This window comes from Nothobranchius furzeri, chromosome 4, assembly GCF_043380555.1.
Source record: "Nothobranchius furzeri strain GRZ-AD chromosome 4, NfurGRZ-RIMD1, whole genome shotgun sequence".
Lineage (NCBI taxonomy): Eukaryota > Metazoa > Chordata > Actinopteri > Cyprinodontiformes > Nothobranchiidae > Nothobranchius > Nothobranchius furzeri.
This window is the reverse complement of record NC_091744.1, coordinates 62,416,657-62,705,014: the sequence shown is the minus strand read 5'-3', so window position 1 is coordinate 62,705,014 and position 288,358 is coordinate 62,416,657. Positions and strand designations below refer to the sequence as shown.

At 42.6% G+C, this 288,358-nt stretch overlaps 5 protein-coding genes and 1 long non-coding RNA gene across 14 annotated transcripts in view; 3 read left to right on the top strand and 3 right to left on the bottom strand.

Annotated features, from left to right (window-relative positions):
- Positions 1-99,712, top strand: part of LOC107388602 (cGMP-inhibited 3',5'-cyclic phosphodiesterase 3A) — a 123,132-nt gene extending 23,420 nt beyond the window's left edge. The window contains exons 2-15 of one of the 6 annotated variants that reach the window (XM_054732904.1): positions 9,093-9,188; positions 36,365-36,415; positions 52,594-52,854; positions 59,889-60,040; positions 74,241-74,314; positions 75,097-75,245; positions 75,378-75,515; positions 81,102-81,213; positions 81,435-81,548; positions 81,937-82,136; positions 85,049-85,252; positions 85,935-86,096; positions 92,036-92,276; positions 95,898-99,712. In XM_054732904.1, coding sequence (XP_054588879.1) covers positions 9,093-9,188; positions 36,365-36,415; positions 52,594-52,854; positions 59,889-60,040; positions 74,241-74,314; positions 75,097-75,245; positions 75,378-75,515; positions 81,102-81,213; positions 81,435-81,548; positions 81,937-82,136; positions 85,049-85,252; positions 85,935-86,096; positions 92,036-92,276; positions 95,898-96,205 — 2,262 coding nt within the window. In that variant the 3' untranslated portion in view covers positions 96,206-99,712. Of the gene's footprint in view, positions 1-9,092; positions 9,189-36,364; positions 36,416-52,593; positions 52,855-59,888; positions 60,041-74,240; positions 74,315-75,093; positions 75,246-75,377; positions 75,516-81,101; positions 81,214-81,434; positions 81,549-81,936; positions 82,137-85,048; positions 85,253-85,934; positions 86,097-92,035; positions 92,277-95,897 lie in introns of all 6 variants that reach the window. The other 5 variants (XM_054732903.1, XM_015964169.2, XM_015964168.2 and 2 more) reach the window with 5 other exon arrangements.
- Positions 99,713-107,003: 7,291 nt separating this feature from the next.
- On the top strand, positions 107,004-172,665 carry LOC107388601 (solute carrier organic anion transporter family member 1C1). The gene is made up of 16 exons (XM_015964167.3): positions 107,004-107,665; positions 107,760-108,546; positions 110,594-110,708; positions 112,572-112,713; positions 116,912-117,044; positions 117,194-117,315; positions 136,107-136,253; positions 136,415-136,513; positions 138,500-138,748; positions 138,875-139,039; positions 139,510-139,705; positions 141,463-141,628; positions 141,809-141,993; positions 142,155-142,219; positions 163,296-163,413; positions 163,640-172,665. Exons 3-16 carry the CDS (start codon positions 110,619-110,621, stop codon positions 163,863-163,865), a joined length of 2,103 nt encoding a protein of 700 aa, XP_015819653.1. The 5' UTR covers positions 107,004-107,665; positions 107,760-108,546; positions 110,594-110,618; the 3' UTR covers positions 163,866-172,665.
- Positions 152,860-161,159, bottom strand: LOC139069644 (uncharacterized). 2 transcript variants are annotated; one of them, XM_070550316.1, is made up of 7 exons: positions 160,569-161,159; positions 159,864-159,974; positions 156,785-157,391; positions 156,600-156,645; positions 155,814-155,905; positions 155,395-155,505; positions 152,860-154,985 (listed from the first exon to the last, which is right to left on the bottom strand). In XM_070550316.1, the coding sequence occupies exons 3-7, from the start codon at positions 156,796-156,798 to the stop codon at positions 154,922-154,924; spliced, it is 327 nt and encodes a 108-aa protein (XP_070406417.1). In that variant the 5' UTR covers positions 156,799-157,391; positions 159,864-159,974; positions 160,569-161,159; the 3' UTR covers positions 152,860-154,921. The 2 variants fall into 2 exon arrangements, with proteins under 2 accessions (XP_070406417.1, XP_070406416.1); XM_070550315.1 differs by lacking the exons at positions 152,860-154,985; positions 155,395-155,505 and having other exon boundaries at positions 155,774-157,391.
- A 526-nt stretch (positions 172,666-173,191) lies between the features above and the next one.
- Positions 173,192-194,146, bottom strand: LOC107388600 (B-cell receptor-associated protein 29). 3 transcript variants are annotated; one of them, XM_054732908.2, is made up of 9 exons: positions 194,003-194,146; positions 193,303-193,385; positions 183,001-183,101; positions 182,745-182,845; positions 182,523-182,670; positions 182,175-182,310; positions 173,695-173,791; positions 173,495-173,595; positions 173,192-173,411 (listed from the first exon to the last, which is right to left on the bottom strand). In XM_054732908.2, the coding sequence occupies exons 3-9, from the start codon at positions 183,090-183,092 to the stop codon at positions 173,376-173,378; spliced, it is 711 nt and encodes a 236-aa protein (XP_054588883.1). In that variant the 5' UTR covers positions 183,093-183,101; positions 193,303-193,385; positions 194,003-194,146; the 3' UTR covers positions 173,192-173,375. The 3 variants fall into 3 exon arrangements, with proteins under 3 accessions (XP_054588883.1, XP_054588885.1, XP_054588886.1); XM_054732910.2 differs by having other exon boundaries at positions 182,187-182,310; XM_054732911.2 differs by having other exon boundaries at positions 182,601-182,670.
- Positions 194,147-216,036: 21,890 nt separating this feature from the next.
- LOC107388599 (G-protein coupled receptor 22) lies at positions 216,037-224,176 on the bottom strand. Its single transcript, XM_015964165.3, has 3 exons — positions 223,757-224,176; positions 222,121-223,010; positions 216,037-221,474 (listed from the first exon to the last, which is right to left on the bottom strand). The coding sequence occupies exon 3, from the start codon at positions 221,468-221,470 to the stop codon at positions 220,154-220,156; it is 1,317 nt and encodes a 438-aa protein (XP_015819651.1). The 5' UTR covers positions 221,471-221,474; positions 222,121-223,010; positions 223,757-224,176; the 3' UTR covers positions 216,037-220,153.
- A 41,990-nt stretch (positions 224,177-266,166) lies between these two features.
- LOC139069643 (uncharacterized) lies at positions 266,167-267,776 on the top strand. The gene is made up of 4 exons (XR_011520335.1): positions 266,167-266,303; positions 266,836-266,931; positions 267,021-267,107; positions 267,546-267,776. It is a non-coding gene; the product is annotated as an uncharacterized lncRNA (long non-coding RNA).
- The last annotated feature ends 20,582 nt before the right edge of the window (positions 267,777-288,358 follow it).

The window sequence follows — 288,358 nt, the reverse complement described above, 5'->3', positions numbered from 1 at the left end:
CTTACTTAAAAAACTGCTAATCTTAAAGAGCGTAGTCTTTCTTCATCTGTATTATTATTTCTTTTAGGGAGGAAATTTTTTTCTAATTTTAGAAAGTATTTATCAGGTGTTTTACCTCTTTCAGTTAAAAATCAAATATCAGATACTGCAGTTTCTCTGGAGTCTGTGAAGTCTTTTTAAATGCCAGTGATGGTGAAGATTGGTGTGTCTCAAGAGACAAATAATTTTAAACTCACCGAGTAGTTTCGTCATAAGGTCTGATGTGTAACAACAGTGTTTTTAAAGATAAACCCTGTTTAATTCTACACTGATGCATGAACAAATGCATCATGTACTCAGATAAACGAGGCAGGGTGTCACGATGTCAGCCAGGAGGAGGTTTGGACCCAAGATGCAGAACCAGGATGACACAAGGCAGGAGTAGTAGAAAACATAAAATCCTTTATTAGGAATAATATTCCAAAAGTAGAATTCAAAAAGGGCATGTAGCCAAAAAAAACCCCGAAATCCAAAAATCCTAATGCGCAAACCACAGAGGGATATATACACAGAGGGAAACAATCAAGGAAACAGGTGACAGGTGTGTGGGGAGTGAGATCAGAAGGGATCAGGTGAGACTTATTAACTAAGTGGGGAAAACTGACTAGGTAAAATTAATCTACAGAGAGAACTAAAGATAAGTGAACTCCTAAACCTGAAAACTAGACACCAGAAGAAACATACTAACAGGGATTGGGAAACCAAATCTGAAATCACTAAGGGGGAACCTGAGGGAAACCTGGAGGGAGCTGGAGAACTAAAGGGGTCAGAAACCTAAGGGGAACACCTAAGGGGAAAACCTGGAGTGGGCTGGGGAACACAAGGAGGCACATGAGGAACACAAGGAGACACATAAGGGGAACCTAGAGAGGGCTGGAGAACACAAGGAGACACATGAGGGGGACGCAGGACGCAGAACATGACACCAGGGCCATACAAATAAAAAGCACCCATTCATTTGTGCCCTGGTGGAATGCTCTGATGGATTCAAAGACTGCTGGATGAAAATCTCAGTGGGCTTGTTTTGAGTGAGTGTAAGATTTCCATCATCACATGGCACGCTCTAGAAGGCCCAGTCCAAACAACACAAGCAGCATCTCTGAAGCCCCTGACAGCTTTGATTCTACCATTAAGTCAATAATTTGCTCTCTCCCTCCTTTTTCTCCTCCCTCCACTAGCTGTTAGTTAGCGTACTTCCCTTTTTACTTCCCCTCAACATTTGTCCAAACAGCAACAGAACTTCCCCCTGTATGTGATTCTCAGTTTTGCTTCATTTCCACTATTTTGACCATTTTTGATCACACACAAATTTGTTTTTCTATCCATATTAGGACTTTGTTTTGACTTCCATTCATTTTAGTAACTGTATTTATGCCAAACTCAAACCCTAACCCATGTATTCCTAAACCTAACTGTAACAAAATCTTCTAAACCTCTAAACCTCATCCCTATGCCTAAAACAGCGTTCACCGTATTAGGACCGGGTTTTGGTTCTAATAAGGCTCATCGGTCTTCAGAAGTTTAGTGAAAATGCCATTTTTGGTCCTAATTAGGAAGTCACACACACACACACACACACACACACACACACACACACACACACACACACACACACACGCACACACAACCAACTCACTTCCAGCTCTTCATAAATAAAAACACAGTCAGACTATGCACAAAGTTCATTAATGCTCCTCACAGATTTTTTTGGCACTAGTGCACTGGGTAATTTGAGGAGTCAGCTGCAAGTTGCAGCAACCTGCTGTAATATGCACTAGAAATGTAAGTCTAGACTACTACTACTCTTTTTTACGATGCCTATCATACTCTAAAATTTCTAAAATTAGAAAATTTGGAAACATTTTAAGGAAGTCTGATGTTCATGCATGCATGTGTAACAGATTAAACACTCACTAGCAGGAACAATAGTCTAATTCTTTGCTGCTGTAATTGATTAGATTGTTCCCTACTGAGATGCTGTGCAGTTCTGAAAAGGAAGAGTGGGACTTGATTAATCAAATAAATCAGAGGCTTTGTAGTTAATTAATCCTGATTGATCTTTTTTTTAATCATTCAAGACAATTAGCACCCAAGCAATGGTTTTTTTTTTAAATAATGTTAGTGAGGCACAGATGACATGCCCACGCTTTCAAATGTCTTTGCCCTCTCTCACAGAGTCCTGGCTGCAGTAGGAGGGCTATGTTTATTTAAACGAGACGACTCCTTTTAATTATTTAAATCATCATATTGCTCGAAGTACAGGGCGAGGAGGAGGAGTAGCAACCATTTTTCATTCAGACCTAATAATCAATCCCTTACCAATTAATAGTTACAGTTCTTTTGAACATCGTATTCTTGAAATGTTTACTGTGTGAAGTGCCTTGAGATGACTCTTGTCGTGATTTGGCGCCATATAAATAAACTTGAATGGAAAATTGAATTGGGCTGAGTGGTTAAGAGCTGTTGCCTTGCAGCGAGAAGGTCCTGTGTTCAAATCCCGGCCTATGTAGTTTGCATGTTCTCCCTGTGCATGCGTGGGTTCTCTCCGGGTATTCCGGTTTCCTCCCACAGTCCAAAAACATGACTTTTAGGTTGACTGGTCTGTCTAAGTTGTGCTTAGGTGTGAATGTGTGTGTGTGCATGGTTGTTTGTCCTGTGTGTCTCTGTGTTGCCCTGCGATGGACTGGCACTCTGTCCAGGGTGTACCCCGCCTACTTGCCCGCTGAGTGCTCGAGATAGGCACCAGCCCCCCCCCCCCCCCCCCAAAACCCCGCATGGACAAAGCGGCTTCAGAATATGGATGGATGGAAAATATATGTATCTGTAACCACAATGTGTATTTAATCACTGTGGTCCATTGTGGGTTTTGTTGGGATGTGTAAATATTAACATGGAAACAGCTCATGGAACATTGCAAATATTGAGTACTGAACTGAACACCGGGGGCAGCAGAACACTTTTAATATATAAAGAGGTGTAGCGTCGAGATCAGAGGAAGTTCTGCTGAGAGTAACAAGATTAATGCTGCGTGCTTGTCCTTCCTGCCGCAATAAAGTTAAATAAAGTTAGTTACTGCCTGAATGCTTTCTAACAACTTGAAAGCCTAACGGTAAAAAAGTTGATTTTTTTTCTTTTCCTCATGAAAAAAATTTGTCATGATTGATTTAATTAGTTATAGTTGTGTTTGGTACATGTAAATAGGATTATATGGTCGTTTACTCAGAGATTTTATATCAGAGTTTTGTAGAGATGCAGCTTGATGATATTTATTGACATATACAATGTGATGCAAAACTGTTTTGGCTCCCAATTGGGTGCTCGTCTCAAGCATTAACAGTCCCCTGCTCAGGTCAGGGGATTAACTTGGGTTAGCTGTAGCTTCCCCAGCTGTCTAAACCAAACCACTTACGGATAAAGTCATGTACTCCATAGGTGTGAGTGTGTGAGTGAAAGGTTACGTCCATTTTCGTCCCTGTGATGGACTGGATACCTGTCCATGCAATCCTCCGCCTCTTTCCTGTTGACCACTGAAGATTCAGTGAGGATAAGGGGGTGTGGCAAATGTATGGATGGTTAGGTTTCTCTTTTATTCAAAGAAAATACACTTAAGTACATCACGTTGCTTCCACAGAGATTGAGTCACACAATTAGCGAGACATCTAGATTGTTAACAAAAAGAACTGAAAATATAATCGGCCTCATTCAAAAGTTCTTGCAGAAGAATTTAACTTTTTTCCAATAATAAATCACATTTCATGACTCAGTTCTTGATCTCTGAATTTGTTTGAAGAACTTTATGTTTCTAAGTTAGTCCTCTGAGAGTGAGTTTTTAAAGGGCATAGTGTGTGTGTGTGTGTGTGTGTGTGTGTGTGTGTGTGTGTGTGTGTGTGTACTTGTCTTACGTGGACACATTTTGACTAACCTGTAATGTCTGGACATTTCCACATTGTGGGGACATTTTGCTGGTCCACACAATGCTAAGCACCCAAAACTTGGTGTTAGAGGTATGGTGAATGAACTTTTAGTTTAGGTTTGTTTGGTTAAGATTAGGGTTAGAGCATGTGTTAGGCATAGTGGAGTCACTAAAGTGAATGGAAGTCAATGGAGGTCCACACAAGCATATACATACAAATGAGTGTGTGTGTGTGTGTGTGTGTGTGTGTGTGTGTGTGTGTGTGTGTGTGTGTGTGTGTGTGTGTGTGTGTGTACACGATCTGTGTGTTCATGTAGATGTTGTATCATAGCACCTGGTCGGTGCCTCAGGCTGCAGATGTTACTGTGCATGCTACATGAATACAAGACTCATTAAATTCAGTGACCTGCCAGATGGACTGCAGTTTGTACTCACACACACACACACACACACACACACACACACACACACACACACACACACACACACACACACACACACCCACACACACACACTCACACACACACGCACACACACACACACACACACACACACACACACACACACCTACCAGCACACTGTAATGCATAGATGTATACATATGTGCTCACTAATCAGTGCACAAATAAGGCACATTCACTGGGATGTGCAGAAGCAGAGAGAGCTACTGGGCTCGTACGCTTCTAATTGGATCATCTCAGAGGTGATATCACTGTAACCGTATTAGCGATGATGCAGAGTATAGTATATCAGATTTTCACCAGAGCTCAGTCACATTTGTGGCAGAGCAGTGACATGGAGCAATTGTCCAAAATGCAATAACTGAACTTGCGTCATGAACATTAAAGACAGTTAAAAATACAGATGTGGACTAATGACACTCATGTGATGTCGTGTTCCAATGGGATGAGATCAGCATTTAAGCTTTGGGAGTCTCTCATCTGCAGCTCTCTCATCTGAAATACTAACCCTGCACTCGTGCATGCCAATAAATAAACACCAACTTTTGATTTTAATTTAATCTTTATTTGCTGCACATTGATTAATTGGAATATTTTATGGGAATGGGATTTCTTGTTCCAACTATGTAAAAAAGCCATTGCTGTGATCTGATTGGTTCCTGTCTTCTTGAGCTCATATACAGGAACAGTAATCACCAGAAATGTCACCTGAATCAATCTAGATTAAAAGAAAAAAGCCTGAAACGTAGTTGGATCAGTCACTACAACTTAACGTACAGGCAGGACACACTCTAACCCTTACCCCTTCACTGCACACGACACAGCACAATAAAGTTTATATATATATATATATATATATATATATATATGTGTGTGTGTGTGTGTGTGTGTGTGTGTGTGTGTATTACATATTCATGTGTAATATGTTCCAAGTTCCCACCCTGAATTCTGGAGTAGTTGTGGGCAACAAATATTATTTTTGGGTAGATCAAGGAACAAGGCATTACAATAATTTAACCTACTTGAGATAAAAGCATGCATTAACATATCTTTGCTGGCAAGAGAGAGACATGGGTGGACTCTGGCTATTTAATAATTTGATTGGTTGTATTTTTCATATGTGGAATAAAATTGAGCTCAGAGTCAAGAAGAGCGCCCAGATTTCTCACACAGTTAGAAAGTTTGAAAATTTGTAGTTCTGTTAAAACGATCTATCTCACTTGTTTTCATGACCGATGATAAAACTTCTGTTTTGTCCTGGTTGAGCAGAAGAAGGTTTTTTGCCGTCCATGACTTTGTACCTAAAATACAGTTTAAAAGTAAATTTACTGGTTAAAGGTCATCAGGGGACACAGCAGCATAAAGCTGTGTGTCATCAGCATAGCTGTGAAAATCAGTGCCATGTCTCCTGATGACGTCCCCAAGTGGCAGCATGTATAAAATAAAATGCATCAATTTTCTAGAGTATTTAGACTATAAGTGTCACCCTCTAACCAACAAATGAATCCAAAACACCTACAAAGGTTTTCTGAGCCTTTAAAATGTTTAAATCTAAGTTGAAATACTGAAATTATTCTATTTTTTCCAAGTTTCACCCTAATTGGACTCAGGTGGAGGATAAAGACCAAAACACTTTAATCTGACAACAACAACAACAACAAAAAAAAAACCTGGAGCAATAAAAAATAGGAGTTAACCTGCTGGTTAGTGAGATTACTGATGAAGACAGGTGTGCTGTTTCAGATGAGACACAGATGTATGCGAACCTAGAAGCAATAATAACCAAGAATGTTTTAAGGCTCAGAACAATCTGACTAAAACTGTTTAAATACAATTCAATCAAACTAATGAAAACTGTAAGTGACAAAAAAATGCAAACAGCCTTTTATGACATCAGTGTAAAATACAGAAGTTAATTTTACCACCAGCATAAAAAGACAGATTAAATATTGAAGTCCGTGTTTTTATTGTTTCCAATGACTCAGTTCAAAACAAAAGAATGTCTGCCCTCTCCAGATTTTTGAGCTCTTGCCCATTTGTCTGTGAATGTACATGGCCTTTGTAATGGAGTCTGGATCACATAGTCGTCTGTGCATCCTCTCCTCAGATAGGTCAGGGTTCCTTAATTACCACAGTGACTGTTTATCGTCTCTGTTTAACTGGATCCTTATCAGCCCTAACAGTGTTTTAACTCCCCTAGGAGAATGTGTGGGAGATGGCGAGAGGAAATGTGCATGTGAGTGTGTGTGTGTGTGTATAGTGACGCACAAGTGTACATGTCAGTGTTTGATGCCTTTTGTCAGACATGGGTCAGAGTGTGTGGAATGCAGAGCATGCAGATTTTGTGGTTGTGTCTGTGCTCATGAGGTAGTTGAAGAACCAGATTTTCGCTTACAGAATGAACACTTTTGGCTCTCAGACATGAAGAATCAGACTGAGCTTATTTAGCAACCTCCTAACAGGCATGACCTCCGGTCCAGATCTAAAGTTGTGGTAAAAATGGGATTTTTTTAATGAGCTTGATTGTAAAAAAGTATCGTCTGAGTGTGCTTGTATTTAATAACAGCTGGAAGTGAGTTGGCTGTGTGTGTGTGTGTGTGTGTGTGTGTGTGTGTGTGTGTGTGTGTGTGTGTGTGTGTGTGTGTGTGTGTGTGTGTGTGTGTGTGTACATGTGTTTATAAGCTTCAGCTTGTACTTTTAGAGTATGTGCGCATATTGAAGTATATGTGTAACCTGAGCTCTGGCCATCCTGGTGTGTGTGTGTGTGTGTGTGTGTGTGTGTGTGTGTGTGTGTGTGTGTATATGTGTGTGTGTGTGTGTGTGTGAGAGAGAGAGAGAGAGAGAGAGAGAGAGAGAGAGAGAGAGAGAGAGAGAGAGTAATGGTCTCCTGTTTTATTGGCTACTTAACAGACTCTATGAGTAATCACATAATGCACGCTCTGACGTCAGGACTGTTTCTATGGTAACCCATTGCTCCCCACTCTGGGGAGCACATTCATTTTTTTCTCCCCACAATTTGTCCTGAAGCCTTCAAAGCTCTGGTTCATAATGGAGACATTACTCCTGCAGCCACTATAGTTTTGTAATGTTCTCTTGATTCAACGCCACACTCTTTGCTCCTTTTTCACTCTGTTTTTTCCTTCAGCTCAGCCCTATCAGTGCAAAGTACATGTCACCACGGTCCCCTGCTTTGTCCTCCCTTTTTTCGTCATCATCATGCCTCTTGCCTCCCTGCTGTCTCTTCCGTGATTTACCCTCATTTCCCTCCTTCCTCCGTCTCCTCCGGTTTTTCAAATTGTGAAAGTCTTTTCCGAACCACCTCTCCCATTCCCATGCCAAACAAATTCATTTTTCTCCCTTACTTTAACGCGCTGTTGAGTTCCACTAAACAGCTGACCTCTTTCCATTCCACAGACCCTTCCTTGTTACAGTTTTGCCTTTTCATATCATTTTTTTCCCCGGTAAAAAGACAGGTCGACATGCAATGGAAACCTGCTCCCTTGTGTATCCCTTCCAGCATGAAATTAACACAATTCCAGCTGTTCCCCAGGAAGACACAAGACAATAGAGCAAACTTGGAAAAGGAAAAATACTTGTGACTGTTATGGCACATTCCCCCCCTTGTAAACCGAGAAAAACATTTTCTACTTTAGCTTGAAAATCAAAATAATCGGACCATCCTGGGTCTGTGACACTCTCACAGGGAGGCTGTTAATGACTCTGTGTTGTTTGCTGTCAGTGCTGAGAGAGGGCCGGACTAAAAGCATTACACTGACCATTTCCAACCCATTTCCTCCCTCTGCTGCTAGAAGGGTATCTCTGTAAAAAACTAAAAATAAAAAGTTGTTTCTGGTGTTGTGATGATGCAGTCAGGACGACTGAGGATGAAATATTACGATTTTTCTTGCGTGCGGGGTTTAACATCGCAGGGACTGACTGTCTCCTAAACAAACAGGCTTAACGTTTGCAGTCAATTGTCCTCATGATTAATTAAACTGGCAAAGCCACAACAGGTGCACATGTGTAAATACTCTCCATGGAAGTGTGATCATAGGAGTCAAAAAGAACTACAAGTGGTAGCTTGTGAGCATATGTAACCCTGTGGTTTTACCAGAGAAGCAGCTCAACCAGACAAAATAAAAGCTTGCTTGGCTACTGACTACTTTTAGTGGCTGGGACACTTGGGGCCATATCCATTAGTGTATTTAACCTGAATCTGTGAGAGCACTATTGAACTATGAACCAATAAGCCACTGTTGAGGGCATATGTGCCTCAAGCAAGGCCCGTTTTACCAGGCGTCCCGGTTGTCCAAACATTGTTGTGGCAGTGCCAGCTCAGCAGAGATCGAACCCGGTGAAGGACAAGGTGGACTTGGGAGTGTGGATTGCTGGAATTCAACCAGACTTGAGTTGAAAAAATAGACATGAAGGAATTCGGAATATTAAAATGAAAATGCAGACAAAGCTGTAACACCATGGGATGTGATTGGCTCAGCCTTCTAAATTAAATCAATATTAGGTGTGACCACCCTTTGTCTTTACAACAGCATCAGATCTTCTAGGTTCACTTGAACACAAGTGTTGAAGGAACTGGGTTGTTCCAAACTTGGAGAACTAACCACAGATCTTCTGTGAATGTTAGCTTCCTCACACCCTTCTGTCATTTCACATAATCCCAGGCACACTCCATGATGTTGAGATCAGGGCTCTTTGGCGGCCAGACCCTCACTTCCAGGATGAAGATGTTTCTGGATGACTTTGGCTGGATGCTCGGGGTCAGTCACTTTGTTTTTGTATGTAGATCAAAACAAGCAATCATATTTATGTCTCAAAGGATTTTCTGTTGACAGTGTTTCTCTGTTTAAATATTTTACTCAGTACTGTGTTTATGTATAGGGATGTTTGATGCCTGCTTCTTTACCGATACCTTTATACTAGTGCATTTCTTAAGTTCAGATACTGATATGAACTGAAATGAACCCTTACCAAAACTGATACCAATATTTGCAAAGTTTCCTACTCATGCAAAAAGAAAAACTAAATCATTTTAGATAACTAACATTACACATCTCCTATTATGCATGCTTCAACTTTAAACCAAATGTGAAGAACAACTATATATATATGTATATATATATATATATATATATATATATATATATATATATATATATATATATATATATACATATATATATATATATATATATGTATATATATATATATATATATATATATATATATATATATATATATATATATATATATATATATATATATATATGAAATGAGTGTGTTGTGTTCACTGGCATTAGGTTAATTTATCAGTGGGTGTGGGTCTTCTGATGTGACATTCAGGTACTGATGGTGAGGTGTTGCCTTCACAAGCCTCCTTTTTAAACTGCTTGTCTGAACTAGATCCATTGCTCTGTCCTGTGCAGCTCTACTGAACAGGTTATATGAAAATAACTTGTTTTTATCTCAGAATCAGTTTTCTGTGACCATAATAAACATACAGATCCTTCAAATGAGAATAATGATAGCACTTCCCACTGGTCTAAACCCTGGAAATCTGTTAGAATGTTTTCTAATTCTACACAGTAGCCCACAGCTTTATCAGCCATGCAGTCACAACTGTTTATAACTCATTTTTATGATGCAGTACTTTTGCTCCTTCTTCATTTATTGAACTGTTTTCCATTAAAGTGGACTTTTCTTTTAAATGAGCTGTTTTCAAGCCAAGAGTGTTTTCACAATTGTCCTCATTTACTCAGAGCTGAAACAGACATTTCTTTTCGCATGTTACATGGTCCATGGAAAGTGCAATTAAAGCAATTACAGACGAGTAGTCACACTATAGCTCCAGGTTACAGGCCCAGTTTGTTGGTCTTTTATGATATGTGAACATTTGCTGAACAATAAGTTAAAATGTGTTCTAATTTCTTTGTTTGAATAATTATCCTGCTGCTCGTACTGATTTGACAATTAGAAGAATAATAAATTAAAATCAGGCAGTGTGCCAACTGAGAAGTTAAACTCAGCCTGTGTTGTGTCTCTGTATGTTTTTTTGCTGCTTCTTCAGATGGTAGCAAGTTGAGTCGTATGCTGTGTATTGTCTTTGGAGCACCGTGGCGTGGGGAGCAAAATGTAAAAGGCAAAGGTCTGAGGAAACTGTTTCTTCAGCTGTGCTGCAGCAGGCTGTTTACGAAAAATTTAGAAACCCAGGAAGAGTTTGTTGTCTTAAACTTTCTCAGTTTTTAGGACTTTTGGCTGGTTTTAGCCACAGTGGGCAACATTAACTTTCATCATGTTGTCTAAAATACAAGTTTAATTTGGATGAAAAATAAATCTGAATTTGTGATTACATAAATGATAGTGAAAAATACAAGTGTTGTGGAAAACATATCTGTTGATGTCTAAGGCAGGGGTATTCTATTCCAGTTCTGGAGAGCTGGTATCCAGCACGTTTTAGTGGTTTCTCTGCTCCAACACACTATATTTAGGCCTAGTCCACACGTAGCCGGGTTTTTTTTTTAAACGAATATCCGCCCCTCCAAAAACTTGCATCCACACCACCTCGTTTAAAAAAAATTCTGTCCACACGTACCCGGATAAATACGTTACATGCCAGACCTGTAGGCGGCAGTACTTCCCCCATTCTTAACCTCGTCCTTCGTCTGTGGTCTTCCACAAGGAGCAGTAAATCCGCTTGCAAAAACAAACAAGCAAAAAGCGCTTGGACAATTGATAAAGCGAGCGCAGCTCTGAGGGCATCCATGCTGTCGGCTAGTGTAAACACAGGTCGCACACGTGACGTCAGCATTTTTTTGTCGCAGAAAGTGACATTGCGGACCTTAAAACTCCGGTTTTGTCTGTCCACACGCAGACACCCAAAACGGAGAAAACGCAGATCTTCACTTTGGCCGGAGTTTTTAAAAAGATCCATTTTCGTGTGAAAAAACTCCGTTTTCGTGTGGATGACAGGCCAAAACGTAGATAATATCTACGTTTTGGCAGATCCCCGGCTACATGTGGACAGGGCCTCAGTGGTTGACTTACCTGTGCAGCAGCTCATCAGGCTCTGCAGAAGCTTGCTAACCACCTGCTGATTGAAATCAGTTGTGTTAAAACAGGTTTAAAGCTAAAACGTGCTGGATACCGGCCCTCCAGGCCTGGAATTGAATGCCCCTGACTTTACGATACTCTAAATTAATAAAACTTCAAAATGCTCTAAATTAAATAAAAAAAATCTTCAAAATTAAAAACAGGTAAATATATAATGAAACAACTGAAAGCTTGTAAAACTCTAAACTAACTAATACAGTCATTCTCATTCTTCTTTAAGAATGTGTTATTTCACAGTGAGTTTCTCCCCAAGTATTATAAATCATTGTTGAGCCATTTTTCTATTGCTGTAGTTTTTTTCTAATATATATATATATTTTGAAAGTCAGCTTTAATTTCAAAAGTGAGTCACAGTAGGTCGGACCTGCATACCGATTGGCTTAAAACTCAATTCGTTTTCTGGGATACCTGCTCACTAGATAGCTTGTACAGCTAGCAACAATTTAGGTCAAGTTTGTTTGCTCCAAAGTCACGTTTGATCGGTTTTGGGATTTTTCCCATTATTAGTTTGTGTGTGAGCATTTTTGAAGGATTCGTTGGAACAACTGAACTTGTCTTGTTTTTCATGAAGAAGTTTCATCCAAGAAGCTTGATGAGTTCTGAAACTTGGGTTGGGAGTCGGAGGCTTATATGGTGTGGTCTGAAACAAACACACTGATAGGGCAATAGGACTCGCTGATAAGGCCATTTGAATTCCTAATGAGGCCATGTCACTGGCCCCTCCCTCTATTGAGCTCCCTGTTTGTGTTGTTGGTGCTGGTGATCCTAGCAGGTCCCAACGTTACCCAGCTGTTCACTGTTTTGCTCACATGACTCAAAATGTGCGTCTCAGTTTAAGTGCTCTGATAGATGTGTCATGGCTGCGCTGCACTGAAGAAGCTTCTTGGACAAAAGGCAAAACTTCTTCAAGGACAAACGTGTGGAATTGTTTTGTGTGGAGTTTTTAAACTGCTGCACACCACACACTCTAGGATCAAAACTGATGCATCTGGGATTTTTTTTATTACCACGTGTGGTCTCGTTCAGAAAATCGTCCAACAATTTTTAACACTTGCTAACTTGCTTTTTAACACTAGCTAACTAACATAGCTGCTAGCCAAAACTCTGGAGTTAAAAGTTTTCTGGCTTTACTAAAATACCTATCTGTACTTATTTGACTGATGGTAGTTTTACTTTCTATTAGACTCCAAATGTAATCATTTGGCATGTTTCTAATTCATAATTTGTAAGAATGTAATCGGTGATATTAGCATTAGCATTCCTATGGGTTTTTCCACGTATATTAGCATTGCACTAACCACTCGCTGTCAAATTGCAGCCTTTGCGATTCGAAAATCTCCTTTTGTCACATCGCAATTTAATTGCACATGCAGTTAAGGTTCAGCCCAAATATACATGCAGCTCTATGCTAAAAGTGTATTTTCAAAGAGGTAATGATGGATTTCTTTGTAAAAGTTGTCCATCTTTCCAACAGAAACATTTGCCTGGACCAACGTAACGTGATAACAACGTAACGTGATAACAACGTAACGTGATTATGTGATTCCGTAAGGTTCATATTCAGCCAATCAACTACTTTGACATCACCGGCATTTGACGGGCCCCTAGCCGATCTTGCACCCGAGCAGATCTTGTACCGACAGCGGAAAAAGGAGGAGATTTAGGCTTCCTATTACAAGAGCTACTGAGCACGGTGTCTGTATGAAAGAAGTACAAAGAACTTCTTTTCAGTTGTTTAAAATTACACACTTTTAATTTCAAATATTGAAATAGTGATATGGTCTCACATGTAAAAGATTATTTATTTGAAACAAATTCATTCAAAAATCTTTTAGAAAAAAAAGTGTTTCCACTTTTTGCATTTTAAAAGATTTCCTCTTTCATCGCAGCTGATTTAAAATGATGTGTGAACAAAATATTTCAATAGAACTTGACTTGGGCCCAACCCCAAATACTCAACGCTGCACCCTACGGATCATCTGTGATGCGCACTTGGAGGAAGTGCGCAGTAGGGCCTTGAGTGCGTAGTGCACAAGTGTGCAAATAATTGTTGAATTGAGACGGTAACACATGATGGGTTGCTTGTGACTGTTCAACTTAAAAAAAACTTTATTCACAATTTTCAAACAAACAACCAAATAGTTATTTGAAATACATTTACATTCATTGCTGCTTTTTCTAAAACATTCAGAGCATCAATCCTCCTAAAATGAACTACCGTACTTTCATTTGAAAATATTCCCACAGCAGTGGACCCTTCACCCAAGTTTACATTGATGCAGACTTGGGTGAAGGGTGGATCAACGGTGCAAACACGGCATGATCAACTTCTTTGGTGTGTTCTTACTGTGTCTAGTTTCTAATTCCATTTTTGGTTCTTTTTAAAACACAAGAAAGGTTTCTCTTTACCTTACTGACAGTTTTATTTGCCGACTGCAAAGCATCCTCAGAGCTGACGCTGATGGTGATGTCACTTCCTCCTCCGTTTATCCACGGGCAGCAGAGGACGTTGTCGCCCTCTGCTGCCCGCTCTCCCCTCTCCGATGATGCAGTCCCATGCACGATCCAATGTGTAGACCCCATCGTCCCTGTTCATGGTCCTGCATCCACGTCTCCTTATCTCTATAGCTTCTTTTATCCATCTTTTGTATTTCTGTTGTTCGGTGTTTATGTTCCTTGTGTTGTCCCAGTCCATTATATGGTTTTCTCTTATGCAGTGATCTGTTACGGCTGACTTCTTTATTGTGTTTTCTGCTTCTTGTTTTGCTGCTCTTGTGTGTTTTCGACTTGCCTCTTTCTCGCACTCCTTTCTATGTTCTATTGTTCGTGTGTTGAGTTGGCGTTCGGTTTCTCCTATGTATGTTTTATTGCAGAGTTTGCATGGGATTTTGTAAACGACTCCACATTTAAGTCCAGCTGGTATCTTATCTTTTGGGTGTACTAGTCTGTTTCTAACTATTGCGTATGGTTTTGTTGGTGTGTTTATGTTGTGTTTTTTCATTGTTGCTCTTGTTTTTTCTGTTATGCCTTTGATGTATGGTAGGGTTATCACTGGTTTTGGTTCTTTTCTTTCTGGGTTTCTGGTTCTTTGCTTAGGTTGTTATTTTCTTTCTTTTGTTGTTTGTTGTTTTCCTTTGTTCATCGCCCATGTCGGGTATCTGCAGGTCTTTAAAGCGTGTTGTATGTGTTTGTCCTCTTGTTTACGGTCTCTTTCTTCTGTTATCATGTTTGCTCGGTGATATAATGTTCTGATTACTGACACTTTGTGTATGGTGGGGTGTGCTGATGTCCATAATAAGTATTGGTCTGTGTGTGTTGGTTTCCTGTATGTGTTTATGTTTAGGGTCCCGTCGGTCTGCCTGCTTATTTTCATGTACATAAATGCTATACTGCCTTCTGTTTCTGACTCATGTGGACTTTATGTTGCCTGTGTCGTCAATGTTATTCAAGTGTTGTGTTTGTGTGTCTGTTTGTCCTTTTGGTATGATTTCCAGTATGTCGTCTACGTAGCGTTTCCATAATTTTATTTGGCAGTTTGGGGGGGGCAGTGGCTATGGCTTTTTGTTCTAGGTCTTCCATGAAAAACTCACACAGGGTGGCTGATAACGGGTTACCCATGGCGAAGCCTTCCAGTTGTTTGTATATTGTGTCATCGTATGTGAAGTAAGTGGAGTTAGCTACCAGTCCTACCAGTTGTGCTATGTCATCTGCTGTGTGGTTTGTTCTTTTGTGTAAAGTTTTGTCCTGTCTGATTCTGTTAACTACTATGTCTATGGTTTTTTTGGGTTGGTGTTTTTGTGAACAGGGATGTGACGTCATGTGAGATGAGTATGTCGTTATTTTCTATTGTAATCTTTTTAATTATTTTGCCAGTTCTATGCTATTTTTGCAATGTTGATCTGTGTTGCCTAATAACGGGCTGGTGAATTTGCAGATTTTTTTTGCCATGTTGTATGTTGGTGTGCCTATGTTATCTACTATTGGTCTAAGTGGTGTTTTGTTTGTGTATTTTTGGCATTCCATATATTCTTGGTGTTATGTTTGCTGTAGGAATCCAGTGTTTGTACATTTTTTCTGTTATTTTGCCTTTTTCTTGTAGTGGCTTCAGTAATTTTTTCATGTTTTACTTGATGTTTTCTGTTGGGTCCTTTTTAAGTATTTTCTATGTATTTTTGTCCTCTAGCATCTGTTTCATCTGTTGTTTATATTTGTCTTTGTCCGTTACCACTGTGGTTCTTCCTCCGTCTGCCGGTAGAATAATTATCTGTTCATTTTTGGATAATGCTGTCATGGCTGATAGTTCTTCTTTTGCAATGAATTTTGCTGTTCTTTAATATCCCAACAACGTTATTTCTGAGTTCTGCTTTCTTTCCCTCATCTGTGATCTGTTGACATGCTAGTTCTGTTGTTACAATAAATTCATCATATTGTATTTTCTTTGTTGTTACTGCAAAGTTTAAACCTTTTTTTAATATGCTTTCTTCTGCTTTTGTTAGTTCATATTGTGAAAGGTTACATACCCATGAGCTTTGTGTGGTGTTATCTTGTATTTCTTTTCTCTTTTTCTTGTTGATGAGTTTGTTTAACTTCTTTATGCATCTTTCTTTTACTTTTATGAACTCTTTTTCCTGTTGTTCCATCATGTGTCCTTTAATTAGCTCCTCCGTTTTTTCATCTAGTTTGTAATTCCTTTTTAAGTCCAGATGTCTTCTTTCCAGTTCGTTTTCCACTTGCTTCTGTTTGGTTGCGACGTTTCTTATCCTTTCTTTGAGTAGTGCTTTCTGTGTGCTTTTCATTATGTTCTGTGCTGTCCTGGTCTGGATCGGTGTTTTCAGCTGTAGGCTTGTTGGAGTGATGTTTTGGTCTCGACATCTTAAATTGAAGCGAAGGTGGTTCCTTAGACGTGCGTGTTTTTGATGTAAACATTCCAAACGGCGTAAGTCCTTTGTTCCTTGTTTGTATTTTTCTTTAAACATCTTTGGTATGTTCTTACTGTGTCTAGTTTCTAATTCCATTTTTGGTTCTTTTTAAACACACCAACAAAACCATACACAACAGTTAGAAACAGACTAGTACACCCAAAAGATGAGATACCAGCTGGACTTAAATGTGGAGTCGTTTACAAAATCCCATGCAAACTCTGCATTAAAACATACATAGGAGAAACCGGACGCCAACTCAGCACACGAACAATAGAACATAGAAAGGAGTGCGAGAAAGAGGCAAGTTGAAAACACACAAGAGCAGCAAAACAAGAAGCAGAAAACACAATAAAGAAGTCAGCCGTAACAGATCACTGCACAAGAGAAAACCTTATAATGGTCTGGGACAACACGAGGATCATAAACACTGAACAACAGGAATACAAAAGATGGATAAAGGAAGCTACAGAGATAAGGAGATGTGGATGCGGGACTATGGACAGAGACGATGGGGTCAACACATTGGATCGTGCATGGGACTGCATCATCGGAGAGGGGAGAGCGGGCAGCAGAGGGCGACAGCGTCCTCTGCTGCCCACGGATGAACGGAGTAGGAGGTGACACCACCATCAGCGTCAGCTCCGAGGATGTTTTGCAGCCACAAACGAAACTATCAGCAAGGTAAAGAGAAACCTTTCTTGTGTTTTAAAAAGAACCAAAAATGGAATGATCAACTTCTGCACTTATGAATCGGGACACCCTAGGCACCCTGCCGGGACAGGCAAAAAGTGGAAGTGCGAGTATTGGGATTGGGACATAGGAGGAGAACGTTGATCTAAGAACAGGTATCTTGTTGCAGCAAAACCTCAAACATATCATGCCTTTATTCTTTTAAACTAAAAACAGCTGCTTGTTATTATGAACACTTATGTGATCTATGTTTGCTAACACCACCCTCCCATCTCCTGTTTGCTTCAAAACTTTTTTAAAGCCTTTCCAATCAATGTGTTCTGATGTTCATCTTGAAGTCAAGTGCTAGTTTTATTGTAAACTATCTTTCTTCTGATGGATCCGTGGCTAAATATCAGGTCATGTTTGCTGCTGGGACGTTTCTAGAACAGAGACATATCTACTAGCCAAAGAGGAGAGGTTGGCTGTTTCCCACATGTCTGTGTAAGCTAACAGCTGCTCAAATAAAAGCTATTCCCATGTCTCTGTATCCACCAGAGACAGCTGATTGTCTCTTTGTGTCTTCTGATATAAAGCATCTCAGCTTAAATGTCTCCACGGTCATCACCCGTGGATACTGTGTTCCTAAAAAGAAGAAAAAGAGTCTACAAAAATCTTACAAGAAAGTTATTTTTTTTAAATAAAAACAATTCAACCATGTTTGTGTAAAAGTGGTATGCACCTTTTTTCTAAAGGTTACAAGACTAGTAACTAAGTTCCGAACAAGTAAAAAAGGTGTATACCTTTTAGATTTCAGTCATTTTTATCTTGATTTATTTCATACTTATTTTTGTGCTAGTGATCAGATGTATTCTCCACCAACTGGTTATGTGTGTTCCTCTGAGTTTCTCACATGAGACATCACTCAAACAGTACAGGTTTGACTCTGTGCTGCATTATAGACCTAAAACGATCCATCTCTATACATGACATCAGTTTCATCATTGTCGCACACATACATATTTATATAGTGACTTGTTTGTTCCATGTATCCATCTCCTGACAGCAGTTTTGCAATTATTTATGGATTCCAGGGTTTAAGTGGAACAGGAGGACTATTCCAGGCCATGTCTGCTCATGAGTGCTTAACTGTTTATGAAAACAGATGGCTAAGTCGAGTTTATTTATTTTATCATGAAAAGATAAATATAGCAAACACAGGCCCGTTGAATTATAGCCGCCTTTCTAATGTGTGATCTTTGCCCCCGGTGTTTCGGAGCGTCTGAGACAATATCAGTGAGAACCGAGTTTGATGAATGTGAGGAATGTGAGCTGACGTCAGCGGGCCTATTGCGGCTCCTGACACATGGCTAGGTAAACACAGGCTGCCATTAGGCCTGCTGTTGAAGGAGGTTTGGTTTTCTTTAAGTGCGGAAAGTTTTTCCTTGTGTTGTTGAGTGTGAAAAAGAAGAAACAAATTCTTTGTGTGTTTTCACTTGCATTCCTTCCACGTTTAAACAGCAAGCAATTTTTTCTTTAAAAACCAATGATTTTTTAGTTTGTGGTCAACCTTTATGCTGATCCTGAGCTCTCTCTCACACACACACACACACACACACACACACACACACACACACACACACACACACACACCACATTTATATAAATGTATTTTTGCTATGCACAAACAAAAACAGACACTATTTTACTATAGACATGTATTAGCATCCTTAACATGACATATTTGCTAATAAAAACATTTTTACTTGTTTCTATTTCATGTTATTTTGTTATTCTCTGAGTATTTGTTATTCTTTTTTGCATTCTGTTGCCAGCATTTATGAATTACGTTTTTACTGATTCAACGTCTATCAAGCAAAAGCATGAAACAAATTCGTTTTTTTTTTGTATTGCAAGATGTTAAGTACTGTACAAACCATCTGTTTTTATAAACCATGTCTATTTAATTTAAAATTTAAAGTGACAATGTGTATTTTCCCTAGCGATAGGGGGCAGTATATATCTAAATCATTGCAAGCAGGCAGTATTTCTGTGTTCAAGTGAGACCTTAGCAATGGATGGCCATTAGGGTAAAAAATCCCTGGGAGTGCAACCTCCGGCCAAATGACAAGCATTAGACTCCCTTTCATCAGTGGCAATGGGAAACGTTTAGAATTTACTCGTAACAAATCAGTAAATGCATTTTGTCCTCACGAGCTCCCGTAGAAGGAACATGGCATCGCCCAGCGGCTTGGACCCACTTCCATGTATTTTAGACCTGCTTTTATGGTTATATGTTACAAAGCCACCAATATTTTTCAACAAATAGGCATCATTTAATTCATTTTCAACATTTCCATGGATATCTCCAGAAACTAACTGTTAAAACTACACATTTTCTCTTGGAAGCCACAATATGCAACTTTTTCAAATTTTCAAAACATTTTCTTGAGCCAGGATGTGCTTAAACGACCCTTTACAGGATTAGTGAAATGTCACTAAGACGTCCACCATCTCTGTGGCCAGAACACCACATTTGCAATTTTAAAGTGAACACTGAGAAGATGTTTCAACAGTTAAATTAAGGTGTTAAAAAGACAAACACACAGCAAAGAAATAAGTTTTGCTTTTGTTTCTACTAAACTGATACAAGGGGGTGCTCAAAGCAAGCCAATATTGCCTAGTCTCCCTTTAAATCAGGGGTGCCAAACTCAAATTCACACTGGGCTGAAATGAAAATCTGGCACAAAGTCGCGGGCCAAACTTAATGTTTTTTGAAAAAGTGACGGCAAACGTGCACATTTTCTTTATCAACATGTATGCAATTTTGAACCTTTTCATTTGGAAACAAACTTATTTTTGCATTAACACTGAATGTGGAATAACCAAATTACACACGAGCAAGTCAGTTTTAAATAAAAGGCATCAGTGGTATTCGTTACTTGTGGTATATTCTGCATTTTTAAAATCTATTCAGGATTTATGTTTTCTTGTTGTTTATTCATTTTTCTTATTTCTTACTCTCCTTTTTCTCTCCTGTAATAAGTGTCATCGCTGCTGTGACGTCTAGCTTTCCCCACTGAGGAACAATAAAGGGATTTTCTATTCTATTCATCTATCTGCAGCCTTTCCACTTCCTGCTTTACTGTAGGTTAAATATTTTCTCACGGGCTAACAACAAAATAAATATATATTTTTATCTTAAATGAAAATGCAATAAGTCACCTATTAACGCTCATGTTTTGGAGCAGAAAAAGAGCATAAAACCAACATATTTAAAGCTCAGTTTGCTCCACTGGTTTACTGTGATGCTCACCTGTTCCAGCCAGATACCTGCATCATGGAGTTGAGCTGAGGAGGAGACTCCTGTTGTTTTGTTCATATTCATCATAATAATGACAACATTAGATGACAACAGGCGCTCACATAAGTTTGTGCTGCTGAACATGTCTGAGCAGCTTGACCGTTGTTATGTGTTGGGGAGGAAAAATAAAAACTACAGCAGCCACAGAGTCGTGCTGGTTTGAGCGTGTCGCTGCTCGCTGGAGTTATATCAGCTCTGTCTGGAAGTTAGTTGGAAAACTTTCTCTTTCAGTCGTGAACACATTACTGAGCGGTTAAAATCTCCGTTTCTGGGCTTCAACGTTGGCAAACAGCTGAGTAAACTCGGCGCTGAGAGAGAGGAGAGTTTAGTTTGTCCGAGACAGCGGAGCTGCAGACACCGGCAGCAGACGCTGGAAAAAACACAAAGGAGGGGGTGCTTCAGCTCCGCGCTAATGCCGCAAAGCATCGTGGGAGTTGTAGTCTTTTTTGGTAAAATCGGCCAGCGGGTCAGTTTTAATATATTTTTTATATTTATCTCACGGGCCACATTAAATGTTCCGCAGGCCAGATGTGGCCCGCGGGCCTTGTGTCTGACACGTGTTTTAAATTGAACGATACACTGCACCACAACCTCCACAGGCATTAGCAGACCCTTATGTAACAATTCATTAAACTTGGTTTAACACATCAAGCCTGTCCAACTAAAAAGTGACCCTTTTTTGATTTTGTTCTTGAAAAAAATATATATAAATTTTTTTAAATATATAATTTTTTTTCAAGACTGAGAAAACAGAAACACAATAAATCCTGTGATTTTATTTTAATAAGGCAAACCCTGGGGGCACTCTTTTCTGCAAAAAATCATACTTTTGTTCACCAAAATATTGCATGTCACCTTCATTGATCAACATGAAAAAAGTCAGAACATTAAAAATGTTATGGCCCACAATTTTGAATTTAAACTTTGTGGCAAAAATTGTAGAAACCACGTCAAGTTTTTCTGAATTAATTGTTTCAGAGTTACTTAATGAAGGTTTAGTATTAGATAGCGAGTGGATTTATATTTCTTTGAGTCAGTGATCATTTTTGCCATCTGTCTGTCCCTGTGAGATCTGTTAGCGGGTTCTTTCAGCAGTATTATTGTATAAATATGTAGCAAATGAAAAGTAAAAGTGTGTTTTTTTTTCCTGGTTCTTTGTGTTGAAATCAATCTTGTCCAAATCCACCAAGAATAAAACTGAAGTAACATTGAAGCTGCTGTAGGAAACCAAAGAATGAATAAACCTGCAGGAAGATATGTCTCACACACATTATCTATGGGTTTTACAAATGTGAACAGTTATTAATTTTGCTGTAAGAGCAGCCGTAACTGTTTTAATAAAATAAACCAGCCTGGGAATCATCCGTCTGCAGGTTTGTGACAGACCCACACAGCACTTTGCTTCTGTTACACACAGAGCCTGACCTCATTTAGATCAAAGAGCCAAAGTCAGTCCCAACACGACCTGTAGGCACGATGATAGAGAAAGTAGAGCTGGTTAATAAGTCGCTTTGGACAAAAGCGTCTGCTAAATACATGAACATAAACATAATTTTGCAGTGAACAGCAGAGAGATTTCACCTGACTCTGCTACTCAGGACTCTTTAGCTCAACATCAATGTTCTCTTGAGTTAGACTCAGGAGTCATAAACCAACTTTTATGGGATCAAGTGGTAGACAGTAGGAGTTGGAGGAAGGCGGAGAAATATCTGATGGTGTTCAAACTTCAGACTCAGAGGTGCTTTGACTTTAGGCTTTCATCATCACACAAATATCGCGTCAGACCCGTGCCACAACCCGTGCACGCGCATTGGGTCCACAGCGCGCGTGTGAACGGGACTCGCGAGCGAAAATATACATGGCAGCGCGCGCGTGAACGGGACTCGCGAGCGAAAATATACATGGCGAGAGGTCATTTGTGCACTGAGAGGGAGCAAACTGTGTCTGTGAGCGCACAAGGATGTGCACAAGTGACAAACCTGCGTGCGCGCGTTGCCAACGAGCACACGGCAGAGGAAAACGTGCGCGTGCGGCAGCCTCTCTGCACGCTCGGCAGCCTCTGCGCGCTCGGTTTCTAATTCCGCTCGCTCGGCTGTGAGGGCTTTTGGCACTCTGGAGGTGTGGCCTGTGGCAGATCTTCCCTGTCCTCTGATTGGTTAGTTTACCCCGCACTTTACCCTCTACCTATCTATATAAAAAAATCTGAGATTCAGCAGTTGCTGTCATAGCTCAGCTGGGAGAGCGGGTGACTCTCACTCTGGAAGATCCAGGTTCGAGTCCGGCTAAGGAACATAGAGTTGATGTCATAATATTCTTTCCTAATTCCTGTGATATAATTTTACAGTTGTGACCGTTCAACTGTCATTAAACGTCCGAATGTTTGCTGGCCAGTGTTTTAAAAAGTGCACATAAGCTAGATGGTTTTAACCAGGTAAAAATAGACTTGTGGGTGTAGGTATGCTCAAGTTTAAAAAGTTCTTGCCTCATTAATGTATTGTTTATTTTTTTCAGCATTTAATTGACAAATTATCCTTTGAAATAATTAATTGATGAGTTACATAATTGTCCATTTAGAATTGTTGAATGGACTGAGTCAAGTTTGGTGCACTTTATATATTTCAAAACATGTTTTTTTATTTTAATTATGCATATAAATAATTTTAATGTTAATTTATTGAAATATTTCTATTTTTTCATTACCTCACCCTTGTTTTGACAAAAACAAGACCTTGCTGGATAATATCACGGAGAAACTATTTGTTCACAGTACATGGCTCAGTGAGGATCTGTATACCAAAGGAGGAGATACTCAGAAATCTGTCTGCAGATTGTTACAACCCAGACTGGAAGTGGTGGGCTGTAATAAGAAAGGAGACCAAACAGAGGAGTGGGGGGTTCAACAACTGATTTATTTAACCAAAGTAAGGATTTACTAAAGCAAGTTAGTGAACAGAAAATGGCCCATGCTTTTCGTTCTTTTTTAAACACAGAAACAGTTTTGTTTACCTGTTTGTAGCTACAGTTTCGCCAACGGCTGGTCATAACCACCGAACAACAAAAATACAAAAAATGGATCAAGGAAGCAATCGAGATAAGGAGACGTGGATGTGGGACCATGAACAGGGACGACGGAGTTTACACGCTGGACCACGCATGGGACTGCATCGTCGGAGAGGGGAGAGCGGGCAGTAGAGGGCGACAACGTCCTCTGCTGCCCGCAGATAAACGGAGAAGGAAGTGACGCGCCACCATCAGCGTCAGCCTGAAGAAGCCGGCAGCCGTCGGCGAAACTTTAGCTACAAACAGGTAAACAAAACTGTTTCTGTGTTTACAAAAGAACGAAAAGCATATTTAAGCCAATGAACCCAAAATGAGTGATTCATGATTTAAGCGTTGTACATCAGTTTCCCTGACATGGTTTGCTGTTGTTACGAGAGTCCATTCTCACAGAAACACTAGTACCTTAAAGTTTTTGAAGGACTTTTCCCGTTCATTGTTACAGCTCCTGCCTGAATTCCAATACTTATGTAACTTACTTTTATATAATCTAAGCCGTGATAAAAATTGTTATGTTTCAACATTCAAGCTTTCGCAAATCATTAATTCCAACAACAGTTAGGCTTTATAACACATTATGATGTTGTGAGTCACCCAGCCGTCTGCAGTCACCACTCCATGTATGATGCACCTGATATATGTATATTGTACAGGTGTACAGCTGATATATACCATTTGGACAGTAAAAAGTAGTTGTAGCATAACAGCTGGTACTTTTTATGTATTACTTCCACATTGTTTCAAAACCCCATATCCATAATGCTTACTGAGTATGTCTCTACATTGGTACTACAGTTGTAAAGTGTCTTGTCTTATTTTATTTTTTTGTATTCTTGGTCACGTTTGGACTCTTTTACTATCTGTCCTGAGCTGAGGTAACACACTGTCACGATTTGGGGGATGTTTAGGACCCAAATATGCAGAAACCCAGGATGACACGAGGCTGGGGAAAATGTAAAGTAAAAAATCCTTTATTTTAGGAGTAACCAAGAAAACAAAAGTAATCCAAAAGGCCAACAGTCCAACAATCCAGATAGAGATCTGGAGATCCAAAAATACAAGAGGCACGAGAAGACTTGACAGAATGACAACAATGGACCGACACCAAACAGAGACAAGACAGGGCTTAAATACACAGGTAGAATAATTAAGGAAACAGGAAGCAGGTGTGTGGAGTGAGGGCTGGAGGGAAGGCAGGTGACAATAATTATCTAAATGGGGAAAACAGAAACAGAGGAGGGCAAAAACCTAAACACAAACTAGCTGGAGGAGGACATAGCGCATACACACACACACACACACACACACACATAACCATACACACATGCACTCACACACACACACTGAGCTGAGGACAAAGAGGCTGGAGCTGACCTGGGAGGAATGATTAAAAAGGGCTACAAACATAAGACACTTAATTGAGACACAGACAAAAGACACATGAGGGCGCTATGAGACACAGAAGGGAATCTTGAAGGGATGGAGGAACACCAGGAGGCACATGAAGGAAGGGGCAGACGCAGACCATGACACACACAAATGTCCCCACTGTGGGATCAATAAAGTCTTATCTTATCTTATCCTAAATTATCTTATAAAAAGTGTAGATACCTTAAATCAAAGAAATGTTAAAACTGCTGCCAGTGGACCATTAGGCTCATGTGTTAACTGTACACCTGCCCAATACAGATGCAAATTTGACCTCTGCTGGTGATGCATGTAAATGATTGAGTAAGTGTGACGCGTTGAGCATGAAATATGACAAGTTACAGAGATTCTTCATTTTTAAAGAGAAATTTCTGAGCTCAGATAAATTAAAATGAAATGCAAACTTTACAGTGTTGAAACCTAAATTGTCTGTATTTTGATGGACAAACTGTTTTTGTACAGATTTTGTAAAGCATGTTCAGCTCTAAAGTTACAGTGATTTCATCACTATAAGTAGAATGTTCTATTGCAAAATCTTGCAAAAAATCATGGAGCTTAAATTATGAATATGTAAAAACGATTATAGTTGCGTAAAGTCCTCCTTTTTGTGATCCGTGTAAACTCTGAACCATGATTTTAATGTAAAGTCAGCCTGAGTTATTGAGCTTTAAAGGGATTGCATTATAACCAATTCCCATGGTTGTGTGTGCAGAAGGTGTTCACAGCACTGTTTTGAAATGATAAAGCAGCAGGAGCCTGACGGAAACAAAGGATTAATAAATAGCACCAAGCGTGCTTCAAGCATCGTCAACTTTAATAGCGTGACTGTGAGCTCTGGGTGGTCTGCTGTAGAGCAGTATTGTCCATTTTTAATTTGATAAAGATGAATAATAAATGACTTGCAGTTGTGTGGTGCCTTTCTGAGTCAGAGGACTCCAAAGTGCTTTACACTGCAGTGAACAAACCGTTTTTACGTTTTTCTTCTAAGACTCAACATTTAATAACTTCAGTCCATCGTAGATTACTATAAAACATATCATGTCGGCCAAGCGCTTTGAGGCAGTACATGTTGTTTATTGCTTACTAAGCCTTTGAAACACTCCAGTGAGGATGCGTATGAAAGTGTCGGCGTTCTGTCACTCATCCTGTGGCCCATTTCCCCAGAGGACAACCAGCATCCTCATGCCTCCTTTCCTCTGCTTTGATTCAACGTTTCAAGTTAGCAATCAACGAGATAGCTCCTTCCGACTGCCTGTGATAGCAAGAGTGGACCACGTCCCGTCCCTGCCGTGTCTCCATCACCTCCACAAAGTCCTTCTTTCTCTTCTCATGTGGAACTAGAGCTCATTGGGAATTTCAGCGACAAACTATGTGTTTTACAATTTAACGTGGAAGAGTTTCTCCCCTGGGGCCGACCTGCGTCGTTTCTGAGAGATTAAGCTCCGCCATGTAAAATTCCTCCACCTGCAGAAAGAGGAAGCAAAGATTTATGCGCTCACACAGACACATGGGCCATTTATCTGAGGCTTACTGCACGTTTATGTTTATACATCAATGATTTACAGAAGGATGTGATTTAATACTATATGCTTGAGTGGGCAATTGCTGTCTGTTTACTGGAGTCCTGTGGGAATCTTGATAGGATTGTAAATGCTAAAACAGTGGCATTGATGCATGCATGCGTGTGTGTATGTGTGTGTGTGTGTGTGTGTGTGTGTGTGTGTGTGTGTGTGTGTGTGTGTGTGTGTGTGTGTGTGTGTGTGTGTGTGTGTGTGTGTGTGTGTGTGTGTGTGTGTGTGTGTGTGTGTGTGTGTGTGTGTGTGGTCTTGTCTCTGAACAGAAAAACCCACATTGCTGAGTCATTTTAGATAATAAAAGGTTAAAAAAAACTTCGCTCCGAGTGTTTTCCCTGAACGTTAGGGGGCAAAAAGCAGAAGTTGGATGATTAATCTAGAACTGCTTCAGTTTAGGGAGCAGATCTCCAACACCATCACAGAGTGAGTTGACTACACAGCGGTTCAGCCCAGACAGAACTTCCGAACGACAAATCAACCATTGACTTCCTTTTGGCTGTCGCCGTGTTTTACAGTCAGGTGATGTCATAACCTTTGCGTTGACAGATCAACCACTGAATGACATCACCAGGTGGATTCATGCTTTTTTTTCAGAGTATGCACGTTTAATTCAGGCTTATTAAACAATTTGCACCGTCAAAACTCATTTGTTTCAGGAAGAAGAGTGCTGTGGCCAGAGGACTAACTACCGATGTTGATGGGCCGTTCGGATCATTGGGGAATTAAACTACACTGGCACCCTAGGCTGAACTGGGCAGAGGCTTGTAAAATAAACAAATGAGTGTTGTGTTCCTTTAACAGCTCTCCAGGTCTCAGCAGTAATCCTAACTGTACCAATATACACCAATGGCTTTGGCATGCTGTTTGGACATGGGCTGCCAGGTCTGTCAAGCCAGAACCAGTCTAAGTGTGAGGAACTGGAAATTACATTCAAATTAGTTTAAAAAAACAACACAAAACCATAGACTGAAATTTGAGAAGATAACACGCTTTTGGATCAAACACTTAAAGCATTTGATCGTTTTTCTGAATGTAGGGTACTCCCACTGAGGCTTTCTCTGGGTCACAGCATCCCTGTGGCATTTACTTTTTCTCTGGGAGACTGACAGATTTATCTCTGGTTGAGTCTCACACGCTGAGTTTCCCTCAGCTTTGTGATTCCTCAGAAATGTATAAAAAACTACAAATCTAATCAGTCTCACTTCAGAAATGAGAAACATTAGAGCATGTGAGGAGTAGAAGAATTCAGAGTGCAAATGCAAGACTTTAAAAGTGAAATCATGTTGTGTTTCTGAGCGTATTCGTAGTCAGAGTGTTTATTAGGTGTATTTTGCAGGCGTGAAAACCAGAATGAACACTTTTAACTGTATTTGTGGAGATCTTTGAATGGTGTGTTCCTCATTCCCAGCCCCCCTCCCTTGGCCTTGGCAGCCCACCTTAATAGTTCCCTTCCCTTTGGCGATGACGCAGATGGCTCACAATTACTGACCCCCACAGTAAAACCTGTAAAACATTAGCTAGCGTGATTAGGATAGACTCTCCACAGTCTCTGGCAGGCAGGGGAGGATTTATTAGTGTCTTTTGATGGCTGGTTGAGAAAAAGGTGAGATTTATGGGTTTATGTGAAGTCGTTTGGACTTCGGGGATCAAGTTTGTACCTGCTGAAACTTGTGCTGCGTTCAAACCTTTTTCAGCATTGTTTCACAATGTACCTATTAGATCACGTTTTATTGTTATAGTGTCAGAAACCAGAATTAACAATAAGTACCCCTCCCCCAAGTTGGAAAATATGGTTGTATAAAGACCCCGATCTCATGATGACTTTTATCATTTGCAAATATACCAAAGTTATGATATTGTGCTGGTGCAAAGGATTCAGCAAATTTGCTAAGTTCTGTCTGCAGCGTGTTCACAAAGCATTTAAATCTGTTTGATAGTTTATGATGCTGCACAGTGGCAATGAAAACCTCATCCTTTATCCAAGCAATGGAGTTAATACATCTGAAAATGTCTCAAGGCTGTAAGGTCAACAATATGTTGGGTAGATTATGTCATCCAGGATGTGGCTAAATCTGATGGTCTGGATTAAATAACATTTTTTTTAGATTATGTTTTCTCCTCATCTGAGTAGATTTCTTGAATGAAAACTCAATCAGATTGTAAGTAATGAAGCCACTGAACTCAATGCTGTATTCAGCTAAATGTGTTTATTTTTAGTCCTGCCCTTCTCTAATCTCATTTATTTTATTATCAAAGGCACGACATGTAAGTTTGTGAGATCTGAATGAAAAACATCACACAAAGTAGGATGTGAGAGGAAACAGCAAAGCACTAATTATGAGAATACCTCCACCTGCAGGTGCAAAACAAGATTACATCAGATTACATCAAGGCATAAGGAGGAATGTTTAGAGTAGTTAATATCATACAAAGGTTTTAGCCCTGTTGGCAGTATGGTTCAGTCATTTCTTTGGCCTTCAGGAAGGAGATGACCTGCTTTCCCTCTGCTGGCTGAAGTGAAACTGAGTGCAGGAATTGAGCACAAACGAGAAGAGTTAAAGAACAAAAGAAAAAAAAGTGATTTCATCTTATATTTGCAAGTTTAACTGGACTGAGAAGTGATTCATGAAAGCTTACTGATGGGTCGTCAACATCACCTCTATGCCCACACATCTAAAATGCTAATAAGCTACTTCAGCAACAGAAGCCACACTATGTTGTCATGAAGATAAAAAAACAGGACTTCAGGGATATTACAGGCTAGGAGGAAAAAAGCATTGTGCTGGTTTTTGAGCTATGTGTGCAGCTGGTAGCTCTGTTGCCTCACATCATGAAGGTTGCAGCTCCTTGCTTTGACCTCTTTGTTTGCAGATTTCATGTTCTCCCTATGCATGCTTGGGATTTTTTAGTGTCATGCTAATTGGAAACTAAACTGTCCCTATATGTGATTGGTTGGTTGTCTCTGTGTGTCCCTGTGATGGACAGGCCAGGGTGCCCCTCTACTTCCTGCCTGAGATATGGTATGCACTAGCTACCCACTAACCAACCGAGGATAAAGCAGAATTAAAAGAGGAGTGGGTGAGAGAGTATGTGTTGCTGCTGTAGCTGTCCCCACCTCACAATCAGAGACAAATGTCTTCCGGTCGGTGTTAGCAAATTAGAAAGAGGATTATTTTATAAGTTTGTTTACGCGTGGACTTTGTGGTGTTTAGCCAGCACGCTCTGAAGAAACTGCTGCAGGTTGGCTCTTCTCTGCAGCATCTTTACGCTCAGCGGAAGGAGCTCTGGGACTTTACTCCACTGATTTGAGCTCAAGCAGAAAGCCAAGTTTTTTTGGTGACACAACATTTCCCCACAAGTATTTCCTCTTATTTGCCTGTAAGCTTACACTTTTTTTTAGTAATAAAAATTTATACACACACCAGAGGTGCTCTGTAGGGGTAAAACTTAAGATTTAAGATCATTGGTCTGTGCATTCAAAATGCCATCAATAAAATGCACCTGTGTTCTTCGTCCATAACAGATGCCTGCCCATACCATAACCCCACCACCACCATAGGCCACTGGATCCACAACACTGATATCAGCAAAGTGCTCACCCACACAACACCACATACGCTGTCTGCCATCTGCCCTGAACAATGTAAACCGAGATTCATCCGTGAAGAGAACACCTCTCCAACGTGCCAGACGCCATCAAATGTGATCATTTGCCCACTCAAGTCTGTTATGGCGACGAGCTGGAGTCAGGTCAAGACCCCGATGAGGACGACGAGCATGCAGTTGAGCTTCCCTAAGACAGTTTCTGACAGTTTGTGCAGAAATTGTTTGGTTATGCAAACCATTTGTTTCAGCAGCTGTCTGAGCGGCGGGTCTCAGACTATCTTGGAGGTGAACCTGCTGGATGTGGAGGTCCTGGGCTGGTGTGGTTACATGTCGTCTGTGGTTGTGAGACCGGTTGGATGTACTGCCATATTCTCTGAAACGCCTTTGGAGACGGCTTATGGTGGAGAAATGAACATTCAATGCACGAGCAACAGATCTGGTTGACATTCCTGCTGTCAGCATGCCAATTGCATGCTCCCTTAATGCTTGTGACATCTGTGGCATTTTGCTGTGAAACAAAACTGCACATTCCAAGGTGGCCTTTTATTGTGGGCAGTATAAGGTACACCTGTGCTCTACTCATGATGTCAGATCAGCATGTTGATGTGGCACACCTGTGAGGTGGGATGGATTATCTCAGCAAAGCAGAAGTGCTCACTATCACACATTTAGACTGATTTGTGAACAATACTTGAGACAAATGGTAATATTGTGTATCTGGAATGAATTTTGGATCTTGAAGTCCATCCCATGAAAAATCGGAGCAGAAACAACGGTTTTGCGTTTACAGGGAGTGCAGAATTATTAGGCAAGTTGGATTTTTGAGGAATAATTTTATTATTGAACCACAACCATGTTCTCAATGAACCCAAAAAACTCATTAATAGTCTTGGAAGTCTTTCAGCCTTTCTTACCTTGGCCATGTCTCTGAGTATTGCACACCTTGTGCTTTTGGGCACCCCAGTGATGTTGCAGCTCTGAAATATGGCCAAAGTGGTGGCAAGTGGCATCTTGGCAGCTGCACGCTTGACTTTTCTCAGTTCATGGGCAGTTATTTTGCGCCTTGGTTTGTCCACACGCTTCTTGCGACCCTGTTGACTATTTTGAATGAGACGCTTGATTGTTCGATGATCACGCTTCAGAAGCTTTGCAATTTTAAGACTGCTTCATCCCTCTGCAAGATATCTCACTATTTTTGACTTTTCTGAGCCTGTCAAGTCCTTCTTTTGACCCATTTTGCAAAAGGAAAGGAAGTTGCCTAATAATTATGTACACCTGATATAGGGTGTTGATGTCATTAGACCACACCCCTTCTCATTACAGAGATGCACATCACCTAATATGCTTATTGGTAGTAGGCTTTCGAGCCTAAACAGCTTGGAGTAAGACAGCATGCATGAAGAGGATGATGTGGACAAAATACTCATTTGCCTAATAATTCTGCACTCCCTGTATATTTTTGTTTAGTGTATTTACTCTAACAAGGATTCTTTCATTTGTAATTTGCAGCTAAAGTAAAACACTATTGATATATTTATATTTTGGTTATGTAAAAGCTTAGTTTTGGTTTATTTCCTAATAAGAACAACACCGTTATGCTTCATGAGTTTCTAAAACTGCCTCACATCCTGAGTGTGTCATCTTATGTAGCTGTGGCATGAACACATAGAATACATACACAGTTTTATTATTATTTATTTATTAATTGGTTCTTGGGTCGTGTCAGCCGTACATCTCGAGTGTTGCTGAATGTGATGGAAAACCGTTAGACTTGGCTCGGTCTAAGTTATGAAACACCATAATAAATGAAGCAGAGGGTGAAACAAAGGGCATAACTTCTATACAATTGTTATTTTTATTCCTAGTAGCTGTAGGACAAAAACAAATACATTTAGAAGGTTTACGGCTTCACCTGTGTCGTAGTGCCTGGAGGGCCCCCGTGATAAACCTGGGGAGATCTAAGAAATCATTCATGTGTGGTTCTATCTCTCAGAGGCAGCAGTGGTGGTGACCTGTTGGATCATCTAGGTATAAACTCTGCTCTTCCCATCTATAATGAGACATTTTGTTTGTCTTTTATATTAATACAGTTGTAGCAGATGAACAGTGACAAACAGATGATGCAAACCCTTGTGTTGTTTGTCTACAGTGTGTGTAGACTCTACACACACGATTGAGCTAATGGAAACCCATTAAACTCGCTCCTCGTAGGGGGCGTATCTGCACTGCTCCAAGTTTGTGCTCAGCTTTGATATTGGGTTTTTTCAGCACATGAAAGAAGGCTTTGCGACTTCAGCGTCTGTCTTTCAGAGCATCTAGATGAAAGGTTGAGTTACATAAGATCATCAGAAAACTGAAAGGCTGTTTATGTGTGAGCGCCTGCAGGGCCTCACTGATATAGGCCCCTCTAATGGAGCAGGACTTTTGATGCTTTTGCTGTGAAGGATCTCTGTAAATCTAGAACCATGTCATCAGAGCAATGGAGAACAACCAGCACTGATGGGCTAACATCATCATTTACATCTCATGTGCATTTATTCCACTGCTGATTGCTGAGTCATTTCTGTTTTTATAGCTGGTATGCCTTTTTAAGAGCCACACATGTCTCAAGGACCTTTTAACGTCATTCATACATTTTATCTTGCTTAATCAGAGAATCTAGGCTCTAAATACATGTGGTCTCATGGCAAGAATCAGCACAATAGCATAAAGGTGTTTATAGAAAAAGCACTTCCTAAATGGTAAACTATGGGAAGGCTGTTGCTCATATTATTAGGGAGCTAATATATCATTTAATTAATTAATTAATTAATTAATTAATTAATTAATTAATGCATTTATTTAAAATAATGTTATTTCTTTTGTAAATGGGGGATGGGACTCACGTCATTTGGTTACCATCATGCTCACAACATTAGGTGCCGCATTACTGTCGCCAAAACTTTGACCGTATAGACAAAGGTGTTAGGAGTGATCTGGATGTGGACTGAGACTGATCAGCGAGGTTGTTTGTGACGAGCTGATGAGACCCAAACACGTTGGAACGAGCTCTGGGAGCTGCAGACACGCAGTTAATCTAGGAACGCTGGTACATTTCTCGAAGGGAAATGGGAGCGTAGAGGCGTTTCACAAGGAGCAAACAGCTGGCTTACTGGTCAGATGAACGAAGGCTGGCTGAGCAATTGGGCTCAGAACTCTCAGCATAGACTGAATGAATCGATGACCGAAGAGGAAGTGGATGAGCTGACTTCTTTATATAGAAGCGTGATGACGTGGATGCTACCTGGCCTGCTCGGGCTGATGGGAGAAAAATTTGAGCACCGTCATTGCGGTGTCGGTACAGGATCTGCTCGGGTGCAAGATCGGCTCGGGGTCCTTCGACTGCCGATGACATCAAAATACGGCAAACCCACTCGGACAAAATACACTACACATCTATACTGTTGGAAAGATTTTAGCAGTTTCGTTGTTAAAATAATGTTTCTTACGACGTAAGTTTGTGTTTATAATGGTATTTGTAAATGAAAACACTATATTGTATTCATAATGTTGAACTCCTCTTTGAGCACATCCCTTGAAGGATCATAGGTATTAGCAACACCTGTGAAATTGTATTTGCAGGAAAGAAGTGTGTCCCGTTTATTGAAGTATTTTGTGTTTAGTTATTGACATCTTGTCCATGCATAGTTCAGTTACGCTCATAGCTGCTTGCCAAAACTCTGGAGTTTAAAGTTTTCTGGCTTTACTAAAATACCTGTCTGTACTTATTTGACTGATGGTAGTTTTACTTTCTATTAGACTCCAAATGTAATCATTTAGCACGTTTCTAATTCATAATTAGTAAGAGTGTAATCGGTGATATTAGCATTAGCATTCCTATGGGTTTTTCCATGTTTAATAGCATTGCGCTAACCACTCGCTGCCAAACTGCAGCCTTTGCGATTAGAAAATCTCCTTTTGTCACATCGCAATTTAATTGCACATGCAGTTAATCGTTCCGCCCTAATATACATGCAGCTCTATGCTAAAAGTGTATTTTCAAAGAGGTAATGATGGATTTCTTTGTAAAAGTTGTCCATCTTTCCAACAGAAAAATTTGCCTGGACCAACGTAACATGATTATGTAATTCCGTAAGGTTCATGTTCAGCCAATCAACTACTTTGACGTTATCGGCAGTCAACGGACCCCGAGCCGATCTTGCACCCGAGCCGGTCTTGCACCGACAGCGGCATGATGCATTTATAAGGCATTTATAAGACACACCATTGCATTATATTACGGTGATTTGCCGGAACGATGTCTTTTAAAAAGGGCTGAAGATGTCCATAGATCAGATAAACTGAACTGAACATGCCAAAAGAGCTTTTAATAATCAGAATTCATTCAATAGTTCCGTATTGTAGCTGCCCTTCAAACCTGCACCTTTCATAGAACAAACACCTTAGGAGTCCTCTCAAGTTCTCTTCTCCTTTCATGTTTGAAAGTGATGTGGTTATTTCTCACGTAAAGACTTTTTGCCCTTGAGTTTAGCTGTATAATTTGTTAGACTACAATACATTTGAGAAAAAATGAGAAATTTCAACTGATGGGATTTGAACTTGTTGTCTTTAATACTTAAATATGATACAAGTGGAGTGTTTGAGGCCCAGACAGCAACTTGATTTTGTTTTTCTGGTTTTCTGGTGTTTTTTATCTGTTTTATGTCATCCCATCTTTTTTTTCAATTTACATTTTTAAATGGGTACTTTGCGACTTTTTCATATTTTTAAGTAATTGTGTTGAGCCAGTATGTGTTAAAATGACCCTTTCCAGCCAAGGCATTCAATTCCGGTTCTGGAGGCCTGGTATCCAGCACGTTTTAGTGGTTTATTTGCTCCAACACACTTGATTCAGTGGTTGAATCACCTGTGCAGCAGCTCATCAGGCTCTGCAGAAGCATCTTAATTTCCTGCTGATTGAATCAGGTGTGCTGTAACAAGAGTTAAAACTAAAACGTGCTGGATACCGGCCCTCCAGGCCCACAACTGAAAACCCCTGTATTGCAGGTTTAATGAAAGGCCACCCCATAAAGTCCCTTTGCAACTTCAGAACTACCGGTCAAATAATTGATTTAGTTTTTGTTTTAATCTCCACAGTATAGTTATAGCTATATTATGCTAGAACATTGTTAAGAAAACATTTTTTAGCAAATGTTCCAAATTTGTTTTGCGGCTTTGATGAACATCTTTCTATCATTTTACACCAAATGAGAAATCACCTGATTACTTAACCATTAGTACATTATTTGGTAACAGAAAAGTTCATGAATGGCTACTTGTCAGAAATTAGTTAAATAACTTGTTTGTCATTATTAACCATAAGTTAAACATAAATGTTCTTTCATGATTAGGCAATTTTTTAAGGAGCTTTTCGACTCATCTAATTAATTTAGGACATTATCGCAGTTCATTATTAAACTTCCTACTAAGAAAGTTTGTCACAGATTTTCGTCATTGAATTCAATTTAAATTGATGAAGCTTATAATGAACAAATAAGGACAAAGGAACTAATTAATTTTATTTCTTTGGCTGAGCTGTGAGGAAACACCGGCGAAATGAGCACTGTCTGCTGCACAGATTGCAGCTGTTTTCACACACGTTAAGACACAACTCAATGACCACTAACATAGTAAATTACACCTGAATTGTCAGACTGCTTTCTCCTGAGCATGCTGGCTTTTCCCCTCATTATAGTGCAGAGAAGCCACACAGAAGCCAGGAAACATTTCTTCTTAACGTCTTGATGAGGAAAAAAAAGAAAACCAGTGGTAGATCTGTTCTCATGCATGTGCAGAATCCGAATAAAGTCGAAAACGGGTTTACGAGGCCTGTGGGAGGACACAGTGGCTGGTAATTAGACAAAACAAAAATATCTGCAGCCTCCACTTGCCCCCGAGGCAGTAAATATGAGCTAAAGTAAACCAGACTTGACTGTGAAATTACATTAGATATGTGTGCTTAATGGAAAGTTTTGAAAAACAACTTTGTTTTGCTTACTGAGCATTTCCATCACCCCACACCCTCTACTTTTTTATTTGATTTTACATTTTGTGCATAACCATTAGCGCTCATTATTTCTGCCCTAGAAGTTTATCTACATCATTAGGGCCACAATTGTAACATAGAGGTGTGGTTTGAACATGTGTTTGTCTTTGTTTCCCTTCAGATGCTTTCTCGCTCAGACTGGGAACACAAGAGAGGCCCCCGAGGATCACAGGTTAGCATTGTCCCCAAACACAGAAACTCACAAACAAATGGTTTGGATCATTTAAAGTCAAACCCATATAAATTACATGCTGTTATTTGCTCTTCAGCCTGCTTCAGTTTGCAGAAACAGAGCTTAGTTTTTACCAGATTGACAAGCTAACAGCTAATTCAAGTGGAGCTTCTTCAAAATAAGATCATTGTTATGAAAGAAAATCAAGAAAGAAAATGATCTTTTACGTAAAGCCTCTCAAGAAAAAAAATATTTAATTAAATATTAAAAATAGTTTTTAAATGAGAAATAAATAGTGAATAAAAATATACGGAAAGGGAGAGAGAAAATAATAGGAAAGAGGGAAATCAGTGGATCCTGGAAAAGGTGGAATTAGAGCAGAATAAGGAAAGGGTGATGACAAAGATCAGGCAAAAGCCAGCTTGAACAGCTGAGTTTTCAGTTGACTGAGAAGATCACCAATGTAAGATGGTGCTTGTCCATGTAAGGCCATAAAAACAAGAACCCGTTGACTGGTAGCCAGTGAAGCTGGAGGAGAAGCGGGGTGATGTGGGTGTGTTTGGAGGACTTGGTCAGAAGCCGAGCACAGGCATTCTGAACCACCTGTAGACGGTTCAGGGAGGTTCTGCTCAGACACGTGAAAAGTGAGTTGCAGTAGTTTAAACAGTCTTTATATAACATATAATGCTTTACATATAATTCAATTGAATTTATTTATATAGCACATTAAGCCAATCAGTAAAACGTTTCCTATTTAAGGAACCCAGCAGGTTGCATCGAGTCACTGACTGGTGTCAGTGTCTTTACGGCAATCTTCATGCAGAGCAAGCGTGCATCACTTTCCATCAGAAAATGGAAAATATGCTGCAGTGCCTGGCCCAGGCTCAGGGGCCTCGGGTAGACCTTGGCTCCTCTGCTGTTCCATCGTTGGGGAGGGGGATGTCCAGGAGGGGGAGGACCCAACCTTACCTGGATGTCCTATGTCTTATATATTCTGGAAGTTGAACAAATGCAGGGATGGAAGTAGATATTCTGCTGGGGTGGTGCGCTCGGACTCTGTGAGGCTCTGTGATGCTGCTGCGTTGGGCCCTGGCAAGATGGGCTGGGGTCTCCATGCCCTGGGTGGCATTTTGGCAACAGAGGTGCCTATTGGACCAGTGGGGGAGCTAGCTCCCTAGAGGGCCTATGTCCAACCAGCCATTCCTCCCCATCCCCACACATTTTTCTCCTCCTGCTCCCTCACTTCATCACACAATCATGCACATAGGACTTTGGGGGATGGACAAGTCAGGGGATGTGGGTATGGACCCCATTCCTGCATTCCTGTGGCAACCTGCCCCCCAATTTTATTTGCACCTTAAACACTTCCACCAATGACATTCCACGCAAACACACATTTAGGGCCTTGGAAGTGAGCACATTCAACGGCATTTGGCATTTCAGCCTCATCCCAAGTGCCGGTGCCCACTTCCAATTTTAAACTGCACTTAGACACTGAGGGCTGTGGGTGCAAATGGGGTGGTGTGGTGGCATCAGCTGGCATAGGCCAGACGATGCCCACACTGCCTTCTCACCACAGCCATGGAATACACCTCATCAACATACTGTACACTAACACCATATTGGAGCAGGCGGAGGTAGACCACCTCTGTTGTCACTTGGCTTCCCGGGTCTGGAGGCTAGGAGGGAGATCTGGCCGTCTGGTTGAGGTCTGGGGTGGTGGGTTGCTTTGCTCAGCGTTGAGCGGGGGAGCCTGCTCATCAGCACCCCAGCAGAAAGGGTCGAACTCTGGGAACCAGTAATGGTTGTACCCCATGTGCAGCAGTACAGGGACCAGAGTGAATAGGGTGTGTATGGGGAGCATGAGTGGGTGTCCGGCGTGCATTTTTGTAAGTCTTTGGTTGTATGTGTATTTGTGAGCATGAGGGAGGGAGTGTGTGACTGTGTCTGTGTATGACTGTATATGTCAGGTGGGGCCTTTGACTCCTCCCTTCTCCTGGGACTTCTTTTGATGCTATACATGTTCATCTCCCCTCCCCCTGCCACTCCTGGTGTGGAATGTGGTGCCTTGGTCTGCCTGAGTGTTCGTGGCTCCCGGGTCGGGGGTTTAAGATTTTTGGCGTCTGTCTGATCAATCCCGGTGGCTGCCTGGTGGGATCTGGGTCCATGGGCTCTGCTGGGTCCCCGGCAGGGTGGTCGTCCCTGGGTCCCGGGTTGCTGGGTCCCGGGCTCAGTCGGCTGGGGAGGGGGAGGCTGCAGGCGGGCCTTTGGGCTTGCTGCTGATACCTCCCGGGACTCTGCCGGCTGCTGGTTGTGGCCCCCCGAGGCAATCCTCTGCACCTCTCAAGGGGGACAGGGGCTTTTCTGGTCGCGGTCTCCTTGGGGTCCCTGTGCTCTGGGGCAGCTCCTGGATCTCTGGGACTTGGAGCTCCCTCCATCTCCTACACATCTTTGGGGGGCAGATCTGTGGCCACTCACACTCTCTATTGGATGCTCCTATAGAGAAACCTTACACATACAAGCACATGTACACACACAGGTGTTCACATAAGTATGGACTTGGGCACGTTCAACACGTCTTAAGGCTGTGGTTGGCACTAAATGCACTGTGACTTATTATCATGTTATTGTTCAGTAAAACAATGTTGATTTTACATTTCTTCACCAAGTTGACGCAGTGATAGCTTGCTCCTGTTGCACTGTTGTGTGTCCCTTTTCTGCAGGTCTAGAAGCAGACTCTTGTTCATCATTGATTGTTTAGTTTTGTGGGACACACATGCATGCACACATTCTTAAATAATACTAATAGAACAACTTCCACATGTTCCCCTACTTTGTTTCACATGTGCTTAAACAGCGTGTTAGGAGCCCTTGAGTCCTTGCTGTAGGATTAATGAGTAGAGGTTTGTGACTCAGCTCTAAGGTGTTGTAAACCATTAAAAATGAGGGGAAGCTCTAGAAAGGCTCAGGGGAAACAGCTCATAGAGGACATGCAGCCACATCCTTCAGATAACCTTCCTCATCTTTTGTTTGGTGGAGGGAATTTGCGAATGTGTCTCTGCTTGGAAATTGATGTATCGAGCTGCCACGACATTACAGGACAGGACTCCAGAGTGCATGAATAAACAATGCCCTTGGCACTGGCACTACCACATATGAGTATGAACGTGTCCTTCTTTCTCTTCACACATCTTCTCCATGTTCATTCTGTGTATCTGTTCAACTTGTATTTCTTGGTTCTACACAGAAAAGTTGTTCTTTACCTTGTTTGCCAATGTTTCAGCTACTTCCTGTAGCCATCCTCAGAGCTGTGATGCTGTTGGTGGTGTCACTTCCTTCACCGTTTATTTGCGGGCAGCACGGGACGGTGTCGCCCTTTGCTGCCCGCGGCCTCCTTGTCAACGACACAGTCCCATGCGCGATCTAACTTGTAGACTACATTGTTTCTGGTCGTGGTTCCGTGTCCACGTCTCCTTATTTCTATGGCTTACTTAATCCACCTTTTGTAGTTGAGTTGTTTGGTGTTTAAGTGAGAATGAGTTTTCAATTCTACTCTTGTTAATGATTTATGTTAATGATTCTGTCCAAGTCCATTACATGGTTTTCTTTGTGCAGTGACCTGTTACCGCTGATTTCTTTATTTGTACTTTCTGCTTCTTGTTTCGCTGCTCTTGTGTGTCTTCGACTTGTTTCTTTCTCACACTCTTTACTATGTTCTGTTTGTGTGTTGAGTTGGCGCCTGGTTTCTCCTGTGCATGTTTTATTGTTTATTTTGTTGTTTGCATGAGATTTTGTATATGACTCCACATTTTTGTACCACTGATTTCTTGTCTTTTGAATGTACTAGTCTTTTTTTAGCTGTAATTTATGGTTTTGTTGGTGTGTTGATGTTGTCTTTTTCATTGTTGCTACTATTTTTTCTGTTATGCCTTTGATGCATGGAAGGAGTATCCCTGGTTTTGGTTCTTGTTTTTCTGGATTTATTTGTTCTATTTATTTAACCAGATGAGTAGAATTGAAAACTCATTCTCACTTATGACGATCTGGCCAAGAGGCAGCAGCAACAGACACATAACAAAAATGAAAGATAAGATTAAACGTACAAGATACAAATAAGATAAAACAGTTACACATAAAGACAAATGACTGTTCTTATATATAATATGTACAAGCTATCAAAACATTACATTACATTTGACTGAATTCGTTTTATAACAGATGGTACAGCCAAATCATACTGTTGCAGTATTTTCTAAAAATGCATACTAATATATATATATATATATATATATATATATATATATATATATATATATATATATATATATATATTCATTTCATTTTCTGTCCTTGCATTTTAACCCTGAATGCAGATCATTCACCACTAGACCCTCAAGACAAGAGTCTGGACAAGTTTGCCCGGTCTCTAACGATCCTCTGGGACACATTAAATTCTCACCGCTGCAGTTTTATAGATCCTGTTTTCAACCCCACGCTTCAAGGACTGTATGTTTAGATGAGGGACTCAAGGGGCTTAAAGTGCATGAAGTGCCCCATCTCAGATATTAAAAATACATGACCCCTTCTGTGTGTGTACCCCATTAATAATATGTATTAATCAAAGACCTCAGATTTTAGTATGTTGCATCAAATGGATTTCGTCTGCCCTCTGCATTTTGCAGTTATTGGCAAAATTCATGTGGACACAGCAGAAATGCCAACAGCCAAATTTCCATAACTCAGAGTTGTTGGAAAGGTCGATTCAGTTGTTTGTGAGTCTTTATGCTGCTTGTGAGAAACGTAAAAATCTAATGCTCATGGCTCCAAGGATATATGTGTACACTTTTTTTTTTACGTATATACTTACAGCTAAAGTCCACAAAAGCAGTAAAGGTAATAAATCAAGATGTCCTTTTGGAAGCTGGAGGCTTGATAGGAAAGCATCACTCTGCTAAGTGGGCTTCTGTGTGCACAAACAGCCTCTCACTCTCTAGGAATGATTGCTGGTTTGTTCTGACTGTCTCTCCCTTTGGTTTATACGAAGTGCTATGTCGGTGTTAATCTATGACACGTCTATTGGCATTCTGCTCTAGACTGCGTTCACACAAACAATTAAGATAATTGATAACAAACCCTGCTGTTAGTCACACACCGAAACATCAAAACAGTGTTCAAGCATGGTTTGGCGCATTACTTAGCTTGCTGAAAAGTCATAGAAACATGTTATTGAAAGTTTAAACCTAGTGTGGTGTGTGAAAGAAAGCTGAAACGTTGTGAGTGTATAAAGTGGGATTTGTTGTGATCTATAACCTGAGGGACTGGCAGACAAGCCGGATCAGAAAGAGTGTGTTGGGGATCAACATCGGGCACATCCAGAACTTTCCTGGGTTGTAGAAATAATTCCTTTCTTGCCAGGCAGGCACATGAAAAGTGGGAAGCAGGAATTTCCCAAGCACGTCTTGGAAAGTGTAATGTCATTATTGCTCATTGGGGGCCTTTTGCTGAGCTTCTGCGGTTATGATATTTACATTCTTTTCTCATCAAACGATTCTTCTGCTCGAGCGTTGTTTAAACATTTTTCTGAGCTGGATTCTCATCTTTTTCTTTTCATTTTGGAAACTGCTACTCAGTGTTCTACAAACATTTTTTGTTTCAGTGATGTTGGGTAATTTCATGCAAGAAGGAATATTTTTGAAACTCTTGGTTGAATCAAATGTTTAGTTAAGACTTTTGAACTTTTTTATCGCTCATTTAAACCACCTAATAGTTCCCGAGCACGGCCGGGTCTGCAGCTCACCGCTCCCCACGGGGATTGGTCAAATGCGGACAATTTTCACCACACACCAGTGTGTGTGACTACTATGGGACTTTAATTCATTCATTTAAATATTTTGCGGCACTGATAAAACCGAAAATTGATTTAAAATAAGTACATTCTGTGGAAGAATATAAAAATGTAGAAGCACGATTAAACATTTACCTGGTGAGCTTAATGATGTGTTGTTAGTTTGTCAGATTTTCAACAAATTTCAAAGTTTAAATAAATTTAAGTTCATTCAAGATGATTTTGTAAATTATTTCATGCGCAAATCACACTAATACGTTTATTTTATCCACGGAGATTACCTGAAAAGTAATAAGACAAAATACAATAAGTCCATTTTTGGTTTTAAAAAGAACCAAAAATGGAATTAGAGACTAGACACAGAAAGTCACCAAAGATGAAGAAAAATACAATAAGACTTCTAACATGTCACAAATTCCAAAGATGCTTTATCTAAGAACCTGGACCTTTTTAGAATTGAGTAAATGGTATTTTTCTGATATTCCCTCTGTGTTATTAGGTCTGTCCTATCTGAAAGCAGACAGGATCTTGGTTGATGCAATAAATTCATCATCTAACCTGACAGGAGCTGCTTATGTAACTCTATATGGTATTATGTAACTGACTCACTGCATGTTCAGCTCCAGGATGTCTACAATGAGTCTTTACCCCTGAAGAGCACAATAATAAAACATTAAAAACAAAAGTATGGCTTTGTTTTATGAATAGTTGAGCTTTATTTTGCACCTCAGTCAGCTTAGTTAAATAAAAATTAAGTGTTTGTAAATAACAAAAATAAAGAGTTACGTTTTTAAACATCCCAAATTTGCAGCTTCAGTCAGGACTTTGTGTGATGATTGTTTTCAATACATAATAATGTTCACTATGTTCACTGTGTTGTGCATGTGCAAAGGTCGTTCTTCATCCCAGAATGTTTTTGAACTAAAATGATGAAAACGCCCAGCGATAAGAAACAAAGTAGCTGAAGAAAGGAAAAGTCTAGTTGCATTTCTCTGCACATATCAGGATTACGATGTCCAGGATGACTGAGAACTTTTCCCAGGAATTCAGTGGATGAATAAAATGTGTCATAAATAAGTTATTTAATGCATACAATATCTAAAAGCCATGTTCAGAGTGTCTCGTGGGTTTAGTAGCTGCTGTAGTCTTAAGATCCGTCCTTCTCATCATAGAAGGATCTGATAGGTCTAAATTTGGAGAAGTATAATTCTGTCACACCCTGTCCTGTCTCTCCATGTGGTTCAGCCTGTGTCCCTGTTGATTGCTCCCACCTGCCTCTTGTTTCCCAATCACCCAAGCTCCCAGCCCTCCTGTATTTAAACCCCTCCAGTCCTTTGTCTCTTGTTGCTTCATTGTTTCCATGTCCTGCGTGCGTGAATCATCAAAACCCTTTCAGTTGTCCAGTTTGTCTGCCTGCCTGCTTTCTCCCCTGCATTTGGATCCTCACCTCCGCTCCACTCACCAGCGCACCCTGACAGAATGAAGCAACCCCCAGTTGAAGGACCCAGCGGGGAGATTCTCCCGAGGGAGTACCTGCTCCAGTGGCTCGCTCCAAGCCACCACCCGGCTTCTCCAGCTCCAGCTCCAGCTCCGCCTCGCCGTGGACGACGGCGTCAGCGTGCACCCTCGGCCTTCCTCTCCACCCTCCCAGCGCCTGATGAGAGACCGGATCGCGAGACGCGTTCGGATCACTCCAGTTACGTGGGCACCCATCTGGCTGTGTGCTCCCCCGGCGTTGGTCCACGGCGTGGGGAGAGACGCCGGGCTGCCCCGCAGTCCTGTGTACCGGGATGGAGTTGTGTGCCCGCCGCTGCCCCTGCTCTGCGCAGCAGTTTGGACAAGCCCCCGGCCAGACCTCCGACCCAATCGGCGCCTCCGTCATCTGCTGAGGGAGGAGCATTGGCCGCAGCCCAGCTGACTGAGCTCGTCAGTCTCCAGGCGGAGCTTGGCCGGTTCCGCCAGCTCATCAGCTTCCAGGAATCCCGCCTGGACGCTCTATCCTCCTCATCTCAGGACCAGACGAGCGAGCCCGGTGTTCACCCAGCGGAGCTCGCCGATCTCCGGGCTAAGCTGGCCCAGCTCCATTGGACCCTCAGCCTTAAGGAGCGTCAGCTGGACGGTCTGTCCTCCCTGCTTTCACAGTTCTCAGCACCACCTGCTCTGTCGCAGCCAGCTCCAGCAGTGGCCCCGGTGGACGCTCCGCATCCAGTTCCAGCGGTGGTCCCGGAGGTCGCACCGCATCTGGTCCAGCCTGGCCAGGCAGCTCCTCCTGCAGCAGCTCTGCCTCCAGCCCAGAAACTGATGATACCGGTCCGGAAGCAGGCGGTCCCGGCCCAAAAGCAGAAGGTTCGGGCACCGAAGCAGACGGTTCCGGTTCCGGCCCAGAAGCCGAAGGTTCGGGCGTCGAAGCAGACGGTTCCGGTTCCGGCCCAGAAGCAGACGGTTCTGACCCCGAAGCAGATGGTTCTGGTTCCGGACCAAAAGTCGACGCCTCCGGACCCGAAGCCGACGCCCCCGGACCTGAAGTCGATGGAAGTCGACGCCCGTTCCTGTCCTGAAGTCGACGCCCGTTCCTGTCCTGAAGTCGACGCCCGTGTCTGTCCAGAAGTCGACGCCCGTGTCTGTCCAGAAGTCGACGCCCGTGTCTGTCCAGAAGTCGACGCCCGTTCCTGTCCAGAAGTCGACGCCCGTGTCTGTCCAGAAGTCGACGCCCGTGTCTGTCCAGAAGTCGACGCCCGTTCCTGTCCAGAAGTCGACGCCCGTTCCTGTCCAGAAGTCGACGCCCGTTCCTGTCCAGAAGTCGACGCCCCAGCAGATCACTAAGAGATGCATCCTGAAAGGATTGTCTCCATCTTTGTCCAACTTAATGTTTTTCATAGATTACCTTTTACACCCGCCTCTAAATAAGCAGCAGTCAGACTTGTGCAAATGCTGTTAATTAATGCATTCATGCAGATAAAGAAAACAAGGAGAAAAAATATATATAAAAAAAGACAAGGAATTAGAAACTACTCCATAAATAATCTACCTGCATGCTCGGGATCATTCCCTGAACTAAATAAACAAATAGGTTGGGTTCTACCACTAGAACATGTAGAAAACATTATATATGTATATATATATATATATATATATACGCCCGTGTCTGTCCAGAAGTCGACGCCCGTGTCTGTCCAGAAGTCGACGCCCGTGTCTGTCCAGAAGTCGACGCCCGTTCCTGTCCAGAAGTCGACGCCCGTTCCTGTCCAGAAGTCGACGCCCGTTCCTGTCCAGAAGTCGACGCCCGTTCCTGTCCAGAAGTCAACGCCCGCGACGCCCGTTCCTGTCCAGAAGTCGACGCCCCAGCAGATCACTAAGAGATGCATCCTGAAAGGATTGTCTCCATCTTTGTCCAACTTAATGTTTTTCATAGATTACCTTTTACACCCGCCTCTAAATAAGCAGCAGTCAGACTTGTGCAAATGCTGTTAATTAATGCAATCATGCAGATAAAGAAAACAAGGAGAAAAAATATATATATAAAAAAGACAAGAAATTAGAAACTACTCCATAAATAATCTACCTGCATGCTCGGGATCATTCCCTGAACTAAATAAACAAATAGGTTGGGTTCTACCACTAGAACATGTAGAAAACATTATATATGTATATATATATATATATAGTAAAATTGATGCATCCGATTAGATGCTTAGAAAATAAACTGCAAACCCTTTCCCGTTCCCACAAATGGAGACGAATGAAAGGAGTTCATGCTAGTGATGCTCAGGTCAAGCGCCTGCTGCTCAGCCAGTGTAAACAGAGAAATTCTGGGTGTCTGGCAGCTGGTGTGAAAGTGAATGGGGCATTTGAGGCGAAACATCTGATAACATTATTTTAGGGTAAAAGTGGAACTCGTGGCCCTTTCATATAAATTATTTGGCAGCCGAGATCGACCTGCACTTCGATGTGGTTGTTAAAGTGCACCAATTAGCTTTATGGGTTGTGAACTTTTTTTATTTTATCTTGTTAAAACAAGGCCAGCTCACACAGAGCTGACGTGTCCAGAGCAGATGATCAGAAATAGCAGAAAGCAGTGGGTCATTTAAAAGGTGAGGAGGGTCAAAGGTCAGATTCCAGCTGAGTCACTGCAAATGAGTTCATTCATTACGTATCAAGGCCAGATGTGCTGGAAGTGTTTCAGTCTGATGTTGTTGTACAGATGTTGAACAGGCGACGAGCGCGTCAGCATCCACCGCTGTGAAGTACTCCTCCTGTTTTTGCTTCTGCGAGCTAAAATAATCCATGTAAGGTATAAAATAATGTCTTGATGAGTTAGTGGATGTGTACAGTGCGTGACTGTAGACTGGTGTGATACAGTGGCTATAAAACACTTCACAGAGTGTCCTGGTATGACACTAGAGTTGAATGCAGTTGCCACAACTGGCTTGCTTCGTGCATTGTTTATTGGCATTATTTTTGCACCATATGCTGAAGAGGAGGTATTTTTTTCAGCTGCATGCACTTTTAAAGGAAATCTTGTTGTGTTTTCTGAGTAGTTTCTGTAGTCTCATTAGGCACTGAAGTGGAACAACACTTCCAATGACTGCTGATGTTAGTTAGTTTATCCACAAATGTTCACTCCTAGCTGTTACAGGAGAAAAATGTGATTTTCTTTAGGTGAAATTTAAAAATAATACTGTATTGTGTATTTTAGATGCTAAATTTGATGAAAAGCTAGGATCAGAAAATGGAAAGGCATTCACTAATTCAGCTTGTACTTAGTTCAAGGCACTTTAAAAAGAAAACATTCCAATTGTTTAGCTCATTATGCCAATTACATAAAAATATCCTATTTAAGGAAACCCAACTGATTGCATCGAGTCACTGACTTGTATCTGAGACTTTACAGCAATCCTCATACTTAGCAAGCATGTAGCGAGGTTGGAGAGGAAAACTCCCTTTAAACAGGAAGAAGCCTCTAACAGAACCTGTGTATGATCAGCCATCTGCCTTGACCACATGGGGGTTTGAGAAGACAGCAGATTGACACAAAAAATAAACAGAGGAACTAGTAGTAGTACTCTCTATGTTAAAGAAAGTAAAATGTTAATATCAGGAGAGTGAGAGGTTAGCAGCATTGTGCCAGCTGATGGCTCCCTCCAGGAAACTATCAAAGCTCAGCAGAACACGAGCATAGCTTCTTCTGCGGAGAAAACAGAGATACAATTAAGTTCACAGCTAAAAAAAATTGGAAATAATCACACTGGAGGTTAGTGGTAGAAGAAAGAAGCAGAGTGCAGAAAGTGGTCAGTATGTCATCCAGCAGTCTAAGCCTATAGCAGCATAACTACTGGAACTGGAGTTGTGTGGGAGGCAGGGTAAGGGAGAATTGGCTTACTGACTGTGTTCCCCACTGTGCACTTTACCTCCCTCTATTCCCCCACTTGACCAAACCTGGGCTAACATCAGATTTTAACCATAGATCCTGGCAAATAAAAATGTTTTAAGCCTAGTCTTAATGCACCTAGTCACTTGATGCACTAGCTCTCACTGAGACCTGGATCAAACCGTGTGACAATGCTACTCCATCTGCTCTTTCCATTAACCACACTTTCTCCCACACTTCACGTGCATCTGGCCAAGGTGGTGGAACGGGCATGTTAATTTCCAACAAATGGATATACAGTCAGTTGCTACCCATCACTAAATAAAAATCTTTTGAATACCATGCCATCCAGGTAACTACCGAAAAAAATTTTTTTTTGGTTGTCATATATCGACAACCAGGTCAACTCGCAGACTTTCTTGATGAACTCGACACCCTGCTCTCCTCCATTCCTGAGCACGACTGTCCCACAATGGTCCTTGGAGACATGAATATTCACCTGGACAATCCCAGCTCATCAGGCTTCCTGTCACTAATGTCATCATTTGATTTAAAACTAGTACAAAGTCCTCCAACTCACAAAGCTGGAAAAGCACTCAACCTCATTTTCACCAGAAACTGTGCCATAGACACAATCTCTGTCGCACCGCTGCATCCTTCGGATCATTACTTCATCCATTTCAGCACGACTCTACAAGGTAGGTCCACTGTTTCCTCCCCAATGGTCTCATTCCCCCGCAACCTCCGCAATCTGGCATCCAACCACTTCTCCTCTCTTGTTGCCTCCACTCTTCCATCTCCCAGCACATTCTCTGCTTAAGAAGTGAATGATGCCACCTTGTCACTCTGCTCCACACTCTGCTCTTGTCTTAACAACTTGTGCCCTTTAGCCACTAGACCTGCTAGATCCTCTCAGTCGCACCCTTGGCTAAATGATACCCTCCGGTCTCTACGCACCAATCTCAGAGCTGTGGAACGGAAATGGCGCAAAACAAAAGATCCTGGTGATCAATTGAAATTTCATGAATTGCTGTCCTCATTCTCTGCCAGCATCACTGATGCAAAGAAAGCTTTCTACACTAAAACTTCTACACAAAATTCTCAGCTCTACTGACTCTCAGAAACTATTTTCAACATTCAAAACTCTGCTCACCCCTCCATCTCCACCTCCTACCAACAATCTATCAGCTGACACCTTTTCCTCATTTTTCACTGACAAAGTGGCAGCTATAAGCAAACAGTATACTCAGCTGGCCACTCCTGAACATTCGCTACCACAAACTCCTTCTAGCCCAACCATCTCAGGCCCTACTGCTTCATTTTCCTCTTTTCCCTCATCACTGAGAACTGTGTGTCCAAGCTTCTCACGTGCAGCCGCCCTACTACATGCCCACTTTACCCCATTCCGACTAAGATGCTCCAAGCTATTGCTCCTACAGTAGCTGCAGCAGTCACACATGTGATTAACGCATCACTGACATCCAGTACATTTCCCACCTCTCTCAAGCATGCTCAGGTTAAACCACTGCTAAAAAAAACATCTCTTCCTCCAAATCATGTGGAGAACTACAGACCTATCTCTCTCCTCCCTTTTCTGTCCAAAATCATTGAAATGGTGGCTTTCAAGCAGATCACAGAATACCTCTCACAAAACTGTCTGCTTGACCCTTACCAATCTGGGTTCAAAAAGGGCCACTCCACTGAAACTGCTCTGTTAGCAGTGACGGAATCCTTGAAAGAAGCTAGAGTGACTGCCAAATCCTCAGTGCTTATCCTGCTCGAGTTATTAGTTGCATTTGACACCGTCAACCATGGCTTCCTTTTGTCCACACTCTCTAGCATGGGCATCACATAGAAAGCACACGCCTGGTTTGAATCATACCTCACAGGACGATCATTTAGTGTATCTTGGCTTGGACAATCCTCTACCGTGCACCATCTTGCCACAGGAGTCCCCCAGGGCTCTGTACTAGGACCTCTTCTCTTTGCCATATACACCACCTCACTGGGTGAGATCATTCAATCACATGGCTTCTCCTACCACTGCTATGCAGACGACACCCAGCTCTGTCTGTCATTTCAACCAGACGACCACACTGTCTCTGCACGAATATCAAACTGTCTCTCTGACATATCAAAATGGATGAAATCCCACCATCTCCAACTCAACCTCTCTAAAACTGAACTACTTGTCATCGCAGCAAAACCATCCATACAGCACAATATCTCAATCCAAAATGATTTCCTATCTCTGGCTCCTTCAAAGACAGTTCGAAATCTGGGTGTTGTGATTGATGAACACCTGAGCATTAAAGATCATGTTGCCTCTGTTGCTCGTTCATGCCACTTTGCGCTGTATAACATACGAAAGATCAGACCATACCCAACACAACATTCCACCCAGCTCCTGGTGCAATCTACTGTCATCTCCCACCTCAGTTACTACAATGCCCTTCTAACTGGTCTTCCAGCATGTACTGTGAGACCTCTTCAAATGGTCCAGAACGCAGCGGCACGTCTGGTCTTCAATCAGCCAAAAAGAGCACATGTCACCTCTCTGTTCATTGAGCTCCACTGGCTACCGCTAGCAACACGCATCAAATTCAAATTGCTAACACTAGCATACAAAGTCCGAGATGGTACGGCTCCCATCTACCTGAATCTTCTTGCAAAGGCTTACGTCTTGGCCCGGCCGCTCCGGTCATCACAGGATCGTCGGCTAGCAGTGCCTACACCATGCTCAGGACAATCCAGACTTTTCTCATGCATCGTTCCACAAATGTGGAATGACCTTCCAAGCACTACCAGAACAGGAGCTTCCTTTTCAATTTTCAAGATACTCCTGAAGACCCTGCTCTTCAGAGAGCATCTTCTTAACTAGCACTCTACCTGCATCCGTCCCCCCTCTCTATTGTCCACTCCTTATTCTCTCCTCTCCATGATTGATGTCAAGTTGTTGTTGTTATTGTTGTTGTTAGCCTCAAAGGCAATATGCCGATTATCACTTGTAAGTCGCTTTGGACAAAAGCGTCTGCTAAATACATAAAATAACATAAACATAAAAGTAGACCCGGAGTCTGCCTCATGGACCAAAGCTGGGAGCTGGTTCCACAGGAAAGGAGTCTCGATAACTAAAAGATCAACCTCCCATCCTATTTTTAGATATTCTAGGAACCACCAGTAAATCTGCAGTCTGAGAGTAAGGTGCTCTGTTGGAAACTTATGGAACAATCAGATTGTGGTGGAGCTTGATTACTAAGAGTGTTATATGTGAGGATGAGGATCATAAAATCTATCTGGATCTTTGTCTTTATTCCTCTGGAGCCAAGTTGAGCAATAACCTCCATCCTATTATTCTTATTTCTACAAACAATAACTTCAGTCTTCTCTTTGAATTAGACTTTTAACCATCCATTTTAGGCCACTTATCTGGAGTCGGGTCGCGGGGGCAACATTCTAGGCAGAGGGGCCCAGACTTCCCTCTCACCAAAGCTTGTGACCAGAGGTGAGGGTAGGAACGTAGATAAACTGGTAAATCGAGAGCTTCGCCTTTCGGCGAAGCTCTCTCTTCACCATGACAGACCGGTACAATGCTCGAATCACTGCAGATGCAGCTCCAATCCGCCTATCGATCTCACGCTCCATTTTTCCCTCACTCAAGAACAACACCCTGAGATACTTAAACTCCTTCACTTGAGGCAGGACCGTTATGTCTAATAAATTACAGTAATCCAGTCTTGAGGTAACAAATGCATGAACCAGTTATTCCGCATCACTCCTGGATAGGATGTTTCTAATTTTAGCAATATTCCAATGGTGGAAGAAGGAAATCCTTCAAATCGGTTTAATTTGGGATTTAAATGACATGTCCTGGTCAAAGATAACACTGAGCTATTTTTACTTTGCTCCTGGAAGCTTATTTTCAAGGAAAAAAGGACTTGCTCCCTGTTGAATGTGATGCTTAGCCAATAAGAAAGTGAGGTGACGGAAGCTCACAGTACGCTCCTCCTCCACCATGTTTGTTTACTTCAAAGTCAAATTTTAACTTGCAAGATTTCCCATCTGACCAGAAGATATTCGTGAGTGAAAGCAGTTTGTGTGTAGTGTGTAGTATTTGCCAAGTTGCTGCGCACCACAAACTGCAAGACCAAAACGATTGTTGAATACTACGTATGTGGTCTCTTATGCCTTGAAAATCAGCCGATTGTTTAAAACGCATCGTGAACTAGGCTTAGACAGTCCTTTCAAAAATTTCTGCACTTCCATTGATCCTGGGATGCAATGAAAGTGCAAAAATATGATCTTGGTCAATATATAAATCAATATATAAAAACTGTATGTTAATTTCATGGTTTTCTCTATAAAAATGAATGGTGCTTGGACAACTGAAAATGTAGACTTGTAGTTCTTTTCTGGGCTCAGACTAGCTGTCAATAAACTTGGTTTGTTTGTACTGAGGACCTTCAGTAAGCTATCTACTATGCTACTGCTCCAACGTGATAGGTTAGTAAATATTTATAAGTTTAGAACAGGATCTTGGTTCAACGCCACCATTTGTCAGTGTTATCATCCAAAATGCCCAACTTTAAATGAAGATACTTTTATGTATATTTTTAAAGAACACCTTGGCTCTGCAATGTTATAATTGGAAAAATATACATTTTCCAAGTTTCATTATAAGTTGAAGGCAGAAAGGAGACATGCCATCAATTCTCTTGTTTTAAGGTAAAAAAAATCAGACTTATTCAGATGAGGAGAATATTGAAGTGACAATACAGCAAGGGTTCAACTTTTAGCAAGTGTCACAGTCATCTAGAGTATGGCCTCACTGGGGAGATGGTGACATAGTTTACACACCTGCTCCTCACGCCCGTCACTATCAGACCCAGCCTTTAATTAGCACCAAACCCCTAGCTGCAGAAGATGAAGCGTTTATTTCTCACTTTTCTCTCTTTCAATATGCAGTCATCAGGCACGACCGTCATGGTGGACATAGCAGTGATGGGAGAGGCCCATGGACTGATCACAGACCTGCTTGCTGACCCTTCGTTACCAGCTCACACCTGCACATCCTTGCGGGCTGTTAGCAGCCTGCTAACCACCCAGCTCACGTTCCAGCCACTGCACCGACCACGCCCTGCTCCTCTGCTCAACCCCAGCGATGCTTACACCTGCTCTGACTCAGAGGAGGGACCTGAGAAGGGAGAGAAGACATCCATACACAAGGTAAAGGATTCAGTCAGGAAGGATTGTCTTGATTTACACCTCACTGACAAGATTCCGAGACGCCTTCATGAAAAAGAACATAATTTACCAAAATATTAAAGGTCAGAATTGTTACTCAGCAGTATTCAAAAGCCAGAATCAAAATTGTTTTACTTAGAAACAGCTGAAATAATCCTAAAATGGCCAAACAGTCCACCTTAATGAGGTCAAATGTATCAAGCAGCCCTCTCTACACATGTTAATCTTTTAGTCCTTGTTTCAGCAAAGAAGGGGTTCCTGCTCTCGGAGTTTCTGACATCAAATGAAAGAGCGTAATTCTTAAAGAGCTGAGTGAAAAAAAAATAGAGCACATCTACTGCTTGGAGCAGCGTTCTCCCTTTCACAGCCACAGCTGTGTCAACATGACTGTGTGTGTGTGTGTGTGTGTGTGTGTGTGTGTGTGTGTGTGTGTGTGTGTGTGTGTGTGTGTGTGTGTGTGTGTGATGAGAGGAGAAACGTGAGGGAGGCAACACACAGCTGGATACATTTCTCAAAAAGTTATAAAGAGGGATGAGAATGTGTCAACAAAACTCAACTCCCACTGTACATCTGCATCTGGCTCCTGATTTGCTAACGATTTCCGTTGTGGAGGCTGGATCGTAGGTGGTGATTGACACGATCATCAAGCATAGTGCTCGTCTGATAGATGTCATTTCACTTCTTCTGGATTTCACAAAAATTGTGAAAACAAGGTACAGCAGCAGTCATTCTCACCTTGAGTGTTCAAATCCAAATGTACAAAGAATTAGGCTTTGTTTTTCTTCTCTTTTTGGGTCTCGCTGTGGCACATCACACCTTTTTCACAATCCTAAAATCTCATTTGTCTTAGTCTTGTGCAAAGTAAATTCACATAATCATTTTATTAAAGTAGTAGTGTGTATTTTCCTGGAGCTAGGGAGCAGTACATACATATCAGGGTAATTTTACACCATATTGCCGTGACTGTCGCTAGCTAAAATAAAAATAAATAAAGAAATTACAGTAAATGTTGTCACTTGTAGAGCAGAAAGCATGCAACCTCAGTGTGACTCCTCAGACTTTGATTCCATCGAGAGAATGCAATGCCGATGCTAGTTTTCTGGTGCTGCTTCTGGATCTGCTCGAGGACCTGCGCCTGCTGATGACGTCATCATACTACGGCAATACCACTCGGCCAAAATATCTTGCACCTCTTTTTCGATTTTGTTCTTTCACATAGGTTTTGGGAAGAGTTTAGCCATTTTTTTAATGAAATGTATGCTTCTTAAATGTTTAAGAACGTGGTAACGTAACTTCCGTAAGTCGTACGTTCAGCCAGTCATCTAGTGTGATGTCATCGACAGGCGCAGGACCCCGAGCATGGCCTCTCCCAAAGATTCTAGACCTATATACTTTAGACACGATTTTCTGGGATGATTTAGACACATTCGAGCAAAAATATACAATATCTGCACATAATGTAATCTCATCCTTATAGGCTTGCATTTCTTCTAGAGCTTCTCTTTGAGGTTGTCTCATTTGGGTCTCCACCTATCTGGGGATTTGTCGTTGCAACTGAGTTAAGGGATGACTCAGAGATGACAGAGTTTAAGAATATTCTATTTTTGGTCTTTTAGGACTTTTTGGGATTTCTATGAAAGGTATTCTGCAGCATTGTAAGGGTGAGGTCATTTTGTTTTTGTATTAATTTATCTGCACTTGAATGGACTACACAGATCTATACATGATGTCATCATGATCCATTATCAGAAAGCGCCACATGCAGCTTAACTGGCCTGTGAATAATGTTTAGGTTTATTTACCCATGAAATTAAAAAAGCAAATAAGTCAGTGAAGCCTCTCGGGAACAGTCTACACGCCAATAATGGATAATTATTTTTAAATGATCCACAACAATTTGATTTTATTCTTTATTTTCCCAATACTTTGCCATTGACAATGCCATAGCCCTGTGTGTAGAAAGGTAGCTGAGGCCTTTGCTTTGTGAGTTGTTTTTCTTTACAGCGTTTCAGTGCAGTGCATGACATAAACCAGCATCTTGTACCAAAGTGAGTGTTTGTGTGCAAGCTCTCATGATGCAATGTTGTGAATGGGTTCATTCAGAATTCTTAGGCAGTTTTACTAGGTCACCCTGCAGACGACGGTGGAAAAGAGAGACGGTTATTCTCAGTGCTGCTTTGCCAAACTGCTTCATGGCACCAAACAGATGGAGGCAGCGCAAGAGCACAGACCTGTGGGAATCCAAATAAAACAATATTTTATATAGCGCCTCTCAAGATAAAAATACTAGGCGCTTCACTAGAACAAAAAATGCAAAATATAAAAGCAAAGTTTTTAAACTCCTCCTTGAACCGTCACCTTATCGTGGTGGAGGAGTTTGAGTGCCCTAATGATCCTAGGAGCTATGTTGTCTGGGGCACTTAGTGCCCCTGGTAGGGTCTCCCATGACAAATTGGTCTTAGGTGAAGGGTGAGACAAAGAACGGTTCGAAGGATCTTTCATGGCGGTTAAAACGAAGAGTCGGAGTACCCGGCCCGGAGGGTTACCGGGGTCCCACCCTGGAGCCAGGCCTGGGGTTGGGGCCCGTGAGCGAGCGCCTGGTGGCCGGGCTTTCGCCCATGGGGCCCGGCCGGGCCCAGCCCGAACCGGATACATGGGCTCGTCCAACTGTGGACCCACCACCCGCAGGAGGAACATGAAGGGTCCGGTGCAATGCGAATCGGGTGGCAGACCAAGGCGGGAGCCTTGGCGGTCCAATCCCCGGACAAGAAAACTAGTTTTTGGGACATGGAACGTCACCTCGCTGGCAGGGAAGGAGCCGGAGCTTGTGGCAGAGGTTGAGCGGTACCAGCTAGATATAGTCGGACTCACCTCGACACATTGCATTGGCTCTGGAACCCGAGACCTGGAGAGGGGTTGGACACTCTACTTTGCTGGAGTTGCTCCGGGTGAGAGGCGGAGGGCTGGGGTTGACTTTTTGTTAGCCCCGAGACTCTCTGCCTGTGTGTTGGGGTTTACCCCGGGGGACAAGAGGGTAGCTTCCTTGCGCCTTCGGGTCGGGGAACGGGTCCTGACTGTTGTTTGTGCTTATGGGCCAAATATCAGTTCAGAGTACCCACCCTTTTTGGAGTCCCTGGGACGAGTGCTAGATAGTGCTCCATCAGGGGACTCCATTGTCCTGCTGGGGGACTTCAGTGCTCACGTGGGCAATGACAGCTTGACCTGGAGGGGTGTGATTGGGAGGAACGGCCCACCTAATCTGAACTCGAGCGGTGTTTTGTTATTGGACTTCTTTGCAAGCCGCAGTTTGGCCATAACGAACACCATGTTCGAACATAAGGATGCCCACCGGTACACTTGGTACCAGGGCAGCCTAGGTCACAGGTCGATGATAGATTTTGTAGTCGTATCATCTGACCTGCGGCCGTATGTTTTGGACACCCGAGTGAAGAGAGGGGCGGAGCTGTCAACTGATCACCACCTGGTGGTGAGTTGGATCAGATGGCAAGGGAACATGCCGCGTAGACCTGGCAGACCCAAACGCATAGTGAGGGTCTGCTGGGAACGCCTGGCAGAAGAACCTGTCAAGACGGTCTTCAACTCCCACCTCCGGCAGAGCTTTGACCACGTCCCGAGAGCAGTGGGGGACATTGAGTCCGAGTGGGCCTTGTTCCACTCTGCGATTGTCGAGGCGGCTGTTGCTAGCTGTGGTCGTAAGGTGGCCGGTGCCAGTCGTGGTGGCAACCCCCGTACCCGCTGGTGGACACCAGAGGTTCGGGGAGCCGTCAGGCTGAAGAAGGAGGCCTACAGGGCGTGGCTGGTCTGTGGGTCTCCGGAGGCAGCAGACAGGTACCGGATAGCCAAGCGGGGTGCAGCAGTGGCAGTTGCCGAGGCAAAATCTCGGGCGTGGGAGGAGTTTGGTGAGGCCATGGAGAAAGACTATCGATCGGCTCCAAAGAGGTTCTGGCAAACTGTCCGGCGCCTCAGGAGAGGAAGGCAGCAACTCGCTCACACTGTTTACAGTGGGGATGGGGAGCTGCTGACGTCAACTGAGGCTATAGTCGGACGGTGGAAGGAATACTTTGAGGAGCTCCTCAATCCCACCAATGCGCATTCCGAGGAGGAACCAGAGCTGGGAGGCCTGGGGAAGGACTGTCCGATCTCGGGGGCAGAAGTTGCTGAGGTAGTCAAACATCTACACAGCGGCGGAGCCCCGGGGGCGGATGAGGTTAGTCCTGGGTATCTCAAGGCTATGGATGTTGTAGGGCTGTCATGGTTGACACGTCTCTACAACATTGCGTGGTCATCGGGGGCAGTTCCTAGGGAGTGGCAGACCGGGGTGGTGGTCCCCATCTTTAAGAAGGGTGACCTGAGGGTGTGTTCCAACTATAGGGGGATCACACTCCTCAGCCTCCCTGGAAAGGTCTACGCCAAGGTACTGGAGAGGAGGGTCCGATCGATAGTTGAATCTCAGATAGAGGAGGAGCAATGTGGTTTTCGTCCTGGCCGTGGAACTGTGGACCAGCTCTATACCCTTGCAAGGGTGATGGAGGGTGCATGGGAGTTTGCCCAACCAATCCACATGTGCTTTGTGGATTTGGAGAAGGCTTATGACCGTGTCCCCAGGGGCACCCTGTGGGGGACGCTCCAGGAGTATGGGGTGGGTGGCTTTCTGTTAAGGGCCATTCAGTCCCTTTACCAGAGGAGCGTGAGTTTGGTCCGCATAGCCGGTAGTAAGTCGGACCTGTTCCCAGTGAGGGTTGGACTCCGCCAGGGCTGCCCTTTGTCACCGGTTCTGTTCATCACTTTTATGGACAGAATTTCTAGAGGCAGCCGTGGTGTGGAGTGTGTCGAGTTTGGTGGCAGGAGAATCTCGTCTCTGCTTTTTGCGGATGATGTGGTCCTCCTAGCTTCATCCAGCTCTGACCTTCAGCTCTTGCTGGGTAGGTTCGCGGCCGAATATGAAGCGGCTGGGATGAGGATCAGCACCTCCAAATCTGAGACCATGGTTCTCGACCGGAAAAGGGTGGCTTGCCACCTCCGGGTCGGGGGAGAGGTCCTACCTCAAGTGGAGGAGTTTAAGTATCTCGGGGTCTTGTTCACGAGTGAGGGTAGGAGGGATCGGGAGATCGACAGGCGGATTGGTTCGGCGTCTGCAGTGATGCGGACGCTGAGCCGATCTGTCGTGGGGAAGAGGGAGCTGAGCCAGAAAGCCAGGCTCTCGATTTACCGGTCGATCTACGTCCCAATCCTCACCTATGGTCATGAGCTTTGGGTAATGACCGAAAGAACGAGATTGCGGATACAAGCGGCCGAAATGAGTTTCCTCCGTAGGGTTGCCGGGCTCAGCCTTAGAGATAGGGTGAGGAGCTCGGACATTCGGGAGGGACTCGGAGTAGAACCGCTGCTCCTCCGGATCGAAAGGAGCCATTTGAGGTGGTTTGGGCATCTGGTCAGGATGCCTCCTGGACGCCTCCCCGGGGAGGTGTTTCGGGCATGTCCTGCCGGCAGAAGGCCCCCGGGTCGACCCAGGACACGTTGGAGAGATTACATCTCCAATCTGGTCCGGGAACGCCTTGGGGTCCTGCCGGAGGAGCTGGTGGACAAGGCCGGGGAGAGGACGGCCTGGAGCTCCCTAATTGGGATGCTGCCCCCGCGACCCGGACCCGGATAAGCGGAGGAAGACGAAGACGGAGACAAAGTTTTTAAAATAATGATTAAAGAATGTGGTTATAATGAGAAAAATATTAGATTAGAAATGTAAGGAAAGGGAAAGAGAAACTGAATAGGAAAGATGAATAGGAAGTGGATCTCGGGAAAAGCGGGGTGGGTAGAAAGAGCAGAATAAGGAGAGGGTGGTGATGAAAGTCGTGGAAAAGCCAGTCTGAACAGTTTTTCTGCTGCTTTTTAAAGGAGGCTACTGAGTCCACTGATCTCTAGCTCAGGGGGAGAGAGTTCCAGAGTCTGGGGGCCACAGCAGCAAATGATCTGTCATCTTTGGTCTTTAGCCTGGTGCTGCACAACCAGTAGGCTTAGGTCAGTGGACCTCAGGGACCTGCTGGGGGTGTAGGGTCTGAGAAGATCACCAGTGCTTGTCCATGTAAGGCCCTATTGACCAGAACCAGGATCTTGAAATGAACCCTGAAGTTGACTGGCAGCCAGTGAAGCTGGAGGAGAAGTGGGGTGATGCGGGTGTGTTTGGAGGACTTGGTCAGAAGCCGAGCACAGGCATTCTGAACCACCTGTAGACGGTTCAAGGAGGTTCTGCTCAGACACGTGTAAAGAGAGTTGCAGTAGTCTAAGCGTGAGGAGATGAAGGTGTGGAGAACATCAGAGCGGGACAGAATGGGACTCAGCTTTGCAATGTTCCTGAGATGGAAGAAGGAAGAGCGAAAAAGAGAACTGACATGAGAAGTTCCCAGTCAACCAGGTTTTAATGGAGTCTGAGCAGGAGTGTAACAACAGCATCATAGACATCTCATGGGGCTTAAAGGAGATGTACAAGGAAAGGTCAAGTAGAAATGAAACAGAGCAGACAACACAAAGATAATTTACAAAAAAATAAAAAATAAAAAAAATAAAACCAGCAGCTCACAACCCATAATAATCCATAATTAACCCTGACTACAGCTTTTGTTCTCCTTGAATAAAGTCAGGTAAAAAAGGATTCAACATGTAAAATGAGCTCTGGTTTAGCCAAACACATCACAAACGAGTCACTTTTAGCTGATTATTATTATTATTATTATTTATTTATTTATCTCAAACCATCGAAAATATGAAATTGCATATGCACTCCCCCATATTCCTGGTGCATACAATTTTTTTTTTTAAATGAGGAATACGATAAACATATGCTGTTGAATGAAATAATACAAAACATACAATAACATAAAATGAATCTGACTGGAGAAAAACTCAGCTAAAATCCTAAAGATGGGAATATTTTTACAGTCTAAATACAAAACTGCATTTGTTTGTACTGCTGGGTTGAGTAGATATTTATGTGTGTGCAGCGTCTGAGGCGGAGTCTCCATCATCTGAGGAGGATTTCTTCCACGTGGACAACCACCACCTCCGCCACAGGACTACCCACCATCGAGCCTGGGCCGGTTCGGAGGGATCGCAGCGCCAGCATCAAACCCTACCATGAAACACTCACCTGCAGGTAACCAAGCCACCATTAAAACCCTAATACTGTCTTCACTGGCTGCTTCTGGTTGATTATTTGACCCATAGATTTTTTTACAGACAATAACAAGACATACACGTAAAATTTTCATTGAGTAATTGATGAGCTTTCATGTGTATATAAACTGTATATACAAAGCAAGACACTTCACCTGACTTGCCTGTCATGGTGGTGGTCAGAGGGGCCGATGGCAACACGGCAGCCTCACCACGGTCAGAGGCGGCTGTGGCTGGATAGTAGCTTACCATCACTGACAGTGTGTGTGAAACTGCCTGAATAATGAAAAGTGCTTTGAGTTACTAGGAAAGCGCTTTATAAACCCAACCCATTATTATTATGCATTTGGTTCAAGTTCTGAATGTTTAACTGAGCGTTTAGAAATAATGGAAACAGATTGGTTGTGAACATGTTCAGATTCATTTTGCGCAGGGTGCTGATGGCAAAGCTAACCATAATGTTGCTACCACTAGTTAAAGCATCTTTCAGATTGAATATCTGTCTTTTACTTCTCCATGCACATTAACTTTTTCTCATTCAATCACGGAACATTCCCTTTAAAGTCTGTCCGAAGTCTACAGTAGGCTGCGACGCTGGTCGCTAGTTTGTGATTTAGACGCGACTGACCAAACCGATTTTCTGGAGGCTGTTGGGTCATCTCCCAGAACATGGCAAAGGGTCTATGATTCCCAATCCTTCATCCTGACTGGAGTTGTGTAGAAATGGCCCATTGTATCACTTGTAGGACAGCTGGGCGACTGCTGCCTAACAAATCTTTCACAAGCTGCTGCAAACAAGCAGCTTCTAGTTGTAATAATTCAGAGGAACGCAAGTCCAGACATTTTACAGCTTTAGGCACATTCTGATGTGAATTTCTGAACATTTGTGTCTCATTTTGACTTGATTTGGATGCTAGAATTCGTCTTTTCATGTGTTCAAATATTCTACCCCAGAAAATTATATCATATACAGCATGTATAGAATGTGATTTAAAAAGCAGGTTTTCTAATTTTCTTTGAAAACGATTGGCCACTCTGAGTTTTTCATGCAAGCTGAACATGAAAACAGTCTCCTCCACCTATCTGCTGCATTCGTTTCTGATAGAAAATAGACGTGAAACTTGAGGATTTGAAAAGCCTGACAGATCTACGTCACACTGTCACTTAACGTTCATGGACTCATCCATCATCATGGACACGACGGGGATGGCTGTTGTTAATTTAGAGTGCAGGAATCAGAAGAGAATGTCTCGACTAGTAGAAGATAACCGTTAGCAACTCCACAATACAGCAGAACTCCTCCATGCTTGTGTTATTTGTGAGATAAAACATCAACATTGCAGAGCAAACAGAGTCAGTGGTAGAGTCACATTGCTGTTAGCTAATCAGAGGCAAGATGCCTGAATATCAGGAAATTTGACTCCAAAGCCTGCCTTCTGAAGCTACTTTCTCCTCCGGGTGACTTCTACATCCTCAAACAGAAGCATCTGAGCATTTTTCCCCCTCAGATAATGCCTTAAAAGTAATCCATTCATACTAAAGACCACTGCAAATGTATTAAAATATGAGTAAACTTGATCTTTAAAGAAATCACTGACAATGGCTCTACCATGTTGACATGTGATGTTGACGATGATTTAGTTTTTCCGACATTTTGGCTTCATTTATACCAAAGAAATCAGTGTGACTGAACCATAATAGCTCAGCAGTATGGAAATAGATGTGTGCAAAAAGAGAGTCAGAATGGAAATATGGCCCACAGGCAAATGCATTAACCTGAATAACTAAGACACACATCAACAGACAGCATTAGGTATTCTGCTTTCCTGGTGAGTGAACGCTGGCGCGTCTGGCTGCCGCTGCTCACCGGTTGTTAGTAGTTTTACGTTACTTTTATACATTTTTATACATTTTTACGCTATTTTGTGCTATTTTGGATGCCCACCTGAACTGTTATTTGAACCTTTTCGAAAACCTTCCCATCTGACTGAAATAACTGCCTGTCTGAGGGGCTTAAACACGCTCGCTCAGCCTCAACAGTCAAACAAAGATGTGGATCCACGGCTTATGGGTGTGGTCCGTGCTCACCTGGGTCGTCTTGTCCATCGTCCACTACCCAGTGACTGCTCTTCTTCAATATTCTGCTCACAAACTTTTATGGCTGCGCTTTTCCCTGCCGGTTCCTCCACCAGCGGCCCTGCATCTCCATCCAGACATCGCCTTCCAGCCACGCCGCAGATAAATTCATCGAGGATCCCAACGAAGTTTCTGTGTCCAAGAGTCTGGCGCAGTCAGCTCCTTCTGGTCCAAAACCCGTTGTCCTTCCCATACAAAGACCCGAACTGCCAACCACCGCATGCTAGCCCACCTAGCCAGGTCGGCTGAGCATACGGTCAAACACGGCAACTCCACCATGAACTTCGGCCTACTGAACATTCGCTCTCTTATGGTAAAAGGGCATCTTGTCCACAATCTCCTTTCTGACCATAAACTTGACTTTCTCTGCCTGAATGAAACTTGGCAACACCCTAATAATGACTTTATTTCACTCAATAACTCCACTCCGCCTGAGTTTGTTTACATCTGTAAACCGCGGGAGTCAGGGAGGGGTGGAGGTCTCGCGGTAATTCACGGAAGCAGTGGAAAGTCTCTCCAGTCTCTGCTCCATCCTTCCACTCATTTGAATACAGCGCATTACAACTCCCTGGATCCACTCCTACCATCATATGCACTGTCTACTGCCCACCTAAGCCGAATAAGGACTTCTTAAATTACTTTACTGCTCTCCTCACTCACCTTTCCATACTCTCTCCCAATCTGATAATCACTGGTGACTAACATTCACATGGATGAAAATAATCTTCTTACCAGAGACTTTACTTCCTGTTTAGATAGTTTTGGACTCAAACAGCATATCAACTCCCCCACTCACTCCAAAGGCCATATTCTGGATCTCGTCTGCTGTTCGGGTATTACCCCGGCCCAATGCATAGCCAGTTCTTTTCCTCTTTCAGATCATAAGTTAATCACGTTTAATGTAACTATAAAGGCCTCTAAAACCCATATCCCTCGCAATATTGCTTTTAGAAAAATCAACAATATAAATCTTGATGCATTCTCCACTGCAATATCTTATCTACAGCCTGCTCACATTACCTCATCACCCAAGGATCTTGTTTTTAACTATAATTTTAATCTAAATAACATTCTCAATACTTTTGCCCCAACTAAGCAAAGATCTGTCTCATTTAACCGCTCAGCACCTTGGTTTAACTACGACCTTCGCTGTCTTAAATTCAAAGGACGCAGATTGGAACGTTTGTCTAAGAATACCAGCCTCACAATCCATAAAGATCTATATAAGAATCACTTATTGCATTATAAAGACTCCATTCACACAGCTAAATCAGTTTACTATTCTAATTTAATCAGCTCGAGTGAAGGTAACTCCAAGACCCTTTTTTCCTCTGTTCTCCCAAATTACAAAGCCTCCTGATTTATTGCTTACAGTATGGTTTCCTCTGACTATTGCAACTCCCTCATGTCCTTCTTCACATCCAAAATCTCAAATATTCACCAACAACTCCATGCTACTAGAGATCCTGTTTCAGAAGTTGAACCCATCCTTACAACTCCAAGTCTTTTTTTCTCAAGTTTCAGTCTCCCCTCTGCAACTGAGACATCAAATTTAATCAGGGAATCCAAATCATCCACCTGTCTGCTTGACCCTCTCCCCACAATGCTACTTAAAGCCTGTCTTCCATCATTGGTTCCTCTCATATCCACCATCATTTACTCTTCCCTCAGTACCGGAGTTGTTCCTGCAGCATTAAACACTGCCTGTATTACTCCGATTCTCAAAAAGCCCGGTGCGGATCCCCCCAACTTTGATAATCTTCATCCAATATCTAAATTACCATGTTTTTCCAAAATCCTTGAAAAAGGTGTTACTTCTCAGCTTCACTCATATCTCAATTCTCATAATCTATATGAACAATTCCAATCTGGTTTCAGACCACAACACAGCACGGAGACAGCACTAGTAAAAATCACAAATGATCTACTAATGGCAGCAGACTCAGGTCATCTCTCCATTCTGGTTTTACTAGATCTAAGTGCTGCATTTGACACCATTTCTCACAGCATACTTCTCAAAAGATTAGCATCTATCGGCATTAGTCACATATCACTAGCCTGGTTCACCGCATACATATCGGATCGTACTCAGTTCATTCAACTTCAATCTCACTCTTCTAGTTCTTCCCCGGTTACTGCAGCAGTTCCCCAAGGCTCAGTTCTAGGCCCTCTTTTATTTATCATCTATTTGCTCCCCCTTGGTTACATTTTCCGCAAATACAACGTTGATTTTCACTGTTATGCTGATGACACCCAGCTGTACATTTCCTCCAATCCAAATGCATCCCTTCCACCAATCTCCCTCTCTAACTGTCTATCTGAAATTAGATCTTGGCTCTCTCAGAACCTACTTAAACTAAACAGCAATAAAACGGAACTCCAACTCTTTGGCACCGCTTCTGTTTTAAAAAATTCTCCCAACTTCTCTATCAATATTGACGACTCCACAGTTCACCCATCCTTACAGGTAAAAAGTCTTGGTGTCATACTAGATGGTTCACTTTCATTCCAATCTCACATTAACCATGTTACTCGAGTCGCATATTACCATCTTCGCAATATCAACAGACTCCATTCTTTTCTCACGCCTCATGCTGCTGCAATCCTCATTCATAGTCTCATCACCTCTCGCGTCGACTACTGTAATTCCCTTCTATTTGGTCTCCCAACTAAATCCCTTCATAAACTCCAACTTCTCCAGAACTCTGCAGCACGCATCATTACTGGGACCCCCTCAAGGAATCACATCACTCCTGTTCTTAAAAATCTACACTGGTTGCCAATAGAAACCAGGATCATATACAAGATCCTACTACTAACATTTAAATCTGTACATAGCATGGCTCCACTTTATCTATGTAATTTACTAACTATTGCTACCACTTTCCGATCTGTTAGATCCTCATCTGCACTTCATCTGGTTCAACCTCGAGCTTGCCTTACCACCATGGGGAGCAGAGCTTTCAGATGCTCTGCTCCATGGCTCTGGAACTCACTTCCCTCTGCCATTAGAAATACGGACTCTTTTCCATTATTCAAGGCACACCTCAAAACCCACTTATTCAAACAAGTTTATTCTCTTTTGACCTAGACTTTAGAATTGTTTCAAATTTTTATGTATCTTGTTTGTTCTTATTGCCCTATCTAACCTCTGTTGTTTTTTGTTTTTATCTTTGTAAGGTGACCTTGGGTTTGAGAAAGGCGCCCTCAAATAAAATGGATTATTATTATATTATTATATTATAACTGAGAGCACATTAATGCTGAAGACAGCATGAGACTTGAGTTACTCAGAAGTACTACACAATGGTTCAGAAGCAGATCTGTGTGTAAGCGATGTGATTGTGTGTGCATGTTTGCATGCACATGTGTGTGTGTACATTTGTGTCCAGACAGAAAAATGAAGAAGCATTAAACCCGATTCAAATTTTGTGCAGTGTGTGACAGTGATGCTGTCTTTTTCGTCCTGGCACTCGCAGAGTACAGACCCTTCTCTTTTTGCTCCCTTATCTTTTTTTCCCAAGGCTCTTTTTCCTTTCTGCCCACAGAGCGCTTCTGTGCATTTCTTCTCAAAAACCCTATTTTTAACCATGGATTTGATAAATTGGTCATTCAACACGATTGATAAGATTTTTTCAACAATGAGAACGGAGCAGGGGGCTCCCACATGCCCACAGGGGACACACCCGGCGGGGTATATGCTGGATTCCTGGAGGGAATGGAAGATCATATGCCTCTCCCAGCTGTCCATTGAGGATGTCAAAGATGTGTGGATATATGGCCTGATGATCATTGGATTTCTCCTGATTAGAGTGGGAGGACATCTGGTTTTCTGGAAATTTGGGAAGACGGGAGCGATTGGAGGGCGACTCGCACCCACGGAAAGCACCGTCCCTGTGGAGACCTCACAGACTGGGACGTTACTCGAGGCGAATCGTAAGCTGGACAATGTTCTAGCTGCAATACCGGTATTAGTGCGCAAAATGGATGTCATCTCGGAGAGAGTCACCGGACGGTATGGACAAGTTTAAAAGCCCAAATTGGCTTCACGGAAGGACTGGAATGATCAGTTTAATAACAGAAATAAAACTTTGTTTCCTTCCAAATTTTACTGTCATTATTTTACCAATTACTGCGGATCTGACATTTTAGTTCTACATTTTTTTGGTCAATTTTTAGTGTTAACAAAAAATGTCTAAAAGAACCGGTAACAGTTCTGCACCCTTATTGTCCAAAGTGAGTGAATGTGTGTGTGTGTGTGTGTGTGTGTGTGTGTGTGTGTGTGTGTGTGTGTGTGTGTGTGTGTGTGTGTTCACAACACGGAGAGCCAGCAGATCATGTACTAAACGTTGTTTTGAGAAAAGCAGTTAAAAAGAAAAGGTGTAGTTTTTACCATTAATCTCTGGAAACATCAATTGAAACATTTTTGAAACTGAATACAATTGACGGCTTTGTAACACATTGCCATAAAAATCGGGTCTAAAATACATAGTCTATTGTCATTAAAATTTCCTTCTGCTCAGCTTGGGGTCCTGCGCCTGTCGATGACATCACACTAGATGACCTTCTAGACGTAAAACTTGCAGAACCACGTTCAAAAATATTTAGGCAGTGAGAGACAAAACCACCTCTCCAAAACAGAATTAATAAAAAGATGCAATATATTTTAACTGAGCGCTGTAGGGAGCCTAAGTCTCCACTCTTTACGGTTGGCTCATGATTGAAAAACCAAAAATTTATGCAAGTCAACGGGGCTAAAAAAGCTATTTTCTAATCCGCTTGCCTCGGCTCGCACATATGTTGTACTGCAATTTAAATGAAAACTAATGATGGGTGTTTCAACTGTGCCAGTCACGTACTTTGAGATTTATCAGCTTGTAAAAGTTTGCAATTAGCATGACTACAAATCAAAAATCGGCATGTCGCATATGTGACGTCACCACATAATATCTTCTTCCCTAACGTAGCTGCTACTTACCAAATGGCCAGATCTATGGTGTTTTTTTCCTCCTGAATAAAGTATATCAAGTTTGCTAAACTTACAGACATTTTTCCTCTGTTTTTCTCTGCGTCTGGTTTGATGACGTCACTTTATGATGCTCATTTGTAGTCCTGGACTTATTTTCACACAAAACCTAAAATAGCGTTTCCCCCTGTTCGAAAATAAGCACTTTCTCGGTAACAAATGTGTTTGTAAAATTCACGGACATCATATGTGAAATCCATGGCACATAACAAGCAGTAATAGAAAATTGCGTTTTTAGCCCCACTGACTTGCAATCAATGTTTCATTTTTCCGGGGACCCATGGTCCGGAAGGAGATGGACGTGACATAGGTTTTATGTTGCCATAGTATGATGACATCATCAGCAGGCACAGGACCCTGGGCAGATCTGGAGACTACAGCACCAGAAAACTAGCATTGGCATTGCATTCTCTCAATGGAAATAACTGAAGGACCATCAAATTCTGAGGGGTCAGACCGAGGTTGAATGCTTTCTGCTCCACAGGTAACAACATTTATTTAATGATTTTTTAAACTAGCGACAGTAACACATATAGTGTAAAACTACCCTGAAAAATGTTTATGCCCCCTAGCGCCAGGAAACTACACACTACCACTTAAAGGCCCTTTTCAGGAGAAGATTATTATAGTTCAAAGGTCCAACCTAAACCTGGAGCATTTTCCAGGGAATGCAGAGCCTTTCTGTTTTATAATACAGACAAGCAGTAATGCAGGCTACAATGTTTTAATAGTGTTATGGTTGCTTTGCTTGAATAAATTCTGCACAAAAACAAAAGGAGGGGCGAGGGGGGAGGCTGAACATTAGCATCCAGTTTTAACATTTCAAAAACACAAGTTGTATGAGCCATCACCTCACTGAGATTAGCTGATGGCTGGGATCGTTGTAAAACAGAAAACTTCTGAGCATATTTAATCATACAGTTTTTAGGTATATCGATGCCAAGGCAGGAAAACAAAGAAAACTAAACAAAACAAACAGAAATGCACTCGCGCACGCACGCACACACACACACACACACACACACAATGAAAAATAACAAAATAATTTCCTTAAAATCTCCACATCCTTCACTGCTTTTGCACTGTTTTTTGTTTTGTTTGAGTTGTTTAAAGAAAGATAAACAAAGCTGTGCTGCTTCAGTCAGACTCTTGTGTGGATTTGTTTGCACACTAACAGTGTGACAAGTTCTGTAAATGTAAGCATGCTGAGCTGACGGAACAAAACAACCAGTCGCTCAGCCCGGCACTCGGGCCCCAGATTTAGCCACTTATGGTGGTGTGAGTATAAACAAACACCTGGGCTTGTTGCCTACAGAATCACCATAACCCTATGATTAACAAGCGCGTACACACACACACACACACACACACACACACACACACACACACACACGCGCGCGCGCACACGCACGCACACACACACACACACACGTGCGCACGCACGCACGCACACGCGCGCACACGCGCACACGCACACGCACACGCACACACACACACACACACACACACACACACACACACACACACACACACACACACACAGAGCTTTGAGCAGACCTTCTGGTTTTACTCATCTGTTTATTGCACAAATGTCTAAAAATTAGCTCCACAGTTCAGTTGAACATTTAAACATGAAAACTAACTTGTTGCTGGGATCAAGCATGACCCACAAACACACAACTTCCCATTGTGAACTCTAACAAAACAATTCCCTGCAGCAGAAGGGAGGAATTTATAGTTGATGCACATTTTTTTTATTAAGCATGTCTGGCCAAGAAGTCAGTGACATGTAAATTTACATGGAGATCAAAGAAAACAGGGTTAATCTGTCCTCATGTGTCTTCAGAGAGACAGTTGGAAAACAGAAGGAGAAGGAGAGATAATTGTGGAGGGAGGGATGAACACATGACTTTAATTCCTTTCCCTCGCATCAAATCTGAACAATCTTAATTAGGACATTAGGCTTCTCTTTTCCTCCACATTGTTTCCATCATGTTAGCCCTCGGTGACGTACAGCATCAAGAAGGAACAACACCAACTTCAAAGCTGCAGTATCACTTTTTAATCAGAAGGCGCTTGTTAAAATGGCACAACTGATACCTCCCATTCACAGCACTCTGGGCCGCTGTGCCGTTATCAGTGTCACGTCATCTGGCTCAAGAGTAGGTAGATTACTGGAAGCAGAAATAATAGCTGCTGTGTTTATAGTGGCTTGGGCAATGTCCGTTTGGGCTCTGAACCAAAGATAATCTGTCAACCTGTTGTGAGGAGTCTGAAAATCTGGCAGTAAAATGCTGCTGAGAAAGGAGCAAACAAAGGCCAGCTGCAGCCTTCTGCCCAAAACTTACAGGGAGAACAGAGTTTACAGCCAACGTGGCTCTTCAATTTTAGAAACCATCTACATTTTTTAAATAATAATAATTGTTAAAATTTGTGCAGAAAAATTTTACAAGGCAATAATAAGACATGTTTGCAGCATAAATCTGGAGTTTTTTCTCACAGTGCACCATCTAGAGGCGGGAAAATGCATTGCACCTTGAAGCCCTTCAAGCCCTTTCCCCTGCTTCCATTAATATGGCCGAATAGGCATAGCCTCTCATTTTTGAATGCAGCTCCAGCCGAGAAACAGAGCTAAAACACGTTGATACTGTTTATTCATAAAGGCAGCACATTACACACAAACACAGAGGCGATTCAAAGTGCTTTGCAATAGCAAGAACAGGAAAAATAAATGTAACATAAAATTGTAGATTTTAAATTCAAATAAGATTTGTTGTAAGAATGAAATAAAAAGGCAAAACTAAAGACAGCAGTTACAGTGCAGAAGGTGCAGCATAAGAAACATTTATTCAAAGGCTGCTAAATACATGATAGTTTTCAGTTTCATTTAATGGTTACTACAGCTGAGGCACATTTGAGGTCACGAGAAAGCTGATTCCATCTGTGTGCAGCATAGTAGCTAAAAGCAGCTTCACCCTGTTTGGATCTGACCTGGGATTCTAACAGCACAGTGCTTCCTAAAGATCTCAGCCCTGCTGGGTGTATAAACAGGAAGGAGATCCAACATGTATTTCGGCCCATTGAGTGATTTACAAACTAGTAGAAGCACTTTGAAATCCATTTTGTAGTTTACTGTTAACCAGTGTAGAGATTTAAGAACAGATGTGTGTATTTAATGAAAAAAAACATCCCACCCCCCACAGGTAGTCTCATCGCTTGGGTCCTCTACCAGAGGCTGGGAGCTTGAGGGTTCTGCAGTCTCACTCCCAACGCGTCAAAAACAAACGCTTGGTCAGCCACCCTCCGCGTCCGACCCCTGACGCCAAAAGTGCCCTTTTTTGTCACTTATGTGCGAAAAGGGGTTTTTCCCTTTTCTGACTGCAGATCCAAATGCAGCATAAAACTGAGGCGATGGGATATCCGCTACCGGTGCATCCCAATGCAGCGTAAAACTGACGCGACGGGATATCCGCAGCCAGGGCACCAAACAAGCTCATTGTATCTCACCCTAACCTTATCCTCTTGCTATTTAACCTTCCCCTCACCCCCATCCTAACCTTAACCATCTTGCTAGCTAACACGTTGGTGATGTGTCGATCGCTCTAAAAGCTCTATGAAGTGAACGGCGGGAGCTGCCTCGTCATTGGTCGGGTTTGGACCGAGGCAACGTGAGGGGGAGGTTTCAACTACCAAGGTGGAGGTTAAAAGTAGAGGGTATTTGTAACCTCCCCCTCGTCAGATGGTATGTTCTAACGTTCCCCTTGGGCGGCAAAGACGAAAATTCACAGTCAGAATGCATGGGAAACAAACGCTTGATCACAGTGAGAGAGACGTTTTAGGTAGCAAGAGGGTTAAGGTTGGGATGAGGGTGAGGGGAAGGTTGTAAATAGCAAAATGTCAAGGTTTAGGTGTGGTTAAATGAGTTTGTTTGGTGCGGCATCAGCGGACATCCCATCACGTCAGTTTTACGCTGCATTGGGATCTGCAGTCAGAAAAGGGAAAAACCCATTTTCACACATAAGTGATGAAAAAGGGCACTTTTGGCATCAAGGGTCTGACGCGGAGGATGGCTGACCAAGCGTTTGTTTTTGACGCGCTGGGAGTGAGAATGTGTTGGTATCTTAGCTGTTTCTAGAACTGCACTTTTCTGGACTGAGATGTCTGATGTTTTTCCTGAGATCTGCTCTAGCCACTCCTCCAGTTTGGGGGTTACTCCCCCGAGTGCACCGATGACCTCGGGCACCACCATGACTTCACTCTCCTGGCTTCGTCAAGTTATTCTTTGAGGCCCTGGTACTTCTCTAGTTTCTCGTGCTCCTTTTTCCTGATGTTGCCATCACTTGGTGTTGCCACATCAACCACAACAGCTGTCCTCTGTTGATTGTCCACAACCACAATGTCTGGTTGGTTCGCCATCACCATTTTTCAGTCTGGATCTGGAAGTCCCACGGGAGCTTGGCTCTTTCGTTCTCTACCACCTTAGTGGGTGTTACCCACTTTGACCTTGGGGCTTTCAGTCCATACTCTGCACACATGTTCTTGTACACGATGCCATTTACTTGGTTGGTTTGCGATATATATGAGCAGAAGTCTTACTCTATTGGCTAATGCTCAGTGGTGGATGTCAAAGCCATTTCAAACGGTTTGTTGCATCATCTTGCCCACCAAACCAATAGAGTGCTGTGATTGGCATAACACAATACTACTCAGGCCAATGGTAGGCCTGTTGATGCTCCAATGGAGTGTGGCTAGACTGACATGCAGGAGAAAGTCATTTTGCTTCAACAAATGTCTGTCTTGATTTCTAGGCTTAGATAGGGGTGCCACTAAATTAGAAAGTTGGAAATAAAGGGGGGCATTGTCCCCCTTTGCCCCTCTTTTATAGTGCATCTGGGATTTCAGCAAATGTGAAGAACCTCCTTCATGGTCAAACATTTACAAAACATTGGTACACTTTTTGTTTTTGCTGAACAGCACCCTTTTGCTCTGGCCGTCTCAGATCAGTGCTGTGGTGACGTACTTCCAAAAGACAACATTACACACACATTCTTTTATACAAGATAAATGTTATTCCTAGCAGTCAGGGTTGAAGCACATACATGCTGGAATGTGTGTTATGCTTTCATAATGTATGCGTACATCTCACTGAGACAGTCAAATTACTGTAACTCCAGTGCTTACCTCTGTAGCTGCGCTGTTTTCTCTGTGATAAAAGCAGAGCCACTTGATATTTGACTGACGGCTCGTCCAGGTGAAAATACCCAGCCTCCTTATTTACATTTTGAGCAGGAGGCTCGGGGTCAGTGCAGCCAAGGTTGTTCTGCTGCATTAGTAGAACAGCAAACGTGTCTGCCAGTTCTTCAACTTTCATTAAAATGAAGCCTTTCAAAGCCAAGTGCTGCTGCTGGCTGCCCAGACCCCCCTGACAATAATGTTCTAACTGTTCACTCGCCAAACTATCAAACTATTTTATATTCTACACCTGTTAGGCATTAAGACACAGAGGTCCAACCTGGCGACAGAAGAACAACAGTACACTGTTTGTTAGAGCCCAGGGACCGTTATGGAGGGTGGGTACGGCTAGAAAGTATTCCAGAAACAGTTTATCAGAAGGAGATGGACACACTACAGGCCTTTGTGCTTCCTGTAACACCCAGGGCTTACAGCAGCAGGCATTTCCTGCTCTGAGAGGGCAGGTTTTACAACGTTTAGAGAGAAGTATTTTAATAGGAACCATCTACAGCAGCCTGACAGTAGCGTTTGAGGATACATATGGAAAAGCTGTTGAGGGCAGCATGGGAGGTTCTTCACAATGTCACACTGCAAACCATCCAACTCAATAAAAAAGATAGATTGTTCATGCAGCTGTCAGATCAAATGAGAACCCGTGAAGGTGTCAGATATTTTTTGCTATTTCCTGGGATGATTTCTTTATTTTTATTTTTTTTGTTAATTGCAGGGGTGTGGCTATGGGTGGGCCTGGCTTAGCCTAGGACTACCCTTTTTATATTGAGAACCTCGTAGCCAAACAAACTTTTTAAATGTTTTTACTTTTATTTGGTGGGTATGTAAACTAAGTTTAAGAATTTTAACTTAAACAAGTAATGGAAATATTTGCTATATCTCAGAGCGGGATGAAGTGACACACACAGTACCCGCAGGCTCCTGAGCCACAAAAAGGCTAAATGTGTGCTTGTGGCGTCCCTGATTTCCGTGAGAATGGCAGAGGTTGTGTTTGTGTGTTGCAGCGCACCTCTGATCGCTGTCAAAGGGGTGGCACAAAATTACCGTATTGACCCGAATATAGGATGAGTTTTTATTTATTTATTAAAAATGCAGATTTTATTATTTTCTGTATTTGAATTAGATTTTGGAACTTCACATAATTTGTCTATGGCTGTAAAGTACAAAAATATAATATATATAAGAAAAAAATATAAAGTTGTGTTCAGATTTATGTTAAGGTTAAGGAGGGTATGTTAAACAAAATTCACCTTTTCTCTACTGCTGCTATAAACACTTCAAACATGGAGAAAATAATGTGTCCATCCATTTTCTGTCCTTGTTTGGTTTTAGGAATTATGTGTCTAAAACAAGCAGTTTCAAAAAGTCCCCATTTGTGATGTCACAAACAGGGAAATTAGAATAGAACTGCCTCTCACGTGCAAGAGAAGCTACCTCTTAAGAAGCAGTGGCTCTTCTCCGAGCCCAGCTTTTTCAGAGCCCTTAAATTATTATTTTGGAAGGTGCTGAAAATGTTAAAGCGGATGAAATTGCTTTATGTGAGAGGGATTTAGTGCAAAGAACTTCATAAACATGTTTTTATAGACCATAGAATAATTTAAGAAAGTCATGATATGTCCTCTTTAATTTTTGTGGCTTACCCACTTTTAATCAGGACCTACATGTGAAATCATACCTGACTGCACAGTAGTTGTTAACTAACAAACAAATTGTTACGTAAGCAATAATGACAGTGATAATAATTTATTAACATTCTATACTTTGGTTTTTACAGCTGTGGGAGACCTTACATCAGACTGAGTCACGGTGAGGGCTCTATAGATAAGGGAGACAGAATACCACGATCAGGTACACCAATTTTCTTTTTCTTATAACATAGTCTTGCTGGGGAAAGTTATGCATTGAACTAATTTCTAAGAATGTGAATGCTGTAAACACTCCAGATGAGGATTAGGGCCACTGGAATTTTATATATATATGTATACATATATATATATATATATATATATATATATATATATATATACACATATACATATACATATATATATATATATATATATATATATATATATATATATATATATATATATATATATTATGAAAAGAAAAAGATTTCTGAGATTAAAGATTAAAGTCAGAATTCTGACTTTAATCTCTGAATTCTGACTTCTCAAAATTCTGCTTTTTTCAGCTAATTACTAAAGTCAGAATTCTGAGAAAAAAAATCTGCATTCTGTGTATCAATTATGCAAGGAAGGTACGCAAAAATGTAGTATTTTTAAGTACACAAAGATGGTTTCATTCCGAAAAATGGTGGGCTTTATCATTGAATGAACATGAACGCTTCAAGATTGTGATTTGTTTCAATTGAAAGCAAATAAATCAGGCTCCAGAAGTCCACTGTTTTTACACACAAAGACAGACAAGTTTCTCTGGAGAGAACCATCTCGCTTTCATTTTTTAAAGGAGAACATTGTGCTTTTTTTTCTTGGCTCAGTAAAGCTATTTTTACTGATAAATAAGAAAATGATTAAGCAGAATATTAAGATCAAGTTTTTATTAAGATAGTTAGAGGATTTTTCTTTATTTTGATGGTTCTTTCGGCTTCCCTTTTCTTTTTTTAGCAGAGGACCATGTGGTTGTGTCATCAGACTATGACAGCACCCATGAAGCCAACCACAGCGACAGCAGTGATGTAGCACACACAGAGGAGGACATAGCCAATGGGAAGAACCCCTCCCAGAATGTCATCCTTCATGCACTGATGTCTCCTGAGGTAAAGAAAAAAAACAAGGCAGGACATCTCAGACATGCTAACGAGACAGAAACATCACAGCAAAGTCTATTAATCTTTTCTCTGGAACACGTACAACCTTTAACGATTATTACTGTGGGTCAACTTGTTCAGGACAAACCAATTGTGGCACCAGAACCGTTAATAATGGAGGACTTGGAGCCTTTGATGTGTCAGCTAAACAATTGGAACTTCCCGATTTTCAACTTGATGGAGAAAACAAGTGGGAAATGCGGAAGGATCCTCAGTCAGGTGACAACATTAACACTTGGAAACACCATGTTTGTTTAATTTGTATTTTAGGATACGGGCCATATTCCACAATAAAAAACCCAGCAGTCGCTGCTAAGATACTTTACGCTGCAATATCACGTTGTGTTATTTTCAAGTTATTGTTATTCTTTTTATTTATACCACAAAGTAGATTTAATATAATCTGGTGCAATTCTGACAATATTTATTAATTGTTAGTTTCTTACCATCCAATTAAATTATTTCCCCATAAAAATTATTTTTTCTGAATTATATTTCTTATATCCATTCATCCATCCATTTTCAGCCGCTTATCTGGAGTCTGGTTGCGGGGGCAGTAGCCTAAGCAGGTAGATCCAGACTTCCGTCTCCTCGGCCACTTGGGCCAGCTCCTCCAGGGCAATCCTAAGGCGTTCCCTGGCCAGCTGAGAGACATAGACTCTCCAGTGTGTCCTGGGTCTTCTTCTAGGTCTTCTTCCGATTGAATGTGCCTGAAAAACCTCCCCAGGGAGGCGTCAAGGAGGCATCCTAACTAGATGCTCAAGGCACCTCAATTGGTTCCTCTCGATGTGGAGGAGCAGCAGGTCTACTCTGAGCCCCTCCTGGATGACTGAGCTTCTCACCCTATCTCTAAGGGAGAACCCAGTCACCCTGCGGAGAAAATAAATTTTGGTGACTTGTATCCGTGATCCCATACTTTTGATCACTACCCAAAGCTCTTGACCATAGGTGGTTGGATTTAGAGGAGCTGATTCTCATCCCAGATGCTTCACATTTGGCTGCGAACCGCTCCAGTGAGAGCCAGAGATCATGTTCTGATGAAGCCAACAGAACCACATCATCTGCAAAAAGCAGAGACCTGATCCTTAGACCACCAAAATGGATGACCTCAACACCTTAGCTAGCATGCCTAGAAGTCCTGTCAATAAAAGTTATGCACAAAATCATCAGTGACAAAGGGCAGGCTTGGTGGAGTCCAACTCTCACTGGAAATGAGACAGACTTACTGCCGGCAGTTCAGACCAAGCTCTGACACCGGTCAAATAGGAACCTAATAGCCTGTGTGAGGGGCCTGGTACCCCATAATCCCGACGTTCCCCCCAAAAGACCTCCCAAGGGATAGGGTCGAATACCTTCTCAAAATCCATAAAACACATGTTGATTGATTGGGTAAACTCCCACACACCCTCCAGGACCCCCCTAAGGGTATAGAGCTGGTCCAGTGTTTCTGGTCCAGTGTTCCATAGCCTGGACAAAAACCACATTGCTTCTCCTGAATCCAAGGTTTGACAATCCATCGGACGCTCCTCTCCAGAACCCTTGAATAGACCTTACCAGGGAGGCTCAGGAGTGTGATCCCTCCGTAGTTGGAACACGTTCTGCAGTCCCCTTTTTAAATAGAGGGACCATCACCCCGGTCTGCCAATTCAGTGGAACTGTCCCCAATGTCCACGCAATGCCGTTTTTTTTTCTTACCCAGCTCTCAGAGAGTTCAGACGCTTTTTTCTTCAGCTCCCTTATCTGCTTCCCCAAGTCTCTCTCTGCCCTGTCTACCTACAGAGCACTTCTCTGCATTTCTCCTGAAATCACCACTTCTTTTTGAAAAATGGACTTAATTAACTGGTCATTCAACACGATTGATAAGATTTTTTCTACGATGAGAACGGAGAAGGGGGCTCCCACCTGTCCCGAGGGGACATTCGCAGCGGGATATGCACTCGATTCTTGGGAGGTCTGGCGAATCGTGTGCCTCTCTCAGTTGTCCATCGAGGACGTGGAAGATTTGTGGATATTCGGCCTGATGATCACTGGATTTCTTCTGATTGGAGTGGGAGAATATCTGGTTTTCTGGAAATTTGGGAAGACGGGAGCGATTGGAGTGCCACCCGCACCCACGGAATGTGCCGCCCGGGCGGTGACCTCACAGACTGGGACGTTACTCGAGGTGAACCGTAAGCTGGACAGTGTCCTTGCGGCGTTGCCTGTGTTAGTGCGCAAGATGGATGTCATCTCGGAGAGGGTCGCCGGACGGTGTGGGGATGTTTAGAATGTATAAATTGGCTTCACTGGTGGACATGAATGACCACTTAATAGACTCCAAGGCAGAGAGGAAAATTATCTCTGTCTGCCCTAAACAAAGTCTTGCTTATCCTTATCTGGCGCCAAGCAGCCTCCAAGGCTGCCCTCAACTCACCCCCACGAAAGGAGGAATGCTGACAGATGCTGTGTCCCGACCCCCCCCCCCCCCCCCCCGCCTTCACATTGTGACTTTGTCTTCGAGGTCATCGACCTGCAGGAACTCAATGCGCTCTCTGTTCCTCATTCCTCCCTCCCACCTGTCGACTGCAGCTGGTGAAGCGCCGTAATGGCAGCTCCCGTTGGAGGATTCAGGATCCCGCCCAACCCTGCCCCCCATTGGACTCTGATGTTGTATCTGTGATGTCCGTGCTTCTATGTTGAGGAGTTTTTTTGTATAATAGAGTTACTCCCCGCCGGGTCTAACTCTGCTATGCCTTTTTTTTTACCTTACCCCAATTATCCTCATGTAACACCCTTTTCATCTTATGAAATGAGCGCCGTTATGGCTGCTATCGTGACTGCCTGTACCTGTTTTTGTCTTCATGTGTGTGTGTTTAACCTTGGTCCGGTTGTGTTCGCGGAGTCAAGTTCCTATGCTCTGGGTCACTGGAGCGCTGGCAATAAAGCTGATTCTGAATATTGCAGAGCCGTGCCAACCGGCACAGTCCCACAACATCCAGAGCATTAATGAACTCCAGGCGCATCTCATCCAGCCCTGGAACCTTGCTACTGAGGAGCTTTTTGATCACCTTAGTGACCTCAGCTCCAGAGATTGGAGAGCCGAACCCAAAGTCTCCGGACTCTGCTGCCTAACTGGAAGACGAGCCGTGGGATTGAGGAGGTCTTCAAAGTACTCTGCACACCGATTCGCCGCATCCTGAATCGAGGTCTGCAGCACACCTTCCCCAGTATAAACAGAGTTGGTAGCACGCTGCCTCTACCCCCCCAGATGCCGGATGATGGACCAGAATCTCCTCAAAGCCATACAGAAGTCTTGCTCCATGGTCTCACTGAATTCCTCCCATGGCTGGGTTTTGCCTCTGTGACCACCTGGGTCCCATTCGCATTAGCCTCCTGGTACCCATCAGCTGTCTCTGGAGTTCCACACCCCAAAAAAATAAAAAAACCCGATAGGATTCTTTGTACAGCTTGATAGCATCGCTAACCATTGGTGTCCACCAGCGAGTTCGGGGATTGCCACCACAACAAGAATCAATGACCCTGTGGTCACTGCTCTGATTGGCTGCCTTGACAATGGAAGCATGGAGCATGGCCCACTTGGACTCAACGTCCCCCACCTTCCCATTTTCGAAGTTCTGTCGGAAGTGGAATTTGAAACTTCTTCTGACAGGAGACTTCGCCAAATATTCCCAGCAGACACTCACAATACATTTAGGCCTGCCAGGTCTGACTAGCATGCTTACCCACTATTGAAACCAACTCACCACCAGGTAGTGGTCAGTTAACAGCTCCACCCCTCTCTTCACCCGAGTGTCCAAGACATGCGGCCACAGATCAGATGAGATGACAACAAAGTTGATTGTTGAGATGCGGCTTAAGGTATCCTGGTGCCAAGAGCACATATGGACACCTTTGTGTCTGAACACAATGTTTATTATGGACAATTGAGGACAGAAGTCCAATAACAAAACACAGCTTGGATTCAGATCAGGGGGGCCATTACTCCCCACCACACCTCTTCAGATCTCACTGTCATTGCCCTTGTGAGCGTTAAAGTTTTGTGAAGTGCCTAGTGATTTTTATCTTGAGAGGCGCTATAGAAAAGAGCTTTTCTTCTTCTTTTTCTTCTGAAGTCCCCCAGAAGAATGAGGGAGTCACCGGAAAGGGTGCTGTCTAGCATCCTCTCCAAGGACCCAAAAAATGGTGGGTAGTCTGGACTGTAGTTTGGTGCATAAGCACAATCAGTCAGGACCCGTCCCCCCACGCATAGGCGGAGGGAGTCTACCCTCTTGTTTACTGGGGTAAACCCCAACGTACAGGCACCTTGATGGGAGTCAACTAGTAAGCCCACCCCTGCTCAGTGCCTCTCAATAGGGACAAATTCAGAGTGGCAGAGTGTCCAACCCCTCTCAAGGAAACTTGTTCTGGAGCCAGAGCCATGTGTCAAGGTGAGTCTGACTACGTCTAGTCAGAACCTCTCAACCTCACACACCAACTCAGGCTCCTTTCCCACCAGAGAGGTGAGATTCCACGTACCAAGATTCAGGTTCTGTAGCCAAGGATCAGACCGCCAAGGCTCATTTGGCCCCTCCCACAAGTTGTGAGCCCATGGGAAGGGGGACCCATATTTCCTCTTTGGGCTGTCCCCGGCCAAGCTCCATGGTTGAACACCCGACCACCAGGTGCTCACCAATTATACCAATCTCCAGACCTGGCTCAAGAGGGGGGCCCCAGTGATGTCCAGGCAAGAGAACATGGTTTCCATTTGTATTAATCGTCATAAGGGATCTGAGGGCTGCACCCGCCCTCACCTAGGAACGGTTTGCCATGGGTGAACCTACCAGAGGCACAAAGGCTCAGACAACTTGGCTCCTAGGATCATTAGGACACTAAAAACCCTCCAGCATGGTAAGGTAGCAGCCCAGGGAGGGTTATTTCTTATACTTTCTGTTGTTTACATGATTCCCTCTGTTATTTATTTTGATTAAGCATTTCTTAAACTTAATCTACAATTTAAAAAGCAGAAGGAATCATGTAAACATCATCATCATCATCATCATCATCATCATCATCAATAATAATAATAATAATAATAATAATAATAATAAACTGAACTGTTTAAAACTATGTATTTCAAGAATACACTAGTTTGGTATATGCTTATTTTCTCACCCCTAATTTTTCCACAATCATTGATTTGAATGTTTTTTATATATTTTTTTCAGAAGCGTTCCAAAAGAACTTCTTTCATAAAATGCTTGATAAAATGAATATTGAACACCATATCTTTCAGAGCTGCATGTGTCATCCCTCCCTTATTGTTTTAGCATCAGCTAACGCTGCATAACTTCAAGATTCTCTCCTTTCCAAGAAAAGCAGTTGTTCCTATTCCTCTTTGGTAGACTGCAGATTCAAACTAGCAAAATAAAATATTAATGTAAAAATGGTGAATGTTTAGAGCAAATATTTTGTGGGATTAATATTTTTATTACCAGGATGCAATTTTTTGAATGAACTTGAGGTGCAAGGGAATGATATTGTGTTACCTTGATAATTTTTTTTTTTTTTTTTTTTTTTTTTACAGAAAATGGCCAAGCTAGATTGTTTTTATTCATCAAAGATTAATAAAATGACCCAAGGCCAAAATTGCACAAGAAAAACCAAGGTTAAAAATCCCGATATTTGTGTCAGTGAACGATGTGGCAGGAACGTGTGAATCAGGAACAAAATGTTCAACCTAATCTGTTTATCAGTGGGAGGTACAATTACAAATGAAAATATGTTTATGGAACATTGGACTTACTTCTGTTTATTTTTACATCACAGGTGTCTTACAGGCTTTTTGAAGACACTGGCTTGTTTGAGACTTTTAAGATCCCTGTGAAAGAGTTCATGAACTACTTCCATGCCCTGGAGAACGGATACAGAGACATACCATGTACGTTTCACCATGTTTATTTTTCTTTGAAAGTTTACTTCTATTTTGTTTGCTGTGAGGATAAAATCAGCCACTAGATGGAAACAGGCCCCTTAAAGTTTCTGTTAAACCAGCTTATGCTGCCTTTAACTTCTTAAATTAAACACAGGCAGCCCAACAGTGCACCCTGGTGGAGTGTTTTTTTTTTTTTGCTCTGAGGGAAGCTTTCTCTTCTGACCTAGATCACAACAGAATCCATGCCACAGATGTTCTCCATGCCGTCTGGTACCTCACCACGCAGCCTGTTCCTGGTTTACCTAGCCTCATCACGGATCACGGTTCTGCCAGTGACTCAGGTAAGTCCAGTTACCAGTTCCTACATGGTGACAACACCCATGTATTTGGTAACTTTTTTCATCTATGTGAGGTCAACCAACATGCAGGTTCTCTTACACACAAAACACTTTGAAGTCTAGAACAGCATAAAATCGCTGACAAATTACAGTCCCCCCACACCCGTATTTCCATAACCCTATTTGTATGCCATACCAGGCTCATCCCTTTAATGCAGATGTAAGTGGATTTAAACATTGTGTGTGTGTGTGTGTGTGTGTGTGTGTGTGTGTGTGTGTGTGTGTGTGTGTGTGTGTGTGTGTGTGTGTGTGTGTGTGTGTGTGTGTGTGTGTGTGTAAATTCTTCCACTATGCTCCTGAACCTCCTAACTTCTGTTTCCCCCATGGCCAGACTCTGACAGCGGGATCACTCACAGTCATATGGGCTTCCTAGTTTCAAAGACCTACACTGTGTCAGAGGACGGGTACGGCTGCTTGTCAGGCCTCATACCTGCTCTGGAGCTCATGGCTCTTTACGTGGCTGCTGCCATGCACGACTACGATCACCCAGGGAGGACCAATGCTTTCCTTGTGGCCACCAGTGCCCCTCAGGTACTTGATCTAGATAATACAATGCATAACTAGGTATTGATTTTTCTTTTATCATATTTTTTCACCACTGAAGTCCACACCAGGGAAAACACATGGACAAATAGTTGAGGTGTATTTGTATTTTTTTTTTAGACAGGAAAATGCCCCATTTGTTTGTTTTGAGAGAAAAGACTTAAAACTTGTTCTGCATCCAGCCACTAGGGACAACCTAATTAATTTCAGCGTCAATTTCCACCATTTAAATTCCATTCAGTTCAATTATAAAGTGCCAATTCATGACAAGAGTCATCTCAAAGTACTTTAAAAAGCAAACATTTCATTTGAACCTAGTCAGTGCACTGAGTTCAGGTCATTATTCCAGTTAGAATAGAATAGAATAGAATAGAATAGAATAGAATAGACTTTATTAATCCCACAGTGAGGAAATGCACTTGCTACAGCAGCACATACAGTACACAGGTAAACTCAAAAAGGTAATACGCTAATATTGCAACCTTCAACCACAAAAAACAATGAATAAAAGGAGACTTGCGGGTTTCCAGAACTATGCAGCATAAGGGACACAGACATCCTGAATTGCACAAGTATTGAACACATACTGAATATTGCATTGATGTTATTGTGGAACAGGATAACGGCAGTACCAGTTAAACTGTGGAGTTATACACTCTTACTTCAGAGGAGGTGAATGGCCTATGGTAGTGTTTTGTTTTACATCTTGGACATCTCAGTCTGTGACTGAAGGAACGGTCCATGGTCTCCACAGTGGAATGCGGTGGGTGGGAGGAATTTTCCAAGATGGAGGTCATCTTCGCCATCATCCTCCTTTCACACATCTCCTCAACAGAATACAATATGCAGCCCAAAATTGAGCTAGCTTTCTTAACCAGTTTGTTCAGTCTCTTCCTGTCTTGGTCAGTTGGTCAGAACAAAAGCTTCCTATGTAAGGAAACCCATCAGACTGCATCAAATCACAGACTTGTTGTTTCAGTGACTTTACAGTAATCCCCATCCTGAGCAAGCATGAAGCCACAGGCGAGAGGAAAACTCCCCTTTGACAGGAAGAAACCTCCAGCAGACCCTGACTCAGTATGAACAGCCATCTGCCATGACAAAGACTAGATGAACTATTGGTAGTTCATTCTAGTCAAAAAGTTAATTTCAGGAGAGAAATGAGTGAATGAATAGGTTTTATTTAAGTGTCATGCATGACACGTGCCCAGCCCATATGGGCTTATAAGACAAAAATAAGCAAAAAGAAGTAGCTATATATTTACAACAATGTTATTTTACATAGCAGGAAAAAGTACAATTTGTATATGTTTCCAAGTTTTTTCGTTAAATTTTGCTAACTTAACATTTCTTTGTGAGAAATGGGGTGTCGTTTCTGAGTGGTTTGGATTTGAAACAGTGTGAGAAATGTGTGCAAATACAATAGCAGTAAATTGGGAAATAACTGGGACACTTTGAGACTAATTTGTAAGGATACCCACACATTTAGCCATGTTTAAGTTAAAGTTAAAGTCCCATCAGTTCTCACACACACTGATGTGTGTGAGAAATTTGTTCTCCGCATTTGACCCATCCCCTGGGGGAGCGGTGAGCTGCAGACACAGCCACGCTCAGGAACCATTTGGTGGTTTAACCCCCCAATCCAACCCCGTAATGCTGAGTGTCAAGCAGGGAGGCATTGGGTCCCATTTTTTTCTAAGTCTTTGGTATGACCCGACCAGGAATTGATCCCTGATCTCCCAGTCTCAGGGCGGACACTCTACCACTAGGCCACTGATATTGCCCCTTCCATGGGTGTTCTATTATTACAAATTCTACTACGTAGTATAGACAAGAATTCAATCGATACAATATTTTTGACAATCTTCATTGGTACAACAAATAAATAATTAATTGATCAGAGCACAAATTTCCTAGGTGTTTATGCTTTGCTTATTTACACCCAAATGATGAGGTCAACTTTAGTGGCCTGCATCAAGTCCATGAAGGAATTGTGAGAGGGCCCAAATCCGGTTCTAGCCCAAGCACTGGTGTCATCATAACAATATGACCTTTTCTTTATTCCAGCAGTGACTTAGCTTGTTTCCTTTAGAAAGCAAAGCTCCTCATAACATAGAAACTATGCACTGTGTAAAAAAAGAGTTCAAATAGTGGTATTCTAATAACTGGGTGGTTGTGTGTAATTTATAATGGCAGACAGAATGTTGTTTTACTTCAAGTGGAAATATGTTGGACATTGAACTGTAGCACTTCTTACTACAACTACATATTTAATAAGAACTTCATACAAACATTTTGTTTCTGGGCTAATTTAAAGAGCAAGTTCCCTGAAAAACAGTTTTTACTATTTTTTGAAAATGAACAGTGACTCTGAGTTTAACATGCAGGTTTCATTTCCTGCATTAACCTCTGATGAAAAATAGACGGAAAACCATTTGGTTCAAAAAAGCCTGACAGATTTATGTCAGACTGCCACTTAACATTCATGGACTCCACCATCTTGATCTGCGGCAGGGAAGGCTGTTGTTGGTTTAACGTCCAGGAAACAGCGGTGAACGTCTCGACTAGCAGAAGCTAATCAACTACACCACACAGCGGAAGCTCTTCCAAGCTTGAGTCTTATGTCGAGATCAAACATTATCATTGCACAGCAAACAGTGTCAGTGGTAGAGTTGCGTTGCTGTTATCCAATCAGAGGCAATATATCTAGTAAATATCAAGAAATAAGACTTCAAATCCAGCTGACCTCTATGTTCTCATACAGGCGCACTGGAGCTTTTTTACCCCCAGAAAATGACTTACAGGGCATTCTTTCCTACTAGAGACCACTGCAAATGTATTAAAAATATGAGTAAAGGTGATTTTGCACATGTTTATGCTGACCATTTGGGTGTTTGCAGGCGGTGCTCTACAATGACCGCTCGGTTCTGGAAAACCACCACGCTGCCTCGGCCTGGAACCTCTTCATGTCTCACCCAGAATACAATTTCCTCGTCAACTTGGATCATGTGGAGTTTAAACGCTTTCGTTTCCTGGTTATTGAGGCCATACTGGCCACTGATCTAAAGAAGCACTTTGACTTTCTGGCTGAGTTCAATGCTAAGGTATTTTAAAAAGATATCACTGTTGAATATTTCACAACAAAAATCAAAAAGCTGTGACATTTTGATACGGAGACACTCTTGATGGTGAAATTAATTTAAAATAAGTATCCTCTTAGTTAATTTCTATCTGCAGTTTGAATACATTTACTCACTGTTTCAGTCTTTTAGTGATACATTTGTCAGATCTTTAGTTTCTGAGTCCAGTGTTTTCTCCTCCTTGCTCACTTTTTTAAATGCTGAAGGGAACCATCGCCAACAGAAAACTGGCCAGTGATTTTCCTTTTACCTAGTGAAGCAGGACAAGATTCAAAACACGAGCACCCTGCAGCATTTCAACAACAGAATTAGATGCAGAATAAATGTTGGCTTTGAGTCAGAGTTTTGAATTATTCCACTGTGAGAAGGGGTGCAGTGGTTCTGCCAGCCAGCGCTGAGCTCTTTGGGTTTGCAACAGAAAGGAACAGAAATTATAACCCAGCAGCCCCGCTTTTCACCCTGGAAGCAAATTCTTTCTGTTGTGATAACTTTACACCCTTCCTGTTTTAGATCTACAACTCAAACTCCATCTATGCTATAAACCTTATGGTATTAAAGCAATGGGATTTGTTCAGGGCATAAATATGTCCCTCAAGTATTTTTAATCGTTGAAAAACACCACGGTGATTGGTTGTTGATCCTTCAGGTGGGTGATGATCCTTCGACAGGTATCGACTGGTCCAATGAGAATGACAGGTTGCTGGTGTGCCAGATGTGTATTAAACTGGCTGATATCAACGGGCCTCTAAAGTGTAAGGATCTCCATCTGCAGTGGACAGAGGGCATCGTCAATGAGTTCTATGAACAAGTGAGTAAACCATCCAATTTGTGCATGTGTGTGTGCAGACACACAAATGCATGAGCTGAACAATTAAATGATCAAATAAAGTGGTTACAGATTATTAAATCATACAATTGGTTGTGAGATCATGGAAAATGTTTATGTTCTTTTGTATTTTATGGTAACACTGACTACCTTGGAAAAAAACTCTGAATTAATCTGAGGAATTTTGTTCACATTATTATTTCAAAGCAGCAGATAAATATAAATAACACATTTAAAGACACATTTCAACCATTGAAAGTGTGTTTTTGTTCAAATATTTACTATCTCAGCTGTTGTGGATTGCTTTCTGAATGGCCTTAGTTCTGACAAAATAAAGGTTTGCATTTTTATGATTGATGTGCTAACAGCTAGTTGGAGCACAACTACAACAGAGGATCGTTGCTGTCATTTTAAAACTAAAAGTGTCACAATCGGTCTCAGTTATGAGGTCAGTCTATATTCCAATGCATTTTAAAGATCAGAATTTAGTTGTATTAGCTCCAGTCTGCTCCCTACATTATTAGGGTTAGCGGGGCCACTGTTAACCAAAACTATCCTTTAGATCAGGGATTCCCTAAAGCCCCCTTCAGACAGGCCATGAAAAACGGAAATGTTCCGGACTCTGTCCGTAAGACCTTTGTGTCTGAATACAAACATCCGGATAACGTTTTCCGTAATTTAACCGGACGACACCCCTAGTAACAGGTCCGGACTTGTTACGGACAAGGTGGCTGCTTCAGACTGGTGAGTTCGAGTTCCGGACAGGGAGGAGGGGGAGGAGGAATGGACCGGGGACGCTGTGCGCACCTAGATAGCCCGCTGCTGTAGCATGCGACGAACCATGGCAGCTCACCTCCTACTGTACCGTCTAGACGCGCGACGGAGCGCTTCACACCGCTTCAGTGATTCCTTTAACCATTGAACTTCATCATCCAGGTCTCTTATACATCTTCGTGTGCGCAGAATTATGCTTAACATACGGTAAGTCCGACCCCCCCCCCCCCCCTCCCTCAGACATCTGGAACTTTTCCCTGCTGTGTGAAGGCAGCCAAAAGGACAAGTTCCAGTACAAAAGTGGTGTGTCTGAAAACACAGTTCCGGTTAAAAACCGGATTGAATTGTCCACAAATGTTCCAGAATGCCTATCTGAAAAGGGCTTAAGTGTGGTGCGCACACCCCTGGGGGTGCGAGAGCTGCCACTAGGGGGTGCGCAAGGTGAAACGTGTAATGGCTGCTGAGCTCAGAGAAGTCTGTCATATGTCACCATTAGCGTAGTATATTTTGCACGCACGCGTGTGTGTGTGTCCTCCGCATGTGCCCTAGCTTCATAATAATAATGCGCCGAGCTTCAGCGATCTGGCCTGCGCACGCTGTCACTAGCAAGACATGTTCAGTATTTGATCCTTTTTAACGATGTTGGAGAAATCTGAAGGTGGTGAGTCATTCTGGCAGATTGTAATTAACACCCTGTCTCATGCAGGTGTTCTGACATTGTAAACCCCACACACACAACATTGTGGATGTAACTAAATAAATCAAGACACGATTCCCATCTGAGCATTTTAGCATTATTATATTAATATTTTAGCACACTGACTGTGGGACAGCATTCTAAACGTGTCAGGCTATTAACAGCGTGCTGAAGATCTGAAGTTCAGAGTGCGTCTGTCAGAGGTCAGACCATCGACATATGAATATTGGACAATGGGTTTCCATAGACCCAATAACACGTTTTGGAAGAGAAATGGGAGGTGGCCACCATCGCCATTTTGACCGTGTCACAGGGTCCGTCAAGCCCAGACAATTCCACAAAAGGGAAGAGAGGTAAGGCTGGGATCAACTGACGACACCCGGTCGAACTAGCTACAAGCTAACCTGAAGCTAACCCAAAGCTAACGCGGAGGTGGGAGCTAAGCTAACGGAGGTAGCAACCTAGCTACAACCAGAGTTAACTATGCACAACACCATAGCTTCTGAGTCAGAGATACGCCAGGCTGACCGCTGGGTAAAACCAGGTGGAACACAGAGGTCTCCCGAGAGCTCCACAAGCTGGCAGCCGCACAGCAGACAAGCGCAGCTGCGATCAGAGATGCGCAGAGCTGCCGCTGGGGAGAACCGGGTGGAAAGGTTTCCATCCCAGAGCTCCACAAGACGTCAGCCCACGCAGCAGCCCGTGCAGCAGACAGAAGCATCGATCAGACAGAGATGCGGCGAGCTGCCATGCCCTGATTTGGGTGCTGGGGGGTGCGTCGACATGGTCGGGAAATAGAAAGGGGTGCGCGGCTAAATAAGTTTGGGAACCGCTGATTTAGATATCTGGAGCTTGAGGCCAGGCTCAACAACCAATGAAATTCTTGACTCCTAAACCGTTAATAAGATGCCAAATTAACAGTGGACCAACATGACATCATTATCACTCATTTTCCTGCAATTTGTAGGTAATTTGAATTTGACAAATTATTTGAGGATACCTGCTGACTCTCACTGCACTGTGATCCTCTACAGAAACGCACATGAATTTGTTTTAATTACTTATTTTTGGAATTGTATGAAGAATCAGAGAAAGACTCAATACTGGAGCATGCTTCATCTGAAATGACAGAATGGTATTTGCAAAGCCTGCTAATCACCTGCTGGTTGAATCAGATGTGTTGAAACAGCGTTAAAACTAAAAGATGCTGGATACCAGCTCTCCAGGACCAGGAGTGAGTGCCACTGTGTTATAGGATAACTACAGCATACTTTAGTAGTAGCTTGACTCAGTAGCCTTTGGATATATACTCTACTTCTCCAAACAGAGGCCATTCAGTAAGCCATCAACACCAGATAAGATACTTTTTATGAGTAGAACTAAGTAATTCAAAAGTTTCTTAAAAAAAACTTTGTGAACTATTTTTAAGGATAGACGCATCCCTGAATTTTCAGACTCCATTAAATCAAAGCTTTAGGAAGATATAGTGATGTGTGAATAATTTAATTCTGCTTTCACACAAAAAGAGTTTGAACGGTCAGCAAAACTAGAAAGCATACTTTTTATGCAGTCTATTTATCATTCACTATATTTATCTGAGCGGTATACAAAAGCAGGATGCTTTTATAGGTTTGAGAAACCCTGGAGGCCAATTCATGAAAGTAGGCTAACACAACACAGAAACTGCTCAGAGATCCACCTTATTTAAAAAATAAAGCCAAACTGCTCGATACAATTATTTCTCATGACATAGTGCACTGAGTTTTGCATCAGTGTTTCTCTGTGTCTCCATATCCACAGAAACAAGTTCAGACCCAATAATTCCATTCTTCCTTCTTTACTTTTTGCTCCATGGAGACAATTTTCCTTCACACATGATTGATTTTGCTCCCTCCTAATTAATTTTTTATTCAGTCCCTCTTACACATAGAGATGGAAAAGACTATGCTTCTGCAATTATATGAGGAAAGTGAAGAATTATTCATCGGCTGGATTATAGATTCAGCATTTTTGCTGTGAGATTAATCAGTTTGTGTAATATGCATGGGTTTGGTATCAGGCTAATTCTGTTATATGTACTGTAACCATAGCCTCATTTATTTATATTTTTTTGCTTTGCTGCAGTAGCAGACATAACCTAGTTATGCCCTCAGCCTCCCACAACTTTCTTTGTTGTACATCCCCACTGGCACTGAGTTGCTCTTGTTTCCTGTTAATTGACTCCAGCTCATTCAGAACATGCTCAGACTCTTGTGGGACGTACTACTGCGCCGTCGGTGGTTAAACCTGTTAAGTACAAACCATTCAGTGGGCTGTTAGGGAGCGGCATTAAAAAGCATTCTGCGTACAAGAGCTTTAAAGTGATGCAAGTATGCAGTTAGTCAGGTGGAGCAGCAGGAGCGCCTCCAAAAGGTTTTGTAAATAATGGCCAGATTGGACTCCATTGGTAATATTGGGGTGGCATACAAAAAACAAATGTAATCACATGATTTCACAAGTTTACTGCGATTTTATTGTCTATACACCTGTGCAGTTATTCTAATAATCCAATTTGCAAGCATATTTTTTCCATGATGTCATAACTTCTGAATGATGTGCATTCCTACATCTTCTGATGACCCAAATTCTGTTATCTAGTGGAGTTTTGTTAAGTCCAGGCAAATAAACATGGCAGAAAGACAAAAGGAACTGCAGCTGTGAATTCAGTAAGCAAAAACTTGGAAAAATGTATTTGCTTATTAAATGTTTAAATTACCAGAAAAGTCCATTTTACATCACATGGAAATGTTTGCATTCATGGGCTCACCAACCTTGGCATGTGACCAGAGAAGCTTCCATTGACTTAGCAGCCAGCAGAGAGAACGTCTCGACTTGTAGAAGCTAATTGTTAGCAATAGCAACTCCATTACATCACGGAAAAGATCCAGCCGTGAATCATCAACATTGCACTTTGTACCCAAAAAATAACAATGAACGAAGACAGTGGAAGAGTCGCATTGCTTTTAGCCAGAGATGTTTGCATGTCACGACTTTAAATGTGTAACCCCTACTTCACAATGTAAGCCTCAGTGGCGTGGAATGTTAAAACGTCAAACTAGAAGCCATTATAGTCAATGGGGGTGTTCAAACCAGCCGCAACACAGAAAACTTCAGGCATGTCCCAGAAGCAGCTAGCCATGCTACTCTGCTAGCTACTGATAGGATCAGGTTTCAGTTTTTTCCGCAAGCCACTTCTGGGACATGAAAATTTCCAGTTAACATAGGGCTAGACAGGAAATCACACACAGTTTCAGTATAAAACCCTTTTCTAAATAAATGACTATTGCAGCGATGCAGTTTTACATCTATGTAGATTATGTCAATACAAACAACGACTTATTTGCTTCTAGCATTGTTCCAGAAGTGCAGTGGTGTGTTTTTCATGGCTTTTATCCTGGCAGTGGAGAGGAACAACATCATATGACATCAAACAGTGATATCAAACGCGATTTTCTTTTTTTTTTTGGTTTAACCACGGATGGTATAAACTCAAGGGATTTTGTGAACTTGTTAGTCCAGCAAGGAGCACAGAGAAGCCGCTTCACAGCTGAGATTGTCCCGGTGTGTACTGGCACTCAGTGAAAGTCGTGGGTGAACCGATCCACTGCCGTTCGCTCCGCTGATGCTTCCAATGTGAAGTAAGGTTAAGCCTCCAAATCCTGCCATTTACTGCCCCCTCGCTCTTTTGACTAACTCTGGAAAATGGATTGCCCGGGCCTATTTCCACAGAAAATGACCCACAAAGCTTTCATTCATTCATTTATTCATTCACTCATTCTAAAGATCACAGCAGATTCATCTTACATCAGCTTACAGGAACTAACTCAATCTCACTCTCTTACTATGCTGGTATTTTCACACTTCCTTTTCCATGCTTCGTTTCTGATTTTAAAAAAGAATCAAATTCCACACCTGATTAAGATTAAGAGGTATTATAAATCTTATTACATCCTACATTAAGATCTTGATGTCGTGGGGGCACAGATATGTTTTAGTGTACTGGATGGCAGGTCAGTTTCCATGACAACCAGCAAATCTTGCTATAGATGTTTTTCCTCACACACACGTCACACATGCTGTGCTTTTTTTCAGGCTTTTCAAGAACATTCAACACCCCTGACGCAATTAGAACATGTTCATTTCAAAGGGTTTTTGCACGTATGTGGGGTTCACTCCTGAATTATATTAGATTAGATAATAAAATAGGCTTATTCCAGTCAGCTAGTTTCCACTGTTCCCAAACAACCTGAGTCAATAAAATCAGAAAATCTAGTGTGTGATAAAGCCTTAATCCCATTAGCCTCATCCCATATCTCTTTATATAATGTGAGCTATACTTGGTTTGGGTTATTTTCTTTCCATTTGTTCAGCTTGTAGCCCTTTTTACATGAATGCCTCCTGCTGTATGTAGGGCGATGAGGAGTCCAGCCTGGGGCTTCCTGTCAGTCCCTTCATGGATCGGGCAGCACCGCAGCTGGCCAAACTTCAGGAGTCGTTCATCACACACATCGTTGGACCGCTATGTAACTCCTACGACTCGGCCAGCCTCGTGCCCGGACGATGGGTGGAGCCAGACCCAGAAGAGGAGGAGCACGAGAATGTGGAGAGTGAGGAGGGAGAGGACGATGAATCCACCTGTTCTGAAGCTTCACGTAAGGATCACATCCCTGCACTCACTGTTAACAGCCAAATAGTCGAAAAGGTTCACTCATACAGATACCTCGGTTGCATAATGGATGACAAACTTACATTCCAACACAATACAGAACACATTTTTGCTAAGTGTCATCAGTGCCTCTATTTCTCTGTAAACTTTGCAAACTTCAGGTCCTCCAATCCATCCCTGCTGCTTTCTATAGATGCTTTATCGAACCCATTCTCACATCCAGCATTTCTGCCTGGTTTGGTTCACTCACACTTGCTCAGCATAACAAGCTCAATAAAATAATCAGGATCCATTTTAAATTCCTTTTAATTAAGTGTATGCAGGTGTGAGTATTCTTTTAAATTGATTGTATGTGTATGTGTGTTTTGATGCTGTATTTATGGGCTGTGCTGACACTCTATCTGCAATCAAAGTTCCTAACGGATAAACAAAGTGACTTTCATTTGATTTGATTTGATGTATCACGGCTATTGTGTTTATACAGAGAAAACAAGGGAACTGAGCGTTTCACCGACCAAGAAACATGATCGATAAGCAAAATTAACATGAATGCACAACTTTGTTGTGTAAAACATGTACTTCTGGTACTTATTTCTCCTGGCCTATAGTCCTATCACTATTTGTTCTGCTGGATTGTTTTACTTTGTTTCTTACTGGGAATGCTTTGCTGAATTTCTTTTTTCTTATAAATGAGAGGTGCCGAATCCTGGTATTTGAGGAACATTTTCCTGTATGTCGGGTGGGAATTCTGGTCCATCAGGGACCGCTATCCTGCAAGGATTTGGTGTTTCCCTGCTTTAACACACCTGATTTTCACCAGCAGGCGATTACCAGGCTGCTGAACATGTGATTCAAATACTGATTCAGGAGTGTTGAAGCAGGGAAAGAACCAAAACGTGGTAAATGGTCTGTATTTGTATAGTGTCTTCTTAGGGTTCTACAACCCCCCCCCCCCCCCCCCCCAAGGTGTGTCACAACACAATCAGTCATTCACCCATTCACACACTGGTGGGGATGAGCTACAATGTAGCTACAGCTGCCCTGGGGCACACTGACAGAGGCGAGGCTGCTGAGCACTGGCGCCACCGGTCTCTCCGACCACAGCCAGCAGGCAAGGTGGGTTAAGTGTCTTGTCCAGGGACTCAACAGCAGCATTCTCTGATCGGAGCCGGGATTGAACCTGCAACCTTCCGATTACTGGACAGCCCGCTCTAACTCCTGAGCTACACCACCCCTTAAAACCACCCCTGCTATATTATTTAACAGTTTATATGCTCCATCACACGTGATTCAATGGTTAAACCACCTGTTTATCAGCTCATCAGGCTCTGCACAAGGCTTTTAATCACCTCCTGATGAAATTCCGATGTGTTGGAGCAGGGAAACAACTACAGCTAAAAGTAGACAAGGTGTCCACCTCACGGACTAAAGCTGGGAGCTGGTTCCACAAGAGAGGAGCCTGATGGCTAAAAGGTCTGCCTCCCATCCTATTTTTAGATGTGCTAGGAACCACCAGTAAACCTGCAGTCTGAGGCCGGGGAGACGCCGGCCCCCGAAGCGCTCACGAAATTCGGCCGCTGCTCGCTGCTCCTTAGTTCAGACCAGATGCTTGTTTCTCCGCTCTGGTCGAGGCACACCTCGTAGTTTCTCTTTTAACCACTTGGTGTCCTCCATTTCCTCTCTGCCTTTTCTCTGCTCTTTTCCTCTACACCCCCCTCCCCCTTGCTGTTTGTGTATGTGTTTTTCCGTGTGTGTGTGAACCTATGGTGTGAACCAGTTGTTAATAGCTGGCCTACGACTTTCTGCCTTTTCCCAAAACCACACCCCCTTCACGTGGTCACACACATACACAAGTTCGCTCTGTGTGTGTGTGTGTGTGTGTGTGTGTGTGTGTGCGTGTGTGTGCGTGCGTGTGTGTGTGTGTGTGTGTGTGTGTGTGTGTGTGTGTGTGTGTGTGTGTGTGTGTGTGTGTGTGTGTGTGTGTGTGTGTGGTTTTTATGCAGTGTCTGTTTACAAACACATTTGACTATCGCGGAATTGCATTTTGAAATGCTTTATTTTGTTAAATTTACCGGCCTGCCTCTTATGTTTGACTTCCTGCCCGAATTGACGCGGTTCACCCGCGGCTCGCGAAAAAAATAGAGCAGACGCCGAAACGATCGCTGCAAGGTGTGGGCTGGAGCGCCGGCGCTTTGCGGCGCTTCGGCGGCCCATGTGGTGTATAGAATAGGATAACAAGGCGCCGAATGAAGGCGGTCCCCTTTTCGCGGCACTTCGGCGGCTCGGTGTGTCCCCGGTGTGAGAGTGAAGGACTCTGTTAGCAACATATGGAACAATTAGATCACTGATGTATGGTGGAGCTTGATTATTAAGAGGGGGCAGCACAAGCTCAACGGGTTGAGCGGGTTGTCCAGTAATCGGAAGGTTGCAGGTTCAATCCAGGCTCCGGACAAAGAATTCTGCTGTCGTGTTCTTGGGCAAGACACTTAACCCACCTTGCCTCCTGGTGGTGGTCGGAGGGACCGGTGGCGCCTGTGCTCGGCAGCCTCACCTCTGTCAGTGAGCCCCAGGGCAGCTGTGGCTACATCATAGCTCATCACCATCAGTGTGTGAATGGGTGAATGATACACTGTAGTGTAAAGCGCTTTGGAGCCCTTACTCTGAGAGGCGCTATACAAGTGCGGGTCATTTATCATTTATCATATGTGAGAAGAAGGATCTTAAATTCTATTCTGAATTTAACAGGCAGCCAAATGTAGGGAAGCTAAGACAGGAGAGATATGATCTCTCTTTTTAATTCTCATCAGAAGTCTAGCTGCGGCCTTTTAGGCAAGCTGGTAATTGAATATAACTGTTTTGGTGTGTTCTAAGAAGTAAGTCGCTTTGGACAAAAGCATCTACTAAATACATAAACATAAACATAAGATCAATTAGCTGTGCTGCCATTCTAAAATAAGGCTAACTCTTAAAACCTATTGATTGTAGAGACACATTAAGTGATTCAGTGAAGTATGTTTCTAATGCAGCTGAAAAATGGACACAGACAGTTGCAAAAGCATTACTGTCTGTCAGGTGAAAGTAAATCAATTAACAAGACATGATGAGAAACCAAAGAGCAGCTTTTATAATTTATTTAGTTTTGTTTATTGTTAGCTAGAGTGTATTGGTTTCGTGTGGGAGAGCAACATTGGTTAACTGGATAAAAGACATTTAAAATAGGGACCGGTACACATGTGACTCCTCCAACTCACTTTTGAGTGTATCTGCCTTGCGTTTCAACAGTGTTTTGAGAAATGTGAGAAATGAATGTCCACTTATATGAAACTCTGGTAAATAGATTGTGATCTCCAACAAAATAGGCTGATGTTGCAATAGTGAAGTTATTTTCTTACAGTCATAAATCAATAGGACATAGGAATGCAGGCGAGTACGCAAAAGTGGAACCTGGGTGACTTCTTTGGTATTTCCACAATGCAAATGCACAAAACAAACTATGTGAATTTACTTGACGAACTAGCCTTTTCAAAAAAGTTGTGGTTGAGAACTCAAAATACTTAATAAGAGCACCTGTAAGCCTTTGAATTCTGTGATTTTTCCCCCCTTTCAGAGAAAGCAGCACCCAAAAAAAGGAGAAGAGTGTTTTGTCACATCACTCAGCATCTGGTGGAGAACCATGAGATGTGGAAGAAGGTGATCGAAGAGGAAAACAAGAAAAACGACCAAGCAGCAGAGTCAGTCCATTTAAACAATGTAGCAGAGCCAATCCTGGCTATTGATGAGGAAGAGGAGGAATCAGGAAGCAGAGAGGAGCAGGTGGAAGGAGAGCATCCTGAGGAGGAAGTGGAGGACCCAGACTGGTGTCAGAGAGAAGACTGCAAACCTGCAGGAGAGCTAGAGGACAGGGACCCACAATAAAACTCCTCTCTTCCTCCTTCACCACCCCGTCCCTCCTTTAATGAAAGATATGGAACCAATCAGGACTAGGATGTAAACAATTACTCCTGTTTCCTTTCTTTTCCAATTAACAGACACCTTTCTCTGCCAGCACATTATTTAGACACAACACTGTAGATGTTTGGGGAATGTGTGCCTACACAGAGAAAAACAAACAGGGTGGGACATTTTGTGCTTTAAATATTTAATCTAAGCGCGGTTTCACCAAACACTTTAAATGGGCCTTTTCACATTGCAATAAAGGATTATTCAAGGACTTTGAGATTCAGACAGTTTTGCTTCTGTCAGACATCGAAGACAAGCAGTTGCACAGGTCTCATCCCAGCATGTTAACACAGGACTGCAGAAATCTGCAGCCAGTTTAAACATTATGGTTTCCTGAATGCGATCATTTATATAAACCTCACCATTTCTGGTGTTTGTGTTGCAACGTTGACCTCTTTTTCCAGGTCTAAACTGTGCTACACTGTTTTGTTTTTCTACACATAAACTCTAAAGGGAGTAAATCAAACAAGGAACATCTTCTGACAAAATTGTGTCCTAACATTTGGGTCTTTAGCATGCAAAATCTCATTTTAATGCATAATGTATCTTGTGTTTGTTGCCAAAAGACATGCTTAAAGCTTATTCACATGGAGATGTCGTGCAGAGACCGCAGGCTCAGTTTGTGTTTCTGCACGTTTTATTATGTGTGATCAAAGACACAATTCTCTTCCAGGAGCCATACATTAATTTTTACATATTATTTGCTTTTGCGATAACAGTAAACCCAAGTTAAACAGCTCATACGTGAGATGAACACTTGCAGGCTAATAATTGAAAATAATGATAATAAAATAAAGAACCAAAAGTTATAGTCCACTCAAGAAAATTTGATTTTCAACCATAAAAGACAAACTGAACATTTTTAAATAAAGGATATGTGATGTTTTACACTTTGAACTAGTTGATCACGTTCTAAAAGTGTATGGAGACGTGTCATTGACCTAATTCAATAAAAGTTTATATTTTTTGCGTAGGAAATGAGAGCTTCAGAATCGTTTCTTATTTGTTTTTGCCAGTGATGATATCTGTCTGTTACCTAGCCTGTGAAGTTGGACTCAGACTTCTGTGTTTGGAACTAATTTTGCTTTTTGTCATCCAATAACAGCAAACAAATATCGACCTTTACCCTCAGGAAAACCAGAGGTTTGTGAGAGCAATTGGGGAACCTTTTGATGATGTGGATGAAACACACAAATCAACACTTTTCTGAGATCTTTGCAGGGAGTCTTAACGATTCTTCAAACACCTCAGGGACACATTCATTCCCTTGCAGCTGACATAATGGTCAAAACTCACAGGCAACATTTAATAGAAAAGGAAAAACGGAATAGAGGATTTTGTGTTAAATTGGCAAAATTGACCAAGGAATATAACACATGCATGTTTTTAATTGGAATAGTTTGAAGCCACTTTATGACTAACCTTTCAGAGACTAGCTGTTTGCTCATCTATCTGATCAGATCCAAATGTGTAACCGTCCTTAATCTTCCCACAAATCCATTTGCAAAGATGTGAATCACCTCTTTTTATGGATTGTTTTCTGCTGTGTTATTTTAAAAGTATCTTCAGCAATATTATTTTCAGAAATTCTTTCTTCAAAAGCCACAACTGCTATGAATGGGTGTGTGAGGATGGGCATGGAAAGTAAGCCATTGTGAAGAGATGCAGGACTCAAAACATTTTAAATTTTCTTCTCCATGCAGATCAAAATGTAACATAACTGTGTTGAGGGGAAGAACAGCAGACAGAAATCATGTCCTACGTAAAAAACTATCAAAATTTTCTCCTGTAAGTTGACTTTATAAAAAAAAACCTCAGAAATAGTAATACCATGCCATAGGTCAGCATGTGTGTATGATCCAGAGCTAGAGGAGTGGTGTGTGTGTGTGTGTGTGTGTGTGTGTGTGTGTGTGTGTGTTCAAACATACTTCCTCCTCACACAATGGTCCCATAGTTGCACTGAATAAAGCGATATGTCCACAATAGCTTATTTGCTGCTGCCCTGGCTCTGCTACTGTGTGTGTGTGTGTGTTAGATGGGAAGGAGGCCACACACAAGCTCAGTAAATGTCTGATCTACTGACTCTGAATCACACACACACACACACACACACACACACACACACACACACACACACACACACAAACCTTCTGTTGGAATCTATTAAATCACTCAGTATTTGCCTCATGCTTTGCATCTAATTATCAGCAAGCATTTTTGTGTCTCTTTCATCTGTTTAACTCAATGATTTTTAAACGTCAATGCAGTCACGCCTTTCATTTAACTTTCATAAAAATCTGATTTTGTTACAAGACTATTCAGGATAACACACTGGCATGAGGGAGGGCTTTCCTCGTTTCCAATCCAAGCTTCCAGGCTGTGTAATTATATAACTGCATCAGAAAAAACAAAACACTTCAGAGCTCCATCTTTGTTAATGTATCACATAAAGTGTCTGTGTGTGTGTGTGTGTGTGTGTGTGTGTGTGTGTGTGTGTGTGTGTGTGTGTGTGTGTGTGTGTGTGTGTGTGTGTGTGTGTGTGTGTGTGTGTGTGTGTGTGTGTGTGTGTGTGTGTGTGTGTGTGTGTTAGAGAGGAAGCATGTTTGAATCTTCCAGTCTTCTAATGCGACTGTCCTGCTTAGTTATCTTTGGGGAGGAGGAGGACGGTGCTGTGATGAAGGTCAGCGAGATGCAGTCAGTAGTTTGATAATTCTTCTCACACGCTCAGCTGAAGTTGTTATTCTCCTTTTGCTCCTGGTGATCCTCTTTGATCTGCTCGCTGTAAAAAGAAGCATTCAGATTCTGTCAACAGTGTTAATTTGTTTATGACCACACTTTTAAAATATTTTTGGAGTGAATATTGTACACACCATTCCTACAAAAATGCATTTGTTTTGAATCAGCATTTGAGCTGATATGTGTACATCTATTATTTTAGATTGCTATAATTTTGTTATTGTAATCCTATCATTCCTGCATGTAAGATAACGGTAACCGCGGGAACCAAACACGCTTTACCATTATGTAAACAAAATGAGATGAGTATTTTTATAAATGGTTGACTTATGATTATACCTTTATTCACCACACACATACAGGTACTAAAGGAGGGATTTGTCTAAACTCATAGTATTTGTGACAGTACATTAAATTCCTGCAGGGGTCGATTTTGTACAATATACATAAATGCTGTACAGTAAAGACATTTTAAAATAACAAACAATTCTTTTAGATATGCATTATTTATTTTTACCATTTTGTAATTTAGACACTATACTGTAGCTTCAATATTGCCGGACTTACTGGAAGTGCCTATATTGGTATTATGTATCATACAGTGAATATATTTGAAGATCATAGACAATGTCACAAACTGAACTATGTGGATGTTGTAATGTGAATACATTGAGTTACCAAATTACAGTTTCTGTGGTGTCCTTGTGTTTTCTCTCTGTTTCTGACATTTTATTTCATCCATGACAAAAACATATCTGGTTCCATTTAAGGTAAATCACCGTTGTCAAAATAACAAAAGCTAGTGTTACTCTGTATGTTTATATGTGTGCAATTATTTATACAGCAAATATATTTTGACACTTCCACTCACATCATAAATGATGTCGTTGTGCCTTGTCATAGACTCCTTGAATTACAAGATTTCATCCAACCAATCCTCAGAGATCAAGTCGCTCCGGTTTGAGCCATGGCACCGTCTGACCAATCATTGTGGGTCTGTGAGACACCAAACTTTGTGGCTGCAAACCTGGAAAACTGCTTGGTGTTTCCTCGCGTCTACAGTTGGATCTCTAAAACTAATGATGGGTTTACGAAACTCTCACATGACATAGTTGACTAGTTGTGCAAAATAAGGAAATATATGTTATAAATGTTGGAGTAAATGAAGTTGGTGAAATCTTAGCATGAAAATCAAAGCTGCCGTATTGCATCATTTCATCATACACCATGATACACCAGCGTATCATGGCGTACACACACACACACACACACACACACACACATATATATATATATATATATATATATATATATATATATATATATATATGTGTGTGTGTGTGTGTGTGTGTGTGTGTGTACCCAACTAAGCGCCAGGGGTACTGCATGGCACTGGAGAATGCTGTGGTAGCCATTTGGTTCAGGGTGCCTCTTACTCTGTACAAGTCACCGACCCTGGATCCAGCAAAACAGCCCCAGACATCACACTACCTCCTCCATCTTTGACAGATGATGCCACACACTGTGGAACCATCTTTTCACCTACTCGACGCCATACAAAGATCCTGCGTTATTAACCGAATATTTCAAATTTGGATCCATCAGTCCATAATACCTTCTTCCAGTCTTCAGTAGACCAATGGTGGCGTTTCATGGCCCAGGCAAGACTCTATCTTATTCTGATGTCTTAGCAGTGGCTTTCTTGCTGCAACTCATCCTGTCAAACCTGCAGCTCGAAGTCTTCTCTTCACAGCTGAAACTGAGACTTGCTTGCTATGACCACTATTAAGCTGTGCTTGAAGCTGTTGTCCTGTGAGCCACCTATCACGCAAGCTGTAAACTCTCAGAAACGTGTCCTCTGATTCAGTTGTGGCTTTGGGTCTGCCAGACCTCTACCTGTCAGAGTTTGCTCCAGTTTCTGACTGCCTTTAGATGGTGAAGGAAACTGTACTCACTGACACCTTGACTTCTTTGCAATTTCTCTATAAGAAAGACCTACATTTTTAAGTGTTATGATGGTCTGTGTCTCTTTCATTGTTGATTGCTTTTTTCTCACCACTTTTGTAGCAACACACTGTTACGTATCCAAGGGGTAAATTTTCACCTACATATTGACCACACTAGATAACCTTTCATTTAAGGTTATCTAGTGTGACCAAGACCAAGATGGCGCCGAGGATGGTCGCCCTGGTGCTAACGTGCGTCGTGTTTTGTTTGTTTTTGTCTGTTAATTGTGTGTCAGCGTGCTCTTACACCCGTGAAGAGCTTCTAAGGGTCAGATCATCAACACCGACGGACCTACTTCCAGTTTTTTTAGTGAGTGTGGCGGATTTGGTCCACTTTTTTATTAAGAAAGTGAGACGCCGTAGAAGAGGTAAACGTGCGGGAGTGCTCGTGCGTCTACGGAGACGCGGCTCACGTACGCCCTTACCTGGGATCTTCCTCTCAAATGTCTGCTCACTCAGTAACAAGACGGATGAACTGGCGTTGCTGATGAGACGGAACAGAGACTTTTCTTCCTCTTCTGTCTTGTGCTTTACGGAAACATGGCTCAGCGAGCAGATCACGGACTGCGCGCTCCATTTGGAGGGATTCCAGCTCATCCGCGCCGACAGACAGCGGGTCTTATCCGGAGGAAAGACAAAAGGTGGAGGTGTCTGCTTCTACATCAACAATGCCTGGTGTTCGGATGTGACTGTTGTTACCAGTTTGGGGGTGAAACTTGATGTAGGACTTAAATTTGACGCTCACATCAATTCTGTGATCCGGTCCAGTTTCTTTCACCTGAGACGCCTTGCTAAAATCAAGCCTATGCTGTCGAGAGCCCACCTGGAGCGGGTACTGCATGCCTTTGTTATTTCTCGGCTTGACTACTGCAACTCTCTATATGCAGGGTTGTGTCAGTCAACACTGCATCGCCTACAGGTTGTGCAGAACAGTGCTGCCAGGTTCCTGACTGGGACCAGGAAACGGGACCACATCAGTCCGGTTCTGGCCTCTCTGCACTGGCTTCCGATTTGCTATCGCTCACAATTCAAAATCCTCGTCTTTGTTTATCATTTCTTCCAGGGTGGTGGTCCCCCCTATCTAGCCACACTCCTGAAAAGACACTCCCCATCACGCGCTCTGCGCTCCTCTGACCAAGGCCTGCTCGCTGTCCCTCGGTCTAGGTGTCGTACCCGTGGGGACCGGGCTTTCTCAGTCCTAGCACCGTCACTCTGGAACCAGTTGCCACCCTCAGTTAGGCTGTCCCCTTCTCTGCCAGTCTTTAAGAATCACCTAAAAACACACCTCCTCCGCTTGGCGTTTCCAGAACATGTTTGATTTTGGCCCTCTTTTATGTTGAATCCATTCCAGTTTTCATTGGTACACTCAATCCATCCACTCAATCCAAATGTGTTTCACACATTTGTCCTTTACCAGAATGTTTCATCTATCTTGTAATTTCCATTTTGTATTTTGTAATTTGAATTTCTTTTATTGTTGATTTATTCAATATATTTACTGAACTGTACCATGTTCAGCGCTTTGGGCTTCCTGACAGGGTTGCGGAAGGCGCTTTATAAATAAAGCTTTGATTGATTGATTGATTTATTGACTGTGATTTCCCAGCACTGTTCTCCTGCCCTGGAATTCCTCTTCATAAACTGTAAGCCATTCTACTCCCCACGTGAGTTCGCTTCATTCATTCTGGCCGCTGTTTACATCCCGCCTGGCGCGGACGTGCGCGAGGCACAACGTGCGCTCGCGGAGCAGATCCTAAGTGTGGAACAGACCTTTCCGGACTCTCTAGTTATTATCCTCGGGGACTTTAACAAGGCAAATCTGAGCCAGGAATTGCCTAAGTACAGACAGTTTGTTAAATGCCCGACAAGAGAGCAGAACACGCTGGACCACTGCTACACCACAGTCAGTGGAGCTTATCAAGCCGTGCAGCGTGCTGCTCTCGGCTTCTCAGACCACGCCATGATTCACCTCATTCCCTCATATAGGCAGAGGCTGAAGCTCTCCAAGCCTGCAGTGAGGACTTCTAAGAAGTGGACCTGCGAGGCTGTGGAGGAGCTTCGCGTGTGTCTGGACACAACAGACTGGAACGTGTTTGGATCTGCCACAGACAACTTGGATGAATATACAGACACTGTGACATCATACATAAAATTCTGTGAGGACAGCATTATTCCAACTAAAACCAGGGCCACTTTTAACAACGATAAGCCCTGGTTCACACCCAAACTGAGGGAGCTGAGGAGGGAGAAAGAAGCAGCTCACAGAGCTAAGGACAGAGAGAGCTACAAGGGCGCTAAGTACAGGTTCTCAAAAGAGTTGAAGAAGGCGAGATCTCTGTACAACAAGCGACTAAAGGAGCAGTTCTCTAACAATGACTCCGCCTCTGTCTGGAGAGGGCTCAGGCAGATCACAAACTACAAGCCCAGAGCCCAACATGCTGCTGACGACCAACAACTGGCTGAACGACTCAACTCCTTTTATGCAAGGTTTGAAGTGCAACACCCATCCCCCACACCCCCTACTGCACAGGTTTCTTCAGCCACTCTGGTGTCACATGCCTCCCCCACCACCTTCACCACTGTGAATAGTACAGTCCCCGCTGACCACCCCTCCCCCTCCATTGCCATCTCAGTGAAAGAAAAGGATGTGCTCAGGGTTTTCCGTAAGCAAAACCCTCGGAAATCCCCGGGCCCGGACGGTGTCTCGCCCGCAACCCTGAGACACTGCGCAGAGGTACTGTCTCCAATCTTCACGGACATCTTTACCATCTCCTTGGAGTCCTGCCATGTTCCAGCCTGCTTTAAGCTGTTCACCATTGTTCCTGTGCCTAAGAAACCCCATGTCACTGGACTGAATGATTACAGGCCTGTGGCGCTGACGTCTGTAGTCATGAAGTCTTTTGAGCGCCTGGTCCTCCCTCATCTCAAGTCCTTCACCTCCCCCCTCCTGGACCCTCTGCAGTTCGCATACAGAGCTAATAGGTCTGTAGACGACGCCATCAACCTGGCCCTCCACTTCATCCTGCAGCACCTGGACTCCCCGGGAACCTACGCTAGGATCCTGTTTGTGGACTTCAGCTCTGCGTTCAATACCATCCTCCCTGCTCTGCTCCAGGACAAGCTCTCCATGCTTAACATACCCAATTCCACCTGCAGGTGGATCACTGACTTCCTGACGGACCGAAGGCAGTGCGTGCGGCTGGGGAAGAATGTCTCCACCATTCCGACAATTAGCACAGGATCCCCACAGGGCTGTGTACTGTCTCCTCTGCTCTTCTCCCTGTACACAAACTGCTGCACCTCGAGCCATGACTCCGTTAAACTGATCAAGTTTGCGGATGACACCACCCTCGTTGGGCTCATCTCTGACGGTGATGAGTCCGCCTACAGGAGGGAGGTGGAACGGCTGGCGTACTGGTGCAGCAGCAACAACCTGGAGCTCAATGCTCAGAAGACAGTGGAGATGATTGTGGACTTCAGGAAAGTCACAGCCCCATCTCTCCCCCTCGTCCTGACGGACACCCCCGTCACCACTGTGGACTCCTTCCGCTTCCTCGGAACCACCATCACACATGACCTTAGGTGGGAGCCATCCATCAGCTCCCTGATCAAAAAGGCCCAGCAGAGGATGTACTTTCTGCGGCAGTTGAAAAAGGCCAAGCTGCCGACCCAGATGATGGTGCAGTTTTACACGGCCATCATTGAGTCCATCCTCACCTCCTCCATCACTGTGTGGTACGCTGGAGCCACGGTGAGGGACAAACATAGACTGCAGCGCATTGTGCGCTCCGCTGAGAAGGTGATTGGCTGCAGCCTTCCATCTCTCCAGGACCTGTACGTCTCCAGAACTCGGAGGCGTGCAGGCCGGATTGCAGCTGACCCTTCTCACCCAGGACACAGACTTTTCGAGCCGCTTCCCTCAGGCAGGAGGTTACGGTCCATCCAGACCAGAACCTCCCGCCATAAGAACAGCTTCTTTCCATCTGCCGTTAGACTTGTAAATAGCTTATAATCACACAACCATGCTCGTCTTCTGTACTCGACACTACGTCACGTTATCGGCCATGTTACCACTACCTGCCTTTTTTATAGCTGAATGTTTTATGCTAGTTTTATTATATTTTATTCTGCTTATTCTATTTCTGAAATTTATTATTCATGTTATATGTGGCACATTAGTACCGAAACAAGTTCCTAGTTTGTGAACTGCTTGTTCATTGACATTGGCAATAAACCTTTTCTGATTCTGATTCTGATTCTGATTTGCAGACATAACCCACTCTATCTGGCCTTCAAATCCAGAAGGTCCTGCTCAGTGCTTGTTTGCATACAAGAAGACAACAAAATCACTCAAGGCCTCTTGCAGACTTCAGCATTCCTCACTCTGAGGAAAGTCATCTGGAATTATGAATAACTTTACAGGTTAAAAGTCTCAATAGTCATATCTGTTGAATGAACAAGATGTTTAAATCAAATGTTCGAATAATATGTGCTTTAACCATAATGACTTTAAAATGAAAATTGCTCTTACAATGATCAATTTCAGATCTTATCTACATCGGATTAGTATGTGTTTGATTTAACAAGTTAATAAATATACACAATCATACACATTACAATAAGATACTTATTAATGTTAATATTCACCTCACATAAGTGTTTTAAAACATTCTCATTCTCAAAGTGTTACACACCTTTGCATCTTAAGAAGGCATGTCTTCTGAAAATGTTTTGGTAAGCCCTCAGGACATGGCATATTCTGATTTGCCAGAATGTGCCAGAATTTATAAGCAATGAGTTAATTAGAACAAGAATTACTTCCCGATTAGTTCAGTTTCTAGCTGACTCCCGATTCGGCCAAATCGGGGCAGAAGCCTTTTGAAAACCATCTCCTTTGACCTCCAGTCCAAGACTTTCTGCAATGCTGCGAGTGATTTACAGAGAAAACAGCTCTTTTCAGAGCTACTTCACAACTCAGACATCTAACCTGCAGACCCCGGGTTGCATCTCATGGCCAGTGAAGCTGAACTCAGAGGAAGCTACTAATCTCTGAGTATTGTGGTTTCAACGTCCGGTGACCTCACCACTCGGACCGCCCCTTCCGGACCGCTGAGAGCAGCTCATACCAATGGTATCGTACGCCTGCACACTGGACTCTGATGAGTCTAAATAAACAACTCTCTAGTTATAAACAAACAAAAGTTTTTTCGACCCAGACTGCACAAATTCTCTCAGATACAAAAGATGGTTTTGTTAAAACATCTAGCTTCCATTACAACATTACACGCATCACATTAAATCACTCCATATCCATTACACCACATCTCATTATTCATATCTTGTCTTGTACAATCATTTGTTTAAGAAAAAGAATAAAATTCTTTTTTTAAACTATATACCTGACTGTTTGAATTAATACTGTGTGTTTATGGTCCCTGAAGAAGTAAAGAACCCTATAATCTTCTGATTAAACATTCAAAGATCAACCAGGTTGATATTTCATATTTATATGGAATCACCACTTCTTATTGGTCATTTTCAATAACGTTGTAATGTTTCAGTTTCATTACAACACTATTACCTGCAGTACAATACTGTTCAACTGATGCTCACGAGGGTGATACCACAGTATGTTCTAATAGTACTTTTATGCAGACAGAGGGGGTTGTAAGTAATCCAGAAAAGTTTGAACACCTGTGGGAATTAGTAGCACCAGCTTTCGAGGCTTGATCAACCTCAACTGAAATAGAAATACTTCATTTGAACCCTTTGAAGAGGCAAGTGGTTCTAAGCCATATTGTTTCATACTGGCTCGTGAGTGAGTTAGGGCCAGAGGCGTAGCCAAGACTCAGCTACAGTGCAGTGCAGCCACATCAGAAACACTGGCTAAAGTAAAAAATCACCGCTTAGCCAATAGCGATGGCTGAATCAAATGTGATGTAGTAAAGACTTGTATCCTGAAGAGGGTGCTACACTGGCTGTTTTAGGTAGAATATGTATGTTTATTTTAAATAAGATGCACTAAATACCAAAATATTAACTACACATCTACTGCACTATTAGACACTCATTTATATAGTTAATCAGCAAACAAAGCTTGATTTGTGGATGACTTGCTCTTTAAAGCAAACTTCTTTTTGGTGGCTGGGCGGTTAACTAAGACTGTTGGAAAATATCTTTTGGACACAAAGTAATTTGTAACTCCTCATCCCTCACAAATGCTATTTTATTTTTCCTGCAATTTGTGCATGTTTGTTTTTCACTGTTAACTGTGTAGGTGAACTATACATGCATAATATTCCATTGTGTGTGTGTGTGCGTGTGTGTGTGTGTGTGTGTATTATTTAACTGTTGAAAAAGAGGTTATAGAAATTGATTAGGCACTCCCTTAATGATAGAGGAAGTGCAAAAGCGTCCCATTTGTTGAGCGGCTACACTGAACTGGAATCTGCGCGTTCAGTTGTGTGAAACTGTCACGTGCCAGGGTGAGTGCTCCTCTCATTTTTGTTCCATCTTTGAGCTGCTGTGTTTCAGGAGAGGGAGGCTCCAGCTGCTGCTCATTAACAATCAGCGGGTCCAGCTATACGAGGAGGAGGAGGACACATCTCGATGCCGGATTATTAACTACAACTTGGTAGTTCCAGCTCTTTGAGTCTCCAGGTTAACTCTAGTGATTTTTGGATTTTAGAACCCTTATGGATATACTTGTTGTGTTTACCTGTTCCCAGGATTTTTGGATCGTTTGTGGACCTTACCTTGACTCCTCAGGATCTCCTTGGACTTCTGAAGCTTCTGGAGCTTCTCTGATTGACTACTTGGACATTTCCATGATCCCGCTGGATTACTCACCTGTGCCCCATAAATCTCCTGGACGCAGCATTCACCGTTCTCCTCTCCTCCCTGCCGGCCCGCTCTCCTCGCGCCCCCTCTCCTGGACACCCCCTCTTGGATTCACCCCGGCACTCCACCTACCCTACCCAATTCCTCAGCCCCCAGTTTCCCACGCTGCGGTTCTGTTGCAATCCCCAGGACCTTATCCAGTGTGCCCTCAGTTCCCAATAAAAAATAAAATAAAATTCTTTGATTTTTCTAATTGGGGAATTCTGCATGTCTTGGGTTAAACTCGTCCCCAAAACCATGTCAGAAACAGGATCTGCACAATTTGGTTTTGTATTACAGGTTTGAATTCATTTCTCCCCAAAGGCTTTAACACACAAAAGAGACAGGAGCGCAACACGTCAGTGTTCTGACGCAACCAGGGCTACAGGTCTTTTTCATTAACGTCACAGCACTGAGTCTGCTCTGTTCCAGCAGACTTCTGGATTGGGGATGTCGCTGCGCTCCATGACGCGCTCAGGTCCCTGCTGCTGCTGCAGAAACAATCAGGAGCAGAAGGCGGTTTGACTGGGAGGCTGAGAGCTTTAAACACACGAGGGATTATTTCTTTTGATCGCTTTTTTTTTCCTGGAAGAAATTAGAGACCTTTTGAAGGGAAAGACCCGAAACGCGTGTTAGGTAAGGACTCGCTCTTTGGTGTCACAGAAATGAAATGTTTCTTTCTTGACATGAGTTTATTCTTATTAGCATGCACCGTGTTTGTAAAAAAATAATAATAAAAATTTCAAGTGCGTACTATGTGTCAGTGACGCATCATCATCAGACAGGCTGGTGCAATGAACACAACCTGTCCTTCTAACGCTTATGAAAAGTCCCCTATTAGGATGGAAATCTCAAGTCTGTTGGCACGTTTATTAGTTTAGTGTGTTACAGTAAATAAACAAAACAAACAAATAAAAGACCTCAAAGTATGTGTGCACGTGATTTGTTTAGTTTCTTTCCTTTTTAGAAATATAAAGCATTTTTAAGTTCCATATTGCGAAGAAATGATGCGCTTAGTATTGACATTATTGCCAACAATTATGAGTTAAGATTTTTTTTTGTTGCCTCCTTACACTAGAATAACCATGACATACAGCTCACGTTGGATTGAAAAAACTTTGAAAATGTGTCAGTGGTAAGAAAAAACCTCCATTTTTTGGGTCACCACTATTTCTCCTTTAAATGTGTTTCCACAATAAGAGTTCTGGAAATTTCTGGGTTACACCTTAGTTTAGGGAACACAAATTATCCATTAATTAGCTGCGAATGAAGATGCATTTTAGTGGACTACTAAGACTGAACTAGTCATTAGTAAGCACTTATTAACAGCTTATTACTAATGCCGTAATTCTAACACAAACAGGCCATAAATTAAGAGTTTAATCAAAATAAGCCGTTCATAATGGTTTGCTAACTGAAAGTAAATAGTTTGCCTCTGATAAACGCACATACTAATTAACTCAAATCAATATGTGACTTTTAAAGAAGTAATTCAAGGGGAACATAGTCTTGCCTTTAAGTGGTTAATTAATACTAATTTACTAGTAATTAGGTATGAAGAAAATCTGACTTTAGAATGGGGAACATATTCTTGCTTACAAGTGGTTAATTGATCGTTGTTTAGGCTCTATTAACATGTGGAGTTTGGTGTTTATTTACATAATACCAGAACATAATATTTTTGGTTATTAATGTGGAATAACTATTCCCCTTGAATTACTTCTTTAAAAGCCGCATATTGATTTGAGCTAATTAGTGTGTGCATTAATCAGCAACAAACCATTTACTTTCAGTTAACAAACTATTATGAATGGCTTATTTTGATAAAACTCTTAATTTATGGTCCATTGATATTAGAATTACAGCATTGATAATACTCACCTAATATTAGCTTAATAACTAATTCAGACTTAATAGTCCACTAATATGCATATTAATTGGCAGCTAATTAATGGTTAATTTGTGTTCCCTAAACTAAGGTGAAAATGTCTAATTTCTGGGAGGAAGGAAAGTGACTGAGATGTGATGAATAAATCATTAATGACCTGCACTTGTGTAGCACCTTTCTGGGTCAGAGGACTCCAAAGCACTTGGTCCTCTCTGTTGGATCTCCATACAAAATAAGTGTATGTATTTGTGCCAATGTAAGTGTTTTTTGTCATGACAGCTGCAGAGCATTTATTAGTGCACTAAAGTAACTGTACATCTCATAAATCTGTTATTTTACAGAATAAATGCAAGAATAGTTGTTGTAAGGGTTAATTGTATCCTAGCACATGATGCTTTATGGCAGGATCAAGGTCTTGAAAGGGCCCCTAATCAGTCAGCTTTCAGAAAAGAATAAGGGCTTCATTATTCGTCAGTTTTTCTGTGTCAAAGTGCTGCCCTACTGAATTGTTGTGCCATAGTTCAAAGTCATGCGGAAGTTTTAGGAGAAAAGTTTATATTTAGTTCATCTTTCCTTGTAAGAAAGCCCTCTTGGTTACTAAAATAGCTAACCCATTTTATGAAAAGATCGATAATCACTATTGAGTGTACTTTGCTTAATGCTTTTGTTTTTAAAATATTACACAGAGTGCTTGACTCTAATTTACAATGTCCATGTCTTGAAACAATATAAAGCTTTTTATCCCAGATGAGACATAAACCAGTCTTATCTCTCTTTACCTTCCCACCACAAAAGTCAACCATCATCTAGAAACGCCGCCATGATGAAATTGGGCAGAATGGTCACAGGAGGCTGGATGCGGAACAACTCTGCCACTTCTAAAGCGAAGAGCTGCCACCCCAATCTGAAGGTACTAAATGATAAATGGCCTGTGTGTCTATAGCGCCTTCTTTAGTTTCCTACAACCCCCCAAGGCGCTTCACAAAACAATCAGTCTCTCTCTCTCTCTCTCTCTCTCTCTCTCTCTCTCTCTCTCTCTCTCTCTCTCTCTCTCTCTCTCTCTCTCTCTCTCTCTCTCTCTCTCTCTCTCTCTCTCTCTCTCTCTCTCTCTCTCTCTCAGAATTGTTCATTTAACCCAAGATCGTGGTAATGCTCATACTGTATGCTCTGTTACTCCAGCACAACACAAACTGCACCTGTGTTGTTGTGCAGCTTGCATTGTTGCACAGTAGGGCTCTGTATATCAACAGGTCCTATTGTTTGTTACTAATTTGTGCTTGTCCTGGTACACTGATGAGGTCATTATTGAAATGAACTGGTTGCCCCAGAGCAGTGGATTGCCCCTTTGGTGTCATTTCGGATTTTCTACCACATGTCCATTCACCCATTGTGTAAATGGGCACACCTACTGAATGTGTGGAAGTTCTGGTCATGTAAAGAACCCTTTTTAAAGCTTTTACTCTTCTGGAAGCAGTTTTGTGCTTTAGCTAAACTGGGCACAACAGAGTACTTGTACCTCTATTGGATTAAGAAGAATGTTCAACAATAATTACAAAGCTGCTTAGTAATAAAATAGAAGGAATTCCCAGCTTGCTGCCTTTTGCCTGTGTTTTTCCTATTTATTAATCCTACTGTGGCCTTTTCCTTTTAATGTCTTTTACGCAACACAACCTTGTTTATTTTACATGTCTTTAAGATTTTTTTTTCTGTTTACAGAAAAATAACATCTTGTCCCTTATTTTAATTTGTTTGAGTTTTAGTTCACACGAATGTTGGAAAATTGTTCAAAGGTGTTTATCTCCACTTGATTGCTTCCAATACCAAGTTTTTTTTCTCACCTTTAAAAGTTCTGGCTTCAGCACCAAAAACCGGGCTGTGACAGCACAAATGCTGTGTTGGTCTGCAGGAAAGTACCACTGTCATGAGGATCCGTTTGTGGTGTCAAGCCAGTAACTGAACATGTTGTGAGCGCCATGTCTGAGTTACTTTTAATTATTACATGGCTCCAAGTAGGCTGTCCAGTTATGAAAAACCAAATGAGGTTTTCATCTTTCTTCTACACCAGCCCAGGTGTGGTACGTTGGTGGACCCAAACACATGACAGAACGAGACAGTATAACTCAGCTGCACAACTGATTTTCAAAATAAGAAAACTGAAGATTCAAATGTATCATTTATGATTTCTAAACTCTGATTATAGATGAGGCCAGTGACAGAGGGTTTCACAAAGTGCTTGCTTTTCAATGTTGTGGATTAAAGTGAAAAGACATTTCAAATATTTTAAAAACTGGAAGATTTCTGTTAGAAGCTGCTTAAGGCGGTTTGGCTCGGTTGGCTATTAATTTGATTTATTGAGAGTAATAAAAAACACATTTGTGCTGACAAATTTGAACATGTTGACTTACACCTCATTTTAAGCTCCACCACCACACAAAAACACCCGTTTCCCATCATGCGGTCAGCTCAAGGTGCTGTGGATGTGTATGTACTCATATGGGATTGGTTTCTCTAATCCCACCTTTGTTATAGACTGTTAGAGTCCACAGGTGGTCTGAGCAAAAGGTGAAGTGAGGCTGAGTCACCTGTTTTCTTATAAAGATATTTATCAGGACTGAAAAAAAATAATAAATTACATTTCTTGCACAAACATATGTTTACTCATGCATATATTCATTAAATGTTTAATTGTTCTTTTATTTGTATTGTCCAATTATTCGCATCTGTTTTGGTCGATATTAAATATTTTGCTTCATTCTCCTTTCTGGCTCTTTAGATGTTCCTTGCAGCACTGTCCTTTGCTTACTTTTCGAAGGCATTATCTGGTAGCTACATGAAAAGCACGATCACACAACTAGAGAGGAGATTTGACATTCCCAGCTATCTGATCGGCATCATAGATGGAAGCTTTGAAATCGGTGAGTATAAAATACAAAAACATTGATATCTTGTTCAGGATCTCTGAAAAACCCTAACCCTAAATCTGTTATTTTTTTGCAGGACATTGTACTCTTTAATAGCTATGACTTGTAACGATTACATTTACATATTATTTAATGAACCATAAAATGTGAGATTCCATAGGAAATATGAAATCAATCTTATGGATCTTTTGATAATTTAAACCAGAAGATTGGAACTTTTTATTGCAGGGATTATGTAACCACGTCGTATTAACTCAGACAAAAGAAAGAGAGTCAAATTTAAAAAGTTTAAAGATTTATTACTAAACAAATTAAAACTAGACTAACTTTAAACACTAAACGTATGATGTAACTAAGGTGACGTAAGACTGAGGATGGTTTATGTGTGAAATGTTCACAACCAGCAAATCCGGAGAAATGATTAGTTCTGATGGGAGTGAAGATGATGTTTCGCACTAAGCTTTGGTTTGGAGATTTATAACACGCATTGAGACGCCATCTGTCGGTCTAAGTACCCTTGGCGGAAGTCCCCGTTAGATCAGGAATGTCGAGGTCCAGCTTGACCTCCTCTGGCACCGAAGCCGGTAGAAAAGCAGCGGATGCCGACCAGACCAGTCTTGAGATACTTCCAGGTCACGACAGTTTATTGGCATCTAGCAAGACCCAAAAAGGGGGTCGTGATGGTTCAGCTTTTATTCTGAAAGGAACTGTTGCAGCAGGTGGAACAGGCAACAGATTTAATCCAGTTGTCATTAGGTTCTTTCGGCTGAAGAGGAAAGTTACGGATTGGCCCAGCGCCGGCGCTCCGCACACGCACACCACAAAACAGCGCGTAGGGCACCACGCCGGGGAAGGGGCATCAAACGCAAGCTTATGAAAAATAATATATATATGATAAAGACAGATTTCAATTAGAAGATGTGCAAAGCAAGTTAACAGCATGTTTACAGAGAGAAAACAATACAAAAAGGAAAGAGATGGACCGTGTCCACTTTTCACCCTGTCCGGGACGTCCGGACTGCGGGTTCTTATATTGATGAAAATGTCCGGCTTTTCATCCAGGAGCAGGGATCGAATTATGGGGGAACTGTATATCCTACACATCCAGGGGAGCCGGAAAAAAGTTTTCTACCTATATTACATCATTTGTGGACTCTTCTGAGCAGAGAGCACAGAGAGCGACACAGCGCTGTGTTGTTGCGCAGCGATTCAGGCTGCTGCTTCCAGCGCACGGTCCATTCTCAACGTGGCGCAACCAAAAAACTATAATTAACACACGATCGTTCATGTCCGCTCATGTTCTCTATTTTCTGTCTTATTTGTGCCTGGCGCTCTGCTACTGCAGAGCTCATCACCTGCACTGCGGTGATTTCACCTCACTGACGCAGCATCGAATCGCGCACTCCGCTTTGCGGTCAGGAGATCCCCTTGATCTGCTCAGAAGTAACTGATGAGGTGAAAAAGTAAGAATTCAGACAACAGTTTTTCTGGAGAGTTTAGAGGAGATGCAGGAAGATGAGAGACAGACAGGACAGGAAAATAGTTCATTAAAAACAAGAAAACAAAACAAAGTGTTGAAAAGTAAAATGTTATCTCCACTACATGTTTTTACCTGTAAAAAACAATAAGTTACACACATGCAGTATTTATACATCTGATACAATTCAGATCACCTTCAAAACTCAGTCACACACCCAGGGCCGTTTCAAGACATTTTGGGGGCCAAGGCTAAATGACCCCCCCACCCCCACCCCACTCCCCCACACACACACAAACTAAATATCAATCCTACTTTTTGGAAAATAATAAGCAGTTTGTGTGTGAGAATTAAAGAAAATTTAAGGCGAAGCGCTTGCACATACTGTGTTATTGTGTTGTTTTTTCTGTATGTGTGTGTGTGTGGGGGGGGGGGGGGGGGGGGACCACGAAGCCTTTGTGCTTAGGGCACCAAAATAGCTAGCAACAGCCCTGGATTGGCCACTCCGACAATTTCTCTAGAACGCTTGAACTGAAGTTAGGCATAGTTTTATAATTTGGATGTTTTGATTTACAGTCGAATCAAAAAGGGACACCCACAAGGGATTTACCAAGCACCAGCGAAACCACGCCTCGCGTCAGATCTGGAAGGCTCTGATTGGATCAGAAAAAGGAATGTGTCATGTGATTCTTAACATTATTTTGTGATCAGTCTCTTGTGGAAACGTTTAAAGTTATATTACTTATTATAACTACTGATCATAACATTGTCATTTCACAGATTGGTTCACATTTTATTATTGGACTAACACTTTGTTTGATTAGCTTTATTAAAAATAGAGTTCTTCTGATTCATTAAAAGAAAGAGTCCTTTGTCTTCATTCTTCTCTTGAGCTGGAAAGGAAGAAACAGTTTAGGAGCAGAGCATGAGACCTTGAGCAATATCTCATGCAGATTAGGTTTGTGTCAGAACTTCTGGTTTTGCTTTGAGCAGAGCAAAACAGAGCAGGGCCTTTTAGGTCAGAAATGGACAATTCATCACGCTACAGACTTAACCCTAAGCATGACAGTTTACAATGCTTTTTGATATTTGAAGGCATGTAGAGCTGTCGTTTACGCTGGTGGTGGAAAGTTTACAACAACGGTTTCCTAGGAAAACAAGTCCCATCCAAAAGAGAAGAGACGTGAGGTAGACAGCGAAAATAGAAAATGTAATGACGGCTGGACGGATAAGTGCGTGCAAATACAAAATGCTGAAGGAAACCCCATGTGCATTGTCCATCACATCATTTGCTCAGTAGATAGAGAACACAATGTGCTGCGGCATTTCAAGATAACTCACGCCAACTTTGATAATGAATATCCACCAGACTCAGGGGCTTGACAGAATAGTTGTGTGAATATCACTTGGAAAGCTACAACGTCTCTCTGAAGTGCATGCATACTGACTAAAAGAAAAGGCAGTTGTACAGTACAAGAGAGGGAGAATTTAGCATCCCACTGGCAAAAGCCTCATGACAATTTGACCCAACAAAACATCTAATTGAACATCCTGCCTTAGAGTCACAGAATCTGGTGGTTTCAAAATATGGTACAACACCTGCTTGAAAGAAAGACACAGAAGCAGACACACAGCTCTGCTGAGCGTCCAAGGTCAGAATTTCAGAACCAACTTTGAACCAAAACAAACATCTTCCCACCCACTTTGTTTGGCAGTGTTTTTATGTTGAAAAACAAGGTAGTTTTTAGCTTACCTGGTAATTTTTCAACAACAAAATAGAGCTTTATCCAGGCCTCCCCCAGCTGGACAAAATGTCACCAGGGAGGCATCCTAACTAGATGCCCCAGCCACCTCAACTGGCTTCTCCCAATGTGGAGGAACAGCAGATCTATTCCAAGCTCCTCCTGGATGAACAAGCTTCTCACGCTATCTCTAAGGGAGAGCTGTGGAGAAAATTGTGGAGAAGATTTGTGTCAGCCACTTGTATCTACGATCTTGCTCTTTAGATCACTGCCCAAAGTTTGCGACTATAGGAGAGGGTTGGAACTTAGATCGACCGATTAATAGAAAGCCTCAGATTCCAGCTCAGTTTTCTCTTCACCAAAACAAACCAGTACAATGCCCTCATCACTCTAGAGTCAGCACCAATCTGCCAATCAATCTCTCACTCCATCTTTCCTTCCTTTGTGGACAAAACCTCAAGATACACCTCTACTTGGGGTAGGAACTTATTCTTGACCTGGAGAACACATTCAATCCAGGAGATCTGGTCTGATTAAGCCAACAGGACTATGTCATCTGCAAAAATCAGGGACCTGATCCTTAAGCTACCAAAGCACCTTGGCTGCACCAAGAAATCCATAAAAGTTATTAGTGACTAAGGGCAGCCTAGACCGAGTCCAACTATTACCGGGAATGAGCCTGACTTCGACCATACGGGGTCTAACAGCCCATATCAATGGGCCTGGTACCCCATACTCCCAGCGTATCGTCCAAAAGGACTCCCTGAAGGGCACAGTTAAACATCTTCTCCAGATCCACAAATCGCAGGTGGGATGGTCTGGTGAACTCCCTCATAGCCTCAAGGACCCTGCTATAGAGCTGGTCTATTCAGATGACTAGATGGATTATTTATATTTTTTAAGGTGACACGTTTTAGTCTGAGATTGATATTTTCTGCTTGATTCAGTCTCTTTTATTCTCTTCACCCTGCAGGGAATTTGCTTGTGATTGCATTTGTTAGTTATTTTGGTGCCAAACTTCACCGACCCAAGATCATAGCAGTGGGATGTGTCTTGATGTCTTTAGGGACCTTCTTGATGGCGATGCCTCATTTCATTAATGGACGGTAGGTGAACTGCTTAAATGTTTAACTTGGTATCTAATTTCATGTCTTTGCTTAGTGTGGTATCTTCTCATAATGTTGTGAATATCTAACAGTACCTGATGCTTTCTCCCTCCCCTTGTTTAACAGTTACATTGGTATTTTATACGCAGCTATAAGATTGAAACATCAATACGATCTTCAATGAATTCAACAGCCAACCTCTCTCCATGTCCAATAATTTCATCTGAATCATCTAAGCCAGGTGACAGAACTTCAATGCTGCCCTCTACAGGTAAGATAGAGTAGAATCTTCTCCACCAGTGAAAGAACAGCTCAGATCTTTTGAAATGTGCTTCTGCCATTATGTTACCAACAAATAATATTTTACATTAATGGAAGATATGAACTGTCACAGTTGAAGAAACAAGAGTAAGTGGAGCAAAGAAGGTGACTGATGAAATATAAAATAATCTCCAACGCAAACCATTTTCATTTCATGCATAACATACTTTATTAAGATTGGTATTAACATGAATTTTCATGACATGGGTATTTCAGCAAAAACCTCATAAAAACTTGGTTGTAGGTCAACACATATAGCATTAGCATTTGCTACAGAAAATTTAAACCCAAAGCTTATTTAAACTACAAAAAAACTTTAAAGTATTTATAGATAACAGGATATTGCAAAATCTGTGTGCATGTAAAGGTTTAGGAAACAGTGTTCACAAAACCAATCAATCAATCAATCAATCAATCAATCAATCAATCATCTATCTATCTATCTATCTATCTATCTATCTATCTATCTATCTATATATCTATCTATCTATCTATCTATCTATCTATCTATCTATCTATCTATCTATCTATCTATCTATCTATCTATCTATCTATCTATCTATCTATCATCTATCTATCTATCTATCTATCTATCTATCTATCTATCTATCTATCTATCTATCTATCTATCTATCTATCTATCTATCTATCTATCTATCTATCTATCTTTCTATCTATCTATCTATCTATCTATCTATCTATCTATCTATCATCTATCTATCTATCTATCTATCTATCTATCTATCTATCTATCTATCTATCTATCTATCTATCTATCTATCTATCTATCATCTATCATCTATCCATCTATCTATCTATCTATCTATCTATCTATCTATCTATCTATCTATCTATCTATCTATCTATCTATCTATCTAGCTATCTATCTAGCAATCAATACTTTATTAATCCCAGAGGGAAATTAGAGTTTCAGTACACACAATTCAGAGATCAGACATACATAGGCAAGACACATGAAAATAATTGGTGACTGTGATCATTCGCAACCCAAGTCGCGCTACCTTAATAGAGATAAGAGGGTTACATGAGGATTGGTTCAAGTGGAGGGGAAAAAGGCACTTCAGAGTTACCCACCACCAGGAGGGCAGCTTTGCTCTGCAAAAAAACACCTCAGACAGATATGCAACAGACTTCAGACAACACAACATAACATGAGACTCCAATAGGAAGGCGGGGGGTGGGTGGGTGGGGGGGGGGGGGGTCGGGTTTTCACAGCATCTGTCTGCATTCCTTCATGGGGGTTTTAGTTGCTTCCAGCTCAAGGCTGCCAGGGTGTCAGATTCAGACAACAAGAATTTGTTTGGGTCAGGCTAATTTTCCTCCCTGCCTTCAGTCTTTAAACTGATCATTTCCAGTACTTCAGTGAAGCCAATATCGGGTTTTTAAGCTTGTCCATACCGTCCGATGACTCTCTCCGAGATTACATCCATTTTGCGCACTAATACCGGTATCGCAGCTAGAACATTGTCCAGCTTACGATTCACCTCGAGTAACGTCCCAGTCTGAGAAGTCTTCACATGGACGGTGCTTTCTGTGGGTGTGGGTCGCCCTCCAATTGTTCCCGTCTTCCCAAATTTTGAGAAAACCAGATATCCTCCCACTCCAATCAGGAGAAATCCAGTGATCATCAGACCAAATATCCACACGTCTTCGATGTTCTCAATGTACAGCTGGGAGAGGCATATGATCTTCCACTCCTTCCAGGAATCCAACATATATCCCACCGGGTGTGTCCCCTGTGGACATGTGGGAGGCCCCTGCTCCATTCTCATTGTTGAAAAAAATCTTATCGATCGCATTGAATGACCAGTTTATGAAATCCATGGTTAGTAAAAAAAAAAAAAAAAAAGAGTTTTTCTGAAGAAATGCAGAGAAGCGCTCTGTGGGCAGACAGGACAAAGAGCCTTGGGAAAAAAAGAGAAGTTGAGAAGTTTTGAAAAAGCTGTTTTTTTCTTTTACCATGAAGCAGTTTCTACTTCAAAAATCATATCTTTTACCTCACAAGGATGACTGTGTTGCTTGTGTGTGTTCATTTGTTTATGGATTAACATTCTGTGTGTTTTTATCTTATAGCAAAGCTGATACTTGTGTTTCATGATACATTTGCGAAAGTAAATTTCAAATCATTTAATGGAATACAGTTACATAATTTTTCTGGCCTGGCCTGTCATTGTAATTAGTTTAATTTTGCTTCCTTTTATTGTTTTAATTGCAAAGCTTGAGAAATTCTGGCAACACAAATCCCATTTTCTCATTCAAGAGAAGTCAAGAGAAGCACCAAACATGAAAACCAGATAATCTCCAGCTAAATTACTACAGATAAAGAGGTGCTCAGTTTATTTCCCCATTGGAAATAAAGTGTTCTACTTGCCTAGACAGTTGTATTAGGTAAAGAACCAAATCTCTAAATTTCCAATATATTCCAATTGGACACATTCAGATTTAGCTGATATTTACTGCACATTAGTGATGTGTCGACGCTTCGAAGTGTGTGTCGGGTATCCAGGAAGATTTTTTTGTGAAGCGCATATCGAGGTTTGTGTCGGTTACGTAAGCAGTGACGTTCGAGGCCTCGTTGGCTGTCTGTACCACGTGGCCGATTCAGGAACTGGCTCGCCGGTTTGCGCCGGATTTGAAGTAAAAGCGTTAGCCAAACCCTACTGAATCCCCCGTCACACTGTGCTGTGGAAACCCTATGTCCTGTTAGTTTCTTTTCTATTTTGGACCAGGCAGTATATTAAAAGGAAAGTTTAAGACAGTATTAGGAATATATTGCCATCATAAGCATTTCTTTTGTCAGTTTAAAGGTTTAGAGTTTTACTTGAATCGACCACTTGATGGCGCAACAGAGCAAATGAATCTGCATGGTGCCTCGAATCAAGAGTCAACCAATTGGATGGAAAGCTTCAGCTCATCATAAGGCTTCATCTCGCCATCACCAGTATATATCACAGTAAACAAGACTACATCCACAAATTTCCCTCATGTCTAATCTTCAGGACTACTCTTCTTCCGGCTCTTGGCGGGTGCAGATGCTTTTTTCCTCCTCTCCTCCATATATTATCCTCAAGGCCTTTGTCTGTCTGTGTGTGCTGGGTGCACGGCTGCTTCTGCATTTTTCTGGAAACTGAAATTCACTTAAATGGATCTCGTCAGCTGGTCTCTCAACGCGATTGATAACATTTTTTTAACAATGAGAATGGGAGAAGGGGCTCCCGGATGACCCGCCGGGACAGACCCAGTTGGACACATCATGGACTCCTGGAAACAGTGGAACTTGAGACAGGGAAAAGAGGTGAATTGCTGGTGCGAATCAAGTCCACTTTGAATGTGCGATGGATTCTCCGCTCAGACTCTCTTACTTCAGCTCAAATGTCCTCGTAGGGACGCCATCCTCATGCAAGGGTGGCAGGGAGCCAATCCCTAAAGGCCACATGTGTGTGGCAGGAGAGAGCCATCCTGAGCAAAAGGTGTGTGTCAGCAACTTTGATGTTGTTATAGCAATGTGGGATCCTGTGACGGTTGGGACGGTGAGGGGGTCTTTTTGGTCAGGGAGCCATGAAACCAGATGGGAGATTTGGGGTGCTGGGTCTTGACATCGTTGGAGGCAGGTCACAGTGTCGTGTGGATGGGCTCGGGAGGAGCCTCAACCACCAAATGTCGATTCCGTGGTTCCCCCAACTGCTGCTGTTTCCACTCATTCCGTCAGGTGCTGAGGGGCAGTTCCAGGGTAGAGTGCGACCACCAAACATCAGCAGCGGTATGGTGGATGGAACCTGCAATCTTAAGGCAGATTGTTTACTTATCTGCCATCCTCGGTGAGCTCGCATGAGGATGGTGCAGTCGTGGCGGCCCCGCTCAGCAGTTCCGCAGCAGTGGGAGGGATGAGATGAGTGACCTTGATGCCCCATCTGGTAGCAGCACTTGCATCAGGACCCCAATCTCCTTGGTTTCAAGGCATGTAGCGAGAAAGCACAAAAGAGTCTGCAAGATCAATTTGGAATGTGACTTGTCTTCAGCAACGACCATCCATTATTCTTTCCGATCAGACCAATCGGAACCCCGAGTGGAGGCAGAAATTCACCAGAAACTGACCACCACAGTCCACATGGTATTATCCTAAGCTAAAATCAAGACCACACTAGGGTTGTCACGGTATGAAAATTTAACCTCACGGTTATTGTGACCAAAATTATCACGGTTTTCGGTATTACGCGGTATTTTTTAAACGGTGTTGCATATGTTCAGCAAACATTGATAGTCCTGTTCTACACAAACTGAAATAGTTTTGAAAAGGTTTAACAGTGTTTATTAAACCTAAAATAACACAAAGCCTTAGCAAAGGTGCAACTTTTCACAAGTAAAGGAACAAATAGCTTCTTTTCTGGAAAATGTTACAGTAGTCAGTGCAGGTTTAAATTATACAAATCCAAACATTCAAAACATAAACAATATGTAAACAAATCAAAGAAACACCACTTGTTTTCTCATATATTGTTTTCTTCATTATCAAAATGAAAATCTAAAACTCCAGTCCACACTTGACTTGAGCACTGTACAAGTCAACCTTAAAAAAATATGTATTTAAAATAAATAGCCACTTTAAACAAATTACTAAAATAACTACTACACTATGTAGTCAAATCCAAATGTTCAAGTATAAATGGTGTTGCAAGTTCCAGAGGTGGAAAGTAACGAATTACATTTACTCACGTTACTGCAATTGAGTAGCTTTTTTGTAAATTTATACTTTTTAAGTCGTTTTTAAAATCTGTACTTTTACTTTTACTTGAGTAAGTTTTTAAAAAAGAATTGTAATTCGCTACATTTTAAATCATATCCGTTACTGAGTAAAAATAAATTGTAGGCTTAATAAATTAAAAATATTACGTGTAGCAGCGTCGGAACAGAAAGAGACACCTGCATGAGCACCACGTCTAAACCGGGGAGGGGCTACACGCTTTATGATGAGGACAAACAGCCATTTTTACCGCAGTTTTGCTCAAAAACATCAGTTCAGTCCCTGTGATCAACTCGCTGTTTACCTCCTCTCTCCCTCCTCTCCTGTGGGTTGGAACCCGCACCTTCGTTCACCGGTGTGACGTCATCAGAATTCTGCTCGGTTCGGTAACCAGACTCGTGTTTGAAACGTGTTTCCCTACCGCTCCGCACGGAAGCAGCAAAATAACGTTTAGCGCTCATATCAAGCAGATTCTCAGCGCTCTTCTCATAAAACAGAAGACCTGCAGGCCTCTGTGAGTTAATCCATCCTGATACTGTTCAGGTGTAAACATTGTACTCCATCCCTGTGTTTGAACTCAGAAGATGTTTCTTGATATGTGATGATTTAGCTTGTTTCTTTATTTTACTCCAGAATAAGAGATTAAATTATTACAAAAGCAGTTCAGTGTAGTTAAATTAGTCATTCAAAAGATTCTAACATGCTGCAGTGTGTGTGTGTGTGTGTGTGTGTGTGTGTGTGTGTGTGTGTGTGTGTGTGTGTGCGTGTGTGTGCGTGTGTATGCGTGTGTGTGTGCGTGTGTGTGTGCATGTGTGTGTGTGTGTGTGTGTGTGTAGGACTGCATAAGACAGCATGGCTTCATCAAATCCATGCATCCTATATCTTGGCTGAAGTAATGGCTCAGGAAAATAACTTGTATTTAATAAACAATGATGTCTCTGCAGTGTTTATGATAATGTTTTATGTTATATTGGACCTATCTTTGGTCTGGGAGGTGTAACTTATCATGATACTAGCCTTTTAAAACATGTTAAAGTGTTACAAGAGGAGATAAATGCATGAATTTGAAGTTCATGTTTGGAGACCAACCTTCACAGTTTGGAGGCTCACGCTGGTGAGGAGACACCATTAGTTCTAGTAACACCTGGGCTCCCACGGCCTGTTCTGACAGGATGGACGTTACGGGACCCTTAAGGATTCCATTTGGATGATTGGAGGATTATTTAGGAGGATTGGAATGAACAAACTGGTTTCAGTGGTGAAGGGTTAAAGGTATTGGCTCGGCATTAAAATTGTAGAAATGCAAAATACACTTTATTATCTATATAAACATGTACTAGGTTCAGTTTTTTATTTTATTAAGGACTTTTGTCATAAATCATTACAGAAAATCCAAATCCTCTCCTCCAGACAGTGAAGAACTGTGTGTCGCATACGTCACTCCAGCACGTAAAACAAGGTAGCTGCTGATGCTAATATTGTGAATCACTGTTATTTGTTTACTTTCATGATCCTAATTATTACGTAAAATTGTGTTTACAGCTGCAGCAAAAGGTCTGAGCCATGTGTCTGTGTCCTACACGCATTTTTAAATAACAGGTCTGATCTAAAATAATAACCTACATCTATAAATCCATCTAGAACTGCACCGCTACTTCTGGACTCCAGACGAGTCCCGTTAGCATGACTGCAGCGAAACTGCTAACCGTGTTAGCTCCAGTAAGGAAAGAACAAGTCCTTTGGGAAAGCTACGACACACACACAGAGAGAGAGAGATATAATCTAAAAGATGATCTCTATATTTCAACATTAGAACCTCCATGAAATCCTGGATTAGTGCAAACAACGAGTTGAGCTAAGGAGTTACTCCAGCATCAGGAAGATTTATTCTGGTAAATTGTCGGTTAAATATTTTCCAGAGTTATATCAATAAATACACACAGCAGTAAAACTGTAGATTACTGAACTATATTGGGACACATGATGGAGCTAAGACCAGCTGAGAACTTGTCAGCTTAGAGCTCCCAGTGGAGCACAGAAATGAAATATTTAAGAAAAGTAAACAAACTGTACCAATTTTGGTTCTGAAGATGAACAGAATCCTCCTCTATGTCCATTTTGGGTCGCAGGTCTTCTGAGTCAAACGGTCTAAAACATGTCTGCACCTCTGGTAGTGATATCCAGCTGGCGGGTCGGAGTTCGGTTGAACTTCTCCAGTAATCCAATATCCGTCCTCGTCGCCGCATCCCAGAAAAAAAACAAATCTGACAGACTAGTAGAGGCTTCAAAAGCTACATCTGATTGATGACACATTGTTCTCTGCTATAACGCTAACGCAGAAACACCAGAGTCAGGCGTTGTTTACTACAGCTGTTTCAGCAGAGCTCCATGTGAAACGTCACCAGCTGCCCAGGGCTTAGACCGGAAGTTAGTTTCTGTTTTTCCCGCGCCGGTCACAAACATCAGATTTTCTTACAATTCCAGCCGTCAAAATCCAAAAACCTTTTTCATCTGAGGTTTTAATAAACATTTACACATGCTGTTCAAACAAATTTTGCCTCTGGCCGATATCTTTAAATGAGTGAGTGACCCCACTACCAAGGATGAACTCTGCTAACTTTAAAAATCAGCTGCTCTAAATAAGCATGAAGGTCAGAGAGGAGCTCTAGGATGGACATGGATATAGGAACTGTAACGCCGGGGACACACCGGCCGCGGAAGCGCCGCGAAGCGCCGAGAAGCGAATCGCTCACGAAATTCGGCCGCTGCTCGCCGCTCCTCAGTTCAGATCAGACGCGCCCCAGTCGAGGCGCGCCTCGGCTCAGCTGTAGTTTTTCTTTTAAACGCTTGGTGTCCTCCATTTCATCTCTGCCTTTTCTCAGCTCTTTTCCTCTACGTTTGAGTGTTTGTGCGAGCGCGCACGCGCGCGCGTACGTGTGTGTGAAATAATATTATAAATATTTTCCTTGAACGTGGACACACCTTGTGTGTGTGTGTGTGTCTGTGTGTGTGTGTGTGTGTGTGTGTGTGTGTGTGTGTGTGTGTGAACTTATGTTTCTGCCAGTTGAATCTCTTGGAACCCGCTCCAATTCTGCAGCTGTATCCTAGCAGTTTCTTCAGAAATGGGTATATAAATAACCGTGTTTTTCGGGGGTCGTACAGCTCCTTGTGTTTCTCAACTTCCATAATTAATTTAAAGTCATCCATCTTAACTGCTTGCCTCAGACTTTCTGCCTCTCTGTCCTGTTTGCTCCGTGAAAAGACACCCAAAACCACACCCCCCTTCACGCGGTCACACACGCACACAAGTTCGATGTGTGTATGTGTGTGTGTTCGTGTGGTTTTTCTGCAGTGTCTGATTACGAACACATCTGATTGCGTAATTTTATTTTAAAATGCTTTATTTTGTTAAATTTACCGGCCTGCCTCTTATGTCTAGGTTTGACTTCCTGCCAGAACTGACGCGATTCACCCGCGGCTCGCGAAAAAAATAGAGCCGACGCCGAAATGATCGCTGCACGGCGCGAGCTGGAGCGCCGGCGCGAGGCGATTCGCGGCGCTTCGGCGGCCCATGTAGTCTATAGAATAGCTTAACAAGGGAGCCGAATGAAGGCGGTCCCATTTTCGCGGCGTTTCGCGGCGCTTCACGGCGGCCAGTGTGTCCCCGGCGTAATGTAGAGGTAAAGTAGGGCAGGGCCAACGTTAGCAGCTGTCATACGGTCCATCTGAAATGTTTGACTGCATTAGGCTTGTTGTGTGACAGGTTAGAGCACAGTCTCATGTTAGAGTTTTTCATGAGAACATTGAGATACCTCACATACTGATGGCATCTAAAAATTAACTTTTTTTTTTTTTCAAAATAAAGAATAATTTTAAGGGGGTCATTCAGGGAAAAGTCATGGGATTGTGACTATAACCTAATTTATGTTACTAGTTTGCAGTGTAACTGCCTTTGTACTTCAATATGCATATTTGTTCATTTAAATAAAAAAACGGCCACTTTGAAATTTATACCCCATTGTCTTTTTTTTAACTATTCAGAAGAGCCCGTCCTTGCACAGTCAAAAAAGTAACTAAGTAACTTTTACTCTGACTACATTTGAAATAAGCTACTTTTTACTTTTACTTGAGTACATTTTGAGGGAGGTAATTTTACTTGTAATTGAGTAAAATTTCATGAAAGTAATTATACTTGTACTTAAGTACAACATTTTAGTACTCTTTCCACCTCTGGCAAGTTCCCACATGCCAAAGACAGTGTCAAGAAACGGAGTCAACAGGTGGGCCACAGAGAAAAGATTGGACCCACACTGAAACACACTGAACTTGCTTATGCGAGTAAAATCAGCCAGAAGACAGGGGCCCAACTGCACAACAAGCATCCCAGCTGGGACAATAGAAGATCAACTGAAGATAAAGCATCTCAGAAGTGGACAAACCCTTCATGAAGAATCCAAGGGATCAGAAATTGCTTCTGCAAGTAAAATTGGGTAAAAGGTCAAGAAGTGTCTGACTCAACCCTCAGCAGAAGAGATGGGACTGAAAGAAACAGTGAAAAGAGCTCATCAGAAAGAAAAGCCTTCCTGAAGAATGCTGGATTTCGGAGAAAACTGAGGATCTGCTGCAAAGATGATGCCTGATGACCTGTGTTAAGCTGAAGAATCTTCATGAAGCATCCTGCATGTAGCAAAAATGATAACAAATGTCTTGTGTTGAGCTAAAAAGTGTGTATCTGGTAGATGACCCCATGACCTTACTGTCACGAGATAATGATGTACGTGTAACTAGTGAACTTTTTACCTTGTCTAGAATGTTCCCAAGAAGAGTATAAAAGAAGCAACTAGAAGCAGAGCAAAAAAAACACAGTTGGGGCAGACGACAGTGAGAGACAGAGCAGATTTGGGATTAGAAGAGGTCGGCCTCCGTCCTCTGGACGGAGGCTGACAGGAGAGTTTTTGGGTTAGTCGACAGACACAGTAGCAGGAGCCGTAGCTTAAAGACAAAGTTGGTGTAAGCCAACTAATTATTCTTAATTAATCATTAGGACTAGTTTCTCCTTGGGGGAAGTGGTTAGTTTTATATCTACCCATTTTTTGTATTTTTTAATCTTGTAATAAATTTTTTGGAAAAAGATTCACATTCCTGATTCTTTCAGGTCCTTTTTTAGGCTAAGGTTGGAGCCCTGGCCTATCTTAAGGAGAGGTAAGCACATTAATTACAGGTTCCTGAGTTATCAGGATTTGCTTTACGGTTTGTGACAGATTAATAAAAAGAAACCTTAAGATAAAGAAGCTTGTCTTCTCCTCTCCCGCGAGTAACGAGATATCTTAAGGATGATAAAGCCAAAACATTAGTAGGTTAATTTAGGCTCTGTTTGCAAGTGTGAAAAAGTCTCCGCCAGCGCTGGGAAGGTTGGATTAATTAGATAAATTGATAAATCTATGTTAGCCTGATCAACTAACAAGAATCATTTTCTAGTTACCAACTTCCACAAAAGCTGACAGAGGCGCAAATTAATCCTAATAACCCAAAGAATTGCCAGCGACGGATGGCCTCCCGCTGGACTTCGCCCTAGTATCTAAACAAATAGATAACGGGATTAATTAAAAGGAAGTGTGCTCTCACAAAGAAACGAGTATGGTATATCATTTCTCCTTAAAATAGGGAACTGATTCTAATTGAGGGAGTCCAAACCAGGGTCTAGTACAATAAAACTCACAGACATCCCCACGAACCCTGAGAACGCAGCGCTGTCTTATTAAGTTCTGACGGAACTAGGTTTTAAAGGAACCGACAAATAGGACGCGTGCTCGCGACAATGGCATTGAATAAGTAAACAAATCAATGACAAGGAACTAATTGTATATTTCTCTTCATCATCAACAAATAAGATGCTTCATCCAGCAACAGGGTGTCCGTGACACGGTTTAAATGCTGGCAGAGGACGCTGCGGCTGCAGTATATAGTGACTCGTTGCATTCTCCCTCAACCAAAAGTCCTCACGTCATGCATTTAAGCTAAAATGCTAATGTTAACTTACCTTGCACTGGCTGTAGAGACGTGGGTGATGGTCACGCAGATGTGCCATGAGATTCGAAGTGTTGCTGCCTTTTGCAGACACTTTTTTCCTGCACGTTCTGCAAACAGGATAGCAGTCTTCTATTAACTGTCCCTCAGCATTTTTCAGAAATCAAAAATATGCCCATACTTCTGATTTAGTCTTCTTTGAGGGCTGATGGATGTCCTGGGTGCTGCCGTCTCCTCCTTCGGCCATTATTTCAGCTTCAAAGTTTTGGTTGCAAACTAAAAAGTGCGTGTGTGCGGGAACTTCAGCAGAAGCGACGGTGGCTGGTTAGGGTCACCGCGCCTAAACCGTGGCCACGGTAAATCCACCGAGATAATTTTGATTTTTAAAAACTGGACGGTTATTTTTATTGTCAACTTTTTTACCGGGGTTTACCGCTATACCGGTTACCGTGACAACCCTAGACCACACACACATGTGAGGTCAGCACACAATCAGGACGAAGAAGGCTGGGTCCCCTCGAGTCACAGAGTTACAAAATACTGAGAAGGACAGAAAATGCCCTGAGACATTCTTTTATGAGTTAAAAAAGGACCATGGAATACAGGGGGAAAAAAACCTAGCATTGCGTTCCCCTTGAACGTAACTGTTTGAACAACAAAAGAAAAAATAATAACAATAAACAAAATGTCATATCAAAAGACCTAAGACGCCAGTAACCCAAAAGTCAATTAGTGAGCTAGAATTATGACTCAGTTTATCAACAAACCACACCAATGCTTTTTCATTAACTCATGTTCCGTGGTATATTAAACTAACCTACACCAGTAATTAAAACAACCCATTAATGGTTGACAAGACTCAATCAAGAAGAAATGTCTAAAGTTATGAAAAGGTCCGAACACCTTTTTGTCAAGACAGCAAGTCAAATCATTATGTCCAGAAATCCCAACTGGTAAGAAGTCTGCTTATGGCAGGTAAACCAAGAAACGAAAACAAAATCACTTGTCAGGGTGACCTTAATTGTTTAAAGATTAGGCGACTTAGGGTCAAAACAAAACATGTAAACACCAGTCACAGTAAAAGAAAAGGTTAATGTATATCGACCCAGGACTGAATAAACTCAAACAACATGAACTAGTCATAATATAAAACCATTAGATAAGAAAAGACTGTCTCAGCAAAAGAAAAGAACAGAGCTTTAACCATGAACCCTGAATAGGGTAGGAAATCTATTTTCTAACAGGCTGGAACCACTGTGTTGTGTTGAATTCCAGTACCAAGACCAAAGAAAATAATAAAACAGAATATGGTGAGAATAACTCACCGTAAAATTTAACAATAAGTTTCACAAAATCAGCTCATCACTCCAAAGAAAATGACAAAGATCAAAATTAAACCACTTCTTTCAAAATTAACCTAATTAGTCAAAACAGTAAAAGAAAACAGGTAAGAGTTCTTAATATTTTGTCTTGGGTGTTTAGACTGCCAATGTAAACATTTGGCTGAGAACCTTCATGAGCTGAGCTGGAGTTTACATTCCAGAAAGGGACTGATATTGTTAAACTAAGACCGTTGGAACCAAAACAAATGACAAGTTAAATTAAATGATAGATGGTCAATTTAAATGACAAGTTCAATTAAATGATTCATCCCCCCTGTTGACACATGACCTGGGCCATGTGCCACCAGAGCGGCAGCTTTAAAAAGAACAGGTTTACCAAGTGTAAAATAGAGACCATCTTCAGACAACGTTGCATTTTTAATCTTGATCCAGTAGCAAAAGGTGTCCTTGGACGCAGACTTAGCTACCTCAACAGCTAATCTGTTCCCACAGGAAACCGAGTCTGGTAAAACCAGAGTTGTGTTAGAATGAATATTTCCTATTTTTAAATTTACACTGGCTGTTTCAGTTAAAGGGGTAAAAGAGTTTGTCATTTTAAAATGGCAGCAAGGCATTTCCTTTACAGCTCAATCTTATTGAGCAAAAGCTATTCATGAGGCTATTTACAACTGTCTGGATACCAGAGAGCATAAAAATAATTATTTTATAATAATTTTTCTTATAATTCTGTAGCTTGGGGTTAAATCCAGCAGAAAAGTGAAATGTGGAAAGGGGCTGGGTTATTTCTGCATTGTTGGGGAATGTACTGTCTGCACTAATTAGCAAGGTCTAAAAACTGCATCATCTGCTCCTTAGTAAGGGGTGTTGGGGTATTCAACATGGTTTCCTGTCTTCCTGACTGGATCTGCCTTCACCTGACAACAGTGTCCCAAATTCCGGACTGAGAATTGTTACCCACTGTAGATTATTTTCACTGACTTAGTTCCTTGTTAGGTGAAGATATTGCAATAAGACGTGAGTCTGTGAGGCAAAACTCTGCACCGTCAGATGCCATCAAACAATCATCCACGTAAACAAGGATTTAGAGAATTGGCTGAACATTGAAAGTCAGCGAGACAATTAGTGATTGCTTGGGTAAAAATAGTGGGATTTTGTAAGTTGAGCTTTAAATTTTGTAGATGAAAGCAAACCAAAAATTGTGATTCAGGATGAACAGGAACCTAAAAGTGCATTGCTTCAGGGGACAAAGGGTATTGTTAAAATAATTGTTTAATTCTGGGCCTAAACTGGGAGTTAGCTTTGATCTGCACGGGAGAGGGATAGAGTTCAAAAAGGCCAACATCAGGCGGGCCTGTAGACCAAAACATTTCAGGGATCTAGTTTAATTGCGGTTAGGTTGGTTACCCTATGATTGGGGACCTCTGCCTCTTTTGGGACCCTTATAGGAGCTTCTGTAATTTTGGGCCTCCTTAATTGGAGGGCCAATCGCGTGAGATGTGACCCCTACCTTCACAGATCCAGCAAACGGGTTGCTGTGATTGGTTCTGTGAGTTGTACCACTGCCTCTGCTTAGAATTTTCCCTCTTATTTCCCTGCTGATAATAAACAGCTTCTCCCTTTTTGTCAGTGGGGCTTTGTAGGGCTGATTTGGGTATTTTTGGCTTTTTAATTTTTCTCTGGATGACCTTTTCTGCATGTCTGGCGTGTAACATCAATTCTTCAACATTGCAGGTTTCCCAGAGAATGTAGTGAGTTTTGATCTTTGCAGCAATTGCAGGCAGGAAACCGTTCAACAAATCAGCACATAAAAGTCGGACATACATTCCATCTTTATCTGTGTCGGGGTGAGGGCACTATGGAGGTTAAATTGTGTTTGATATCTGGCACGGAAATCATCTACGGACTCATCAGTCCTTTCTTTAATAGTTATTAACTGGGTTAAGTTAGGAGTTTCATTAACGTTTTGTTTTACATCTGTTGCCAAAATGTCAAACTTGAGTTTTAAGTCCCCAACCAGTTGTCCAGTCGCGGGAGGTTTTAGAAGGCTCGCTTGAGCCAGCTGGTCTTGTTCTTGGCTAATTAAGCGGTGGGAGTGACTCACCTCCATCATATCTGAGACCCACTTCTCTGACTGTTCTTCAGGTTTAAACGGGTGCATCCTTTCAGCCGGCGGAGCCGAAGGAGTTAGTTTTCTTTAGACGGATACATCTTTCCCTGCTTCGCCTTCGTTATCTTTTTGTTTCCCCTTACTTTTTCGGATATCTTCCAGTCTTTTATCTGTCTCATCTCGCCATATAATCGCTATCTTCAACTATTCTTCCTTAGTTAATTTCTTTTTGCCAGTGGCTGCCGCAACATTAAGTGTGTAAATGCTGACCAAATCATGCCACTGCTGACCCTTCAACTCTCCATCGATTTTGTACTTTTTGCGCCATTTTTCCGTAAATTTTAGCTATCTGGGTGTTTACGAGACATATATTTCATATCTCCCTCCAGTTTGTCTTTAGATGTGGTATTCCCCATTGTATCTAAGTTGTTTTGTTTACTGGTTTAGTAAAACAAGCTGGAAGAACTCCGATTAGTTCTAGTATGGAAATTATCAGAAATACAATCAAACTGCAGATGAGGGCGTATAATAAAATGTTTTTTTCAGATAACATTTGGCAGCCACTGAAGCAAATCAACACTCCTCCGTTTCTGTCTTCCACACACACAGCGCTTTGGCCGAGACACACACACACTCACAGCGATATGGCAGCCGAACCTGTCACACAGCGAAACGGCAGCCGAACCTGTCACACGTAACACTCTCATAGTCCCCGATACACGCACACCTCCACACACACACACACACACACACACACACACACACACACACACACACACACACACACACACACACATGCTACCTGGACCTGCAGGTTTTTCACACACACGCAGACGCAATAGGACGGCAGCTGAAACAAAGTTCACCGCTGAGTTTAACACTTTAGCACAGATTTAAAACCACAATACAACACAGAAACACGATGACCACAATGTGACAACCGACACCAATATTTCAGATGCCAGCAACGAGTGATAACAACACCATAGGACCACGAAGATCAGGCAAGCTTGCACAACCCGAAATGGGACGCAGTCCACAAAACCACGAATGACACAGACAACAGAATGACAAAAGGTGAATTTAGAACTATTTGGGTTCCTTGAGCCAATTATAACAGTGATTAACTTTTGGGTACCTCTGTTGCACCATGAAATATTTAAACAATCCAAGCAACAGTGTGATTACAGAAACTATTTTAACCTCTTAAGTGAACTGCAAATCCAACCAAATTACTGCCCACTAAAACCGTAGTGGGTTGCCTGTGTTACAGTGACACAGGCTGATTACAACCTCCCTCTGTTTACTCTCTCTCAGGCAGAGGCAAACAAGTCCAGGCTATGGTCCAGTGGCTCTCTTTTCCTAGCCCTTGGCTGGGGCATGAAACATCTTTCGTGCGAGAATGGCAGACACAACACCAGCGTAAAACACACTGCCAACCAGTTGGCAAAAAAAGGGTGCAATTAATTAGGTACTCACTCTCCTTCTGCGTGACGGATTCGCCCTGAATCCGGTGCGCGAGAGCTGTAGGTGGGAGTCCGTCTGCGGAGCTAAACAGCCGGCCGATGGAGCAATCCAGCCACCTGGGCTTTGATGAGAAAGTGGCGCCGTACGGCTCCCCGGAGGCGATCTCCCACTGAAGGCTCTAAGTGGGTAATTTTTTATTAATCCAGTATTACCTCAAAGAAAGTTCAAAACACACACAGAGGGATTAGATTGATAATTTGGTCATTTGTAATCAGCCGACAACCAACAACAACAAATACTTTCCAAAGGGTGAGAGAAATCATACACACCAGACGGAGGTCAGTTTGCTCTCACAGTCAGGCGAAGCCTGGAGCTTCATTTTATTTTGGAACACACACACACACAAAGTTAAAGATAAGCACACACACACAAATTCTTCACGGACAGTCAACCGAGAAGCACTGAGATGGTGCCTGCAGGCGCTAGTCATAATCAACACATTGGTCTGGATTTTAGCCTTCTCAGGAAGTTCTAATAATAATAAAAGGTACTGAAGTGACGTCAGCCTTCCTGCAACAATTTAAATGTAAATAAGTTTGATGAACCTCTGTTTGATAGAAAAACACCAGATATTTACACAGCAAAATCAGTTTTTACCCATCAGTAACCTCCCCCTCGCCAGATGGTATGTTCTAACATTTCCCTTGGGCGGCAAGTACGAAAATTCACAGTCAGAATGCATGGGAAACAGACGCTTGATCATACTGAGAGAAAAGTTTTAGGTAGCAAGAGGGTTAAGGTTAGGATGAGGGAGAGGGGAAGGTTATAAATAGTGAAACGTTAAGGTTTAGGTGTGGTTAAATGAGCTGGTTCAGTGCCGCATTTAAGGTTTAGGTGCGGTTAAATGAGCTGGTTCGGTGCTGCATCGGTTAAATGAGGGTTAAGGTTAGGATGAGGGTGAGGGGAAGGTTATAAATAGTGAAAAGTTAAGGTTTAGGTGCGGTTAAATAAGCTGGTTCAGTGCCGCATCAGCGGATATCTCATCACGTCAGTTTTACGCTGCACTGGGATCTGCAGTTACAAAAGGGAAAAACCCCTTTTCGCACATAAGTAACGAAAAAGGGCACTTTTGACATCAGGGGTCTGACGTGGAGGGTGGCTGACCAAGCGTTTGATTTTGACGGGCTGGGAGTGAGAATGTGTTGACTTGGATGAAGTAGCCCTTCTAAAGTGTAAACGCTGTACAGCAGTGATGTCACCTTGCCTCTATGATTACACATGCGTGTTCATACTCATCTGCCAAGTGTGCGGAGAGAAAGTGGAAGAAGGACAAGCATCATGTTACCTTAGAGATTTTGCTAGGCTCTTTAGCTGAGTATCAGGCTGCGGTTAAGACTCAGTTTGTGTTTAAGCTTGTGTTTGACAAGCCTCGCGTTCTTTTTAGCTCTTTGAAGTCTCTCCTGAATCCGTGTGATTCCTCTGATCTGGTTTCCTCTGTTGGATTTTGTGAAATGTTTTTAAACGTTTTTATCAAAAAAGTGAGTGCTCTCAGGTCATCTTCCTCTGGTCCCATTAGTGACCCTGCCCTGCACCCAGTGTCTCCTGGTGTTTTTGACCACTTTGAACCTGTCTTTCTCACACAATTTTTGGAACTAGTTAGAAAACTTAATCCTTCTTTTTGCCTAAATGACATGTTCCCTCCCAGGCTACTCAAGGAGGTATTTAGTGTCATAGGAACATTTCTCCTCTGTGCCTCCATATGTCTCCCACATAGACATATGGGGGGGTGTCGTAGAACAATCTTCCTTCCCTCAGGTACTTTCCATGGTGCTGCATCCACCGAAACCGGAAACCCACATTTCTAGACACCAGTCGTTATTTTCTAGTTCATCTATCGTCATCCGTGACACCAAGTGGTGTTTTTCTTTTTGGGACTCTGGTAGTTTGTCCTAAAGCTGAAGTTGTAGCAGCCAGCTTTTTCTCCTGTGATATTTTTATTTTATTTTATCATTCACGCCAGCGGAAAGGCTGTGGTTCGGCAAGACCGATAACCAGATGGTTCAATAGCTGCTTTCGGTCTGAGCCGTGTTATTGGCAGAGGTTTTTAGACTACTGCGAGAGAACCACTTTATTTTATTGTTGTAATTTTCTAAATTTATTTATAACTTTACCCTGTCAGAAGGTTATTAATAGGGATGAAAATATTTGAAGCTACATTGTTTTCCAAATTTACTATTGCAGCTTTGTGACCAAGAAATCTACAAAATATTGTGTTTAATTAAAAGCAGGATAATCTTGCTACGTGTGCTCTTTGTGTGGATCGTTTTATGCTTTATCCAACGACACTACTCAGCGTGACTTGGGAGGGTGCAGTTTGGTCTGGCTGCCATTTCCAACACCACAATTTGGTATCTTCCCCCTACTTTCCCTGTACTTTTCACTCACCTCGTGCTTTTTTGTCTTGGGGCGACGGTGGCACAGGAGTTAAGTGCTCGCCCCGCAATCGGAAGGTTGCAGGTTCGAGCCCCGCTCAGTCTGTCGCTGTCGTTGTGTCCTTGGGCAAGACACTTAACCCACGTTGCCTGCTGGTGGTGGTCGGAGGGACCGGTGGCGCCAGTGCTCGACAGCCTCGCCTCTGTCAGTGCGCCCCAGGGCAGCTGTGGCTACATTGTAGCTCATCCCCACCAGTGTGTGAATGTGTGTGTGAATGGGTGACTGACTGATTGTGTTGTAAAGCACCTTGGGGGGTTCCAGGACTCTAGAAGGCGCTATAGCAAATACAGGCCATTTACCATTTACCATTTGAGAAAAGACACCCCGCTCCTCCACTTTCTGTCACGGAGCTGGCAGGGAAAACCAACTACTCTGAGGTGAGCTGAGTTAACCCATGCTGTACTGAGCTGTTTCAGGCTGAGTAGTGCTGTTAGAAAAGGGCTGTATGATTGCAGGGAGAAAAAGAACCAGTAGAAGATGTTTTTCTCCATCTAAAGGTTTTTATTGCTAATGATTCTTTGACTTTTCTCTCTTAAATGCAGGCTGTGTGCAGGAGTCGAGCATTTCTATGTGGATTTATGTGTTACTTGGAAACATCCTACGTGGGATTGGAGAAACTCCAGTTCAGCCCCTGGGAATCTCCTATATTGATGATTACGCACAGTCTGAGAATGCTGCTCTTTATATTGGTAATCTCCTCTCAACTCACAGCTAATAGCTTGGATCTGTATGTGAAAGTATTTGAATATCTTGGAATTTTATGTTCAAACAGCATCTTAAAGATGATGCATGAAGTCTCTTGGGTAACTTGACTTGAATGCAGGTAATTTACTGGAATCTTTGTTTTCAGGCTGTGTCCAGACCATTGCTGTTATTGGTCCTGCATTTGGATTCTTGCTGGGGTCACTTTGTGCAAAGCTCTATGTAGACATTGGCTATGTTGACATGGGTGAGTAGATCGATGTTGGATTAATTGATGTGGACATGGTGAAGGGGAAATTATGATTTACATTTGACTGCTGAAAAAGGAATTTATTAATTCAATTTTATTCGTAACCGACTGGAAGACCAGAGTGCTGGACACAAAAGCCATAGTATCACATAGTACAAATCATCATATTAGACAGTAATACTAAAAAAAAGTAAAAGTTTTGTATAATAAAATACTAAAAAACAATAATAAATAGTATGTTCACATATTGCATGCTCCAAAAGATAAACAATAATAATGTGATGTTGATCTTGACTTAGAACAGTAGCCTGTCTAATGCTCAAAGGCAATATTGCAAGTTCTCCCAATTAGAAATGAGAGAGGTCTAAAATTGACATTGTAGGGACAACACTGTGAGAGACCGCATTTAAAAATAAAGTCAGGAAATCACATTGTATGACTTTTAAATAATTTATTTGTGTTGCACTGCTGCATGTAAGTATATAACACCTGAAAATCAGCAAGAATTCTGCCGCTAAATGATCTGTTACTCTGACTTTAAAAAGTCCACCTCTAGTCCACTTATTAATCTAAATTAGCAACACATTCTCACTCCCAGCGCATCAAAAACAAACGCTTGGTCAGCCCCCTGATGCCAAAAGTGCCCTTTTTCGTCACTTATGTGCGAAAAGGGGTTTTTCCCTTTTCTGACTGCAGATCCCAATGCAGCGTAAAACTGACGTGATGGGATGTCCGCAGCCAGGGCACCAAACAAGATCATTGTACCTCGACCTAACCTCATCCTCTTGCTATTTAACCTTCCCCTCACCCCTATCCTAACCTTAACCATCTTGCTAGCTAACACGTTAGTGATGTGTCGGTCGCTCAAAAACCTGACTCTATGAAGTGAACGGCGGGAGCGGCCTCGTCATTGGTCGGGTTTGGACCGAGACAACGTGAGGGGGAGGTTTCAACTACCATGGTGGACGTTAAAAGTAGAGGATATTTGTAACCTCCCCCTTGCCAGATGGTATGTTCTAGCGTTCCCCTTGGGCGGCAAATACGAAAATTCACAGTCAGAATGCATGGGAAACAAACGCTTGATCACAGTGAGAGACATTTTAGGTAGCAAGAGGGTTAAGGTTAGGATGAGGGTGAGGAGAAGGTTATAAATAGCAAAACGTTAAGGTTTAGATGTGGTTAAATGAGCTGGTTCGGTGCCGCATCAGCGGACATCCCATCACGTCAGTTTCACGCTGCATTGGGATCTGCAGTCAGAAAAGTGGAAAACCCCTTTTCGCACATAAGTAACGAAAAGGGCACTTTTGGAGTCAGGGGTCTGACTCGGAGGGTGGCTGATCAAGCGTTTGTTTTTGACACACTGGGAGTGAGAATGTGTTGAAATTAGTCACCTGTCTGAGCTTATTAAAGACGCCACCGTCATTCAGACTCCAACTCCTGCCATGGGCAAGACCAAAGAGCTGTCAAAAGACACCAGAGACAAAATTGTGGAGTTCCACAAGGCTGGAAAGGGCTACAGGGCAATTGCCGACCGGCTTGGTGAAAATAAATCAACTGTTGGAGCAATTGTTAGAAAATGGAAGAGGCTAAATACGGCTGTTAGTCTCTGTCAGATGGGGTCTCCATGCAAGATCTTACCTTGTGGGTATCACGGATGATAAGAGGAGTGAGGAATCAGCAGGAACTACACAGGAAGAGCTGGTCAATCACACGAAGAGGGCTGGGACCACAGTGCCACAGGTCACTGTCAGTACTCAGTAGAACACTATGCCGTCATGAGTTAAAATCATGCATTGTACGGAACGTTCCCCTGCTCAAGCCATCACATGTTCAGCCAATTATTTACCTTCATTCCATCAGGCAGATGACTGATCAGCCAGAGAGCTTGAACTGGACTTTAACGGAATATTATTAGACGTTTATGTTTTTTTTTTGTTGTTTTTTTTTTAGCTTTTTCATGCTGATATGCTTACCCCTTTACAGAGACGGTCACCATCACCCCTCAGGATGCACGCTGGGTGGGAGCATGGTGGTTAGGCTACCTCATTGCTGGTGCCATCACCCTCATGTCTGCTGTACCTTTCTGGTTCCTGCCCAAGTCTCTGCCAGTGCCTCTAGTTAAACATGATAGTAGCTGCTCTCCAGACCAGACCAGGTTTATCAAAGATTCTCCAGCCATGAACCACAAGATCAGACCAGAGGAGCCAGCTAATTTACATCTAATGTTAAAGGGTATGATAGACGCATCACATTGATTATACATAAACAAAGAATGACACTATTGCTATTTCTTTCTGCAGTTCCTGGCATTTTCTGTAATATTCAGTCATTTTGATTCATTTGAATTATCTTTCACAGAATTTGTACCAACTTTGAAGAATCTTCTTGGAAATCCTGTGTACATTATCTACCTGTGTGTGACAATCATTCAGTTCAACTCTCTCATTGGTATGGTCACCTACAAGCCCAAATACATTGAACAGCACTACGGCCAGTCAGCATCAAAAGCCAATTTACTTATGGGTGAGCAGAATTTAGAGACATTTTAAAATGTTTGTGTTAGCAGAGTGTCTGATCCTGTGCTGAAAGTCGGATGTGAGCTGGATGACCTTCACGAGTGTTTTATGATCCAGATTTTGATCATCTTTCTATCCTCTGGGTTCTACTTGAACAAATTCTGCAGCTTCGTACTGGAAACCAATTGTACCTTCTGTTTTTTGTATTTTTGAAATGCATGCTGATATAAATTGATTATATGGACTAAACAGTGTGATCTTTATCTACTACAAAGTTTTATAAGATGTCTGATGATTTGAAACATCGTCATTTTTATCTTTTGCAGCAAGGCTTCCCATTAAATGAAATATAAATGAGACTACTTTGATATGAATGAGTGTTCTGGCTTTGATCTTTTTCATAAATTCTTTTTGCTGCTGCCTTTTTTGAGTTATTTTCCAGATTTTTAAATTCTTTATATTCTGTGGTTTGGCTAGGCATGATTAATATTCCAGCTGTGGCCCTTGGGATGTTTTCCGGAGGGGTCATCATGAAGAAGTACAAGCTGGATGTTCTGGGAGCAGCTAAATTTGCTTTTGGGACTTCCTTACTGGGCTACTTCCTGTCACTTTTTTTCCTGGCCATGGGCTGTGAAAACACCAAGGTGGCTGGCATAACAGTCTCCTACACTGGGTATGTATACTCATTTACATAGTCTCACACAGCCGTTTTACAAGGACAATGAAAAACTAGTTAGAAAAATACTTTTAAAAACTGTATTTTATTCTTCCTTAAACTGTCAAACTGTGATTCACTATTTGTCAACAAAAAACTATTTGGGTTATTTTGTTCTGAAGAACATAGTACTGCTATGTTTTTTTTTAAATAAAATGACATCCAAGACCTGTGATGGACTGGTTAAATGTCCAGGGTGTACCCCGCCTGATTGCCCATTGACCGCTGACATAGGCACCACCCCCACCCACCCCCCCTCCCCCACCCCCCCACCCCCCCCAACGACCCTACGTGGACAAGCGGGTTCAGAAAATGGATGGATGGATGGATGGACATCCAAGACTTTTTTTCCACTTTCGTATTGAAGACTCTCTAAGATTTTCTTTACTTTGTTTATTATGTCTTTAAACAGAAAATTCACTTCACTTAAATCAATAATGCCTCATCAGAGGTGTAAACATTAATATGAAACAAAAGCTTTATTGCCCACCAACATAAGGTGTACATTTTAGGACATCCTCAGGTCTCAGGTGTTGGACGTCAGACCATAGTCCCACTAAAAGTCCCAGGTGTCATTCAAAAATCCATCAGATTTTTGACTAAATAGTTTCAGACAAAATAGTCTCAGGAAAAGTTCTTTGAGACAATAATATCTTATAAAACATAAGCTGGCAATCCAAACTGTATCCAGTTAAGTCTCACGGCCAGGATCAAAGGCATGAAACAAAAAGGGAAAGGGTGGGAGCTCTCGGTTCAATCTTATAATTTTATTTTTCTTGCTTTTAATAAATAAAAAATCCATCAGACAAAAAGGTCTCAGGAAAAAGTCTTTCAAAAAAAAAAGATCTCAGGAAAAAAATCTACCTGACATAAAGGCCTCAGGAAAAAAGTCTGTCCATAAAAGGTCTCAGGAAAAAAGCCGTCAGACAAAAAGGCCTCAGGAAAAAGTATTTTATAAAAAAAAGATCTCAGGAAAATTTTTTACCTGACATGAAGGCCTCAGGAAAAAAGTGTCAATAAAAGGCCTCAGGAAAAGGTCTTTGAGACAATAAGATTTTATAAAATCTCCATTAGTCAAAAAGCCTCAAGAAATGCCTGTCGACAAAAGGTTTCAGGAAAAATATCCAGTCAAAAATGTCTCAGGAAATAGTCTGTCAGAAATAATTTTGACTTGGGTTTTTGAGATACAAACATCAATCTATCCATTTTCCTCTGTTTCTCCGGGGTCGAGTCACGGGGCAGCAGTGAGAATATGAGTGTGTATGTGTGTGTGTGTGAGCGAGCGCAGGCACGCACGCATAGATTATGTGAGTATGAGTGTTTAATGTAAGAGAAGAATGTAGGCATGTGTGAGGAGAATATATCTAATGTGAGAGTAACAGAATAAATTATGGCTTGCACGCCCCCTCAAACTGTAGACTTGTGTTCACAGACTTGTAGTTGAAAATTTTACACACAATTTTATTTCACTTACACGTGAGTTTTTCTTACAAGTACACATTTATCTTCACAAGTCTGCGCATGCTGGTGTGCAGCTTCTCACATTCTACTGCACATACACACAGTTTTCAAGCTCAAATCACGTTGTACAAACACACAAAACAGATCTACAAGTTTGTGCATTTAGATACATATTGGCCTTTATACATTTGTCTGTACTTTGCATTCTAATGAATTAATATAATTTACTGGAATTTTCTTTTTTCCACACGTAGAATGGATAACCGGTCGTATCAGGAACTGTCTCTATTCTCCGACTGTAATTCTGGATGCATGTGCTCAAGAAAAGAGTGGGATCCAGTGTGTGGAGAGAACGGGGTCACCTATGTTTCCCCTTGTTTAGCTGGGTGCACGTCGTCCATTGGTTTGGGAAGAAACATGGTCAGACACATACTTTAACACAATTTCTTATTGTTTGACAAGAAGCCAACAGAGCATGACATTTAGACTTGATTTAGATCTCACATATTGAGAATCAGAATTAGCATGTGACATTTACAAGACAAGTGTTCTCTGCTGTGCAGCAACACCCTCCTACCCCATTGTTTTCATTTCTGTCAGGTGTTTGAGAAATGCAAGTGTGTAGCAGCTGCTAGCGTCCAACCAGCCAACCTAACTGCCAGTTTAGGCCAGTGTCTGCCCAGAAACAACTGTGACAAAGTATTTCCGTACTTCATGGCTCTGTCAGTCCTAAGCTCCTTTATCATCTCTCTTGGGGGAACACCTGGCTTCATGCTGCTTGTCAGGTCAGTTAAAGACCTGAATATTAATTAAACCTTTTGTTGTAGTTTTGTTATTTTTACTTTAGTGTCCCCACACATAATGTTGTTCCTCTGAGTAGTAATAATCAGTGTCAGTCCCATTTTTCCAGTATAGTCAAACTGAAAGATGTGTCTTGTGTCCATAGGTGCATTAAACCTGAGTTAAAATCTCTAGCTGTCGGGATCCACACGCTAGCTACACGCACCTTGGGTAAGAACATTTACTTTGTACAGACATTCTCAAACATTAGTAATATTGTTGAGAGGGGAAATACTTCTACTTCAACTACAGGTCCTTCTCAAAAAATTAGCATATTGTGATAAAGTTCATTAGTTTCTGTAATGTACTGATAAACATTAGACTTTAATATATTTCAGATTCATTACACACAACTGAAGTAGTTCAAGCCTTTTATTTATTGTTTCTAATATTGATGATTTTTGCATACAGCTCATGAAAATCCAAAATTCCTATCTCAAAAAATTAGCATATTTCATCCGACCAATAAAAGAAAAGTGTTTTTAATACAAAAAAGGTCAACCTTCAAATAATTATGTTCAGTTATGCACTCAATACTTGGTAGGGAATACTTTTGCAGAAATGACTGCTTCAATGTGGCGTGGCATGGAGGCATTCAGCCTGTGGCACTGCTGAGATGTTCAATTAAATTCAATTTAATAATACTTTATTAACCCCAGAGGGAAATTGATTGCTGTAGTAGCTCATAATAATAATAATAATAATAATAATAATAATAATAATAATAATAATAATCAAGTCATCAAAGAGTTATTGTATATTACAATGGCTGTTGGCAGGAAGGATCTCCAGTAGCAGTCAGTGTCGCAGCAAAACTGAAGAAGCCTCTGACTGAAGACACTCTTCCGTTGTTGGACAGTCTTGTGAAGAGAATGCTCAGGGTTGTCCATAATTTTCTTGATACTCTAGAGAATCCTTCTTTGCATTATCTCCTCCTTATGGAGGCTGTAGGGTTTGAGAAATTGAGTGCTTTAAGAGCTCAATATATATTACCTCTACTTATGACCAATAAGCTGTGATACAATATAGAATATCAACCTGCTTGGTCTTTACTGTGTTTAATAGAAGATTCTACAATTCTTTGTTTTATTCAGGGATTGTAACACTTCGTTTTGATTCAGGACAGAGTCAGTTTTTAAAAGTAAGAATTTATTCACAAACAATTAAAACATGACAGGTTAACCAATATTCACTGTGAGTGGATGGATCTAGATGGAGTAGATGTGATGCATGAAACCTTTGTGTGAATGCGTTGTCATCAGAACCTCTGTATCTAGGAAAGCTGAGTTCTGGGTGTAAAAGAATGTAGTATGCGTGGAGCTATGAAGTTGATTCTTATCAAAAACACATCAGACGCAATCACACTGTGTTTTACCTCATCCCTTCGGAGACCCTCTTCACGGATCAGGAGGTCATCGAGGTCGGATGACCTCTTCATACCCAGGTCCAGTAGATTGACCACAGCACCGACTCCTCCCGTCCAGAGATGTTGCCAGGCACACAGGTTGGATGGAACTGTTTGCGTTTGGACCCTTAAGGAGTCAGGACAATATCAGCTTTTCCTGCAGGAACTGTTTGCTGTGTCAGCTTGCAACAACCTTGACAGTGTGTCAAAGCTGTTTCTTAGTTAAAGACTTCACCATGGACGGCCGTTTCCGTAGCTTCCTCTAGAACTCTAAATGCTGAGTGATGAGAGCTGGAATGTGACTCCAACTCGGACAAACTGCAACAGCAACTGCTTAATCATCAGAGTGATCCTGTTTTAATGTTCTCATGTTATGATTTGTGTAGCCAACCAGAGGTTGACATGTTGAGGAATATTAACAAGACAACCTCAGAAAACACGCCTTTTTTGATACCGGATGCTCTGATCTGGGATAAAGAAATATCTATGTGTCACGCGTTTGACTTCACTTTTACTTTGTCCTTGTGTGAGTGTAAAAGGTGATGACCTTGTCATTTCAACATCCTGAAACATATAAATCTTTCAATGTGATCATAACATGACATTCATTTCAAACTTCAATCACTCAAGCACAGATTAATGAAAGCATTTCATTATATTATAATTATTATAAGTAGCAATAAACAAACATTTATTTAATGATTATCTAATTTATGTTTTAAAAGTTCATATTTAATTCAAGAAATCATTCTTTGATTTAGCAACTGATCCGAGCTGCGAGTTTTCACTTATTCAGAGGCATGAAGAATCCTGTAGGACAATAAGGGAAGCTTGGGCCTTGAGGAGAGAACATTATTGTTGACAATACGTTATCTGTGTTCAGAGCTGCAGAGAGGCTCTGAGCTCCAAATGATGGGATGAAAGCAGGCAGATTAAAGGGAACACATGCAGTCTCGTGTCTCCATTTTGACCAGATGTTGAAGGGTCAGACTGTACCTAAAAACTGACCATTGCTGGACATTACAAGGCCCAGGATGATTTGATATCGGCCTTAAGCTCATTCAGCGGTTTGGTTATTGCGTCTCTCAACTTTCTCTTCAGGAGGGTTGTCAGGCCAATTGAGCACAGTCATGCCATGGTCAGTAAACCATTTATCAGTGGTTTTGGCACTGTGAGCAGGTGCCAGGTCATGCTGAAAAATGAAATATTCATCTCCATAAAGCTTTTCAGCAGATGGAAGCATGAAGTGCTCCAAAATCTCCTGATAGCTAGCTGCTTTGACCCTTAAAAACACAGTGGACCAACACCAGCAGCTGACATGGCACCCCAGACCATCACTGACTGTGGGTGGTTGACACTGGACTTCAGGCATTTTGGCATTTCCCTCTGCCCAGTCTTCCTCCAGACTCTGGCACCTTGATTTCCTTATCACATGCAACATTTGATTTCATCTGAAAAAAGTACTTTGGACCACTGAGCAACAGTCCAGTGCTGCTTCTCTGTAGCCCAGGTCAGGCGCTTCTGCCGCTGTTTCTGGTTGAAAAGTGGCGTGACCTGGGGAATGCGGCACCTGTAGCCCATTTCCTGCACACGCCTGTACACGATGGCCCTGGATGTTTCTACTCCAGACTCAGTCCACTGCTTCCGCAGGTCCCCCAAGGTCTGGAATCAGTCCTTCTCCACAATCTTCCTCAGGGTCCTGTCACCTCTTCTCGTTGTGCAGCGTTTTCTGCCACACTTTTTCCTTCCCACAGACTTCCCACTGAGGTGCCTTGATGCAGCACTCTGGGAACAGCCTATTCCTTCAGAAATTTCTTTCTGTGTCTTACCCTCTTGCTTGAGGGTGTCAATGATGGCCTTCTGGACAGCAGTCAGGTCGGCAGTCTTACCCATGATTGCAGTTTTGAGTAATGAACCAGGCTGGGAGTTTTTAAGAGCCTCAGGAATTTTTTGCAGGTGTTTAGAGTTAATTAGTTGATTCACATGATTAAGTTAATAGCTTGTTTAGAGAACCATTTCATGATATGCTAATTTTTTGAGATAGGCATTTTGGGTTTTCATGAGCTGTATGCCAAAATCATCAATATTAGAAACAATAAAAGGCTTGAAATACTTTAGTTGTGTGTAATGAATGTAAAATATATGAAAGTCTAATGTTTATCAGTACATTACAGAAAATAATGAACTTCATCACAATATGCTAATTTTTTTAGAAGAACCTGTACATGTTGACCGCACTAGTTGTTATCGTCACAAGCTGATAAAGGAGTGTTTCTCTAACTGTAGTTGTGTGCATCCAAACAGACGCAGAGCAGAACCGTATGAGGCCAGAACAGTCTCAATAAGAATTAAGTCACACAACGTTTTCCACAAATGCACATGTTCATTCAGAAATCCACACTCTGTGTTTCACAAATGTAATTCGGAGGAACACAAATGCACACACTCATTCGTAAATTCACACTCTTTGACTCATAAATATAATGTGAAAAAATAAGTCACGCAACATTTTCCACAAATGCACACGCTAATTCTGAAGTTCACACTCTGTGGTTCACAAATACAATTTGTAAAAACACTTGTAATATAAACTCACATATTATACGAATTCCTGAATGTGCATTTACGAACAGCTTCTCATTTGTGAACCATTCTGCGTTTGTGAGTGAAATCTGTGTGGTGCATTCATGAAATGCTTCTCATTTGTGAACCTTCCTGCATTCGTGAGAGAAATCGGTGTGCTGAATTTTGAGACTCTCCTAACGTCGCAGGTCAACAAACGTCACCATTGGCTGATGAATCTGTCAATCAAATGTATGATTCTGCCAGGGCTGTTCGCTTTCAGCCAATCATATGGCTCCTTATGTTACGGAACAGATCTGCTGTGCGCATAAGTCGGACACAATTTCCTGCTTGTGTAGCTCGGGGGTGACGATGGCTGAAAATGTCGCGTTAGCGTTCACACTTGTTTAATTTTCAACTTTATTTCTGGTGCCTGTTAGCAGCTAAAACACATCCTCACGTGCTTGTGGATATCATATGTTGTATATGGAGACATGACTGTAATAATAAGTAAAGGTTAGCAGCTGTAGCTTCAGTGTGCTCATAGGAAACGTGACAACAGAACACAAAACATATTTCTCTTTAAAGCCTATATAGTTGTCATCATCAACGTGATTTACAGAATACATGTGACCAACTAACATTTCATGTTCTACCACCGGATGTTTGGATCAAAATGTGAACCAATCAGATCTTAGATCAGGTGAGAGCCAGGCGTTTCCCGTCATCCTCTAGGTTTTGCAGCCAGTGGAGAGCAACTGCAGCGCCTTGCTCCAAAATCTGCGGCCGCCTTGATCTCACAAGGTTATTGTTGCCTACATATGCATGACGACAGAGCAAGTCGGCGTCAAGTCGGACACAAATCTAACCGGCATGCACTGCTCGCCGATCACCGCTGATCTAATCTGCGCAGTTAAGGGGATGGAATTAATCCAATAGGCGATTGCTCAAAGGGCTATGCTATACTCATAGAATCTGGGGTTACAATACATAACCAACGTTCCACCCTATGGGTGGCCTCTTAATAATCTTATTCAGAAAAATTATGCATTTTTACTATGTGAAAGCAAACCCTGTTAGGGGCAGAGACCTCTTGAAGCTCATATTAAACATTGTCTGCAGAGAAGGTAAGAGAAGCTAATAAATCATCAGGCCTATTCCATGGGAGTGACTCTGAAAAGGAGCAAAACCTCCAGCTCTTTATCTTGGCAGGTGTCTCTATTCTCCTGTGTTCAGGCTCTTGGTTACATCAGTTACTTTTCCTTTTAATGAGCTGCATATATTTCTAACAAAGCCTTCAGTGACATCAAGAAAAAAATAACTTTTTAACTCTAAAAGACATTATTCTCATTCTGAGAACAAATGAACAAACTGTGTGTGGGTATATGTGTGTCCACAGACTCAGTAGCACAGAGAATCATCTCACAACATCTAATCATCCCTTGATCAAAAAACCAGTAGACAGAATCTTGTCATGTTTTTCCATTTAATAAGTAGACGGACAGAGGTATAGTACAAGTTTGAGTGTAATGAAGATGATCGCAGGGTAACACAGTTCCCCTTAAATGTTGAGCAAAAGTTATGAAACGAGACAAAATTCAAACAATAAAATGTAAAAATAAATGGATCTCTTGATAAGAAGTAGGTGCTTCACCTTTAAATGTTTTTACTAGAGCTGGATACACAGGAAGATGTATGTTACTAAACCAACACTAGCAATGATAGCACATTTACATTTTGACGAATTGTAGCATAGATGAAGTGGACAGCAGCCTTTTCAAATACATTCCCGGTCTAAAATAAATCAGGCTGATAAAGCCTTTAAGGAAATACACAACTATAAATGAATTTAGAAATCTATTTTGGGGTCTATCCTTTAGCATTTCATATTAACGACAGCAAATCCCTTGAATAACAATATACGTGTATTAACCTTAAAATGGACCACTCCTTCACTTTTTAACTTTCTTCCTTCCTGTCTCATCATTTTCTTTCTTCCTAACTCCCTACCTTCTCTCTCCTTCCTTCTTCACACATGTAATCATCTAGCCTCAAGTAAGTTCTCAACATACTGGACAGTGTGAAGATATATGTCCACTCCAAAAGAGTCTGAATGTTGCAACGGATTAATGTTGTCCTGCAGTTCCAACATTTCATGATCTGAAAGAGGACTGTCCAGTACAGGGACACTGATCCCAGGATGAGGTTCAGTCATGTATCCATTCTCCTCCCATTCAATCTCTGGTATTTACCCTGGAAAAAGAACGTGTGTATGAGCATTGTGCATAATGAATCTCAAGAAAACACATTTAATAAAGCCCTATCATGACCTTTTAACAATTACTTAACATCAATTATGTCAGGCAGAACCTAGCATCTCCATTATTTAATAAATGTTTTTTTAATTAATGGGCTACTTTTATGTTAAAATAGCAGTGAGAATATCACATCTGGAAGGTCTAATGCCTTGCATTTTGAACTTGCAGATGTGTCATGACTTTGTAATATCATGACATTATAGATGACAGCAGGGGCGGATTTAGCAGTTTGGTGGCCCAAGGCGAGCACAGACATGGGGCCCCTTACACTAAATTTTCGACAATCTTACCTTTAACTGGATTTGCAAAACCCTCCCCTCTTCTGACACAAGTTATTTTCACTTTTTATTAGTCCCCCTCTTTTTTCCTGTTTTTCTCTCCCTTTGAGTGCTTTCAATATTTGCTCTGCTTTCTTCTTCCTGTCAGTGCTACTGTGCTTTAGCCTTAGTTATTGTTTTTCTATTTTCCATTTTGATCTATGTTTTCCTCCCTTGAAACATTTTCCATTGTCTTTCCTTTTTGCTTCCTTTTGACGTTTACATCGAAAAACGATGTCACTTTCAGAAGTGACAATAAAAGCTTTTATGAAGCATGCTGCTTCCTTCTCTTATTGGAGCCACTAGGATAACTCCATTTCATGCTTAAGTCAAGTCAAGTCAAGTTTATTTATATAGCACCAAATCACGACAAGAGTCGTCTCAAGGCACTTCACATAATAAACATTCCAATTCACAGTTCATTAAGCCAATCAGAAATAATGTTTCCTACATAAGGAACCCAGCAAATTGCATCAAGTCACTGACTAGTGTCAGTGACTATACAGCAATCCTCATACTAAGCAAGCATGCAGCGACAGTGGAGAGGAAAACTCCCTTTTAACAGGAAGAAACCTCCAGGGAATCCTGGCTCAGTATAAGCTGCCATCCTCCACGACTCACTGGGGATCGAGAAGACAGAGCAGGCAGACAAAGACACAGACACAGACACACACACACACACACACACACACACACACACACACACACACACACACACACACACACACACAGACACAGACACAAACACACACACACACACACACACACACACACACACACACACACACACACACACACACACACACACACACACAAGTAATGTGTCTATAGTTATATTGTGATGTCTTAGTAAATATTGTATTTGGTGAAAGATAAACTTTATTGTATTTATCCTAGTGGATCTATAATTAAACGGATAAACTAGTATTAGCACACCAAAAGTCAATGAAAACAAAAAGTTATTATCAGGAGAGAGAGAATGTATTAGTGGTTAGCAGCAGTGTGCTAGTCGATGGCCCCCTCCATGAGGCCACCACATCTCAGCAGAACGTCATTGTAGCTTCTTCTGGGGAGAAAAACACTTACAGAGAAAATAAAGTTAACAGCTGAAATTGCACAAAATAGTACAGTTAAAGAGCAGACTGTAGAATAAAGTAGTAGAGTGTGAAAAGTGGTCAGTGTGTCCTCCAGCAGTCTAAGCCTATAGCAGCATAACTACAGAATTAACTCTGGATAATCTATCCTATTTAGATGTAGGCATGTTGGAGGTAGGGCAAAGGAGAGCCGTCTTTACCGACTGTACACTCCACTTCCCTCTACTCCCCCACTTGTCCAGATTTAGGCTAACATCAGATTTTAACTATTGGCCCTATCAAATAAAAATGTTTTAAGCCTATTCTTAAAAGTAGACAAAGTGTCTGCCTCACGGACTAAAGCTGGGACCTGGTTCCACTGGAGAGGAGCCTGATAACTAAAAGATCTGCCTCCCATCCTAAGTTTAGATATTCTTGGAACCACCAGTAGACCTGCAGTCTGAGAGCGAAGTGCTCGGTTAGGAACATATGGAATTATCAGATTACTGATGTATGATGGACCTTGATTATTAAGAGCTTTATATGTGAGAAGAAGGATCTTAAAATCTATTCTGAATTTAACAGGTAGCCAATGTAGGGAAGCTAAGACAGGAGAGATATGATCTCTCTTTTTAATTCTCATCAGAACTCTAGCTGCAGCATTTGGGATATGCTGAAGACTTTTAACTACATTCTGTGGACTTCCTGAGAGTAATGAATTAAAGTAATCCAGTCTTGATGTAATAAATGCATGAACTTGTTTTTCAGCATCACTTCTGGAAAGTATGCTTCTAATCTTAGCAATATTCCGAAGGTGGAAAAAGGAAATCCGACAAACTTGTGAAACCTGGGATTTGAATGACATGTCCTGGTCAAAGATAACACCAAGGTTCCTTGCTTTGTTCTCGGAGAGTAATGTAATGCCATTAAGGTCAGGCGATTGGCTAAGCAATTTCCTTATCTGGATTTCTGGTCCAAAGATGAGAACTTCCGTCTTGTCTTGATTTAAAAGCAAGAAGTTAAGAGTCATCCAATTTTTTATGTCCTCAAGACAAGCCTGTAATCTACCCAACCGATTAGGTTCATCAGGGTTAATGGATAAATATAACTGGGTATCGTCAGCATAACAGTGGAAGTTCATCCCATGCTGTCTAATGATTTTACCAATTGGGAGCATATATATAGTAAAAAGAATTGGTCCAAGCACTGAACCCTGTGGTACTCCGCAAGTAACCCTGGAGTATGAAGAAGATTTGTCATGTACATTTACAAAATGAAATCTGTCAGACAGGTAGGATTTAAACCAGCCTAACGCTGTTCCTTTGATCCCTACAACATGTTCAAGTCTTTCTAAAAGAACATTGTGATCAACTGTGTCAAAGGCAGCACTGAGATCTAACAAGACTAGAACAGACACAAGATTCTTATCTGAGGCCATGAGAATATAATTTGTAACTCTCACTAATGCAGTTTCAGTACTGTGATACTCTCTAAAACCAGACTGAAATTCCTCAAACAGAGCATTAGTGTTTAAATGCTGACATACTTGGATGGCCACTATTTTCTCCAGGACTTTGGATAAAAATGGAAGGTTAGATATTGGTCTATAATTCATTGGGTCATCTGGATCCAGAGAAGGCTTCTTAAGTGAAGGTTTGATTACAGCCACCTTAAAATCTTGTGGTACATACCCATTTATTAAGGATAGATTGATTATATCTAGAATGGGGGCAGTAACCAAAGGAAATGCATCATTAAATAATTTGGTTGGGATTGGATCCAAAATGCAAGTTGAAGGTTTAGATGAAGCTAATATTTTTGATAACTCTGAAAGCTCAACTGGATCAAAACTGTTCAAGCACAGATGAGGTTCTAGAGTCACCTCTGAAGCTGCCTCACTTACTGAGGAAGAAGAAATCGCATTAGGGAGGATGCTAAAGATTTTGTTTCTAATATAATTAATTTTACTTGTAAAAAAATCCCATGAAGTCATTGCTGCTGAGGGCTAAGGGAATAGATGGCTCAGAGCTATGATTCTGTGTAAGTTTAGCAACTGTACTGAAAAGAAATGTAGGATTATGCTTATTCTCCTCAATTAATGCTGAAAAATAAGCAGTTCTAGTTTGTTGAAGCTTATTTTTATAAAGCACAAGACTATTTTTCCAGGACAGGTAGGCCTCCTCATGGTGCGTAGAGCACCATGTTCTCTCCAATTTCCTAGAGTTTTGTTTTAAGGCTCGTAGATGAGAGTTAAACCAGGGAGCCAACTTCCTGTCCCTAATTACCTTCTTTTTTAAAGGGGCAACATCATCTAATGCCACACGTAAAGAGGAATTCACATGATGAACTAAGGCATCAATTTGTGAGGGGCTAGAACTGAAAATATTGCCCTCTGTTACGTTCCTCTGAGATGCTGAGGACAGTAAAGATGGAACAGTTGATTTAAAAGATGCAACTGCGTTGTCAGATAGAGACCGACTATAATGAAATTTACTTTCATGTCTCGAGAACTCAGTTATAAAAAACTCAAAGGTTATCAGAAAGTGGTCCGAGAGGACTGGATTATGTGGAAAGATTGTTATTTCCTCACACTCAATGCCATAAGTCAGAACAAGGTCCAATGTATGATGGCAGGAGTGGGTGGAGCTATGTATTATTTGAGTAAAACCAATTGAGTCTAAGATATTACTAAAGGCTACATTGAGGCAATCATTTTTGATGTCCACATGAATGTTGAAATCCCCCACTACAATGACCTTATCAGTATTTAGCACCAAATCAGATAAAAAATCAGAGATCTGATCCAAAAACTCAGAGTAAGGGCCTGGTGGACGATATAAAACTACAAACAAGAGTGGTTTTACAGTTTTGCTATCTGGATTAGGAAAACTAATAATAAGATGTTCAAACGAACTGTAACTATTAATCTGTAAGGGACTGATTAATAAGTCCGAATGAAAAATGGTTGCCACTCCTCCTCCTCGCCCTGTACTTCGAGCAATATGATGATTTAAATAATTTGAAGGAGTCGACTCGTTTAAGCTAACATAGTCCTCTTGCTGCAGCAAGGATTCTGTGAGAGAGGGCAAAGAGATCTGATTATCACAAATCAACTCATTAACTAACAGTCTTAGAAAAAATGGATCTAATGTTCAACAACCCACATTTAATTTTTCTAGTTTTCTGCTCAGTTGAGTTTGTTCTAATATTTATGAGATTTCCATGATTTGCTTTATTAAGCCTGATATTTAATCTGTGTGGTTTTGGCCGTGGGCAGGACACTGTCTCTATGGGGTAGTGGGTGGGTAACAGTACAGAAGCTGCAGAGGGGTGGGTTAAACTACGACTCTGCTTCCTGGTCTGGACCCTGGGTTGTCATGGAGGACTAATAAAGGGCAAATATAAACAGCTAATAACTAGAGGGATGAGGAGGATTAATACAAAATAAAATAGGAACTACCAGGGAGTGACTGGGAGGAAACATGATTAATGTTTTGACTATCGCTTTGAGTTTGTTACGAATGCTCCCGCCTCTCTTCTTCTTCTTATTTGTGGTCTGACGGCACTTGGCAAACAACAATTTGGTGCATTACAGCCACCAACTGGATTGGAGTGGAATGACTACCAATCACTTCCTGTTTGTGCATCGCCGTCTTAATAACCCTCTTATGACCAGAATTATAACAGGGCCGCCTGGTATTTTTTTAATCTTGTGGCTGTAAAATTGTAATAAAAAGCGCAAAGTGTGTGTAACTCTCTCCTTTTTTCAGAACAACCTCAGCTTTCAGTGTATGGTTTGTATTTAGAATGTATTTCTATTAAAGCCTTTAAAAAATCAGCTTAAAAGTGAAAAAAGCAAAAAACAGATTTAAATTTTTTTTTACATTTATTACTGAACAGGAACTTCAAAATTACTGGGCGAACAATTTGGAATGAACTATTTAAACTTTGATCTGTAATGCATCTATTCTTAACAAAGTTTGAACCTTGGTATCTTTTTTTAGCAGTTTTAAGACCATTTATTTTTGTAAACTTTCAGACGTTTTTATTTGATGTGGTAGACCTTGAAGCAGTTTCTCTCCAGCTGCAGGCAGAGTGCTGCCCACCTCACACTGCCATGTGGTGCTTCTCTGGCACACCATGCACTGCTATACCAAAAACTTTTGTTTTAGCAAATGTAATTATTTATGATAAAAAGATAAATAATGCTGGAATGAAGCTGAATTTTACAATTAGCAAATCGTTGAGGGTTGTTCAAATAAAAAAATTAAAGACTGAACAAACATTCATACCCTGGTTCACCGGAGATCTGTCCTTCTTCGTGGTCACTGTCTTCATAAGCCTTCTGGGACACCTAATAGATCGTGTTGATTTTCTTTGAGGCATTTCCATAATTTCATGCCGGCTTTTTATGCTGATTAGCTTCCCGTTCCGTTATCCGCTTTCACCGCGGCGCTGCGTTCCGTTTCAATCAGGCTGTACAGCGGGATTTCCCCTCGTAGCGATATTTTCCCTAACTCTGATTGCTTCATGCTATAGATTGTTGGAAAGATACTTTTATGTACTTTTAGGAACCGTTGGAATTATTTGAATCTGATCAGCCATTCAAAAGTTATAAAACAGAGCATTTTGGATGACAAACTCAGCACGTCTCTGAATCTGTGTTGTGATTCGTTGCGCTCAAGACAGGGAATCCCGGTGGCTACCGTAATGTATTGTACATACACGAAAAGCCTCATTTTTATTCTTTTCAGCACTTTTGGAATTTTAATGATATCTTGAATGGTTCAGGAATTAAGGTAATGAGAAGTGCACATGTCCAAACCTGTCTGCGGCCACAGGGTGGTAATAAGAATATACTGGCATTAACAGAGGGGTGCCGGCGGTCAGGGCTAGGGGGCCCCCCACCACAAGGGGGCCCCAGGCGGCCGCCTACCTATGCCTAATGGTAAAACCGCCTCTGGATGACAGTGTCCACTTCAGTTGAGGTGCACACAAACAGAACTGTAATTTCAATAGTCATTTTGTCTTGAATCCAAGAAGCATAGAGCAGAGGTAGATTATCAAAGTGTTGAACATTTGATTTTTAGTTAAGGATCAACTTGACATGTGATCAGTCATTTTAACAGAACATACATTTGCCCCTGGATCAGAAACAGGATTCAGAGCCTGGCCCAGATGCCACAGCTGATTTGGTGTCATGTTTTCCTCTGTCCTGATTGGATGGTTGTCCCACGCATCTCTAAAGACATCCAGGCCAGCCTGGATGCGAGACAAGAAAATACAGTGGCAACAAAACAGGTGAAGGATGTTACTGATGTCGAGCAAGTCTTGGTCTTCCAGAGAGTGCAGGATGTTGTAATATAAACCAGTAACACTCATGAAGACATCACGAGGGGCTCAATCTGGATTTGGAGGGGGATTAAATAAAAGAAAATTATAATATACACACACATTTACATGTCCATGCATCCGGTTTTATCTTGAGTTGTCTTTTGAATGGTCGCAGGGGGACTGGTGCCTATCTCCAGCAGTCACAGTGTGAGATGAAGGGTACACCCTGGGCAGGTCAACAGGCACAGGCGCGCGCGCGCGCGCACACACACACACACACACACACACACACACACACACACACACACATAAAGCTTCCAAATTAGGTTAAACTCACCGTTGATTGTGTACACTTTTTCCTGCAATGAAGCTGTTGGTGTCGGTTCCACGAACTGAGAACATTAATTCTGCAACACCTACATTTTCTCTGCCATGATCTCCTCTCACCCTGAAAAAAAAAACATTAGAATCTCGCTTCAAACATTTTCAATGCACATCTAGAACAATCTACATCAATTTCAGTCTCACAGAAATTTCCTTATGTACCTTGCTACTACGTGAGTAAACAATGTGGCATTATTAACCCTCTGCTGGGGAATTTTTTTTTGAAAGAGGGAAATGTCCCCGTCCCCCCCGCCCCAATAAATTTCACTATATGACCTCAAATGGCATGTTATCTTTGGTCAATAACACACTTTAGGCAGAAGCAGATTTGAACAGGGTAACAGAGGGTAAAGCTGGGAATAACATGAATACCTCAGAGGAAAGCCATGCTCATTCACAGCTTCACTGAAGAAGGCAAGGTGGGTGTCTGCCCGAATGTTGTCAGCTACCTTCAGGTACATGATCTATGTAATTCAAGCACAAACACTCTCCTATGACACACTTTTATAGGGGCCAAAACAATCAATTACCAAATGAAAGGTATACAGCCATACAATAACATGTTAGATAATTAAATAAGTTAAGATCTGATAAACTGTATTGTTTGTGTCAAATCTCACAGGAGTGATAGATGCATATTTTACAGAAGACCACTGCACTATACAGTTTTCATCTCTCTCCCGCCAGCTTGTTTTGAATTTCTGACCACCTGCAATGTATGTTACTCCCACATTCTCCAGTAACACTCAGAACTATTACCCACAATATAATTAAGATGCACTGATTTTGTGTATTCACTCATCGTGCAGGAGAAAACATGGCATGACAGACTATTATTAGGGATTCATGGGATTGTGTTTCATATTCTTCCATTTAAAAATCAATATGGAGGAGTAAAGGCTAATGATTATTACTAGCCCTTACATCAACTGACTTTACAAATATGGCAAAAAAATAATGTGTATATTTTGGGATTTCTGAAAATCCCTTTGGTTTTTAGCCAACTGTTCAAACTGCCCGCTCCTGCTGGGACCCAATCATATGCAGCCCTCTACTTCAAAATATAAGTTGTTAAAGGTATAAAACATATCTATAAAACAGAAGATAGCCAGAAAACACATTTGCAGCTGTTTGGTCCTTGACAATGAAAACACCTACCTTCCTTGAATAGCCGTCTATTCCTTCAAAGATAATAAAATTGTACCTGTTAAAACACAGAAAATTAAAAATGCAACTCCCAAAACAAAAAATAACATCTCAAATTACACACAGACATAACCTGATGAGCTTGTGATTGGTGCCAATGTGCACCATATACTTTGGGCAAGGAACTGTGTACGTACTTCTCACTGCACATCCCAGACGTGTCAATCGAGCAAGTACACCCGCACTGTCCACACGATGCATGGATGCATAGAGTCGGTCCCGCTGTACTCTATGTCCCTGGGCAAGTAGAGCACCTCGGACAACCCTGTACCCAGCATCTGGCATGTTGCTCTTAACTACTGTGATAAATGAATCTAGTTCCTCCTCACTGCATTTACTGTATGTGGCAGATACAGATATATTATTTTCAGACATCCGTCTAAATAGAGTTGCTCTGGATAAACCAAGGAGTTTGGTAATGACACTTGTTGGCAGACCCATTTCCACAAGGTGTTTGAGAGCCTCTCGCGACACCACCAATCGTGGGCGGCCACGAGAACCTCTTTCAACGTGTAACGTTATTAATGTCTTTTGATTATCTCTTTCCTGCTGGACAATAGTATTCAGATCTGAAAGAGCAGAAAGTATATCCTCTCCCACATCAACAATGTCACCTAGAGCACTTAATAAAACAAAATAATGGTGACAAGCAAACTGTAGCCCTTCCCCATCAACAGTTTGCCTCTCCAAGATGCTTGACAGTCGATCGTACAACCTCTGAAGGATGTCACGCCTCAATGATTCCTAGAGGAAAAAAAACAGAACAAACATGGATTGGATAAATGTTGGGTAATAGAAATAAAATAACAACTTCCAAATATCTTATGGCACTTTTTTAACACTCCAGCTATGATAGTTTTAATAAAAAAACATTTTTAAATAAGACCAACTGTAGATTCAAAGGTACATGAAATGATGAAGCAGTATTTCTGTTTATTATGTGCCAGAGCTCATTGGCCAAAATTTAAAGATGTATTTTATTTAAAAGAAAAATTTCTTTAACTATCGCCCACCGCCAGAAAATCAAACATTTATGCACCGGCTCAGCCAGTATCTGTCTCCTTATTACTGCACAGCCTAAAGCGGGGTGTCAAACTCAAATTCACAATGGGACAAAATTAAAAACTGGGACAAAACTGCGGGCCAAACTCAATATTTGTTGAAAAGTTTATTTACAGATGTCTTGTTATTCAATTGGAAAGAAACTTATTTTTGCATCTGAACACAGAATCTGATATGACCAAATTACACACGAGCAAGTACATTTTAATTAAAACACATCACTCGTTACTTATGTCTCAATTTTTATTTACTCTTTTTACTCCTTACAATGTGTACATATTCAGTATTTAGATTGTTTTACCTTTTGGATATTTTAAGTTTGTCTGTTTTATGTTTTCTTTTAGGTTACTCTTTATTATTATGTTTTACTCTCCTGTTTGGCTCCTGTAATGAACGTTATTGCTGCTGTGACACCACAGTTTCCCCACTGAGGGACAATAAAGGGATTTTCTATTCTATTCTTCACTCTGTAGTCTGTCCAGTTCCCATTTTAGAGTAAGTTTAATCTTTTTTTACAGGCCAACAACAAAAACCAAAAATGGCAATTATCTTCTATGAAAATATCTCAATTAACTTTCATGCTTTGGAGCAGAAAAAGTGCATGTCAATTAAATATGCTCAGTTCGCTCCACTCTGATGGTCACCTGTTCCAGCCAGATACCTTCTTTCTAGGCGTTCAAAGTCGGAAACTGGCTGAGTGAACTGGGCGCTTAAAAGGGGGAATCTTCAGTTGTTTAAGACTAACGCTGCACACGCTGATTCTACTAGCATGGATGCTAATGATCGTAAACATAAAAGAGGGCTTGCTTCGTCTCGTGCGCTAACGCCGCAAAGCACTATGGGATTAGTAGTCTTATCTAGGCCCGGCAGGCCAGTTTTAATATTATATATTTGATATTTGATTTCGCGGGGCAAATAAAAATAGACCAAGGGCTTGAGTTTGACAACCGTGGCCTAAAAAATGGTACCTAGACACGCTAACAAAACAAATGTTCACTTGAGTTTAGCTTGATGTTAAACTAGATGAAGAATGGACCAGACTTCACGTAACGTCTGGACTGAATTGAACATAAAACATTTTACTTGACTATGAAGAACGCTTCTACTCATATTTCTATAACATTGCATAAATAACAACGAAAGAATAAGATAAAACTGTTACTTACAGATTGTGACCGGTCCATCCCACTCTGCGCTCTGATCTGTTCCGTAACATAAGGAGCCAAATGATTGGCTGAAAGCGAACAGCCCTGGCAGAATCATATATTTGATTGACAGATTCATTAGCCAATGGTGACGTTTGTTGACCTGCGACGTTAGGAGAGTCTCAAAATTCAGCACACCGATTTCTCTCACGAATGCAGGAAGGTTCACAAATGAGAAGCATTTCGTGAATGCACCCAGGGACGAAATTTTGATTTCAGAAGTGGGGGGGACACAGCAGGCTTGTGCGGATTTGGGGTGGGGGTGTTATGTAAAGACCCTTTGACACGTCACATGCCCATCTCAATAATTTTTCCATCCTCAATATGTATATATATATATATATATATATATATATATATATATATATATATATATCAAAGTTAAAAAATGTACAACTCTATTATCATTAATATTTATTATCATTATTGAAGTGCAGTTTTGGCTGTTGACAATGGATAGGCCATTGTATTTATTGTTTTGGGTCTTTTTTTATTGTTTTTGGTGCAACATTTTCTAACAGGGAGTGAGATTCTTTTTTTTATTTAATTTTTGTTTGTTATTTTTATTCATTTAGAAGTTCTGGTTCTGGACATTTCAATGTTAAATGAAGGTTTATTTGTTGCATTTTAAAGGGTGTACTTGCATTATTATGATATATTAACATTATATTAGTGGTTATTTTGGTCTAGATAATGTTGACAATGATATCGTTTATCATCAACAATTTGTTGGACAAAATATCGTCCAGCAAAATTTGTTACTTTCCCAGGCCTAGTCAAAAGTATAAAAAGTATTTATACATAAACGGTCCCTCCTGAGATCTGGCCGTTAGTTCATTTGCTGTGTTAGAGGACATGCTGAACTAATGTTTTACACATGATCATCACCCTAACATTTGTCACAATGATCAATTTTATGTCTATCGTATCTTCATTATTTCAACCTCACCTGTGAGCCTCCAGCCTCTGCTCCATCTCCTCCAGGCTCTCGTCCTCCATCTCCTACAGCCTCTCCTGCTGTACCTTCACCGGTCTCTCCTCCTGCATCTCTGTAACTCACCTGAAAAAAAGATGCATGAACTATAAACAGTGGGAGATTTTGGAATGGAACAAACAGAAATATTTACAGGATGGTTCTAGTATGATTCACAATTATTATTAATATAATGTGTAAATTATTCATTACCAATTTGAGTGTATAAAAACATATTAAATATGTTTTTCCCTTAAAAGTGTTTAAACAGTTGTTGCATTTCAACACACAAAAAATAAATGGAAAAAATATGATAAATCTAATGAAAAGAGTACATCTTTGACATTAAGCTTAAAAAAATCTGTTGACGATGATGATACTGTTCATTTTTCAGAGCTTTTTAATGTGAACATATACATTGCAATAGATAAGTTTACAATAAAGTTAAATGATAAAAGTTTTGAAGTTACACTTCTACTACTACTACTACTAGTAATAATAATCATGATGATAATAGTAATAATAATAATAAATAATAATAATTATAATAATACGAATACATTGTGTCTGAGGAGTCAGTTATGTGGAGGAGATTAGTTTGTAAAAGTTAGTTTTGAGTATGTTTGTGAAGGAGGAGGTGAGTCTGAGCTTAATGCAGCGGTGTCACATGTTCCAACTTACGTTTTGACTTTGAAAGAAGTCTCTTATATCCACTTTCGTTTCTTGACATGCTGCCGCCTGGCTGTGCATAACTACCAAAGACTCACAAATGAACACTTATTCAAATGTTATATAATGGAAGCTGAGCTGAGCTCTGATATTACACAGCGTCTAGTTGACGATGTGACTCAGTACCGGTGTTCCCTAGCGGCTCCAAACTAGCAAAACAACGTGAGCACGTTCTGTTTACAACTTGGAGTGACAGCAGCAACAGCCAATAATACGTTAGCAAGTATCAGCAGAGCCAATAGATTAGCTTTTGGGTGGGTCTAATAGGAAACCGGTTTCCGTTTCGGTCCTAGTGCTCAATCAAATCCATTTAATGGAGCGTAATATTGTTTTTGGACGGAAAAAAGTGAAGGGGACCGAAACTGCCTTTTGAAAAAGTGGGGGGGACATGTCCCACCCGTCCCCCCCCAAAATTACGTCCCAGAATGCACCACACAGATTTCACTCACAAACGCAGAAAGGTTCACAAATGAGAAGCTGTTCGTAAATGCACATTCAGGAATTCGTATAATATATGAGTTTATATTACAAGTGTTCTTACAAATTGTATTTGTGAACCACAGAGTGTGAACTTCAGAATTAGCGTGTGCATTTGTGGAAAATGTTGCGTGACTTATTTTTTCACATTATATTTATGAGTCAAAGAGTGTGAATTTCCGAATGAGCGTGTGCATTTGTGTTCCTCCGAATTATATTTGTGAAACACAGAGTGTGGATTTCCGAATGAACATGTGCATTTCTGGAAAACGTTGTGTGACTTAATTCTTATTGAGACTGTTCTGGCCTCATAGAACCGTGTGTACTTTCACATAGAAGACCTTCAATCATATTTATTTTAATCGATCGGGTTTCATGTTGTGTTGGCCCACATTTTGCAAATCTTCTGGAGAGACTTTCCATAGACTTAAGGATGTTTCCATGGGAATTTTCAAGAATTATTCCAGAAGCACATTTGCACTCATGTCATAGTCTCCACTTCACATCCCAAAGGTGTTCTAGTCCAGCCTAGTTCCTTCAAATCAAATTCATCCAGTCATTTATTTACTGGAAGATGTGAGTGTGTTGATTTAGCAAGGTTCCCCAATACTTTTAGCAATGAAGTGTATAATTTACATAAATGAAAACAAATCATTTATTACTGCAGGTAACATAAAGGAAGAATAAGAAGAAAATATCATTTCTATAGCGCCTCTCAACATAAAAATCACGAGGCCCTTCACATAAACAAAAAAAAAAGTAAAAATATAAAAAAAGCATTTAGAAAATGTTTAAAAATATATTTAAAATGAGCAAAAATAAGCAATTGCGATTTAAAAGAAAAAATGTTAAGAAAGAGAGAGAATGAATTGGAAAGAGGGAAATCAGTGGATCCTGAGGAAGGTGGAATAGGTGGGGAGAGCAGAATAAAGAGAGAGTGGTGAAGAAGTTCATACAAAAGCCAGCTTGAACAAGTGAGTCTTCAGCTGCTTTTTGAAGGAGACCACTGAGTCCACTGATCTCAGGCTCAGGGGGAGATAGTTCCAGAGTCTGGGGGCCACAGCAGCAAATGATCTGTCACCTTTGGTCTTTAGCCTGGTGCGCTGCACAACCAGTAGGCTTTGATCACTGGACCTCAGGGACCTGCTGGGGGTGTAGGGACTAAGAAGATCACCAATGTAAGATGGTGCTTGTCCATGTAAGGCCCTATAGACCAGAACCAGGATCTTGAAATGAACCCTGAAGTTGACTGGCAGCCAGTGAAGCTGGAGGAGAAGCGGGGTGATGTGGGTGTGTTTGGAGGACTTGGTCAGAAGCCAAGCACAGGCATTCTGAACCACCTGTAGATGGTTCAGGTAGGTTCTGCTCAGACACGTGAAAATAGAGTTACAGTAGTCTAAGCGTGAGGAGATGAAGGTGTGGAGAACTGTCTCAAGTTCAGAGCGAGACAGAATGGGACTCAGCTTAGCAATGTTCCTGAGACGGAAGAAGGAAGAGCGAACAAGAGAACTGACATGAGAATCCAGGGTGAGATCTGGGTCAAAGGTCATGCCAAGATTCCTGACAGAAGGTTTGGTGTGGGAAGCAAGCTGCCCAAGAGAGTCTCTGACTTTGGGAACCAGCTTGTCTGGGGCACAGATGAGGATCTCAGTCTCATCTTCATTCAGCTGAAGAAAGCTCCCAGCCATCCGGGTTTTGATAGAGTCTAAGCAGGTGTGTAACAGCTGCAGCTTAGACATATCATGGGGCTTAAAGGAGATGTACAGTTGGATGTCATCTGCATAAAGATGGTATGATATTCCTTTGAAGGAGCTCAGGATGTGCTGAAGAGGAAGCAGATAGAGGAGGAAGAGCAGAGGCCCCAGCACAGAACCTTGTGGGACACCATGGTTAAGAGAGGTGGTGGAGGACCTAAACTTGGCGACGGCCACAGAAAAGGAGCGCTCAGAGAGATAAGAGGAGAACCACTCCAGAGCTTCAAAGCAGGAACCTCATTGGATTTATAGAGTTTCAACTTTGGAGATGTAATTTTTAACATGGAGTTGAGTATTTTTTAAAGTCACCATGAGGTTAACATATGTGTTTGTTAATTTTACTTGGGTGTTAACTGGCAGATGCCTTTAAAAGTGTTTGTTCTATTTGAATGAAAAAAAAAACATTTTCAATGACCTGACAGGTTTCTTTCATATACCCGCACAACAGCAGGAATACCTGCCCCCATCTACTTTGGAGCCATAATTGACACAACCTGCCTGAAATGGGGAAACAACACATGTGGAGGAAAAGGTGCTTGCAGAATATACAACACCTCAGCTTACAGGTAATCTGAACAGGGTCTGTTTTCTTCTGCACCAGTTGGATAGAGAGATTTCAAGAAATTAGATCCCTTTTAATGATATTTATGATTGACTCAATGATTTTCTTGTCAGATTTCAAGTTTTATCACAAAATAGAATAATAAAGCAATGAATTTTAATGTATTCAACCTCAGATGAAGACACTCATGATGGCAGGGTAATTCTCTCAAACACTACTTTCTGTTGCAGGGTATTTTACTTGGGTCTCACGCTTGGACTAAGGGCCGTTTCTTTTTTCTTTTGCATTTGGGGGTTTTCTTTACTCAAAAAACACATTAAAATGGAGGAGAAAAATGCTCTGACCATTGGGAATGGCGAGCTGGAGTCCTTGAGGAAAGAAGAGAACAGCTCCATAGACTGTGAGCCATTTATATTGACTTCAGGCTACAGTGCTGACAGGGAAACCCACCTGTAAGCCTCAACATGTCCTCTTGTATTTGGTAAAAGGAATATGCCTCACGTGTTGAGATAGGCACTGATTTATATTTGTATAGAAGAGAGGAGCTGTCTAAAAACATATTTTATAGAAAAGTCTTTTTGTGTTTGTGTTCAGCGATTTTTAACGGACTTATGATGAGAAACAAACAGAATGTAATTGTATAAACTTTCTGTAGAAACCATTGCTTTTATTTTGAAATGTGAATGTTAAATTTAACATATATTCAGCAGCCAGATGAAGCCACCTGTGATTATGATACAACTGTCCACTCGTTCACCATTTTGACACTATAGTATCAATAATAGGAAAATACTGCTAATGACAATGTGCCTCGACTCCTCCGGTTAGTGTTGGACCATTTCAGCGATTTTCATCTACTATCGAGTTCACTCGAAACACAGTGTTATCCAAAATAATTTTGTCAACACATAAAAAAATGTGTGTCTACACAAAATATGAATGAATCATTGGCACGTGTCACTGCTGCCTTCTTGTGTAACCACCATTGCTGCAGTGACACGCATCAAAGTTTCATTAATCATGCTGTCATTGTAAACTGACCGTCAGTGACAGCATGATGAACACCTGGATTGATAATGTTAGACAGTGGCATCCAGTAGGGAGATAACATGTTAATCAATCAATCAAAATGTATTTATGAAGCGCTTTTCATGCAAATGCAGCTCAAAGCGCTTTACAATATTAAAAACAACCAGACAGCAGTCGGTTTCCCTCCCACACAGATTCACATACGAGATCCCCTTTGTGTCTCCCTCCTCCCACCCTCAATCCCGTCCCAAGCAGATGCAAACTTCCGCACGCACGCACACACACACACACACACACACACACACACACACACACACACACACACACACACACACACACACACACACACACACACACACACACGGAATAGAGAAAGGGCAGCTGGCTGAGTGCAGATGTAGTAGATACAAAGAAGACGAAAATGCCATCAAAGGAGCCAACTGCACCGGGAGCACCAAGATTGGCAGCAATAGCCTTGGCAAGAGTAAACATGGGAAGCACCCAGTGTTGCCAACTCAGCGACTTTGCCACTGTTCCTAACGACTTTTTGACCCCCCTCAAGGACTTCTTTTCCAAAAAGCGCCTAGTGACATATCTCAGGACCCGTTGCTACTTTCTGTAGAACTTTCTTGTAGATATTCCCTACAGATTAGCAACGAAAGAGAATGATAATCTGCACATGTGCACGAGGACTGACCAATCACAAACCGTTTTCGGCTGGGCTGATTCGCGGAAGACAAAGGTACAGCTGCAGAGCTGGAGACCGCCGATGTACGTCTGCTGCTGCTGCAGGCTCACGCCTCTACTAGAGACGGCGCAGGTGTCAACCTGCCATCTCTGGCTCTGCAGCTGTCAGACACTTTGGCTTTTCCTGCATTTGGCAAATGAAGTCAACGGGAGTTTCAACTACCGTCCCGTTTACACACGCAGCTCTGTGGCTCATCTGAATTTCCTTCAGTGACACAGGGATGGTTATACTATGAGACACCCGCTCCCTTTTGCTTGGTGCGCCTTTATTATCACAATGGAGAGAATACACAACAGAGGTGTAAAAAAACAGCTTTTTAGGAAAATGTCTGTGAGAATGAGGAGAGCAGGAGGTCTGAGTTATATCCTACAACAGAACAGTTTGGATCACCACACCATATCTGTCTTAATGTGACTTTATTGATACTTTTGGAATTCATTGTACATATCAAAGCAATTTGGGCCATTTTAATCATACTAATTAATAACTTTAACACATAACATAGTTTGTGTTATTTTCCTCCCTTTTAGTCATATATATATCCCATGCTATGGGGAAAATGAACGCCAATGTGTAATATGTAAATTAGCACGTGACGTCATCTGGCGACTTTTGGGGGGAACTTCAGCTACTTTCAGTCAAAAACAGTTGGCAACACTGGAAGCACCCCGGCCGCCACATTCCACCGCTGCCCCCGGGGCAGCTGGCCCCCACACAGAAACATTAGTTTACTAATGAGACTAAGATGAAAGTTAAGAAACAAATCAAACATAAACAGCTGATAAATAAAAATCTAAATAAAACACAGTGATAAAAGATGACCAAGTAGAAACATAATTAAATTTATAAAATATTGTACAACAAAGTATTAAGACTGGTTAAAACTAATAGTTATTACAAGTTAAAATAAATATGTAGGAAAATATGTGTTATTTAATTAAAAAGAGTAAGTAATAAAACATTGATAATATATATATATAAGGTAAAAACAGGCTAAAATAGATCAAAATCACTTAAAAGCTATACTAAAAAGGTGAGTCTTGAGCCTGGCCTTAAAAACAAGAACACTCTCTAAGGCCCTGAGGTCCTCGGGCAGACTGCTCCAGAGGCGAGGGCCATAAAACTGGAAGGATGCCTCACCTTGGTAGTGTGTCCTGACTTTTGGAATGATGAGGAGATGGCTGCCAGAGGAGCGCAGGGACCGCGAAGGCTCGTATTTATGAAGCAGTTCTGAGAGATAAGAAGGCCCAAGACCATTAAGACATTTAAAAACCATTAAAAGAACCTTAAAATCAATCCTGAAACGTACAAGAAGCCAATGCAGCTTGTTTAAGAGTGGTGTAATGTGCTCCTGCCTCCTGGTCTTAGTCAGGACACAAGCTGCTGAATTTTGTAGGAGTTGTAAACCTGAGGTACTCTTTTTGGGAATACCAGAAAGCATCAGCGTCTCTGTATCGGCCAGAGAGAGAAAGGGGCAGACTCTGGCGATGTTTTTCAGGTGATAAAACCAATTTTTGTAATATTCTTAATGTGGGGAATAAAAGTTAGCCCAGAGTCAAAAATAACACCCAGGTTAATCACTTGAGAAGACGAATGAATATTTAGTGACTGTAGCTGTGGAAAAAGTTTCTCTCTCTGGGTCTCAGGACCGACGACTAAAACTTCGGTTTTGTCCCGGTTAAGCTGGAGAAAGTTTTCTGACATCCAGGATTCGATATCCAAAATACAATTAAAAAGGGCATCCAATGGTCTTGCGTCATCGGGAGACACAGAAATGTACAACTGTGTATCATCTGCATAACTGTGAAATTGCACTCTGTGTCGTCCAATGACGCCACCAAGTGGAAGCATATACCGATTAAAAAGCACTGGGCCTAAAATCGAACCCTGGGGCACACCACAAGTAATGTCACAAGTCTTGGAACAGAAGGTATCTAGAGTTCCCATAAAAGTCCTGTCTGTGAGATATGAAGTAAACCATTTATGGACAGCACCAGAGAGGCCGATGTGTTTTAACCGGTTTAAAAGAATGTTGTGGTCCACTGTGTCAAAGGCAGCGCTTAAATCCAGTAGAAATAGAACCGTCACTTTCTGTGCATCATAATTTATTCTTACGTCGTTCAAGACTCTTAACAGGGCCGTCTCAGTGCTGTGGTTTACTCTAAAACCAGACTGAAATTTCTCTAGGACATTATGTGCAATAAAAAAAATCATTAAGCTGTATTAAAACAAGCTTTTCTAAAATTTTACTTGAGAATGGTAAGTTAGATATTGGTCTGAAGTTGTTAAAATCACTAAAATCTAAATTTTTCTTCTTCAACAGGGGCCTCACCACTGCCCCTTTAAAGGCAGCAGGAAAGACCTCTGTTTGAAGAGAACAGTTTATCATGGTTAAAATCTCATCTCTAAAATATTCATAAAATGGCTTAAAAAACGAAGTAGGAACTGGATCTAAAAGACATGTGGTGGGCCTTACTGAAGAGAAAACCTTATCTAGAATTTCAGCCTCAACCGGGACAAAACTGTCTAGTGTTTCCTCTGGTAATGGTACACACTCAGCTTTCAATAAAACCATGTCACTGTGAGAGGATAAAATGTTGCATCTGATTGTGTGTACCTTCCCTCTGAAGTGGTCTGCAAGCTCCTCACAGAGAGAGTTTGATGGTGTTTCCTGAGATGCATCAGTGTTTTTGTTAAAAAACTTTATTGATAGTGGAAAACATGATTTTAGGATTATTGTTATTTTCTGAGATAATTTTGGAGAAGTATGCATACCTTGAGTTCCTTACTGCGTTGTTGTATGACTAGAGTTTCTCTGTATATCTGATAGTTTATAGTGATTTTGTTCTTCCTCCATTTTCTCTGCCACCCTGCAGTTCCTCTTTTGTGTTCTGAGAGATTTGTTCCTCCATGGTAATGTAAGTCTAGGCTGTATCTTTTTAATTTTTTGTGGGGTCAGACGGTCAAGGGTGGACTGAAGCCTGCTGTTAAAATCGTTCAGTATAAAATCACAGGGAGCAGGTAAAGTAATAGGAGGTATCCTTTCTAAGGTATCAATAAAACCTGCAGCCACTTCAGGGGTTAGATGACGTTTCCTGACAGTTCTCACAGAGGTCTCTTGCTGGGTGAAACCGGTGATATTAAAAAACATGCAGTAGTGGTCAGAGTCAGCCAAATCAACAACAGAGAGCACACAGGTAGACAGGTCATGCGTGATGACCAAGTCTTGGGTGTGCCCCCTGTTGTGAGTTGGCTGTGTGACGTGTTGGCTAAAATCCATATAATTAAGAATATTTTAAAAATTGGTCGACAAAGGGTCTAAAAGATTATCCATATGTAAATTAAAACCACCAGCTAAAATTATTTGTGTAAGTTTAATAAAAACTCTGAAAATTCTTCTATAAAATATGTGCTATGTTTTGGAGGTCTGTAAACTGTGACAGATAAAATTTGAGGAGTCCTAAAAACAGCTGCATTATATTCAAAAGTGCTAAAATTATCAAATAAAACAAGTTTGGCGGTAAGTGTTGCTGAGATTATAAAGGCAGTACCGCCTCCCTTTATGCTGCTCCTTGTAGAGTAAGTAAAATTAAAATTTGGTGGGGAAACCTCTGTGAGAACAACAAGAGCATCTGCACTCAGCCAAGTCTCTGTTAAAAATAAACCGTCCAGGTTTGATCTAAAATTAAATCATTAATAAAGATTTTATTCAGCAGAGAGCGGACATTTAAGAGTGCCATATTAAAGGTAACTGGAGAGTGTGTGTGTGTGTGTGCGTGCGTGCGTGTGTGTGTGTGTGTGTGTGTGTGTGTGTGTGTGTGTGTGTGTGTGTGTGTGTGTGTGTGTGTGTGTGTGTGTGTGTGTGTGTGTGTGTGTGTGTGTGTGTGTGTGTGTGTGTGTGTGTGTGTGAAAGTGGAACTACTGGTAAGTGTTTAAGATTACTGTGGTTGCGTTTGTTTGTTTTATGGTGATTTGGCTGCTCTCTGCTGGTAACAACAGGAATTAGTGTGCTGGTGTGAGGTCCGAGTCCAATATTTGAGTAACTTTTAAAATCATAGCTGGGGTCATAGGAGCAGGGACCAGCTGGACATCAGGGAGTAATTGAGAGGGAGGACGGGGTGGAAATGGTGGGGGTAGCAGCACATGGCGTTGTGGATAGTGGTGGTCGTGGACATGCCAAACTCATTGCCAGGGCACGGGTACCCTGTCTATTTAGATGGAGCCCATCTGCCCCAAACAGGTGCCTCCTGCCCCAGAAGATGTTAAAATTATCTATAAAACCAATGTTGTGCATCACGGTGGCAGAGGAGAGCCAAGTGTTCAAAGATAAAAGTCTACTAAAATGACCGGTAGGAGTGGGTCCAGAGATATAAACAGACACATGTGAATATTTTAAAAGGTTAAAAAGGTGGATAAAATCACACTTCAGAAGCTCAGATTGCTGCTTGTTGATGTCATTAGTTCCAGCATGGATAAAAACCCTACTCACATGGGGATGGAGAGCAAGGAGACCAGGGATTTTTGCAGCAATATCATTACCGTTGCTCCAGGGAAGGACAGAATGAGCGCTCCTCTCATACGTACGTTTCTGACGATTGGATCCCCGATGATGAGCGTGGTAGGCGTGTCAGCGTGCTGATCGCTGTTGCCGGAAATTCGCGCACGCTGAGGTCCAAGCATAGGAGCAACTTCAGGGCTACTGCAACATGTTGTCGGTATCGGAAGACGTGCTCCATGGGTCCGGGATGAAATGAAGAACTCCTCGGCGGGTTCTAGCTGTGATCCGGGGTTTGGCTGGAAGGCTGGAGGAGCTTGGCTGCTGCCTCATTGAGAGCTGAGATGACTCGAGCGGTGATCCTGAGGAGCGGTGGGGTCCGGGAGCTGTCAGAGGGGGAAGTCTTGATCCAGGGCTTTGAACCTGTTGGTCAGTTTCAGGCGGGAGGGAGGAGAGCGGTGGCAAACCCCCCATGCTCCCCTATTGCGGCTGGACGCAACTGTGGACCAGGCACCCGACACGACTGGAGTGGAGCTGGTCGGGGCTTTAGGCTTCGCCCCCTGCTGAAACCAGCGATCGCCCTCTGTAGCAGGGGAGGCATGGGCATTCTGAACCCCAAGTCCAATCAGCGACCCTATGGTGGATCCTCGCTCCGTAACCTCATCATGCTGGAGGGGAACCGTATCAGCTAGTTGGGCGCTAGTGGTGGCGGAGAAGGTCCGACCCAGGATAACAACAGAGTTGCTTCTTTTTTCCTGGGTCTGCTGAAGAGTTGTAATCCTCTGATCTAGTTCGAGGACTCTTCGAGTGAGGTTTAGACAGCTGTCACAGCCAGGGCTACAGGTGAGCGGAGGCATGGTGAGGGGGGAAGAGTTGTCAGGTACGTCCCACACACTACCGCTTAAGTAAAAACATGTAATAAAAAACAATTGATAATTAATTAAAACTGCACACCGGGCAGTGTTTTAAAAAAGCGGTATGTAATTACTGCGCCCAATGTCCAAGAGAAAGAGTAAAAAAAAAAAAAAATTCATTAAAATCAGATAAAAACCATGTTTTGTCAGGAGCCGGGCTGACGAGCCGCTTTACAAGCGTGATCCACACCCCACACCAGTAGTGGTATTTCCACGCACAAGTACAATATGATGAATACCATACAATGTGTAAAGTTGTTCCTATGCATGACACACGACACATTTAATCATTATGGACAGTAGGGTCAGGCAATTGGACGAATTATTCTACCATCCACTGTAGCCTGAGCCTTTCAAAAGTCATCTTTACAAGAGCTATTTGTTTACTTGCCCGTGAGTATGTTTGTTAATGACTTGTGCAGGTGCACATACATTTTAAAAGTTACGCACAGAGAACAATGGCGGTAACAACATCCATCAAGAAAAGTTTCCGATCAGAACACCTGAGCATTATCTCACACTTGTACATTCTCTGCATCTCGCTGTGGACAGGGCATGCCAGCATCAGTGTGCTGAAGAGGAGCTTGGAGTGCATTTGCAGATCAGAGAATTTTGCTAACTTCTGTTTATTTCATTTGGACACATTTTAAAATTTTGGCTGAGTGCAGATTTTAGCTTCTAGAACAATATTAAAAGTCAGGACTCTGTCCAAGGCAAAGTCCAGAACTTCTTGACAATAAACTTTTCAGCAAGGCTCTTAGACATTTGATTACAGACGAACAAGCAGATGACCAGTTTAGGTTTCTGGGGATCAGAAGGAATGTGCGTTCGACTGCAGCCTAGTTTAAGTGAAACCGCTTAAACGCATTGTTAATGTTACTGGGTATTCTGCTCAGCTTGTTCGTACTAAATATTAATTAAAAATTTATTTAGATATAATGGTATTGAAGGTTTATTTTAAAAAAGGAAAATGACTCGGAAAAATGGATCATGACACCACTGAATGCGAGCAAATGCAACCTCCTCACAGTGCATCTAAGTGCAGCAGTGATTCCATCCATTTCCTAATCAAACTCAAAATTAAGAAACACAGTTGTACTAAAAAAACATATTAAATAAAATACCACACTGGTGGGCACCTTAGGGCAACAAAGAAGAGGCTTCTTTTCGACACCATAACCGTGTGTAATGTTGTATATACGTGATCAAACAACATTAAACCGTTTTCTGCTGTATTTGGAACAACAGATGACTGCACACGTCATCCCAGCCTTCCTAGACATCTTCACTAAAGAAACAACTTCCACTTCTCGCTTCTTAATTTCTAAAGCCTGCTTTGCACACAGCGCCTACGGCTGCCTGACTGGGAACTGTCACCTCAGTAATGGCGGCTCAATTCCGGTTATTTAACCGAATTAGTCTATTCCCAGGCTATGCTCTTCCTCCGTTTTCTAATTTTGTGAGTTTCACCTGTATAGCAGACTGAAACTATCTGAAAACATTGCTGTTGTATAAGTTAAAGATCTTCGTCAAAATCAACCCAATGGTGTCATTTATTAACTCAAATTGAGGTGTAGTTTGATTTTACTTTATGCATCAGCTAAGTACAACAGTGAGAGAACATTTTAAACACATCGGTTGAGTTTGCTGGTTGGTTAAAAAAGCAATACAGGCACGGCTGCCATGCTGATTCTTAAAGGCTGCACCATTATTTCCTGTCCTGAAACAGCATTTATTTCTGTATGATGTCTTCTCCCCATCAGCTAAAAGGTGAAACTCAAGTTATAAATGAACATCTCTGTTATGTTATCGAGGCTTGCTGCTTCAAAACCTACCTCAGCTGCATGGTTGCTGTCATAGAGCTGCCATTGTGCCTCATAATTTGTTTTTAATGACTCAAATGCCCTTTACTGATAATTAGTATTGCATTTTCTGATTTTGTGTGGTTGTTTTATGTTTTATTATCTCGCCACTGTTGACTTGTTAAAGATTATAGAACAAGATGTTCTGTTTAAATCAGTGCGTAGGGTGCTGTTAAAGTTTATTAAAATAAATAAATAAATAAAAGAACGTCTATTTTTATTTAATGACTTTACTTAAAAACTCAAACTATATTTTAAGGAAATAAATATGATGAAGGCATTTATTAATTATTGCCAGAGCAGTGCATAATCATTTGTTTGATTTTTAGGTTTAGAAATATTCACCTCTTCATGAAGCAGACACTCTAGCTTGTAGGAACAGGAGGAGCATTATTGAAGACATTAAATGGAATAAAATGTATTTTGATTCAGCTAAATTATTCTTGAAACTATCAGTATTTCAGAGAGTTTTTGTTAACACTTAATAAAAAGACATTCCTATGTGTTTAATGCTGCGACACGTCGAAATATCTGCTGTGAACTGGATCTTTTGTTTCCAAACTGCTGAAAATGGTCAAACAATGTGGATCTGTGAGTGCATCTTTGATCATGTAAATCTCAGGTGTTTTTCAACATTATTAAGCAATCAAGCCCATAGAAACACTGCCACTTATTTTCAGGGTTTACATTGTTATCACAGGTACTGCTTCACTTTCATTACAAAACACACAATGTTTTATTGCATGCCACAAATTTTATGTATTTTTTAATATATGTATATACAAATGTTTTTCTGCTCAAACATGAAAAAAGAAAAATGACTAAACAATGCAACCGTTCTCCCTCGGGTTCAGAAACAGACCAAATGAAACAAAGAGAAGTGAAAAACAGAACCACAATCTTCACATCCCAGAGGTTTCATTCATCTTTTTTATTTTCAACACAGTGAAGCTTCTGTGGATGAAACACAGATGAGAGGTCTGGTATTAGGAAGGTGATCAAACTGCAAGTTTTATGTGGTTTTATGAGTTATTCACCTGCAGTTGATGGTGTTCTTTTAACAGTCTGTCGTACTCCTGGGCCAGACCTTTAGTTTGACTCCTCATTGCTTCAACTTCAGCTTGAGACTTTTTCACAGCTGCATACAGTCAAATGATGCCTCACTTGGTTAATGGCTGTATCCTCTCTTCTTAGTTTACTGAAATCTGTTAATTTAGCCACACAAATGACTGCTGACCTGCCTCTGCAGCCTTCAGCTGATCTTGCAGCTTTTCACCGTCCAGCTTCACCAGTTGTTGAGCTGCTGACTGGTATTTTTCCTCTTCCACAAGAGCCTAAATATAGAGGAAATGTGCTGGTTACCAAAAATATTGAATTCAATTCTAGTTTATTTATATAGCGCCAAATCACGACAAGAATCGTCTCAAGGCACTTCACATAGTAAACATTCCAATACAGGTCAGTTCATTAAGCCAATCAGAAAAAAGTTTCCTATATAAGGAACCCAGCAAATTGCATCAAGTCACTGACTAGTGTCGGAGACTTTACAGCAATCCTCATACTAAGCAAGGATTTTGCAACAGTGGAGAGGAAAATTCCCTTTTAAAAGGAAGAAACCTCTAGCCTGGTGAACTAGACCAAATTCTTGCTTTGCAAAGTTTGGTCTAGGCACGCTCCACTGGAACCTCTGCAGCCCCAACAGCATTCTGGCTGGCCAATCATAGCTCTCTAGAGGGGTTTCAAACACATAGAAAGCTGGGATTGGTTCATAATGGTGGGCCAATCATAGTGCTCTATTTGCTTAGTGAACAAATCATAGAGCTTTATCCGCTTTGTGGGCCAATCAGGGCATTCTATATGCCTGGTGGGTGGGATGATGCAACAGGGTGAAACAAGAGTATGTCACATTCTTTGTCCAGTGGAATGCGGAGATCATTTGAAAGACAACGGGAGAACCCGCCCCACAACCAAGAGCCGTCAATGGAGCGTGGCCAGACTAAATAATACATTTATTTAGTCTGGCTTGCCAGGCTAAGAAACCTCCAGAGGATCCTGGCTCAGTATAAGCAGCCATCCACCACGACTCACTGGAGATCGAAAAGACAGAGCAGACACATGCATACACCCATGGATGTAATTTTACTTTAGAGGTGGAGGGGACATTGGGGGGGGGGGATCTTTACAGTATGCTCTAATGGGAAACAGGCTTCAACACAAACGGTTGTTTTCCGCTTGGTGCTAGAGCACAACCAGTGTCAATTTAATGTAGCGTAATATTGTTTCTGGATGGTAAATAGTGCAGGGGTCAAAACTTGACTTTGGAAAAAGTGGGGGGGGGGGGGGGGGGCATGTCCCCCCTGTCCCCCCCCCAAAAAAATTTATGTCCATGCATACAGCAACACCAGCCCACACACACAACACACATCCACACACACAACATATATACCAAGTAATGTGTCTATGGTTACATTGTGATTTCTTAGTAAATATTGTATTTGGTGAGAGATAAACGTTATTGTATTTATCCTAGTGAATCTATAATTAAACGGGTAAACTAGTAGTAGCACATTCAATATCAAGGAAAGTAAAATCTTATTGTCAGGAGAGGGAGAAAGTTTAAGTGGTTAGCAGCAGTGTGCTAGACGACGGCCCCCTCCATGAGGACACCACAGCTCAGCAGAACATCATTGTAGCTTCTTCTGAGGAGAAAAACACTTGGAGAAAAAATAAAGTTAACCGCTGAAATAGCAGAAAATAATACAGTTAAAGAGCAAATTGTAGAAGAAAGTAGTAGAGTGTGGAGAGTGGTCAGTATGTCTTTCAGCAGTCACAGCCTATAGCAGCATAACTACAGAGATAACTCTGGATAACCTAGCCTTTTAGATGGAGGCATGTTGGAAGCAGGGCAAGGGAGAGTTGTCTTTAGCGACTGTACACTCCACCTCCCTCTACTCCCCCACTTGTCCAGATCTAGGCTAACATCAGATTTTAACAATAGGGCCTGTCAAATAAAAATGTTTTAAGCCTAGTCTTAAAAGTAGACAAGGTGTCGGCCTCACGGACTAAAGCTGGGAGTTGGTTCCACAAGAGAGGAGCCTGATAGCTAAAATATCTGCCTCCCATCCCATGTTTAGATATTCTGGGAACCACCAGTAAACCTGCAGTCTGAGAGTGAAGTGCTCAGTTAGGAACACATGGAACAATCAGGTCACTGATGTATGATGGAGCTTGATTATTAAGAGCTTTATATGCAAGGAGGATCTTAAATTCTATTCTGAATCTATCAGGCAGCCACTGTAGGGAAGCTAAGACGGGAGGGATATGATCTCTCTTTTTAATTCTCATCAGAGCTCTACCTGCAGCATTTTGGACAAGATGAAGACTTTTAACTACATTCCGTGGACTTCCTGAGAGAATAGAATAGAATAGAATAGAATATCCTTTATTGTCACTGTACACACTCGTACAACGAAATTTGGAAGCCACTCCCGGGTGCAAGTTGAAAGAAATACATAACACTTAACAATTAAAATTCAATCAGGACAAATACTTCCTGTAAGAAATACATAACAATACAATAATTAAAATTCAGTCTGGACAAATCCTTCCTTCATAAATTGTATCAAATTAGAACCATGCAGCTTGTCTGGTTCCATCAGGGCTACACCTGCAAACATTAGATAAAATAAGAACATGTCCTTTCAAATTAGCACGTTCTTTTTGTTGTTAACTGCCATGATAGCCCTGGGAAAAAAAACTGTATCTGAAGCGGTTTGTCCTGGCCCTCTGGGATCTGTACAGACGACCCGATGGCAACAGCTGAAACAAGTTGTTCCCAGGATGGAACTTGTCCTTAATGATGTTTAAAGCCCTGCTGAGATAACGGGGGTATGCTAAGTCCTCCAGGCTGGGCAGCGAGCAGCCAATGATCCTCTGGGCTGAATGTATAACCCTCTGAAGCACTCTCCTGTCTGCAGCAGTGCACCCTGCATACCAAATAGTTATCCCGAATGCTAGGATGCTCTCAATAGAGCTCCGGGAGTTGACGTCACGTTTCCCGGCATGCAACAGTTCAAATCGAAATGGCGCCATTTGGCAGGCAGAAGACGGCAGCTGGACTATTTGTTATTGTCAGAAAACTCAATCAAACGGGAAATATGGTAGATTCCTGTTGTGCCCCAGGATGCAGAACAGATGCGGACAACATAAGGAATGAGTCATCTACAGGATTCCCCAAGATCCGGAGTGCCGCAAACGTTGGATCATTGTAATAAAACGCTCTAGTGACCGGGCTAAAATGAAACTGTGGGATCCCGAGAGTAAAGGTTTTCGCTTATGCAGCGACCACTTCATATCAGGTACTTAAACCAACGTTTCTTCAACTGTGTGTGGTATTTATTTTAAATGCTTTTATTACGATTCTTAGTGGGCTTCCTAAACTTATTTTGGCGTGGCTTTTTCTGTCTTATTACTCATAGCAACAAGTGAACATCACGTAAAACGTTGCCTCGTGAGTTCTGCGTGCTGCCGTTTACTCGTTTTATGAGCACAGCAATTAACCGGCTAAGCTGTATTTAATTTTTAATCAATCAATCAATCAATCAATCAATCAATCAATCAATCAATCAAAGCTGTATTTATAGCTTTATTTATTTAAGCAATGGTTGATCAATTGTCAGATCACACATAAAAAGCACTTTGGATTGCTATTATCTGTCTCACCGAGACAGATCTCAGATAGATCCCGAGACGCTCCTGCCTGACATATTTAATTTATTCACGGAAAAAAAATCAAACTAGTGATTTCTCTTGGCGTTCAGTTTATACATTCAAACAGCACAGCACTCTATTTAAACTACTTACATGTAAATCTGTTATTTGTCCATCCATCCATCCATTTTGATCCGCTTATCCGGAGTCGGGCTGCGGGAGCATGTAGCGTTGAGAGGCCCTGACTTCCCTCTCCCCAGCCGCCGGAGCCAGCTCCTCCGGGTAAATCCCAAGGGGTTCCCCGGCCAGGTCCAGTAAGAAGTCAGCTCCGACAGCTTCTGGCGTCGGAGCGGGCAGTAGCGTCGAGAGGCCCAGACCTCTCCCCAGCTCCTCCGGCCGGGGGAATCCCAAGGGGTTCCCCGGCCAGGTCCGGTAAGAAGTCCGCTCCGACAGCTTCTGGCGTTTTAAAAAAGTATCCCAGGGGCACGGTAAAGGTCGGAGATGTTTAGTCTATTTAATTTCTGACTATATAAAACAATTTCTTCGGTTTTAAAGAGTGAAGTAAACTCCGACAAAGTAAAATCCAAGCGGATCCCGTTCACGTTCATGGTTACATCCGTGTTTGTTTAACTTTTTTTTTCCTGCCAAAATGGCGTCTACTAACTGAGAGTCACGTGGGGTCCGGAGCTCTATAGCGGCTCTGTAGAATGTCACCAGCAGTCTCTCCTCCAGGTTGTTCCTCCTGAGTACCCTCAGAAAGTGGAGACGCTGCTGAGCCTTTTTTGATACTGCCGTGGTGTTAGCAGACCAGGAGAGGTCATCAGAGACAACGACACCCAGAAACCTCATGCAGTGAACTATTTCCACACAGTCCCCCCGGATGCAGAGAGGTTCTGGATCAGCTTTGTTCCTTCTGAAATCAAAGATGAGTTCTTTGGTTTTTTTGGTGTTCAAAAGGAGGTTATTTTCTGAACACCAGTTAGTCAGTATGTTGACCTCATCTCTGTAGTTTCACTCATCCCCTCCAGAGATGAGCCCAACCACGGTGGTGTCGTCCGCAAACTTTGTGAAGGTGTTGGAGAGATGGATCGGAACACAGTCCCATGTATAAAGTGTGAACAGGAAATGACTCAGTACACATCCCTGAGGAGAACCAGTACTGAGGATGATGTTGCTGGACTGATGAGGGCCAAGTCTTACAGACTGTGGTCTGTTTGTGAGAAAATCCTTGATCCAGCGGCAGATACAGTTGGAAAATCCCAAATGAGCCAATTTCTGGAGCAGGATCTCCGGAATGATGTGGTTAAATTCTGAGCTGAAGTCTAAGAAAAGCATTCTCACATAGCTTCCCTGGTTCTCCAGATGATCCAGCGCAGTGTGAAGTGCTATGTTGATAGCATCGTCTGTAGATCGATTAGCCATGTAGGCAAACTGATGTGGATCTAGGGTAGGTGGCAAACTACCCCTGATGTGCTGGCAGACCAGTTTTTCAAAGCACTTCATCACAATAGGAGTGAGTGCGATCGGCCTGTAGTCGTTCCGAGTGTCCACTGCTGTCTTCTTAGCAATGGGAATTATAGTGGCGGTTTTGAGGCAGGGAGGAACGATGCATAGTGACAAGGACCTATTGAAGATGTTAGTGAAAACCCTCGCCAGTTGGTCTGCACAAGCGCTGAGAACTTTCCCTTGGATTCCATCTGGGCATGCTGCCTTCCTGGGATTAACTGATTTTAAAACGCGTCTCACTTGGTCCTCCTGCATAGTCAGTGTGCTGTTGTTTGGGACTGGTGGGGGTGGTATGGCCACCGCAGGCCTGGTTGTCTCAAAACGGGGAAAAAATGGTTTAAGTCCTCGGCCAGTAGTCTGTTGTCCTTTGATGTTTCCTGTTTCCTGCCTCTGTAATTGGTGATGAGAGTAATGAATTACAGTAATTCAGTCTTGATGTAATAAATGCATGAACTAGTTTTTCAGCATCCCTCCTGGAAAGGATACTTTCTAATCTTAGCAATATTCCGAAGGTGGAAAAAGGAAATCCTACAAACATGTTTAATGTGGGATTTGAATGACATGTCCTGGTCAAAGATAACACCAAGGTTCTTTACTTTGTTCTCGGAGACTAATTTCATGCCATTCAGGTCAGGTGATTGACTAAGCAGTTTCCTTTTCTGAATTTTAGATCCAACGATGAGAACTTCAGTTTTGTCTTGATTTTAAAGCAAAAAGTTTAGAGTCATACAATTTTTTGTCTTCAAGACAAGCCCGTAATCCTACTAACCGAACAGGTTCATCAGGGTAAATGGAAAGATATAACTGAGCATAACAGTGGAAGTTTATCCCATGCTGTCTAATGAGTTTACCAATTGGGAGCATATATGTAGTTAAAAGAATTGGTCCAAGCATTGAACTCTGTGGCACTCCACAAGTAATCCTAGAGTATGAAGAAGATTTGTCATGTACATTTACAAAATAAAATTTATCAGACAGGTAGGATTTATACCAGCCTTGTGCTGTTCCTTTGATCCCTACAACATGTTCAAGCCTTTCTAAAGGAACATTTTGATCAACTGTGTCAAAGGCAGCGCTGAGATCTAACAAGACTAGAACAGACACAAGATTCTTATCTGAGGCCATGAGAATATCATTCGTAACTTTCACTAATGCAGTTTCAGCGTGGTGATACTCTATAAAACCAGAATGAAATTCCTCAAACAGATTGTTACGGCTACCAGCCTGGCCATTGGCATGCAGGAGCCATGATCACCCAGCCCCAGTGATCAGCCTGACACCGGCCCTCCTCCTCTCTACCAGGATGCTGAGGAGCACAGCTGATCTGAATCCTGCTGATGACCAACACCTGGATAAAAAGGCTGTGCCTTCAGCAGTCTGGGAGGCAGCAGTGCAGGGGTTCTGCTGTCCTCCAGGCCTCATTTTGTTTTTAACCCCTTCGAGTTGAAGAGTTTTAACTTTTATAGTTTTAACTCCGAGGGATCCAGAGGAATCGTTTTCAATGTTAAATCTGTAATACAATTTTACAGACTTTGGTTTTAAAACACCTTCTGTTCCGGTAAAAATTTAAGTTTTAACCAGGTGTTTATAATGTTGGTAACTGCTCTTTTAATGTTAACCTTTTTGAGAGTGTTTTTGTTTTGCATTATCTTAATAATGCTTGCCATCTGTTTGCACTTGTTTTTAGAACCTTCTATAACAATTAAACCCATTTTAACTCCACTGTCGCATTTCTTATGTTGCCCCCTTCACATTTTAACATCTCCCCTCCTGTCGGGGACGTAACACAGATCATTAGTGTTTAAATGCTCACATAAGTGGATGGCCCATTCATGGGTTCTGGAGTGGAGGGTCCATCGGATTGTTGAACCTCAGATTCAGGAGGACCAATGTGGTTTTTGTCCTGGCCGTGGAACACTGGACCAGCTCTATACCCTTAGGGGGATCCTGGAGGGTGTGTGGGAATTGACCCAACTAGTCTACATGTGTTTTGTGGATTTGGAGAAGATGTTTGCCCACGTCCCTCGGGGGGCCCTGTGGGGGGCCCTGTGGGGGGCCCTGTGGGGGGTACTCCGGGAGTATGGGGTACCAGGCCCTCTGATGCGGGCTGATAGGTCCCTGTGTGACCAGTGTCAGACCTTGGTCCGCATTGCCGGCAGTAAGTCGGGCTCGTTCCCAGTGAGAGTTGGACTCCGCCAAGGCTGCCCTTTGTCACCGATTCTGTTCATAACCTTTATGAACAGGATTTCTAGGCGCAGCCAAGGTGTGGAGGGCATCCGTTTTGGTGGCCTGAGGATCAGGTCTCTGCTTTTTGCAGATGATGTGGTCCTGTTGGCTTCATCAGAACGTGATCTTCAGCTTTCGCTGGAGCGGTTCGCAGCTGAGTGTGAAGCAGCTGGGATGAGAATCAGCTCCTTTAAATCCGAGACTATGGTCTTGATTCTGGTCTTGATTCGGAAAAGGGTAGAATGCCTTCTCCGGGTCAGGGATGAGGTCCTGCCCCAAGTAGAGGAGTTTAAGTATCTCAGGGTCTTGTTCATGAGTGAGGGAAAACTGGAGCGTGAGATTGATAGGCGGATTGGTGCTGCGTCTGCAGTGATACGGTGTTGTACTGGTTTGTCGTGGTGAAGAGAGAGCTGAGTCAGAAGATGAAGCTCTCGATTTACCGGTCCTACCCTCACCTATGGTCATGAGCTTTGGGTAGTGACTGAAAGAATGAGATTGCGGATACAAGCGGCCGAAATGAGTTTTCTCCGAAGTGTGGCTGGGCTCTCCCTTAGAGATAGGGTGAGAAGCTCGGTCATTCGGGAGGGGCTCGGAGTAGACCCACTGCTCTTCCACATCGAGAGGAGCCAGGTGAGATGGCTCGGGCATCTGGTCAGAATGTCTCCTGGACGCCTCCCTGGTGAGGTTTTCCAGGCACGTCCAACTGGGAGGAGACCTAAAGGTAGACCAAGGACACGGTGGGGGGACTATGTCTCTCACCTGGCCAGGGAACGCCTTGAGATTTCCCCGGAGGAGCTGGCCCAAGTAGCTGGCGAGAGGGAAGTCTGGGCCTCTCGCCTTAGGCTACTGCCCCCGCGACCTGACTTCGGATAAGCGGATGAAAATGAATGGATGGATGGATGATTGGATGGCCACCATTTTCTCAAGGACTTTGTATAAAAATAGAAGGTTAGATATTGATCTATAATTCATTGGGTCATCTGGATCCAGAGAGGGCTTCTTAAATAAAGGTTAGATTTCAGCAACCTTAAAATCCTGTGGTACGTATCCATTTACTAAGAATAGATTGATTATATCTAGGTATATCATGTTGCTTTTACAGCAGAAGACACAAAGCATGCAACTTTCACATTTAAAAAGATTTTTGCTTTGTGCATCTTACAATTAAAAGTAGTAGTAGTGAAAGAAATACAAAAAAAAGAATTGCTTATTTTCTTTTGATGCAGAAATAAAGGGTTGCATTTGTAAATATTAGTGTGCATCTCTAATTCTCACATTTCTGAGCACCTGATTTTCCTCTTGCTGCTTTTCTGCTGTTTTCAAAGCCTTTTCCATCTGTATCTGAAGACCTGAGCTGGTCTCAAGAGCGACAGCAACCTGGGTGAGCAAAGTGACGACTCGCCGCATGATGCTGTAGAACAACAAACATAAAATGTGAAGAAAAACAGGATAATGTCAAAAATTACTTCATATTTGGCCTTGTAAGAATATATTTGTGTGTGTGTGTGTGTGTGTGTGTGTGTGTGTGTGTGTGTGTGTGTGTGTGTGTGTGTGTGTGTGTGTGTGTGTGTGTGTGTGTGTGTGTGTGTGTGTGTGTGTGTGTAGAATGTCAACAACACTAACAGCCACAGAAAGAGAGAGAAGCCACATATGTAAAGGTTCCTCTGAGCCCTGAACAGCTTCATGTGGACATGATCGTACAAGTTTGGGTTCACTGTAGCTTCTTGCATGGGTTCAGGACCAGAGTACTTCTGCACCTCTCGAACAGCATCTAGAGCAGAACACAAAGATGACTATGGGTTATTGTCTCAGCAGAACTCTGATAACTGTCATTCGACTGCTTACCAACAAAAAGAACAATGAGAGCCATGATCATTGCAAAGAAAAATTTGTTCCAGTATGGAGATAACCAGCTCCATATTCTCCAGCCAAAAACCAAACGCCATCTGCAAAGAACACAGTGATCGTAATTCATCACAGATGACAGGGATGCTGTCTGCTGGGGACTTGCATGATAGTTTGATGTAAACACTGTAATTCTGAATAGAATGTGTCAAATGGACTTTCACACATTGTAATTATGTTATATCTGCTACTGTACCTCTGTGCTGATATGCAGGGGAAACACAGGAAGATGTTAATTAGTATCTCAGCATACAGGAAGAGGGCCACAGCTGTCCACTGGAGAGTCATTTTGATTTTCTGTGGGAATAATTAATTTAAATGTAAGTAGTAAAAGCAAAAACCAAAACTTTAACAGAAGAAAGCGAAAAGCTTTTATAACAACTGAGAAAGTTTGAAGTGTCAATGGTACATAATACACAAAGTAACAGATTGTTTCATATGTTCACTTGATTTTTGTGTTTCATATTTTCGTTAGTATGAATCTGAAAACTTGGTACCTGTAGTATTTACATTCTCCACTAGGGGACAGAAGATTTTGAGCAATGCACTGAGCCTATACAGTTGAGGCATTAGTGTGATGGCACATAAACTCTAAGTTTATATTAACAGCAATGAATATCATGTATTGAAATTTGATGTGTGTGGAAAAGTTTTTAAAATACTGAAGTGGAACAAGCCAGAAGACAGTTATGGAATCAGATACATTGGCCAGGGTGAAAAGCTAGCTTACCTTAATGACCCTGGGGCCAACAATGACTTAACAGAGCCAAGGAATGAGGGGTTGTACTCAAACTGTTATGAAATCCTGAGGAATTTTGTGACAGAGTCTGAAACTGTTCCCCTTTTAGGCTTTTGAGTGACCAAGATGCATGTATTTGCACCTAACCCCGAGAGGAGGTGTTTTAACTTGTTCAGATACTTTTAGTAAGTAAGTAAATTTTATTTTCTGTGGGGTACCCCAAGGCTCTGTTTTGGGTCCACTGTTGTTTCTACTGTACATACACCCTCTTGGACAGACAACTGATTCTTTTCATAATGTGTCTTATCACCTATATGCAGATGATATTTAGCTGTACTGCTCCTTTAAGGATTCTGAGTTTTATAAACTGTCTGAACTACTAGTGTCTTTCAGCTATCACCAGCTGGCTAGAAGAAAGCTTCCTTCAGTTAAACTCTGAAAAGACTGAATGTCTGATCATTGCCCCTAAGAACATGGTTCCTCCGATGAGTCAAAAACTTGATCATTTATCCTCTGTCGTGAAGACAAACTTAAGGAATTTTGGTGTTGTTTTTGACCAATCAATGTCTCTTGAAGGTCGCTCACAAACGTTGGTCCAAAACAGTTCTCTTTCTTAACATTCGTTTCGATGTCTTACTATGGGATACGCCCCTCCGTGGATTCCTCAGAAGCACTTATCTCAATACGCCAATCCTGATTGGCCAGTGACCGTGATGTACGCGTCCCCCTGCTACTATAAGTAGCAAGCGTCCCCACGCACGCACTATTCAATCACCTCTTCTTGCTTCGGTGGTCGCTTATCTCTGAGGTAAGTTAGCTCAACTGTTCACAGACGGAGCCAGCTAATATTCTCTTAGTCGCCGAACGTTAACTTACTGTCCTTCTGTCCTGGCCTTCACCATAGGCTCGGGGCATAACGAGCAGCTTCACACTCCAGTGCACCTGTTCGTTCTCTGCTAACACACCAGTTAGCCAACATGGAAGCCGCTCCTCCCACCAGAGGAGTCGACGGCGCAGAAGCTCGCCTCTGTACCTGTGGGAACAAAATCTCGAGCACAGACCCGCACAAGATCTGCTCGAGCTGCCTCGGGCTGGAACACGCCCAGCTGGCATTGGAAGTCCCCAGGTCATGTGAGAGCTGTGCTTGCTTCACCCTGAAGAGCCTTCGCCGGCGGCTAGCACGCCAAGCTAGCCTGTCGGGGAAGGACCCTTGCCTGCTGGCCCCTGGGCCACCGTCTGGGGACGCCAGCGAACATATCCTCCCGGAGCCGGAACCGTGTGCCGAACTCAGCTGGGGCTCCCAGCTCGAACCGGCCGGTCCGAGCCACCCCATCGAGGAAGTGTTGGAGTTGGACTACGGAGATGACGAGGACACCTCGGAACTCCTCATTTCAGAGGAGGACGGGGATGACAACGTTTTTCTCCCCATCGCTCAGGCCTCCATGCCTAGCTTTCCGTCCTCTCCCAGGGATGGAGCGGCTTCTCCGGCCGCCCACCTGGACATGCAGTCAGTCTGCCGACGCGCTGCGACCAGGCTCAACATCCCTTGGCCCACCGTGGTCACTGAGGCTGTCAGATCCCGCTACGAGGGAAAGAAGCTGCCCCAGGCCAAAAGGGCGGCAAAGCCTCTCCTTCCCGCCTTCCCGGAGCTTCTCCAAGAAGTGAGGTCCTCCTGGGACAAACACCCTTTCAGCTCCAGGTCTCTTGTCCAAGGAGCCTCCTCGCTGGACTTCGAGGGGATGGAGAAGGCTGGCATGCTTCACATGCCGCCGATGGAACCGCTGGTTGCAGCCCACCTGCACCCACGGCTCTCTGTAACTTCCTCCAGGCCTCCCGCTCTCCCTGCGAAGGCGGACCGCTTCCAGTCGGCGCTGAACGAGAGGGCGTACAAGGCTGCCGCCATCTTGGTCCAAGCTTTGAATGTCTCCTCCATGCTCTCGGCGTACCAAGTCGAGCTCTGTGAGGACATGAATACGAAGCCGGACCCGGAGGTGTGGGAGGAAATCACCGTACTGACCGACATCTGCCGGCGTGTGCAGCGCTGTGCGGTCCAGGCTACGGCTAAAGCTATGGGCATGATGATGCTTCAAGAACGTGCACGATGGCTGAACCTCACCAACCTCTCTGATAGAGAGAAGGAGGACATTTTGGACATGCCAAACGTGCCTGAAGGCATTTTTGGCTCTGCCCTGGCATCAATGCAGCAACGTTGTGAGGCCAAAAAGAAAGAGGATGAAGCCCTTCATCTCTGCCTTCCCCGTAAGCCCTCACCGGCGCTGCCGGCTCGGCCGAACCTTCCTCAGGCAGCTGCCCGAGCCCAGCCTCAGTTCCGGATCCCAAAGCGCTCGAAGCCTCAAGCTGTCCAACCAGCTCCTTCGGGCTCAGCGCCTCGACCAGTTTGGCCTCAGAGATCCGGCAACCAAGCCGCTCCGCCGCCGGGACAACCCACCCGACCCAGCGGTCAGCAGGCGAGGAAGAAGAAGAGGGCAGCCTGACGGAGTTCTTTCCCTCCCGACGCTGCAGCTGGCAGTTCCCCGTTCGCCAGCTCCTCCTGTTTGATGTTGCCATGGTGCCTTCTCCCCCCCTCACGGAACCCCTCCGGCAGAGTCCCCGAGCGGTCCAGGGTGGGGCCAGGACGTGCAGCCGGCTGTGCCGGCTCAAAACACACGTCACAAGCACTCACATTGTTTTTCACAAACATGTCACGCTCAAGGAGCATTAAAAAGTTTGCTGCCGCATCCAGACAGAATGTCAAGGGCGCAGCAAAAATCAATAAAAATGTTGCCCATGAGCGGTTCCAGGTGGGGGCGGCCCCTGGCGGACTTACCCGCCAGCCACGGGTCGTCCCCGTACGCCTGGGCCGTCAAAGCACAAAGCCCCCGCGCATGCGCAGTGGTTGCCACGAGCACCGCTGCCCCACAACCTCTGGAGGGAGCTGCTGCTCCGTGTGTCACGGCTGTGTCACCGCTCTCCACTCACATGGAGGAATGGACAGCGGTTTCTGTTTCACGTTGGGTGCTGAGAACTATTTCGAGAGGTTACAGGCTCCAATTCGCTTCTGTTCCTCCTCGATTCTCCGGCGTAGTGTTCTCCCACGCCCAGGGGACGTCAGCTCACATCCTTCAGGGAGAAATCTCCTCCCTGCTGGAGAAGGGAGCGATATGCATTGTGCCTCCCGATCGGTCTCAGAGCGGTTTCTACTCCAGGTACTTCCTGGTCCCGAAACGGGGAGGGACCGGGATTCGCCCGATCCTGGATCTGAGGGCCCTGAACCGATGCCTCAGAAAGTACAGATTCAAAATGCTCACGCTCTCATCCCTTTTGCGTCTGATTCACCAGAACGACTGGTTCACCTCAATCGACCTGAGGGACGCATACTTTCATATTCCCGTGTACCCTCCACACAGGAAATTTCTGAGGTTTGCCTTTCAGGGAGTGTGTTACGAATACACCGTGCTCCCATTCGGCCTCTCGCTGAGCCCGAGGGTGTTTGTCAGGTGTACGGAGGCGGCGATCGCCCCTCTGAGAGGGAGGGGCATTCGGCTGGCCACGTATTTAGACGACTGGCTCCTGCTGGCACGGTCCAGAGAGGAGGCAGCGTCGAACACGCTGGTTGTGATCCATCACTTGTGTGGTCTGGGTTTCAGAATAAACTGGCAGAAAAGCGCTTTACTCCCCTCCCAGAAAATAACGTTTCTAGGTCTGAATCTGGACTCAGGGGCGTTCACGGCCCGTCTCTTGACACCGCGCGTGAACGCGCTCTCGCTCTGCTTGGCGCGCTTCCGCCTACACAGTTCGGTGCGGTTTGCGTTATGCTTCAGGCTTTTGGGTCTCATGGTGTCGGCTATTTCAGTGGTACCACTCGGCCGTCTACACATGAGAGATTTTCAACGGTGGCTTCTCTGGGTCTCTCTCCAGTGCGCCACAGAGCGCGCAGGGTGATGGTCTCTGCAGCGTGCGTCGCGGTGCTCCGCTGTCGGCGTCACCCCTCCCTCTTGGCACAGGGGGTGCCTTTGGGGTTGGTTCTCGTGAGGAAAGTGGTCACGACAGATGCGAGCCTGTCAGGTTTGGGGGGGGGGGGGGGGGGGGGGGGGCTCCTGGAGGGTCGCTCTGTCAGGGGTGTGTGGAGCAGAGAGCTCTGGGGGACACACATAAATTATCTGGAACTCCTCGCGGTCTTTCTGGCCCTGAGGCACTTCCTGCCTTATCTCTCCGGCCATCATGTCCTAGTGAGAACAGACAACACCACGACTGTGGCTTATATAAACCTCCAGGGGGGGCTGCGCTCCATGCGGTTACACACGCTGGCACGCAAACTGATCTTATGGTGCAGCAGGCATCTCCTCTCAGTCAGAGCCACCCATATCCCGGGTGTTCTGAATCGGGGGGCGGATCTGTTGTCCAGAGGGACACCCCTGTACGGGGATTGGAGCCTGCATCCAGCTGTGTTGGAACAGATTTGGATCCGGTTCGGCACAGCCGTAGTGGATCTTTTTGCCTCCAAGGAGGATGCTCAGTGTCCTCTGTTCTTCTCCCTGCGCGACCGAGGTGCTCCACTCGGCGTGGACGCGCTGGCGCACAACTGGCCACGGGGACTGCTTTACGCTTTTCCCCCAGTGGCCCTGATACCACCCACCTGGCTGAGGGTACGAACCCAGTGCCACACTCTCATTCTGGTGGCCCCATACTGGCCAGCCATGCATTGGGTGGCGGACATTTTCCAGCTCCTGGAGGGCCAACCTTGGAAACTGCCACTTCGCAGGGACCTGGTGTCCCAAGCGGGAGTCTCGATCTTCCACCCTCATCCAGAACGGCTGGCCCTGTGGGCCTGGCCCCTGAGGGGTGTGGGCTAGTGTCAGCAGAGCTGCCCCAGGCAGTCATTCGAACCATTCAGAATGCTAGGGCCCCCTCCACTAGGTCCCTATATGACTGTAAATGGAGGGTGTTTGAAGCCTGGTGTCAGGGCAGGGAGGTCTCACCCTTCCAATGCCCGGTGAACGTCATTCTGTCTTTCCTGCAAGACTTGTTGGATGGGAAGAAGGCTTTCTCCACCATTAAAGTGTACCTAGCAGCCATTTCCGCCCAACACTTGGGTTTTGGGAAGAAATTGGCAGGTCAACACCCCATGGTGTGTAGCTTCATGAGGGGCGCGCGCAGGCTTCTCCCTGTGTCTCGACCCCTGGTGCCCTCATGGGATCTGTCCTTGGTGCTGTCGGCCCTCTCCGGGCCTCCATTTGAACCTATGGACGGCCTGGACCTTAAGATCCTGTCTCTTAAGGTGGTGCTACTCCTGGCTTTGGTATCTGCAAAGCGAGTTAGTGACTTACAGGCTCTCTCTGTGCACCCATCCTGCACCCTGTTTGCACCAGGTGACATGAAGGTGTCCTTGAAGCCCAACCCTGCCTTTTTGCCTAAGGTAGTGGGCTCCTTTTCTCCTATTATCCTCACAGCTTTCTACCCACCACCCTTCTCCTCTCCTGAGGAGGAGCGGTGGCACAAGCTGTGTCCGATTCGCGCGCTCAAGGAGTATGTGAATCGGACGGAGAACCTTCGCAGGGGGGACCAGCTTTTTGTGTCATGGGGTGGGCCTCGTAAGGGGAAACCCGTCACAAAGCAGCGGCTTTCCCACTGGATTGTGGAGGCTATTTCTATGGCTTACTCCTGTCATGGCATTCAGGCACTTGTTGGGCTCAGGGCCCATTCTACTAGGGGCCTGTCTGCTTCTTGGGCCCTTTTTCGGGGGCTGTCAATCCAGGAGATTTGTGCTGCAGCAAGTTGGGCTTCTCCACTTGCATTTGCACGCTTCTATAAGCTTGATGTTTCGGTCCCTGCAATGACTCACACGATTCTGAGTGTGGGGTCTTTGGCGGGCCAAGACGTATCCCTGTAGGTTGGTGATCGCTGGATAAGCTGTCTGGCAATATGGGAGTCTCCATATCCCATAGTGAGACATCGAAACGAATGTTAAGAAAGAGAACTTTAGGTTACTATCGTAACCCCGGTTCTCTGAGTAACATGAGTGAGATGTCTCACCAGACAACCCTTCTTGCTGGGCGAAGCGAGAAGAGGTGTTTATCTTGAATAGTGCGTGCGTGGGGACGCTTGCTACTTATAGTAGCAGGGGGACACGTACGTCACGGCCACTGGCCAATCAGGATTGGCGTATTGAGATAAGTGCTTCTGAGGAATCCGCGGAGGGGCGTATCCCATAGTGAGACATCTCACTCATGTTACTCAGAGAACCGGGGTTATGATAGTAACCTAAAGTTTTTATCACTTAAGAAATATCTCCAAACTGTGAAGGATGGTGTCAAAACATGAACTTGAAATGGTTATCCATGCCTTTATGCCCTCCCGTCTAGATTACTGTAACACACTTTTCACATGTTTTAACAAAAAAGGACTTGACCGCCTTCAGATGGTCCAGAACTCTGCAGCGAGGCTACTAACTGGAGCAAACAGAAGAGCTCACGTCACTCCTATTCTAATGTATCTGCACTGGTTACCCGTTAACTTTAGAGTTCATTTTAGAATCCTGACAATAACTTTCAATGGTCTACTTGGTCAAGTTCCTCCCTATATTACTGAACTGTTAAAGCCTTATGCTCCAACACGAGCCCTCAGGTTCACACATCAGAACCTTCTGGAAGTTTTTTCTCTGATGATCTATGTCTGTATTGAGATCATTGTAGTTTTATGACTTTGTTTTATTTTGTTTTGATATGTGAAGGATTTTGTGATTCTATGCCTGTGATAAGTGATATATAAATAAAATTTACTTACTTACACATTGTTAAGTCAGTGTCTTGTTCAGTCACTGTAAGGCCATACTCTCTCACTAGAACCAGATTCAGGGGGAATTGTCTATGAGCTGCTAGTGGGTTTCAAATTCTCCACTATCCAATTTCCAGCTGTAGTGTAGACTTGAACTTATTGATTTTTCTTGTCATCATCCTTCAGTTTCTTCTGAGCATTTTGGAGATTGTTGACAAGCAAACTAGTACAATATCAATTTAAAATGTACATATTTTTTTGTGTAAGACACCACATTTTTACAGCCAGTCCACCACTCACTAAGTATAGCATGTCAGCTGTGAACATTTTGAATAACTTGTGAACTTGCTACATAATCAGTGCATAAAAAAATAGAAACAGGACATTTCCCACAGTTTAACCATGTTTGTCAAAGACAACTCAGAGGAGTTTAAACATATGCAGCAACAGACCATCTACAACGCAACAGGAACAATTTAAATCTAGTCACAAGATACACGCTGTTCTTCAGAGGTGGTTTTGTTTCGATGAGCTTTAGAGGGAAGTGAACAGATGGCCGGCTCGGTATGGGGACGAGCTAGCATCAATGACCAAGTGAGAGACACAAGAAGAGAGATAGAAAAAGTGAAACAAGCCTCTACACCACTACCACACAAACCACACAATTACCTGCACAAATGCCAGGAACAGCAGGATCCAGGATTGGGATTTCAGAGCTGAGCTGCTTCTTATTTGAACTGTAGAAGAGAGCTAGTACTGTATACTCAGCCAGCTAAACTCATCCTTCAAGATGGTTCAATATGTACCTATAACCTCTTTGACAATGGCTCCAGTTACAACAGACTGGATACTGTACAGCTGAAGTTGTTTGGTATGGATTTAATGGACCGGAAAGAGCAATTTAGGACAATTCACAGGCATGACAGATTTATAGAGCTTTAACAAGCCAGTGCACTTATTCCAGCTGAGCATACTTCAATCTCACAAGAATCAGGTAATGAGTGATGAGACCACACTCAGACTGAACACAGTCATCCTCTTCCTTTCAGAATGAAAACTGCACTTGTGCATGAGAGTTCTGCATGTGAAAAAACATGAATAGACACTGCCAATACTCTGGTATATTGAAATACTTAAAAAAATTCAACATGACAGGACCCGATTCACTGCTCAGCCCACAATCCAATGGGATTCAATAAATTGCAACATAACATGAGCAAGTAAAGAAATTACCCTATTCAAATTATCTGGACTAATGAAATTGTCCAGTAAAGTCGAGAGGTGTAATATTTGTCCAAGCGATGTTCAATAGTAAAAAAAAAAAAAAAAAAAAAAAAAAGGCGATCGTTATATTTGTGCAGGAGAAGTTTAGACGTTCCATGGGCCTGACACACAGTGGTGGAGTGTTTCACTAATTACAATAGATCTTACTCAGTTTGCAGAAGCAAGCCATGACGGTTCTGCATGAGACTTCCCCCCCAAATCTATGGCGGAATGGGTTAACTACTGCATAGGGTTAAAGTTTTATTTTGAAGGTGAGCTCAACGGGTCAGAAATGTCGTTCCGGTTCTGTTTTCTTTTTTTCCGCTCTGGTTTGCTATGCTAGTAAATACTCCGTTACAACTGATTCTGTTGAAAAGTTAAGAGTTTGTAAGGAGAGGTAATACTCATAAAAGAGCAACCAGAGACTCTGAGTCATTACGGTATAATCGCTGATATGAGCCAACTCTGTTAGATTCCAGCCATGTTTGCCCTGATAACTAATAACTCCACGGTGCATGACCCATGTGATCTTCAGTAGATGCAATTACGTCATCACAAATTTACTTTAAGATGATTTTTTTTCCCCTGGACAAGAAATATACAATATGGGCCACCTCTAGATGAAATTTAAATAATTTTACATTAACAATAAATATATAATTAAAAAGTGTCTGTGGGACATTTGATACACCTCTAGCTCCGAACTGTGTGTGTGTGTGTGTGTGTGTGTGTGTGTGTGTGTGTGTGTGTGTGTGTGTGTGTGTGTGTGTGTGTGTGTGTGTGTGTGTGTGTGTGTGTGTGTGTGTGTGTGTGTGTGTGTGTGTGTGTGTGTGTGTGTGTGTGTTGGCAGACAGCTGTACCAGTGTCTCTAAAGCTCAGACTGTTAGAGAATAGGCACTAAGGGTAAAGTTTGACAAGAATCAATACATGTTCATGCATTTAATCTACTAATTTATGTATATAATTTCTCAAGACAGCTTGAAGTGAGTTAACTTGTAAATATTTTACAGGAGGAAAAATATTGAGATATATATCGTATATTGGAATTCAGCTACAAAATATCGAGATATAAGTTTTGTTTTATCGCCCAGCCCTAATCTGTCCAAAAGACAAGAACATCATTCTGACCTCGTTCTCGCCGCATTTTTTTAAACCATTCCAATGAAGAGTTTTCTGTCTTCCACTGGTGCAGGAACGCAGAACAACAAATATTTAGGCAACCATGGAAGCAACACTTTTGTCGTTTTAAACCTTTGATGCTTTTCAAAGCCCTCCTTTCGCGCTCTCCAGTCCTTTCCCAGTTAGAGAATTAAAGTTAATTCTCAAACATTCATGCAGTGTTCAACAGACAGCACCATATCATCTACACGAATAACGCTTTTGAATGTGGTTACTATGGAAACCTTAATGAACCATTAACAGCAGCTTAAACATTGTGTTGCCTTTTCATTACAATTCTTATACAGTTAATGCACCAAAACAAACTTTTTGTCTCAGTTTAGATCATCAAAATTGATTTGGGACAGTTGGGCAGTGGCTTCCTTTAAAATGTCTTTCGAGAGATCTAACGGCAATGGGGAAGTTCATCCCAGTGTCTCGGATGTTCCCTTAGTTCCCACAAGCTTTGCTGACATATGTGTGCTTCCTGGAACAAGAAATCCATTTATGTTAATCTTGACTTTTAACTTTTCTACAAATCAATAAACAGAGCTGTGAACTTACCGGCTAAACTTGTGTGTTGGAAAGTGTTGGAGAGTCCCGACACACATGCAGTTGTGCCTCATGTGCTCACGGGGACACGACAGCTGCAGAAGAATCAGAGTCCCAAATTAAACTCTGCTGGGTGACCTCACTGGTCAGACTCTTGTGATTCACTGAAAAACAACAACTTGGAAACGTTTTAAAGTGTATCAAAGGATGTGCAATCATAACAAGATGCACTTTTTCTCAGATATGGTTGAGAGTACTTTTGCTTGTGCCATCCAACTTTACAAAAATAATCATGTGGGTCACTAGAGCTGAAAACCATTAAGCTGACAAGTTACACGGTAAATGAAAAAGTCAAAGAATCGGACTGTGTAGAAATAAATGCTAATGGGTGTGACTCCTTAGACATTGTGTGTTTAGAGTATTTTTACTATTGTACACATCATTATCTTAGATCTTGAAGTGTGTTACATTAGCTATCAGAATTATCATGCATTTAGTGAACCCCCTTTTTGCATGTTATTGGTGTTATTATTCTTATTTCGTTTCTCTATATGTGCTGCTGCCATGACTGGATTTCCCCACTGTGGGATTAATAAAGTCTATCCTATTCTAATCTATGTAGTAGGTTCTTAGACTTAATTTGATCTAAAGTTCACACATGGATCAAGTGCACATTGAGTGCATAGCCATCTCCATGAAAGCTTCAGATTACCTGTCAGGGACACCAGTAGCTCAGGAGGTAGAATGGGTTGTCCAGTAATCAGAAGGTTGTAGATTTGATCCCGGCTCTGACCAGAGAATGCTGCTGTTGTGTCCTCGAGCAAGACGCTTAACCCACCTGGTGGTCGTCGGAGAGACTGGTGGCGCCAGTGTTTGGCAGGTCTTGCCTCTGTCAGTGCACCGAAGAGCAGCTGTGGCAACATCGTAGCTCATCCCGAAATGACCTCCAATTCAGGACAATTTCCTGCTTATTTTTAAACTCCTGTTATTGCCCCACAATGTAACACATCTGACAGTGGGGTTAAGGTTAGGGGTTAAGTGCGTGCCCCATGAATGGTTGCAAGTCTGAGACCCATTCAGTCTGTCCCAGCTGTTGTGTCCTTGGACAAAAAACGTTGCCTTCCTCACCTGCTGGTGATGGTTGGGACTGGTGGTGCCTGTTTAGAGCAGCCAGTGTGCCCCAGGGCAGCTGTGGCTACATCGCAGCTCATCGCCACTAGAGTGGGAATGTGTGTGTGCATGGGTGAAGGATTGGCTGTGTTGTAAAGAGCTTTGGGGGGTTGTAAAACCCTATAAGATGCCATATCAAATGCAGACTATTTCTCATGTATCAGCTATTCATTCAAGGACAATAACAGAAGTTTTAGACATGCCATTATTAGACATTAGTGTGCTGAAATTTCTATCATGTCAAAAAGGAGAAAAGTAGTGCAATAATATAATACTCCACAAGGGGTCGGTGTTTCCTAATTATAAAGTCCGGGGTGCTATTGAGAATGTTTTTTTTAAACTGTTGATTTTATTCTGGTTGCGGAAAAGGCTTTGAAGAAACACACAAAGCAGCCACTGCTCTTCCTAAAGAAGCAATTAAACTAATCTGCTTTGAGTTTAAAATGAAAAGTGTATGTTTTTTTTCCTACTTTACCCCTCCCTTTTTCATCTGGTACAATATAGTGACAGCATCTTTCATGTGATGTCTAAGGAACGCACAGCAGCAACATGTCTGCAGCTGCACTCAGAGCTTAAAGAGCTGGTAGAACCACGTATTCTCTACTTGCTCTCTTTACCGTTTCCTCTCAGTGCCTCCAGAAAGGCACGCTCAAAATAGGAGCACCTGTACACCTGCTGATGCATAAAACCATCCAATCAGCAAAATACATAAAACGTTTCAGCTTGAGGTTCAGCTCATCAAACCAAATCAGAACAGAAGGTACAAAAGCTTAGATTATTTTAATGGTAAACTGGCCGTTTACTGGCTCCACTGAACTGAATCAATATTCTGGAATCATGTTGTTGATGAGAGAAGTTGAGGAGAATTTCCAGACTGCTTTGAGCCGACAGCCAGTCTACAATAACTCAGATACCTACTGTTTACATCTGTGCTGCAGCAGCTCACCACATTCAACAGCTGACCTTGATGCAGATACTCTACCCTCAGTACAAGACCATGTAGGGAGCTCTGTGGCATGACTTTGCAGTTGAAATGATCTGCAAAATTGAAGTGATGCAATTTTGTAAATGTTAAGAATAAGGTCTTGTTTTCAGAGCCAAGGGAGACCCCAGCCTGTAATAGTTAGACGTATCTGATGAAGTGCTCGGTGAGCACATATCTGACCTCTTAACTGTTTCCCTTAAGGGTAGCAGAGAGAAACCCATTTCTGTCCTTGATCTCACAACTTCAGTCTCTACATATGAATGTGTTTTAATGGTGTGGCATTAACAAGCAGCTACATTTAAATTTGATCAGAGACCCCCACAAGAATGACACATGTCTCCACAGATTTACAGTTTACTGTCCTTCAGAAACATCCCTTCTGTTGTAAATAATAAACAGACCCCAAACAAACTGTTTATTTTCTATTGTTGCTGAATTGATCCTTAAACCACAATAAATGCTGGCCATATATGGCAACAAGTCACCTCCAGTACGTCCAGGCTTCTGTTACAAAACTCCTCAAAGGTTAGTACTCACATGAAGCCCAAACCACTGAAATCCAAGCGAGCTGAAATGAGGACCTTTGGGAAGTGTTCAGAAGTTTATTTTCTCTTTATTGCAAAAATACATGAATGGTACAAATTGTAAAGTCATAAACTAAAAAGGTAACATTTACCATGTTTAGCTCCAAATAATGTTGATAAAACCTTTGAAATCATACTACTACTACTACTACTACTACTACTACTACTACTACTGCTGCTGCTGCTGCTGCTGCTACATATAGCATGACAGACATTAAATGTCAATATTGGCAGTTTTAACTTAGAGACAATATATAGTTTTTCACTATTTATCACTGGAATTATCCATTGAAATGTTGTTGCAAATGAATTAAATGGCGTGCAGTTGTTGAAAAACATTGGCGGCTTTGGACCATAAAAATCGGGTCTAAAGTACATGGTGCACAGGTCTAGCGTCTTTGGCGGATGCCATTTTTTCTTCTGGCCGGCTTGGGGTCATGCGCCTATCAGTGAGGTCAAACTAGATGATTGGCTTGACGTATGACTTGCGTTACAACATTCAAAAACATTTAGGCAGTAAGAAACAAGAATTGAATAACAAAACTGCTACATTTTCCAAAACATATGTGAAAGAACAGAATCAAGAAAAGAGATTCACTATATTATGGCCGAGTGGTATTGCCACAGTATGATGAGGTCATCGGCAGGAACCGGATCCCTGAGCAGGATCCCGACCAGAAAACTGCAATCGGCATTGCATTCTCTCGATGGATTTAACTGAAGGATCGTCAAAGTCTGAGGAGTCACATAAAGGTCACGTGTCCGCTCCACAGGCAAAATTTACCGTGATGTTTTTTTTTTTTTTTTTTGAAAATAGCAACAGTCAGGACGATTTGATGTAAAACTACCCTGAAGTTTATGTATGCACTGTCCCCTAGCGTCAAGAAACGACATGCTGCCACTTTAAATATTGAACTAACATTCAGATTCAGACTGCAGTCAAATGGAAGTAGACTACCTAGAAATCGCAGGATGAGAAACCCCATGTAACATCTCAGAGTCCCTTTGATAGTGAGAGTTGATCCCTTTTACCATGGATCATTTATCAGTATGCGGGTACAGCCTGGGTATTTTAAAGTGGATGCTGCACAATAGCAGATTTTTTTTTTATATTGATATTTCAGGTTTTGTCTTGGCCAGTGCTCCCAGCCTGACCCCGGGTTTCCACGGGAGCCGTCAGCAGCACGTTTCTGCAGCAGCACGTCTTGCTCGCATAAGCTGCTGCTTGGCCCTTCCCACGAGACGCGAAGCAGCAGGGGAGCAGCTGTCACCGACCGAGCACGAAGTCACACGAGTGACTTCGTCAGTAAACACAACAACAAGCAGGAGAAAACTACAACATGGTTTGTGTTTTATGTTCTGTCCATTTTATAATCGCCAATACGGACCTGAAAAACAAAGGAGACCGCTAGCTAGGTGATAACTTCTCACGGGGACGCACAGTTAGTAACTGATTTTTAAAAGTAAAGCAACCGGAAGGCAGTACGTTTCTTTATTCTGAAAATCTCGGGAGCTTCTCGCCATTTCCGCGTCCGATTTCCTGTCTTTCCTTCCCCAAAAATGTCGAACTTGACCCGTTTCAGAGGCGTCGCGCGTAGAAAATAGAACCGGCGCGTAAAGGCCGCGACATGCTGCTCCTGAGACGCGGCCGACTCGCTCTGCTGACGGCTCCAGTGGAAAAGGTTCTGTTGACCACAGCGGTTCCTATCAGCAGCTATGACGTGCTGCTGACGGCTCCTGTGGAAAGCCGGGGTTAGGGTTGTGTTGGCATGCAGACTGCATGAAGGCAGAGACAAAAGGTTTTTATAGGGGTAACCAAGCTGACACCCACACTCTGTCAGGAAAACAGAAATTCAATCTCAATATTGTTTTCCCTTCACGAAACAGCAAGTATTTACATTAAACAAACAGCTTCGCCATATAAATGTGCATTAAGAAATAACTCTTTTTTGGTCACTCCTAATTACATATTTAAGGGCTACTGACTCATGAAGACACACCGTTATCTCATCATCAACGGATCAAAACACATGAAAGCAGTTATTTATCAAACAGTCAAATTATTTTTTCTCTCGATGTTTTGCTTCAGGGGTCACCACAGCGAATCATCCATCTCCAGATAGTCCCATCTTCTGCATCCTCTACACTGGCATTAACTTACTTCATGTCTTATTTCACCACATCCATATATCTTCTTTTTGGGCCTCGTCTCAGGCTCCAGCCTGGCGCTTCCATCCTCAGCATATTTCTATTTATGTTATATTTGTTTTCTCCAGAAAAAATAACGCAAAATTTGCATGAATGTTATGTAAGGACTCTACTTTGGCCTTGGACACATTCATATTAGCCATTAGTTCATCAGTCTGTCAAAAGAAGTTTAGCTTTGGGATAAATCAAATGTTTTTACTTTTAAGTTTGGTTTAGCAAAAGTAGCTACTGAGGTTTCACCTGTGCAGTTCTGAAAAGCTTGCCGTTTTGGTTTTTAACCCTGGAAGCTGTAAAGGAAAAAACCTGAGCCATGTTTCTTCTTATCTGGTATCTACACTCACTCTTGTTAGGAACAGAGTAAGACAAGAAGTTGGCAATAATAAAAATGGTACAAAAATAAATTGGAATCTTTTCGTCTAATTGGAGCACAAACCCTGCTGTTGAAAGGTTCAGTGGGAACGCTCGCCGATGTCACAATCTGCCCCTGCCTCCCTGACTGTGTCTCTCCCCTGCCTGATTAGTCTTTATTGTTCTCACCAGCCCCGTGTTAATCCGCATGTGTTCCTGATTTTCTCTGTGTATTTATACCTCCCTTCTTGCATCAGTCTTTGTCGGATCATTGTTTGTTGTCAGCGTTGTTTTTGTTCTGTCGTTTCTGCTCTGCCATTAAAACTACTTTTATTTCATCCGTGCCTGTATTCCTGCCTCCTGATCTGCTCCACCACACATGTTCCGCCGTCATCCACACCCTCAACGTGACAGCCGAGATCCCAGTTGGACACTTTGGCATCGCTCAATAACTTTTACTACTTTGCAGTTTTATTGACAGGCCAACCTTTAGAATATCTAATACTTTTCTAATGTAAAAGGCCTCATTTGACTATGAATGCTCACGGCACCAGATTGTGCTAATGCATTTTTTATTGTGGCCCTGCTTGTGTTTTTTCACATGGGAAATAAAGTGCTGATGTAAACATGAGATTGCAGCCACAGAGAGCAAAGATCCTGCTTCTGCTGTCTTTCACACACGATTGTTGGCATTCTGTCACTTTCTGTTTTAAAATTGGGCACACTGCACTCAAAAATGTTTGATGTCAAGTTGTTGTTGTTGTTGTTAGCCTCAAGGGCAACATGCGGATTATCACTTGTAAGGCGCTTTGGACAAAAGTGTCTGCTAAATACATAAACATTAACATAAACATAAACTAAGGGCAAAGCTGCAGAGTGTACACACACACACACACACACACACACACACACACACACACACACACATACCAACGCACACACACAGAGCCATGCCATGTCAGCACAAAACTTCAGACTATTTTTAATACTTAAAATTCTTGGTCCAGAGTGATAAGAAAACGCCAGCCTCACTTTTTGACTCATTCACTTTTTATGGATGCATGAGTGTGTTTGCTAATGTATTTGATATTTTCACACTGCAAAAGCATCGCTGCACCGTCTTTGTTAGCATAAATGTAAAGTTGCTCATCCTTGATTTTAACCCAAGGAATAGTTTTGATAACTCAAGAATGTTGGTTAAAAAAGAGTTTGTGTCATTAAGTGTTTGCTCTCTGCTGATTACTACACTGAGTGCTGATTTAAAAGGACAACTTTGTGTTATTTCCTTCTATAACACAAACTGCCATTAAGTTCACAGCAGTTGGCGGTCATGCTCCATTGTCCCTCTGTCTTTGATTCCTGCTCTCTGTTCCTTCCAGTAGCTTTCTTGTACAAAGATTATACGATTTTATCAAAGTCGTATATCTTTCAGCTCTATAAAATGTCCTTCCTTCTCTCTTAATGTGAGCTCAGTGTGAGGAACATTGGGAAAATGACCACGAGCAACAATTTGGCAAGCTGTGGTAGCTGCTGTGCTCAATTCACTTTCCTTTGCGCTACAGTGGCAGAATTACCGTTGAGTGTCCGCCGACCTAATGCAATAGAGGCTCCATACAAACAGAGTAATGTGATTTCTCAGGCTTTTATTCTGTGTCTGCAGCTGGATAGAGAGTGGCCCCTGAAGAGATGGCATCTGAATTGGAGTTGGCTGTCTGGGAGAGGTGGCCATTGACCGAGATAGGACGTAATGACAGGGACAGAAGCCTCAATTGTGGTCCACAAACAAAGGACAAGGAGGGGAGAATAAAAAGGGCCTATCAGGATTGACTCTGATAAATCTGATAGTGAAACCTCTCATGCTGTAACTGGGATCATGTTGGCCTATTACACCAAAAAAGCTGGTGTTTTTTTCAGCTGACCTGTGTGAAGGTGATGCAGCGAGTATACGATTCAGATTTAGGTTACAGTAAAAAAAGCATGTTTTGGTTGTATATCCTTTGTTATCCCTGATGGTCAAACACACACACACACACACACACACACACACACACACACACACGCACGCACGCACGCACGCACACACACACACACACACACACATCCTTAAAGACGTGCAAAAAAGTGATGCCCGTTTTTGTGCAACTTACTGGAGAAAGCAAAAAGGTTATATATGTCAGCCCGTTTACACATTTGTAGTAACATACTGAGCACCTCCTATAGAGCAAAAGGAGCAATCGTCTCATCTTCCCTGCAAACAGTCAACGTCGCAGGGACATGCATCATGTCTATATTGAGTCTGTCGGTCCAGACCACGTCTATAGGACGTCTAAACTAGTGGGTTAACTCAGAAATCAACAAATTCTAAATTTACAAATTAATTGTTTAACATTACAGCTTTTTTCATTAAGTAATGAAATATGCTTAAATGGGCTCAGTTGTACAGCTTCATGTTAAATAGAGCATTAAAAAGGAAGGAAGCTGCTGTGTTGATTTGCTCTCCCTACAGTGGACAAATTGCCAAATGCAACTTTAACATGAAATGACATTTTATGATAATAATGAGGCAAGGGCAGTATTGCAGGTCATTGCCTTGCCTTTAACCATAATATCTGATGACAAAGCAAAACACCTTAAAACTATTAAAAATAACATTTACAAAACATTTGCAGAAATATAAAAATGTAAAAAATAAACCACAATCCTGCTTCAAGTTATTAACATAAACAAATCTGACAGCAGTAGGTCAGGAGGTCGAGTGGGTTGTGCAGTAATCAGAAGGTTGCAGGTTTGATCCCGGCTCCGACCAGAGAATGCTGCTGTTGTATCCTTGTGCACGACACCTAAGATGCACTGCGCCATGGAAGCGTTGTGGTTTTGGGAAGTCAAATGGTCACAAAGGACCCACTAGGCCGCTGGACACTTCTTGGCGATAGTCACATCATCACGTGGGACTTAAGAACAGGAAGTGGAAAGTGACTCTTTAGTTCATACGTAATCAGACTTGCTGTTGTAGAGGGTAATTATTGTTGCTTTTAAGCTTAATATATTACCTTTACTTATGAGCTGTGATATTCTATACAAATATTGAGTATCACTGATTGGTCTTTGAATGTTTAATCAGAAGAATTAGGATTCTTTGCTTTTTCAGTGATCAAACACACTTCGTATTAATTCAGACTGAGTCAGGTTTATGAAAAGTAAGACATTTATTTTCTAAACAAATTAAAAACAAGACAACTATAACTATGAGGTGATGACTGTAATGTAAGGTGATGTGTGGATGTTATGTTATCAGAGCCCTCGTATCTGAAGAAATTATGCTCTGGGTGTGAAAAGAATTTGTGGTTTGCATTAAACTATGAAGTTGGTTCTCATCAAAACAGCATCATACGCAATTTATGTCATGCCTACGCACCCGTTCCTGGAGACCCCGTTTGGATCCGAGATGTCAAGGAGTCGGCGACCCCAATTGCACGTGGCTCATGGGAAAACCTTGAAGTGACCAAATCAGCCCTAGGATGTCTCCTGAGTCACAACAGATCGATGAAAACGTTTGTGTCTAGAACAGCTGTATCTGAATAGCTGAAGGAACCATTTTGCTGTGTCAGCTGTAGCTTGTAGCAGGTTTGACAGTTTGTCAAGAGATGCGGTGGTTAGAGAGTTTTCCCCCGGTGGCCAGTCCGAAGTTCTGCTCAAAACTAACAGAATGCTGAATCACTCCGCGAGTGATCCTGTTTTAATATTCTCCTATTATGACTTACTTGGCCAATTGGGACGTGCCATGTTAAGAGGTGCTAACAAACAACCCTCAGAACATCACGCCTTCTCAGATACAGGATGCTCTCATTTGTGGGTAAGAAAATATCTTTGTGCAGTGACGTTAACTTTAATTTCTATCTTATGCACATTGTGTATGAGTGTAGATAATGATTCACTTGTTAAACCAAACATTACTGATCATAACATCAAAATGTTTCATTGTAATATTAATATTCATTTCAACTTCATTGAATTAGGCACAGATTATTCAAACAACAATATTATTATTCATATAACATTTGTTCATTCAACCATATTATTATTTAATGATTATTTAACTTATGAGTTGTAAAAGTTCAGTTTTATTCAGAGGCAGGATAAATCCTGTAGAAGTGATAAAGGGGAAGCCTTGAAAAGGGAACAGTTTGTTGACAATATGTTATCATGTGTTCAGAGCTGTAGAGGCCTGGACTCCAGCTGATGGAATGGCAGGATCCAGCAGATTAAAGGCAACAAATGTAGACTCCTGTCTCCATACGACCGGATACTGAAGAGGTCAATCTGTACATGAAAAACTGACCATTTCTGGATGCTACACCGTCGTGTTTTGTGAGACTATAATTCATTAAAAATGGGTAAGTATCCATTAGAATATTTACAGAAACCGGCAACTATCTTCAGAACATTCGTGTGGATCTGCGTTTGTGGGACAATGGCATTGAACCCCCCGGGGTAGCCACTCTCAGTCACTATAACGGCTTCTTTTTAAAATGACGGCACAGGTGTGACAGCGCATCGGTTTCCTGTGTGCCCCAGGCTATGACCCACCTTGCCTGCGGGTGGTGATCAGAGGGACCGGTGTGGGCAGTGTTCAGCGGGTTTCTCCTCTGTCAGTGCACACCAGTCCCCACCAGTGTGTAAATGTGTGTAAGAATTGGGTGAATGACTCATTGTGTTGTGAAGCACCTTGGGGGGGTTGTAGAACCCTAAGAAGGTGCTAAACAAATACATGCCATTTACCATGATTCCCATGATGTTTTTTCTCTACAAAAACTCAGTGCAAAGTACTTTTACAAAAGTATCACTTTATTAAAACTATGCACCTTATCTCGCATCTAGAGAGCCACATCATCAACAATACACGAGAAAAACCTCAAGCAGAGCTGCTGTTCTTCTACCTTAAACAGCAGGATCAGCTGTAATCGCAGTAAAGGCAAGAAGCGTCAAATGGCAAAAGAAGAAAACACAAATACTTTTAACAGTTTCATTACAAGAAGTCAAACTGATCCAAGTTTGCCTGATATTTTAGGAAACATACTGGCATCATTGGACATCCTTTTTGTATGTTTGACAGAAAACAAACTAGGTAGATCAATAATTAATGTGCTTTTAAACCAGTTTTTGTCAGCTTAGTTACACTAATGCTGCCAAAGTCAAAACCAACAGGGATCATTAAGAAATTACACACATTATAAGTGCCTAAAATGATTAATACGTGAAAAAACCTCCAAATCAACCCAATGTTTTTCACCTCATTTTGAGTTTTAAATGGTATGATTTGAATTACATCTTTTTACATGAAATCATTTGCATTTTCGGTCTCCCTAAGAGCCCAATTTTGTGCCAAAATTGTACTAAAACATGCACAGAACAAAGAAACAATGATAAGAAATAAAAAGTTTGATTTTGTTTTTGTTTCAATTAAATGAAAACTTTGTTGGAATTTCTGTAGGTGCTTAAAGGATTTGTACTTTTATTTTATCTGTTCTGAAATGCAGTTCTAACGTGTTTAAAATCAGATTAATTTATCTAAAACGACTGAGGCTTATTTTGTTTCTGCTCATTGTTTCACCAAAATCCTTTTCACAAGATTTTTAATGACGTGCAGAAAACCATCACACACACGACGACCTAGCTGTCAGCTGGTAAATCCTCTAAATGAAGATCTATTTTTATCATCTGAGAAGTTGTTGGGAGGGTTTTGAATTCATTTGGCAATTACTAAAGCAAATTCACATGGAATTGGATTGCCCATCTGCCACTGCCTCACTTCAGTGCCAGTGTGATTGATGTACTGGAAATAGTTGGTCAGACTTAGGTCAAGCCAGGTTCGGATGGGAACAAACGTGTCATTTAATCCTAAAAAAATGCTCTGATCCTTTTGCAAAAGAGCACAGTCCAAGTCAAACAGCTGACCTCTTAAGAAGCTGCACATTTTTACCAGCAGGTGCAATTTTTGGAAGTTTTGGTGGACAGTTCAGAAGTAATGTGTAATGATTTTGGTTTTTAAAGGGCCAAATCGAACCTGCTCGTCATCATGAGGAAAAGATTCAAACAGTCGATGTTTAAACCAAGACTGATTTTTTTTACTTGATGTCAAACTGCACATTCAAATGATTTCTACAAACCTCTTTAAGTTTTTGATTCTTTATCATTTTGTTTGTTTGCCATTTATTAAAAGTTTAAAAATTGAAAGGTGTGGAACACATGTTTAATACATTTGCAGTGGTCTCTAGTAGGTATGAATGCCTTGTAAGTCATACTTGGGGTGGGGGGGTGGGGAGCTTAGATGCACCTGTTTCAAGAACTAGTAGAATGCTATGAGAGGAAAGCTTAAAGGGACAATGTGTAGTTTTTAATCATTCATCTCTGGGAATATCCATCAAAATGTTGTGGAAAATGAATGAAATGATGCCCAGTTGTTGAAAAACACTGACGGCTTCTTAACGTATAAACATAAAAATCTGGTCTAAAATACATGGGTGCAGGGCGACGCCATATTAAATGCCATGTTTCCTTCTACGGGAGTCCTTGAGGACAAAATGCATTTACTGATTTGTAACAAATGGTCTCCCTGGGCTGCCACCTTACCGTGGTGGAGGGGTTTGAGTGTCTCGGTGATCCTTGGAGCTAAGTTGTCTGAGGCTTTATGCCTCTGGTAGGGTCACCCATGGCAAACAGGTCCTAGGTGAGGGATCAGACAAAAAGCAGCTCGAAGACCTCTTATGGTGAATTATAAAAATGGAAACCGTGTTCCCTCTCCCGGACGTGGGTCACCGGGCCCCCCCTCTGGAGCCAGGCCTGGAGGTGAGGCACGTTAGCGAGCGCCTGGTGGCCGGGCTTTCACCCATGGAGCCCGGCCGGGCACAGCCCGAAGAGGAAATGTGGGTCCCCCTTCCCATGGGCTCGCCACTCATGGGAGGCTCCAAAGGGGTCAGGTGCAGTGTGTGACAGGTGCTAGTCAAGGGTGGGGACCTTGGCAATCTGATCCTCGGCTACAGAAGCTGGCTCTTGGCACATGGAATGTCACCTCTCTGGTGGGGAAGGAGCCTGAGGTGGTGTGTGAGGTTGAGAGTGTAACGTGAGGAAATATGGGTTTTCTGTCACAAAGGTGGTGTTGGACTCAGCTGGGTCAAAGCTGGGTCGCTGAGAACTTTCACCCACAGATTAAGACCTGAACGCCAGCGAGTCTGGGAGGAAACCATAACATCTGCCACCTGCAGTACCAGAAGAAGGAGTTCTCATGGACAAGTAGTCATAACAAGTCTTAAAACGTCCTTTCTTGATTTTAATGTTAAAGTAACCATTATCATTTTGCTCATTATAAATGTGTTTAATCAAATGAATGGTTCTTATGCTTTGGGTAATTATAATGGATTAATGAATCCATACTTAATTAGATAATGTTTGAGGATGTTTGTTACTGACCTTCACACACACACTCAAACACACCCACACACAGATTCTCACAGTAAACTCCAAAACACATTTGCTGACGCACACGTTTGCTTTGAGAAGAGAAAGGCTTTTGGTAAGTTTCAGTCTTAGGATTTTCAGTTCGTGCTTGACAACGAAAGAGAGAGGATCTGAAGAAACCGAAAGGGGGGAGCCGGTTGGCTCGTTTCTCCCCCCCCCTCTCTCACGCTGTTCCTGCCAAGCCAGACAGGACAGCTGAATCGCAACTTCTAACGCAGACTCATGCAGAGTCTTTGATTTCTGAGTGAATTAACTTAAGAAAGCGCATCGACAAAACGCTTTACCATCAATGTGTACCGAGGGCAACTCTGGACCGGTTCCGTTCGACACCTACGTCTCCCCTGTCAGCCGCTGGTGTCATCTGGATGAACCATCACCATCCTCCACGGCCCGGATCCGAAAGAGGGACCACAAGAGTTCGGTGAGACAGAACACGGTATTTAGCGTTTGATGCAGTTCTCCGATAAGACCTAAGTTTATCCAAACCATCACTTCACTCAGACACCTGTTTCTTCCTGAAGCAAAATCAGACTCACACACGCATTCATATCACAACATTCTCAATCTTCATAAATTCACCACAAGGTCTATTTGAGCAAGAACAGCATATCAACTGTTAAAGATTGTCCCACAAAGTTGCCAATGTTGATTGTTATTTCCTGTTTGTCAATTTCAAAATCATTAGTTTAATTTGAAGAATTAAAACTTTTAATTGTCAAACTGGTTTCCTCATTGAACTGAAACACAGACACACAGATATTATCGTCAGTTTATCGATGAAAACAACCTTTGAGTCTTCTTAACAATATAAAATTTGGTTATTGATTTATTAAAAATTATTATTCCGAATTAATGCGTAGCATGGTTCCTCTTTCATAAAAGAGCCTAAAACCACAACGCTACAATATGGCTGAGCAAACCAGTTTCTCCTACAAGAGGTTCCGACTAGATATAGTCGGATTCACCTCAACGCATGGCTCTGGCTCTGGAACCAGTTTCCTTGAGAGGGGTTGGACTTTCCACCACTCTGGAGGTGCTCCCACTGAGAGGCGCCGAGCAGGGGTGGGCATACTAGTTGCCCCCCATCTTGGTGCCTGTACGTTGGGGTTTACCCCAGTGAATGAGAGGGTAGCCTCCCTCCACCTAAGTGTGGGGAACGGGTTTTGACTGTGGTCTGTACTTATGCACCAAACCATAGTTCAGACTACACACCCTTTTTGGAGACCTTGGAGGGGGTGCTGGAGAGCGCTCCTTCCGGTGACTCCCTCATTCTGCTGGGGGACTTTAATGCTCACATGGGCAACAACAGTGAGACCTGGAGAGGTGTGGTTGGGAGGAGCGCCCCCCCTGATCTGAATTTGAGTGGCGTTTTGTTATTGAACTTCTGTGCCAGTCATGGATTGTCCATAATGAACACCATGGTCAGACATAAAGGTGTCCATATGTGCTCTTAGCACCAGGATACCTTAGGCCGCAGCTCGATGATCGACTTTGTTGTTGTTTCATCTGACCTGCAGCCCAGGGGCGCAGATATGATTTTCAACCTGGGGGGGACAAAGTTCCAATGTACCCTCCCCCAAACACACGCACGCACACACACACAAGCACACACACACTACTGCAAGCACCTTAACTAGAGCTTGCTAGAGAAGGTTAAACCAACATCAAACCCAACGTTTGGATCTTGTAAACTCCACACAGTCTCATGCAGCACCAGCTGTCTGATGCTGCAGCAGCGTCAGTCTTCCCAGCTGGATGAGTCAATTTCTTCATCAGAGTCAATATTCTGCTTCATAATCAGAGTCAGTCATTACCAGAAAAAATGATCAGTCAACAAAGACCAGACCTGCCGGCAATTATATGTTTTATCTAACATTTGTGCTCTTCATGTTGCGCAAATCTCCTCCTCTCCCTGACTGGGAGCCTCACGGCGGGAGGCAATTTTCAAACTCTAAAAACTCCAAACTTTGCTCAGCCTGAAGGTTACACATCTTCACTATCTTCTGATGTAAAGTAGTAACTTAATGAGGGATCATGTTTATGAGACTTGTTAAAGTCAGCAATGAGGCTTTGGCGCTTTTAACGATTAAGTCCCAATACTGGCAACGATGTACTGAAACTAGAACCAACATGCATAAACAGACAGTTCGGTCCTGCCTACTTACACTGTTGGTCTTTTTTAAATACGCAGTAATCGTTGCTTGCCTTTTTCTCTTCATCCTGCATCCTAGCAGCAACCACTTTTGCACCTCTGGAGTCAGTGTTTGTTTACGCCATGCTGCATTCAGTGTAATTGGAAAAAGGAGCTTCAAGCACTTAACCTCCGATTTTGTTTTTTTTCTGGCCTTAGTTGGAGGGACAGATCGGGGTCGATCTGAATCGGGGGGCAGATCCCCCCCGTCCCCCACCCTATCTGCGCGCCTGCTGCAGCCGCATGTCTTGGACACTCGGGTGAAGAGAGGGGCGGAGCTGTCAACTGACAGGGGGAGGATGCCAGTCAGAGCAGGCAGGCCCAAACGTATCGCAAGTCTGGCAGAGTCTCTTGTCAGAAGGAGCTTCAATTCCCACCTCCGACAGAACTTCCAAAATGTTCCGAGGGAGGCGGGGGACATTGAGTCTGAAAGGACCTTGTTCCGTGTCTCCATTGTTGAGGCGGCCGACCGGAGCTGTGGTCGCAAGATCGTCTGTGCCAATCGTGGTGGCAACCCCCGAACCTGCTGGTGGACACCGGCGGTTAGGGATGCTGTCAAGCTGAAGAAAGAGTCCTATCAGGTCTTTTTGGCCTGTGGGACTCCAGAGGCAGCTGACGGGTACCGGCAGTCCAAGCGGAACGTGGCTCGGGTGGTCACCGAGGCAAAATGGTAGGAGTTCGGTGAGACCATGGAGGAAGACTTCTATATGGCTTTGAGGAGATTCTGGTCCACCATCCAGCACCTTAGGGGGGAACGCAGTGTGCTACCAACATTATCTATAGTGGGGACGGTGTGCTGCTGACCTTTACTCAGGACATTGTTGATCGGTGGGCAGAATACTTCGAAGACCTCCTCAATCCCACGTCACATCTTCCAGTGAGGAAGCAGAGTCTCGAGATTTTGAGTTGGCCTCTCAAATCTCTGGTGATGAGGTCACTGAGGTGGTTAAAAAGCTCCTCTGTGGCAAGGCTCCAGGGGTGGATGAGATCCGCCCAGAGTTCCTTAAGGCTCTCGATGTTGTGGGGCTGTGTTGGCTGACACGGCTCTGCAATGTTGCGTGGACTTCGGGGGCAGTCCCACTGGACTGGCAGACCGGGGTGGTGGTTCCCTTATTAAAAGAGGGTGACCGCAGGGTGTGTTCCAACTACAGGGGGATCACACTGCTGAGCCTTCCAGGCAAGGTCTATTCAAAGGTTCTGGAGAAGAGGGTCTGTCGGATTGTTGAACCTCAGACTCAGGAGGAGCAATGTGGTTTTCATCCTGGCCGTGGGACACTGGCCCAGCTCTATAATCTTAGGGGGATCCTGGACGGTGCGTGGGAATTTGCCCAACCAGTCTTCATGTGTTTCGTGGATTTGGAGAAGAAGTTTGACCGTGTCCCTGGGGGGCCCTGTGGGGGGTACTCCGTGAGTATGGGGTACCAGGCCCTCTGATGCGGGCTGATAGGTCCCTGTATGACCGGTGTCAGAGCTTGGTCTGCATAGCCGACAGTAAGTCGGGCTCGTTCCCAGTGAGAGTTGGACTCAGCCAAGGCTGCCTTTTGTCACTGATTCTGTTCATAACCTTTATGGACAGGATTTCTAGGCACAGCCAAGGTGTGGAGGGCATCCGTTTTGGTGGCCTGAGGATCAGGTCTCTGCTTTTTGCAGATGATGTGGTGCTGTTGGCTTCATCAGAAAGTGATCTTCAGCTTTCACTGGAGTGGTTTGCAGCCGAGTGTGAAGCAGCTGGGATGAGAATCAGCTGGGATGAGAATCAGCTCCTCTAAATCTGAGACCATGGTCTTGATTTGGAAAGGGTAGAATGCCTCCTCCGGGTCAGGGATGAGGTCCTGTCCCACGTGGAGGAGTTTAAGTATCTCAGGGTCTTGTTCACGAGTGAGGGAAAACTGGAGCGTGAGATCGATAGGTGGATTGGTGCTGCGTCTGTCGTGGTGAAGAGAGAGCTGAGTCAGGAGGCAAAGCTCTAAATTTACCGGTCGATCTACGTTCCTACCCTCACCTATGGTCATGAGCTTTGGGTAGTGACCGAAAGAACGAGATTGCGGATACAAGCAGCCGAAATGAGTTTTCTCCGAAGACTGGCTGGGCTCATCCTCAGAGATAGGGTGAGAAGCTTGGTCATCTGAGAGGGGCTCGGAGTAGACCCACTGCTCCTCCACACTGAAAGGAGCCAGTTGAGGTTGCTCGGGCATCTGGTCAGGATGCCTCCTGGACACCACCCTTGTGAGGTTTTCCGGGTACGTCCAACCGGGAGGAGACCTAAAGGTACACCCAGGACACGGTGGAGGGACTATGTCTCTCACCTGGCCAGGGAACGCCTTGGGATTCCCCCGGAGGAGCTGGCCCAAGTGGCTGGGGAGAGGGAAGTCTGGTCCTCTCGCCTTAGGCTACTGCCCCCGCGACCCGAATCCGGATAAGCGGATGAAAATGGATGGATGGATGGATGGATGGATGGATGGATGGATGGATAGATGGATGGATGGATGGATGGGTTACAAAACTGTCACCATTCATAAACATTGTTTTACACATTTACCTCTGCACTCATTGCCACTGATGAAAGGGAGCCTGATGTGCTTGTCTTTTTGCAGAAGTTTGCACTCCCCAGGGATTTTTGACCCTAATGGGCATCTATTGGTAAGGTCTTACTCCGTCACAAAAATACAGCTTTCTTGCAACAATTTAGGTATCTACTGCCCCCTATCACCATGAAAAATGCACACTGTCACTTTAACACAACAGGTTTCTTATATCCTGATATTTGGGCATCTCACTTCAGATTGGCTAACATCAATTCAGCTCTACCACAGACACGTTTTGCTTTGCATCTGGGATGTTTTTTTCACAAATAACTTAAGCCTGAAGTAGTTCTGTTGTATGGTGGAGTTGCTAATGCTAACGGTTAGCGTCAAGGTGCTCTCTGCTGTTTTCTGGAAGCTAAATCAACAACTTACTTCCATGTCGTGAGTCAAGATGGGTGTTGTTTTCATGTTCAGCCTGCATGAAAAACGCATCAGTGATCTACGCCTTTAAACATGGTAACACTTTGCAATAGGGGCCCCTTTATTAACGTTATTGTTAACTATTAAGTGTCCTTAAGGTTAGGACAAAGGGCCAGGTGGTGTGTTTGTGTGTGCTTTGTAATGCAGTACATATTAGGGTTTAGCAGTTAATACTTTAGTAGTTGATTAATGCACTAAGTAACATTAATAAAGAAACCCATTTTGTAAAATGTTAGCAAACAGTTTTTAAACATCCATTTAAACTGACTGAACCAGCTTTTGCTCTCGATGTTTTAGTCTGTTCTATAATGTGTTCAGACAACTGAAGCATTTTTCAGTGATGCCTTACTCAAATATAGAAAATGTGCTCTTCATCACTGAACGAATCTGGGAGGAAAACCTACAAACCCATTTTCCTGACTGAGCGACTGTCATTTCATATTGATTGAATAATACTTTACTGTCGTGTTTCCTACCTACGGAACACTACCGGATTCTGCCCGAGCCAGAATCGAATAGAAACATTGCAGCAAGCGTTATTAACAAGGCTGCAAATTTAAATGTTTCTATAGGAATTATTGAGCTGCAGCATAATTATTAAATGTTCAATAATTTAATAAAACTTTCACCACAGGTTAAAACCTTGATGTGAAACACTCTTTACCCCCTTACAGCTTTCTTATGTTTTGTTTTGGTTTTTTTGTCACACTTACATTTTTCAGATCAGTAAAGCAAATTTGCATCAGAACCAGGCCATCCATACATTTTCAGCCGCTTATACGGAGTCGGGTCACGGGGGCAGCAGCTTAAGCCGAGAGGCCCAGACTTCCCCCTCCCCAGCCACTTGGACCAGCTCTTCCGGGAAAATCCCAAGGCGTTCCCTGCCCAGCCAAGAAACATGGTCCCACCAGAGTGTCCTGGGTCTTCCCTTGGGTCTCCTCCCAGGTGGACGTACTGGCAAACCTCACGAGGGAGGCGTCCAGAAAACATCCTGACCACCTCAACTGGCTCCTCTTGATGTGGAGGAGCAGCGGGTCTACTCCAAGCCCCTCCCGGATGACCGAGCTTCTCACCCTATCTCTAAGGCAGAGCCCAGCCACCCTGTGTAGAAAGTCATTTTGGCCGCTTTTATCTGCGGTCTCATTCTTTCGGTCACTACCCAAAGCTCGTGACCATAGGTGAGGGTAGGAACGTAGATCGGCCGGAGCTTTTTCTTCCGGCTCAGCTCTCTCTTCACCATGACAGATCGGCACAACACCTGCATCACTGCAGATGCAGCACCAATTCGCCTATCGATCTCAAGCTCCATTTTCCCCCTCACTTGTGAACAAGACCCAGAGATACTTAAACTCCTCTACTTGAGGCAGGACCTCGTCTCTGACCTGGAGATGGCATTCTACCCTTTTCTGTTCAGGAAAAGACAGCCTGAGTAAATCTATAATCCAAACCAACATGGTCCTATGTGAAGAAAGCCATTTCCCCCTTGTTATATTAGGAATTGACAGAGATTAACGACAGTTATACTAGCCAGACCTGATTACTATCAGACATGTAGGGATCAAGAAATTAATAGACTTAATTGGCTGTAACATCTCACAAGCAAGACATGACCCATTCTGAATCAATTCAAAACAGAAGAAAGCACACTAAAGCACAGAAGGCCTTAATCTGTTAAATTTGAGATCAGAATTCATGATTAAACAATGACAAAGAGAAATGCATCATGGGAGAATTATCTCTGCCTTCCATCTGACAACTACAAAAAAGAGCATCATGATTTTGGGAAAATACACATGTGGATCTTTGTGTTACATCTGCAGACAAACAAGAATACCATCCCTTACCCTAAACATTAGGGTGGTCGAGTTTGGGTCAGAAATTAAAATGTGACAAACAAAAGCCATGTTTCTAATGAATACTTACAAAAATTGGTGTTACTTGGAAATCGTTTTTGAGAGGCTTGTTTGCCTCAGCTGATGCATTTTCCCAGTAAACAAACTGTGACCTCAAAGTTAAGTTTGCATCAAATGTCTAGTTTTGGAAGGTTAACAGTTTTGGAGTTACACCACGGATCTTCCCGGCCAAAAAAGTTGCCATTTGGATTTAACATATTTAAGCAAAGAGGTATGAGCCTCCTATTGGATAATTACTGGGCAATTATCCTGTAGCTGGCAACAAGTTATTTAACCCCAACTGGTACTTCTCATTTCTTAAACAAACATGTGGAAGGACACATCTGGTGGTCGTGGAAAAGATGTTAGTGTGTGAAAAGGGCCAGATCATTGGATCAAGCAGAGAAAACATCTAAAGAGATTGCAGAAATGACTAAAACTGGGTTAAGAACTGTCCAACTCATTATTAAAAACTGGTCTGATGAGTCCTAATGGACCCTGTTCCAGAGTGATGGGTGCATCAGGGTAAGAAGAGAGGCAGATGAAGTGATGCATCCATCATGCCTAGTGCCTACTGCACAAGCCTGTGGGGGCAGTGCTGTGACCTGGGGTTGCTGCAGTGGGTCAGGTCTATGTTCAGAAACAGGATGTGCTCCAAGAATGAGGTCAGCTGACTACCTGGATATACTGAATGACCAGGTTATTCCATCTTCCCTGATGGCACGGGCATATTCCAAGATGGCAATCCCAGGATTCATTGGGCTCAAATAGTGAAAGAGTGGTTCAGGGAGCGTGAGACATCATTTTCACACCTGGATTGGTCACCACAGAGACCAGACCTTAACCCCGTTGAGAGTTTTTGGGATGTGCTGGAGAAGGCTTTGTGCAGCGGTCAGACTCTACCATCATCAACGCAAGATCTTGGTGAAACATTAATGCAACACTGGATGGAAATAAATCCTGTGACATTACAGAAGCTTATCGAAACAATGCCACAGCAAATGTGTGCGATAATCAAAGCTAAAGGTAACAGAGTAACAGAGTCTGACCTTTCTCTTGGTGGCAATTCTTTTTTGGGCCGGGCAGTGTATGTGCATAAAAGAATGAGATTATCAGAAAATCTGAGGAAATGAGGCCAAATAGTCAATTTGGTTAATGGAGTTTTTCTCTAACATCACATAACTGCTCAGTGCATGCATATTTGTGTTAAATGTGTCATCTTTATAGGTCAGTTTCTTTGCCCCATCAGCCAATCTGTTGCTGGCTGTGATCCCGTCTCAGCTCTCAATCAGATGTGCCCTCCAGCCACTGTAACATCCTCGCTCCCCTGTTTAAAGCAGGGCCATCAGGAACCCCGGCTGCATCAATATTCCCCATATCATTTTTATCTCCTGTGCCACAAACCAGATGCTGAAGCATTAGATAGAGGTTTTAGCAATCACTCTGGCAACCTGCAGCTTCGTGCTCTCTGGATATTTAAAGGCTCTTCAGTTTTCTGCCCTGTGTGAGACAGCAAAGGCGCACATTTGATGAGTTAATTACAGGAATATAGAGTTGGAGGCAGCAAGCACGTTGATATGCATGCACGGGAACACACTGTGCATATACACTTCAGAGACAGAATGTAATCATTGACCTGGGGATTTAAATGAAGTTGAGTTCAGCTGAGCGTGGCTTCACATGCAAATGGAGATTGTAACTCTGCATCTAGATTTGATGTCAAAGCACAGAGAGAATGTAATAAAACCTGTTTTCCCTTCTTGTTTGCATTCTTTGAAACTCCTCAGTTGCATGAATAAATAATTTCCCTTTTATTTAGGCCAAACTTGTCAACAAGACAAAAGGAGCCAAAAATACAAAGCTGGTTATAATCCATGAGCCGCAACGACTTTGAGAATACAATTCCAGCTTGTTCTTTCATGACAAATAACAAGGACCATGACACAGCAGCAGCAGCCACAAAAAAAGCAATGAAGATGAACAGCAGTATCTGATATGGTGCGTTATAAAGAAATATAATACTTTTCTGCAAAATGTTTTGCTGTCCTTTGTGTTTTATGTGATTATGCTGCAAGAATTATTAAGTATGTTATTTTTCTCAGCCTCCACAGTAAAACAAAATGTCTGTTTTTTAATGTAACACATGTTAACTTTTACTGATAGTATTTGTGCAACTGTTCAGCTAGAATCACTGTATTAAAGGAATATTTCAGCTATGCTTCTTTCCTAAATCAAAACTATAACTAATCACTTTTATGCATTTTGCAGAAACCTTTGTGAACGGCCCCCCGTCCAGAGGTGTCATTCACAGCCAACAGGAATGATAAGCTAACGGCTAGTCCAAACACATTTGAGAGCAAAGATATTTTCTTCTGTATTTTGTCAAATGTAATGTTACTTCATAGAGATTTACTTAGCAATTGTTTATTTCAGTCATTTTTAGAAACATAAATAGATTCCTGGCAGATTTCAGCCCTGTGTGCCCCAGCAGTACAACAAAGATGCACATGTGAGTAATTTAATGGAAATTTAAATGTTCATAAAATAGTTTTAATGAGTTTTGAAATACCAGCAGCAACAAACTTTGGTCTTCGCTGAGCTCAGACTAGCTGTTAGCTTGTCAACGTTGTGGGACAAACTATTTCCTCAAGCAGAGGCTGTTCAGGAAGGTGTCTTACATTAGTTGGATTGACAACTTAGAAGTTTGTTCAGATTATTGAGTTTGTATCTGAATTTCCACCTCACTGCTTTGCTTGGTCACCTAGCCGGGCTATGTGAGAATGAATCAAATTGTCAACGACAAGCAAGATTCTCTGACCCCCCCCACCCCCCCCCCCCCCCCCCCCAAAATCTGCAGCTACTACATCTATTATTGCAGGATGAGGAAACAAGAAAGAACAGATCCCAGATAGAGGTTCTAAAACCTGGATGGAGCTACCAAGCAAAAGTTTTGCTTCTGCTTTTAATTTTCTTGAGTCGTCTTGTGTGTTTGGTGAGCTGAAGGCCGTATTTGGATGAAAAATTGATTATTCTATTCTATTATCTGAAACACACATATGTGAAACATTCTTTTAAAATCTGTCAACTGTGACTTTTTCAGTCAGCTCAAAGAACCAGCCTTTAAGAAAATGAAGAAATAAAAAGCAGGCTTGGTTTGATTACATCTGGTTTATGTCAGGTAGAATGATGAGCTGCATGGTGTTCTGTTGTGTCAGTGGAATGTGTGTGTGCGGTTGTTGAACTCTAAACAGTACTTCCTGCGCTGTGTGACCAAACCAACATCCACTATGATGGGGTAGATTCCCAGTCACATCCAGGATGTGGCAAATCTTACATGCATAAATACAGTGGGGCAAAAAAAAAAACAGTTAGCCACCATTTGTGCAAAATCTCCCACTTCAAAAGATGAGGCTTGTAATTTTCTAGGTTGCTAGACGCACCCTCTGTGTAGAACAGACAGAGGATGGGTCTGGATACTCAGGCCCTGTCCACACGTAGCCGGGGATCTGCCAAAACGTAGATATGTTTCTACATTTTGGCCTGTCATCCACACGAAAACTGAGTTTTTCACACGAAAACTGATCTTTTTAAAAACTCCGGCCAAATTGAAGATCTGCATTTTCTCCGTTTTGGGTGTCTGCGTGTGGACGGACAAAACCGGAGTTTTAAGGTCCGCAACGTCACTTTCCGCGACAAAAAAATGCTGACATCACGTGTGCGACCTGTGTTTACACTAGCCGGCATCATGGAAGCCCTCAGAGCTGCGCTCTGTCACTACCCGATCCATCAATTGTCCAAGCGCTTTCTGCTTGTTTGTGTTTGCAAGCAGAATTACTGCTCCTTGCGGAAGATCACAGACGAAGGACGAGGTTAAGAACGGGGGAAGTACTGCTGCCTACAGGTCTGGCATGTCCATAACAACGTATTTATCCGGGTACGTGTGGACAGAGTTTGTTTTTAAAACGCGGTGGTGTGGATGCAAGTTTTTGGAGGGGCGGATATTCGTTTTTAAAAAACTACGGCTACGTGTGGACTAGGCCTCAGAGGCAGAGAGCACTATGAGGGGAGGGACTAGCAAGCAAAAAAAAAAAGCAAAACAATCAGAAAGAAGGCAAAAATGATGGCTGTATCACGCAACACAGGTTTTTTTTAGCTGTAGTCAAAGATGGTGTCTGGTGATGGCGCAAAAGTCTTTCTTTAGAGCAAAGGCTTTTAGTGCTTCTTTATGTGGTTTGAAAGACAGGTCCAAGTCATTTAGAACTGAGGAAAGAGCCGCAGCAAACTTCAGACGCCATCTTCGTTGTTCATGAGAAACTGAGCGTCGTGGTGTGTGAGGTACGCTGCTCAGCACCGATTGGGTCGGCTAGAATCTCAGGGGTGGGATTATTTGAATGGGAGCGTTCCTAGGCCCTTTGCTTCCCATAAGGAAGCATTGGCATGGCTGGCCAGGCTAGTAATTTTCATCATAGGTATACCTCAACTATGAAAGACAAAATGAGAAAAGAAAATCCAGAAAATCCCCTTTTTTAGATTTTAAAAAATGCATTTGCAAATTATGGTGAAAAATAAGTATTTTGTCTCGTACAAACAACAATCTTTCTAGCTCTCAAAGACCTGTAACATCTTCTGTAAGAAGCTCTTCTGACCTCCACTCGTTACCTGAATTAATGGCACCTGTTGGAACTCACTATCAGTATATAAGACACCTGTCGGCAACCTCAAACTGTTACAAATCCAACTCCACTATGGCTAAGACCAAAGAGCTGTCAAAGGACACCAGAACCAAAATTGTAGTCCTGCACCAGGCTAGGAAGATTGAATCTGCAACAGATATGCAGCTTGGTGTTACAAAATCAACTGTGGGAGCAATAACCAGAAAGTGGAAAGCATACAAGACCAAGTTACAAAGGCTATCAGTAACAGACTACATCACCAGGGACTCAAACCCTGCAGTGCCCGGCCTGTCGACATGTGCAGGCCTGTCTGAAGTTTGCTAGAGAGCACTTGGATGATTCAGAAGATGATTAGGGGAATGCTATATGGTCAGATGAAAGCAAAATAGAACTTTTTGGAAAAAACTACGCTCTGTGTTTGGAGGAGAAAGAACGCTGAGTTGCATCCAAAAAACATCATACCTACTACAGAGCATGGGAGTGAAAACATCATGCTTTTGGGCTGTTTTTCTGACAAAAGGAACCTGGGGCTTCATTTATGAACCATACTTATGCACATATCTCTGCGTATCTCGAACAAATTTATGTTGTATGTGGTATTCTTCATTCTGTACTTGTGCATGGAAATGTTCCTAATTATGGGAAAACCTCAGACCATGCTTAGGAACAGCATCTAGTGGTAGAACGGAGGAACCACAATACTGAAGGTCTCAGTTGTCCACACATGTTCCCCATCCACAAATGATTTTACCCATTAGATAATTATTTCAGTGGAAAAACCCGTCTCATGACACAAACAGGATAAACAACGCTCTGGTCGGCAGCCACAGTGGAAAGACTCGCTGAATCACAAACGAACATCCCCAAATAATGTCACGAAGCCAAATGCAAAGTTTAGAGCAGAACATTGACCCAGAGTTTTCCAGATCGAGCAGATGTGTGAGAATAAATGCAACGACCGCTTAGAGACGGCACAAGTTACTGCCATCATTGATTCTGGTGTGTTCATTCAACAATTTATTATATTTTATGTCCACATCTTAATGCATCAATTATTAGATTGTTTTCCTCAGCTCTACCGAGCACCCCAGCTAAACAAACCAACACGCTACCTAACTCAGATTTTTCAGATTCAGATTCAGATTTCAGATTTATTGGCCAAGTAAAATTACATTTACAAGGAATTTGTCTTCGGTAGATGTTCTGATTGGTTATTTGGTGTGTCAGTCAGAATAGCAAAAGGCATCACTCGGCTAGGAGAAAAAAACAAATACTGTGTGCCCATAGAGATGTCCAGAAATAATAGAACATATGGGTGATAGATTAGAAAATAGACGGTTCTACAATCTCCGGAGTTGTCACATTAATCACATTAATCTTATATTGTCAGATCCCACGGCCCTTGATCCTAGGAGTTAAAGCACAAACATACTTTTATTTTTCATTTTTGTCAAACTCTAATTTTGATCAATTATCAATCAGAGGCTCGGAGCAGACCCGCTGCTCCTCCACATCGAGAGGAGCCAATTGAGGTGGCTCGGGCATCTGCCTCCTGGACGCCTCCCCGGTGAGGTTTTCTGGGCACATCTAACCAGGAGAAGACTGAATACTTTTTAAATAGGATATGTCGGAGTGACTGTGTCTCTCACCTGGCCAGGGAATGCCTTGAGGTTTCCTCAGAAGAGCTGGCCCAAGTTGCTGGGGAGAGGGAAATCTGGGCTTCTTGACTTGGCTGTTGACCCCACGACCCGACTTCGGATAAGCGGAAGAAAATGGATGGGTGGACTAATATTCACTTTAAGTGTGACTTTCCTTTCTGTAAACTCCTAAATCATGAGGGTAGTGGCCTCAGAAGGAATGGGAAGTGATAAACGTCACTCATCTCACACAGATTCACAAACATTGCAGTCGAAGGAGAGCAGAATAGGAAGCCTTTTGCTTACATTGGAAGTGAACACATAATTTATTATAAATATTCGTTTACATAACAACTCCTACTTTTGTCTAAATTTATATACCTTGTTCAACCCATCCTGTACATGGATTTGCATGTGCACACTGTATGCTGCTGATGTTACAAAAGACCATGCAATATCTACAGTACAATATTTATTACATCTATGAAACTCACCTTTGTTCTCAATAAATAGTAATAAATTATCCACTTTTTTATGTACATGTTATTGCACATAAAAGTAAATACCGCTTTGGATCAAGGTTTTCCCTTTTTCAAGTTGGCCTGATGTCAGTTTTAGCTGCTTGTCTGTAGTCCTTTGTTAGAAGTAGTTCCTCTTACTCAACATCCTCAGATGAAAGACCTTTCATCGGTGCATCTTTGTCCTCAAATGTTACTTTTTTGTTCCTTTTTGGGTCAATCCATGAGTTGTGAATAATGGCGTTATTTGGGGTGGGATCGGCTTCAATGATTGACACTACTCGCTTCTTCATCTTGCTTTTCAAGGCTTTCTGGAACTTCTGACGTGTGAAGGCATAAAGCAGAGGGTGAAAGATTGTGGTCCCATAAGCCATCACCAGAAAGCCCAGCCTCAACTTGACCATGAGGTCGCTGGGGCCTATGCTCAGGATGACAGTGTTGAGAACAGTGATGGGTGTCCAGCAAAGCAAAAAGGTTGACACAATCAACAAAGACATCCTAAAAACCCTCTTCTGGCGCTCTCGCCTCTCCCTGTGGCGCTTCACAGCCCGACGCAGGGCAATGATGACAGATACAGAGGTACGCATGCCCAGGGTGGGATTGCGGCTGCCACTGCTCTGAGAACCATCTGTGGCCTCCTGCTGTGTTGTCATGGCTGTCATGGATGGACGCTTTTTCCTGCGAGCCTTTTTCTTCTGTGAAGCGTGAAAACGTGTGCCGATGCGAATGTTGAGTGCCTGTAGGATCTTTGAGTAAGTAATGAGCATCACAATGGCAGTGAAGAAGAAAATAGGGATCTGAGCAAGCAAGTGGTAATAGAGGCCCAGTTCAGTGTAATATTGGTTTGTGTGAACAACGTTCTCCACCATTGTCTGGTTCAGTTCAGCGTGGCCTTGAGCAAAGAAGCCCACTTCGATAAAGGGTATGAGAAAACTAGCAAAGGATAGCACCCATATGCTAGCCAGCAGGACCAGAGCACGGCCCATGGTCAGCACTCTGTTGGCTGGTTTCACTGAGATGTCGTAGCGGTCAAGGGTGATGGCTAGCACGTTGGCAGCAGTGGCAACACTTGCAAAAGAGACACAGGCTTCGTGGAAGCAACACACAAGAGCAGTGTCTCCTTCCAGGGAAAGCAGCACCACTACAATGGTTAAAGGGATGCAGCACACACACACCAGCACATCCAACACGTGGAGGTTCATCGTGACTATGTTGCTGACAGAGCTAATGAGGTTTGACTTCATGCAGTAGAGGGCGAGCACGGTCAGGTTAGAGCTTAGCCCCAGTAGGATCTCCAGCATCAGGAAGCCTGTCAGGGAGACCTGAAAACTGACGGGGTAGGAGTACGGGCCGGGGGTGGCCGGACTCATGGCGTGGCTGATGGGTTCTGTGTTGTCGGTGACCGTGACGTTACTCATGGTGGCTTCTTTTTCTGAGCAGAGAAGAATATGCATTATCCTACATGTGAGAAGGAGAGAGGAAGAATTTATGAAGATTAAAGCATCTCTAGGAAGACGCAGCTGAAAGTATTTGATAAACATTTTGTGAAAACAATTTTGAAATTAAAAACAAGATGCACAACTTTTTACTGAATTAGTCTAATAATGTCCCTTTTTATGCTTTGTGCTCTAATGTGTTCACGTTTTTTACCTAGGCTTTGTCATGCATGTTTTATTTTTCAATTTTATCTTTTTCTATGAAACACACTCCTAAGTATGTAATATGTTTTGGTTTTGTACTTGGGTTAGGTTCACATCACTCTAAAGTTTGGTTAAATAAAGTAAATTAATTTTTTTTTATTTTTTTTTTTTTTCATAATCTGGATTCTGTGAGAGTAGCTTCAGGGGAGACAATATTTGCAGTGGTCAATTTTAGTTTTAATTTTTGTCCAAATCTAGCAATAAAATCAAATTTGAAAACAGACAAGTTCCAACTCTAAGTGGTGAGTCAAAAAACGCTTCATCTGTATTAGAAAAAATTCAAATAAACATAATTACTGACAGCGTTGATCAAATGAAGTTCGATAATTTAAGATGAGTTTCTTAAATTTGATGTGAACATTTAGATGGAGTATGTGCAGAAAAAGAAAAGACCGTTCATTTACCCTTCCCTCTGAACACCAGGGCTGTGTAATCAGGGCATGCAGTCCACCTCAGATCCAAAAAGAGGAGCATTACATCCAGACAAACCCGTGGAAAAGTTATTTCCGGTCAGACAGATGTTTTTCCCTTGTCCTCAAAAGTAATAAATCAAAGGAAAGAGCTGTACTCAAATGTATGCAGCGGCTTCTTTCTCAGATCGCTTTTGCATTGGAGATGTTGTGACCCCTCGTTGAAGAACAAGATTTTGCTGGGTTCTCTTGTTTGTTATTGTCTGATGATATTCCAGGTCAGGAGAGATACAAAACCCAGAGAAACAAATTAACATGCGTGACTTTTCCTCTGCACAGCTCTGGCTCGTTGTGCATCCAACATCCAAATCTTTGCTTTCTCATTTGTCCACAACAAGAAGACAAGGAGTTGTGTTTGAGATGTGCAAATAAAAATATTAATAAAAACAGTTTCCATCTATTAGCATGTCCTCTAAAACTCAAACTTGTCAGTCAGCCATGTAGATTCCCCAGAGTGCAACATGTCCAGAACATGTTAGGAACAGGTCAGCGAGTTCGGACATCATCCACCAGGTCCTTGTCTCCCCCGAGAGCACTAATGGAAGAGGCCTTCACTCTCCACCTTTCCCATCAGTCTTCACTAACTGGATCCAGTCAACATTGACTTGCAAATCGACCACGGGTCTCCAGTTTGTCGCTGCGCCCCGAATCACCGGAGACGAGGTGAGTGTGTCCGTGTCCAACCACCATGACACACATGATCACCAAAATGTGTGTGTGTGGTTTCATTCAGCAGTGTATGGGAAGGTCGTCGTCCGAAAGAATGGCTTGACTTCAGGAAAAGGGAGGCTTGTAGCTACTTCAGATCTTTGGATTTGAGTAACCTGAAGGTTGAAAGAAAAGAAAAGAAAAGAAAAGAAAAGAGAAAAATAAATGAGAAAAAAACAGAGTGAGAACAAGCAGAGAGAGGAGAGGAAGGTGTTGGGGGATGGATCGAAACATTCTGATGCAACATAGATCCTCTCATTAAAACCTGCCTGTGAGGTTTTGCTTTCCTGCACCTGATGCACTTTGCTGCCATGTTACCACTTTTAAACAGGTTTGCACAAAAGAAAACTATTTAACAACTTGCCTTCCTGTTTTCTAAATCTATAATGAATATTTCAGATAATAACACTGATGAGACTTACAATGATCATGACTAGACGGACTCAATTTAATTTTCTGTGCAGTGTGATCCTTTGAGTAACCTGTTACAAAGACATGTCGTTGCACTTGAACCAAATGGCCTCTTTAGGGAGATGTTTCAGTCTTTTTACAAGGCTGTTACAATAAGAAGGCAAATACTTTAAACTATCATGCTAAAAAATGAGCAGAAATACAAAATGGTGGGATTATTAATTTCAAAGTTGCACAATTAAAGTTCTCGTCCTCACCAGAATAATATAAAATACCCATACACATGCAACTAATACAGAAAGTGAGTTGTGTGATGTTTGCATCTGATGCTCTGAACCGCAGAGACAGAATGTTTCAACAATACTGTCTGGTTGTTCAGAGACGTTTGAGCTTTTGTGGCTGTCATAATTCATGGGATGGCTGTATATTAAGACTATTGCTTCAATCTCACCATGCGAGGTGGGGACGGATGCTCCAGAGCTGCTGTGGTCACTACACCGTCTCCTCTCTATCCAACAGTTTGACTTCAACTAACGATGCAAATGGCTCATTTCATCTTCTGCCTCGTCCAAGAGCAGTTCAAGAATTGTTGTTGGATCCTTAAAAAAATATTCACTCATTCTTCTCGGTGTCAGAAGTCCATAAAGAGTAGTCCTTCTTGGATTATTCTCCTTCCTCTTGTCTTTCCTCTTCTTCATCCATGAAGACTGTAAATGATCCAACCAACTCTTGCTTCGCTCCCTCCCCGTCTCACTGACTGGATAGGAGTGCACACCACCACAGTCTTAGTATCTCTCTCTATCTCCCACTCTCTTCCTACTCTCTCACTCCCTCTCTCTCGCTCTTTTACTGCGGAGGTTTGCAGTGCTCCCCCAGTTCTGATTGGTCTGCAGTAATAGGCTTAACCCTTTTCTCTTCAGCAAGGAGGAGGTATTTATTCTAGCTCTGCCTTGTTTCTCTCTACCCCACATGCTGAATGTTTGAGGCGCAAGAATTTGATTATTTAAAAAAAAAAAAACTAAAAAAATAAAAACACAAAGATCTCTACTATCTTTTTTCCCCCAGAGGAGTGCTAACCTGCTGCTGAGGCTAAACCTGTGGGTTTGACATATTGGGCAGAAAACAGCAGAGAAAAGTGCAATGATTTATTAATTATCTCCGTCACTTTGTAACTAGCCAGTATTCTAGTAACGGTGAAGGGAATCATAAGAACGCCGGCAGAGAGAAGCAACATTTCTCGATTGATTTCTCTGCGCTTATATAAGTCTTAAAAGGGTAGATATACGTTCTTGCAGCTGTGAGTGGGAGAAATGCAGGAAGGAATAAAATAAAAGGAAAAAATAAGCAGAGAGCGAGAGAGAACTGCAGCACTGAGTGATAGTTTCAATTAAGTTGCTGTGTCAGATCAGTAGAGCTTGACCACCTTCTGTACCTTTGACAGAGGCAACTGCTGCCAAAAGGCTGTCCTCTCATGAGACAGCCTCTAGCAAAGACAATGAGATTAACAGTCACTCTGTAGGAACACCTGTACACCCACTTATTTGTGCAATTACCCCACCAGCCAATCATGTGGCAATGGCACGATGCACAAAATCGAGCAGATGCTCTGATTCGGTGCTTGGACCAGGATTTCTCTGCTCTTACAGGAGGTTGTTATAAAACAGGATTTAAAACCGAAAAGGCAGAGTGAGCTGTGATGAAAGAAGAAAAGTTTGTTCAAGTTGTCAGGTGATTTATTATGTCTCTGAAAACCAGTCTTAACAAATATTTTAAGAGTATTCAGAAATGTCAAACAAGGGCACTGATGGGCTGAAAGAACATCTTTGTTTCTTTACAACACAAAGCTAATCTACAGCTGAACAGTCGACGGCTGGAAAATATACCCTAGCTCGATGTATTGATGGTTTCATAAATTCTTGCTGGGATGTGGTGTCAAAAGCATAAATCTACACAGCCAACCTGCCTTTTATGAACATCTGGTGGTGGCAATATGAACCGAGGAATGTTGTTTTGACTGTTTAGGACCTTTGTGTCCAGTCTGTTATGACTCGTGTTTTGTATTTCACTATTTTTATTAATTGATCAGATGCTTTTATCCAAAGCAACTTCCAAATTTCCTGAATATTTTTGACTTCTGGGAGAAACCTGGAGAAAACCCATGCATGATGGGGAGAACATATGAAATAAACACTCCTTTTGTCCCTCTTCTTTTTTTGTTTCAAATTTAAAATTTTCTTTTATTTATTTTAAAATAGTTATTTATTTATTTAACCCTCTGATGCATGAATTATGAAATCTTCAACCATGACTTTTTAAACAATTTTTTCATTAATCTTTAGGTGTGAATGAACAAAATTTCAACAAATATTTTTTGTAATATTTTGTTAATTTACTAATAATGTATTACATGTCCATCTCAGTGGACAGCGTGCATTCTGAACATGAAATATGGTGGCTTGACTTACTGAAGTCCAAATAGAGGGGCTCACATGCAATAAAGTCTTCAACAGCTGTGCTTAACAGCAAAAATAAATAAATAACAATTTTGAGTACCTGTCCACTGTAGTGACCATTATGCATCAAAGGGATATATTGTATATCCCTTTTTCTTGTTATTTTTAATTATTTTGAAGTGCCTTGTGATTTTTATCTTGAGAGCTACTATATAAAAAGTGTGCTTCTTCTGCTGTGTTAAATATTCAAGTATATAAAAAAACTACTTCCAAAGAAAAGTGCATTAAAACACTTTGCAGTTTTCAATTAGCTACAACATAAAGGTTAAAGGTCAAAAGGTGTAGACTATAATGAACACAAACATTCTTTCACCTGGGATGCCGCTAGCCTGACACATTGATACTTACTTCCATGTGGTACCAAGCCAGGCTGAAAATGCAAGATTAGATGGTTGTTGGTCATTGATTGGTTAGGAGGTGCAGTCTCTGATTGGTCCAGAGTTTTACCTTGCTGCCTTCAGCTTTTTATGTTTTATTATTTTTTTTGTCTGAGGCCCAATACAAAAAAAAACGCACCGTTGCACCCTTCAACTGCGAAATCTCGTCCAGGGATGCGAGTGTGTAGGTTGTCCCGTTTCTTAAGTGCTGAAGTTGACCATGCACCTTTTGCACCCTTGATCCGCACTTCATCCAAGTCAGAATCAGAATCAGAATCAGAATAGGTTTATTGCCATTGTCAGTCAACAAACAATTCACAAACTAGGAACTTGCTTCGGTACTAATGTGCTACATATAACATGAATAATAAGATTAAAAATAGAATAAAATAGAATTTAAAAAAAAAACTAGAATAAAACTTTCAGCTATAAAAAATGGCAGGTAATGGTAACATGGCCGATAACGTGACGTTGTGTCGAGTACAGAAGACGAGCATGGTTGTGTTTTTATAATCTATTCACGGGTCTAACGGCAGATGGAAAGAAGCTGTTCTTATGGCGGGAGGTTCTGGTCCGGATGGACCGTAACCTCCTGCCTGAGGGGAGCGGCTCAAAAAGTCTGTGACCCGGGTGCGAAGGGTCAGCTGCTATCCGACCTGCACGCCCCCGAGTTCTGGAGACGTACAGGTGCTGGAGAGATGGAAGGCTGCAGCCAATCACCTTCTCAGCAGAGCGCACAATGCGCTGCAGTCTATGTTTGTCCCTCACTGTGGCTCCAGCGTACCACACAGTGATGGAGGAGGTGAGGATGGACTCAATGATGGCCGTGTAAAACTGCACCATCAGCTGGGCCGGCAGCTTGGCCTTTTTCAACTGCCGCAGAAAGTGCATCCTTTGCTGGGCCTTTTTGATCAGGGAGCTGATGGATGGCTCCCACCTAAGGTCATGTGTGATGGTGGTTCCAAGGAAGCGGAAGGAGTCCACAGTGGTGACGGGGGTGTCCGTCAGGACGAGGGGGAGAGAAAAGACAAAAGACTTCATGACTACAGACGTCAGCGCCCAGGCCTGTAATCATTCAGTCCAGTGATACAGGGTTTCTTAGGGACAGGGACAATGGTGGACAGCTTAAAGCAGGTTGGAACATGGCAGGACTCCAAGGAGATGTTAAAGATGTCCGTGAAGATAGGACACAGTACCTCTGCGCAGTGTCTCAGGGTAGCGGGGGAGACACCGTCCGGGCCCGGAGATCTCCGTGGGTTTTGCTTATGGAAGACCCTAAGCACATCCTCTTCTGTCACTGAGAAGGCAGTGGAGGGGGAGGGGTGGTCAGCGGGGACTGTACTATTCACAGTGGTGAAGGTGGTGGGGGAGGCATGTGACACCAGAGTGGCTGAAGAAACCTGTGCAGTAGGGGGTGTGGGGGATGGGTGTTGCATTTCAAACCTTGCATAAAAGGAGTTGAGTTGTTCAGCCAGTTGTAGATCGTCAGCAGCATGTTGGGCCCTAGGCTTGTAGTTGATGATTTGCCTGAGCCCTCTCCAGACAGAGGAGGTGTCATTGTCAGATAACTGCTCCTTTAAACGCATATTGTACCGGGATCTTGCCTTCTTCAACTCTTTTGGTACTTAGCGCCCTTGTAGCTTTCTCTGTCCTTGGCTCTGTGGGCTGCTTCTTTCTCCCTCCTCAGCTGTCTCAGTTTGGGTGTGAACCACGGCTTATCACTGTTAAAAGTGACCCTGGTTTTTGTTGGAATAATGCTGTCCTCACAGAATTTTATGTATGACGTCACAGTGTCTGTATAGTCATCCAAGTTGTCTGTGGCAGATCCAAACACGTTCCAGTCTGTTGTCTCCAGGCACATTCGAAGCTCCTCCACAGCCTCGCAGGTCCACTTCTTAGAAGTTCTCACTGCAGGTTTGGAGAGCTTCAGCATCTGCCTATATGAGGGGATGAGGTGAATCATGGTGTGGTCTGAGAAGCCGAGAGCAGCTCGCTGCACGGCTTGATAAGCTCCACTGACTGTGGTGTAGCAGTGGTCCAGCGTGTTCTGCTCTCTTGTCGGGCATTTAACAAACTGTTTGTACTTAGGCAATTCCTGGCTCAGATTTCCCTTGTTAAAGTCACCGAGGATAATAACTAGAGAGTCGGGAAAGGTCTGTTCCACACTTAGAATCTGCTCCGCGAGCGCACGTTGAGCCTCGTGCACGTCCGCGCCAGGCGGGACGTAAACAGTGACCAGAATGAATGAAGCAAACTCACGTGGGGAGTAGAATGGCTTATAGTTTATGAAGAGGAATTACAGGGCAGGAGAGCAGTACTGGGAAATCACAGTCAAATCCGAACACCAGGCATTGTTGATGTAGAAGCAGACACCTCCACCTTTTGTCTTTCCTCCGGATAAGACCCGCTGTCTGTCTGCGCGGAGGAGCTGGAATCCCTCCAAATGGAGCGCACAATCCGGGATCTGCTCGTTGAGCCACGTCTCCGTGAAGCATAAGACAGAAGAGGAAGAAAAGTCTCTGTTTCGTCTCATCAGCAAAGCAAGTTCATCCGTCTTGTTGCTAAGTGAGCGGACATTGGACAGGAAGATCCCCGGTAAGGGCGTACGTGAGCCGCGTCTTCGTAGACGCACGAGCACTCCCGCACGATTCCCTCTCCTACGGCTTCTCACTTTCTTAATTAAAAAGTGGACCAAATCCGCCACACCCACTAAAAAAAGTGGAAGTAGGTCCAACGGCGTTGATGTTCTGACGTTTAGAAGCTCTTCACGGGTGTAAGAGCACGCTGACACACAATTTACAGACAAAAACAAACAAAACACGACGCACGTTAGCACCAGGGTGTCCTTCCTCCGCGCCATCTTGGTTCAAGAAATCATATCAATCAAAGAAATCAAGAAATCAATCGAGAAATCAATCAAGAATTCAATAAATCATATCAATCAAAGAAATCAAATCAAGTCCATATCGATGCAGACTTTGGCGAAGGGCATCACCCACAATCCACTGCTTGGTGGGAATTTTGAGAAGAAGGTGGAGCAAAGACTCAAGTGCCTTTTCTGAAAATACACATTATCAAATGAAAGTAGTTCATTTTAGGACAACGATTGGTATTTATTTATGCTCTAAAGGTTTTAGACAAATTAGATTTAATGTGGACAGCAATTAATGTAAATTGTGTCTGGTTGTTTGTTTGAAAGCTGCTAATAAAGATAGGCATTGCACCAGGGGAACTGATGAAAAGTAGTTGTCTGCAAAGACCTTGTGACGTTTTCCTGCTGGAAGTGTTGATGTCATTTTCAGCCCAATTTCTCCGGTAACACCAACTTCAGACTTTTCTCTCTCTGGATTTTCTACACCTTGACAAACATCTAAGTCATAAAGAAAGCCACTTTGTCCAGTACGTCTCCACATCTTGAATCCCCATTTGTGAGGTTTTGCATGCATGTAGACACTGAAATTAGACTTTCCCTTGAAGGACACCATAATTTCATCAACAGCATGGCACTCATCAGGAGGTATGCGGAGAAATTGTTCTCACCGTTTTTGTAACCATGGCCTGAGCTTCCACACTTTATCTTTCTTTGCATCATCAGAGACAGTGAGGTTGTCTTGAAAATGAATGAGTGTCAGCAATTTCTGAAATCGATTTCAAGACATCACATCACAAACCGCAGGGAACTTTGTCTCCATCTCCCAGTAGGCGTTCACACTGGACATCTGTACTAACCCCATGTGCAGGTACATGCCTAGAACCTGCTCTATCTCTTTGGCACTTGTGTTTACTGACCTGCCCTGTTTTTGCACACTGTACAGGTTTGTTTTTTTGGCAATTTCCCGTAACATTTCTTCGGTGACAAACTGTTTGAAATACATGTATGGTGTCCAGTCACACCTGCCCTGTGTCCCTTTATCACCACATCCAAGAAAATCGACAGATGAAGCTTGATATTGTATTTTTTTTCCCATCGATATTCTCTCCTTTTTTCATTGCCCTTCACTGACTCCTTTCTACTTGTGTCCTGTGTTGTGGGAACCTCAACATCTGTGCTTGTCCTGGCTACACTTTCCTCTTGATTGTCTTCCTCATCAGAGCTATCTGAACTTTCATGCATGTCCTGTGGAGTCAATTCTTCATCCTCATCCTCATCTTCTGCCAACTGCTCTATGTCACTTGTATTACCATCTATTATCATGCTGATGATATTTTCAATGTATTTTCTCTTTCCATCTTCTCCCTCAAGTCTTTTTGACATCTAAAATAGACACATAGGTCAATATAGACATATTTCAGAGGGATTGTAATTGTGGAAATACTTAAAATATATTTCAGTGATTGATTAGATTAATTGAGTCATCAAAATAATGTGTAATTGTATTTAGGTAAGTACTGTGTAGATAAAATTAGAAAAATGTCAATTCAGGGAAAAAGCATATTTTATACCTGCAGTCTCAAATTTGATACATTTTAACACGGTTTATTTGTAATATAAAATTTTAATCACTTAACAAAAATGCACTTTTTCAATAGACAAAACACTTATTTAAAAAAATTACTTAGAATTCTGATGTTCTTACTGTATCTTCTCAAAAATTAGCATTGATTATCCTGAAAAATGCAAATGCATCATTTACTGGGAGCAGCCATGTTGGAAATGACCAAAACTAAACTTAATTAATAAAGTATCTTTGAACTGAATTGAAATGAATTAACCCACCAGGGAGCAGGATACATGTATCAGATTATATACAACAGGTTTTTAAGGAAAGTGTTAATCATGTTGATAAGATAGAGGTCTCAGAATCTCATGTAACAAATATGATACAAATGGCATTATAGGGTTAGAATGCTTACTGTGAGTAATTGATGCTTTAACGGGCAGGATCCAATGTTAGATGACAACATTTGGTTTCTGAGTGATGAGTGTTTACACACCGCATGTCCCACTTACAACACAGTATTTAATTGATACACTTCGCATTGGTGCAATGAGCTTTGCAGCCACTCAGACTGATGGAGTCTAGTAGGTATCGACTGAACAACAAGGTCAACCCTTTTAATGTAGGTAAAGGGAGAAAAACAAACCTAAATGAAACCTGGTGCAATCTAAAACACTACATGAGGAGGCACAAGTTTTAAGGGCCATACTAAATGTAGAAATTATCATTTAGTGGAGGGTGAAGAAAAGTGAATCCATGCTTTCTATGATGCCGAGATCTGTAAAGAGAAATTATGAGCAGGCAGAGTAAAGCTATATAGGTCATGCACGTTGATGCATTAGTTTTTTACAGTTTACCCTGATATAAAAGTAAACATGTGTATATAGAGACCATTTTATTGCTCTCCAGACATCCTCCTGGTTTAAAGAGTTCTGAACATGCTGCTGGAAAACACCACACTCCCAAAAGTTCAGACTTCAATAGAAGAATGAAGTTAATATTTCATCTTTATTAATATTTCATCTGTTTTTTTCCCCTCAACTTTACTGCCCAATTTTCACCAGAGCGTTTTATGTTCATTGCTTCCCTCACTCTGAGTGCCATGATATCCCTGGATATGCCTTAGCCTGTTGATAGTGAAACGTGTGTCTATCTTTGCACACCTTTCCTGGCAAACTAAAATCGTGCATCTGTGTGTAAGACGCTTTCTGGCCCGAGTCCACCTGATTAAAAAGATGCATACTCGTGCTGTCAGTGGCTGTCTCATTACTAAAGACTACAGTTTGCATTCCAAACATCAGCAGGCAATCGTGCAACAGCAGGCTGGAAGCCAGCAGGGCCACAGTGGTCAGCTTGCAGTGTTTTATCTCCTCCCTGCAGCAGGCACCTCGCATCCATTTGGTGCCGCTGTGATTTGCCCCAGAACGAAAGCAATAATGGAGCGACCGGTCTGCTGTCACCTGATCTGTTGAAAGTGCCCTCCTCAAAAACCCTGAGGAACTTCTGGTTCTGCCTCACATGAGGATGAGGAGGAATCATATGACAAATGGGAAAAACAAACACTGAGCTGCTCCCTCTCAGGTGTTTTATTTATAACACAAATCACAGCTACAGAAGGTCTCATTTTACTTGTTCTGCACAATCCCTGTTTGACCAACATCATCTTTGACTTTGGTGGAGACATTTGTTTTCAACTGAGCTGGGAATTAACTTTATGCATCTTTAATGTTCTTTAAAATGGTAAAAAAACATCATATAAGGTCAAAAAGTTATTTTGGTTATCCTTTCAGGTTTTCAGTTAACTAACAGGTGTTTAAAATATCAAATCAAGAGAAGTGGGCAGGCTTTGCTAAAAACATGCGGTTTTGGAATCACGTGACTCGTTGCGTACCTCAAGGAAAACTTAGAAGACTGTTTTTTTATTTATTTTTCTTCTTTTTGGTATTTTAACAAAAACTGTGAGGCACAAAATGTTCTCTGGAAATGAAAGTCATAAGAAAGCTTATTTTCTATGAAAAAATAAATATTTACAGCATACTTTCATAAAAAAATACAACAGCAGTTCCCTTTCAGTCGATTCACTCGGTACAACAAAGGTACTATGGGACATCACACCCTCGTGTGGCCTGGCTGAAGACACATTTAATCACACCTGAAAGGTAAATGAAAGTGACGCTGCATGGAGGCCCCACCCTCCACTTATAAGCGACCGCGTCACTGTCATTCCTCAGTTCTTACGCTCTTCACCTCGCTGAGTACACACTTGAAAACAAGCTGCGCTATTGAAAGATAGCTCAACCGCTCGCTGACTGGACTCTGCTGCCATCTGACTAGCATTCCCACCCACCGAGCGCTATCTTTTGTGGCTCTTCAGCTTCTCTGCTTTCGCCCCGCTATGTGTCTTGCAATGAACACCGCGTCAAACATCGCTTCACGGAAAGCCGCTTTGCGCCCCTGTCCTCCGGGCTGTGGATTCTCTCTTCACGTGAAGGACCTACACGAAGCGTGCCCGGTTTGTCTGGGTTTTCTCCACGCCAGGAGAGCGCTTGTGGACACGGAGGCGTGCAAGTTCTGTCGCCAACTGCGCCATCCCACGCTTGAACAACGTGTGAAGCCTCTACAACATCTCCTGGGAGACGCTGCAGTTCCGCAGCAGGACCCCATGCTTTCCCGTTCAGCCCCGGCTTTGCCCGGCTCTGACTTGGACAGCCTAGTGATCGATGTCCCCGCTACTAGCTGGGCAAATCAGATGGAGATGGCGGACAATTTAACTGGACCAGACCTAAAGGCTTCTCAGTTTCCTCCTCTGGCAGAGGATGAAGGAGACATTTTGGACATTTGCCCCGATAGTCAGGACTTACTCGAGGATGAGGAGGTCCTCTCGGCGGTGGAGTGTTCAGCTCCAGCCGCTACTTCAGCCTCCGAGCTACAAGATAACACTTCTTTTCTCCCGCTCTACCGGCGTGTAAAGGGGAGGCTAGAAGTGGACTGGCCCGCTCCTCTCCCTGCACAAAAGAGGTCCCGCTTTTTTGGATGTTACCTCCCCTCGGAACCAGCAGAGGTAAAGAACTTCTACCACTGTACCCGGATTTTGTGGCTGAGCTCACGGCATCCTGGGCCAAGCTGCTGTCCACCCGCACCATGGTCCCGGGTTACAGTCAGTTTTCGGACTTCAATGGCACAGAAATAGTGGGATTGGTTAACCTCCTTCCGATGGAGCCCTCTCTCGTGGCTTACCTGGCTCCGACCTGCAATAACAGAGTTAGTGGACAAACTAATCTACCCTCCAAGCCATGCCGCTTCTCAGCTGCACACCTGGAGAAGATTTACTGCGCGCAGGCCTCCACTGCCCACATCCTCAGCTCTTCCACCATGCTCCAGACCTACCAAGCACTTTGCCTGGTGGACCTTGGAGCAAGGGTCCCACCTGACAGCCCACTGACCCTCTCATCAATGAGATATGGGTCAAGTTGGACTACATCCTGTGAGAGGCCCGAGGCTTCGCCCTGCTGTTGGGAAGAGAAATGGCCTCAACTGTAGTGGCTCAGAGACACTTGTGGTTGACCCTTTTTAATGTCCCCGACAGGGACAGGGCTAACTACCTGGACGAGCCTGTCTCACCCACTTTGAACAATCCCTCGACACTATTCAGACAAAGTTCGAAGCCCAGTGGACTGAAGCGCTACGCTCCATCATCCCCAGAAAGGAAGAGTGGCGCACGGCACCTGAGTCTGGGTCTGCAGGAAGAACCTGACCTCTCCTCCTCCACCTCAGAGGACAGCCTCGCCAGTGGCAGCGAAGGGCTCGGTCCCTGCTCGGACCCCGTCTTAACCTCCTCGCCACTCCGCCTGGAGTAATGGCCCTCCTGGGGACTCACAGAAACGCTCTGTGAGCCGCAAAAATAAACCTCAGTCATCCTGACTCTGGGACCAACCTTGTTCGGGTTTTGGACCCTGTTGGGCTACAAAACCCCAGTTTTCTGTGGTTGAAATGGACTGGTTCAGCTATGGTTCAACCCCACAGTCGAAAGAAACTTTGTTTACCACCCTCAGGGGGCAAGAGTTGTACTGTTTACAAAAACATTCACACAAATGTAATAAAGACTGCTGTTTGCACTGGACAATGTGTGGATGCAATGTTTCTCAACAATGCTTCTCAAACTGGCCCCATAAAGCTGCGTCAACCCGCTCCGCTGGTGAACAACAGCTCAATTTTCACATCAAATCATGTCTGCAATCGGCCTCTGTGGGAGTGGGAAAAGCTGTGTTCTCCCGCTCTGCTGGAGAACACAGCTTTCCTCTGGTGGCAGACATGATGTTCAGAAAGCCTCCCGTTCCACTAGAGGGCAGCAGCTCCTCCACCAGGGTGCTGAGCGGTTGCCTCGCGGCGAAACTTCACCTCTGGCGAGCATGCGCAGTGTCCCCCTGGGTCGAGCGCATGGTTGCCATGGGTTACCAACTGCAGTTCCTAGTAAAACCACTCGCATTTACCTCTGTTGTGCAGATATGTGTAAATTCAGATGCTGTGGTCCTGTTACGGGACGAAATTCAGACTCTACTGTTAAAAGGACCTATTCGAGTGGTCCCTGTCGAGGACACAAACAAAGGTTGGTACAGCTGCTACTTTGTTGTCCTGAAAAAGGGGGACAGACTTTGCCCTATTTTGGATCTGCGTGTGTTAAACAAGTATTTGTGCACGTACAGGTTCAAAATGCGAACACTCAAACTGCTGCTGGATACAGTCAGTCCTGGAGATTGGTTTACTACAATCAATCTCACAGATGCAAATTTCCAGTTGGGAATCCATCCCAATTACAGGCGGGTTGATTGTTGTTCCTCTGCTTGTTATTTCAAAATCATTAGTTTAATTTGAAGAATTAAATCTTTTAACTTTCAACTTGTTTCTTCATTGAACTGAAACACAGACCCACGGATATTATCGACAGTTTATCGATGAAAACAACCTTTGAGTTTTCTTAAAACTACAAAATATGTAGGATGGTTCCTCTTTCATAAAAGAGCATAAACCATTACTCTACATAATTAAAAGAGCCTAACAACAATCAACATTGGCACCTTTGTTGAACAATCTTTAACAGTTGATATTGTAAACTTGCTCAAATAGACCTTGTTTTGGAGGTGCTGAAGATTGAGAGTGATGTGATGTGATTATGGATGCGTGTGTGCAAAGTGTAGTGAGAATTGAAAATAAGGTGAGATGAATGCGTGTGTGCATCTGATTTTGCTTCAGGAAGAAACAGGTGTCTGAGTGAAAAGTGATGTTTTGGATAAACTTAGGTCTTATTGGAAAAGATGCATCAAACGTTATGTGTACTGCCTCACCGAAGTCGGACACTCTTTTAGATCCAGGACGCCAGAGGATGGTGATGTTTCATCCAGGTGACACCAGCGGCTGGCAGAGGAGACATAGATGTCCGCGACCCGGTCCAGAGATGCCCGCGGTACACATTGATGGAAAACGTTTGCAGATGCGTTTTCTTAAGCTTAGTTCACTCAGAAATCAAAAGACTCGAGGCGAGTCCGCGTTAGTTGTTGCAATTCAGCTATTCCTGTCTGACTTGGCAAGAATAGCGTGAGGGGGGGGAGCCGATTGGGTCTGTCCCCCCTTTTGCGTTTATTCAGGTCTTCTCTCTTTCGGGGTCAAGCACGAACTGAATCATAAGACTGAAACTTACCAAACCCAGTTCTCTTCTCAAAGCAAAACTTGTGCGTCAGAGCAAATGTGTTTTGGAGTTTACTGTGAGAGAGTGTGTGTGTGTGAGTGTTTGAGTGTGTGAAGGTCACCACTAAAACATCTTCAAACATTATTTAATTAAGTATGGATTCATTATAGTGTAACGAAATAGAGTGATGTAACTATCTAGAGTGGTATTTTAATACACTGTAAGTAGATCACTTGTTATAATCAGAAGATAGGCTGTTTTTATCATCAGGGAGTTTAATTAAACACTCTGTATTGACTTTGAGACAAGAAAAGAGAGAGAGTTGGGATCGTTTGAGAATCTTTAATTTCTTAATTATAAATTCTTAACAATCTACCAGGACTAACTCTGTGATGGATGAAAATGGATTTGGATGTTGTGTTGGTGCGTGTGTGTGTGTGTGTGTGTGTGGTTGGTTCAGACTCCTTAGGCTGACGTCATTGAATCTGGTAGTCTTTGTTATGACTAGATATCACGAGGCTTATAAAGTGATGACATGAGCTGCTATTTTGCCGTGTACGTACCCAGTGGGGGGCCTCCCAGGTAGATCAGGAAATGCTAGGTCCAAGAACCTCGGATGTGTACTGGAGCTGTCGAAGCAGCGGTCGCAGCACGTCAAAGCCCGTCTGAAGGGTCGACCCCGGTACCAATCGGCAGCGTCAGCAGGTGCTCTTATTTTGAAAGGATGTTGTCTGGTTGTTAAACGACGAAAATCTCCAACTTCACAGTTCTTAGTATAAAGAAGAAAACACATCTGGCCAGGCTGTGCTTTTCTTTGGGATGACGGTGAATAGAACTGAAGTCAAAATGGAACTGAGCTTAAAATGGCGTTGCCTTGTTTTATATCTCTGAATTGTTGATAAGTTTTAGTAAAGCGGATTGGACACTTTAAGTCAACAAGCCAGATTCTCCTGCGGCAGCCGAAAGCTCTGATTGGTTGGAACAATGTGTCATGCGTTTCTATGGAGATGAGGGTCAGTCTGTCTGTGCAATAGTCCTGTTTTCATTAAACACATAAATCATGACATCTTTATTCCACAGATCATTCACTTGATTAATTATTGATCAACATCTGTTTCGAATAGCTTTAATCACAAATTAAGTACTTTGATTATTGAAAAGCTTCTTCTGCTCCTTCTGGCTCTTCTCCTGGAATGTAAACAGTCTGAGGAACACCCAACCTTGGCGTTTTCTACACGGGTGTTACTGTGCACAGGGGCAGCTGTGTGGAGCTGAAAATAATGAACTTCATAACCTTACATATCCCCCCTTTTCAAGGTCAATGTGGTCCTTCAAGAGACCACTTGGTCATTGAACAAACCCAAGTTATGAAGAATCTTGACAACAGAACAGGATGCGATCCCAAGGGAACAGCCATCTGTGGTGAGGTACGAACCCCACGCCGGAGAACAGTCTCGCATACTCCTCAGGAAGAACACAAGTCAGCAGGTTATTAATTATTCCCCATGGAAGCCATAAACGAAGCAACAGCAACTTTATATCCTCATAAAGCAAAGCAGGAGCAAATCCCGTACGTATCCACGAACAGGGTAGTATTCCAATTAAAAATCGATTGTTGTATCCACAGGCAGGGTAATATTCCAAATAAAAATTGAACTTTGAAAGAGTACTTATCGTAATCCACAAAAAGGGAAGAGCAGTTGACAGTAATCCCAACGAATGAGGTGTCCCAGCAGCCATGCCGGAACCACAGTCGTCCAAGACCAACGAGCCGGAGCACCCTCAGGAGTAGTCGATGCAGATGACGAGTCACGGATCCACCCCCAGGAAGCAGGATCCTCACAAGCTCAGCAGAGGAGAGAGAGCACAGTGTAGGCACTTCAATGTAGACACGACAAAAGTGCATTTCATGCCATCAAAGAAATAAAAAAATAATAAAAACCTAACTCTATGAGTGCCTTTTGTACTATGTGTTAGTTTTATGTGTAATTACCCATGAAGTGAAGAAATGGATGCAGCCCTGTCTGTGTTAGATGCAAAAAGGGATGATGCGAGAAGCAGAAAAATGAAAGAAACCCTAACTGGTATCAGTGAATCCTCACTGTAAATACACGCTGTCAGGACAGGGGCAAAATTGGTTATAGCCCCGTAGGATAAATCAAAGAATTGATAATCACAAACATAATATTCACTGTTAAAATCAACTGGTCAAAGGTACTATAAAAAAACAGAAATGTAAATCAGTACTAAAATGTAAATCAGTGGTTAGTAATCATGTTCATGTTAATGTACCCCTAAGGAATTGTGATTAGTAAAGATAAAAAAATAAATAAATTTTGGATAACAGTACTATGTGGCCTAACCCACTCACTGTTACCTGGCCGTTTACCTGACTCCAGGAGCCCACAGCACGTCCGTCTCAACACACCTTAAGTCTGCACGTGACGTATAACAGGAAGACAACCATGCACACTCACAAACAAACAAATTTGTGTAATCAGAGATAGAAATCTGTGGAACCAATGGGACGTATTTATCACCCCCCTTTTGAAGCCGGTGGATTGTTGTTGTCGGCATCGGCCAAATCTGTGGGACCCTTGTGCAGTTTGATATGGTCCCTGTGTACCCATTTATAGACGGGCGCCTTGTTTTTGTCGGCGATCTTGATCTGATACACGACCGGAGAGATCTTATCTGTAATCAGGTATGGACCCGACCATTTGGGCAAAAGTTTCTTAGCCAGCTTCCCCGAGGTCGCATTATCGTTACCCGTTTTGGGAGCGAAAATGTAGTACCAGGCCTGATCACCTACATCGAGTTCGGAATGTGAGGCTTTCTTATCGTAATAAGATTTTCTGCCTTCAGCTGACTTTTCCAGAGATGCCTGTGCGAACGAGAATGCTGCAAGCAGGTGAGTTCTCAGGTCCTGCAAGTATTGGCCGCTCGTACAAGCCGGGGCTGTGTCGGACCGAACCGGTCGTTGATACAGCAGGTGAAGCGGTAGAGTCATTTGTCTGCCCGTCATCATTTCAAACGGGGAGACACCTGTAGACTCATGGGGGGTAGCCCGTATGGCCATGAGGACCAATGGAAGTTTCACATCCCAATCTCGGTGGTTAGCTTTCACGTATTTTTTTAACATGGTGATAACCGTGCGGTTCACCCTTTCGACCTGTCCAGAGGACTGGGGCCGGTGGCTAATGTGGAACTTAGCCTTGACACCCAACAGTTCCCAAAGATGTTTCATCACGTCAGAGGTGAAATGGGTACCCCTGTCTGAGTCGACCCTTGTGGGCAAACCGAAGCGGGCAAAAACGTGATTCAGCAAGAGGATCGCTGTAGTCTTAGCCGTGTCATCAGGTGCTGGCAAACATTCAATCCATTTGGTGAATGCGCAGGTGACAGTCAGTATGTACTTACTTCCTCTGGTGGATTTTGTCAGAGGCCCCACCCAATCGAATTGCAAGTCCGACCATGGAGTGGTCGGCCCTTTTTCTTGTAGGGGAGCTCTGTGCGTAGGGTTGGACGGCTGAAACGGACAACAAACCAAGCAACGCTCGACGTGGTCCGAGATGTCAGGACGCATCCCCGGCCAATAAGCAACCTGGCACAGGGCACCGAACGTGGCCTTGACGCCTTTGTGACCGGCGGATGGAGAGTCATGAACCTGCGAGATCATGTCCCTCCTCAGCGGTTTTGGAGTAACAAGGACAGGCGGCGAAGGAGGCTTGGCGGCGTGCATCAGCAGCCCCTCGACGACCCTCAGCGTGGAACGCACACGAAAGAGAGAGCGAAGCTCTGGAACGGAATCAAGCTCGACGGAAGTTGGTAGCTGGGTTATAGGATCAGAAATGTACTTGATCATCCTGCTGATAGCAGGGTCCTGGGATTGAAGACTGACAAGATCGGTATCCGAATAGGCAGGTTGAACGGCCACCGCACCTTTGGGTGGGTCCGAGGCGGACGCTTTAGCAGCCCGAGCTCGAGTAACAACACACACCTGGTTCTCATCAGGGAAAGACCACACAAGTCCCTCAAGCCACCCGGGGTCGAAAACCCACAGGGGGCCATCGGTCGTGCCCTGTTTGGCCAAAGAGTCTGCAAGATCGTTCAACTCCTTTTCAGGACCGGGTGCGAGAGAGTGACCTTTGACTTTATGCCAGTAAATGTGCATGTCAAGTGCAGTGACCAGAACGTCACACGCCCTGAAGAGGGCCTGATTTTTGACGGGCTTCTGGCTAGCGGTCTGGAACCCGTTACTCTTCCAAGTAGGTAGATGACACAAGAAACTGAGACGCGCGTAGTTCGAGTCAGTGCAAATCACCAGTTCACGGAAGCCACGGTCCCTAGCGCTACGTAGCGCTATCACGATCCCCACTACTTCAGCATACTGTGAGGTCTTCTCACCCAGAGAGTAACATCAGGACTCCCTGTGGTCACCGTCTACCCAGACGACACCCACGCCCGCACTAGGTGCAGAACCGTGCCGAAAAGCACTGCCATCCACATGTACGGCCGGTAAACTCGCACAGTATGACTGGTCGTAGTAGTGGTGGTTGTGGTTTAGAAGAGCCTGAGGGGGCATGGCTGGCGGGACTGACGCGATGGCGTCGTCCGAGCAGTGTTGGCACGCAGCCATACCCATGCCAAGAGGGCTACGTCGGTTCTGGGCGTAGCGCACCTCGATGTCGAAGCTTTGAAGAGCCAGCAGCCACGAAGCGATTCGTGAATTGGTCATCACACCATCTCTGATGCGCTGACTGTTAAGGAAGGTCACCGGCTGGTGCTGTGTCTAAATGATGATTTTCTGTCCGCCAATGTAGTTCGCAAAGTACTTAACTGCCCACATGGTGGAAAGCAAAGCCTTTTCACAGTCCGAGTATTTCAACTCAGGTCCAGTCAAGAGCTTACTAGCATAGGCTATGACACGCCTGTCGCAGTCATGAATCTGGTAGAGACCAGCACTCAAACAGTGAGCTGAGAAACCAACCTCAAGGTGGAACTCCTTGTCACAGTCGGGGAGCGCCAAGCACGGAGCCGAGCACATCATGGCCTTCAGGTCATCCATGGCCTGCTGGTGCTGCTCCGCCCACTCGAACGCCACATCGTTCTTCAACAGATTAGTCAGAGGGCGTGCCAACTCAGCGTAATGTTCCACGAACTGACGCGAGTAGTTGCAGACCCCCAAGAAGCTGCGAAGTTCGGAGACGTTCGTCGGAGGTGTGATGGTGGCAACACCCTGAATCCTGCCAAGCTGAGGCTGCACTCCCTGTGGTCCCACAAGGAGGCCAACGTACTGAACTTGCGACCTGCACCACTGTCCCTTGGCGAGAGAGATCTTAGCACCCGCCGCCGCGAGCTGACCCATGACATGGTCCAGCTCGGCCAGGTGGTCATCCAACATACGCCGATGAATAAGAATGTCGTCGACATAGATGAGGGTCCCTCGCTCTCGAGCATCGATTATGATTACCCAAAGCATAATAATCATTCATTTGATTAAAACACATTTATAATGAGTAAAATGGTAAAATGATTATTTAGCATTAATAAACAAAGGAAGCGTAAGACTCTATTATGACTAGCTTTTCCATGGGAACACATCTTCTGGCTTTGAAGGTGTTCAGATGTTATGGTTTCTCCCAGACTCGCTGGCGTTCAGGTCTTAATCTGTGGGTGAAAGTTCTCAGCGACCCAGCTCTTGACCCAGCCGAGTCAAATGACCTTTGGCACAGAAAACCCATATTTCCTCACGTTACATTATATATAGTGTGATGGTTGATTACTGAGACAAAACAGGTGAGCTGATTAACAAATGAGTAGCAGGTGTGTAGAGCTGAAGGAGGGAGACGGACTGGGGAACATTTAAACATCACTCAGGTGTAATAAAAATACCTAAATAAAAGCATATAATCAACAAAAACAGCTGAAAACCAAATAACAATAAACAAGATTAAAATGAAAACAAAACTCAACTCAAATATATATAATACATACATTCATTTTTAATTTGCTCATATTGACTCATTTAACTGATAATAATGATTAAAATTGGTTATGGGGTCTACTATTAATGCTGCAGTCAGTAACTCACTGTCCTGAACTGATGAAAAAACTAAAATAATAGGTGAGATTTTTATGTCAGGTGTTACAAAAGAAAATAATTCAAAGCAATAATTAAGTATTATGAGTAGTATTGTTTTTTTTTTACAGTAAAATTAAATAAAACTAAATGAGGATTTTTAGGCAAATAAAACCAATAATAGATATAATTTTAAAAATAATATTTACTTGATGTGAAAGTGTGGAGGAGATCAAAGTTGGATTAAAAACTTTTCAGTTGAAAGTAACGCATTTTCTCTGGGTAAATGTGAAGCCTTCTGACAGACATTTTCCAATCTTGGAGACACTTATTAATGTTCTGAGTTTTTCACCAGACTGAGACTTCAAACATGCAAATATACTGTCAGGCACAGGAGCAGTGAATCCTTTCATGACAGATCATTTAAGAAAAAAAAAAGACTGAAATAATGCAATACCTGCAAGAGGCATAGGACATACTTATTCAATGAAGAAAATTAAGATATAATTGAACTGTCAAAGATGTGTGACTCATTCAATAGAGAAACATTTTCATTTAGATCAAGGCTATAATGTTAATTTTGTTCTCGCAGGCTATCAAAATAACCTTTTCTATTAATAGAATGTTAGCAGGACAACTTTATTATACAATGAATAAACACAGACATGGACACAATTGTCGGTACTCTTCGGTCAATGAAAGAAAAACCCACAATGGTCACAGAAATAAATTCAGTCTGATGAATTTAGTCCACATCTGTATAAATCTGAAAAACAGCAACATGTGTAGGTATTATTTTGGATTAAACCCTAATGTGGCCTCAGATATTTTTTCTGGATTTATTTTAAACTCAAAGACTAAAAATAATTTGAGTGATTCTTCATAAAAAATATGAAAATAAAAAAATTTTCCTTGAAGATGAGTTGAGACATGAAGATGGAGAAGAGGTTGGGAAATGTTCCAGGATCCTGTGGTTTTTGTTGCTTGTGTTTGGACAGTGTAAATGGCTTTGGCAACTGTCCCAGTGTCCTTTTGGACTCAGCTGCTAAGAGATTAAAGTGCTTGAATTAAAGAAGAGGAAGAGCAGAAGAAAAGAAGCCAATTCTCAGATCATTAAATTTTAAACTCACCTTGAGATTGATGAGCAAGCTGAACAGAAGTTGGTCCCGAAGCAAACATGAATCCATTCTTTTCCATTTCCATACAGGTTCATAAGTGAAAACTGCTTTCACCAGTCCAAGAAAATTACAGTCACATTGTATATATAGGCTTGTGGTATCAGTAAGGAAACAAGTATACCAAACAATCTTTTACTGGTACAAAACTAAAATATACATGAGACCATTAAATGCTAAAACGCCTTTTTGTTTTATACGTGTAATCTGATAGTTTCTTGTTTATCTGATTAATAACCTGCATGATTGGGAACGCTTTTGATCAATGTTGCCTATACTGAAAAAGCATTTTCTTAAAAATCAACTTTACTTTACTCTTCCGACAAAAGGTTTGGGAGTCTTATTTCCTGATAGTTAGACATCTCACCTTTCATTGGCTAACAGCATTGTAACTCTACAACTGACTTCATTTTCTTTGCAACATTGAAGTTTTCTCTTCACATTAACACAAGCCTGAAAGAGTTCTGCTGTGTTGTGGAGTTGCTAATGCTAACAGTTAGCTCATCGAGATGTTCTCTGCTCTTTCCTGGACGCTATAAAAACAGCAGCATTCACCATCATGAGTCAAGTTGAGCGAGTTTATGGATGTTAAATGACAGTGTGATGTAGATCTGTCAGGCTTTTCAAATCCTAGAGTTTCACAGTCTATTTTCTATTAGAACCTAATGCAGGAGATTGGTGTAAATGAATATTTGTATGGTCAGCCTGAATTAGAGACTCTCAGAGTGTGATTATAATCAGAAAAAAATAATTTAAAAATGGTTTTTGGTTAAGTTTCACTTAGAAAATCTTCCTGGAAAAGAACAACTGCATACTTTGGTGACAACTATGGTGTAAATTTTAGGACATCCTCAGGTGTCGGACATTTTGATGGAAAAATCTCAACAATGTTGGTCATTTTGACAGACTGAAATTTACCCCAATGCATGCAGGTGTGCAGATATGTAAAAGTTATGCAGAAAACATCATAATCAATCATGAAAATATTCCCTTCAGATCATCTGAAAATCAACTGATTCTTCGACACCATTCTCTCCACAGTTCCTTAGTGCACATGCATTATTGGACAGAGCACTGAGGAGCTGTGGAGGGCAGCTCAGAGCGTGTCCTTGGGTCACAGGCCAGTGGAGCCTGTACCTCCTTGTATTGACTTAAATTGATAATAACTTTTTTAATTAAATCCAAAAATGTAAACCTGGTTCAATTCTTTCTGCAAAGATGACTAGAAACAATTTAGATGTAATCCCAAAGTTTAATCGGTCCTGGGCTGCTCTACTGCTACTGAAACATCTTGCACATATTTACCCATCAGTTACATTCTAAATAGCCATGTAGGTTGACATCCTGAGTAACAGAGGCCTAAAATAGATTTTGTACAGAGCAAAGGGTCTGAATACTTATGTGAAATTTCAGTTTGTCTTTTTTTTAATAAATCTGCATAAATTCAAAAATAAAATTCTGTTTTTCTGTCAATACGGTGTGTTGTGTGTACATTAATGAGGAAAAAAATAAATGTAATCGATTTTAGAAAATGGCTGCAATCTAACAAAGAGAGAAAAAATGGCAGGGGTCTGAATACTTTCTGTACCCACTGTACACAAATCATGAATAGATTATTTCTAATCACTTGTTTTTTATTGACATAAGAACAAACAATAGTGATGTACAGAACCCTATCTGTAGGTGTTTTCTCCTCTGAGAGGCAGATTTTTGACTTTTCTTTCAACCTGGAGCTTGGTGCTGCACAAACATGCCTGCATGTTGAATCACTAAAATGTACCCTCAGTAAACATGGACTTGGAGAATTTTTTAGCTAATAAACCTTCACTGTTGGATGCACATATTTTCTATCAAAGTTTTCAGTTCTGAATACCCCCCACAAACGTTTATGCGTGGGAGAGGTTCTCAGCAGTTTCCTGCTGCACTGTGACCCCTTCACTGTTCTCCATTAGAGACGAACAGCTCCTTCTGCATCAGCTCCTCAGAAGTTGAGCACTTCCTGTTTCAGCACAACAGCTGTTTATGTTAGCAGTGTCAGAGTGTCCGCAAAGGCGTGGGAACCACAGGCTTAGCATGGGGGGACCTCGCTCCTTCACAGAGAGGGACAAGTGCAGTGAGCGGCTGAATCTCATGGGGAGGCCCGTACCACAGACACACACGCACACAGTCAGGTTTCTCCCCACAGGCCCCTAATCATCCGTACACATCGTTTATCATCTACCTTCAGCCATATTTTCTGCTTCTGCTGTGTAGTTTATTAAAGTATCTATTTAAAAGATACATTATTATAATAGAGAAGTGGAGTTCCTTCAGTTATGAAAAGTTTTAAAGTGGAAAATTTACATATATGTATATATATATATATATATATATGTATATATATATATATATATATATATATATATATATATATATATATATATATATATATATATATATATGTGTGTGTGTGTGTGTGTGTGTGTGTGTGTGTGTGTGTGTGTGTGTGTGTGTTCCGACTAGAATACTGTAAGAAGCAACTTGAGGGATGATGTAAGTTGTATGTTTGGAGTTAAATTATAAGGAACTGAAGTGAAGGAACATAAATTAACTGTGCAACTGTTATTTAATGTGTTAATAATTAAATGAGATACAAACCGGAAGGAAACAAGGAGCATCCTGTCTCCATTACTCTGCTTTTACCTGCTTTATACAGGTAACCTACTTGTGACGGTGGTTCCCACTCCTGGGACCCATTACAAAACTTAGGGGCTCGTCCGGAATTGGTGCCATCAGCTGAGCTGGAGCTGATCAATTTATAATATCTGGGACCACCATATGAGTTGATGCCATAAGAGGCAACTGTGAGCTGAGGCTTAGCTCAAGTCTTCACCAGTCGTGACTCAATGTGTGGAAAACAAAGACATGCCATTGCTACGAGTGAGAGGAGAAAACTTGTGTGGGACATTAAGAAGAGTCTGTTCACTCTGTCAGCTGAAGAGCTCCTCCACATTGTCAATAATGTGGGTTCAGTTCCAAGTCAGGACCGACGGGAATTTGAAGAGGAAGACCAGGAAGGCTGCTTTGACTATATCAGTTCTTTCGTGAACAGTGAGCACTTACTTGAATCAGACGACGGTGGAATGGTTGAGTCATTGGTGTTGAAAGACTAAAGATGGTATTGATAACCAGATTCAAACTGATGGGAGAGTTTATGATGTTGGTCCATCCAAAGGTTTCAAATGAAGGCAACTGGACTTCTTTAGTTTCTTGAAGACATTTTGCTTCTCGTCCGAGAAGCTTTGTCCATTCCAACTGGAATATGGGAAAGACAAGCTTATGAGCTGTAGCTGTCTACAGCTACAGCTTATAAGCTGTATTGGCAACCATTGGTACAAACAAAAGAGCCAAGCAAGCCTCATTGTTCTCTAAGGATAGGAGGAAAAGACATAGTTATTCCTGCTCAAAGAGTGACTTGGCTGAAATGCCAAGTATCACCGACCATGGATTCCTCTGATCATCCAGTACTGTTTTAGGCTGAAGAGGGCAGTCAGTCCTTAGAGCAGCTTGGAGTATGCACGAGGTTGATGATAATAAAACAATGCACCAAGCCCTATGCAATGATCACAGCAACTAACGACATCCAACACTTCACCTTGCGTAAAAGAACATTACTGGGCACCATACAGCCTATTGAATGGTTCTTGGATGCCAAATGTCCAAACAAACTGATTCCTAATGTGGGAGTCAATACCATTACTGCTGGCACAACTGAAGTTACTCCACCTCTCTGGTACCCACCAGTAAACACTGACCATTTGACAACAGAACAGCAAGAGGTTGCTAGGAAAATGCTCCATGAGTTGTCCAAAACCCTTTGCCAGAGATTCAATTAACACTGAATATATCCCAAACCTGCGGGGGTAATTCCAATGCAGAGAGCACACACGTCAATATCAAAACCCCTTTTGAAGAAAGTAAATGATTACATCCAAGAACTCCTTGTGAAAGGATGGATAGTGAAATCTAAATCATCTTATGCCGCTCCTGTTGTATGTGTCCAGAAGAACGATGGCACATTGTGCCTCTGCATCGATTACTGTCTACTAAACCAAAAGACTGTGCCAGACTGACACCCGCTGCCTCGAACAAGAGACCTGGGGTCTCATTTATCAAACATTAAGTAGAATCCTTACTAAAACCGTACTTAAGCTCAGCAACAAAAATTTACTTATGACAAGTAGGTTTGTGATCTATCAAACATGGAGTACACACAGCTGCACGCAATCTCCGCTTCATAGATCAGAAACTATCTAGAAAGGTTCTCAACTGCTTTTTAGTCACATCCCGCCCTCAACACGCCCACTTACTGCCATAAATTGTCAATGCAAAGAGCCTTGTGGATCTCATGCACATACATAAGCCGGCTGTTGCAGCGCTCCACCAATGACGATGGCGACCGTAGATCAAGGCAGATCAAGGAAGCGCAATTTCACAGAAGCAGAAACCGAGGTACTTGTGGGTGAGGTGGAGAAATGAAAGGAAGTGCTTTTGCAAAACAAATAAGAGAAAATCCACGGAGTGGCACAGTGTTGCTGAAGCCGTCAATCAGAGGCGGATTAAGGACTGAAGAAGATCCGGGAGATCCGGGGCTTAACACACACATGCGCGCACACACACACGTGACACGCACTAGTCAACATATATATTTGTCTTGTACCACATAATTTTTAATCTGAAGCTACATATTAAGCATATTCAGGGCAGAATATTGTTCCTGTTAGTGTTTAGAGTGAGATGATAGTAAATATTCCCTTTCTTTCTCCGTCAACTTTACATGATAGTAAGCTAACTTTAGGCAAACTAGCAGCACAACAAATATTTTCAAATAAGACTCACAAACCTGAGTCAACACCAGTCTCATCAAAGCTGGGGTTCTGTCGTTGTACTTTTTGTCTAAAAAACGCCCTTGTGTCTATCTTCACTCATGCGTTTCAGGCAGAGTGTAGAAAAAAACAGGCACTGCAGAAGAAGCCGGCTGCTGAAGGGCTTCTTCTTCAGTGATGGAGGCTCAGGCAGGCTGTATACAAACTACTGCTAGCTGCTCCCTCTCTGTTGGACCTTGGTACTGCATGTTACCTCCACGTTTGAGATCCGGGGCTTTTCATTACAGATTCGGGGCTTCAGCCCAAGTACTCGGGCCTAACGCCGCCCCTGCCGTCAATGTTGTGAATTCTTTAGAGAGATCTGTGGTGGATATAAAAAGATGGTCCAATCGGGATTCAATCCCCTGACTCCCAGATGAAAGTCACGCGCACTAACCAGTTACCCAAATGGAGATCTCCCTTGACCAAGTAACCAGGGTGCATGATCAACCGGCTCACGGTGACAGGACGCTCACACTGTCACAAACGCATGACATTCTGTCTCAATCTGTCCCCCTGCTGATATTCTGCATTCTGTATTCTGCGCTTCAGGCTGTGTGTGTGTGTGCATGCGCATGTGTGTGTGAGTGTGTGCGCATGTGTGTGTGCGCGCGCGTGTGTGTGCGTGTGGGGGGGATCTTGTTCTATTTGAAAATGAAGCAGTACAAGTGATAATGCTGCAGGATTTCATAATTTTATCCTTCTCAGCAGCAGCACTGCAGGTGCTCTCCATGTCCAAAGTGTGTGTAAGCAAGGTCCTTAGTCAACTTAAAGTTGCGCACATTTTTCCAATAAGTTTTCTCACATAAATCCCAAAGTTTGCGTGGAAAGTTGCTTACGCAGTTTTCCAACCCCATTTTGTGCGTAAGCAAGCTTGATAAATGAGGCCCCTGCTTGATACCTTGAAAGGGTATAGCATGTTTAACATACTTGACCAAGGGAAAGCATATTACCAGGGGTTTGTGGCTGAAGAATCACGATACCTTACATCCCCCGTCTCCCCCTGGGGTCTTTTTGAGTGGTTGAAAATCCCATTTGGTCTTTCAAATGCTCCTGCAGCATTTCAGAGAAGTATGGAGGAGGTCCTTGGTCCCCTGAGAGATGACTTTTATACCATCCCTGGGCGACATTTTCTGTTCTCGCAATCTTTTGAAGAGCATGTAGACGTGCTATGGAAAGTGGTCCAGTAATTGCATTGTCAAGGTGTGAAGCTACGCCCTGAAAAGTGTGAGTTGTTCAAGGCTGAAGTACGCTATGTTGGATGATTGGTCAGTGCAGTTTGTGTGGATCCCAAAGACCTTGGGATTGTTTTTTCAGTAGATTGATTCTTTTTTTTTTGATACCCGGGAAAGCAAGAGCACATTTGGCCTACAGTAATATTCAACCCTCAAGGTCTCTTTACATACGTATGTGCTTGCATGTGTGTGTGTGTGTGTGTGTGTGTGTGTGTTTGTGTGTGTGTGTGTTGATCTGACTATTGTAAAACCCTTTGTAGATGAAACAGTTGACCCTGCGGTTGTTGGTACAAACTACATCTCCTTTGACTTGTTATCTTTAGGGGGTGGAGGAATTAACTTCAAATAGATGGGTTTGTGAAAACCAAAAGGCCTACTGTATCATCCCCCTTTTCATGTGAACACACACGTTTGCATACAAGCATAAACACTGATGTAAATCTGCATTATGAGTCTTCATGGCCACAGCTAGAAAATCTTCATAAAAGCATTATGAGATGAGGAATCATTAAGGCTATGGCTACACCAGAAAAAAGGTAACAAGAAAATTATTGTTGTTTTTTTCTGACTTTAGAGAATTTTTCCTGTTCAGTGGTTTATTTGGCTTTTGTCAGCTGACCTATTTTAAATGAAACATAAAGCCTGCTGGCAGCCTCCAATATTGCACCTTGTAGTAAGACAGCATGCTACAAACTCTTTGCCATTGCTTTTTCGCTCATATTACCCATTTCATTGTTTTCTGCCCCCCGGTGCCTTTGCATGCTTCCTCTCCTCCTCACTTTTATGTGTAACAGTAATAGGCCAGGCCCATAGCTACCTCCCCTCTAGTGCCTGTCCCCAGTCACTTCCTGTCATCGATGCTGCTGCTGTCACTTCTCTGCTAATGGCTCACTGCCAAATGCTCTGACAGCAAAGATGAGTCTATCTTCTACAGCTGTAACCTTTTCATTAAGGTCTACCTCCAGCTAATGTTGCTAAAGTATCAGCACTATTGTCACACCAGAGGAATTTTATCACAGCATCGTCTCTGCTGCTCAGACTGAGGTCAGCATCTACATACAGCCTGACAATCCTTGAAAATGCATTGGGTCCTTTTGGAAAAGCCTTTGTGAACACACCATGCACATTTTTTCACCAACAACTTTAAACTCATCACTGAAGAACTCAAAATGGACTGGATATTGGACAAAAGCATAAAGATAAATGCTTCAAAACAGGTTTTTCTCCCTCAAAAGTTGAAATAAGTTAAAAAAAATTGTATTACAGTAAATACGTTTTAGTTGGATGATTAGACAGAAGGGCAGTACGGTTGATGTCTGTTCTGGTCCTGTTGGACCTGACTGCAGCCTTTGATACTGTTGACCATCACCTGCTACTGGAGAGGCTGAGAGGCTGGGTAGGCCTATCAGGAACTGCTCTGGAGTGGTTATCCTCTTATCTTTCTGAGCGTTCCTTTTCTGTGGCCGTCTCCAAGTTTAGGTCCTCCACGAACTCTCTTACCCATGGTGTCCCACAAGGTCCTGTACTGGGGCCTCTGCTCTTCCTCCTCTATCTGCCTCCTCTTCAGCACATCCTGAGCTCCTTCAAATGAATCTTCTACCATCTTTACGCAGATGACATCCAACTGCACATCTCCTTTAAGCCCCATGAGATGTCTAAGCTGCAGCTGTTACACACCTGCTTAGACTCTATCAAAACCTGGATGGCTGGGACTTTCTACAGCTGAATGAAGATAAGACTCAGATCCTCATCTGGGCCCCAGACAAGCTGGTTCCCAAAGTCAGAGACTCTACTGGTCAGCTTGCTTCTCACACCAAACCTTTCATCACAAATCTTGGTGTGACCTTTGACCCAGCTCTCACCCTGGATTCTCATGTCAGTTCTCTTGTTCGCTCTTCTTTCTTCCATCTCAGGAACATTGCTAAGCTGAGTCCCATTCTGTCCCACTCTGAACTTGAGACAGTTATCCACACCTTCATCTCCTCACGCTTAGACTACTGTAACTCTCTTTTCACGTGTCTGAACAGAACCTCCCTGAACCATCTACAGGTGGTTCAGAATGCCTGTGCTCGGCTTCTGACCAAGTCCTCCAAACACACCCACATCACCCCGCTTCTCCTCCAGCTTCACTGGCTGCCAGTCAACTTCAGGGTTCATTTCAAGATCCTGGTTCTGGCCTATAGGGCTTTACATGGACAAGCACCATCTTACATTGGTGATCTTTTTTAGTCCCTACACCCCCAGCAGGTCCCTGAGGTCCAGTGATCAAAGCCTACTGGTTGTGCAGCACCAGGCTAAAGACCAAAGGTGACAGATCTTTTGCTGCTGTGATCCCCAGACTCTGGAACTCTCTCCCCCTGAGCCTGAGATCAGTGGATTCCTTTAAAAAGCAGCTGACGACTCACTTGTTCAGGCTGGCTTTTGTATGACCTTCTTCACCCTCTCCCTGCTCTGCTCTCCCCACCTATTCCACCTTCCTCAGGATCCACTGATTTCCCCCTTTACTGTTCACTCTCTCTCTTTCTTTACATGTTTAATCACAATTGTCTATTTTTTGCTCATTTTAAATATAGTTTTAGTCATTTTCTAAATTGTTTTTAATATTTTTACATTTTTGGTTTTTTTGAAGCACCTCGTGATTTTTATCCTGAGAGGCGCTATAGAAAAGATCTTTTCTTCTTCGTTTTCATGTAATTAGTTTAAGCTGCTGTCATTTTGAGTTCTGTTGAGAGGATTTCGACACAGAGCTGCTTTTTCGTTTCTTTCATCTAGCAGCACTTATCTTACCTTTCACAGGTGAACAATGAAGTATTATGCTCTGATGCATTTAAATCACTGAATTATTTAGCCTTTTGGGTGGATCAGTGACACCAGGTGTTGTTTAGTCTCCCGTGCGTCAATGCTGCTCAAGAGTGTGACATGTGTGGGTGTCAGCAGTATGGCGTTGGTCCACCCTGTAGGGGCACTGGCCCACTGCCACTGATTGTCTGGCGTTGGGTCAACATAACACACTGATGGGCAACATTAGAGATCCTAGCCTGGGACACACACGCTGAATGAATGATGAATTCCTCTACATCCTTGCTGTTTCTCCCAGAGTTTTTGTCTTATATTAAAATGTTTTTCATGTCTATTTACTGTGCTCAAGTGAAAAGCCGAAACGCTCCTCAATTATCAGTGAATCTTTGCCACTAACATAGTTGCTGACTCATCCTCTATGTAACATGTACATCCTGCCTCATGCTCTTATTTGTCGTCTTTGCTCAAATGCTCTCATCCGGCAGCCTAACAGGAAATTGTGCAGCAGTTAATTCAAAAGTAGGAAGAACCAAGAATATCATTCAAATGGCATTTAGTTATTAAGAGATAATTTTCCATTACGAGATGTTTGCTTTCACTGTGAATTTGTCTTGCTGTCAGCGTGGAGGAAGCTGCTCCTCTCAGGCTCTTACTCATCCCTGCAGAATGCAAACTACTTCATTCAGGCAGAAATCTAAGCAGAGTGACTTGGAAATGGAAATGGGTCATGTGCAAAAGACAAGTGGGCAAAATATATATATATAAAATAAAAACTATTTATTTCTTATACTGATGCAATTACTGTTATGGGGTGGTTTTTGTTTGTCAAGAAAATATCAAGTAAATTAGTCGTGTTTATTTTACCTGACTTGGGCCAACAAAGTGGTTTCAGAAATAAGTCAGAGTTCAAGACTTGGTCACACATGGATTTACTAAAATGAATGTAATAGTTCTGATCTGCTGAACTGGGTTTCCATGGTAATACCATGAGCAGGCACAGTACTTGCCCTTTCATTCACCTGAACTCTTATAAAAGACTAAAAAGAATTAACCGCAAAACAGTTGGGCCCGTAGCAAAGTAGATCATTGTCAACAACTGCAGTCTCAAAAATGTTGCAGCGTTCCTTGTGAATTCTGTTTTTAAAATTGTCATGCTGCCATCAGCTTCACAGTGACTATGCAACTTTACCTCCAGCTATTTTTGATTTTGTTTTGCTCAAAAAAAGCAACACATCTCACTATCCTGGGTGTTGTTAAAGTCCGGGTTCACTGAAAAACCTTTTTTTAAAGAATTATTATTTTTGAAAAATGTTTGTCACTCTGAGTTTTTCATGCAGGTTAAACCTAAAAATAGTCTTCTACCCCTAATTGCCATTTGATGGAAAATAGATGGAAAACGACTCGGCTCAGAAAAGCCTGACAGATCTACATCGCACTGTCACTTAACATTCATGGACTCACCCATCTTGACTCGTGAAGGGGAAGGATGTTTTTGGTTTAGCGTCCAGGAAACAGCAGAGAACTTTAGGTTACTGTCGTAACCCCGGTTCTCTGAGTAACATGAGTGAGATGTCTCACTATGGGATACACCCCTCCACGGATTCCTCAGAAGCACTTATCTCAATACGCCAATCCTGATTGGCCAGTGACCGTGACGTACGTGTCCCCCTGCTACTATAAGTAGCAAGCGTCCCCACGCACGCACTATTCAAGATAAAAACCTCTTCTCGCTTCGCCCAGCAAGAAGGGTTGTCTGGTGAGACATCTCACTCATGTTACTCAGAGAACCGGGGTTACGACAGTAACCTAAAGTTCTCTTTCTTAACATTCGTTTCGATGTCTCACTATGGGATATGGAGACTCCCGTATTGCCAGACAGCTTATCCAGCGATCACCAACCTACAGGGATACGTCTTGGCCCACCAAAGACCCCACACTCAGAATCGTGTGAGTCATTGCAGGAACCGAAACATCAAGCTTATAGAAGCATGCTAATGCAAGTGGAGAAGCCCAACTTGCTGCAGCACAAATCTCCTGGATTGACAGCCCCAAAAAAGGGCCCAAGAAGCAGACAGGCCCCTAGTAGAATGGGCCCTGAGCCCTACAGGTGCCTGAATGCCCTGACAGGAGTAAGCCATAGAAATAGCCTCCACAATCCAGTGGGAAAGCCGCTGCTTTGTGACGGGTTTCCCCTTACGAGGCCCACCCCATGACACAAAAAGCTGGTCCCCCCTGCGAAGGTTCTCCGTCCGATTCACATACTCCTTGAGCGCGCGAATCGGACACAGCATGTGCCACCGCTCCTCCTCAGGAGAGGAGAAGAGTGGTGGGTAGAAAGCTGTGAGGATAATAGGAGAAAAGGAGCCCACTACCTTAGGCACAAAGGCAGAGTTGGGCTTCAAGGACACCTTCATGTCACCTGGTGCAAACTGGGTGCAGGATGGGTGCACAGAGAGAGCCTGTAAGTCACTAACCCGCTTTGCAGATACCAAAGCCAGGAGTAGCACCACCTTAAGAGACAGGATCTTAAGGTCCAGGCCGTCCATAGGTTCAAATGGAGGCCCGGAGAGGGCCGACAGCACCAAGGACAGATCCCATGAGGGCACCAGGGGTCGAGACACAGGGAGAAGCCTGCGCGCGCTCCTCATGAAGCTACACACCAGGGGGTGTTGACCTGCCAATTTCTTCCCAAAACCCAAGTGTCGGGTGGAAATGGCTGCTAGGTACACTTTAATGGTGGAGAAAGCCTTCTTCCCATCCAACAAGTCTTGCAGGAAAGACAGAATGACGTTCACCGGGCATTGGAAGGGTGAGACCTCCCTGCCCTGACACCAGGCTTCAAACACCCTCCATTTACCTGAACTCTTATAAAAGACTAAAAAGAATTAACCGCAAAACAGTTGGGCCCGTAGCAAAGTAGATCATTGTAGCAAGCATATAGGGACCTAGTGGAGGGGGCCCTAGCATTCTGAATGGTTCAAATGACTGCCTGGGGCAGCTCTGCTGACACTAGCCCGCACCCCTCAGGGGCCAGGCCCACAGGGCCAGCCGTTCTGGATGAGGGTGGAAGATCGAGCCTCCCGCTTGGGACACCAGGTCCCTGCGAATCAGCAGTTTCCAAGGTTGGCCCTCCAGGAGCTGGAAAATGTCCGCCACCCAATGTATGGCTGGCCAGTATGGGGCCACCAGAATGAGAGTGTGGCGCTGGGTTCGTACCCTCAGCAAGGTGGGTGGTATCAGGGCCACTGGGGGAAAAGCGTAAAGCAGTCCCCGTGGCCAGTCGTGCGCCAGCGCGTCCACGCCGAGTGGAGCGTCTCGGTCGCGCAGGGAGAAGAACAGAGGACACTGAGCATTCTCCTTGGAGGCAAAAAGATCCACTACGGCTGTGCCGAACCGGATCCAAATCTGTTCCAACACAGCTGGATGCAGGCTCCAATCCCCGTACAGGGGTGTCCCTCTGGACAACAGATCCGCCCCCCCGATTCAGAACACCCGGGACATGGGTGGCTCTGATTGAGAGGAGATGCCTGCTGCACCATAGGATCAGTCTGCGTGCCAGCGTGTGTAACCGCATGGAGCGCAGCCCCCCCTGGCCGTTTATATAAGCCATAGTCGTGGTGTTGTCTGTTCTCACTAGGACATGATGGCCGGAGAGAAAAGGCAGGAAGCGCCTCAGGGCCAGAAAGACCGCAAGGAGTTCCAGATAATTTATGTGTGTCCCCCAGAGCTCTCTGCTCCACACACCCCTGACAGAGTGACCCTCCAGGAGCCCCCCCCCCCCCCCCCCCCCCCAACCTGACAGGCTCACATCTGTCGTGACCACTTTCCTCATGAGAACCAACCCCAAAGGCACCCCCTGTGCCCAGAGGGAGGGGTGACGCCAACAGCGGAGCGCCGCAACGCACACTGCAGAGACCGTCACCCTGCGCGCTCTGTGGCGCACTGGAGAGAGACCCAGAGAAGCCACCCAGCGTTGAAAATCTCTCATGTGTAGACGGCCGAGTGGTACCACAGAAATAGCCGACGCCATGAGACCCAAAAGCCTGAGGCATAACGCAAACCGCACCGAACTGTGTAGGCGGAAGCGCGCCAGGCAAAGCGAGAGCGCGTTCACGCACAGTGTCGAGAGACAGGCCGTGAACGCCCCTGAGTCCAGATTCAGACCTAGAAAGGTTATTTTCTGGGAGGGGAGTAAAGCGCTTTTCTGCCAGTTTATTCTGAAACCCAGACCACACAAGTGATGGATCACAACCAGCGTGTTTGACGCTGCCTCCTCTCTGGACCGTGCCAGCAGGAGCCAGTCGTCTAAATACGTGGCCAGCTGAATGCCCCTCCCTCTCAGAGGGGCGATCGCCGCCTCCGTACACCTGACAAACACCCTTGGGCTCAGCGAGAGGCCGAATGGGAGCACGGTGTATTCGTAACACATTCCCTGAAAGGCAAACCTCAGAAATTTCCTGTGTGGAGGGTACACGGGAATATGAAAGTATGCATCCCTCAGGTCGATTGAGGTGAACCAGTCGTTCTGGTGAATCAGACGCAAAAGGGATGAGAGCGTGAGCATTTTGAATCCGTACTTTCTGAGGCATCAGTTCAGGGCCCTCAGATCCAGGATCGGGCGAATCCTGGTCCCTCCCCGTTTCGGGACCAGGAAGTACCTGGAGTAGAAACCGCTCTGAGACCGATCGGGAGGCATAATGCGTATCGCTCCCTTCTCCAGCAGGGAGGAGATTTCTCCCTGAAGGATGTGAGCTGACGTCCCCTGGGAGTGGGAGAACACTACGCCGGAGAATCGAGGAGGAACAGAAGCGAATTGGAGCCTGTAACCTCTCGAAATAGTTCCCAGCACCCAACGTGAAGCAGAAACCGCTGTCCATTCCTCCATGTGAGTGGAGAGCGGTGACACAGCCGTGACACACGGAGCAGCAGCTCCCTCCAGAGGTTGTGGAGCAGCGGTGCTCGTGGCAACCACTGCGCATGCGCGGGGGCTTTGTGCTTTGACGGCCCAGGTGTACGGGGACGACCCGTGGCTGGCGGGTAAGTCCGCCAGGGGCCGCCCCCGCCTGGAACCGCTCATGGGTAACATTTTAATTGATTTTTGCTGCGCCCTTGATGTTCTGTCTCGATGCGGCAGCAAACTTTTTAATGCTCCTTGAGCGTGACATGTTTGTAAAAAACAGTGTGAGTGCTTGTGACGTGTGTTTTGAGCCGGCACAGCCGGCTGCACGTCCTGGACCCACCCTGGACCGCTCGGGAACTCTGCCGGAGGGGTTCCGTGAGGGGGGGAGAAGGCACCATGGCAACATCGAACAGGAGGAGCTGGCGAACGTGGAACTGCCAGCTGCAGCGTCGTGAGGGAAAGAACTCCGTCAGGCTGCCCTCTTCTTCTTCCTCACCTTCTGACCGCCGTGTCTGGTGGGTTGTCCCGGCGGCGGAGCGGCTTGGTTGCCGGATCTCTGAGGCCAAACTGGTCGAGGCGCTGAGCCCGAAGGAGCTGGTTGGACAGCTTGAGGCTTCGGGCGCTTTGGGATCCGGAACTGAGGCTGGGCTCGGGCAGCTGCCTGAGGAAGGTTCGGCCGAGCCGGCAGCACCGGTGAGGGCTTACGGGGAAGGCAGAGATGAAGGGCTTCATCCTCTTTCTTTTTGGCCTTACACCGTTGCTGCATTGATGCCAGGGCAGAGCCAAAAATGCCTTCAGGCACGATTGGCATGTCCAAAATGTCCTCCTTCTCTCTATCAGAGAGGTTGGTGAGGTTCAGCCATCGTGCACGTTCTTGAAGCACCATCATGCCCATAGCTTTAGCCGTAGCCTGGACCGCGCAGCGCTGCACACGCAGGAAGATGTCGGTCAGTACGGTGATTTCCTCCCACACCTCTGGGTCCGGCTTCGTATTCATGTCCTCACAGAGCTCGGCTTGGTACGCCGAGAGCATGGAGGAGACATTCAAAGCTCGGACCGAGATGGCGGCAGCCTTGTACGCCCTCTCGTTCAGCGCCGACTGGAAGCGGTCCGCCTTCGCAGGGAGAGCGGGAGGCCTGGAGGAAGTTGCCGAGAGCCGTGGGTGCAGGTGGGCTGCAACCAGCGGTTCCATCGGCGGCATGTGAAGCATGCCAGCCTTCTCCATCCCCTCGAAGTCCAGCGAGGAGGCTCCTTGGACAAGAGACCTGGAGCTGAAAGGGTGTTTGTCCCAGGAGGACCTCACTTCTTGGAGAAGCTCCGGGAAGGCGGGAAGGAGGGGCTTTGCCGCCCTTGTGGCCTGAGGCAGCTTCTTACCCTCGTAGCGTGATCTGACAGCCTCAGTGACCACGGTGGGCCAAGGGATGTTGAGCCTGGTCGCAGCGCGTCGGCAGACTGACTGCATGTCCAGGTGGGCGGCCGGAGAAGCCGCTCCATCCCTGGGAGAGGACGGAAAGCTAGGCATGGAGGCCTGAGCGATGGAGAGAAAAACGTCGTCATCCTCGTCCTCCTCTGAAATGAGGAGTTCCGAGGTGTCCTCGTCATCTCCGTAGTCCAACTCCAACACGTCCTTGACGGGGTGGCTCGGACCGGCCGGTTCGAGCTGTGAGCCCCAGCTGAGTTCGGCACACGGTTCCGGCTCCGGGAGGACATGTTCGCTGGTGTCCCCAGGCGGTGGCCCAGGGGCCGGCAGGCAAGGGTCCTTCCCCGACAGGCTAGCTTGGCGCGCTAGCCGCCGGCGAAGGCTCTTCAGGGTGAAGCAAGCACAGCTCTCACATGACCCGGGGACCTCCAATGCCAGCTGGGCGTGTTCCAGCCCGAGGCAGCTCGAGCAGACCTTGTGCGGGTCTTTGCTCGAGATTTTGTTCCCACAGGTACAGAGGTGAGCTCCTGCGCCGTCGACTCCTCTGGTGGGAGGAGCGGCTTCCATGTGGGCTAACTGGTGTGTTAGCAGAGAACGAACAGGTGCACTGGAGTGTGAAGCTGCTCGTTATGCCCCGAGCCTATGGTGAAGGTCAGGACAGAAGGACAGTAAGTTAATGTTCAGCGACGGAGAGAGAATATTAGCTGGCTCCGTCTGTGAACAGTTGAGCTAACTTACCTTGAGATAAGCGACCACCGAAGCGAGAAGAGGTGATTGAATAGTGCGTGCGTGGGGACGCTTGCTACTTATAGTAGCAGGGGGACGCGTACGTCACGGTCACTGGCCAATCAGGATTGGCGTATTGAGATAAGTGCTTCTGAGGAATCCGCGGAGGGGCGTATCCCATAGTGAGACATCGAAACGAATGTTAAGAAAGAGAACATCTTGACTTCCAAGCCTAATGCTAAGTTAGCATTAGTAACTCCACCACACAGCAGAACACCTTCAGGCTTGTGTTTTTTGTGGAGATAAAACGTCCATGTTGCACAGCAAACTGAGTCAGTGGTAGAGTTGCATTGCTGTTAACCTACCTGAGATGAGATGCCCAAATATTAGGAAATAAGCTACTTTCTCCCCAACTGAATTCTACGTCTCCAAACAGGTGCACCAGAGCTTTTTTTCCTTAGAAAGTAACATACAAGGCATGCATTCCTACTAAAGATCATTGCAAATGTGTTAAAAATATGAGTAAAGTTGACCTCAATATGAAAAACGTTTCTTTCCCACTCTTCTAAATAAGTAGTGGGAGCTATCCCAAAGCCTTCACATGCATCCCAGCCCTAATCCGGCTACCTCCTTCCTTCCTGCTGCAGTCAAAACAAGGTCTCCCTAGACTATTCCCCTTCCTTCAGTGTATGTTATATTCATATAAACACATGACCAATTACTGGTTTTGATTCAGTCCTAAATCCCCCAAAAATAAATAAGAAAATATTTCACTTGTTGCATTGTCATTTGCATAATTTGGGTCAATAAGTGTAATGATGTAACATAAGGGAAAGGAGAAAAAATGCCTATATTTTGGTAATAATAATAATTCAAGTACTTTGAACTGATAATAATAATTAGGTTGAATTGTGAAGAGATTTTTCCAAACAAGTCCTAAAACTAGTAGCACACATAAAAGAATTGCCTTAAGGATACATTTAAATTTATCAAAAAATTGTATGACAAGCATCTTCTGATCCAGCACTGGGCCTCTGTAAAGCACAGCCACCCTTGCTGTAACTTGTCTTACTTTAAATCTTAAATATTCTACTGAGTTTTTTTTTCTTTGTAACTTTCAGCTGAAGAAAAGCAGGGCTGGTTGTTAAAAACTCTAAGTGATGTGAATATAAATGGGAATAAATGGTAATCACACAAATGCTGGTTTCCCTCCAAATTGCCTGAAAAAACAAACCAACAAAAACCAAAATTATACATCTGTGCCTCAGATTAATTTACAGAGAATCTAACTTGTTTATGTAACACACAGACGGAATTTTTTTCTTCTCAGACTATTTATGCCAGCTCCTAAACCGACTGAAAGGACCCTCTTTGGGCAGTATGAATATTACATGTGATAAACCACGAAGACTCAGCATGCAAACAGGCTCCTTGTGAGATGAATCTTGTTCTAATAAAGCAATTTAATTTGAAGTTGTTCTTTTAACTGGCTGGTTCACTGGTGTTACTTAAATTATGTTCAATCTTGATTCAATCGTCATAAAAATGTTATTATGTACTTGAAATGAATTTTTGGAAGATAATTTAAAACATTTATTTCTTTACTAATGTTCAACTTAGTATGGATTTTACATTGAAGGCAGAATGATGATGAGAGAGAAGTTGAAGTGGTCAGGAGTTTGGTGATGAGTCATCCCTGTGAAAGTGTCTGAGCCGTGACAGGAGAGATCTCAAACTGGAGATGTGTGCTCCAGTACCTAACATGGCAAGCAGATGGCAAGCAACAGGGCCCTGTCAGACCAATGAAGGGCTGGCCATGGAAGGAAATGCAGGAAAAGAAAACCACTCAGGATGAATGATATCAGACCATCTGTCTGCATTATCATAAAGTGACATTTTGAGGAGGGAGGAAAACTTGCTCCCACTACCTCCAATCAGCTCTGTTCAGCACACAAAGTATGCTCATGCTTGTTTATTTATTTATTTGTTTGTAGACCCTGGTGGTTTTTGTTTGAATGTGGTGGAAAAAGGGCGGTAAGATTAAGGAAAAAGACCAAAGGGTGCAACAGCTGAAACCTTTGACCTGCTATTTCTCTGATTTCATGCAATCAAAACCAACAGAAGCAATTTCATAATTCAGTTTTAGTTCACATAATTTAATTTGCTTAAGGGTAATGTATTGCAGCTGCAATATTATCATTTTTCTTGGCACTTCATTTGAGTTTGTTTCTTTAATCAGTTTATTTCTCTATCTCTGTCTCCTCGAAATGTGAAGATTGATCGATTATTGTTGATTCACAAAAGGAGCAATGTCACTGGACCAGTAGGATAGTCAAACTGTGGTTCAGTTTTCTATTAAACCTGAATGCATCAGTTTTTTACCTCCTCACCCTGATGATTTCACCCCTTCATCTCTCAACAATCTCTATTTCTCTGAACTTAGACCATTTAAAGAGCTCTCTACAACAGGAAGGATGGTAATTGATCAAGAACTGTCAATAGTTTCTTTAAAAACAAATTTTTAAAAAGCCTCAGCAAATGACAGACATCATTCCTTTGCTTTGTCGTTTTCTTTTGCATTAATTCAAACTCATATTGAATCACATCAAACTTTGATTAAAGGCTTCATTATAAAGCTAATTGGTTTTAGCTGCTCATGTATGTTTAATCAGTCAGATTGTTTATAGTGTAGACGCATAACCATAAAGTCTCTTGTCCACTTTTAAACTTGCTTGGTCCATGTTGCATATCTGATTGGAATAATTCTAATACGGCCATAAAAATACACACAAACACTTATAGTTTAGGGTGTTATGGGAGTAGAATGTTGGTTAGAAGTTTTATTGTAAAAGTTAAAAATCCAAAAATCCATCTACAGACAACGTTAAAGAGACCAATCAACCTGACAGTCATATTTTTGAACTGTGGGAGCAAGCTGGTGTACCTGGAGAGAACCCACGCTTGCACAGGGAGAACATGTAAACTCCTTGCAGAGAGACCCCAGGTTGGGAGTCGAAACTGGGACCTTCTGGCTGCAAGGCAACAGAGGTAAACATAGTGCCACTTTGTAGACCTTTAACCCTCCCACTGTCCTTATGGTTGTGACCCCGCGAGGAAAGTTGACCACTGAGCAGGGTTGATGGTTTATCCCTTGAGGTCCACATGGCAGGGGTGAGGGGGTGCTCACTCCTCACCCCTGCCATGTGGACCTCAAGGGATAAACCATCAACCCTGCTCAGTGGTCAACTTTCCTCGCGGGGTCACCCATAAAGACAGTGGGAGGGTTGAAGATCATAAAAGTGTAATGATTACACGTTGTTCTGCCATGCCTGTCATGTTTGTTTTTCCTTTCTGCCAGTCCTCCTGTTACTAATCAGCTTCACACAGTTCACCTGAGCCCTGCTTGATTGTCTCCCTGCTTCACCCGTGCACTCCTCTTTTTAAGCAAAGCTCAGGCTCTGTCTCCCGATGATCGACAGCCTTGTGCCAATAGAGACTCCAGCGATATTTTTCAGTCAAGCCCTTTTCTGATTTTTTTGACCACGCTTTCTGTCCACAGATTCTGCCTGCCTTGCCCCTCACGGATTCTCTCGCCCATCTGTCATCTGGACACCAACCTTGGCTCCGAACTTTGACCACTGATCCTTGCTCTACCCCCGATAAGTATTACTGACTTCTGCCTGCCTGTGTATGACCTTGCCTCTACCTCACCTATACATTGGATTTTGGATTCATGAACTGCTGTTGAGCTGTACTAATTGTCTGTGTCATTCTGAGGAGGAGTTGAAATCCACAGACAAAAAGATGTTCCCGTAGCTGGCACCAAGACAGTCTCCCTTCTCCCTGCCATCACAGCACATGCTGCTCTGTCTCCAGTTTTCCTAACAGCAGAACTTTCCACTCTTCCCTTACTCCCCACATTCTAAAATAAATATCATCATAAATTAACTGCTGTGTTTTGGCTGAATGTCCGAGTCCTCAGGTTATATCTATTACAAAAAGTATAAATGTAATAAACAAATTATTTGCTCTCCAATTATACAGGTTTAAAGACGGAAGAATTTTAATGCACAGCTATGACTATTTGGGGAAAAAACTGATTCCAGTTTCAAATTTGGAAATTAGTTACTGGTTTGTTACTGATCTGGTTAGTTATGAGTATTGTCCTGGTCAGAGGACAATTTATAGAGACACCAAATGCTTTTGACTTATGTTAGCTGTATATAGTTCTTAGTGTAGATCAATACCTGATAAAACATCACTTAAATATGGATGGAATAACCTTTTATGGTGCTCCACAAGTTTCTGTTGTTCTGGTTCAATGACAGATTGCTGACATTTGATTGCAATCAGTCACTTCACCCTTGTGTAAATATCGTTGTTCAATCATACTTTTTTCATTTGAGGAACATTGTTAAGCCAAGTTCCATCTCGAAGGTTGAGATTGTTTATTCATGCTTTTCTAAAAATCCCATATTGAATACTGCAATTCACAGTTCTACTGCCTTTTGTTAGAACTACGGTCTTGCTTCAAGAAACATTTAATTCCAGGCTTTCCACGAACACAAAACCTGTTATGCTGAAAAACTAAAATTTCGAATGTGTACAACATAGGATTGAAAAAGAAGAAAATGTTTGAGTGTGCCTCATATTAAAAGATTATGCAATGTTTTTTTTTTCTTTTTTTTTTGGTGATGCAACAATATCAACTTCTAGTTCACGCAAACTTATTTGAAGAATAGTAGTCTTTGAAGATGAACAATCTAGCTTGCATTTCCATCTATCCATCCATTTTCTGAACCCGCTTGTCCATGTATGGTCGGGGGGGGGGGGGGGGGGGGGGCGCTATCTCCAGCGGTCAGTGGGCAGTAAGGCGGGGTACACCCTGGACAGAGAGCCAATCCATCTCAGGGCATATAGCTTGCATTCTTCACACAAAAAAAGAAATAATTCTAACATATTAAGGCCCGTACAGCTTCGAGGCGATTCTGGTCCACCATCCAGCACCTCAGGAGGGGAAAGCAGTGCACTACCAACACTGTTTATAGTGCGCTGCTGACCTCTGCTTGGGATGTTGTGGATCGGTGGGCAGAGTACTTCAAAGACCTCCTCAATCCCACCCCAGTGAGGAGGCAGAGTCTGAGGACTTTTTGGTTGGACTCATCAATCTCTGGTGCCAAGGTCACTGAGTTGGTCAAAAGGCTTCATGGGTGGATGAGATCCGCCCAGATTTTTTTAAGGCTTTGGAAGTTGTAGGATTGTGTCGGCTGATGCGGCTCTGCAGTATTGGCAAACTGGGTTGCTGGTCCCCCTATTTAAAAAGGGGGACTGCATGATGTGTTCCAACTACAGGGGAATCACACTCCTCAGCCTCACTGGAAAAGTCTGTTCAGGGGTTGTGGTGAGGGGTGTCCGACAGATTGGGGAACCCCAGATTAAGGAGAAGCAATGCTCTATACCCTTAGGGGGGTCCTAGAGGGTGCGTGGGAGTTCACCCAACCAATCTATATGTATTTTGTGGATTTGGAGATGGTGTTCAACTGCGTCCCTTGGGAGGTGCTTTAGAGGGTAATTTAACCAATCAATCAAGAAAATTTATATGGCGCCTTCATCGCCCATTATGGGAAGCCAAGGTGCTGAAGAACAAAATACAATCATGATAAAAGAAATTAAAACATTGAACATGAAACAGAATTAAAAGCAAAACTACATAAAAGTATGCCAACTTCACGCATGTACAGGAAATGCTAAACAAAAAAATGGGTTTTCAGGCGATTCTTAAAGACCGGAAAAGAAGTAGACTGCCTAATTGACTGTGGGAGCTGGTTCCAGAGTAACGGCGCTAGAAACGAAAAAGCCCAGTCTCCACGAATCCGACACCTAGTACGAGGGACAACTAGCAGGCCCTGATCAGAGGAGCGCAGAGAGTGTGATGGGACATATTGTTTCAGGAGCGCTGCTAAGTAAAGAAAGGCGCCTCCATGAAAGAAAATAAAAACAAACACCAGAAGTTTAAAACTACTTTAAGAGTAAGGGGTACCAGAACCTCTTATATGAGCTGTTAGGTCCCTCTGTGACTAGTTTCAGAGCTTGCTCTGCATTGCCGGCATTAAAGGAGACATAACATGAAAAACCCACTTTTTTATCCATTAACACAGTGTGTTTCACATTTTAAGTGTCTAAGTGAGCAAAAAGGCTTATATTATTCACTGGAGTTGCTATTTAGATATTTAATAATTAAGTTTTGGGCATATTTGTCCACCCGTTCAGTTTTTCAAATTATCTATTAAATCAGTAATTTATTTCGTCAGGATAACTACCAAATATGGTAATGGCCCTGGCTAAACACAGAGCCAATCCGCCATTTTTTCATCTCGCTAAGATTTTTTGTAGTCCTATTGGAAAAATGCAGAATGTCTGGTTATTTTAGCCACACACAGCTCAAAACTGTTCCTCGTTTTAAGGAAGGGTGGTATGGCAGTATTTAAACCCAGGAGCTGATGACACTACTGCTAAAAAAAAAACAGAAGAAAAAATAGTGTGTGTGTGTGTGTGTGTGTGTGTGTGTGTGTGTGTGTGTGTGTGTGTGTGTGTGTGTGTGTGTGTGTGTGTGTGTGTGTGTGAGCGCGCGCGCGCGCGCGTGGTTCGTTCGTGTCTCCTGGCTAGTAAGTACAGAGGGCTTCATCTATCTAAAAGGAGTCATTTCCATCTGAATGTGACAGCACCGGGACACAGCAGCAGAGCGGTAAGCTTCATATCACTCTAAAATGTCGACAAACTTTACTTTAGGTTTACGGGCATTAGCAGCACTAAAGCGTTAGCATCCGGCTTGCTATCGCTAGCACAGTATGCTAGTAAAGTTAGCACCCAGATTAATGTGGATTTGGCTGATTTTCGTGGAATAAAACGTGATTTCTGATCAACGCCTTCTTTTACACCAGTTGTACATCCACTGATTGTAGCAGCAGAGAGCCTGTGTGTTATTTTACGTGAGTGTGATGTAATCTTAGCATCCAGTAAATAAAGTCCCATATCAGCTAAAATGCAGCGTGACAAAGTCATTAAAGTGCGTCAACACAGTGGATTTAATAGTTTTAAAGAACAATCTCTGAGTGAAGTGAGGTTAGTTTTTTGTCTCACTGCAGATATAAAAACGAACTCTGCATCAGTCAGACGCAGCAAAGCTCACCGTCTGTATGAGCGTGAGCATCGGAAAGCTGATCAAATCAGCTGTAAAATAATTAAAACAACAGTAAAAATGCTCCTTTGCTTTTTAGAGTCCACATCCAGAAGTCTGGAGCCGTGTTTCACTGACAGGCTGTCAGACTAACGCCCTGATGAGCTCAGCAGGGACAAACTGGTCTGATGTTTAGGTAAGTGAAGATCTGCTTCTCCAAGTCCTTGAGATGCTAGTAAAAATAATTTAGCCAGCTTGCTAATGTTACTTTTCTTCTCCTCTAAGGAACACAGAACGCTCAGATGTTGGAGCTCACGTCACCTACTGAGGAAGGAGACCCACCAGTAAAGAGACGGTCTGGACCAGACCAAAGTGAGTGATGACACACCTCAGCCACCCTCATCATTAAGAACACCTCACCCCCTGAATCACTCCATCTGATGACAGCAGAGTGATTTATTTGATGTTTTACTTGTTTAGTCTGTTTAGAAATTATTGAATTACATTATTTTCTGTAATCGACCATCTGATCTGGATGTGTGCAGAATAACTTTCCCCAAATTCAGCAGCAGCTGGCCTACAAAAACAGCTGCAGCATGTAGTAAGTCTGTCTGCACTGCTCTCTAAAGAGCTTCCTTTCATAAGGAATCATTTGTATAATTTTAGTGTCACTATTTTATTACATTTGTAAGAATATGAAGTCACTGCAGCAACACAAACGTGACTATAAACATGATAGCTAAAGAAACAACTTTCCTAAAGCTGCTTGTAAACAAAATATGTCATTAAAGTTATCGTCTATCATTGCAGAATATGGCGATGACATCATGGAACTGGTCTTTGGAAAAGTTTTCCCTGAACCAACTCCGTTTCTAGATGAGGTAGAGAAGATCTGCATCTCACCAACTCTCTGGTCTCAGTATTCAGACAACGGAGGTCTCCCACTGTTATCCAGGACCAGTTTGAAGCCCACATACTTCCCCTCCCTCATCATCAGGAAACATCAATCCGTATCCCGAGGACAACAGAAGACGGCAGGAGGACAGGAACTCTGAGACCTAGATACCACAGCACCGGGACACAAAGCACCTGTGTGCACAATGCCTGTTTAACTACTAAAACCTGTTTATTATATAGTTCTACTATTTGCTGTGAGGTTAATACTTAGAAAATTTGTATTTTAATGTAAACAATAAAAAAATCACTGATTGTATGTTTTCTTTTAGATGTAATGGTCCAAACTCCGCCTTGTAGACATTTATTGCATCCTGTAGGTAAATACACAGAACAGGCTCAGATCCAGGATGGTCCAGCATGCACTTCTTCCATTCTGGCTGTTAGGGATTGTATCAATAACTCAATGCCTACTGATGTTTCCACCTAACGGTATTTATTTAGAATGCAGGTAAGATTTAACTATATTTGTTAGCAAAGCAGACTGATCTTGGGAATTTCACTGCAGCACTGATGTCCACCTCTCTGTACACATTAGAGAGAATTACCACTTTACAGCTAAACACATTTAATAAAGATATAGGCTATGCATTGCAGACAATAAAAACAAAGTTCTAAGCATTAGAATTATAATGATCACATTAAAGAACATTTGGAGGAATGTTCTTTATTTTTGACTAGAATCTCAAATCTTTAAATTAAAATGTAACTGCTTTTTATCAATTTTCAGCCATTAAGACACCCAATATTAAATAAGACTACTTATAAAATTATTTATAATTATATGTATGTATATATATAGATAGAGATCTTAATAAAATATATTTTAATGGTGTTTTAATGAGCTGTATCATTTTTTAAAACATTTTTATAGAAATAAATAAGCAAGCAGCATTCCTTGTGTGTGTGCGCGTGCGCGAGCCTGCTCGCTTGTCTCGTCGGCCGTGACGGATGTGTGTGTGTGTGTGTGTGTGCGCGCACGTGCCTGCTCACTTGTCCCTCCGTCGGCCGTGACGGGTGTGTGTGAGTGACTACAGACAAATGCATGAGAGAGTTAGCAGCCTTGGAACAGCTTGATGAACTACTCTCCCCACATGTTTTAAAAATGCTAATATGCTATGCTAAATCTGCTATGCTAAAAAATGATTTCTCTATAGAACTACAAAGTCCGGCTGGGGGAGGAGAGTACAGGGCTGCACTATGGAGGGGGGCGGAGTTTACAGCTCCTCCTCCAGTTTAAAGAGACAGTACCCAAAAACGGCTCGTTCTCAAGACTCTCCTCAGAACAGGGGTAGATGAGGGTCTGTAGAGCAACAATAATGAGGAAATCAGACCAAAGAACTGCAGTTCCACTGTTTTTAGACCCCCAACTGAAGGATTTAGATGTAAAAAGGAATAACTTAAAAGCATGTTATGTCTCCTTTAAGGCGGGCTCATTTCCGGTGAGAGTTGGACTCCGCTAAGGCTGCCCTTTGTCATCAATTCTGTTCATAGCCTTTATGGAAGGGATTTCTAGGCACAGCCAAGGTGCTGAGACAGGGGTGGACTGGGACCAAAATTCGGCCCTGGCATTTTTAGGAATCATCGGCCCTCCCAATTGGGAGAGCGGTGGGGGTGGGGGGATCTAGTATGGACTGGGACTGTTAAATTACAAGCAGTGCCAGACTGCTGCGATCGGGAGCCCTGACCTTCAAGATCAGCTCATTCTCCATAGGCGGAGATCATTAGCTACATGCTAACGCGGTAAAACAACTCCTACGTCATCGCTCTACTGCGATTTTCTCGCTAAAAACGCCTGGAAAAACTCTGTTAGCTTTGGGTTACCATGTTCTGCAGATCACCAACTGTGGAGTAGTGTCGGCCCAAGCTGGGCAAACAGCCCACTTGGCTAAGCGGCCCACCGGGACAGTGCCAGAATGCTGGATAGGCCAGTCCACCCCTGTGCTGAGAGGATCCATTTTGGTGGCCTGAGGATTGAGTCTCTGCCTTTAGCAGATGATGCGGTCCTGTTGGCTTCATCATCAGAATGGGAACTCCGGCTCTCACTGGAACTGTTCACAGCCGAGTGTGAAGCAGCTGGGATGAGAATGAGCTCCTCTAAATCCCAGGCCATTGTCTTAAGTTGGAAAAGGGTAGAATGCTATCTCCAAGTCAGGGATGAGGTCCTGCCTCAAGTGGAGGAATGTGAGTATCTAGGGGTCTTGTTCACAAGTGAGGGAAAGATCGAGCGCAAGATCAATAGGTGGATTGGTGCTGCGTCTGCAGTGATGCGGGTGTTGTACCGATCTGTCGTTGTGAAGAGAGAGCTGAGCCGGAAGGCAAAGCTCTCAATTTACTGGTCAATCTACATCCCTACCCTCACCGATGGTCACAAGCTTTGGGTAGTGGCCGAAAGAAATAAGTGGATACAAGTGGCCGAAATCAGTTTTCTCTACAGAGTGGCTAGGCTCTCCCTTAAAGATAGGTTGAGAAGCTCAGTGATTAGGGAGGGGCTCGGCGTAGATCATCTGCTCCTCCACATTGAGTGGAGCGAATTGAAGTGGCTCAGGCATCTAGTTAGGATGCCTCCTGTACACCTCCCTGGTGAGGTTTTCTGGGCACGTCCAACCAGGAGAAGACCTAAAGGAAGACCCAGGACACGCTGGAGGAACGTTGTTTTTCGGCTGGCCAGAGAACACCTTGGATTTCCACTGAGGAGCTGGCTCAAGTGGCTAGGGAGAGGGACGTCTGGGTCTCCCTGCGTAGACTACCTCCCCCACGACCCAACCCCAGATAAGCAGCCGAAAATGGATGGATGGCATATTAAGGTTTAGAATAAATGTTTTGTTCTAACAATTAACTTAAATGTCAATCTGTTGCTAAAAACAGGAGCCAGTTCAAAAATACAGTTTATTGATTGATTGATTTTTTTTTTTATTATTATTATTTTTTTTGTGTGTAGAGGAAATGCTGAAATAGGGCTGGTCTAATTCATGTACTTAATTTGTAGTATTCCAGTCTGTAAGAACAAACAATCTTTAACTCTTTAAAATGTCAGGTCCCATGACTGTAATAGGTTTTGTTTCCATTGGAATGCTTGTATATTCTTCTCTTTGAAAAATGACAGTGAGAAATGCATAGAATAGATACATCTTGTAGCAAGAAGCAATGAAGTTCACACATTGTAGGGCGACATTCAGGCTCTTACCAAGTGGAAAGAGGTTTGTTCGCCCACACATTCAGAGGGCCAGGAGAAATGTGCCTGGGCCTGGTTTACAGACTGCTGGCTTGCTCTACTGTAGCAGGTGGTGCACATTTTCCATTTACAATAACACACTAAGTGTGGGCAGCAAAGAGGAGGTGCTGTAATCTATTCCTGCATTGAACACAGCCAATCTGACCCTCTTTGTGGCAGCATGCCTTGGCCTATTGTGTAATATTTCCAATATTACACAATATAAAATAAAAAATACCTGGTAGAAAATAATCATATAGTGGAATTAGACATGTCAGTGAGATTCTGATGTTATGGTTTCACGGTGATGCTTAGTGCTAGATTGATTAAAGTGGACTTCTATGGAAAGGTTAGAAGCAGGTTAGAAGCAATAATCTCCCCCATAAGTCTTTGAACAACTCGTTTGAAAAACAGGGATGAATTCAGAATATACTGACGAGCTAAATGTTGTCTGTGCCAAGAACACAGTGGATTACTGCCATTTTAAAATGAACAAACCAATGCATTGCTTAAAACAAACAGAGCTGTGGTAAATGGCTCTATCCAAAGCACAGTCCACCAAATAAAAAATAATGTAAAGACCTATAAATTTGACACAATTATTTACTTAAAGACCAAGTTCACTGAGAAACCATATTTACTTGTTAGTTTTTTTTAAATATGATCAGCATCTCTGAGTTTCACATGCAGGCTACAAAAAAGTCTTTCGCCGACAATAGATGGGGAAATGCTCATATTAGAAGAGCACTTCAATTGCACGTCACATTAAAAATAAAATAAATATGTTTTTTTTTTTGGTCCTACATTGTGTGGTATCCAGCATCTCGGCAAAAACTACACAATTCACACAAACAACTTTCACTCACAAACATTCCCTGCACAACCAGCTAATCTCTTCAGATTAAAAAAAAATTTGAAGTACACAAACATAGCAGAGCAGAGTGGTGCATGTACCTTTTGATTGGTGTCATATTGAATTCAACTGGCTGCACCTCTGTCCTCATAAATCAGACCAAGACAATCCCATATATTTCAAAGTCTGGATTTAAAATCAGAATGGTCAGCAGGATTATCACGCCATATGAACCAGGCAGGCATTCTCGTTCGTCAGAGAATCCATCCATCCATCCATCCATCCATCCATCCATCCATCCATCCATCCATCCATCCATCCATCCATCCATCCATCCATCTATTTTCTTCCGCTTATCGGGTCACGGGGCCAGCAGCCTAAGGCGAGAGGCCCAGACTTCCCTCTTCCCTGCCTCTTGGACCAGCTCTTCCAAGGGAATCCCAAGACATTTCCTGGCCAGGTGAGAGACATAGTCCCTCCAGCGGGTCCTGGGTCTTCCTTTAGGCCTCCTACTGGTTGGACGTGCCTGGAAAACCTCACAAGGGAGGTGCCCAGGAGGCATCCTAATCAGATGCCTGAGCCACCTCAACTGGCTCCTTTCGATGTGGAGGAGCAGCGGGTCTACTCCGAGCCCTTCCCAGATGACAGAGCTTCTCCCCTATCTCTAAGGGAGAGCCCAGACACCCTGCAGAGAAAACTTATTTTGGCTGCTTGTATCCGCGATACCCAAAGCTCATGACCATTGGTGAGGGTAGGAACGTAGATTGACCAGTAAATTGAGAGTTTTGCCTTCTGTCTAAACTCTCTCTTCACCACGACAGACCGGTACAACACCTGCATCACTGCAGATGCAGCACCAATCCACCTATCAATCTTGCGCTCCAGTTTTCCCTCACTCATGAACAAGACCCTGAGATACTTGAAGTCCTCCACTTGGGGCAGGACCTCATCCCTGACCCGGAGAAGGCATTCTACCCTTTTCTGAATCAAGACCATGGTTGTCATGTTCCACAAACTTAAAAACAATACAAAGCCATAAATACATTTTCACAAAACATTTGTTGACAAGAAAAAAAAATTAAGAATTTAATGTGTATTTATTGTTGTAAGTGCAAACAGATTGAACCCATTTTTCAGTCGGATAATAGAATTAAGAGTCAGTTACATTTACCCAACCCCTCATCTGCATCCCAGACAAGCTCGTTCTCAAGGTCAGAGGCTTTCTTCGTCAGCTTGCTTCTCACACCAAATCCTCTGTTAGGAATCTTGGTGTGACCTCTGACCTAGCTCTCACTCTGGATTCTCATGTCAGTTCTCTTGTTCGCTCTTTCTTCATTGCTAAGCAGAGTCCCATTCTGTCTCGCTCTTAACTTGAGATTGTTCTCCTCACACTTAGACTACTGCAACTCGCTTTTCACTTCCTGAACAGTTTGCAGGTTGTTCACAATGCCTGTGCTCTGCTTCTGACCAAGTCTTCCAAACATACACACATCACCCCGCTCCTCTTCAAGCTTCACTGGCTACCAGTTAACTTCAGGGCTAATTTCAAGCAATGCTGGGAGTAACACCATTTAAGTATAACAGCATTACTAACGGTGTTGGTTTTTTTTTTGGGAAACTGAGTAATCTAAGTAACTACTTTTCCAATCGTTGAAACACTGTTGCCGTTACAGGGCCTGTGAAGTGGTGTATTACTACAATGTGGTTGAATGAAGCACAGTAGCACAACATGGCTCCTACTCATACTGCACACTGGACGCATCAGTGGCGTGGAACAGTAGCGGAAAGGTTAACTCGCGACAATCTCTGCACTCCAGTGCACACCAGGAGAGTCTCAGCCGTAGAGTGGCTTCTCCGCTGTGCTCATCACTCGACTCGCAACATCACAAAATCCCTCAAGACTTTCGCCATCCTCCTCGCTTAACTCGCAAGATCACAAAATCACTCGAGTTTATGCGGTCCTCCATTAAACCATAAAGAAGAAAATCCTGTTTTACATTGCTGTTTGATGTGATATATGATGTCACTCCACTCCACTGCCAGGATTAAAGCCATGAAAAACACACTGCTGCACTTCTGGAATGAGTAAATAAGCCATTAGGTCACTTGTGTTGTGTTCCACTTGTTTGTCATAGAGATGTGTGATATAAAAAATGTCTTCTTCCAACAGGCACTCTGCAAGCTCTGCAAAAAAGTGGTCTTTGTTGGATGTTTCTACCTTTGATCTTACTAAAGTTGCTTTGATTTTTTTTACGTCTTATTATTACAGTCAAAGATGGAGTCAAAATTCAGGCACTGTCATCATTTAAATGAATTTTAGAAATAGTTAAATCATTAAATAAATGGATGGTGAGGCAGCAAAAAAACCTACTGAAGTTAAACATCGCTGAAGCCTGAAAGAACACAACGGAAGTACAAGAATTATAATAACCACAAGACACCACAGGGAACTAACAGGGAATCTGATAATAAAGTGAAAAACCAAAGGACTAATTCAAGCCGTGTGTGTATGTATATACTGTATGTGTGTTTAATGATGACAACATGAAGCCCGGTCACTGTTGCACATAATTTAGATTTTTGCCTGTGCAACATTTTTAGTCATATTTGTATTTCTAAGAAGAATTAGTTTTATGTCCTATAAGATTTTCTATAAAGGTTATATTTGAGATTCTGCTTTCAGCTGAGACGGAAAAACAGCCCTAATCTGCAAGAGTTAAACCTTTATTCTGGACAAAAGAAAGCACAGTGGACATTCACAAATTAACAGTAACTTTACAGCAACGTTTCAATTAACGTATTAAACAGAGTTGTGGTCCAAATGAGGTGCAACAGAGGAACAGAGCACCTTTATCATTGTTTCCCAATTGTTGGTATTTGCATTACCTGGTGCACTGACACTGAATGATGTTTGATGATGGGTCCATCTTGTTCCCACAATGTGAAATGGTTCAGTGACTCTGGTCATTACATTCACAGCTAGCATCTGCTGGACAAATGCTTCTTGGACTTTTAATGACTTACCACTAATTTGTGAAGCATGTAAATAAACAATACACACACCGCAAATACACAAGTGGTTCCTAAACATTTATGTAGTTTTGTTTCAGGAAGATTAGTTTTGCTAGACTAGTTTTGAATTGTGTTTTGAACCATAACTATTTCATTTTAGCAATACATTTTGCTTTACTTTGATTTTCCTAATCTCTTATGCAACAAAGCCCTGCACATTTTCATTATAGACCTATAGAAGTATGCATTTGACTAAAATCTTTTATGTCTCTACGTTAAAAAAACAAGTTGTCTTCTGACGCTGCTGACTTTAGCTACCAGCAGTTGCTTTGTTGACTGAACTTTCTTTAAAAAGACACACTGTGGTGACATCTGCGCCCTTGTAGCAAATTTAAATGGAGATGCCACCAGACTTAAGAGGTGCCACCAGTTGCTATGCAACAGTAGGTTTCTGCAAGTTTCAGGAAATAAGCCGAGAGACACTGTAAGGGAGAGCAGTTTGGCACAGAAATTAGGTGGGGTATAAATGTAAATGTATTTTATTTTAATTATTTATTTAAATTGATGTCGATTGAGAACTCGTTCTCATTTACAATGTTGATCTGGCCAAGAAGTTGCAGCAACAGACACAGTTAGCTTTACACCAAGAAAGACAGGCCAGATAAAAGCATAAAAGATAAGAATATGATTAAAACAGATGTAAAGACAAAGGACAGTTCTCATATATTATATGTACAAGCAATCAAAACAGGCCTAAAACAATTCATCATTCATCAGAAACTATTGTTTGCAATGAATTATTGAAGGTAGACAATGGAATGTAGGTAGTGAGCTTTAGTTATTTTTACAGCTCATTACAGTCGTTGGAAGCAGCAAACTGGAATGAGGAGTGGCCGAAGGAGGTGCGAGCTTTGGGAATAACCATAGAAATTAAAGTAGCTTTCCAGAGTTTTCCCCTTTTAGAAATTATGTATGGCTTTTCAAAAATCGGTGAAAGTGATTATCTTATCATGTACTGTGATAATGTAATACATCTTTTTTTTTTTTTTTTTTGCTACGCATGCCCCCTGCTCCGCAGAGCTCCTGCAATAGAGCTCCGGATGTCACATGATTCTCAGAGAGTAGACGCCATGTTGGCAGGCAACAAAGGTAACCAAAATGAACGGGATCGGTTTGGATTTTACTTCGTCGAAATTTTCTTCACACTTTAAAACCGAAGAAATAGTTTTGTATACTCAGAAATTAAATAGACTAAACATCTTCGCCCCTTATCATAACTCTGGAATACTTTTTAAAACACCAGAAGCTGTCGGAGCAGACCTCTTACCGGACTTTAGATACCCTGACATTTATAATTTCCTTGTTAATTTTCCCTAGTCCTACTCAGGACCATCGCTAAGAGCATATAAAAACCTGGAGGGATGCAAATGGATTAAATCAGGGTTTGTTGTCAGTATCCAGATCTAGATTCTTCCTGCAAAGGACAGCACTGTTGTCACTGGGAGGGTAAGTGGAGATTTTTGTTACCATTAGCAACAGCCCGTTGCAAGGTTATGTCTGTGTGAAATGTCGTGTGCTTTTTATGTGTGATCTGACAATTGATCAACCATTGCTTAAAAATGAAATACAGTTTAGCCAGTTAATTGCTGTGATCATAAGACACGTAAACGGCAGCACGCAGAACTCACGAGGCAACATTTTACGTGATTTTTACTTGTTGCTGTGAGTAATAAGACAGAAAAAGCCACGCCAAAATAAGTTCAGGAAGCCCACTAAGAATTGTAATAAAAGCACTTACAATAGATACAATGTACAATTGAGGAAACGTTGGTTCAAGTACCTGATGTGAAGTGGTCACTGCATAAGCGAAAACCTTTACTCTAGGGATCCCACAGCTTCATTTTAGCCTGGAGGCTAGCGCGTTTCATTGCGATGATCCAACGTTTGCGGCGTTCCGGATCTTGGGGAATCCTGTAGATGGCTCTTCCCTTATCTCGTCCACGTCTGTTCTGGCATCCTGGGGTACAACATGAATCTACCATATTTCCTGTCTGATTGAGTTTTCTGACAATAACAAATAGCCCAGCTGCGGGCTTCTGCCTGCCAAGATGGCGCGGTTCGATTTGAACTGTTGCATGCCGGGAGAAGTGACGTCAACTCCCAGAGCTCTATAGGAAACTGAGACCCAACCAGAACTAACCAATAGCGTTAGGCTACTGCTTACCTGCTTCAAATTTCAGGAAGTACCTCAGCTGATGCAGAGTTGATTAACTTTTCACGGACAAGTAAGTCTTTAAAATATAAATACATGAAAACACAATATGACATGAGAATAATACTTGTAAAACAACGTGTTTTAGCTCTTTTTGTCAGCTACAGAAGCACATATATAAACAAGAAACGTGAAGTCGCCATCTTAAAAAAACGGATCGAACAACCTGTGGGAATGGAGTGATGGTCAATTGTACAGATCACAATGATGACAATGACGAAACGGATTGCTGAGTGATAAATGACATCGAGTTCATGAAGAAGCTTTTTGAAGCAGTTCTATACATGATGTCACCATAATCTAAGATGAGAAGGATTGTAATGATGTACTCTCCTCACTTCCCCTCATGCCTGTGAAAGATTCAGCTTTAGCCACAATTTGTCACTGATGAGTTTTTTCCATATTTAGTGTTGAATTTATTTGTAAAGGAAATGACAACCTTTGTTAAAATATAATCAGTTTCTAACAGATAAAAAAGCTATTTTTCTATTAATGGTAATTTTGAATATCACTGAAACAGGTGCACCAGAGCTTTTTTTCCCCTGGGCACGGCTTACAAGGCATTCATTCCTACTAGAGACCACTGCAGATGTATAAAAATAGGTAATGTGTGGGTTTTCCAGCATTATACACTGAACTAGAAGTGCCACTGACAATAACCCTACCTCCGACTATCTGAACTACCACTTTTTTGTTTTGGGTTGTTTTTAAGATAATGTGTACGTTTGTTCTGATCTGAAAATGAAAGCGGGAAAATAAATGCTCAGTTTGGGAAACATAACAACAACTCAACCTGGAATTTGACGGAACCTGCGTGTTGTGCTCAGATGTTTACTACAAAGCAGGAAGCAGATGAATTACGTTAGTAAATCTGTAAATCTTTCCTCATCCGTTTCTTTTCACCCTGAAACCGTACTTGATGAAGAGATGGGACTTCTTGTTATTTTGACGCTTCCTGTTGATGTGTTGTAAAGTGTCATTTCAGCATGCTTCCACCTCACACACCCCACACACTACACACAATTGCACACATTTTGTTTTGTTTTGCATCCCTCATTCTTTTTTTTTGTGTCATTTTTAAAATACCCCTTCCCCCACCTTCTCCTGTTCCTCCACTCCCACCAGTTCCCCTCGGGCAGTGAGAGTTGAGAAAGAACGAGAGATAAATTATGTTATTTTGAACTGTGACATGTTTCCCTGCAAGTTAGTCCATTATAATTCATAAATAATTGGCCAGTACCGTCTGTGGGAGCTATTTATAGAGCTGATTGCTGTTTTGACACAGAGCAGAAACTCTGAGTTCTCATTTTTTATAGCTATGAGAAAGTGTAACAACATTTAGGTTTTTAAAATGTCCTGTTAAATTCCCGATTTCCAGGTTGATTTGTCTTGCTGTGTAAAGCCTCGCGCTTCACCAGTTTGGTAAATAGAGATGGGTCAGTTGTTACCTGGTGTCTTCATAAGGAAAGTTTCACAGCCGTTTGAACATATTTAATTCACCTTTACTGGCAGCAAACAAAAATAAATCTTTCTGTTTTGAAGATCTATGTTGAGCTCATGCTGGAAATCAATACAAGCAGTGAGGCTTGTCTGTGATGCTGGAATAAACAGAGGAGCAGACAAGTCACGTCCAAAGAAGTAAACTAAACCCATATTTCCACCTTGAACACAACATATTTAACTCCACCTGAGAATAAATATATGTGTGACTGTTCTTAAATCACCAATCATGTTTAAAAATCTTTCACTGTGCCTTTAGAGGTTATCGGTGGAAACAGGGCTGTAAATCTGAACAAGGATGACAAATAATTAATCAGTCAGAGCAAATCAGCAGATTAATTGGGCTTCATTAAGCTGAGAGCATTTTGGTTACGTAAACGCTTGAAATCACCAGATGAGGAACATCAGTCCAGAGGAGTTTTGCAGGAACACTGGATTGATTTAAGTGCATTTTTTCTTTATTTAATTTAGAGTTTAAAGTATTAAAATTGAGATGAAGGTCCACATTTATGGAGCTTTGATTGTTTGCTTTGGAGATATTACCATCGTCAGTCCAACGAATGAGAATCAGAGGAGCACGGTGGGCTCCACTGGTTCAAAAAACAGATGGTGGGTTAGACCTGAGCCTATAATGTCAGATGTAAGTCAAAGCCTTTACGCGTGCTTTGTCAAGACAGATCTCACTGCCGCCCCTCATTTAGCGCCTCTTCTCCACTGCAGCAAAACAGCAGGAGAACATGGCCAGAATGCAGGATAACAAGTGGCAAAAAAACAAAAACCTCTCTCTCTCTCTCTCTCTCTCTCTCTCTCTCTCTCTCTCTCTCTCTCTCTCTCTCTCTCTCTCTCTCTCTCTCTCTGTGGGCTCTTTCCAGTTTCTAACCTGCTCCACACAGCAGTCAGAAAATACAAAAGTTGGATGATGAAAGCTGTTAAATTCTGACATTCCTGTAATTCCACCATAAGAAAGAGGAGCTGAGGCAGACAGAACCTTATTAAGACCTGTTCTTCTGCAGCTTAGTCCTCAGGACTTGTGTGAGTTTTATCTTTGAATCCCTTCAAGTGTGACCACAGTAATGAACCTATTAGCCATGAAATTGACTTTTCTGATAAACAATTTGGGGTTCCTTGGTTATTATTTTTTGGCACTGACACCAATCTGAGGAATTTAGAATAAAGTATTTTCTGATAATCAGTTTGAATCTAAAACCTGCATTATTTTTCCATCCATCCATCCATCCATTTTCTGAACCCACTTTCTCCATGCAGGGTCGCGGGATTATTTTTCCTTTTGCCTTTTATTGTTTTTAACAGCACAGCCCATTAAACTAAACAACATACATAGAGGTGTTAATGAAAAACAGGCATTTTTATTTTTACTACCAAATAATTTTAAAATGACAAATAATAAACACCCAAAAATGGCAGGAAGATGAGACATAATTAGCTTGTGGTATTCCACTTAATTTCATGAATTGGTTTCATTCACTAAATCACTGAGCTTATCATTAATGCTTGCTTTTGCTTGGCTGGTTAGCTGTTAGCTGCTCTTAAAAGCTCTTTCACTTTCGTGGCGCTTTTTTCTCTTTTCACTGTTGTTGTCCTGAGTATCTGTTGGATTTTAATGACATATGCTTATCGACAAGTGATGTTAACGTGTCCTGCTAGAGCAAGACGTCGCGCAGCCCTGTGCCACAGCTGAAAAAGGCCTGCAGTGTTAATTTCGTTCATTAAATATTTTCTTTTTTCCCACGATGAATTAAAGTTTGCAGATGAAAACGAAACCAAAATGAAGCAATAAACTTCTTTAAAAACTAAATTAGTATCATTATTAATCAACGTTTTTGTTGACGAGTAAAAAGCAACTACTACTACTACTTTGTTACACTAACAAAGCGGTGACAAGTAGTGATTGGAGCGTAAAGGTGGAATGTGGAACACGAGCACCAAAGTGAAATCTAGTATGTGGAGCTTGTAAATGCAACAACAGAACAAGGTTTCCAGCCATCGAGATACCAGGTTTGCTGCCGATTTTTATATGGGTCCATCTTTTGTAGATGTTATGGAAAAATCTATGTATATTAATTCTTGATCATGGACTCAACTAACTGGATGTAATATGTACTGCTCTATGCCTCTCTGCATCCTCTCATACACACACACACACACACACACACACACACACACACACACACACACACACACACACACACACTCTTGTATTCATACATACACTGACTGCCTCTCTCACACAACGACCTCACTCCTTTCTTATCTTCCTCTCTATAAATAAAGTCTGTGAACAGATGTTCGGGGCATTTGCTTCGGCATCTTGCCACAGTTATAACTGTTTGACTTGTCTGCTCATTGTCTCCTTCTCTCCTCACTATAGGAAATGGGTTATTGATAAACATCTTGGTAAAATCCATGACAGTAGACTTCACCCAAACTCACTCTGGTTTTAGATCTTTTGTGGTCGCTCCTTTTCTGAGAAGGATACCGACATCTTCTGGGCTCAGAAGCGGCAACTAGACTTGCCAAGTTTGCCTTTTTCCACAGGGCCGGCCTGAATATTAGTTAATGCAGTACTAAGCTTTTTTGACCCTTTGTGTAAAGTGTAAACATGTATCCCTTCATAAACATGTTTTAAATGTTTAATGGATGTCTAAGCATTACTTAATCATTACTTAACCATAATTAATCATTACTGAATGAATTTTGAACCCTTAGGTTCAGTAATAGTTAACTGCTTAATATTGCATTAAATAATATGTTTAGTAATGCTATGTAATGCATAAAAGCAGTTGTTAACACTTCGCATAACGGTTTATTAATGCTTAATAATGCACTAAGTAAAGTTAATAAAGGGACCCTTATTGCAAATGTCACTGATGTATGTTAATTTGTTCCTACTCCAAAGCTCAGAATTTAGAGAGGGAAGTTTTGGTTTCGTGGACTAGTTGTGTAATGCTTTCTCAAACTGTTTCTGACATAACTTCTGCAAAACCTCCTCCACACACAAACACATCTCATTATGTAATGAATGCTTACTTGGTCTGCATTCTACATGATCTCATCTTCTCTGAAAAAACACCTCACTAGTTCTTTCAGAGCCATTTTATGCTGTCTTCTGTTTCCCCTCTTCTGACATGTATGTATTTAAGTCAGAAAAGTTAGAATGACTGGAACTTTTCTGTATTTTATATGAACATTACATCTTAATCACACCAATATTTTAATTCAAAAATGACGGCACCATAGTTTCTTACGTTTTTTTTATTCTTTTTATGCACAAAAAACACTTGTTCAAAGATTTTTACAGGGCCAAGCAATAATATCTGGACAGAATTTATGAATGTTCTGCAAAGCATTTTTTTCACTCTGAGTCAGATGGTCTGGGTAATGCATCAGCCAAGGAGTAATATACCTAAATAATTGATGCTATTTCTAAAAGGCTCCAAATCTCTGCGTGTACATAATGGTTCCCCAGCATAGATATCTTTTGAGATCCATTCAGTATTTCCCATTGTGCTGACTGTCAAACTCTGGTTGATTGATTGTAGTTCTGCTTTGCACCTCTCTGCTCATAGCTCAGCTCTGCAGTGACAGAGCAGACACACAGATGAATAATGCATGCCCGTATCAACCCATCTTGCAAGCGCAAAGCAACGAGAGAAAGACACGGATAGACAGTGAGCAACAGATGGGCAGAAAACATGAAAACTGCTTGAAATAAAAAGTCAGATTAAATATCTTTCAACAAGTTTGAGTGTTGCTCTGTGAAACGTTGAAATTAGTTGTGAAACATTTTTAATATATGAGATAATTAATGTTTGCTCTAAAAATACATCAAAAATAGGATCCAAGTTATTAAATAAAGGTCACTTTTTTAGACAAACGACTGAATCAGTTTGCCAGTGCTACTTCAACAAAGCTAGACAGCTTTATCGACTGCAGCTTAAAACTAGCCTGGCAAGCCAGACTAAATAATATTGTGGCGGCCCTGCCACTGATAGGCTGGCAAGGCCGCATTGCACTCTGGGGGGAGGGTAAATTGGGCTTGTTTATTCCGCTTGTGGTGTTCTGAGCAGCTCTGAGAGGTATAAGGGGGCTAGACCATTCAGGGCTTTGTAAGTAAAAGTTAGAACCTTGTGTTGAATTCGAAATTGCACAGGAATCCAGTGTAGATCCGCCAGAATGGGAGTGATTTGGCAGCGTTTATTTGCATTGGAGAGAAATCTGACTGCAGCATTCTGGACTTTCTGCAGACAATTTAGGACTGATACATTTACACCAATTAGAACCGAGTTGGAAAAATCGAGTCTGGAAGTGATAAATGCATGAATCACTGATTCATGAGTGTAGCCTATTAAGAATGGGCTTTAGTCGGGCAAGGCGACAAAGCTGGAAGAAGCAGGATCGAACAGTGGCATTTGCATGTGCACTCATTGATAAGTCAACATCCAGTTTAACCCCAAGGCTGGTCACACATGAATTAAGGTTTAAGGGGGAGAGATCAAAGGCAGCAGAAGTATGCAGATTATGTTTTGGTTTGAATAGAATGGCCTCAGTCTTATTGTCATTGAACTTCAGGAAATTGGAAGCTAGCCAGGTTTTAATTTCTGAGAGACATTCTGAGAGCTGGGTAATGGAACTTAGTTGATTTAAAGCCATATAAATTTGACAGTCATTGGCGTATATGTGATAATGTAGGCCGTGTTTAGCAATGATATTTCCCAGTGGCAAAATATAAATAGAAAAGAGGAGTGGACCTAGAATAGAGCCCTGGGGAACTCCCCAGGGGAGTGGGACAAAAGGAGAAGAGCTATCGCCTATGTGGATGCTGAAGCTCCTGTCAGACAGATAGGAGTGAAACCAATTTAACGCAGTCCCTGTGACTCCAACAAAAGATTTCAGCCTAGTTAACAGAATGTTATGGTCAACTGTATCGAATGCCGCTGATAGGTCTAGCAGTAGTAACAGAACAAAGGAACCAGCATCAGTTTCTGTCAGAATATCATTTAACACACAAATATGTGCAGACTCGGTGCTATGATTTGGCCTAAAAGCAGACTGAAAATGATCGAGTAGTGAATGTTCCAGTAAATTATGTGAGAGTTGAGCATGTACCATTTTTTCAATAACCTTTGATAAAAAAGGAAGTTTGGAGATTGGACGGAAACTTGCATAATCATTTTGATCCAGGCCAGGTTTTTTCAATAGCGGTTGGACGACCGCCTTCTTAAAGGATTCTGGAAACACTCCCGATGACAAACTGTAATTTAAAATACTCAAAATAAAAGGACCCACTACTGGCAGAGCCCCAAGTAGCAGCATTGGAGGGAGAGCATCCAGTGGGGAGCCTGAGGGTTTTATGGACTTGATTAATTTATCCAGATCTTGAAGGGAGACAGGATCAAAATCAGAGAATGGAGGAGAACAGAGTGATTCTTTCTGGGTAACAGGTCCCAACAGATTCTGTCTAATAGTGCTGATTTTTTCCAGGAAAAAATTCTGAAAATCAGTGCAAAGTGCTATGGTTGGTGTGGAGGGGGCGGTGGAATCCTTTAGTGAAAGAACTGAGTTGATGGTACTGAAAAGCTTGCGTTGATCACCACGATGCCTCTCAATGATGTTGGCAAAATAATTATTTTTAGCTGATCTGACAGCTTTTTGGTAAGCTGCCAGGGAGTCTTTCAGCATTTGTTGGGAAATTTGTAGCTTGTCCTTTTTCCATTTTCGTTCATGTGTCCTACACTGGCGTCTGAGAGCACGAGTGTTGTCATTTAACCTGGGATCAGAGATTATCTTTTTTTGTCTGAGTTTAAGCGGTGCAACAGAGTCAAGGGCAACAGAACAAGCCATATTGATGGAGTCCACCAAACCATCTACCCCCACCGATCTAGATGGGGAAAAAGATGTTAAAAGGCCAGCCTCCAGACTAGATGACAGCATAACAGAGGATGAGGTAGCGAAACACCGAGCACAATGTTTAGCCTGATGCCTTGTAGGGAGAGATGCTAGGTTTGAGATATTAAAAATGATTGGAAAATGATCAGAGATACAAACCTGATCTACAAATAAATCAGAAGCACAGAGTCCAAAAGATAAAACTAAGTCCAGTGTATGGGAGCGTTCATGGGTAGGATCTTTGACCAGTTGCTGTAGATCAAATGAATCTAAAATGTCCAAAAACTCCTTTACTAAGGGCTTTGTGGGACAGCAGATATGAATGTTAAAGTCACCAAGGATAATCCCTCTTTCATATTTTGGGAGGAAATCAGCTAAAAAGTCTGAAAATTCATTTAGAAAGACTGAGTTATATTTAGGTGGACGATAACAGAGAGCACAGAGTACAGGTGGGCAGCAGGCTAATTCAAACACTGACAGCTCAAAGCTGGAGGGAGTCACAAAACCAGAGAGTGGTTTCAGAGGGAGAAAGGAGTTGTATAAAGTCAGCAAACCCCCACCACGACCAGAGAGTCTAGGCTCGTTTAAGACTAGGCATTCAGGAGGACAACGTTCTGATAGAGGGGCCGACTCACCAGGCTGGACCCAGGTTTCAGTCATGGAGAACAGGTTTATTGACTGGTCAATGAAATAGTCTTTCAAAAAAGCCGTTTTATTCCCAATCGATCAGACATTCATGAGAGCAATCCTGAGGAGTGAAGCAAAAACAGGAGCGGCAGACGAGCAGCCATTACATCAGGCGCCATCTTTCTCGAGAATGCTGCTAGGGGTCCGCGGAGGTTCCAATGGAGCGTTTCTGCACCGAACTTTGCAAAGCAAGAATTTGGTCTAGTTCACTGGGCTACTCAAAATTCCTTTTTTGGGTTATTTTGAGCCACCCATGGTTAATTTTGGACCAGAAAAAACAAATTTGTCTCTCAGTGGTTTGTTTTTGTAAGATGCTTAATCTTTCCGCAGCAGGATTTTGTTACCCTCTGGTTTCTAAAAAAGATAAAGAGTCTGGTTCTTCCTACATTCCACAGCGCAAAACTCCTTATCACAATAATTGTTCATTAGCAACATCAAATGTATTTTATGTAAATGTAAAAATGGTTTTATGTGATGACAAAGAGAAATAATGAAAGCAGTAAAGAGATTATGTAGTTGTTTCATAAAAATAACACCTGTTCAACAATCTAGGTCACATTTAGATCTATACAACTAAAATCTCTCTATGCATTTAAAGATTACATGTACAGGCTCAGTGAAGTGTGTTTCAGCAAAATTAAAATGACTTATACTAGCTTTCAACATAAATTATTTGATTTTGTTTCACATGTCTGAGACACAAAAAGCCCTAGATTCAGATGTATTTATTCTGTTTTATAGCTGTTTAGTAGTTTGCTTTCAAGAAATTGAATTAAACTTTTTAAAACAATTGAGTACAGTACAGGCTGCATTCGTCAGTGTTAGAAATCTACCATCAGTCATTTCAATAAACATGCAAATAAACATTAAACAATTCAAAGGCAATTGTAAAATATGCACTTCCTTGGTGACGTCTGATATTTTACAAAGGAAGCAAAAAGATCCAATTTAAAGACTGATCTGAACAATTGTACCCATCCATCATTTTTCTTTATTCACCTGATTCTTTCCAGGGGTCATCGGAGCTGTTGTCAAAGATGGGGTCTACCATGAACCCACACCTCTAGCCAACATGGATGTTTTTGTTCGGTAGGAGAAAATCAGATTACTGGAGGAAAACTCTCACATGAACAGGGAGACCATGCTACCTTCACACATAAAAGTACCAGCAGCTTTTTGAACACATGAACTTCTGGCTGTGAGGCGACTGAGCCAGCCACCTGCACCACCTCTAAGCCCATTATCTAAACACCTGTGATGTCTAAGACTTAATAAAAAACCATTATTCATTAACTGCTGATTAAACCACATCACTTTTGGAAACCTTTGTCAAACATTATAACAATGAGCTGCATTCACAAATGCCTCTTAAAACACGAAGCCTTTGTTAATCTTGTCCAGCGATGTTGTTGCCTCCTCTGGGAAATGAGGCATCATTGATGGAGCATTGCACAGTGGAAATGGGTGTTGTACTGGGATGAATCAGTATTCCAGATCTTTATTGGAAGAAAGGGACACCATGCCCTCCAAAGACAAAATGGCTCATGTAAACAGTTATCAGCAACAAGTCTGAAGGCCAGCGTCTGATGGGGTGGTATCTTTGTCATTGGCTGAAGTCATCAGTGCTGTAAAGAAGATGGACAAACAGGGTTGATACCAATAGCAATTAGTTAACATAACGACAAACCTTAAACTGAGGATTTTATACAATTGGTTAAAGCTTGTGTTAGGGAGATGACCTTTGTAGTAATGTCTGGTTCACGCAGGGGTTGTGAAAACCCTTAGGCCACACCCCGTTGCTATGATAGCTCCAAAAATAATTTAATCCGGCCAAGTGAAGGGTATTAAGGTTGCTCTGGTCCACTGAAGTACAGACCACTCTAATCATAAATTGGGGCTTCGAGGACAAACGAGCCTGTTGAATGTGATGTGAGCCAATTAAAAAGCAAGGTGGCAAAAGCACGTTGGATGCTTCTTCTCCACCATGTTTTGTTTCCTCTGGTGTCACATTTGCTTTTGAGAGGTTTTGCGAGATTTCCCCTCTGACCAGGGAATATTTAAGTGTGAAATAGTGTTGCGAGTAGTGTGTAGTTTTTGCCACGTTTCCGCACACAGTAGGACTAAACTGCTATATCCATGCTCTTATATCACCATGTATGGGGAATCTCCTGTTTTAAAAATTGTATGACAATTTCTAAATCCTGTTGGGAGAACCTTGCTTTATACTACACATTGCAGCTAAATAATTTAAAAATTTATTGAGAATAGTTGTTTCTGTGCTAGGGCGTAATCAAATCTGAGGTTGATGTAAGGAAAATCCCTGTTCTTTTGTTATTTATGTGTTTGCTCGTAATCAATTTAACCCTGGCTGCTTGTTAATATCTCATAAGACAATGAAAGACTTTTGGAGTCTGATTTAAGATGGACTACAGCTAAACAACATGGGCAATCTCATTTTGAACGTTATTATTATCCATCCATCCATTTTCATCCGCTTATCCGGAGTCGGGTCGTGGGGGCAGTAGCCTAAGGCGAGAGGCCCAGACTTCCCTCTCCCCAGCTATTTGGGCCAGCTCCTCCGGGGAAATCCCAAGGCGTTCCCTGGCCAGGTGAGAGACATAGTCCCTCCACCGTGTCCTGGGTCTACCTTTAGGTCTCCTCCCGGTTGAACATGCCCGGAAAACCTCACCAGGGAGCTGAGGATGCCAGGTCAGGATGCCAACCTGTCCAGGAGGCATCCTAACCAGATGCCCGAGCCACCTCAACTGGCTCCTCTCGATGTGGAGGCGCAGTGGGTCTACTCCGAGCCCCTCCCGAATGGCCGAGCTTCTCACCCTATCTCTAAGGGAGAGCCCAGCCACTCTTAGGAGAAAACTCATTTTGGCCGCTTGTATCCACAATCTCGTTCTTTCGGTCACTACCCAAAGCTCATGACCATAGGTGAGGGTGGGAACGTAGATTGACCGGTAAATCGAGATCTTTGCCTTCTGACTCAGTTCTCTCACCACAACAGACCGGTGCAACGCCCGCATCACTGCAGATGCAGCACCAATCCGCCTATCGATCTCATGCTCGCGTTTTTCCCTCACTCGTGAACAAGACCCCAAGATACTTAAACTCCTCCACTTGGGGCAGGACCTCATCCCTGACCCGGAGAAGGCATTCTACTCTTTTCCGAATCAAGACCATGGTCTAAGATTTAGAGGAGCTGATTCTCATCCCAG

Bases quoted from the DNA above. Each gene is read 5' to 3' on its own strand.
- LOC107388601 (XM_015964167.3), top strand. From the start codon at position 110,619: ATGATGAAATTGGGCAGAATGGTCACAGGAGGCTGGATGCGGAACAAC. The intron at 136,514-138,499 runs GTGAGTAGATCG...ACCCCTTTACAG, and splicing joins CATTGGCTATGTTGACATGG to AGACGGTCACCATCACCCCT. The intron at 138,749-138,874 runs GTATGATAGACG...TATCTTTCACAG, and splicing joins TTTACATCTAATGTTAAAGG to AATTTGTACCAACTTTGAAG.
- LOC139069644 (XM_070550315.1), bottom strand. From the start codon at position 160,637: ATGCACAGCCAGGCGGCAGCATGTCAAGAAACGAAAGTGGATATAAGA. The intron at 159,975-160,568 runs GTAAGTTGGAAC...TCTTTTTTTCAG, and splicing joins ACTTCTTTCAAAGTCAAAAC to GTGAGTTACAGAGATGCAGG. The intron at 157,392-159,863 runs GTGAGGTTGAAA...TTTTTCCTCTAG, and splicing joins CAGAGGCTGGAGGCTCACAG to GAATCATTGAGGCGTGACAT.
- LOC107388600 (XM_054732908.2), bottom strand. From the start codon at position 183,092: ATGACTCTCCAGTGGACAGCTGTGGCCCTCTTCCTGTATGCTGAGATA. The intron at 182,671-182,744 runs GTAAGCAGTCGA...GTTCTGCTCTAG, and splicing joins TCTCATTGTTCTTTTTGTTG to ATGCTGTTCGAGAGGTGCAG. The intron at 173,792-182,174 runs GTGAGAATTAGA...CTCTATATTTAG, and splicing joins AAAATCAGGTGCTCAGAAAT to GCTCTTGTGGAAGAGGAAAA.
- LOC107388599 (XM_015964165.3), bottom strand. From the start codon at position 221,470: ATGCATATTCTTCTCTGCTCAGAAAAAGAAGCCACCATGAGTAACGTC.